Source organism: Plectropomus leopardus, chromosome 23, assembly GCF_008729295.1.
Source record: "Plectropomus leopardus isolate mb chromosome 23, YSFRI_Pleo_2.0, whole genome shotgun sequence".
NCBI classification, from domain to species: Eukaryota; Metazoa; Chordata; class Actinopteri; order Perciformes; family Serranidae; genus Plectropomus; species Plectropomus leopardus.
The window spans coordinates 5,895,218-6,183,575 of NC_056485.1; the positions used below are offsets into that span (position 1 = coordinate 5,895,218).

Consider the following 288,358-nt stretch of genomic DNA (forward strand, 5'->3'; position numbering starts at 1 on the left):
CATGTCAAATTTTGACATTTTTCGCCATACTATAGCCTTGGTTTTTTGGTCATTTTTTCAACATGCTATTTTTGGGTTTTTTGGGCCGTTTTTGGATGTTTTTTTTTTCAACACTGTATACTATAACATGCCTCTATATGCTATACTAAGTGGTTTTTCAGGTGTTTTTTGGACATGTCAAATTTTGACATTTTCGCCATACTATAGCCTTGCTTTTTTGGTCATTTTTTTTTCAACATGCTATTTTATGGTTTTTTGATTTTTTTTGGGATTTTTTTCAACACTGTACTATAACATGCCTCTACATGCTATACTAAGTGGTTTTCAGGTTTTTTGGACATGTCAAAATTTTGACATTTTTTTCGCCATACTATAGCCTTGCTTTTTTGGTCATTTTTTCAACATGCTATTTTTATGGTTTTTGGGGGCTGTTTTTGGATGTTTTTTTTCAACACTGTATACTATAACATGCCTCTACATGCTATACTAAGTGGTTTTCAGCTGTTTTTTGGACATGTCAAATTTTGACATTTTCGCCATACTATAGCCTTTGCTTTTTTTGGTCATTTTTTTTTCAACATGCTTTTTTATGGTTTTTTTGGGATTTTGCCGTTTTGGATGTTTTTTTCAACACTGTATACTATAACATGCCTCTACATGCTATACTAAGTGGTTTTCAGCTGTGTTTTTTGGACATGTCAAATTTTGACATTTTCGCCATACTATAGCCTTGCTTTTTTGGTCATTTTTTTCAACATGCTATTTTATGGGTTTTTTGGCATTTTTTGGATGATTTTTTTCAACACTGTATATACTATAACATGCCTCTACATGCTATACTAAGTGGTTTTTTCAGCTGTTTTTTGGACATGTCAAATTTTGACATTTTTTCGCCATACTATAGCCTTGCTTTTTTGGTCATTTTTTTTCAACATGCTATTTTATGGGTTTTTTGGTTTTTGTTTTTGGATTTTTTTTCAACACTGTATATATATAACATGCCTCTATTATGCTATACTAAGTGGTTTTCAGCTGTTTTTTTGGACATGTCAAATTTTGACATTTTTTCGCCATACTATAGCCTTGCTTTTTTGGTCATTTTTTCAACATGCTATTTTTATGGGTTTTTTTGGCTGTTTTTGGATTTTTTTTTCAACACTGTATACTATAACATGCCTCTATGCTATGCTAAGTGGTTTTCAGCTGTTTTTTGGACATGTCAAATTTTGACATTTTTCGCCATACTATAGCCTTGCTTTTTTTGGTTTTTTTTTCAACATGCTATTTTATTTTTTTTTGATGGTTTTTGGATGTTTTTTTTTTCAACACTGTATACTATAACATGCCTCTATTATGCTATACTAAGTGTTTTTTCAGTGTTTTTTGGACATGTCAAATTTTGACATTTTTGCCATACTATAGCCTTGCTTTTTTGGTCATTTTTTTTTCAACATGCTATTTTATGGGTTTTTTTGGGGATGTTTTTGGATGTTTTTTTTCAACACTGTATACTATAAACATGCCTCTTTGCTGCTATACTAAGTGGTTTTCAGCTGTTTTTTGGACATGTCAAATTTTGACATTTTCGCCATACTATAGCCTTTTTTTTTTTTGGTCATTTTTTCAACATGCTATTTTATGGTTTTTTGGCATGTTTTTGGATTTTTTTTCAACACTGTATATATAAACATGCCTCTATATGCTATACTAAGTGGTTTTCAGCTGTTTTTTGGACATGTCAAATTTTGACATTTTCGCCATACTATAGCCTTGCTTTTTTGGTCATTTTTTTTTTCAACATGCTATTTTATGGGTTTTTTGGATGCTGTTTTTGGATTTTTTTTTTCAACACTGTATACTATAACATGCCTCTACTATATGCTATACTAAGTGGTTTTCAGCTGTTTTTTGGACATGTCAAATTTTGACATTTTTCGCCATACTATAGCCTTTGCTTTTTTGGTCATTTTTTTCAACATGCTTTTTTGGGTTTTTTTTGGCCTGTTTTTGGATGTTTTTTCAACACTGTATACTATAACACACCTCTATTATGCTATACTAAGTGGCTTTTTTGGTTTTCAGCTGTTTTTTGGACATGTCAAATTTTGACATTTTCGCCATACTATAGCCTTGCTTTTTTTTTTTTTGGTCATTTTTTCAACATGCATGCTATTTTATGGTTTTTTTGGCCTGTTTTTTTTGGATTTTTTTCAACACTATATATACATAACATGCCTCTATATGCTATACTAAGTGGTTTTCAGCTGTTTTTTGGACATGTCAAATTTTGACATTTTCGCCATACTATAGCCTTGCTTTTTTTTGGTCATTTTTTCAACATGCTATTTTATGGGTTTTTTTTTGGATTTTTTTGGATGTTTTTTCAACACTGTATACTATAAAACATGCCTCTACATGCTATACTAAGTGGTTTTCAGCTGTTTTTTTTTGGACATGTCAAATTTTGACATTTTCGCCATACTATAGCCTTGCTTTTTTTGGTCATTTTTTCAACATGCTATTTTATGGGTTTTTTTTTGGCTGTTTTTGGATGTTTTTTTTTCAACACTGTATACTATAACACATGCCTCTACATGCTATACTAAGTGGTTTTCAGCTGTTTTTTGGACATGTCAAATTTTGACATTTTTTCGCCATACTATAGCCTTGCTTTTTGGTCATTTTTTCAACATGCTATTTTATGGTTTTTGGGCTGTTTTTGGATTTTTTTTCAACACTGTATAGTATACATGCCTCTATATGCTATACTAAGTGGTTTTCAGCTGTTTTTTGGACATGTCAAATTTTGACATTTTCGCCATACTATAGCCTTGCTTTTTTGGTCATTTTTTCAACATGCTTTTTTTATGGTTTTTTGGGGGCATTTTTGTTTTTGGATGTTTTTTCAACACTGTATACTATAACATGCCTCTTATGCTATGCTATACTAAGTGGTTTTCAGCTGTTTTTTGGACATGTCAAATTTTGACATTTTTTCGCCATACTATAGCCTTGCTTTTTTGGTCATTTTTTTCAACATGCTATTTTATGGGTTTTTTTTGGCTGTTTTTGGATGTTTTTTCAACACTGTATATATATAACATGCCTCTACATGCTATACTAAGTGGTTTTCAGTGTTTTTTGGACATGTCAAATTTTGACATTTTCGCCATACTATAGCCTTGCTTTTTTTTGGTTTTTTTTTCAACATGCTATTTTTTATGGTTTTTGGATGGTTTTTTTGGATGTTTTTTCAACACTGTATACTATAAACATGCCTCTATATGCTATAGTAAGTGGTTTTTCAGCTGTTTTTTGGACATGTCAAATTTTGACATTTTTCGCCATACTATAGCCTTGCTTTTTTTTGGTCATTTTTTCAACATGCTATTTTTTGGGTTTTTTGGGCTGTTTTTGGATGTTTTTTTTTCAACACTGTATACTATATAACATGCCTCTACATGCTATACTAAGTGGTTTTCAGCTGTTTTTTGGACATGTCAAATTTTGACATTTTTCGCCATACTATAGCCTTGCTTTTTTTTGGTCATTTTTTCAACATGCTATTTTATGGGTTTTTGGCCTGTTTTTGATGTTTTTTTTTCAACACTGTATACTATAACATGCCTCTTTATGCTATACTAAGTGTTTTTCAGCTGTTTTTTTGGACATGTCAAATTTTGACATTTTCGCCATACTATAGCCTTGCTTTTTTGGTCATTTTTTTCAACATGCTATTTTATGGGTTTTTTTTGGCTGTTTTTTTTGTTTTTTTTTCAACACTGTATACTATAACATGCCTCTACATGCTATACTAAGTGGTTTTCAGCTGTTTTTTGGACATGTCAAATTTTGACATTTTCGCCATACTATAGCCTTGCTTTTTTGGTCATTTTTTCAACATGCTTTTTTATGGTTTTTTTTTTGGGCTGTTTTTTGGATGTTTTTTTTCAACACTGTGTATAAATAACATGCCTCTACATGCTATACTAAGTGGTTTTCAGCTGTGTTTTTTGGACATGTCAAATTTTGACATTTTCGCCATACTATAGCCTTTTTTTTTTGGTCATTTTTTCAACATGCTATTTTTATGTTTTTTTTGGCTGTTTTTTTTTGATTTTTTTTCAACACTGTATACTATATAATGCTTATGCTTTATGCTATACTAAGTGGTTTTCAGCTGTTTTTTGGACATGTCAAATTTTGACATTTTCGCCATACTATAGCCTTGCTTTTTTGGTCATTTTTTCACATGCTATTTTATGGGTTTTTTTTTTTTTGGATGTTTTTTTTCAACACTGTATACTAAACATGCCTCTACATGCTATTACTAAGTGGTTTTCAGTTTTTTTTGGACATGTCAAATTTTGACATTTTCGCCATACTATAGCCTTGCTTTTTGGTCATTTTTTCAACATGCTATTTTTTTGGTTTTTTTTGGGGCTGTTTTTGGATGTTTCAACACTGTATACTATAACATGCCTCTACATGCTATACTAAGTGGTTTTCAGCTGTTTTTTGGACATGTCAAATTTTGACATTTTCGCCATACTATAGCCTTGCTTTTTTTGGTCATTTTTTCAACATGCTATTTTATGGGTTTTTTGGGTTTTTTTTTTTGGATTTTTTTTTCAACACTGTATACTATAACATGCCTCTATATGCTATACTAAGTGTTTTTTCAGCTGTGTTTTTTGGACATGTCAAATTTTGACATTTTCGCCATACTATAGCCTTTTTTTTTGGTCATTTTTTTCAACATGCTATTTTATGGGTTTTTTGGGTGTTTTTGGATGTTTTTTTTCAACACTGTATACTATAACATGCTCTCTACATGCTATACTAAGTGGTTTTCAGCTGTTTTTTGGACATGTCAAATTTTGACATTTTCGCCATACTATAGCCTTGCTGTTTTGGTCATTTTTTCAACATGCTATTTTATGGGTTTTTGGGCTGTTTGGATTTTTTTTCAACACTATATACTAAACATGCCTCTACATGCTATACTAAGTGGTTTTCAGCTGTTTTTTGGACATGTCAAATTTTGACATTTTCGCCATACTATAGCCTTGCTTTTTTTTGGTCATTTTTTCAACATGCTATTTTTATGGTTTTGGGCCGTTTTTGGATTTTTTTTTTTCAACACTGTATACTATAACATGCTTCTACATGCTATACTAAGTGTTTTTTCAGCTGTTTTTTGGACATGTCAAATTTTGACATTTTCGCCATACTATAGCCTTGCTTTTTTTGGTTTTTTTTTCATGCATGCATTATTTTTTGGGTTTTTTTGGCTTTTTTGGATTTTTTTCAACACTGTATACTATAACATGCTCTCTACATGCTATACTAAGTGGTTTTTTCAGCTGTTTTTTGGACATGTCAAATTTTGACACATTTTCGCCATACTATAGCCTTGCTTTTTTGGTCATTTTTTCAACATGCTATTTTATGGTTTTTTGGTTTGGATGATTTTTTTTCAACACTGTATACTATAACATGCCTCTATATGCTATACTAAGTGGTTTTCAGCTGTTTTTTGGACATGTCAAATTTTGACATTTTTTTCGCCATACTATAGCCTTTTTTTTTTTTGGTTTTTTTTTTCAACATGCTATTTTATGGTTTTTTGATGCTGTTTTTGGATGTTTTTTCAACACTGTATACTATAACATGCCTCTACATGCTATACTAAGTGGTTTTCAGCTGTTTTTTGGACATGTCAAATTTTGACATTTTCGCCATACTATAGCCTTGCTTTTTTGGTCATTTTTTCAACATGCTTTTTTTATGGGTTTTTTGGGGGTTTTTTTGGATTTTTTTTTCAACACTGTATACTATAACATGCCTCTATATGCTATACTAAGTGGTTTTCAGCTGTTTTTTTGGACATGTCAAATTTTGACATTTTTCGCCATACTATAGCCTTGCTTTTTTTGGTCATTTTTTTTTTCAACATGCTATTTTATGGTTTTTTGGGCCGTTTTTGGATGTTTTTTTCAACACTGTATACTATAAACATGCCTCTTTATGCTATACTAAGTGGTTTTCAGCTGTTTTTTGGACATGTCAAATTTTGACATTTTTCGCCATACTATAGCCTTGCTTTTTTGGTCATTTTTTCAACATGCTATTTTATGGGTTTTTTTTTGGCCTTTTTTGGATTTTTTTTTCAACACTGTATATATAACATGCCTCTACATGCTATACTAAGTGTTTTTCAGCTGTTTTTTGGACATGTCAAATTTTGACATTTTCGCCATACTATAGCCTTGCTTTTTTGGTCATTTTTTCAACATGCTATTTTATGGGTTTTTTTTGGGGCTTTTTTGGATTTTTTTCAACACTGTATATACTATAACATGCCTTCTATGCTATACTAAGTGGTTTTCAGCTGTTTTTTGGACATGTCAAATTTTGACATTTTCGCCATACTATAGCCTTGCTTTTTTGGTTTTTTTTTTCAACATGCTATTTTATGGTTTTTGGATGCTGTTTTTGGGATTTTTTTTTCACACTGTATACTATAACATGCCTCTCTATGCTATACTAAGTGTTTTTTCAGCTGTTTTTTGGACATGTCAAATTTTGACATTTTTCGCCATACTATAGCCTTGCTTTTTTTGGTCATTTTTTCAACATGCTATTTTTTTGGTTTTTTTGATTTTTTTTTTTGATGTTTTTTCAACACTGTATACTATAAACATGCCTCTACTATGCTATACTAAGTGGTTTTTCAGCTGTTTTTTGGACATGTCAAATTTTGACATTTTTCGCCATACTATAGCCTTGCTTTTTTGGTTTTTTTTTCAACATGCTATTTTTTTTTTGGGGTTTTTTTGGTTTTTTGGATTTTTTTTTCAACACTGTATACTATAACATGCCTCTTTATGCTATACTAAGTGGGTTTTTCAGCTGTTTTTTGGACATGTCAAATTTTGACATTTTTCGCCATACTATAGCCTTTTTGTTTTTTGGTCATTTTTTCAACATGCTATTTTAGTTTTTTTTTGCTGTTTTTTTTTGGATTTTTTTTTTCAACACTGTATACTATAACATGCCTCTATATGCTATACTAAGTGGTTTTCAGCTGTTTTTTTTGGACATGTCAAATTTTGACATTTTCGCCATACTATAGCCTTGCTTTTTTGGTCATTTTTTTCAACATGCTTTTTTTTGTTTTATGGGTTTTTTGGTGTTTTTGGATTTTTTTTTCAACACTGTATATTTATATAACATGCCTCTTTATGCTATACTAAGTGGTTTTCAGCTGTTTTTTTGGACATGTCAAATTTTGACATTTTTCGCCATACTATAGCCTTGCTTTTTTGGTCATTTTTTTCAACATGCTTTTTTATGGTTTTTGGGTTTTTTTTTTGGATTTTTTTTTTTCAACACTGTATACTATAACACACCTCTATGCTATACTAAGTGGTTTTCAGCTGTTTTTTTGGACATGTCAAATTTTGACATTTTCGCCATACTAGCCTTGCTGTTTTGGTCATTTTTTCAACATGCTATTTTTTATGGGTTTTTTTGGCCTTTTTTTGGATTTTTTTTTCAACTGTGTACTATAATAATGCCTCTACTGCTATACTAAGTGGTTTTCAGCTGTTTTTTGGACATGTCAAATTTTGACATTTTCGCCATACTATAGCCTTGCTTTTTTTGGTCATTTTTTTTCAACATGCTATTTTTTGGTTTTTTTGGTTTTTTTTTGGATGTTTTTTTTCAACACTGTATACTATAACACATTTCTATGCTATACTATTTAAGTGGTTTTCAGCTGTTTTTTGGACATGTCAAATTTTTTTTTTTTGGCCATACTATAGCCTTGCTTTTTGGTCATTTTTTCAACATGCTATTTTTATGGTTTTTTGGCGTTTTTTGGATTTTTTTTTTTTTTTATAAACATGCTATTTTATGTTTTCAGCTGTTTTTTGGCTGTGTTTTTGACATTTTTTTAACATTTTTTTTTTTTTTAATTTTTTTTTTTTGGTCATTTTTTTTTTTTTCACTTTTATTTTTTTTTTTTCAGCATGTTTTTTACATGTTTTTTTTCGCCATGTTTTTTCAACACTGTTTTACATTTTTGCTTTTTTAAGTGGTTTTTCACTGTTTTTTGGACATGTTTTTGACATTTTTGACATTTTTTGCCATTTTATAGCCTTGCTTTTTTTGTCATTTTTTCAACATTTTTTTTTTTTTTTGGCCGTTTTTGGATTTTTTTCAACACTGTTACTATTTTTTTTGCTTTTTGTATTTTAAGTGGTTTTCAGCTGTTTTTTGGACATGTCAAATTTTGACATTTTTTCGCCATACTATAGCCTTTGTTTTTTTGGTCATTTTTTTCACATTTTTTTATGTTTTTTGGGTGTTTTTGGATGTTTTTTTTTCAACACTGTATACTATAACATGCTCTATATGCTTACTAAGTGGTTTTCAGCTGTTTTTTGGACATTTCAAATTTTGACATTTTCGCCATACTATAGCCTTTTTTTTTGGTTTTTTTCAACATGCTTTTTTTTTTTTTGCTTTTTTTCATTTTTTTTTTACTGTTTTTTGGACATGTTTTTGACATTTTGCCATACAATAGCCTTTGGTCATTTTTTTTTTTTACACTTTAAACTTTTTTATGTTTTCACATACTTTTAACATGCTTTTACATGTTTACTAAGTGGTTTTCAGCTGTTTTTTGGACATGTCAAATTTTGACATTTTTGCCATACTATAGCCTTTTTTTTTGGTCATTTTTTCAACATGCTTTTTTGGTTTTGATGTTTTTTTGGATGTTTTTTCAACACTGTATGTATATAACATGCCTCTTTATGCTATACTAAGTGGTTTTCAGTGTTTTTTTGGACATGTCAAATTTTGACATTTTTCGCCATACTATAGCCTTGCTTTTTTGGTCATTTTTTTCAACATGCTATTTTTTTATGGTTTTTTGGGCTGTTTTTGGATGTTTTTTTTTTCAACACTGTATACTATAACACATGCTCTACATGCTATACTAAGTGGTTTTCAGCTGTTTTTTGGACATGTCAAATTTTGACATTTTTCGCCATACTATAGCCTTTTTTTTTTTGGTCATTTTTTTTTTCAACATTTTTTTTGGTTTTTGGGGTTTTTGGATTTTTTTTTCAACACTGTATACTATAACATGCCTCTTATATGCTATACTAAGTGGTTTTCAGCTGTTTTTTGGACATGTCAAATTTTGACATTTTTTCGCCATACTATAGCCTTGCTTTTTTTGGTCATTTTTTTTCAACATGCTATTTTATGGTTTTTTTTGGGCCTTTTTTGGATGTTTTTTTTTTCAACACTGTATACTATATAAACATGCTCTCTATATGCTATACTAAGTGGTTTTCAGCTGTTTTTTGGACATGTCAAATTTTGACATTTTTTCGCCATATACTATAGCCTTTTTTTTTTTGGTCATTTTTTTTTTCATGCTATTTTTTGGGTTTTTGGGGCTTTTTTTGGATGTTTTTTCAACACTGTATACTATATAACATGCCTCTATATGCTATACTAAGTGGTTTTCAGTGTTTTTTGGACATGTCAAATTTTGACATTTTCGCCATACTATAGCCTTGCTTTTTGGTCATTTTTTTTCAACATGCTATTTTATGGTTTTTGGGCCGTTTTTTTGGATTTTTTTTCAACACTGTATACTATAACATGCTCTCTACATGCTATACTAAGTGGTTTTCAGCTGTTTTTTGGACATGTCAAATTTTGACATTTTTTTTCGCCATACTATAGCCTTGCTTTTTTGGTTTTTTTTTTCAACATGCTATTTTATGGTTTTTTTTTGGGGTTTTTGGATTTTTTTTCAACACTATACACTATATATATGCTAATGCCTCTACATGCTATACTAAGTGGTTTTTTTCAGCTGTTTTTTTTTGGACATGTCAAATTTTGACATTTTCGCCATACTATAGCCTTGCTTTTTTGGTCATTTTTTTTTCAACATGCTATTTTTGGTTTTTTTTGGTTTTTTTTTTGGATTTTTTTCAACACTGTATACTATAACATGCCTCTATGTATGCTATACTAAGTGGTTTTCAGCTGTTTTTTGGACATGTCAAATTTTGACATTTTCGCCATACTATAGCCTTGCTTTTTTGGTCATTTTTTCAACATGCTATTTTTTTTTTTGGGTTTTTTTGGCTGTTTTTGGATGTTTTTTCAACACTGTGTATACTATAAACATGCCTCTATATGCTATATACTAAGTGGTTTTCAGCTGTGTTTTTTGGACATGTCAAATTTTGACATTTTTCGCCATACTATAGCCTTGCTTTTTTGGTTTTTTTTTCAACATGCTTTTTTTATGGTTTTTTGGTTGTTTTTGGATGTTTTTTCAACACTGTATATATATAACATGCCTCTACATGCTATACTAAGTGGTTTTCAGCTGTTTTTTGGACATGTCAAATTTTGACATTTTCGCCATACTATAGCCCTTTTTTTTGGTCATTTTTTCAACATGCTTTTTTTATGGGTTTTTTGGGGATGTTTTTGGATTTTTTTTTTCAACACTGTATACTATAACATGCCTCTGCTATGCTATACTAAGTGGTTTTCAGCTGTTTTTTGGACATGTCAAATTTTGACATTTTCGCCATACTATAGCCTTGCTTTTTTGGTCATTTTTTCAACATGCTATTTTATGGGTTTTTTGGCTTTTTTTGGATGTTTTTTTTTTTCAACACTGTATATACTATAACATGCCTCTACTATGCTATACTAAGTGGTTTTCAGCTGTTTTTTGGACATGTCAAATTTTGACATTTTCGCCATACTATAGCCTTGCTTGCTTTTTTTTTTGGTCATTTTTTTCAACATGCTATTTTTATGGGTTTTTGGATGTTTTTGGATTTTTTTTTCAACACTGTATATACTATAACACACTCTGCCTCTATATGCTATACTAAGTGGTTTTCAGCTGTTTTTTGGACATGTCAAATTTTGACATTTTTCGCCATACTATAGCCTTGCTTTTTTGGTCATTTTTTTTTTTCAACATGCTATTTTTTATGGTTTTTTTTTTTGGATGTTTTTGGATTTTTTTTCACACTGTATACTATAACATGCCTCTATATGCTATACTAAGTGGTTTTCAGCTGTTTTTGGACATGTCAAATTTTGACATTTTTCGCCATACTATAGCTTTTTTTTTTTTTTTTGGTCATTTTTTTCAACATGCTATTTTTGGTTTTTTTTTTGGATTTTTTTTGGATGTTTTTTTTCACACACTGTATACTAAAACATGCTCTCTACATGCTATACTAAGTGGTTTTCAGCTGTTTTTTGGACATGTCAAATTTTGACATTTTCGCCATACTATAGCCTTGCTTTTTTGGTCATTTTTTTTTCAACATGCTATTTTTATGGGTTTTTTGAGGCTGTTTTTTGGATGTTTTTTTCAACACTGTATACTATAACATGCCTCTACATGCTATACTAAGTGGTTTTCAGCTTTTTTTTGGACATGTCAAATTTTGACATTTTCGCCATACTATAGCCTTTTTTTTTTTGGTCATTTTTTTTCAACATGCTATTTATTTTATGGTTTTTTTGTTTTTTTTTTTTTTGGATGTTTTTTCAACACACTGTATACTATAACATGCCTCTACATGCTATATACTAAGTGGTTTTCAGCTGTTTTTTGGACATGTCAAAAATTTTGACATTTTCGCCATATACTATAGCCTTGCTTTTTTGGTCATTTTTTCAACATGCTATTTTTATGGTTTTTTGGCTGGTTTTTGGATGTTTTTTTCAACACTACTATATACTATAACATGCCTCTATATGCTATACTAAGTGGTTTTTCAGCTGTTTTTTGGACATGTCAAATTTTGACATTTTCGCCATACTATAGCCTTTTTTTTTTGGTTTTTTTTTTCAACATGCTTTTTTATGGGTGGTTTTTTTTTTTTTTGATTTTTTTTTCAACACTGTACTATACTATGCCTCTATACTATGCTATACTAAGTGTTTTCAGCTGTTTTTTGGACATGTCAAATTTTGACATTTTCGCCATATACTATAGCCTTGCTTTTTGGTCATTTTTTTTCAACATGCTATTTTTTATGGGTTTTTTTTGGCTGTTTTTGGATGTTTTTCAACACTGTATACTATAACATGCTCTCTACTATATGCTATACTAAGTGGTTTTCGCTGTTTTTTGGACATGTCAAAATTTTGACATTTTCGCCATACTATAGCCTTGCTTTTTTGGTTTTTTTTTTTCATGCATGCTTTTTTTTTTGGGTTTTTTTTTTTGGATGTTTTTTTTTCAACACTGTATACTAACATGCCTCTACATGCTATATACTAAGTGGTTTTTCAGTGTGTTTTTTTGGACATGTCAAATTTTGACATTTTCGCCATACTATAGCCTTGCTTTTTTTTTCATTTTTTCAACATGCTATTTTATGGTTTTTGGGTTTTTTTTTTTTTTTGGATGTTTTTTCAACACTGTATACTATAACATGCCTCTTTATGCTATATAGTAAGTTTTTTCAGTTTTTTTTGGACATGTCAAATTTTGACATTTTCGCCATACTATAGCCTTGTTTTTTTTTGGTCATTTTTTCAACATGCTATTTTTTTTTTTTGGGCCGTTTTTTGGATGTTTTTTTCAACACTGTATACTATAACATGCCTCTATATGCTATACTAAGTGGTTTTCAGCTTTTTGTTTTTTGGACATGTCAAATTTTGACATTTTTTCGCCATACTATAGCCTTGCTTTTTTGGTCATTTTTTTCAACATGCTATTTTATGGGTTTTTTGGGCCGTTTTTGGATGTTTTTTTTTTCAACACTGTATACTATAACATGCCTCTATATGCTATACTAAGTGTTTTCAGTGTTTTTTGGACATGTCAAATTTTGACATTTTCGCCATACTATAGCCTTGCTTTTTTGGTCATTTTTTCAACAACATTTTTTTTTTTTTTTTTTGTTGTTTTTTGGATGTTTTTTTCAACACTGTATATATATAACATGCCTCTACATGCTATACTAAGTGGTTTTCAGCTGTTTTTTTGGACATGTCAAATTTTGACATTTTTCGCCATACTATAGCCTTGCTTTTTTGGTTTTTTTTTTTCAACATGCTATTTTATGGGTTTTTGGGCTGTTTTTTGGATGTTTTTTTCAACACTGTATACTAAAACATGCTCTCTATATGCTATACTAAGTGGTTTTCAGCTGTTTTTTGGACATGTCAAATTTTGACATTTTCGCCATACTATAGCCTTGCTTTTTTTGGTCATTTTTTTTTTTCAACATGCTATTTTATGGGTTTTTGGCCTTTTTTGGATGTTTTTTCAACACTGTATACTATATACACATGCCTCTATGCTATGCTATACTAAGTGGTTTTCAGCTGTTTTTTGGACATGTCAAATTTTGACATTTTCGCCATACTATAGCCTTTTTTTTTTTTTGGTCATTTTTTCAACATGCTATTTTATGGTTTTTTTGGGTTTTTTTTGGTTTTTTTTTTTCAACACTGTATACTATAACATGCCTCTATATGCTATACTAAGTGGTTTTCAGCTGTTTTTTGGACATGTCAAATTTTGACATTTTCGCCATACTATAGCCTTGCTTTTTTGGTCATTTTTTCAACATGCTTTTTTATGGTTTTTTTGGATGCTGTTTTTGGATGTTTTTTTTCAACACTGTACTATAACATGCTCTCTACTATATGCTATACTAAGTGGTTTTCAGCTGTTTTTTGGACATGTCAAATTTTGACATTTTTCGCCATACTATAGCCTTGCTTTTTTGGTCATTTTTTCAACATGCTATTTTATGGGGTTTTTGGGGCTGTTTTTGGATGTTTTTTTTTCAACACTGTATATACTATAACATGCCTCTCTATGCTATACTAAGTGGTTTTCAGCTGTTTTTTTTTGGACATGTCAAATTTTGACATTTTCGCCATACTATAGCCTTTTTTTTGGTCATTTTTTCACATGCTATTTTATGGTTTTTTTGGCATGTTTTTTGGATTTTTTTTTCAACACTGTATACTATAACATGCCTCTACATGCTATACTAAGTGGTTTTCAGCTGTTTTTTGGACATGTCAAATTTTGACATTTTCGCCATACTATAGCCTTGCTTTTTTTGGTCATTTTTTCAACATGCTATTTTATGGTTTTTGGGCTGTTTTTGGATGATTTTTTTCTGTATACTATAAACATGCCTCTACATGCTATACTAAGTGGTTTTCAGCTGTTTTTTGGACATGTCAAATTTTGACATTTTTACTATAGCCTTGCTTTTTTTGGTTTTTTGGTCATTTTTTTCAACATGCTATTTTATGGGTTTTTGGGGCTTTTTTTTGGATGTTTTTTTTTTCAACACTGTATATAAACATGCCTCTACATGCTATACTAAGTGGTTTTCAGCTGTTTTTTGGACATGTCAAATTTTGACATTTTCGCCATACTATAGCCTTGCTTTTTTGGTTTTTTTTTTCAACATGCTATTTTATGGGTTTTTTTTTGGGTTTTTGGATTTTTTTTTCAACACTGTATACTATAAACATGCCTCTATATGCTATTATACTAAGTGGTTTTCAGCTGTTTTTTTTTGGACATGTCAAATTTTGACATTTTCGCCATACTATAGCCTTTTTTTTTTGGTCATTTTTTCAACATGCTATTTTATGGTTTTTTGGTTTTTGGATTTTTTTTTTCAACACTGTATACTATAAACATGCCTCTATATGCTATACTAAGTGGTTTTCAGCTGTTTTTTGGACATGTCAAATTTTGACATTTTCGCCATACTATAGCCTTTTTTTTTTTTGGTCATTTTTTTTCAACATTTTTTTTATGGGTTTTTTTGGATGCTGTTTTTGGATTTTTTTTTCAACACTGTATATATAACATGCCTCTACATGCTATACTAAGTGGTTTTCAGCTGTTTTTTGGACATGTCAAATTTTGACATTTTTTTTGCCATACTATAGCCTTGTTTTTTGGTCATTTTTTCAACATGCTATTTTATTGGGTTTTTTGGCTTTTTTTTGGATTTTTTTTTTCAACACTGTATACTATATAACATGCCTCTATGCTATACTAAGTGGTTTTCAGCTGTTTTTTGGACATGTCAAATTTTGACATTTTCGCCATACTATAGCCTTGCTTTTTTTTGGTCATTTTTTCAACATGCTGCTATTTATGGTTTTTTTTTGGGCTGTTTTTTGGATTTTTTTTTTCAACACTGTATACTATAACATGCTCTCTATGTGCTATACTAAGTGGTTTTCAGCTGTGTTTTTTGGACATGTCAAATTTTGACATTTTTCGCCATACTATAGCCTTGCTTTTTTTTTTGGTTTTTTTTTCAACATGCTATTTTATGGGTTTTTTGGGCCGTTTTTTGGATGTTTTTTCAACACTGTATACTATATAACATGCTGCCTCTATATGCTATACTAAGTGGTTTTCAGCTGTTTTTTTTGGACATGTCAAATTTTGACATTTTTCGCCATACTATAGCCTTTTTTTTTTGGTCATTTTTTCAACATGCTATTTTTTGGGTTTTTTTGGGCTGTTTTTTTGGATGTTTTTTCAACACTGTATACTATAACATGCCTCTACATGCTATACTAAGTGGTTTTCAGCTGTTTTTTGGACATGTCAAATTTTGACATTTTCGCCATACTATAGCCTTGCTTTTTTTTTTGGTCATTTTTTTTCAACATGCTATTTTTTTTTTGGGTTTTTTTGGCCTGTTTTTTTTGGATGTTTTTTCAACACTGTATACTATAACATGCCTCTACATGCTATACTAAGTGGTTTTCAGCTGTTTTTTGGACATGTCAAATTTTGACATTTTCGCCATACTATAGCCTTTTTTTGTTTTTTGGTCATTTTTTCAACATGCTATTTTATGGTTTTTTTTGGCTGTTTTTTGATGTTTTTTCAACACTGTATACTATAAACATGCTCTCTATGCTATACTAAGTGGTTTTCAGCTGTTTTTTGGACATGTCAAATTTTGACATTTTCGCCATACTATAGCCTTGCTTTTTTGGTCATTTTTTCAACATGCTATTTTATGGGTTTTTGGGCTGTTTTTTGGATTTTTTTCAACACTGTATACTATAACATGCCTCTATATGCTATACTAAGTGGTTTTCAGCTGTTTTTTGGACATGTCAAATTTTGACATTTTCGCCATACTATAGCCTTGCTTTTTTTGGTCATTTTTTTCAACATGCTATTTTATGGTTTTTGGCTGTTTTTGGATGTTTTTTTTCAACACTGTATATATATAACATGCTCTCTATGCTATACTAAGTGTTTTTTTTCAGCTGTTTTTTGGACATGTCAAATTTTGACATTTTCGCCATACTATAGCCTTTTTTTTTTGGTCATTTTTTCAACATGCTATTTTATGGGTTTTTTTGGATGTTTTTTTGGATGTTTTTTTTTCAACACTGTATACTATAACATGCCTCTATATGCTATACTAAGTGGTTTTCAGCTGTTTTTTTGGACATGTCAAATTTTGACATTTTCGCCATACTATAGCCTTGCTTTTTTGGTCATTTTTTCATGCACATTTTTTTTTTGGGTTTTTGGTTTTTTTTTGGATGTTTTTTCAACACTGTATATACTATAACATGCCTCTATGCTATACTAAGTGGTTTTCAGCTGTTTTTTTTTGGACATGTCAAATTTTGACATTTTCGCCATACTATAGCCTGCTTTTTTTTTTTTGGTCATTTTTTTCAACATGCTATTTTATGGTTTTTGGGCTGTTTTTGGATGTTTTTTCACACACACTATACTATAAACATGCCTCTACATGCTATACTAAGTGGTTTTCAGCTGTGTTTTTTGGACATGTCAATTTTGACATTTTTCGCCATACTATAGCCTTGCTTTTTTTGGTCATTTTTTCAACATGCTATTTTTATGTTTTTTTTGGCCGTTTTTGGATGTTTTTTCAACACTGTATACTATAACATGCCTCTACATGCTATACTAAGTGGTTTTTTTCAGCTGTTTTTTGGACATGTCAAATTTTGACATTTTTTTCGCCATACTATAGCCTTGCTTTTTTTTGGTCATTTTTTCAACATGCTATTTTATGGGTTTTTTGGCCGTTTTTGGATGTTTTTTTCAACACTGTGTATACTATAACATGCCTCTACTGCTATACTAAGTGGTTTTTCAGTGTTTTTGGACATGTCAAATTTTGACATTTTCGCCATACTATAGCCTTTTTTTGGTTTTTTTTTTCAACATGCTATTTTATGGGTTTTTTTGGTTTTTTTTTTGGATGTTTTTTCAACACTGTATATATATATAATGCCTCTACATGCTATACTAAGTGGTTTTCAGCTGTTTTTTGGACATGTCAAATTTTGACATTTTTCGCCATACTATAGCCTTGCTTTTTTGGTCATTTTTTCAACATGCTATTTTATGGGTTTTGGGGCTGTTTTTGGATGTTTTTTCAACACTGTATACTATAACATGCCTCTACATGCTATACTAAGTGGTTTTCAGCTGTTTTTTTGGACATGTCAAATTTTGACATTTTTCGCCATACTATAGCCTTGCTTTTTTGGTCATTTTTTTTTCAACATGCTATTTTATGGGTTTTTGGGGCTGTTTTTGGATGTTTTTTTTCAACACTGTATACTATAACATGCCTCTATATGCTATACTAAGTGGTTTTTCTGTTTTTTGGACATGTCAAATTTTGACATTTTTTCGCCATATATAGCTTTTTTTTTTTTTTTGGTCATTTTTTCAATGCATGCTTTTTTGGTTTTTTGATGTTTTTGGATGTTTTTTTTCAACACTGTATACTATAACATGCCTCTACATGCTATACTAAGTGGTTTTCAGCTTTTTTTTTGGACATGTCAAATTTTGACATTTTCGCCATACTATAGCCTTGCTTTTTTGGTCATTTTTTTTTCACACATGCTTTTTTTTTTTGGTTTTTTTTTGTTTTTTGGATTTTTTTTTCAACACTGTATACTATAAACATGCCTCTTATGCTATACTAAGTGGTTTTCAGCTGTGTTTTTGGGACATGTCAAATTTTGACATTTTTTCGCATATAGCTATAGCCTTTTTTGGTCATTTTTTCAACATGCTATTTTATGGTTTTTGATGTGTTTTTGGATGTTTTTTCAACAACACTGTGTATACTATAACAACATGCCTACTATATGCTATACTAAGTGGTTTTCAGCTGTTTTTTGGACATGTCAATTTGACATTTGATTTTGACATTTTTCGCCATACTATAGCCTTTTTTTTGGTTTTTTTTTCAACATGCTATTTTATGGGTTTTTTTGGATGTTTTTGGATGTTTTTTTTCAACACTGTATACTATAAAATGCTGCTCTTATGCTATATACTAAGTGGTTTTCAGCTGTTTTTTTGGACATGTCAAATTTTGACATTTTTTCGCCATACTATAGCTTTTTTTTTTTGGTTTTTTTTTTCACACATTTATTTTATGGGTTTTTGGTTTTTTTTTTTGGATTTTTTTTTTCAACACTGTATACTATAACATGCCTCTACATGCTATACTAAGTGGTTTTCAGCTGTTTTTTGGACATGTCAAATTTTGACATTTTCGCCATACTATAGCCTTGCTTTTTTGGTCATTTTTTTCAACATGCTATTTTATGGGTTTTTGGGCTTTTTTTTTGGATTTTTTTTCAACACTGTATACTATAAACATGCCTCTATATGCTACTAAGTGGTTTTCAGCTGTTTTTTGGACATGTCAAATTTTGACATTTTCGCCATACTATAGCCTTGTTTTTTTTTGGTCATTTTTTCAACATGCTATTTTATGGGTTTTTTTGGGCTGTTTTTGGATGTTTTTTTTCAACACTGTATACTATAAAACATGCCTCTACATGCTATACTAAGTGGTTTTTCAGGTGTTTTTTGGACATGTCAAATTTTGACATTTTTCGCCATACTATAGCCTTGCTTTTTTTGGTCATTTTTTCAACATGCTTTTTTATTGTTTTTTTGGCCTGTTTTTGGATGATTTTTTTCAACACTGTATACTATAACATGCCTCTACATGCTATACTAAGTGGTTTTCAGCTGTTTTTTGGACATGTCAAATTTTGACATTTTCGCCATACTATAGCCTTGCTTTTTTGGTCATTTTTTCAACATGCTATTTTATTTTTTTTTGGCTGTTTTTTTGGATGTTTTTTCAACACTGTATACTATAACATGCCTCTACATGCTATATAAGTGGTTTTCAGGTGTGTTTTTTGGACATGTCAAATTTTGACATTTTCGCCATACTATAGCCTTGCTTTTTTTTGGTCATTTTTTCAACATGCATGCTATTTTATGGGTTTTTTGGATGCTGTTTTTTGGATGTTTTTTCAACACTGTATACTATAAACACCTCTCTATGCTATACTAAGTGGTTTTCAGCTGTTTTTTTGGACATGTCAAATTTTGACATTTTTTTCGCCATACTATAGCCTTGTTTTTTTTTTGGTCATTTTTTCAACATGCTATTTTTTATGGGTTTTTGGGCTGTTTTTGGATGTTTTTTCAACACTGTATACTATAACATGCTCTCTATGCTATACTAAGTGGTTTTCAGCTGTTTTTTGGACATGTCAAATTTTGACATTTTCGCCATACTATAGCCTTGCTTTTTTTTTTGGTCATTTTTTTCAACATGCTTTTTTATGGTTTTTTTGGCTGTTTTTGGATGTTTTTTCAACACTGTATACTATAACATGCCTCTACATGCTATACTAAGTGGTTTTCAGCTGTTTTTTGGACATGTCAAATTTTGACATTTTCGCCATACTATAGCCTTGCTTTTTTTTTTTTGGTCATTTTTTCAACATGCTATTTTTTTTTTATTTTTTTTTTGGCCGTTTTTTGATTTTTTTCAACACTGTATATATATAAACATGCCTCTACATGCTATACTAAGTGGTTTTCAGTGTGTTTTTTGGACATGTCAAATTTTGACATTTTCGCCATACTATAGCCTTTTTTTTGGTCATTTTTTTCAACATGCTATTTTATGGGTTTTTTGGATGTGTTTTTGGATGTTTTTTTTTCAACACTGTATACTATAACATGCCTCTATATGCTATACTAAGTGGTTTTCAGTGTTTTTTGGACATGTCAAATTTTGACATTTTCGCCATACTATACTATAGCCTTTTTTTTTGGTCATTTTTTCAACATGCTATTTTTATGGGTTTTTTTGGGCTGTTTTTGGATGTTTTTTCAACACTGTATACTATAACACATGCCTCTACATGCTATACTAAGTGGTTTTCAGGTGTTTTTTTGGACATGTCAAATTTTGACATTTTTCGCCATACTATAGCCTTGCTTTTTTTGGTCATTTTTTCAACATGCTATTTTTTTTTTGGGTTTTTGGGCTGTTTTTGGATGTTTTTTCAACACTGTATACTATAACACACCTCTCTATGCTATACTAAGTGGTTTTCAGCTGTTTTTTGGACATGTCAAATTTTTTGACATTTTCGCCATACTATAGCCTTGCTTTTTTGGTCATTTTTTCAACATGCTATTTTATGGGTTTTTGGATGGCTGTTTTTGGATTTTTTTTTCAACACTGTATACTATAACATGCCTCTATATGCTATACTAAGTGGTTTTCAGCTGTTTTTTGGACATGTCAAATTTTGACATTTTCGCCATACTATAGCCTTGCTTTTTTTGGTCATTTTTTCAACATGCTATTTTTTTATGGGTTTTTTGGGATGTTTTTGGATGTTTTTTTCAACACTGTATACTATATAACATGCCTCTACATGCTATATACTAAGTGGTTTTCAGCTGTTTTTTGGACATGTCAAATTTTGACATTTTCGCCATACTATAGCCTTGCTTTTTTGGTCATTTTTTCAACATGCTATTTTTATGGGTTTTTGGATGCTGTTTTTGGATGTTTTTTCAACACTGTATACTATAAAACATGCCTCTACATGCTATACTAAGTGGTTTTCAGCTGTTTTTTTGGACATGTCAAATTTTGACATTTTCGCCATACTATAGCCTTGCTTTTTTGGTCATTTTTTCAACATGCTATTTTATGGGTTTTTTGGCCGTGTTTTTGGATGTTTTTTTTTCAACACTGTATACTATAATGCCTCTACATGCTATACTAAGTGGTTTTCAGTGTTTTTGGACATGTCAAATTTTGACATTTTCGCCATACTATAGCCTTGCTTTTTTGGTCATTTTTTTTCAACATGCTATTTTTATGGGTTTTTGGGCTGGTTTTGGATGTTTTTTTCAACACTGTATACTATAACATGCCTCTACATGCTATACTAAGTGGTTTTCAGCTGTTTTTTGGACATGTCAAATTTTGACATTTTCGCCATACTATAGCCTTGCTTTTTTTGGTCATTTTTTCAACATGCTATTTTATGGGTTTTTGGGGTTTTTTGGATGTTTTTTTTCAACACTGTACTATATAACATGCCTCTACATGCTATACTAAGTGGTTTTCAGCTGTTTTTTGGACATGTCAAATTTTGACATTTTCGCCATACTATAGCCTTGCTGTTTTTTTTTTTGGTCATTTTTTCAACATGCTATTTTATGGGTTTTTTTTTGGTTTTTGGATTTTTTTCAACACTGTATACTATAACATGCCTCTACATGCTATACTAAGTGGTTTTCAGCTGTTTTTTGGACATGTCAAATTTTGACATTTTCGCCATACTATAGCCTTGCTTTTTTGGTCATTTTTTCAACATGCTATTTTATGGTTTTTTGGCTGTTTTTGGATTTTTTTTTCAACACTGTATACTATAACATGCCTCTACATGCTATACTAAGTGGTTTTCAGCTGTTTTTTGGACATGTCAAATTTTGACATTTTCGCCATACTATAGCCTTGCTTTTTTTTGGTCATTTTTTCAACATGCTATTTTATGGGTTTTTGGGCGTTTTTGGATTTTTTTTTCAACACTGTATACTATAACATGCCTCTATATGCTATACTAAGTGGTTTTTCAGCTGTTTTTTGGACATGTCAAATTTTGACATTTTCGCCATACTATAGCCTTGCTTTTTTTTGGTCATTTTTTTCAACATGCTATTTTATGGTTTTTTGGATGTTTTTTGGATGTTTTTTCAACACTGTATACTATAACATGCCTCTATGTGCTATACTAAGTGGTTTTTCAGCTGTTTTTTTTTGGACATGTCAAATTTTGACATTTTTCGCCATACTATAGCCTTGCTTTTTTTTGGTCATTTTTTCAACATGCTGCTTTTTTATGGGTTTTTTGGGCTGTTTTTGGATTTTTTTTTTCAACACTGTATATATATATGCCTCTATGCCTCTACATGCTATACTAAGTGTTTTTTTTTCAGCTGTTTTTTGGACATGTCAAATTTTGACATTTTCGCCATACTATAGCCTTTTTTTTTTTTGGTTTTTTTTTCATGCATGCTATTTTTTTGGTTTTTTTGGATGTTTTTTTGGATTTTTTTCAACACTGTATGTATACTATAACACTGCCTCTATATGCTATACTAAGTGGTTTTCAGCTGTTTTTTTTTTTGGACATGTCAAATTTTGACATTTTCGCCATACTATAGCCTTGGTTTTTTGGTCATTTTTTCAACATGCTATTTTATGGGTTTTTTGGCTGTTTTTTTGGATTTTTTTTCAACACTGTATACTATAACATGCCTCTACTATGCTATACTAAGTGGTTTTCAGCTGTTTTTTGGACATGTCAAATTTTGACATTTTCGCCATACTATAGCCTTGCTTGGTCATTTTTTCAACATGCTATTTTATGGGTTTTTGGGGCTGTTTTTGGATTTTTTTTCAACACTGTATATATAACATGCCTCTACATGCTATACTAAGTGGTTTTCAGCTGTTTTTTTGGACATGTCAAATTTTGACATTTTCGCCATACTATAGCCTTGGTGTTTTTTTGGTCATTTTTTCAACATGCTATTTTATGGGTTTTTTGGGCTGTTTTTGGATGTTTTTTCAACACTGTATATATAACATGCCTCTATATGCTATACTAAGTGGTTTTCAGCTGTTTTTTGGACATGTCAAATTTTGACATTTTCGCCATACTATAGCCTTGCTGTTTTGGGTCATTTTTTCAACATGCTATTTTATGGGTTTTTTTTGGATGTTTTTTTGGATGTTTTTTCAACACTATATATATAACATGCCTCTACATGCTATACTAAGTGGTTTTCAGCTGTGTTTTTTGGACATGTCAAATTTTGACATTTTCGCCATACTATAGCCTTGTTTTTTTTGGTCATTTTTTCAACATGCTATTTTATGGGTTTTTTTGGATGTTTTTGGATGTTTTTTTCAACACTGTATATACTATAACACTTCTCTATATGCTATACTAAGTGTGGTTTTCAGGTGTTTTTTGGACATGTCAAATTTTGACATTTTCGCCATACTATAGCCTTGCTTTTTTGGTCATTTTTTCAACATGCTATTTTATGGGTTTTTTTGGTTTTTGGTTTTGGGATGTTTTTTCAACACTGTATACTATAACATGCCTCTATATATATACTAAGTGGTTTTCAGCTGTTTTTTGGACATGTCAAATTTTGACATTTTCGCCATACTATAGCCTTGCTGTTTTTGGTCATTTTTTCAACATGCTATTTTATGGGTTTTTGGATGCTGTTTTTGGATGTTTTTTCAACACTGTATATATATAACATGCTCTACATGCTATACTAAGTGGTTTTCAGGTGTTTTTTGGACATGTCAAATTTTGACATTTTCGCCATACTATAGCCTTTTTTTTTTTGGTCATTTTTTCAACATGCTATTTTATGGGTTTTTGGGCTGTTTTTTGGATGTTTTTTCAACACTGTATATATATAACATGCCTCTACATGCTATACTAAGTGGTTTTTTCAGGTGTTTTTTGGACATGTCAAATTTTGACATTTTCGCCATACTATAGCCTTGCTTTTTTGGTCATTTTTTCAACATGCTATTTTATGGGGTTTTTGGGGCTTTTTTTTTTTGGATTTTTTTTTTTTTCAACACTGTATACTATAAACATGCCTCTACATGCTATACTAAGTGGTTTTCAGGTGTTTTTTGGACATGTCAAATTTTGACATTTTCGCCATACTATAGCCTTGTTTTTTGGTCATTTTTTCAACATGCTATTTTATGGGTTTTTGGATGCTGTTTTTGGGATGTTTTTTTTCAACACTGTATACTATAACACCTCTACATGCCATACTAAGTGGTTTTCAGGTGTTTTTTTGGACATGTAAAAATTTTGCCATTTTCGCCATACTATAGCCTTGCTTTTTTGGTCATTTTTTCAACATGCTATTTTATGGGTTTTTGGATGGTTTTGGGATGTTTTTTCAACACTGTATACTATAACACACCTCTATATGCCATACTAAGTGCTTTTCAGGTGTTTTTTGGACATGTCAAATTTTGCCAATTTCGCCATACTATAGCCTTGCTGTTTTGGTCATTTTTTCAACATGCTATTTTATGGGTTTTTGGATGGTTTTGGGATTTTTTTCAACACTGTATACTATAACACACCTCTATATGCTATACTAAGTGGTTTTCAGGTGTTTTTGGGACATGTCAAATTTTGCCAATTTCGCCATACTATAGCCTTGCTGTTTTGGTCATTTTTTCAACATGCTATTTTATGGGTTTTTGGATGGTTTTGGGATGTTTTTTTTCAACACTGTATACTATAAACACCTCTATATGCTATACTAAGTGGTTTTCAGGTGTTTTTGTCAAATTTTGACATTTTCGCCATACTATAGCCTTGGTTTTGGGATGTTTTTTCAACACACTGTATACAAAAACACACCCCTACATAGAAAAGAAAAAAATATTCATAGTAAAGTGTGTCATAAATTAGCAAAAAAGTTCTCGTATGTCATGAAAACGTAAAACAGTCCTAGTAGCGGATGTCTTTTTTTAAAAGTCATGGCACAGATTGTCACTTTTAAATGGCCATAGTATAGTCAAATGTCATAGTGCAGTCTATGATTTTCAAAGTAAAATTGGTATGTCATACCTCAAACCTCATAACGTAGTTTGACATTTAAAAAGAAGTCACGGTATATTATGTCTTTTTTAACATGATGCTTCACGTAGTATCTGACCAAATGTCTCTCTTTCTATTTCTGATCCACAAAATTCAGTACTGGCCAGAAAAGTGTTTTCGCTTAATATTATATCTCAGTGAAGTGTATCTTTGTTGTAAATGAGATGTCGTTAAGAAGATCAAAGTATTCATAGACTAGATATAAGTATACTCACATACCCACGTGAATATATTTATTTACAAACAATTCTGCATATTTACACCTTGCCACATTTCTATTTATTTATAAATCTGTGTAAGAAACATTCAGATTTTGATTTTCCCAAATGAATCACAAATTGCTGCCTGTTTTTGACATAGCCTCTTACTCAACTGACTACTACACCCCTGATCCGAAACAATTCAAGTTTATAGATTAATAATTTTAATGATTTATTGTGTCAAATGCTTTTAACAGATAGATTTATACTGCAAACTTTTTTCTGAGTGGTTTGTCCTGAATCCAAATTTACTGTCTCTAAATAATTTGTTTTTATCTCATGTGTCACACTAAATAATTTTTTTTCGAATTTTGGATAATTGTGGAAGAAGAGAAACAGCCCTGTAATTTCTGATTAATGGTGTAATTTCTATTTTTTGTACTTCTTTTACTTTGTCATGGGATATAACCGAACTTTTCTCTCTGTAGGAAAGATTTTGTCCCAGCTGAATTCTCAGAGGTAACAGGGAGTGGCTGCAGATTGGAGGAAGTGTGATTAAATCAACTCCTGTACACTGGAGGGAAGCTGCGGCAGAAGGCAGGAGTGCTGCACTGTGTCTAGACCAAGTGCGCCCCCTGCAGGGAGGTCAGAGCTGTGTATCTGACCGAGGAGGAGGAGGAGGAGGCGGCGTGGGATGCTGCTCTTCTCTTCAGCTCTCTGGAGATCTGGAGCCAAGATAGTGGATAGCAGCAGCATCCGTACAGGCAGTCACTCCACACACTCCCCTGTAAGACACACAGAGAGGCCTGAACACAGGTGGGAGGCTCGAACAAAAGGTGAATATTTGCATTTAGGTGTAAAAAAGACATTTTTCCTGATATACCATAAAGCAGATCTGTGTGTCTTTTGCCTATTGTACTTTGAAATGAGCTCACGCTCTTTGTAATTAACAGTTTTACTTGATGTAAGTTAGAATACAATCTTTAGTTTGTGTGTGTGTGTATATGTATATGTATATATATATTATATACACACATAAATAATCATAAACACGTGTGTGTGTGTATATATATGAATGTACATACATACATACACACACACACACACACACACACACACGTGTGTATACACACACACACATATGTGTGTATATGCATATGTACACATACATATATATGTATGTATAGTGGGTCAAAGACGTAATCTTGTTTTCAAGCATTAAAAAAAATTAAAAGTGAAACATTTTACCATTTCACCTTTCTACGGTACACTGGAATGTAAAATGTGCAATTTTATTATTTTTAACTGAAATAATGATTGTTAGTCATTTTTAACATGATTTACATAAAACGACCCCACTAAATTTGTCATTCAGTGTAACAACAGCTTAAACCAATTAATCATGTGAGGCAAGTTAATAGCTACACCAATTAGATTTAAAATACACATTTTGAGAATCACAATTCAACCTTCTAAAATTATTAATTTTTATTGTAAACCTTTATACTTTGGCAGCATAGTCACAAACACTGGGTTTTATCCTATCTGTTTAAAAAAGTTTTATTAGGAATTGGATTTCATTAAAAAAATACCATCAAATTAGTTTGCTCAATTATTGATCCAGATAATTTCAATAATTTTGTGTCAAAATAAGTATATTTTTCATTTTTACATAAATATTATCTGTTACACAGAATGACCATTTTGTTACTCTGAATGACGTTTTTGTCTAAATGTCATAAAAAATGCATTACTATTGTCATTGTTAGTATTTGTCTGTATCATTAACACACAGAGATTATAATTATCAAAAAAAGTCTTTTTCATATTCTACCATCAGGCAGATTGGAACCAAATTTGATTCCAAACATTGGGACGTCATTTCGCTCACAGTAATTTGAGCAAAGGCATAATAATGCAAAATGCTAACAAGGCCACGCCCACATGCGCTAATCTTTATGAACCCTCAGAAAGTGGTGGTTAATAGAGAGCCCAGGAATGAGTCCTGAAACATTTGCATTTTAGCATCTCCGCTTCCCTCGTCTCAAAGTCGTTTTGTTTTTTTGAATGTGTTTTTGGCTGGATGTTTGAAATAAGGTCTGTGGTTAAGAGAAAGTCTGAAGAGGTTTTCCAGTTTTGTTCTCTGATAAAATACGTCAGTAAATCCCCGACTGTTAACGCTAAAGCTTTAATGTGTCTTAAAAAAGACGGTTGCTAACAAGCATCCAAATAAGACTACAGAACGTCCTCAGGCCGAACACGGCTTTACAGCCTCGCTGTGGTGGAGACATTTATTCATGTGACTGTGTTGTCATTTGTTTGTAGCCTTGCGTTAGCTTTTATCTTCTGCTGATTGTATTTAGGCTTCAAAAATCCTAAAAGTGGTGTTCATTTGTAAAGATTATCTTACTGAACAAAATGTGTTAGTATCATAAATGTTTACCACAGAGCTTATTTTAGGCAATGATCCAAAATTCAATGGAAAAATCCCATAGCCTTTTGATGAGGGAACCAGGGCGACGTTAGCTTCAGGGTCAGACTAGAGAATAACGTCATCCCTGGGGCGCTATATACTTTCCCCCAGAGCACCGAGTTTGTACCAAGTTTAGTAAAACTCTGTCTACCAGGTTTCAGGTACACATTGTGGCGCCCCAATAATTTTAACCTTTAAATTATTATCTCTGAATACTGAGCAAATAAATGCAACACAGATATTGAATAAGAATAACTCTGACCTACATGTCTTCATTGTTTTAAAAAGTTAATTTGGATTCAGCAACATTTCACAATAACTGACAGTCTAATAAAGAGGTGAAAATATTCTAAATATTTAAATATTCTATTTAAATGATTTTTTTTTTCCTGTGCCTTGAAACCCTGCCTTTATCAGAGGGCATTGTAAAAGAATAAAATAAAAATGCATTAATAATCATAATATTTGTTATATTTAAGACATATGTAAGCAAACAAATTAAAATTGACATACATACACATATTTGTCATTCAATACAATGGATGATGCTGTGGTTTAACAGAAAGTGTAACACTGAATGACAAAATATTACACTGAATGACGAAACTTTTACTTCAGTTCATTTTGCAGGCAATCACCAATTATTCAAGATAAAAGTTCATTTTTAAAAATCTATCAGTGTAAGTGTTTTCTGGACATTTCACTGAATGACTGCAGTTTTGTGACCTGGATAACCACATTGTGAAAAGTGTAAATTATTGAATATTAACAGAGAAGAGCTAACCTTTCTTTCACAGGAGTCTCTCTTAATGATGTCATAGGCTGTCACATGACTATAACTTTTTGATATAATTTCATAATGGCTGCCTGACTTTGTTACACTGAATGACTCTTAAAGCAGTTCATTTTTGGGCAAAAGTCCCCTTGTCATTACTTTAAAAAATAGCAGGATGCTGTGTTTTTAGTATGATATAGCCAACACTCTCATCATAAATTGCCAGAGAAAAACTATTTGTAATTTATTGTATTTTACATGTTTATTTAAACATGGAATAAGAAAACTGAAGTGTTGACTATTTCACTGAATTACATTTTTACATGTTTTAGCATTAATTCACCCATAATAATTCAGATATGGCGGGTTGAATTAATATATTATTTTGTATATATATTTAGAATTTGATGTTAAATCAATTTGATACAGACACAAAAATGGACACGTTATGTCTTTGACCCATTACCCATTCACAAGAGTGACAAAAATACACATACGCTCATGTATCTCTCACTTCCTGTCTGTCCTACTCTCATCATATATATATATATATATATATATATATATATATATATATATATATATATATATATATATATACTGTATACAGTGACTCATTTTGCACTATTTTTGGAGATACTAAATTGTGACATTTACTCGACATTACACAATATGACTTGTTTGCACTTAATTTGATAAACTATGCTGAGAATTTTTTAAACATAAAATCTTCTGACTTTTTTTTTTACTGTTTTGACATACTATACTATGTCGTTTTTGGGCCATTTTGGCAAAAAATACATATATTTTTTTCACTTTCTAGATTTTTTGAAGTACCATCAAATTATATAACTTTTATATAAGAAGTAGCCTTAGGATGCTGACCGTGGTTATGAGAGAAACTTTAAAGAGAGAAAGAACATCTGTTAATATGGGGTTTTTTTTGGGGGGGGGTTGTTTATGTGGTTGTAATGTTAAAACCTGACTATGTTATTAAAAAATAACAAATTGTTCAAAACATGAAAACTTGTCAAATTTACAGTGTATTTGTCAGTAAAACAGCAATAATCGTGCTCCTCTGTTTCAGTAAATATCCTCCCTCTGAGGACAGAGAGTTTCTTCCAGCCAAGTCTTTGCTCTTAGCAACAGCAACCACGATAAAGAGCTTGTCAGTAATATCAAGATGGAAATGTTGGTGGGTGAGATTTGATAAATCAATAAAGTCTGAGAGAGCAGCCTGAGCATGTGAGTTCTTGATGATTCTGAGTCAGCACTGGAGCCCAAATGACCAATTTCTGTCACTTTTGATTACTTACTATTGCTATTACCTCTAGCTTCATCGCTGGCAAGTCTGAACATTCTTTCAAAACGCAACATTAACAATGTACAATAGTGGAGTGGAGCGTGACAACCATCAACTGTTGCATTACAATCTGTGAATTTCATGTTGGAGGTGACATAACCGATAAAATAATCTCTCCACCCACAAGCATCTTTACAGGTCTGGCTTTTTGATTCTGATACAACTGTGTTATAAGCAGCCACATAAGAGCAAACACAATAAACACCTTGAGATTCACACACTCGTCTCTCTTGAGCAACAGACCTGGGATCTGCTCAGAAGCACATGTTCCCTCTCCTGCACCGCCTCCCTTGTGAATTCAATGTGGGAGGGTGACATTAACTAAAATTATCACGACGCCCCCGAACATCATTACAGGTCTGAATGCAACATGCAGCTCTGGGATTTAAAGTTTGCATGCGGATATATTCCTACCACAATAAACAATAACGGGAGAAAAGTGCCGTCTCAACTGAACGTTCGGATTGATAGTTTAAGATATCCTGACACACACAGCCTGCACAATCAAATAAAGTACTAGTAGATGTTCACAAATAAAATATGCAACATAAAGGCCATCAAAAAATAATATGCCTAAAATTAATATAAAATAGAATAAACAAGGGGGTAAAGTTATGACGTAGGGCCTAAATAAGTTATGAGAGATGACCAAACAAGACGTAAGCCACGCAGCAGCTCTGTGAGGCTGGATTTAGGAACAACAGTGAGCTACATGCTAACCTCTACATACTAATATACCCTGAATAAAACCATAAATCACTTTGCCAATCAAATCATTTTGTTCACTTTAGTTCAAAGATTTGCAATCACTGACTTTGTAGTTCACTCAATTTCATCTAAACCAAGCAATCGCACCCGTCAAAAGTAATTAATACTATGAAACCTGAGCCAATTAGTTTGATTTCATGCAAAAGCATGGGGAGAAGGCAATAAGCAAGTTAACAACATATTGCCCAACTATTAGCAAAAACTTAGCAAATAAATTTAAAAAAATAAATACAATAAAATTATCTGAAAATAAGCACACACAAAAAAAGAAAACCAAAACTACCTGGAAAAAAGTGCTGAAAATTGAAAACAAATGTGTCGATTTTTTAATACAATTTTCCTGTAACATAATTTTAAAAATATAATAAAATAATTATTAATAGTTTTTTGTACATTTTTGCCATTTCTGGGGTGGGGTTTTGGGGGTCACCCTTTACCAATTCCTTGCAATTTTTTGTACATTTCGTGCCAAGTTTCTCATTGCCGTTTCCCCCATATTTTGAAAGAAATGAAACCAATTTGCTCAGGTCTCAGAGGATTAAGGCCCTTCTTAGGAACTATGAGCTTTGAGCTGAATACTTTCCATCAGATTTACATCCAAAATGGTGAAAGACTGATTCAATGGCAGAAAGTCCTGCAGAAAAATGTGATGCTCCACCACTGGCAACAACTGCCTACATGGCAAAGAAACCCTAAAAAGGTCAGGTGGACTTACGAGAAAAGTCTACAAGGGAGTCTGAATATAAAACCAATAAAACATGCCAGTATCACTTAAGCATTTCAAAGATGGAGAGAAAATGTTCCTAGTAATTTAGCCTTCTGTAAACTGGAGCCAACAGCCCTCGGCTTCTGCTAATTCCAGTTAATGTTTATGTAGCCAGCTAACATCAAACTGCAGCTGTCTCAAAGGGCAACACCCAAAATCACCCAGCACACATCCCAGTGCTCGGGGCCTGATCCCACACGTCTCCACCTGGATCAGAACACTTTCTGTTGCTGCCGTTACACAGGCTGGACCTAGCACTGGCCAGGATTTCAAGCCAATTTTTGTAGTGGCCAAACAGAGTGCGTCCCAAAAAGACTTTTTTCCATCTGACTACATGGAGAAAGACATGGCAGATACATTGATCTGAGCAGCATAACTCCCCCGACATCATTCATTTCAACATCAGGATTTAATCCATTCATTCCAATGAAATTTTCAATGTCTAGAAGAGCCACATTATTAAATAATTTTATCTCTATTTCGGGCAGCGCTAAACATGAAGTTACCCAGCCAGCAATTTTTGGTTCTAAAAACACTGGTAAAATGCAACCAATGCAATGTTTTAGTAACATTTGAGTGGTAAGTTTTCTTTTAGTTCCCAGACCATTCCTCTTAAAGTTACTCGCTGTAAACATTTAAAAAAAAGTTTTTAAAAATTGTTTTTTTTAACTTTGTTCTGTTTTGTTTTTTTGTTAACATATCACATGACTTTACATTTTGAAAAAATAAAAAAAAAAAGAAAGAAAAAAAAAGGTCTGTAATCTCAGGCATCACTGAAATTTGCTTTAGAAATGTTCTTTCTGTGCTCCCAGGTAACATTGTAGGAATGTATTATAAAAGAACATTTTATGATCTGTCACCTTTCAACATCACCAAAACATCCTCAGAATGTTGCAGTTATGACGTTACGTCTTAGTCAGCATTTAACCTCAGAGAAACATTACTTGAAATGATAAACATCCTTAAAACATTCTTTGAACATTAGATTAAAATGTTTTTTTTTTAAACAATACTGCAACTTGTAGGTAACATTAGCCAATGTTGTGGGAACGTTTCCTGTTAGCTGGGTAGCCATTCGGCACGCTCTGTGGGCTACACAGTGTGGAAGGTCATCCCCAGATCATACAGGTAATCAATACGTGGCAGGTGAAACAATTTAGCTTCATATGCTACTGAGAAACTCACAAATGGGGCCTTGCATTCAGTGCCAATTCTCCTAATATTGTGATGGTGCAACTCTACATTGAAAAAAAGATTAAATAAATCAATGTATGGGAAACACTGGGTTACTGTATGCAGCGATAACATATGCCCTTAGGTGTTTTGTTGGAGGGGCATAGAACAGAGAGGGGAGAGCTGTGGGAGGAGGGTGTATTCTCCAATTCAGCCAATTTCTAAAAAAAAAACTGCCTACCCCATCTTTAAGTCACTACTTCCACTTTCTAGAACTTTCAACGCACATCCAAACGTCTGAAGCAATCTGTCTGAAACCACAGTTTGATTCTCATGGTACACACCGTTACAGCATTGCCTCCGTCCACCCATGAGAGAGCTGTTGCCTTGCTTTCTTAACAACCTACATGCTTGGACTTGTTTTCATAAGAACTTCTGGCACCTTCCTAGCTCGTGCTCTGCAGTATTGACAGCGATCCACAGCCCACTCCACCTCCAGAGGAGCCAACATTACCAACCACCTCCTTCTCTCCGATGGCAGCGCTCCAGCTTCTGCCTGCCTGGCCTCCAACCACTCCCACCTCCTGCCTTATCTCTCCTTCTCTTCACTGTCCCAGAAACCACCGGCTCTACTTATCCAACATCAAACTCGCAACTTGGCCCCGGCATGTACTGTGTGTGTGTCAAACATCTGTTTTTGTAATGGTTATGTGCACTGATTGGTGACCTGATGTCTCTCGAGATCTGTGGTCATGTACGCAGGTGTGTGAGTGTTTAGTGTGGATTAACAGCAGTGTAGCGAGGCAGTGGGTGGGCAGCCAGAGCAGCTCGCTGTATGTTAAAGGCACTAACAGTTTGTTGTTTATTCATTAAGTTATTTATGGCACTTGCGCATATTTATTAATTTAATAAACGTGTCCTGATTTCACTGCATCCTTTATCTGAATTCACAACATAGACTCAAGACACTGTTTGCGTTGCTGAAGTAATAAGCAGTGTCATTAGGCGCACCTACGTGATGTTGCATCTTTTTCCCCTGTGCGCTGTTATTGTGTTTCATCAGTGAAACGTCTCCATCTTCAGAATTATTGAAAGCCCCAGGAGCTCTGTGTAATTGAGCTGGGGACACAGTGTGGCGGTGCTCATTCAGCTGCATTGTTCGAGACGGTGTTTGTCACGACATCTCAACTTCAGGAGCCACTCCGCTTGACTGAAGGAATTTAATCACAAATTTAAATCTCACGTCCTGACTCCAGCGAGGAAAACAAGCAGAAACTGCTTCATTCCAAGTAATTGGAGACGGAGGATATTTACTGAAAACAGAGGAGCACGATTATTGCCGTTATACTAACAAATACACTATGAATCTGACAAGTTGATTCCAGTCACAACACTGGAAAAGAATTATAAAGGAAGTTGCCATGTCAGTCAAAGCTGTGAAACCAGTGCCTGTAATTGGCATGTATAGATTTATAACCCAATAAAACAGGATTGTTGTAGAACCCAAAATGTAAACCGTACCAATATTTGTCTGTACACATCGGATGATTACTAATATTAACTGTAAAATAAGAAACAAAAGCGTATAAGTATGCATTTCGTAAACTCTCATATTGACATAGTTTTCAGCTAGCCAATATACTGCAACAGTGTAAACGCAATTCAGTTCTGGCATGTGTTTTTGGTATGTCGTCCCCATTTAGTTTTGTTTATTTTATTGGAATTCCTTTTTGAACATGAAGTTATCTATTACACTATCAAGACTGCATTTAACTGCATTATGTAAAATACTTTTTATTACTTTTTTTTTTTTATTAAAGTGTAATCTGTGCTGCATTACCTTTATGCCGTATCGTTCCCTGACGGACGCCCTCATGGCGAGAGAGGCCGGTGGTACGCAGCCAATACAGTCCAGCAGAGGCAGGCAAGGACAGGCACCAACAGCACTGGTCACCTTACAGGTAAACACTGGGAGGCAGCACAGGGCAAAGCAACCTGTGCACACACACACAGTACTGTAGATTAATACTTAGTCCACAAAAACATGACATTTTATGGTAACGGTTCCTCATTTCAGGAAATGCAGATGGTTAAATATACTGTAAATTTAATCATATTTCATGTTATGCTGTATACTGTATCATGTTTGGGCACTTACAGTCTCCCACGTCTTTGTAGCACTCGCATAGGCCAGTACTCCATTGACCTGACCCCACAGCCGTGCTCTCCGGCTGGACCTGGACCACCTGTCGATGCATTGCTGAGTTGGCCATCCAGGACTATGAAAGAGAAAAAGGAACACAACTGAAATACCACCACATAAAATAATAAAACATAAAGACATAATAAAAAAATAACAACTCACACCACTTGGGTAAGGCTGGGAAAGATTGTCCAGTGATGGATACAGTATTCAGATTATTTTCTTGGGTATAATCGCAAAGTACTCTTTAACAAGTAAAAGTGATTTCAAATAAACCTAAATAAAGGTTTTTAAAAAAGGGTACTTAATGTATAATACTGGTTTGTCATGTGCATTCTTGTTCAAGGAGCACTGTATGTGGCATCTGATTGGGGCGGAGATGCATTTCGATAGTTTTATTGAGTAGTTTGATTAAAAGCAATGAAGTAAAGTACACTGGTATAAAGTATGGGGAATTGGCTTAAAAAGAGGCCCTACACAGATTCCATATTGGCCCCATGCCAATTGCCCACATGGATGGATTTTCCCAAGTGGGCCCCACATGAGTTATGCTAGGACTACTTGAGTACCATGTGGGTATTGGCCCAAAATGGGCATCTTAATTGAGTCCCACTTGTGTAAACCAACCCATATGGGCAATTTGCATAGGGTCAATATGGAAGCCAAGAACAATCCCACACAATCCCTTTTTTTAGCCCGGGGCTCCAGGCTTACAAATGTTGGCTCAGTGCATTTAGAGGTATTAAGAGGATTCAATTAGTTTACTCAAGTGAAGTACAAATACCTTAAAATTGTACTTAAGGACAGTATTTGAGAAAACATATTATTTTAATCTGCAATAAGATTGTTTGATGTCACTGAGGGGTTTTTTCAATACTTTTGTTCCACATTTGAGACTGGGTTGCAATCTGATCTTGTTTGCTTTTAAATGAAACTGCCTGATGTGCTGATTGCTGCCCGCCTGCAATCTGCCAGATTTATATATCAACACCAGTTAGAAAAAAAACATGATACAAGGCAGCATTTTTTGTATCATCCACAGAAAATCATTATCTCAGTCAAAAGATTGACTCACCAGACCAGTGAGGTGCTCGCTCTGAGCCTCCACGCCCCTCACTCACTAAGGATTAAACAAGGCTGTCCTGACCTGAGTTATTCTTAAGCTCTGGAGACACAAACAGAGGCGAACATAGCCATTTGGGGGCTCCAGCCTGAGCAGTCATTTAGGACACCCCCCCACATACATCGATCTAATGTAGTGTTAAACATGTCATCATTTACCTTGGTTTTTCAGAGGGTGGCAGCAGGTTGACCGTGGTCTTGTGTTTTACTGTATCTTGTGACAACTACAAAGTGAGCATATGACACATGACAATAAATTATACAATTATGGAGACATATAATGTACTGATAATGTACCCCCCCCTCCCCCCCCAATTCAAATTCAAATAAGCTTTATTGACATTAATGCCACATTGTTGCCAAAGCAAAAATGGCACATTATTAAATACATTACAGGAATACATTTCATATATCTATTTATTATATAAAATATGTAGAATTATATATTATATATATATCCTGCCACAAGCCATCCATCTGTACAATAACTCACCTCTGTCTGCGCTTTAAACTCCGGCCTTAGCTCCATGTCACTCTACACTGCTGACTTTATTTTATTTTTATTTATTCAGATACTGTTCCGCACTTTACACATGTATATATGTAGATATGTACAGTCTCTTAGTTTTTTTTTTAGGTTTTTTTTAAGCGTATTCCTTTATATTCTATAAATAATGTGTGCTCTTTATTCTCTGTTCTTACTGCATGGCGCTGCTGCATCCCAATTTCTCAGTTTTGAGATCAATAAAGTATATCTATCTCTCTATATGTTATATATTCTATTATATGTTTTATCTCTCTCTCTCTCTCTGTGTGCTTTTGTCTTCATCTCTCCTCTCTGTGTTTGTTTTCATATCTCCTATCTCTTCGTTTTGGCATCTAAAGCTTAACTTTGCGAGCTTTGGCTTCAGCAGATCTTGCTATCACATCTTTCATTTCGGCTGTCGTGTCTGCTGACGCTGTCCCGCCGGCACTGCTCTGAAAAAGGTAAATACCTTTGGCAGGTTTGGTAAAAACACCTGTTCTTTCTCTCTCCTCATCTTTTTCTGTAAACCACTCTCGTAGCTTCGCTTCGTGGTTTATCTGTACTAGTCTTCTCTGTCCGTGTTGTGTTTACATGACTTGATTCTCAGCGCGCTAAAATCACTTCCGCATACGCAACTGCGCAGTAGGGTGATGCGCATCATGGAAGAGTCCATGTAGTGCCGACTGAAATGAGAGGGGGGGGGGGGGGGTCCGGATAGGACAAGATTATTGGTTGATTTGGGCATTCCAATCCTATTTTTTTTAAGGGATTTTTGAAAAATGAGCAAAAATAAATAAAGAGAGAGCTTTTTCTGGCACCCGGGGCTCCAGGCGAATGCCTGTTTCGCCTAATGGTAAAGTCCGCCTATGGACACAGTCAACCGGGGCTGTCCATTTCACTGCAACATGTTTGGCTTAGAGCCAGCCTGCCCTACTCTGAACAATGATTTGCATCAGTGATGTATAACTGAAAATATATCACCAGGTTTGTTTAGATAAAGCATAGATGACTTACCCGTCTAAGGGTTTCAAAGTCCGAGGAAAGCAAAGTACTGGACACAGTTTTGTTATGGACTGTGGACCTTCTGTGTCCTCTCACACTTTGACTTTCACTTGTGCGCTCTTTGCACGACTTTAGTGTTTTGGTGTAAACATGAAACTGCCAGCTAAGGTTGGTAAACAAGGCGCAGTGTTCCCATGACAGTTAACTCTGCTGATCTGCAGTATTTTGATTTTTCTTCCAGATACCACAGTGAGACACCATTAATCTTAGTGCACTATCAAAGGATTTGTATTTCTTTTTGGTTTTGGTTTCAGTGTCACACCATTGAGCACTCCTGATCTGTAACAGATGAGCAAGAACTACAAGATATCACATAATGTCATCACAGAGCACTTTCCCAAAACTGTATTTTATCAGAGAGCAGAGAAGGGGGCCAAGTCTTGGTATTGCAACTTACAAGTAAGTCTAAAGTCTTAAGGCTCAAGTCACAAGTCAAGACAGGCAAGTCCAGTGTCAAGTCCCAAATCGTGACTGACAGGTCCTAAGTCACAAGTCTCTAAACTTTGAGCTTCAAGTCCAAAACAAGTCAAATTTTGCTCAAATGATTAGAAGCAAAGGTGGGACCAAGTCACATGTAAGTTTTAAGTCTTAACATCCGAGTCTCAAGTCAAGATCCAAATCCTAAACTATGAGTTTTGAGTCCCTAACAAGTCATAATGTGCACACATCACTGAAAACAGAGGTGGGACCAAGTTATTGTTTTTCCACAAGTCTCAAGTCTTTACACTCAAGTCCCAAGTCAGCACTAACAACTCCCAGGTTCGAAAACTTTGAGTTTGAAGTCCTCAGCAAATAAAGCACTCTGCCATTTTAAATTTACAAAAAGGATAAAAGCTTTTTAAAATATGCATTTATTTATTAAAAACTTAAGCTAATTTAAGCTGCTTAACTTGCTAACTAAAGAATGCTGATTTATGTCTTAAATTACTGCTCTTTGTGCAACTTCAAACTGAACAAAGTTAGACAATGCAAGTCTTTTTTGATTTTGTCAAGTCAGGTTTAAAGTCACCAAATCTTTAACTCGGAGTCTGACTCGAGTCCAAGTCATATGACTCCAGCCCACGCCTCTGACTGAGAGTAATAAAATATAGGTTGGTCTACAATTAACAGTAGTGTCTCTGTCAGTTAATAACAACAAAAACAATGCACTGACACCTAAAATATTGAACCACGAAGCCAAAGGAGAGAGAATAGAGAAGGGGACATAGGACAGAGGAGGTGTGAGGTTAAATAGGACCAAGTATGGACCACTAACAGCTGGTCTAGACCACAGGGACCATATCGCTTCACTGGTTCATGTTTATGAACAGTTGAATAAAACAGCAACAATAACAGTATCTGCAAAATCAATAACAGAGTAATCTCTGATGTTTCTTACGCTAACACCGGCACACCCATGAAAGGGATTAAGTGGATTAGGACCACAAAGACCACATACTGACTGGTCTGAACCACCAGCGTTAGCACCCCTACTTGTGGGCCTAATAAGCAGTAGTCTGTGCTAGTGGTCTGTGGTCAGTGGACAGACCACTACTTCCACGTCACACAGATAGGACAAATTAAACAATAAAATAAATTTGGGCCGTGGCCCGCTTTTTCATTTCCTTTCTTAAATTAATTTCATCATATGAAATTGCACTGTAGCTTATGTAAAGTGAAATTTCACTATAACACTCAACTAGTATTTGGACGTAGACTGAGGGGCTGAAGCCGAGTCGTTATCAACAGTGGCAAAAGCACCTCTGCATACTCAACTCCACACAGAAATCACATTTTCTGTGCAAGCTTTTGGTCATAAATCTTCCTTAAGGCATATAAGAGGTAACGTGAAGCAGCAGCATTACAAGGAGCTGAGGAAACATCACTTTATTAGCCATAAAGCAGAACACCTGTGACAGTCTCTGAGTGTTGAGTAGCAAGACATCAAGGGGATGTAGTCCTCAGAAAAGTGACTACAAAAAGAGCAGTGTTCAAACACCAAGTGCATCACATTTAAAAGATTTAAAAGTAAGACAGTGCAAGTACTTTTTGATTTTGTCAAATTTAAAGTAATTAAATCTGTAACTCAGACTCGAACTCGAGTCCAAGGCATATGACAGAGTAATGAAATGATTTACAAATGAACTGAGCTGATGTTCATCAGAATGTCTTTTTTTAGGGTTCAGCTAAAATAGATCAGGTGACGAGACCTTTACACAAGCAGTAGAATTTCACCGTATGAAACTGCACCGTAGCAAATGTCAGGTGAAATTTCACCATATGAGATTTGCATCGTATGTACAGGTTCCCAAAAATCAGCATGCAACACTAAAATACCTCTATTGTCATATCTGATTGAATGAAACAGATAAGGCCAAGTGGAGTGAATCCTACCCCTATGAAGCAAAACCTGTCCCGTTCCATAAGGGCTGCAGCTGACAAAGGTGACATTCACGGTGAGTAAGTTTACTTTCTTATCCACTGTGAATGTTAATGTAAACAGATTTATTAAAAGTGACAAATATAAAATAATTTCTACAGTATACTACATGTAAGCACGTCTTTATCTGGCTATTTTATGACAAATGCAAAAGGTATCAGAGCTGTAAGTAGGATGATTATGCATATGCTGGAAACTGTAATGAATGTTTTAACAAATGTGGTGGTTTATTTGATTCAGTTAAAAAAAAAAAAACAGATTCAAAGCAATAGTTGAACATTCTGGGAAATATGGTAAATATGACATTGCAGATAGCAGCTGGTTAGCTTAGCTTAGCGTACAGACAGGATGCAGGAAAACCTTACAGTTTTGAACTTTGAAAATGAAGCACATTGGTGTGATTTGTCTCAAAAACATGGTGAAAATAAAGGCAATGAGCAATTTGATAAGAAATCTTACTCACATTGTGAAAATTTGGCAGATTATCGGAAAATTGTTTTTAAGGGGCCAGGGAAAAAAGAAAAAGGTCAGGGAGAAATGATCATAATTAGATATTTAAAATGATTGTAACATCATTTTAAATATCTAATTATGATCGTTTTTTTTTTAATAAATTATAATTTATAAACACTTTTTTCCAGGACATTTCTCTGTTTTTTTTTGTTTTGTTTTAAAAAAGTATTCTAAGATATTTTACAAAAAAATACTTTAGAATATTACTTTTTAATAATGTCTTGCCAATTTTTTTTGTCATTTCTTCTTTGCTCATTGCCTTCTTGCCATGATTTAGAAAAAAATCAGGCCAGTTTTCTTGGCTTTCAAAGGGTTAAGAGGCATTCTGGCACATCAATTGTTGTTCTTACACTTTGGTTTTGGTACGGATTAAATTAATGAGATGATACATGTTAATCAATGAAGTAGTACAATTTCCAAACAGAGCCAGTCTTCCTCTTTGTGCTAAGCTAACCTAACAGGCTGCTAGCTGTAGATCATCTCATCGGATTCAGCGAGAAAATGAAAAAACATATATCCCAAAATATCATACTTTCAAAAATACACAAACAAAGAACTTAAAGTCTTTGCAATTAAAAATGGTTATTTACGATGCATGCAAAGTTACCGATATCTTCAACACAGCCTCACAGAAATATGTGAAATGGACACAACTTCTTAACAAAGTATGATGCGGCTTATAGGCAGAAAATCTGTTAAAATTATGCGTAAACAACATGAAAGCAATGCCAACGCAAATTTTATTACTTATAGTCACAGTTTTAAACACTTCCATGACATTTGCTGTTTGGTTAGTTTTAGGGAAATGAAGACACTGTGTTGGTCTTAAAGAACAAAAAAATAATTGATAAGGTTCAGGAAAAGTTTGAAGTTTTGGTAAAAATAACTACGTAAATTTACTTACTCTGTGTAGTTACAGGAAAATACCTACGTGAAGTACTTTGCGTACTTCCATAAAGTCCATAAAGTCATGGGACTACCTTGACTTTTTCACATGGGACACAAATAGCGGTCTCCTGGTTGAAAGTCCATGTTTTTTTTTTTTTGACTCACCCTACGAGGACTTAAACACATTTCTTGTCCTCTCCCACCTAATATGTTATGACTTTGTGTCAATTTCACATAATTCTATGAGGCATATTACAATGATGATGCAATGCAGAATTTCATGTCTTGTTAATGCATATTGTGACTGTTATGTGACATGACACAATGAGATATAATGGTTAACATCATGGGATCATATTTGATCTTGTGTGATACTGAGCTTTGTTCAAAATCCATCTCTGCTATCGTTCATACCAGGCTGATTGGAATACCAGGGTGCCATGAAGTGCAGGCTGCCTGAAACTCTGGAAACTCTACAAAATATGAAGAAAAAGTAAATGATAAAAAAATACACGTTTACTGAATATTAAGTTAAAAAAACAAAACAAAACTCTATCACACCCACATACAATATCAAGTCACTCACTGTGGCGGTTTGTTTTGCTGCAGAGGCATTTGATCAGACTCTGTCTCTCAGTGTGGTTTTTGGGCAACAGTGGGTACCGACACTTCATTTTTCCCGGGGGATAAACTGCAAAGAAAACAGAGGTGGTCATTTTAGATTTGCATCATAGCAAATCAGGTCATGATCATTTTTAATGCTTTACGTGACAGCAGACTGTAGTATTGTGTACAATGGCAGAAAGGTCAGGGGAAAAGCAATCTTACCAGCCAATGCGAGACCCCAATACGGTAACATAACAACCCTGCGATTGGGATTTTGTTTTGAGAATTTTTAACCAAAAATGTGTGAAAGACCAATGGACACTCACCTCTGCACCTGCAAGTGCGGATGTGCACTTTGGACACATGAAAAGAAGCCTGGGAAGCTGCACACAGTGGAAAAAGACAGTAAGAAATCATTTATGTGGAAAATAATACACCACCCATCAACCTGCTAACATTTTCTGTGTGTGTCAGTGCTGCCAAGTACATTTTACATCATAAGATACAATTATACAGACACAAATCAAATCCTCTTTCTATTTTTATATCGTTTATATATTACATCTTTTTTAGATTCTGCGTTCTATTTACCTGTGCTGTCGCAGAGGGTGTCGACCACAATGAGGAGTAGGAGAGAAGCACAAATGATCCTGGACATGACAGCGGTGTGTTTGCTCCGTTCACCACAAATTGTTTGATTGTTCTACAGCAAAGGAGAAACTTTCACTTCTATATACCAACCCCTTTCCGCATCCATGTAGGTCTGCAAAGTTTGATCTAGGGGCAGATCTTGGCAAGTCTTAAAGGGGGGGATTTTTCTTTGATAATCCCTCAGCTATGGATGGATTCAGCCTGAAAATGTGATGAATAATGGAGATAACACACTCCCACACACACAAACAGGCATATAAAAGAGTAAAAACATAGAAAAAAGAATGAAATCTTTGCCTATGGGTTTCTCCTGTGCAGTTTGTCTGCTATAGATGACGGGTTATTGATTTTAATGACATAAAGTGCTAAAATCAGCCTCACACCAATTTGTAACAATCTGTGACTGTTTATTTCCCCCCTGAATAAAAAAAGTGGCTATCCATGTATTATTACCAAATCCATCACTGCCTTTTGTGTATGTCAAAATTGACTTAACCATTTTTTGCATTAACATTAGGGGTAAGAGTCATATCTAAAACACTAAAGAACCTTTTCTTCATGTCACAGGGTTACTTACAGGTAATGGTTATGTGTTGCAGAGGTAACTGGTTGGGGTTCAGGTAAAGTTCAGACCAATGGTGTCTACAGGCCTGGGGCCTCTGAGGCTTTGCAAAGCCCCCAGATATATTTACATGTATATATATTCTCTGAAATTAAGGATAGGCTTTAAAAAAAAAGCCCTGAATCTAAAAATTTGTCATATGTCTGTTATATATATATTTTTTTAATTAAGAAAACTACTAATATTTTTTTACGATCAAAATTCATAATTATTCTGGGAAAAAAAAATCTTTTAATAAGGTACCAGAGCAGATTTTAAAAAAGCATCAAACAGAGCTTGTTAATTACAATAATTTTGCAGGGATGAGCCCCCTTACAGAGGTTGGGTCAAGTCCCCAATGTCTCCAAATCCTAGAAACGTCCCTGGACTTTAACACTGATTCAAAATCAGTGATAAAATTTAGCAGCAGTTGTTGACAAAGAACTGAACAAATAATCTTGTCAATAAGTCACTGAGCTACTTAAACAGGTTCAACATGTTTTGACTGTAAGTGCTGTGCATTTATGAACTTAGTGAAACTCTGTGAACTGATTTTTTTCTGGATATTACAGACCTAAATGTCTCTCTTTCTGAGTAACAGACGTGTTTTCCTATCCAGACTATTAACCGAAGTTAAGTAATCTTAGGTGAACTGTTGCCTCTGACATACAGCATTACATGTTATGTATAGGGATTACTGAGCAGTGTTCGTCATTGGCTGGCGTCTGAGTCACTCTCTCATTACTGAAGGTGCGTAATTACGCACTGCGCCCTCGAAACATATTTTGGCACACCTCCGCTGTATAATCCGAAGTGTCAGCTCTGTCCCTTATATCAACCGCGCACAGTGACGTCCACATGCCGCTATGAGTCAAGACACAATACGAGGAAATCCCCAAGGCTGAGAAAACGACGAGAGGCCCCTTTAAATCGACGCTTCCTCGGTGTTGTGCCAAGAGAGAGAGAGGGGGGAGAGAGCGAGAGAGAGGGAGAGAGCTCTGATAAACAACAACACTTTTCTCAGAAGCCGCTATTACCGGATTCAGCTCTTTACTGCGGCCTCGGTGAGCAAGAGGTGAGGAGATATTTATCATATTGAAGCGTATTTTTGAAGATCGCAGAGGAAGAGATGTGTTTGTGTTGATTTTAGAGGCGGGCGGAAAAGCAGTTTTTTATCGCGTGTTGATCAAACGGAAGACACGTTATTGTATTGCTCAGCTATTGTAATAGCCCGGAAGGCATTTGCTACACCTGTTAGTTGTAGTAGAGTGGCGAACACACGAGAATACATCGCTTATTTCTGTATAAACAGCAGAGAAGTGTTTATGCGCACTTGCCAAGCGCCGGCCGCTCTCTGACGCACCAGAGCTATTTTTGACGGCCGTATTTACTTTCTTTCACAGGCTACGAGGACTTTCACGGTGTTATTATCAACGTTCAGTCGGCTGGTGTTCATACATTCATTGTTGAATGCCATTGCGGAAGTGAGAAGCCCTATTCGACACGACACAAAGCTTGGACTGTGCGGACACCTAGTGGCCAATCAGGAGAAGGCGCCTTCTAAAGACATGTACGGAGCTTCAGGGATCCCAGAGCTCATCCCGCCCAGCGGGCCGCCCCGGCAGCCGGGTCCGGCGGGGCAGTTCAACCCGGGACACCCACAGGTCAACGCTGACGGCGGCGGGGCCAACCCTCAGAGACTGGGACAGAGAGCACCCAAACTGGGACAGATTGGTCGAACTAAGAAAGGTAAGTGGTTTGTTTGGATCAGTTACATGATGACAGTGTCTTCTTACAGCAGCTACACTCATAGTGCGCGTTACTTTAACGATCAGATTTTTTAACTTATTTCATTTTTTTAAAATTTTGTGTTTTTTGCTTTGCATGTAAGGAGCATGGCAAGCAAGAATTTCATTGTGAGGTTTAAACTGCTGTATTTTCACTGTGCATATGACAAACTTTTTGAATTCTGTGGTAAGGGACTGTTCCTTATTTTTGAGAAAGGAGGGGGTGTTGAAAAATGGGGGAGGGACTTCAAATAATTGTCTGAATTATGTTTTTTCATTTGGCTTAACGGGACAACTTTTAACCTTAAATTGTGATGCTTTGTATTTATTTTAAATACCCTCAGATCCCCCAAAACCGTGAGTGATGACATGCCTTTTTGAAAAATATTCAGACTACAAAATATGGTTATTAATGGTAGAGGGAGGGCGATGCATTTTCCTCCAGTCACTCGAAGAGGCTGACGAAAAAAGGTTTGTAACTCCAGGGTCACGATGTCCAAAAACCAAAGTCACATCCCAGCCACCCCCTAACCCTGATAAATACAGAACAGTCCCTAAGAAAAAGAAAAATCCGGGACATTTTTAAGGGTGGTCATGATGCTAAATTTGGCCAGAATAGTAATAATATGCTTAATATGATACTTCTCCAAACATTTTTTTTTAGTACATCAGAAGAAAATCTATAATTCAATCCACATTCTCAGCCAGAATCTGATACCTGGCCACACAATAGCCTATTAACTATGACTTTTAGATTCGAAAAAGACAATACGATTTTGAAAAGAATGGGGACACAGACATGGGGTTCACATTTAACAGCAGCAAAATTGTGTTAATTGTGTTTCCAAACTAACTTTTTAACGCGGTGTGTTTTAAATAGTAAGGTTTAAGCATAAATGATTGAGTTTGGGAAGTACTAAACATAAAACATGATAAATGAGAGTTGGACTTACTACTTACTGCGAGGTGAGTTTTTAAACAGATGTTTTGCTAATGTTAACACGGACCCCATTTACTCTTAATTCATCAAGAAATTTCTCTGTTTCCGGGTTACTGTTTTTGTGAAGGCCTGTGAGAAAAACTAAATTTTTCTTCACAAACCTAACGTAACCTGGGGTGGGTTACTGATATTCAAATGATAATTTTGGGGGTGAAGTGTTCCTTTAAGTATCATGTAAACTTAATGGGCAAATATTACAACCTCTGAAGCAGGGATGGCATATTGTAAAATATTTAAAGGGCTAGTCTGACATTTTGGAAAATATGCTTATTCTCTCTCGTTATGAGCGATGACAAGATGGTCGGTACCACTGTCATGTTTTTCTGTCTGATATGAAGCAACTGGTTAGCTTATCTTAGCATAACGGCTGGAAATGAGAGGGAATAATTAACCCAGCTAACTGAGTAAGCCAGTTTTCTGAAATAAAAGAAAACTTCACCCATCTATTTCCACAGTTGCGTAGCAGAGGGGCGAGCAGAAGACAACTCCTGCACACTCTAACTTGCAAAAGTTATTATTTTAATGCAACTTTGGGTAATAGACTTTCATCGACAAAAGTTGCTTTGCATCGCGCAGCAGTTTTTCTTTAAGTTGCGTTCCACTTTTCTGAAACTTTTCCTTGTTCTAAATTGACAAAATTTGTGTCAAGAAGCGCATATTCCTAACCTTTGACCTTTCCCTCCTCAGTGGACTTGGACGATGAAGACTTGGATGACATCATGAACAACAACGGCCAGTGTCCCGTATCCCTGTCGCCTATCTCCTAAACTTCACCAAGAAGTGCCAAAAAAAAAAAAAAAAATCCCCAAGGACGCCAAAACTCCCCGTCAGTGATCTTGGCCTTGATCCTGTCACGTGTCCTTCTGAAGCTTCTGACGGCTCAAACAGGCACAAAAACGGCTCATTTAGCGGCAGCTGAAGCCTAGGCCCTGATTGTACATAGTGTTTATTTAACTTAACTTTGGTCAGACTGTGAATGAATTGTATTTGTATCGCTCTCTACTCTATACCTCGGTAAGCAGTAGATTTTCAGGACTTGAGAAAGATTGGAAGGAAGTGTCTATATTTTCCAGAGCTTCTTAACAAGGGCTACATTTCTAAAGTTGCACTGAGCTGAAAGGGTTTCTGATGAAAAGAGCCTCTCACCGGCGTGTTTTTGACGCTGAGGGTTTCTGATTGTCTGCGGGTTGGTTGTGTGATGGAACACACGCCTGTTAATGTGTAACACACAGGTGAAATGTTAAGCTTGGGTTGTGCAATGACTATCACTCTACTCTCACACTGATGCAAGTGGTGTACAAATATCCAGTGGATGAAAGCTCGCTATTTAAAGAAGAAAAAAAACTACTGCTAATTATTTATTGTTTCAACAAAAAAAAGAGAAGAAACACTTTGTGTTGTTATGGCTTCTACGTGTTTTTTACTTGTTCCTGAATGGAAATTGCTTCAGTAAATCTATAACTGAGATTTATTTTGTTTTCCAAATGGTGCACTTTGTGGGAATGCCTGTTATGTGCAGTGACATGTTGCAGAATTCTATGCATGAAGTCTGTTCAAGCATCAGAACACGTAACTGGTATCCTGTTATTAAGGGCTATGTAGTAGTATTTCACACCACACCACAGTTATGCTCTTTAGATCATGCAGAGTCAACGTTTTCCTGAGCTCATTGTTGGCTTGAGCTGCCGACTCAGCGGTAAAATCTCGTAAACAACAACAACAGATTTATGGAGCTTTTGTTTGTTTTCAGAGGCAGGGTGTCCCAGTTGGCCACATGACTGTGATAAAAGACAATTATTTTAAATCAATTGCCAAATGATATTTGACGCTATATTCACTTAACTCTTTGAAATGACTTTTCTTGTGCTGCTTTCAGATTCCTCTCACAAGTATTTAACCTTTTGAACCCTGAGCAAAGTGGTGCAATTTCTTTTTAAAACATGGGGGCGAAAAGGCAATCAGCAACTTTGAAAGAAATGTTCCACAAACTGCAAGAAATAAGTAGATTCAGATAATTATTTTAAAAAACTGGACAGTTTCCCCGAGCTCCAGGAAAAAAAGAAAAAAGCGAGAGAAAAACTATATAATTGTCATAATTAATTATTTATTTCAATTTTTAGGCATCTTTTCCTTTTTTTTTAACTTCATATATTTTTTTTTTTTTTTTTTTTTTAAAAATTTTTAGGTAATTTTCTCATCCTTTTTACTAATTTCTTGCCAGTTTCAGTCCCCTTTCATTGCTCATTGCCCTCTTCCTGTGTTTTTTACAAGTGTCAATTCAATTTGGTCAGGTCGCAAAGGGTTAAAAGTGGCAAAGACACTTAATAAAGACTGACCCTTTCTTTCTATTAATATTTACAGCAGTAACCTGCTTGTTAAGTTACACCCAGATGGCGTCATAGTGTCTTTAACCTTTACTTTACAATTAAAGGATGAGATCATAAAAACAGCAGCTCCCTGTGATTGGCTCTCACTGCTGAGACAATCTTAAATGTTTGTTTTTTTGGGAGAGTTGTTTGGTTTTTTTAAAGATTGCAGTGAACCTTAAAATGACATGCTATTGCCTGTAGAGGCTCATGCTGATGTCACGTTACATAGTCAGCTGTGAAATTGTTACTAGTTCACTTTTCTTTGCGTAATGGAAGCACTGCATTTCACAGCTCTGACTCAAAGATTATCGTTCGGGGTTGTGGCTACCATTTGCATGGAAATGGTCGACTTTTCATGATGCATCTCGGAAAATAAAAGATGAATCTTTGTGGAATCTGTTGTTTTGATTCACATGTTGCCAATTGTGTTCTAAAACCTCATGTGCACTCGTATTGATGCTTTCTGTTTTTTGATATGTTTTAACTCCTAAACCAGTTGAAAGTCACATGGAAAGGCACATAACAGGGTTTTTTTTTTAGCCTGCGGTGGTGCTCGAATTTCCAAAAAAATACATCTGAACAATACTTCCCTCTACACAGTGATATGGTTGGTGAATTATGACACAGAGTAATGGCAAGAAAACTTTTTTTTTTCAAGCATTATGATGTCATAGTGACTTTGACCTCTGGAATATAAAATGTCATCACCTCATCATTATATCCTATTAGACATTTGTGCGAAATTCTGTCACAGTTCGTGTATGAGTTATGGCCAAAAACATGTTTGTTCGGGTCACACTGACATTAACTTTTGATCTTCTACAACCAAATTCTAACCAATTCATTCTTGAGTCTACGTGAATGCTTGTGCCAAATTTGAGGAAATTCCCTCAGATATCTCATTCACAAGCAAGGTCACAGTGACCTTTAACCAGTAAAATTACTCCAAGTGGATGTTTGTGCCAAATTTGAAGGAACTACCCCAAGGTGTTCATGAGATATCAGGTTTACAAGAATGAGACAGAGAAGGTCACAGAGACCTTGGCCTTTGATCTATGAGCACCAAAATCGAATAAGTTTATCGTTGAGTAGAAGTGGATGTTTGTGCCAAATTTGAAGAAATCCCCTCAAAGCATTCATTAGATACCGCGTTCACAAGAATGGATTGTACAGACTGACTGACGGACAAAGGACGGACAGACGGACGGACGACGCGAATATAAAATGCCACAAAAAAAAGGTTGTTCCTATTTTTGTATTTTTGCCAGTCTACAGTTTGAATTTTAAACTTTCATGTCTCTACATTCAACTAAATAATGTTGTTGATTGTTTGGTTTGAGTTTTGAGAAGTATTGATTATTTGCGGTTTTGCAAAAAGGAAATCCCGTTTTAATCTTTGCATCAATGGAAAATAAAACTACTATAATATCAGCTACTATGGCCACCAAATAGTTAACAATGTTGCAATATTTTTATTATATAAGTAACGTTGGACATGTTAAAAAAATCATTCCGTGTTCGCTACATCATTATCTGCTAAATGAGCCAAGTATATAAAACTATGACATTTTAAAAATACAGCGGACACTGTTCAGAGCATAAAAGATCTTAATACAAATATTTATAATCTGTGAAAGCTAGAGCTGGGCCGCGGTGATCTACCTGTTATATAAACCTACAGAGGAGTCAAAACCTCATCCTACGTTTGTCAAAATAAATAGAGGCGGTTAAATCTCAAAGTGGCTGATATGGAAGCTATTAGAGTGATAACGGCACAGTGACTACACAATAAAATATTTCATATCTGAGCAGGGTTTGTAACAGACTGGTATGAAGAGCTGCAGCGCCTGTGGTGAGTGCTGTAGTAAAAGGCCTGTGTGATACGGCCACCCTACACAGTGAGCCCTTTGTGTGAAGTCACACCCTGCCCGTTGTAACGTCTATTTTGGAACCACCAACGGTTAATATAAAACACTGTATTGTCAGCCTGTGTCTCTGTTGTACAGAGCCCCTGAGTCGCAGCCTAGAAACTGGAATTGATTACTTTCAATTACATGGCAAACGCTAATAGATGCTGGTTTTAACGCCGAGGTGCGAGCGTTGGCGATAATCCACCATTTAGGCTACAATTCAAGAGGTTACACCCCAAGGGCTTGTCCATTAAGTCAGGGGATCCAATTATAATGTATTTGCGAAGATCACTTGTAAACAAATGTGGAATGTGTTGACGGGGTGAGAGACATCATTCATCAAACAATTGAGAGTGCTGCATGATAATCAAAAGGGTTATCAAAGGTCTGCCTGAAGAAAAAGAAAAAAGTCTGTAATTCTTTGCCTCTGTGATTCACAATTTCACATCCACCTTCAGTTTTCCTCCACGCTGGTGCTGCAAAATAATGGAGGGGTCTTTGTCAGCTTCTGTTGGAGTCCCAAGCTGTGGGGGGGGGGGGGGCACTCTCAGACGTATTCTTTAGTGCTGCTCGGTGGACCAGAGCGGGAACTGGCCATGGACGGGTACTTGGAAACCTGTTTCTTTCGTGGACAGGAAGCGGCCAACATGGCTCCCCCCAGGACGTCCAGGAGGGAGCCGCCCCAGGCGATGAAGATGGCAGCGCCAAACTCAAACCTGGGCACACAAGATGGTGTTTAGCATTTAGTTCAAAATGAAAAGTTTGGATATCCAGTGAATTATTGAACCTCTGGCAAAGTTGAGTTTTTTTGATTTTTCTGTTACACACAAACATATTTCTATTGCATCACCTCAGTTTAAAAGTAAAATGATTTCTTAACTTTGTAAAAATTTAAACCTGCAGTGTTAAAAGATGTCTACAGGTCTTTTACTGGAAGCTAAACTACTGCTGGATAGCCACTGTGGACACAAGTGTTGTTTATGCAGCTGTGGAAAGTACAGTTCTGAGGTATTTGTATTTTGCTTTCGTATTTCCATGTTCCATGTTTTCTACGTTATACTTCCACTCCACTACATTTTGGAATCAAATACTGCGCTTTAAACTGCACCAGATTTATTTAAGAGACAAAGTCATAAGTTACCTTGCAGATTTAGATCATAAGTACAAAATACATATCTATATATAACTTAAGGCCAGTAGCCAGTTAGATTAGCGTAGAAACAGAATGTCAGGCCAAGTGACAGTCTGGTGCTTAGCTGTAAAATCAAGCTAATTGCACTTGTTTTTTTATATGAATTATATTAAGATGTAATGTTTTCATTATTGAACTTTCACATATAGATTTTGTTACCTTTTGACAGAGCTAGATAACTATTTTTACCCTTTTAATGCTAAGTTAAGCTAATTGTCTCCTGGCTGTAACTTCATAAATAACTGACAGATTGGAGAGCAGAATCAATCTTCTCATCTAACTTGTTTCAAGAAATTTAATAAGCAATTTCAGCACATAGAGCACACTGTGTTCTGGGGTTCCTTACTTGGTGTTGACTGGAGTGTAGGGATTATAAAACGCCCGGATCACATTATGAGCAAACCAGGAGCACGCTACAATGGCACACAGCCCTGAGAGGAGAGAAAGTCAACAACAAAGATCAATCGGTCCATCAGCACATCATCAAAACCTGAGAGCCGAGACATGCTTTTACCCCCCTTTATAGTCACCAGGCGGCTAGCTATTGACTCCAGCACAATTAGCTTTTAGTGTTCCTGTTGTCTTCAGAGCCGCTCAGACCTCTTATGTTAGAATCAGTGCCAGGAGTTCTGGACTCATTCAGTCTAATGACCCCTGGAGAGCTGCAGCAGCAGAGTGGGAGGAAAGCTTTTTGGACTTGGGATCAAACCTCCTCCTACCTGCTGTATGATGAATACAAGATCTAAGGAAAAACGTGATGATGAGGTGAGTTTGGGTGGCTTCGATGAAATATTATGTAACAGGGTCTGTATTGATTATCACTGATCCCACAGGCAATAATATAGATAAGCATAGGTCCCATACAGCGGTATGAGGTCAGCAAAGATTCAGCTAGGCTTTAAATTATATGACGTTGTGCAGGAGTAATTTTGCCAGAGCCACACAGCCGAAATTTGAAGATGTATCTGTGCATGTTAGATGATTCACTGTTCATCAAATAGGCTGGTTGTTTTTCTTTCCTTAACCCTTTAACACCTGAATTCTCTCATTGTCTAGATTAGTTTTCTTCTGATGCATTCAGATGCTTTTTCCTTGCGTGCAAACCACTGAAACCTACAAAAATTGGTTATATTTGTTTCAAAAACAAATGGAAGAAAAACAAAAAAAGCAATTTGGCAAAAAATGTCCTGCAAAAAAACAAAACAAAAAAAATAGCCGTGGGGGGGGGATATTAAATTTGATCATAAAACTGAAAAAAAATTCAGTAAACTATATTTATTATTGTCTTAATTATATATTCAAAATTTCAGGTGAGAGTTCTAAAATTTTAGGTCTAATTATGCATATGAGGCATTATGTACTTAAATATGTGCTTTTTGCATTCAATTTCCAGAGCAGAAATGTGAATTTAAATACCTCAATGCTTATTTTGTGAGTTTACTTGAAATGAACTGTTTTCACCTGTAGTGTCTCCCAGTGTTTACCAAAGTATACTATATAGTCTCAACCCAATTGAAAACCTGGAAATTTCAGAGCAGCGTGTTAGACAGCGCTCTGGCGAAAGTCTGCACACATAAGTTGCTTGTGCAGCTTGTGGTGGCACAACACCTTTATGTTGTTTTTCCCTTTAATTTGTCATATGTCTGCATGCAACCAAATTTAACTCATACTGTACGGCATCCTCACCTCCCACTAGTAGAATGATGCCTCCCGTCATGGCGACGCGGGACTTGCGCAGTTTGTCGCTCCCTCCACAGGTGGTGCACTTCATTCCCATGCAGGCCACACCCAGACCTGCGATGGACACAATGATGCCGACTATCATCAAGGCACGGGTGGCCTGAAGCGAACCTGAGGCAAACAGAGAGAAAGGAAATGGTTATCAAGAGTACAGGGTTGGTTTAGAGAATAGATGGCCTTTTGTTTTGTGTTATGTGCAATTGTAGCTTAAAAAAAACTCAAACAAAAAAGATCATATAAAGTCAAACCTGCAAGCACAAACTGCTACATGATGAGGAAAGAGTAATAAACAAGCCTCGACCCATCGGAGAGGCTTTATGTGTGTGTCCAGAGGTTGTGAATTACACTCACATTAGCCTGTCAGGACATTTCAATGTGAGCTTTTCCTGGAAGAGGAAACCCTGGGATACACATGAACACACACCGGCACATCTCACACTCTTTCTTTCCTCCATCTGCTGCTGTTTAAGAGGTGAAGGCCTCCTGAAACACTACTGTTAGGATCCTCATCCTTCAGTAGCCCCCCCCCCCTTCCTTACTCTATAAACCTATCACAGGGTGAGTCCCCCCTTTGTCTCTTCCACTCTGTCCACCTAGAACCAGTCTGTGCCAGTCTAGGCCATCCCTGCCCTGCCCAAACAAACAAAACCCTCCAGCAGTGAGGAAGGGATGGATAGAGAGACTGAGGGGAGGAGGATGCAGAGGAGAGGGAGAGTTGGGGCGGTAACTCTATAAAATAACGAGACATGGGGAACAATAGAGTAGATTATAAATAGAGATAGAGGGCGGGATACACAGTATCCTGACTTTGAGTTACATTACACTGGTCTCATTATTGTTTCTGAGCCATCTATGGTAGTGGATTTCCAAATGTGGCACATATATTGACAGTTATTGTAGGGAAAAGGGGATTCAGAGAGAAGTTGGTTTGGTAGTTATGTTATATATGGATGTTGAAATATCAAAAAGAATAAGACATTGTGTTCTTTTTACTGTCCAGTACTACTCTGTCATGGGATCGATATGAATAGATACTTCCAGAGTTAAAAAATGAAATCAACATGGAGGTGGCAAAAACTGCAGTTCCTCTATTGGCCACTTGAGGCTGGCTCCTAAATGTGTGTTAAAATGTCCTAATTTACAGCAGAAATAAACATGTCTACAGCTTGTTACAAAACACAACTTTGGTCTCTGTGGCTAATTCCCACACTGATTACAACTATAGGGGGGTGAATTTTTATATAACGCATCAATTTTTCTGTTATTGAGGCTTTAAGTCTCAATAAGACTTTAAGACTTTCATGAACTGAAAACACATTGAGATAGCAACAGCTACGCCTACATCTATACGCTGTGAGTCAGGCCTTGGTTACGTTACCTTACCAACATTGCCGCCATTGCTAATTGTAATGTTTTGGTCTCCTACAAAAATCTTGTTCAGAATGGAGACGAATTTCCATTTTTGCAGTGAGTACATTTAGTTTTGATGGTTTTAATCCTGTTTTCCAAAAAATTCTATTAGCATCATCACAGCTAATCATAGCTGTAAATGCACTGGATAATCAAGCAATCAGTTAGCATCCAGGTTAGCTCAAATCTTTCCAAATATGGTCACCTTGCTGCAAAAATACAAGATGGCAACGGCAAAAACGTCAAACTCAGTGCTTCAAAAGCCAGTGGGTGATGTCATGGCGGCGTCATTCATTCTTTTTTACAGTCTAAGGATACATAACATCTTCATAAAACGTTTTTAATCTTTTGTAAAATAAAAGTTACATTGGTAAATTGTGTAAAAAATGCAAGCTGACGTGTACCTAAAGCTTCAGTCGTACGAAACTGTACCGTAGGGTCACATAATTGGAATATGCGGAATCAAAGTCATCATTCTGAAGGTGCTCCGTTAGGCCCTGACCCCCTAATTGGCCCCGGGGGGAAAATAGGCTCCAATTAAGGTGTTTGTTACTTGGTAAAACACAAGTTAATTTAGAAGGCTGTGTAATGTATTCTTTTAAAAAGAGCCTTTTATATGACAGATGGACAACAAAGATAATAATATAAGACAGAGCCTGCTTGAGGCCTTATCATTTCAACTAATGTTGTTCTTTAATAAAATTTTAGTGGAGCCAACTTCATCCAAAATCACATTATCACAGACTGATAAAAATGGTTCTAATTGGGTTCCTGAGAGTCTGAGGCCGAGGGCTTGTTACCAGCTATTTCTGGCAACTGAGAGAAATTCTCAGTTTTTTTTTTTTTTTTTATCAGAGTTTGCAAAGAAAGTTAAAGCGCCTGTCCATTACAAGAAATGGTTTTTAATTAGAGCAAGTGCTATGCTATGAATTAAAACCAGAGCTGCCAGTTTCTTCTGAGTTTAAGTCGTGTGCATTTCAGCGTGGGTAAAGTTCTAAAGGCCTTGTGAGCATGTGTGGTGGGTATATACAGTAGATTGTTCAGATGCTTGTGCTGCAGCAGTGGAGTTACCATGGTCACCCCTCTTCTTTTATGAAGGTTTGAAACTAATTATTTTAGCAACATCTTTTGTAATACGCAACAATAGTTGAGTTTCCATGAGAGCTTCTATTTCATGGTGGCGAAAGAGGAGACAGCATAGCATCTAGGAACAAAGTTCTGTCTCCCAGATAGTGAGATAAACTGGGAAAATATAATAAGCTATAAAGAAAGCCATGTTTTAGTATAGTCTATATTTTAACAAATACATGGCCACAGTAACAAAATATTCAACTATGAGGTCATGTGTGCTTAACATGAACATAAGGGACATGGTGTAGTGGAGAGTTTGGGGAGAGGACTTGAGTAAGAGAAAATGAAAAGGCATATGAAAAATTTGATAAATTATTGTAGATACCCTTATGTTATCGATATTTATCAATTATCTTCATTATTAGCCTTTTTGGCAGCAAAATTGTTCATCTGTTTTGATTTCTTGGTGGCTTTTGTTGTCCTTGTTAGTAATAAATACAGTAAATTTATTTATTTATTTATTTTCTTTGGGGGGGGGGTCCCCAGAGCTCTGATCTTGCTAGGTCCAGTCCTGGTTGGGAGGGTTTCCCAGAATGTAAAAATATGTGGGTGAGCATTCTCAGGAATGCTTTTAGGAAGATCTTTCTAATCTTTCCTCTCAAACTTTTTTTCTCCTGCATCTCTTATGTAGAAGACAATGTCCCACTGTAGTGACAGATGACAGTGGACTGTGACTGCTGTATAGACTGTGGTTAGTAATTACAGTGTGATGAGCAGGGTATACCCTGAGGTGGCAGACTTAATGAGTGATAACAGTGTGGTCCACTGAGATCTGACTCAGGTGGAGGAGGTGCTCTGATGGACCAGGTGGGTCTCCAGGTGCAGAGGTATGAATAAGAGACTGTGTGAAGATCGAACAATAATCCAACCCGCTGCACTGAAATCAGTGATGACTGACATGTTAGTCAGAGACTTACTGTCGAGCTGCAGGATGGAGTCGTAGATTTTACACTGGAGCTGTCCGGTACTTTGGAAAGCGCATGACATCCACAGTCCCTGGTACATGGCCACCGCTGTGATGATGTTGTCCCCGATGTACGCTGACATCTTCCACTGCGGCAAAATAGTCCCGATGATCAGTCCGACGATGCCTATTAACGACAGGAAGAATCCCAGCAGCTGAATACCGGAGTTGGCCATCGCTTGCAAAAAAAGTCTCCTTCTTTAATTGAACTGAAGTTATCTCCTGCTTTGCAAACAGTAAACCTCCAGAAAAAGCGTTTTTGAGTGATGCAAACAGCCGCCGTAGAGTCCGTGTCGCTCCTGAGTTGTGTTCCGGGGGTCTTGAGTCGGGGATGGGCATCCGAGTTGTGGGTGATGGTGTGAAGTGGGTGTGTAATTATCATGCCTGCTGATGCATGGAGGTGCAATGCTCTGTGGTCGCGGGGAGTAGCTGCTGGGAAATGTCCCCTGTTCTTCCAACAAAGCAACAGGTTGTCTCTTCACTCAACACTTCTCTTTATCAATTTCTAACCTTTTCGACTGTGCCAGACTCTTTATTGGCTCCAACAATGCACACTTTTTCATACGTTTTTTTTTTTAAATGCTCATTAATGTGTTTGATTTCTGTAATATATGGTCATGTTCAATATTAATCTGAAAAAAAGGCATTTGAAAGTACTAAACATGAAACTTGAAAGATATGGTATTAGAGGGATGATATTCTCATAGATTAGTAACTGTATTGTTAATAGACAGCAAATAAACAAATTTGACTTGGTTAGGGTCACATGTGGGGCAAGATTCAATGCTGGGTCCAGTTTTTTTTTAAAATTTATGTGATATTTGCAATGTGTCCAAATGATAATCGTTTTGTTTGCAGACAGTTCAAATTATGTACTTTGAATTATGGACTTTGGAGTACATAGAATATACAAATCCTAGATTTTATTTTGGTTGTTTCTTCTTATTTTTTGTATAAATCTGTTATAGATTTTTTTCTGGTGTGTATTTAAGTTGTAAAATTGGAAAATAAACTAAACAGGAAATATAAGGGTAGAGCCATAGAAAACATGGTATCTGGAGTCTGTAGATTTACCTCCAACATCAGTATGCAGAAAGTTTTTGGAAAAAAGAAAATGCAGACATGATATGATTAAAAGCTACAGCTTAGGTAAAACACAGCTCTAGATGGAAATTATGGAGAAGATTGGGGTTCACCAAACACCAAAAAAAAAAAAAAGCTAACAACTGTGAATGTGTATTTGTTCTGCCCATCTCTATGCCAATGAATTTACTCTAACTATTCTTTATCTTTTCCACTCTTCTCCAGTCTAGAAATGGTGTGTATGTGCATACAGTATACACACTTTACCCACTGACCTAGAATGATGCTATAATTCATGTCTCTGTCACTGTACAATGTAAACTAAACTCCTTACAGTCCTTTTACCACAGATCATCAATCACTGGCCCTGAGCAGATTCAGGACCTCTATATTGTTCGTAATGTGAGGTACACTGCTGGGTGAGAATGGAAAGATTACATTATTAAAACTCTGTTCTACATGTTAAGCTGTGGAATGTACAAACTTTCCATGGAATATAGCCAACAGGTCACCTGATGGATTTCGATGAATGATTCATCACAGCCAGTGAGGCCATCATCCCTGCCATCCAGGATATAGAAACCACAGAGAGAATCCAGTCAGGCTCAGCTTCAGCACCTCAGAGGGTCTGGAAAAATGAGTTCTGCACAAGATGATGGCTTTTCTACAAGTTCCTGAATGAAAGGAAATGATGACAAGACCACATTAAGGCACAATGAATGTTGTTATACAGCACCAAAAAAGAAATGCTCACACTACTTTAAAGTCATATGTTGACACATCAGATTTGAAAATGGTGTCCCAAACAGTACTGAATATTTGGCCCACATCTAAAGTTGTGTTAGAGGCCACATCTGGCCTTGAATGATGACATTGACTCAGCATGAGTGTGGCTTCCTAAACTCACAAATAGGAGCTTATATGGGCCGTGTCAGGTGTTTTGTGCCAGTTCTGGGCCAAATACTGCCAGTGGACTAATGGGCAAGATGTGTGCCAGATCAGGTCCATACCATACACTCTCTGTACACAGGCCGTATGTCTGGCATGTAACAGGCCAAGTGTGGGCCACAGGAAATTACCACAGACCTTAAATTGGCTATATGTACCAGAAGAGAAGCAGAGGAATTCACAAGTTATTTTCATACTGGTTTTTCCAGTTCAGGACCTAGAAAATAAACCACATAATCTTAAATGGAAGAAGACAATTTACCACTGGTCCATCTTAGATGAGTCAGTTCAGCTAGTAACAGTTCAATTTTCATCAATGGATGTTATTTGGAAGGTGAGCATTTTACACCTCTTGTATTTATATATTTTACAATAGATTTGTTTGTTTAGGTTCATTAACATACCAGTTGTGGATCCCTCCTGCACTGAATGGGCAAAAACCAAGAGACAATAGTAAGCATTGTCCATATCAGTGGTCAGGCTTTTGGCGCTGCAGTGTGTGTGACTTCACACTGTGGCTAAACAATAGTGCTTCAGCAATGGGAGAGGAAGTAATAACCCATAAGCCTGGAGGAAGTTATCCCCACTGCCAGGTTAATGGGAATGTGCTCACCTACTGACTGGATTAACAATTTAAAATGTAATGAGATTTTGCTAGATTGGCCTGTTACTCTTTTCCTTTTACTCCACTCAGTTCTTTCATTTTCCCACATTCTTGCCCCCCACCTTCACCCACTTCTTTTCTCACTATAACTCTTGTCCCCTATACTGTATCCAGACCTCAGCAACAGGCCTCAAGTCTTAGCTGTTGAAGCCAACAAATGCCCCATTGTTGCTGCAGAGGAATGACCCCAGAGCTCTAGGAATCTGTTTTACTTTGATACAGAGGTTGAGGAGGAAGAGGAGGGCATGGTTTGGGTGCTTCAAAGAGTTGCTAGGCTCAAGGTAGGATGTGAAAGATAAAGGAGAGGCGTGAAGGAAAAACATGAAGGTAAGAAAGGTGAGCACGAAGCACTCGGCAAGATGTAGAGAAGGAAGATGAGTAAGAAGAAGATCAAGAGCCGGTCCCAGGCCTACCAGTGCTGTTGCTACGGGTAACCTGATTTATCTGATGTCCTCTTGGCTGCTTTTCCACCCGGGACCTGGATTGCAAAGAACACAAAAAAGAACATTGCTCTTTCCCCTCTCCCCCTTTTACTACCTTCTTTTTTGAAACTGTAAACACACATTTGTCTTGCTGGTTTAGCCGTTGCTCAACGCTCAATAGGAGCTGAAAAGAAAACAGCCTAAATCAGCCCAGAGAAGGGCACTAACAACATTCTCTCGTGGGCTCTCCCTCCCTTTTCTGAGGCCTCCTCCCGGTCTGAAGTGAGCAAGTGGAGTGCAAATTCAATGATTGAAGCCCTTTAAGTGCCCTTGGAAGTCACTGAGGCATTAGCAATAAAACACCCTGGGCCCACGGCTTTTCCCTGAAAAGCTCTGAGTGCGCAAATAAGGGGGACGGCGCCCTTCTCTACATGTCCCCTGTCTTTTTCACCTTCAGTCTTCTTATGCAACTACTTTGGCTTTTGTGCAGCAGCAGCAGGACAGGACGAATAGATTGTGTTCTTGGTCTTGTGGACTCACTCTTCTCCACAGAGCTTGGCAAGTGCTACATGCAGGTTAGAAACATATTTGGTCAGTTGGACACAATGAATACAATCACAGACTCTGTGGCTTTCTGCTGCAGCTCAGTGAGCATGAAAATGGCTACAGTGGAACTGTGGAATGTACTACACTGTAAGACAACTTAATCAGTGCAAAGATCCACCGTGAAAAAAACAAAATATCACCACTGAGTCAAAACTGACCCAGTTTAGGGACTGATGCAATACAGAGTTAACTTCACCCAGCACCCTTGGGTTATTTTGATCCAGTGTTACTTTTTGTATCACTGTTGGGATATTAATGCAAGGGTGGGTTTAGAAAATGTTAAATAAGAGGGAGAGACTGGGGCACATATTCAAAGGGAGACATTTTATGAAACCAGTAAAAATATGTCATTTTCAGTTGTTTTTCTCCTCTTATGGTTGTATTTAATCTCTTTGTGCATGTTTTGTGTCTCTTTTCAGTGTTTTGTGTTTCGCTGTGGTTGCCTATTGTTTCTGTGTTTTTTCGTGTTTCATGTGGTCACTGATTGACTTTCCAACAACACCTCAAACAGAGGATATATAAATAGATATATATATATATTTAACTGGGTCAAAACAACCCATTGTGTTGGGTTCCACTGATGACTCCACCCATGAACTCTGGGTAATCCAGTATTGCATCAGTACCGTATATTGAGTAGCCAAAGTAGGTCAGTTCTGCAAGAACATTGTTGACTTCCTGAAGCCTCAGTATGCTTCAAGGCATCTAATCTTCTGACTAAACTCTTACCACTGTTTCTGCAAACACAGTCAAAAGAACAAAGTAACAAGTATTTGTAGCTTGAGTAGTTTCCCTTGCTGTATCAGACAGGCCGGGCAACATTTGAAATCTTGGTTTTAAACAACTCACTACTAAAACTTCTCGTCACATAAAGATGTTTTACAGTACCTTCATTTCTATTTCTTAAACTACACTTTAGGTTCCAACTTTATACGGCACTTAAAGGTTTATAGGTGATAAAAAAAAAACAGAGGTGGTTCCACAGCCTGTCAGTGAAGGATTTTTTTTGTGATGAAAAAACCATGAGGAAATTATAATAAAACATATTCACTTATGTTTGTGAGAGGTCTCCAGGACCCCAAGCAGAACATTAATATTAAACCTTTTGATATTTAAATTTAATGGATTATGGTTAGGGTTAGGGTTAGACTGACAAAAACAATTTCTCCCTTTTAACAGCTGGGTTCTCATCTTTAAAATTAACACTACATTGCTGCCCTCTACTGCCCAAAGGCCAACACAACAATCACAAAGTGTAAGCACTATTCTTGCATCAAAGCATAAAACTAAGTTTCCTTCATGTTCTGCAAAGTACAGAAGGCGCATTTAGCAAAAGAAACTGTCACTTTTGAGAAAACTGTATTTCAAGCTTTTAGACGTAAATATCTGTTAAATACATGATTTAGACAAACAATAATGCAAAACCACTGCGTGTCACCATATACACCTCCTATAAATCTATACATGGATTCTGTTATGTAGGTTATGTGTGCGCGATTCTACTTTTTGCAAAAAGGACACTGCTACCCGACCTGACAAACACAACAGAACTTTGGAATAGTGTAACATGGAATAGGTGTTTATGGAAAGTCAGATCCGGTGATCTCAGAAATCACCAATAAGAAAAAGTGACAACCAAACAAGCTCCAACGTAGTGTGTTTTTGTCTTCTATGGGAATGGGTTGTCGGGTGTATAGTTGAAACTGGCGTCCAAGAACATGGCCAGGGTGCCCAGGGTGGTGATGATGACAAACAACCACAGGAAGAGACGGTCCACCACGAGGGCGATGAACTGCCAGTCTCCTGTCATCTGGAGGGAACACACACAAACACTAAAGCACTTACTGTAAGCACTGAGTCAGCGATGTACTGTATGTATGCAATGACACATGGACTTCGTTGGGGCGTGTTCGGAACGCTCTGTGCTCAGGAGCTGTAAACGCTGAATAACAAGCTGGCCGACAGGGTGTGACGTGTCTTGCACATTTCTCACCGTGTCGTCCGTGTCCTGCTTCTTCAGCTGCTCGGCCATGTATGTCACGGCAGAGATGGCTGACTTCAGGTTGGGAGGGAGGATCAGACAGTAGCTGTCAGTGTCCGGGAGCCGCTGGAGGTGCACTGTGCTCTCACACCTTAAACAAAGTAGTGGGAAATAAATGGGCAATGAAAACACTGACACTGGCTGCAACAAGGAATTTAGTGTCGTTGAAGTTATTCAAACTTCTTTCCAAGTTTCGAAGGTATTTAACACAGCTGTGCTATGTGCTAGTGGTTTTATATACACTGTAAAAAATGTCTGTCTTCATAATACTTTGTAATCTAACAGTAATATCTTATGTTTAAATGTATGAATCTTATTTTTAAGTACACTATTGTCATTTGCTTTAAAATAGTTAAACATTTTTTAAGTTTTTTATGACATTACAATGTTTTATTTTACAACATAAGTACTATGCTGTTGTAACAAGAAAGTTTCTTGTCATAAATGTCGTGTTATAACAAAAAAAAAAAATCTTGTTATACAAACTTTTCACGTTATAATGTGATACTGTTATAATGTGATACTGTTATAATGTGATACTCAATATGCTTCCATACTTACTTGCTTTCTGGCCAGTGACAATAATAAACCATCTTTACAGGGGCTGGCATGTAGATTTAGCTATTGTCTCCCTGTTTCCTGTCTTTCCGCTAAACTAAGCAGACAGATATATGAGTGGAACCTTCACATCAAACTCTCATTTAGAAACTGAAAGTTCATTTTCAGGATTAAACCAATCCTTCAAGATGTCTTAAGTGCTGTCTTGTTTTGTCATCTTACTATGAAAAAGATCTACATAAAGGTACCTGTTGTACCTGCAAATATTACAACTTACAGGCATAAAGTAAGAATGAAAAAAGAAAATCTGCATTAAGATTGGGATTTTTTTAATATTTATGTACCAGTTTATTCAAGTCCTGTTATTTTTAAATGTTATCTTATTTTTTAGTCTTCTCATTTTTTTTACTGCTTAATCATCAGTTTATTTTAGTCTTATGATAAAGTCTCCTTTTTGATTTTGTTTTTTTTAACTATTTATTTATCTGTTGATCTTAGTTTTTGTTTTCCTTTTTATTTTAATTTTTTTTTACTATTTTTTTTATCAGTTGATTTTATTTTTATTATTTAGTCTTTATTCTTATTATTTAGTCGTATTATTTTTCATTTTAGTCTTATTATTATTTAGTTTTATTATTTTTTACTATTTAATTTCTGGTTTATTTTATTGTCGAATTTTATTTAGTCATATATTTAGTGTTATTATTTTTATTACAGTGAACGAACGGGCTGAGTAAGATGCTGTTTACAAAAGAAACACATTATTTTGTGAGGATGCCATGCTGACACTTTGATTCATGTCCTCTGGAAGGAGTTAAAAAATGCACCAACACCCGTCACAGATGCTCAGTGAGCTCTGATTTATGTTGAGCATGTCATGAGTCACTAGAACAGCATTGTTCATCCCTGCTAAAGCGAACCAACGGTGACATTAGCTGTCCACTGTGGGACATACAGTACAGATGTAGATGTCAGTATTGTCGCTTCATAACATGCAGTATGTGTCCTTGTGTGCCCTCTAGCCACTAACGAGCCTCACTGCTACATACAGCCCCTCTGAGCACTGAGTGACAGCAGCAGCACACTGACACAACACTGGGTCAACATTCATGTGATGCCCTGACCTTTGACCCCTTCATTCTTCCCTTCACATAGCTGTTCCATAATGCAAAACATAAGAGCAGAGAGTGTCGTATTGACAGCGCTCTCAAAGTGCCATTTGAACAATTTCTGCATTTTTGTGTATTGTTGAAATCAGAGGGCAAACTATAATCTCTGAACTACAATATTCACAATTATAATGTATAGCAACTGCTGCACAGCTGTTTCCATCAGGATAAATGAAGGTTTATATCCCCTTATCTTAAGGAAAGACACTACAGATGAGTAAGGCAAGTCTTTTAACTAATTTTTTTTTGTATTACAAATTTTCCAAAATGTTGTGTTAAAATATGCAATTGATATTTTTGATTTTTTTCCACTGGTCTGAAATGTCATGGAAGCAAAGTAGCCCAAAAGTCCAGACCAGAGTCTCCCATTAAGTGCAGGACATTAGTAGATTTTTTCAAGTTCAAGTTTAACCCTCAATACTGATACTCCCTATTCATTTACACATGCTTGTTTATGCTTGTAACAGTATGTATAGTACTTGACTGCACGATACATACTGTTTTTATAGAGCAGGTCAGGCCAGGGACGCATGTGTCTGACCAGTTACACAGGTTGAGGGAAACACTTAAATAGGGTGTTAAGTATTTGCTTGAGATTCCACTTCCTCTTGCTGCCCTGTGCCTCCCATCACCCCATTCACCCTTCACCTCTTGTAAAAATTGGATTTATTTTGTTTAACCTCAGTGTCAGTCAAAAGACCACTTGTGATCAAGAAATAACTTTTCAGTACAAAGACCCTCATCAGGTTATCAAGATAATCTAAGGTTATCCTCAGGTCATCAAGATAAGCTGATGAAGGTCTTTTTGCCAAAATGTTGTTATTCAAGTTAAGTCTTGATCGCAAGTAAGAGGAACACTGTGTTTTTGTTCTAAATGTGTGTATTTAGAATTTTGATATATATGTTTTAAGAGCAGCCATTTGTTTTCTAACTTGGCTAATCGTGATGAAACTAAATTGAACTTCTTTCTAAAATATACAAAACCCTGTCATGACCACTCAACACTAAAACATTGCAAAAGGAGATAGAGAGAGCTGTATGTCACACCTCCTGAAGACGTCAGTCACAGCACCACCTGTCAGACTGGAACTTCAGTGCATGTCTAAACTACATGCAGTCCATGTACATAGGTACACGTACATGATGTTAATAATGTGCAGAACCTCCGGCACCAGAGAGGGGAAGGCGTCAGTGAAGGAGCGGGGCAAGTTATCAGAGTCACAGAGAGACAGCGTGACAACAGATGGACCGCAGGACAATAAAAATGATGTGTTTGTGTGTGTGTGTGTGTGTGTGTGTGTGTGTGCAGGGCTGAGCTATGCAGTGCTCTACATGCTGCATACCATTCACATTCCACGGCTTGTATTCATTACTGCAGATACATGATGCCCCTCTCACTATGACATGAAACACATGCACCCGTACTCGCGCACACGCACGCGTGCATTCTTCATATGGATATTCCTATATAGTTTAAGCATGCAAGCATCATAAAGTATGCAGACAAATCTTATAAATATATTGTAAAGAACAGCACCTGGCTCCTAACTAGCCCTCTGACAGAATAACAAGATAAAAAAGAGATGACTGAACGAAAAGGCCACATGACACAGATTGAATGACCGCCATCATCCACATCAAAAACCCAAAATCCACCTCTGCCCCCATCACTCAGCACCAGTCTCCCCTTCCACTCATCTACCCCTATCCATTCTCCACCCTCCCTCCACCTCCCTTCTGCGGGATTACCCCCTAATGTCCAACCTAAACAGAGGCTTAGTGGCTGGCGACTGTGGACGCGGGTGTGGGGCTTAGCTGGGGCTGAATATGATGCCTTTGGAACGGGATGAGAGATGCCCAGCAAAGGGTCTGCTTCAGAGGACTGTGGGGCTGTTTATGATGCCGCGGCTGGGTGGCAAGGCTGATGCCTACTGGCAGATTAGCCAGAGAGAAGCCAGCACGGTTGGTGGGACGATACAGAACGAGGCAACATTTTGTTGCATTAAATGTTGCACTACTTGCAATTTGTCCACTTCACAAAATTTTACTTGACTACCACTGCACAGCATTACACATTTACTTAAACACTGTATAGTTATTGCATTGTATTTTTGTTAAAATGCTAGGATTAACTCTACTATAATTTAGATAGCAAGTTGATTTACAGTTTAGTGACTCATTAAAGCTTTGAGACTTGCTGATCTAAACATCCACTCTTTGGTATGATAGGCCAAATAAAAGACCACCAGCTACTGAAACTCCAATTCAATCAACTGAAAATAGGAAAAAAGACATCACAGTTCAGCATACACTGTTTGATTCACTGTGTTCTATGCCAGATTTTCCTCAAAATCAATGTAGACTCATACAGTATGAAAGTAATTCCACTCAATTTTCACTTATGATCCACTTAAAAGTGTGTGGTGGTGTGATTACCTGTGGAGTCTGTGTTTTCTTATTTTACCATGCTCGGGATGTTCCGGGTTACAGGGTGGTGGTGAAATTGGGATTTTGCAAACAGGTAGCAACCAGGTGCTAGACTATAAGCCACACACATGCAAAAGGAAGCTACAAAACTGCAGACACAGCCCTGAAAAATGCAAATATAACAAATTATTAATTCAAGCGGACAAAAACAAAAGTGGATCATGGAGTTGGCTTTAACTTTCACTTTCACTGGTGGTATTGCTTACAAACAGTAACCAACAAACACTACATACTGTACAGGGCAGCAATTCACTATCACTAAAACTAAAAAAATCAGGGTATAACAAAGCATAATAATGATAAATAATCAAAATAACAGTCTACTCCATCTGGTGTTATGCAGCTATATCATTAATCTTTCTTAATCTGTCAGAGTACACTTCATGAGGTTGTATTAAATAAAGCATTATGTGAGGCTGAAGGAAGTCCTTCTGTTACTGTCTTTACAGATTCTCTGGGCTGCTGTGGTGATGGCTGTAATTCTGCCAAGTCTAGCACACTGTGTACTTTACTATAATAGCAAGTCTGGCATCAGATCCAACATTCACACTTTGGCACACTCCTAAAAGAAGATTCATGCCTGCACTGGAATTTTATTAACATTAATAGAAATGGCTCTCTGCTTGTGTAATGTCAGGATCAGCAGATCTTAGTCTGTAAAGAGGCTGAATCAGGATGAATGACTCTGATGGGTTTTACTTCAAGTCTGTGGTGTTTAACAGTCCTGACAGGTAAGAATATAGGAACTATAATCTTTTTGGCAGTTTAATCTCTCTCAACAACTCAACCCAAGAGCTTGCTTTATCTTTAACTATTAACTTCTGGGCTTTGTCATTCCTATTTCTTATTCTGATTCCTACTTGTTCACACACTTTAGGTAAAGTTTTGCCTACCTCAGCCTTTCTGCTAGTGTGACGACTTGGTGTCGGAGGTTTTTACTCGGATGACCAGAAATTGCCAGTTTTCATTGTGATCAAATGAGACAGTAGGAATTGTTAAGCTGACTGGGACATACATTGTTAGTGAATGCATCCCTACCTGCCTCTCCAGGGTATCACGAGATCAGGGTTGATTTTGCGGAAGAAGTATTCTCCTCCAGGCTGCCTGCCATTGAAGCTTTGGGTGGGCAAGTCATCGTTAGACTTCACCAGAGCATCATCTGCGTTTGGCCTCATCATGCCGATGTACTTTGGCAGGAACTGAATGAATACCTGTAAATTTGAGGTAAAGAAATCAGTGAAATCATCTCTCTCAAAGGTACTGAAACAACCTAGATGGGTGCTTTGTTAAAGCTAGCCTTACAATTCGAACCCAGTTCGGCATGATGTGTGTGCTGGGCGTTCGGTGGTGCAGATTGAGTACGACTACACTTAGAATGACAGAGAAAGTGACCAGGATCATGGTGAACATGACGTAGTTGACAATAATTGGGATGCCGAGGGAAGTCTCAGGGACCTTTTGAGCCAGCAGAAGCATGAAGACAGTCAGAGCGATGAGGACGGAAATGGAGAGAGTCATCTTCTCTCCTATAGACAACAGGGAGAATCAAATATGACAGTGAAGCAGAAAATATTATTCTGCAACCCAATTGGAAGACAAAAATGTTGGCATTGTGCATTTCCTCAAACCACGTACAACTTTATGTTTCAACAATAATGTGGTTGGTGTAGGCACAAAACCACTTGGTTATGAATAGGAAAACATCATGTTTTTGCTTAAAATCCCCACTTTTCGTGGCACTATCCCAACAGGAAATCAAGCAGTAGTGTCTCTGTAAAAAACAACCTCTTTTTGTGGCATCATCTCCATGACTGCAGGTATGTCTAAGTAAAAATTAGCTTCAGTACCATGCTTTTCATGACACTTTCCACTCTGGAAATGCAGGGATGTCTCAGTAAACACTATCTCTGGTGGAAAAACATAGATGACTTACTAAAAGACAACCGATTTTGGTGTTAAACAATGGTCTGCAACTTGAAAAGCGTCCTCTCCTTGAGAAACCACTCTCATCATGATACATATAAACTGTAAAAATGTAACATATACATAGTTTGCAGAAATGTAAAATGCCAACTTTTTCTGTATTCTGCTGAATTCTGTTTAATGTTGACATCTGCAAACTTTAGGACATGACGTGATGAATTGGGTTTATCTTTGAATATGTTGGAACGGTCTTCTCTAGGTAAATAAGACAGTGCTAACATTTAGCACCATCTGACTGATGGAGTAAATGAGTAAATGCTCCAAAAACTCAACCATGGTTTGCATTCAGTCTTGTTTGCTTTCAGTTGAATCCATAATTTGTCAGTGTTGTGTGACATTAGAAACTGTATCTAGGCGTTGTCTTTCTTCCTACAATATCTCTTCTTCACAGTGATATGTTGTCACAATGTCAAAACATGTCAGATGTGCTGACCTGCTCCAGGAGGCAAGTAGAAGACAAATATAGCCAATACGCTGGTGAGGATGCAGGGCACGATGATGTTGATGATGTAGAAAAGAGGCTTCCTCTGTATGATGAGGTAGAAGGTGATGTCCTCGTACAGGTCCTCTTTAACGTTCTTTCTGGTGGGTTTGTGACAGATGGCCCATTCTCCATTTTCTGTGGAGAAAGGGACGTACAAAGTGAAAGTAATATGCCTTTTTATGATTATTGTAAATCTTTAGGACATGCATTGTTATGGTGAAACAGGTTTAAAATAAGACATGGTGGCTTAAATATATACATTAAATATCATACAGTTAGGTGAGGAGGAAACAGGACTATAAATTTTGGATGAGGTCACTGCAGACACCAACCAGTGAAAGCGTTCTCATCTATGACAATCTCTTTAATCTCATTGCTTTCTTCATCCAGAAAGTACTGCAGGTCCACCTCTGAGGCGTCATAGGTGTACGAGCGGAATATCATGCTGCAGTTCTGCCAGTCGAATGGAAAGTATGACACCTGTGGGAGAGGAAAGTATGAACTGCTACATCAACTGTGAACAGGAAAGGAGATTTTTCATAATTAAGGAATTCTGCCTGAGGGTAAAATCTAGGGTATTGTGTATTTAACATACATTGTCTTTCCTATCTTGCCATACAACTAAACTTGAGTTATGTAGAACTTTAAACACAACAGAGTTTGCAGCTCAAAGAGAGAAAAACAGAACAAAAAAAGGGGAGACAAGCACAACAGAATAAAACACCATATAGAGACAAATATGTTATTGAGAGAAATACATGTTTTGTGTTCTGTGCTGTGTTATGTGATCCTTTAAGACAGTACCTCTATAGAGCAGGAGCTGCGGTAGATGGCGGGGGGAAGCCAATTGACTGTCCCATCACTGTAAACCAAGACGTTGACGTAAAGAGCCACGTCAAACTGACCATCGTTACTGTAGGGAGAAAAAGGATAGATAAATGTGGTGCTTGTATTCCACGTTATTATATATTTTTGTCCCTGATAATACATCTTCTTTTTGTACACTGTTAATAGCATATATTCAGGAAATTATAACATTCCCTTCCAGATTTGTCAGATTTCATCTAACCAATTTAGTAAAGCCTTAAGACCTTAAATAAATATCTAAATATACAAACATGCTCTAAAATGCCATGCTGGGGGCTTTGTAAGGCTGTTTAGCAGGGATACTCAACTTGCTTTGCCCAAGGCCACTTCTGCAATTTAAGAGGAGGCCAGGGGCAAAATAATGAAGGAACATATTTACAATGACTTAACAAGACAGCAGACCCTTGCAGCCAGTTGCAGCAGAACCACACAAGTCAGGTGCATGCAGGGGCGTTTGTAGGACCTGAGACATTTGAGGCTTAACCTGGATCCCTCCTGGTGCTCTTTTTTTTCCTTTGTTTGCTAATTAGCACTTCACACAAAGTACAATCTCTGAACACATCGACTATCGTGTGATGACAATGAAGCGTCTGGGGTCAATGGCCAAATTTTTGGGAGATCCAGTGTAGCCATCCGATATCTAGGCCAAAACCACTTTTTCTGTGCTGGTGATTTTTGGCTAATCTTAAGGGGTTCCGAGCTTTCATTTTGACCTATGTGTTCTGCCTGTCCACACAGACTGTATAACTGCTGCTGGGATGTGATTGGTCAATATTACTCGGAATACAAAAATGTAATCCACAAGGCTCCCAATACACCAAAATCTTGTCCAATTGTCTATGGATTCTGCATACACATGCAGTTTTGTTTATAGAGATTACAAAAAGTGCAACTGACGCTGATGGCATGTCATCAATTGAATTTTTGTAACAAATTTAATGGCAGTCCAGCAATAGTTATTGAGATATTTCACTTTAAGCCACAAATGTCAACATCATGGAAAGTTAGTAAGCTTCATCTTGTGGGGACCATAAATGTCAGTGCAAAATTCCTTGGTAATCCATTCAATGTTTGTTCAAATATTTCAGTTCTGACCAAATTGGTATACTGAATGATGGTCAGACCACCAGTGCACAAGTATATTTGCATCGTTGGCTGTGGGTTACTGTATAATGTATGATATGAATGACTGTTTGGCTGCAGATGGGACACTCACTTGTTTATGAGGTAGATGTCGGGACGCCACACCTTATTGGGAGGAATCCTCAGAACATTAATGTCATCATACTCGTCTGGGTTCCATGACAACCTGTAGTCTGTCCATGCCTAGGAGAAATGGAGGGAAGAAAGAAAGAGAGGTGAAATCATTACTACGGTGCCCTGATGTCTCTGTCATCGACATCCTAGTTCCTCCTGTCTTTGATAAGTCATTTAAACCCCACTGATCTCTTCACACACTCGCACACCACTGTCACAAACACTCAAGCTGTCGTGAATTCTAATTAGCGAGGGTGAGGGACATAAATGAAAGAGTGGGTCAGGGAATAAGAGAGATAAAGCAAGAAATAATTTGCGCTTATAAAAAGTGACAAGTCCATTTGAGGACAGAGCAGCAGAGAGAGGGGAGACAAGAATAGGGGCAGCAGAGCATGGCTCAGTGATGAAGATGAATGTTTTTCATCCTCATACCAGATTCATGAAAACGTTGGTTGTCATTTCTTCATTCTTCTCGTTCTGTAGTGGATAGAGAGACAGAGAAAGAGACACGAGTAGATACATTAGAGATGCCGCTGTATCTTGTTGTGCATGACAGTGCTGTTACATTCAATCCAGCTCTGTGGAAACTAACTGCAGCCAGCAGTGATCTTGCAACTGGTGTGTGTGTGTGCGGGATTAAACACTGAAAGATAGCACTGCATTGCTTTAAGATAACTTCATCAAAAGAACTAAATAAATACAGGACTCAAATAATTCCCAATGATGTATTTGCATGTATGTGTGTGTATGTATTTGTATTTACCAAGCTGACAAGCTGAGAGAGGGTCATCCCCACCCGAACCATCACCTTCTCCTCCCAGTAACGAGCTGGTCGGACTTTCATGTTGTAGTTCTCAAACAGCTTCTTATGGAGCCTTCGTTCTGTTTCTGAGGCTCCTGGAAAAGTAAAGGAAGAATTAGGTCATACTTTGTCTTAGTAAATCTAAAAAAAAAAAAGCACATGTGAAATAGGTCTTTTACAGGACTACAACATCTCATGTGAAATCTACAGACATCACATGACTATCTGTAAAAGACAAGACATGATATCATAGTATACCATATGTTACAATACAGTACAATACAATATAATACAATACTTGACAATTTGATGCCTTACAATACAATGTTTTATGATACAAAACTATGCGTTACAATACGATATGTTTCAGTACAATACGATACGTCATAATGCGATACCAAAAGCACAAGAAAAAATTGACTGAGTGCTAAAGAACAAAATATGTCAAAAATACAAATTAGATTAAAAAAATAAATCATATTAATTCTATATAAACTATATATATATATATATTGCATTTATGTTATTTATAGCTGCACAGGATAATTGTAATGCACACATAGTGTATAGTATTTTTACCATTAAAAACATAGAAATATAAACATTCTAAATAACATCTATAATTTTGGTGTGTAAAGTATGTCAAAAACAGTTTTCAAATTGAAATGCTTTTTTGCAAGATATCATGACTTTGACATTTGAATGTGCATATAACAATAAAGGAATCCTGAGATAAGCTACAATAGAGTCAAAACTTGTTTGAGTGCCATCTACATCAAGCACCACGACCAAAGCTGTTTAAATGAGACAGCATAACCGTAACACATGACACATGCCATCGGCACTGGGACCACAGCACGTTTGTTCTCTGTGGATCACTGAGCCAGGCTAGTGGTTAGAGGTTCAATTCCCACTGGGATTACTCAAGCTAAAAATATACTGTGTATGTTCATGTATACTCAGTATGACTGTACTCTGTTTAATGAATAAGATTCTAATTGTGTTAGAATATAGCATAGCTATGTATTATTACTCACAGATAACTGGAAATAAATACGGGACGTATGTGGAAGCAACATAGTCTCACAGAAACACATTAAAAGGACACAACCTGCCATTGCAAAGTCAATAAGGGTCTTTTGTCATGGTGGATACACAAATTAGGAATAAAGAGTTTGGAAATCCACACAGCGTGAATGGGAGGGGTAGTGGATGTGTCAACAAATATGGACTTTCAACCAGGAGACCGCTGTTTGTGTCCAGTGTCAATGTTGTATGCGATTTTACGGACTTTATCTGACGCGCAAAGTATTACAAAGGTATTTATTTAAAGTAGATTACATTATTTATGTCATATACAGTTATTTTAACCAAAACCACAGTCTTCTCATAAACTTAACCAAGCATTTTTTCTGGTCTCCCAACCCAAATAAGTGAAGCAACATAGTCTCACAAAAATGACTTTTTGACAAAACATTATGTGATGGTTTACCTGTTACAAATCACATGTTGAAAACAATGCCAATGCAAAGTCTTTAATGAACTGTTATAGTTTGGCTAGGTTTACGAAAAGAAAAACACTTGGATAAATTCAAAGACCCCAAAATACTTGCTTAAGTTTATGAAAAGATTGTGATAACTGCATATCATTCATACATAACATAAACTCACGTAAATAGTGTAGTTAAAAAAGCACGTAAAGTCATGACACTACACTGACTTTTGGTTTTACGTGGGACACAAACAGCTGTCTCCTGGTTGAAAGTCCATGTCTGTTGGACATGTTTGGGAATGGACTTTCTTGATATTTATACTTAATTCGTATATTCACCACAACAAGAACCTCTCTTTTGATGCCCACCACCATGTTTTGCATTGCTAAGAGTTTGTGACTATTTCAAATATTTCTAAAAGACCAGGGTGAAGGAAGAGAGAAATTATTTCTTAAACAAATGTATCGTTCAGTATGATTCTATTTATCTTGGAGAGAAATCTTAGTAACAGAAATTGGTTTTCACTAATTGCATTCACTCCAAGTAAAAGCGCGACACTACATCTAAAGTATTCAGCACCCTGCTCAATGACAGGCATCCAAAAATGCGTTTGAGTATCTACAGATGATGAATTGAATTTCATTCCAAATATTTGACAAAACAATGCATGGAAGAGACAGAGAAGGACAGATGGGACATGCAAGTGAAACAGTCAGCGGGGCAGGTGGTGTACGATGGGTAGCAAAGGTGACTGAGCTAATGTAATTGATATGCAGCAGGGGGATGGGATCAAAGGGATGTCTCAGATACCAGCTCAATCAGTGACAAAAATAGACTCTGATTAACAAACAATGGTGTGTTAATATGATTCATTATATGTTCCAGAACAGGGCAGTCTTGGGTTTTCTTGCTATTCAAGTGGAACACCATAAACATCTTTGAGAAGACATAGAATAAGGATTTCATTTCATTAGGATTCCCCCACTTTGTATTTTTGTTTTGCTGCTGCCTCTTCTCTTCAGGGAAATCCTCTAAAATGCCCACTGAAGGGACAGGAACAGTACACCATAACCACTGTGGAGGTCACAGCCAGTGTAGAGCAGATTTTTCCTTTCCACAAGTTCAATTGAGGGGGTCAGAAGGTCAAAGTCAAAGCCCTTCAGATGAGCTCAGATAAGACCCAGTCATTGTAAATCGATTCTAATTATGACTTTATAAAAAAAAAAAGAAATAATAACCAGAGGAGGTGTAATCAATACCAATTTATCCGAACTGACAGAGCGCAGTGAAATGTGAGATACTTGGTTGTTATCAGATCTTGAGTGCAAGAACGCTGAAGTTTTGAAGTGTATGTTTGCAATTGGAGGTGGAAAGGATTCTCTTCTGGAGAGCCCAACAGGAAATAGGCAAAGGTGACAGACAGAGGAATGGGAAGACTGCACTACAGGCTGCCAACAAGCACTTGGCATTTGTTTGTTTCCCAACCATGATATGGGGTCAGAAGTCAAAGTCAAAGGCAGTCAAGCATATTTGTTGTCCTTTCTATACTTTTCTTCTTCTTCTTGTACAGTTCAACACGCGCATCTTAATTCAAAAGGCAAAGAAACAATATGTTTCTGTTAAAGAGTCAAACACTAGTTGATATTAGTGCAAACAAATGCTATATGCCTCACATAGAAATTCAGATGAAGGAAATCCGTTTTGATTGAACAAATTTATCTTGAAAACTAGATATCAATTCATGTTAAAATAAGAAAACTGGCAGTACAAATGCAACAAGCATTTCATAAAACATCCTTACCAGTAAAAGAGAGACAAAGGCAGCTGCATATGATGATAAATGTGCTCATCTTTGCATGGATGATCATCCCCATCTTCATTTGTCCAGTCATGACTGTCATGACATCTTAGAATTTTATGTGATGTCAAAGGCGCCAGTCTCCTCTATTTAGGCACTGACCCCTTTGTGTCCTCACACAAAATCTAGACGGAGCGTCCTGAAAAGACACACCTTTCTGGGTCTTGGCTACATGCACACCTCCAGCTGGATGGCAGCGAATTGGCAACTTTAGAGGCACGCACTGTTCAGCTCTCTCTCCTGTCCCTTCGTCTCTTTGTGGCCATGGCTCCATGGGTGAAACCACGGCCTGATTGGGTGCGCACGTTGGGAGTGACGAGAGGGCGGAATGTGTTTGTACTGGGAAGCCTGTGGGGCAGGCACCTGTTGGTGCTCGCCAGTCTGTACACTGCTGGAACGGTGGGAGGAAGAGGAAGTGGAGGGGGGTGGGATGGGGTAAAGGAATGGCAATGGGCTACGGGGTTATGACAATGGAGATATTTTTGTTTGTAGAACAAGTGGGTGGGTGGGAGCGTGAAGTTGACTTTCTCTGTGGATGGAGAATGATAGGTGGTGGTTTGGAGCTGAAGTGGTTAATATGTGGCATCTCTTGTTCACCTCACTTCTAATGTCATTTTCAGCCTGTAACTGACCTCTCATCTATTCTTCTTTCCTGTTAAATCAAATCTACTTTTCCTCTTTCATCCCTTCAAACATTAATTCCCGTTATGCTTTGATGCACCTGGAAACTGGTGAGATTCAAGCCGTGCATAATATCTTAGGGTAAAATTGGTTGTCAAATTTTCAGTTGTTCATCCAAAATTTCTCTATGGAGAAAGAGGAAATCTGCTTCCAGCCCCTTTCTTTTAGAGCTTTTATGTGGGAAACAATATTAAACAGAATATTGATACTAGTATATGTATATTTTAAAACATGTCTTTAGGGGTACTTTTAAATTACAAGCGATAGTAGGCAAGGAGCAGGGATCAGATCCACAGCTCTGATGTTATACTAGTGATATCAAAGTGTAAAATAGAGATGGATAATAATTTGCAGGTAGAGAAGCAGAAAAACATAATTTTGGGACATGATGTGACTTAATATGTGTCGAAGCCATTTAAGCAAATCTGGGAATTAAAATAACAGATTCTGAAAGACTCATCTCAACAGATACCATAGAGGGAAAACCTGCAAGATGAAGTTGCCGAGTCCGAGTTGCCAAGTACCGAACTTCTTGGCAGGAGCAGCGAGGTGTTGTCAATAGTGATGGAGAGCTCTTATAGGATCCGTGATTTTGAGCAAAAAAAAGAGCACCCCAGTCTCAGCTGATATTAAGTTTGAGGTGAGCTTGAGGCAAGAAAAAAGATAAGCATGTCGAATAGATACAAAAATAGAGATGGATGTTGTTGCCATAGAAATGGTAAGGGAAGTTCTAAGATGTAAAGACTTCAAGTGCTATGATGGATGAGGTGGAGGCCTTGGAATGAACTCTGGATCCCGCTGCTTCTTGGATCCTTTATGTTTCTTTTTATGAAGGTAATGTCTGTATTTCAAGGGTCGTAAAGTTACTCTGTCTGTTTCACAAGATAAGAAAATACTCACCTTTCCATCACCTGCTCTCTTTGTCTACTTTCTATTACCACCTGAGGTCATACTATCCTATCTCCTGCATGCTGGTCAGGGTTTACAGTGCAAAAACACAAACAGACCATAAATCAGACCTAGGTTGCGAAAATGTCTTCTGACTTGCCCCCCTGCATGCCATGCCAGAATGACCAATGTGTGTTTTTGTATATCTGTTCAACAGCCTGTCTTCTCAATGCTATAGTTTCATGCAAGGTCAAAGAGTTAGGTAATAAGCAGATGATAGAAATGAGTGCTATTTAAAAGTGCCGATAATGCTGCCGGGTCTATAATATTGAGGCTCTATCAGCATTGTTGTTGAAATGAGCTGTTGCAAATGACTGAAAACTTTCAACCTTCAAATGCTTCACACTGCATATGCATGAGTGTATTTACACACATAGAAATTTCAGGGAAGCCCATGCAGTAGTGTCCGGTAACCAGTGCCAGTGTATGATTATTAATAGCAGAGCAGGCAGGTGACCAGCAAGGGGTCGGGACTCTCACGGCAGCATTCTGACAACAGATGGAGCCTTTGATATCTTTCCTTCAGATCTTTATTTAAAAAATGAAACATAAGATTAAAGGGGCAAGTGTGTGTTTGTGTCATGTGAGAGAGAAAGGACATGTGTGAGTTAGTGATAAGGCGAGACGCACAGGTCTCCTATATAATGGGAATTCCACAGGCTGTTGGTGCAGCTGGTGAATTGAGTTGGCATGCTGCTCGGACATAAGAATAGCCTCCATGCAAACGCACACATACGCTGCTGCCGAAAATACAAAGAGGATTACTGTGGTTGCAGAAATATCCACAAAGCATGTGCCACACTGCAGCACATTCTGACACAGGGAAATGAAAGGCATATAGCTCGCTCATTATAGCATCTGGTTTGGCTTGGTGTTTATGTGTGAACACCGCATATGAATATCCAACCCTGGCTCCACAATCTTCAGACCTAGGGTCTGACTGCAGCCAAGACGGCATAAAAAGGCTTTTCTCATGCACTGCTCAGATATATAACTGTAAAAAGTAATGCACCAGAACTCATCTATGGCCTACGTAATCAGGAAGGCACCGATCACTTGACCAATGCCCTGACAGGGTAAAGAAGAAAGTAGTACAAAGAGCAAAAGTCAGGAGGAGGAAAGTTGGGGTGGTGGATGGATCAGACACAGGATTATCCCCGAGGAGACCAGTGTTTGTGTCTGGTGTGAAACCCAGTGAACTTTTTTTATTTTACGGTATGTCTTCACTAGCTTTCTTTTTCTAAACCTATGAAACTTTCCTTTAGCCTAGGTAACTTTGATTTCCTAGATCTACCCTACAAAACTTTACATTAAGTACATAAACTTCTGTAAGGTGATGATGCTAACAATGTTTATTTTCCCTAAATCTAACCTTGTAAGTTTACCTCACTCAACCTATTCTCAGTAACTGTTCCTGCCTAAACCTAACTTATGTGAGTTTGCGATATGTACTTTACATTAGGTACATAATCCAACGACACCCAACCACATTTCTATTCCTAAACCTGTTCTTTGTAACTTTACTTTCCTAAACTTATCCTCAGTAACTTTAATTGCCTAAACCTATCCTATGTAACTTTACATTATGTATGTAACTTTATGTAAAACAAACTAATGTAACTTTACATTAAGTACATAATGTGAACTTGCCAAACCATGCTTTTTTCACTAAGCCGAATTTATGTCATTTTATTTTCCTAAACCCAACCTACGGAACCTAATGTGGCCACACCCATCATAGGATGCTAATTTAGTAAATATCATATAAACTGCTGTATGTGCATTTTTATAAGGTATTACAGCAACTGTTGTATAAGGATACATTGAAAAACACACAGGAGTAGCTTAAATTTATGTATTTATACACTTGTCAGTTATGCAAATACTGGCTTGGTTGGTATATTTCATGCAATTATCAGTGTCCTTGCAGATATAATGCAGTTTAAATGATCTATGTCAAGAGATCTATCCAGACATTTCCATGTAATTAAATCAACAATACTAAGGCAGAGAAGTTCTTGAGCACTGGTGCTCATTCAGCCGAGGAGCCTCAAGATGTTCATCCATTTGCATTTACTTGCAAATTGAGGTTGAATGCAGACAAACCTTGCAGGAATTCTTGATACAATCTGACAAGCCTCAGCTGTTTAAACAACATGCCATCCTCTGAGGGTGGGTAGAATAAAGATGCACACCCTTCTGTTCATGCTCAATGTCCAGAAATTGACCTGGCTGATCAATATTTTGTAATCTTAAGTGTTGATGCAATAGTGCAATCAAGGTTCAAGAACTGGTTGTACAGGATTTATGCTTTACTGGTCCAAGACTTAGGAGTTGAAATTATTGTTTTTGCTTTCCATATGGCTAAGAATGACAAAGCTGTGTTAGAAGTTATTGTCAAGATATGGACTATTGTCAAGATGAATTTCAACATTGACATTGTCAACAAAAAAGGCAGATCTTGAGGTCATTTGGGGTTGCTAAGTCAGGCAAGAAAGTTATCTTAATTGGCAGTGCTTGATAACAGATCACAGTATAGAAAACACGAGGTGCAGTGGACAAGTTTCTTTCCTGGGTTACATATACAGTAAGAGTTCCTACATTGTTGGCACAGTAGGCTGATGGTAAACTAAACCCCAGATAATCTTTGACACAGTGCTTTCTTCTTCCCTATTTATTTATGTGGTAGATCAGGGAAGGTATAGCTCAAAAAGACCAAATGTCCCACTGATTCAGGGGGCTTTGAAGGGGTCAGTGGGTGTGTGGTTGAAGCTAGCATCGGCAAAGATGGCCAAGGTGCCCACAGTGGTGAAGACGACAAAGATCCAGAGGAACATCCTGTCAACCACCATGGCCACGTACTGCCAGTCCTCTTTTAGCTTGACGAGGATAAATGATCGGACGGAGGGGAGGAGATTAAACAGAGTGGGGGTGGATGAAGGAGAAGATGGAAAGTTGTAGTCGTGGGAAGTCGGGAAAAGACAGACAGACAAAAGAGATAAAAAGAAGACAGGGTGAAGTTCAGAAACCAAATGATAGCCTTTAAAAGATATATTAGAGCATGCTAAGGCAGTCTAACTTACAGCTTCGTAGTCCTTCTCAGCTTGCAGAGCCTCAGCGATATATGTGATGGCATCTATTGCTGTCTTGAGCTCATCAGGGAGCGTGAGGTAGCTACTGGGCCCATCAATGAACTTTCTTAGATCTGTACACATACCCTCCGGCTGGTACCTAGAGAACAATACATAAATGTGTCAGGAAAATACCACAATGTACAGCTTTTGATGTTACGAATAAGTCTCAGAACTGAGCTAGAAGAAATGAAGTGAGTCCCCATAAACATTTAAACTGAACAGAAGCTTGCAGAATGTAGCAACGTGCGAGCAGATGTTGGACCAGACTAATTAAAAGCTGTAAAATAGTAAAGTGTCTATGAGGCAGGCTGCACGTCTCCTTTGCACTCTTCTGTCATTCAGAGAGGAATAAAGAGAAGGTCAGAGGAGCTCCCCGGGCCCGCTCTGCCAGTGTGGGAGTCACCGCTCTGCATCTGCTGACTGGGCTGTTCTGGCTGACAAACCTTCCATGTACTTGTGTGAGTGTGCTTGTTTCTGTGTTTACTTGTTGCCCTCAGTTACCAACTGTCATCTGCGGTGGTCTGCCAGTAGTTGCTGGGGGAAGCTGAGAGTGTTGCTGTGGGGGTATTTGTAACTCTGCTGCCACTCACGACTTTTCACATGACAGGTCAAAGTTGTTTTCATTCTTCATTAGAATCATAACAAAGAGCACTGGCTTAGCCACTCTGATTTACAGGTTTTACCAGAACAAACAAAGCTGTAGCAGAGTTGAAGCAAACACATTTGCTTGAATTAAACTTTTATTTTACAAGAGGATAGATGTATAATTTCTTACCTCAGAATCAATATAGTCTAACCTTAGCACACAGCTGTTTGAGAGACCTAAAGCATTCCTCATTAACCTTTTCTGCTCTGCTTTCCCCTGCTGAATTTCTATGCATTATCGCACACAGTGTCCTTGAGCAATGACACATGGATTTCCATTGGCTTCTTCCAGTAGAGCCTCAGACACAGCACTCTAATACTACTATAACTTTAAGTAGTGATACAGCACGACTCTCTCTGTAGGACGTCACGGCTAAAACATATGGTTGAGAAGTGAAATTGCCTCTGAAATAAAAGGATAATCCCAGCTTATGTAGTTTTGGCCATCATTTCTATCACTTATAATACAACTTTATTCACCACAGTAACAAATATGTCTAATGGGGCATGAAACAAGAGCAAGTAGACAATCAAGCAGGCAGTAAATAAGCCACTTTAATCTAGAACAGTGATCCTCAAAATGGGGTCCACAGTGTTAAAAGTGTAAAAGTCATTATTAACCCTTAAAAAAAATCAGAAAGTTAAATTGGAAAACAGGAAATGACCTGGAAAAACTGCTTAAAAAAGTAATCATTATTCTGTAGCATAATTTTAAATAAATGATTATGATTATTAGAGTTATTAAAGTTTTCAGGACATTTTTCCTTAGCTTTTTAAAAATTATTTCTCACCACTTTCTTTCAATATGCAGGATATTTCTTGGCAAGTTGCCCCTTCCATTTTCACCCACGTATTTTTTTTTATAACATAAATCAAATTAAATTTGCTTATGGTTCAAAGGTTTGAATACTTGTGAAAGGTGTCTGAAGGCAGCACGAGAAATGTGATGCTGATCCAGGTTTCAAAGGGTTAAACCATAAATGTATCGTTTTGTTTTTATTTTAAGCTGTATTTCCCTTTCACAAAGTCCCTAAAACTCATCTACTCTTGGTCCTTGGTACCACCTTGTCCAAAAACACAACACTGACAAATTAATATTATTAACAATCAACAGCTGTTTTTTTTCAAACATCTGTTTTCTTATGAAACACCTCAAATATTAAACACATTACGCTCTCTCGATGCTATGAAAAAAATCAACGATCAGGAATTGCAGGCTGGGCAGCTCACCACCAGAGGGCAGTGTGGCACTGTGTCTCTAAGTGGAGAACATTAAAAAGGAGTGTAACCTGACAGTCAGGACAGAGCAGAGAGCTGCTTTGTATTCAGTGCAGTAGTCTGGGGGTTTACAATGCAGCGCGGCCGTCACTGCTGCTCCTGTGAGTGTTGCAGGTGAAGAGGCTGTGACCTAAGAGAGGTGGAGCCTCATCAGATAGAGAGAAAGAGAGGGAGGAAGAGAGAGGAGGAGGGATGCAATTTGGCCTCTTCACCCCCTCCTCTCTTTTCCCTCTTGCGTGGCTCAAAGTAGCACTTCATCAGCGAGAAGTAAATGACTATTCAGGAGACTAATTCAACTAAAAACTGGCTGCGTCTGGTGCCAAGACATGCACTAAACCCAATTAAGAAGGTGTGTGTGAATGTGTGTGTACGTGTGGGCTCTAGAGAGATACTGCTGTCTCATCAAATTGCTCTAATAGAGGCCCCCCGCCTTCTTCTTCTGTCACCCGTTCTTTCACCTAGACACGCAGCGTCCCGCTCTAATGTGTCAGAGTCGATTTGTGCGGGTCATTATTATTTTAGCAACGATCCTCTGCCGCCTCCAGTCTTTCCCTCTAGACATATTTCAGCTCTCACAGGAGGTGAAGGATAGAGAGGGAGAGACGACGGCTACAGACTGTGAGGAAGGTTTTTGGTGTGTATTAATAGAGCAGCAGGGAGGCTGAATATTTAAGGATGTCACAAAGTGGCTGATTCCCAGGACTTACAGTTCCTAGTTTTACCTAATTCACCTGAGGAAGGTTGTCTGTTTCCAACGTACAAGGTATAGAGGCTTAGGGTTAGACTGTTAGAACGGTTTGTTGCTTATTTGTGTGCCAACTGAACTCAACAGCTTTAGGGGAAGCACTTATCATTCCAGGTTTCATTTGAGATGTTTGGGTTTTAACGTCTATGCCCTTTTAAAGAATATTCCAACTTCAGAAAAATAGCTTTCTTTGTACTTATTTTTTCAGCATAATATCCCCACAATTTGAATTTAAATGCACTTCTGTCCTCAAGATATAACCTCTCACAGTCTACACCAAAGGTCAGAAAGTGAAAATGTAACATTTACTTCTTAAACTGCTTGTTCTTTGATCAATTCTTACCTTTTAAAAGCTCTAAAAAAATGAGGACAACTTTATTTGTAGGCCTAAATTTTGCCAGTATTTACTGTAATTATAGGCTATAAAAACTGACACTGTGGTATTTACACACAGGGCAGAGGATGTGTGACTTTAAATTAGATGTCTAAAACTGGGGATACAATAAACGACTTTCACAATCCTAAAAGATTCTAAAAAGACTTTAAAAGCGATGAATCACACAGTTAAAGACTGTGCCAGATGAGGGATCACAGACAACATGACTTGTCACTCCAACTGAAGCCAACTTAACGCACCATACTCTCATGACAACACTCGCGAGAGCAAAAGTAAACATACAACCCTGAGGAAGAAGAAGAGGAACAAACACACATGGATACAAGAAAGGCAGCAGCAGTTTTTATAAGTGCAACCATCTGCGCTGAGCAAGAAAAGAAACCGAGAAAACGCATTTGGGTGAAGTCGTGGAGGGGTAGACGTGGGGAGTATAGACGCTAGAGACTGCAGAGAGAGCTTGAGGTCAGTGAATGAAGCACCTTCTGGTAACGTAACAAACTGGAGCCAAGTCTAGGCAACGCTGGCTAAAGATGACCAGTGTACATTAAGCAAAAGTGTCAGGGGGTCAGCTCTGAAAAATCAAAACATGTCTGATACGCTGCGACTCATGTCTGGAGGAGTTTGTTCTGCTCATACACTTGCCTATTTGAGTCTGTACACTTAAACATTTCTGTGCCAACTGGCCGCAACTTGTGCTGACTGGTGCAGACTAGGGCGCAGTCGTCACCTTTGTGAATCCTACAGAAAGCCTGACGTCCTGTACTGTATCCCCAACTTTATTGTGTTTGCACAAAGCCTACAGTGCAGCCTAAAACTTAAAATATCTAAGTGCGTCAACTTAATTTCATAAATAGGATATATTATGTTTTTATCTTATATCCTATGTGTAATGCTTTAATGTCAGATTTTCAAATTAAATGTGGCTTAAGTTTCAAATAATGAGGGAAATGCATGTAAAAGTTATGCCTAAGAGCTAAAACTAATGGTGTCAGACCATTACAATACTGCTTTTCACTTTTTTTCCCACTTTGAGAAGAAGCTGACATCAACTCTTAACCAATATCTTTATATGCTCATCTGCTTCAGGCATGTTACTGTACTTACATCGCATACAAAGCTACATGTAGCCACATGCTAACATCAGGGACACCTGAAATCTTGGTTGCTGATGTTGTCAATTTGGGATAATTCCTTTGTTCCCAGGGTACTTTGTTACCCAGCTCTTAAGCACATAATGTGAACCTGAATTAAATGCTGCCCAGCTCTGTATTCGCCTAATATGACGTGGCCTAGGGTTAGCTTAGGGGACTGGAAATTGCACTTGACTATAATGGTACATGCTCTACCTTGTGCCCCAGTAGTTATTCTTTTCGTGTGGAGAATAGTTCCCAAATGTATTTCATTAAAAAAGAGGAAGAATGACAAAATAGTATTCCACTATCATCATCTCCAAATGAGCAAAGATTAGGAAATAGGTTGGTAGTAAGGATACTTAAATAACAGATAAACTTTGACTCGAACACAAGGGGGGTTGTTCCTTGTAAAAAGAACAAAGGATATGGGAGTGTAGGAACTTTGGACATGGGAACAAGGGAACAAATACATGCTTCTGTTAATTTTGCACATTTTTTGAAGCATATTCCTGCTGGAACACAACCGATTTTGCTTAGATGCGTTTATTGGTTGCAATGACAGTGAAGAAGACCCAGAAATGCTGACCAAACAGACTTGGCTTTTTTGGAAGGGATCTTAAAGAGACCAGCACTGAAACAGAGCATCTCAGACAGAGGGTGAGTATAGGTAGGACAGTGTGAAGAAAACAAAGTGTTTTTTGACCATTACAGCATGGAAACTTTTTCTCAGAAACCTAAAATACAAGTATGAACCTGACAATAAGCTGAAAAGGTCCCCTTTAGTCTAGACAATAACTGCGATACAAGAATGGTAAGATAAAATGTGATATTGTGCATTGAAAGTCCGGTCTTTCTATATTTGAGGTAACTAGGTAACTACTATGCCTAGTAATACTTGCTGATGTAAAATGTTATATTTCATGGGAAAAACGCAAGCTGTGGGAAAACAGGAAATGCTGTCCAGCTGATGTCAACTACAGCCTCCTACACACACTTTAACATGAAACTATGAATACTAAATACAGGAAATGATAGCCTATATAAGCTATTGAATTAATTTCATAGTGCTATCATACACAATAGAAGCTTTTATGGATCGCGCTTTTGCATGTTGAGGTCATGAGGCATGTTTTCTGATTCACATGCATGCTGATCAAAATGCATACCCAGGTGCCCTTGGGGTGCCCCCCCCATGCATAAACCTTCATCCCTGGAATCTAGACTGGTTTCTGGTCTCACCTGTTGGGTTTGGGGAACAAGATAGAGGAGTCTGGCTTGCGGATGAAGTACTCATCGGCCACTTTGCTGATGGCAACCGCCCTTTTCTCTCTCCGGGGCACGGTCTCCAGGGATAGGGGAGTCTCTACTTTTGGACGCAGCATGCCAAGGTAAGGAGGAAGCATATGGATAAAGATCTAGGGGGAAAGAAAAGACAAAAAGCACAGACTTACCTCAACAACTGACATTAAAATCAGTTTCTTTGCTGTTCCACTTATCCTGATGTGATGAATTTGGAAAGCACAAATGTACAAACACTCATTCATGTATATTTCTTTGACACACATTGGGAAAGAGAAAGTTATTTAACTGTACTTTCCACTTTCAGTCAATAGCTTCTTGGCTCTCCTAGACCTCTGAAATCCATCGTCTTTTCTGCTAATAAAAATCCATTTGTTTGGATTCCTGTTCCGTGATTTATGGGACAGCTGAAATGTACTTGCCCTGTATTTGCCTATTAAGGCTGAGAAATGAGTCAAAATGTTGAATTTAGCAGCAAGATAACCTTTGAGAAGAGTTGCTGCTGAATGATGTGGGTGGGGAAACCAAATGGGCAATGAATTCTTCAATGTCTGCCTCTGAAGGTGTCCTTGAGCAAAGAACATAAACTCTGAATACTCCAGTGGAGCTCTTCAGTGTACAGTTGTACTGGACAGCTCCCAGATGTGTTTAATTAAAATAGAGATAAATGTCTGATAAAACCTGCGTGGCTGTCAGACTTGGAGCTGCCTTTAAGAAGAATACAGAGGAATCTGACTTGATATGACAGCAAACCAATGGGCCAAATGTTAGTCTTGATCAATATCACAAATGCTGTTTGCCCCTGATAATGGCTCTTTTATGTGCACTTTGAAGGGCTCGGATATCCTTCTTTTGAAATAACTATCGGCTTGCCTGTATTGGCAGATGGACGTCAATAAAAAGCCCCTGGCAAGGATCATACAGTACTGTAGCAACAACGGAGAATGCAATGTGAGGCGAAGAAGCTTGACTTGTTTTGTAGTTTCAAAGAATAAAGAGTGACTTAGCTTTCATTCAGTATCAAGTATGTCCATGTTCTTATGTGACCTTTCTTTCTATCCTCCCATTTCCCAGTACACTGTTACACCTGTCATGTTTCCCGTAGACTGTTCTCTCTGTGTGGGACAGGAACGCAGTGAGTCACACATAGTGACATGATCACAGCAACAAAGCAGCCGAACAGCAGGGGCTCGAAGACACTGAAGAAGAGCGAGTGCGTGTGAGAGTTTTATAATGCCAGAATGGCTGATTCTAAAATGTTTGATGCTGTATATTTAAATTTGACTACTGGACAACAATACATAAAGGATTGCACATTCCATAAGTATCATATCAACTTTTCTGAAGTGGCATACTATACCAGCTGGCTTTGTATTCTGAAGTTGGAGGGGATGGTGGGTGGTGTGACACCTAGGTGAAATGCCTGCTAAGCTGCAGACCACAGTTTGAGACCAAAAATCAAAACAAGTGGTAGTTTCTAAGCTTGTCATTACTGTGTTTTCCAGAGGCTTTTTAGCCACCAAGTGTAGGTTTTGTTAGCAACCTGTCACTTTGTTTCCACCGGGGATAATGCCACCAAAAGTGGTCTTTTCATCTTTTCTACCAAGATGTTTCTTCATGAATAGTACCATGGAAAGCTACAGAAAACAACTTAGCCCAAATTAACTCTGCTAACCCTAACCTTAATTTAAGATGATGAGTTTCAGTGTATCCACTACATAATAATGTACAAATATAATGTAGCCATGGATTGCACAAACGCACAATGGCTACATTTATTCTGGCAATGAGGTTGCAAATTTTGAACCTTGGCTGTGTGGAGAGGATCTTAAGACACATTTTGGCCTTCATGTTGGGGAGGGTTTTTTTTTTTTAATTAAAGTTCTTGCTATGATCATGGTGAAATAGATTAGCTGGTGTGTTTTAGCTTCAGATAAAATCCAGCAGATGTGATTTTCCCCATGTTCGAAACAAAGCCAGGACACTTCACTTTCCTTCAGTACACCTCATTATAGGCTCAGCTCTGGAATATTCCACTTGTGGCTGTGATTGGATAACAACAAGGTGGTTTCCACTGCAGCCCACATTTCAAGTCTTTGCTGGTTGTAACAGACTTTTCTCACTGACCCCATGTGACACCTGTTAGATTTCCCACAGCTTAGCACATGGTGAGCTTTGGATATAAGGAAGAGAAAACTGCACTCTAGAGATCACACCTAATCTACAAAGAGCCTATATCACAACGATGGCTGCTCCGTCTCAGATAGTGCTGCTGCTCTGTCTATGCGGGACTCTGGCAGACACATACGCAGCAGCAGAGAGCACCCAAAGCGACATCAAGGCTGAGCTGAAGGAGCTGAGAGACATGGTGATTGAGCAGAAGCAGGAGCTGCAAGACACCAAGGCTGCGCTCGACACCCAGAGGACCCTGGTGGGAGAGCTGAGGAGAGAAAACTCAGCCTTGGGTGCCATGGCCGTACGAGTTGAGCGACTGGAGAAAGAAAATGAGATACTGAAGGCAACCATCAAGATGGAGAAGGAAGAAAAAGCAGCAGAGTTGACGTCCCTCCAGAGACTGAACACTGGTGTCCACAAAGTGGCCTTCTTTGTTGTTTTAGCATGCAGCAGTGGAAATATTTATGGACCATTTGACACTGTTACAAAAGTTATTTTCAATCGAGTAATTACCAACATTGGCAATGCCTACAACCCTACTGCTGGCACTTTCACTGCACCTGTTAGAGGAGTCTTTTACTTCAGGTTCAATGGTATAGATGACCGTGCTAATAAGTGGATGGGTGTTTTCCTGTATAAGAATGATGAATCTGTAGTGTACAAACAATTACAAAATGGGTATGGTCATCTGAATTTGTCCGTTACTGTGATTCTACAGCTGGAGAGGGGGGACGTTATTGACACCCGTATATTCCCTGAGACTAGATTTGCCTCGCCGGCATGGGGGGATGTCAACCTCTCTGGCTTCCTGCTGTTCCCTCTATAAGGACTGTAAGCTAAAGAAAGTTGCAGGAAAATAGTACACTACAACTTTGCTTTAACGTACCAGATTTCTGAGAAAGCTTGAAACCATAGTCATAATTTGACAATCACAAGGAGCCACACCTTGAAGTATACCCTCATGTATTGTCTTTTTCACTCGAGATGAATAAAATGAACATTATTCTGTATTGAAGAAGACTCGACACTAGTGTGAGTACAAAAAATCATTAGGATGATGTGAACAAAGGTCATTTTCTCATAGACTTCTTTAGAATGAGATTTTTTTTTTGCCACCAGGTGAGCTGCCCCCTGCTGACCATTAGCAAGAATGCAGGTTTAAGACACTTTTGCAATGGCTTCACTTTTCAGACCTGGAGGCTGCATCCACTTCTTTTTTACAGCCCAATGCAAATGCATACCCTACCATCTTTAAATTTTCCATTACTGATTCACTGTGCATAAATCTCTCCACATTTCACGACACTGATCGTGAGAAAAGTAGGAGTGAAAAGAAGCAGAACCTATAATGTTCTTTCCTCCCATCAATCCGGCACCAAGCAGTTTAGTTTCATTAAACCATGCAAATCACCTGTGTATAAGCCTTTCTGAGCTGAGTGTTGCCTGAAAGCGTGACAGAACTTGGAGCAAAGTATAGAGCTGCTGCTCAGGCCTGTAATTAGCTTCACATAATGTACAGTGAGGGCAGCAGCCACTGATGGAGGTTAATGGTATAACATGACATTCAGGCTGTTGAGGACTGTGTCAACCTGATCCAATAGTCCGCCTAAACTGAAACTACCATTACCTACACCTCCACCTTCATTAAAAATTAACATTACATTCACTGAAAAGGGCACTATTTTCTACATTGATGGAGGTGTTGCTTTCCCACATAATTGATGTTGTGCTTAAGGTTAATTATTTATTTTGTTTTTGGTAAACACACAACTTAATTTTCATTATGTGCAGGTAATAAAATGTGCACATGGTTGTACAGTTTTTGCATCTGTTTGCACTAATTTACTAGTTGGATTACTTGATTGTATTTATGTAATCAAGCCTTGATTGGTTACTTGCAAGTCTTAGTTTTGTTTTTAACGGCAGGAAGAAGAAGTAAGCATATCTTTTCCTCATGGGTGGATTATGAAACTTTAGGGATTGTGGTCCTGTGGGCACAGATATGCAAAGGGCCTCACTATCTCTCCTACATGTGAGCAGTACACACAGACTTAGTGGTGGTTTTGCATCTCTTTGTTGTTGTTATGCATCTTTTTGTGACTGTTTGGGGTCATTCTGTGTCTCACTCAGTCCTTTTGTGTTTCTTTGCAGTCATTTTGTTTCTCCTTGTGGTTGTTTTGTTTCTTTTTTAGTCGTTTGTGTCTCTTTGAGATCATTTTGTGTCTTTCTTAGTCCTTCTGTGACCCAAAATCATCAAATTTTCAACAAATCATTTTGTTTTTCCTTGTGGTTGTTTTGTTTCTTTTTGTAGTGGTTTTTGTCTGAGGTAACTTTTTCCTTTTCAGTCTTTTTGTGTGTGTTTATAGTCATTTTCTGCCTCCTTGTGGTTGTTTTGTGTGTTTTTGTAGTTGTTTGTTGAAGGTAATTTAATGTTGTTTTATTGTTCTGTGTCCCTTTTTACTTTAGGTACTGCTGATTATCTTAATATATAATATTACATCTATTTATTACTTAAATCACATATTGTATTAATAATCTGAATCTGCAAAGTAACAAGTAACCAATTTATGGAAACGAGGGATTTACCACGATGGGACCTCACCTTGCGAACCCACATGGGCATCATGTGAGTGTTGGGTGAGCGATGGTGGAGGTTGAGGACGACCACGCTGAGGATGACAGAAAACGTGACCAGGATCATGGTGAACATGATGTAGTTGACAATGATGGGGACACCCAGTGACGTCTCTGGGATCTTATCGGCCAGCAGCAGCAGAAACACAGTGAGGGTGAGCAGCACGTTGATGGACAGACCCATCTTTTCTCCTGGTGGGGGGAGAAATGAATACAACATACATTATTAATGCGAAGAGGGTCTTCTGTAGTGGTGCCATGGTGCCCTATTTTCACTTTGGTTTCACAATTGCAGAGCATTCCTTTAGGTCTGTGTTACGACTCATCTAGTTTTACCAGGACATGGTTTGTTCCTCGTTCAGTTGATCTACTATTTTAGCAGCAGCTGGTCCATGTAATTCACCAGTAATGACTGTAATAGAAAATTCATCTCCCATCTTAAGTGAAGCTGATTGGCCGACAGAGCAAAGCCTCCCAGGTGGATTCAGTGGTCACTTACAAACTGTGTTTACCGCAGATTGGTTAGAGTTGGAAGGTAATGAGGAACTGATGTGCATTAGGGCAGAGCGGCTCCCACAGTGAGTCACTGTCAAAGCAGAGGCATTCACTTCAACACACTGCACTACCACAGAGTTCAACATGTTAAAGTTTTCGTTTAGAGCTGAAAAATTCTGATAGTCAGCATAAATGTTGTAAAAGAAAAAAAAATCACAGGTTACTACTTTAATGTCCTTGACATGTTGAGGGATAATAACATTTAGAAGCATACATGTCTACAGATTGTGCAGGAGCACACATAATGAGAGGTTCCACAGGGTGAAAGAAAGAATAAAAAAAAAATGCACTGACTTTTGACTGGCCACTAAAATGTTGACCACATTTTTGGTTTCTTTTGCATTTTTTAAATTCTGTTCTTTTAACATGAATTGTAAAATTTCATTCTACATAACATTTATCTCTCATTTAGTCTCATTTTAATGGTATGCTATTAGTAGTATTACCTCAATGATGTGAATACTTCCTCCACCACTGAACTTAACCTGGGGGGTGTTTTTTTATATTCTTAAACCCAAAACCTATAATTCATTTATTCTCACATTTATGATGTTCAAACTGAAATTCATTTGCTTAATATGGAGCAAAGCTCAAAGGAACAGTTCACCTGCAAAATCAAAAATACATATTTTCCCTCTTTACTGTAGTGCTACTTATCAATCTAGATGTTTTTAGTATGAGTTGCCGAGTTTTGGAGATATTGGAATCAGAGATGTCTGTCCTCTCTCCAATACAATGGAACTTGATGGCACTTGGCTTGTTGTGTTCAAAGCACAAAATAAATACATAAAATAAATACATAGACACAATGAAAAAGAAAAAAAAAAGAGAAACTCAACAGTAATATTGTTGGACTAGAGGCTTGTGCTTGTGACATCCCTCTGCAATGCACACCAAAGCAATCTAGATCAGTGGTGCCCAACTGGTGGGTCATGGTCCAAAAGTGGGTCCCTGGTCCATTCTGAATGGACTGCAAGAGACTGGTGAATTTTTTAAAACCACACTTTTTGTTTTAAGTACACTTAATTTTCAGCACAGAGCTTTTATTTTGAAATGCTGTTTCTGTTTATGCAATATGTTTTCATTTATTTGCAATCTAAGCTAAAATGTTGTTTACATTTTGTGAAATAAAGCTGAATATGTGGTAAGTGACAATGTGTGGACCTTAAACTAATGACTAAGGAGAAATGGAAAACCATCATAGTGAGAACTACATGACAAAGTTGTGTGGCTGATTCCTGCTATTTTCATTTTGGAGGTTATTGATTAAGCCGTGCTTTATGGAAAAAAACAACTTCTTATCTGAAATGGAATCCCTTTGTGCCAATAATTGGACAAATGTGTGCACAATCCAACCAGACCCCATAAACACAATTAGGAAATGGTGTCAGCAGTTTTAGAGAGCAATGATAAGGCAGAATAGTTCTAAATAAAGCTAGAATAAAGTGTCAATTCTGTGCATTAGTAATCAGATTGTCTAGTGTGCATGCATGATTCTGTATGGTTGGTATACCTGCATCAGGAGGCAGGTAGAAGTTAAAGATGGCGATGATGGTGATGAGGATGCAGGGGAGGATGATGTTCAGGACGTAGTACAAAGGTTTCCTCTCGATGATGAGGTAGAAGGTCATATCCTCGTATAGATCGTCATTCACGTTCTTCCTGCTCGGCCTGTGTGTGATGTGCCACTCCCCACCCTCTGGAGAAACATTCACTTTTGAGAATTTGGATTGGCAAAATAATGACAACAAATCTGCATACCACAAGAGGGTACAAAATGAGGTGCAAAGACAGTTGAATAATTAATAACACTTCCGTGGCTGTGGTTCAGGTATTAAGCAAAAGTGCCAAACAGGAGAAAATTAAAGTGCGTAAAAGTAATTCATTGTCACGCAAAGGACTATATCCCTGCTAACACTGTCATCAAACTTTTTCCTCCATTCTGAAAAAAACTCATCCTTTAACTGCTCATTACGTCCATCTTCTTGTGTTTTCCCTACAAAACTCTCACCACTGTAAGATTCGTCCAGTTGGATCTCCCTGATTTCTTTGCCTTTTGAGTCCAGTGCGTACTGTATGTCGATTTCTGTTGAGTCATATGTGTAGGAGCGAAACTGCATGGTGCAGTTTTGCCAGTCAAACGGGAAATATTGTACCTAGACAGAGAAAACACAAGGATGTTACAAGAGTAAGAGAGGAGGAATAGGTGAAATTTAAAGGTGCTGGACATATTGGCTGTGATGTCTGCCTACTCTCCAGTGTAATGGAGCTAAATGGCACTCTGTTGTGCTTAACTATTTTCTTACTGCTGAACTACGCCTCCCAAATGTATCCCTGTGTAAAAATAAGTGTGCTAGCTCACCCTTGCACAACGGAGCTAGCTAATGTTACAGCTAAGCCAAGGAGGACGCCTAGTATATTGAAATCTCATGCTTTTGCAAGCATGAGCCTCTTGTCTATGAGCAGATGCACTCTTCCTTCTGTGCAGTGATACAAATGTCAGGTGCAGTTTGGTAGAAAGAAAATAGTTCGACGTGATACCCCTTGGGTCCCAGAGACATTGCTGTTGAGTTTTTCAAATGTATTTTTTGGCACTTTCAGCACCACAAGCCAAATGCGATCGAGTTCCATTATCTTGGAGAGAAGGTAGTCATCTCTCCGGCTGATAAATCCCACATTGGGTAACTCACACCAAAACAATCTAGACTGATAAAAACCACTTCAGGTAAAAGGAAAAATATGTTTTTTTTTATCTTGAGGTGAATTTTCCCTTTAAGTTTTTGTACGTGTTGATGCTCACCTTAACTCCGCAAGAGCTGCAGTAGAGTGCAGGGGGGGTCCAGGTCACTCTGCCATTACTGTAAGCTTGGACATGGACAGGCAGGGCCACATCAAACACTCCATCATTACTGCAAACAGATAATATATGAATTAAAATATTCCTAAAAGTCTTTTGCTGATTTTTCTTACTTTTTATAACTCTCTTCTGTTTTTTGGTGTGTTTAAACCCGTCTTGTTGCATGTGCATGTTAGTGCATGCGTGTATCGCACTGGCTAGCTCACTGCTGCCTCTTTGCACTCCATAAATATGGCTACATAATAACGGAGCCATGGCTAAATGATTACAGCAGCGCCCACTATCAGACACCTCACTGGTTAAAACTGTTAGCTCCGTCAGCACTGTTGCTGTTGTTTCACTTTTTATGGAGTTAGCACTGTTAGCTGCTACCTCATTGCTAATCAATGTTGAGAACTGCATCTTGACAATTCATACAGAGTGAATTTTGCATAGAGCACCTTAAAACAAACTATGCCTACAACTGTTTTACAAGCAACATTTTCTGGTCATATGAATAATGACTGCTGTCTCTCAGAAATAACAGCGGTAGTAGCATTAATAGAGTGCCACACAACCTTTTGGGTTGTACAAAGCATCTGATTTTGGCACCAGAAACAGTTGTTTGCAGGCTGTTTCCTATTCAGATTTAAAAAAAACCCAAGGTTGTACAGCTGTCAGAAGTGACCAGACAATAACAAAATGTGACTGGCAATAAATTATCTGCACTGCAACAAATATTAAAAGTGCATCCTGCTAACTCAGCTGCACATATCATGTAATAGCAGCATCCCAGGTTTGGGTTTCACCCGAGGCCTTTGTTCCATGTGTCCTCTCACTCAACCGTCCTGCCTCTTTGTTCTTAGAAATAAAGCAGGCTTTACATAAATCACCTATAAAGAAAGATAAGGTGAAGCTCTGGTCAGATCGAGTAATTAAATAAAAATTAACTCTATCTCGTATGTATGATTATTGCAGTCACAATTCTGCTTCCATTCACTCACCACAACAATGGAGAACATCGATGTTTGGCTGCAGACTCGCATTGCAAGACCCCACTAAAAGATTTTAATTGGCACGGGTGAAAAGCAGGAACTCGACACATTTCACAGGACACTTCTAAGTCCAGCACTAATGCTGGATGTATACAGAGCTGTTTTGGCTGTTAAGCACATAACTACACACGACAAAGACATCAAGTCAATTAGACACAGATTTAGCCGTCTGTCAGGGTGCAGCGTTCGGCTTTTATGGCTCCGCTAATTTAACAAGGAGAGGCTTGTGTCCTTAAAGTCCTAAAACCCTGTCCCTGTGAAGGTGCTGCTGTACAAATGGCCAGCATTGATCACAGGGAAGGTTGTGCACGTCTTTGCATTTATATGTGTGTGTGTGTGTGTACATATTTGTGTGCATGTGTGTGGTTCCAAGTGAGCACCTCCCGGGCTGAAGTAGCTGAGCGGTGCCATCAGTGCAGTTTTTAGGGAGCCATGCTGCTTAATTGCCTATAAAGTGTTGATGAATGGAACAGTGGGGATATTTACAGCAGTGTTAATGGGTGTGTGGGTGTGTGTGCATGGGTGTAAGAAAGAGACCACAGTCGCTATTTTAAGCATCAACATTTTCTAATTTACAGTAATTTGAGTTTTTCCATAATATTAATACTGTTGCTGCTGTACCTGGACTGGGTCTTTAACCTAATGTCCATTGGCTGCAGCTGTGTGGTGTTGAGGACATGCTTTGCCAACAGTTTTGATTTTTGCAAGCTTATTAAAAAATGTGCAGCTCATTTGTGGTCTTTTTGATAACAGATACTGTAGGTTGTACCTTTTTAATTTGTATTGCACTAAATGTATATTCTGCACATATTTGTTAATGTGGAAGTGTGGGAAGGGGCAAACTGGTTTTAGGATGTGGGAATGATTGTGCCCTAGAAATTTTCATTGCTGAAAGTTTTGCACAAATTTATGATTTATCATGATTAGGTGGGGTGGGATATGGGGGTGATAATGATTGTAAAATTTTATGACCCGGTGTTTTGTGCTCTATTTACATCAATATTGTCATTAATATATTTGTTCCACCTACCTGCCAGGGACTACAGGTGGAAAATAGCAGTTTAGCTAAAACCTGATAGAGTGCATCTCTCTTTGTTTCATATGAGGTTAACGTTTTAGCGTGCAGTGTGTCTTTCTAAATATATTTACATTACATTACATTATTATATAGCACAATTTTGTAATTTTGTATCTTCATTTCTTGGATAGTGTAGGCTATGTGTGTAGGGCAAAGGTTGCAGCATGCTTTTCCTGCTCCACTCTGGAGGAGAAAACTAGTCTTGCTAACAAACATAAAGATAAATCATTACAGATCATTATAGGTTTTGGGTTTAAGAATATAAAAAAAACACCCCCCAGGTTGAGTTCAGTGGTGGAGGAAGTATTCACATCATTGAGGTAATACTACTAATAGCATACCATTAAAATACTCTCCTAAAAGTAAAAATCCTGCAATCAAAATGTATTGAAAGTATGGAATTAAAAGTAACAGAAGCTGACAAATATATGTGGAGTTGAAACACTGACTATAAAAACAATAAACACTGAAATCGTGATGTCACACATTTCCTTATTGACTTGTAGACAATCTGACTTCATTTTGCAAACAGTGGAGTCACCCCCTAACTTGCCATTAAAAAAGAATGCAGGTTTGAGACATTTCTGGATTGACTTTTCAAACCCAGAAGCTACGTCCACTTTTTTTTTTAAAACACTGTATGAGTAAAATGTACAATATTTCACTCTGAGATGTAGCATAGGAATGGATTGCATAAAATGGAAATATTTAAATTTAAAAAAAGTACCTAAAATTTGTGCTTCAGAACTTCAGTGAATATTCTTAGTTAGATTCCACCACTGTTTAAGCCGGTGCAGTGAAGTACCCTGCAGGAGCTGCTAAAAGGACACCAGCCGTAGGATTACCTATTCAGCATCACCTCATCTCACAACCAAAAGACTAATACTCTAAAGAATTTATTATGACCTTGAGTGGAGGCAAGAAGGCTCAAAGTTGATTATATAACAAACAGGTAGGGAAAGGATGAAAAAAAATGAACTATTTTTGTCAAAGTTTGTCCTCATAAGACATTTGTCACATTGTTGCAGTATCTTATTCCACACATCTTTCACACAAAGAGCAGATACATCAAAGTATATATGAAGGTATACACAAAATGCCCCGTAGGAATTACGCAGAAACAAAAACTAAAAAAGTTCAAATGGTTTCTCCTCTAAACTCTTGATTAATTGATGCCAATGTGAGTGCTTGTGCTTACTTATTGATGAGGACAATGTCAGGCAGCCAAACCTTCCCAGAGGGGATACGCATCACCTCAATCCCATCATGCTCCTTGGGCTTCCATGACAACCGATAATCTGTCCATTCCTGTTAAAAAAAAAGTTAAAAAAGAGTGTTTATTTGTGCAGCAATGCGGCAATTAGTACATGGAAACTGCAGCGACAAGAGGAAAACAGAGAATGACAGAAGGTTTAAACTTAACATTTACATATGTAACCAATTTGTCATTTCATCAGTTTATTTTTCATTTTTCCGCAGCTGTAATTAGATTCCACAGGGAGCATTTCCCTGTGCATTTGTCCTTGCATAACAAAACAGCATTTGCATAATTTTTCATTTTGCATATGCTTTGTATTATTATTACAGGACTACTCCAAGTGTTCCCGCTTGGTTATTTATGGAGTGTATTGGCACTGAGCTGTACACAAAGAAGGAGGTCTTACGTTACTGTACTCATTTGCAGTGGAGCCAGAGTTGCTCATAATCATGGGAAATAGTAAGAAGTTATTCACTTACACCACTAAAACTTCCTGTTTTAGTAAAGCAACCAGCTCTTGTGTGTCTCAAACAAACTGCTTAAAGATTATTCATTGTGTGTTTGCTTGAAATGTATCCCCCAAAATCTATAAAAACAACTCCAATTTGCAGCCTCAGCGCAAAAAGCACACAGTAAGATATGCCACATGGTGCGGTGAGAGGAGCTGATACACAAACATACTTACAAGATTCATGACAACAATTGTGCTCATTTCTTCATTTTTCATGTTCTGGAAGGAAAAATATAAAAAATGTCATATTATTGCACCATTATTTTAACATTCTCTGCCCCAGTTGCACCGCAAGGAGAAAAAGTTTTTCAAGACTGATCTGATATAAGGTGATGGATCTTTTCAACAACCTTAAATTGGCTCTTCACAGTGTTTCCTAGTGCATTAAATCAATTTAGTGCACAAGAGATGAGGATTTTATTAAATCTTTTAGCGGTCTTGAACGGCAAATCAGTTCCCAAAATTTTCTCTCCCTCTCTTTTGTGTATGTTTCACGTTGTGCTGCTACAGCCTTTATGTTAGTCAGACAGAATAGAAGAGATATGGAAATGTCATTCCGTCCAATATAGTAACATTTCTGTTATGACTTTTACATAAAAGTGACTAATCAGACATAAATAGACATGTTGTAGTCCCATGAGATTAATATAAAGTGGCTCATGTCTGACAGGGGCTAAAGAGCACAACACATTTACAAATCCTCAAACATGGTGAATTGGTCAGCGATTCTAAGCTTCAGACTATAGCGTTTCTTTATAAAAATTCACTTTTATGTGCCCTTTGAAGTATTGCATTAGAAAAAGTTTTTGGAAATGGCAAAATTCAATAAAAAGATTTGACGCTTGCTTGGGGTTGTTTTCGGCAAAAAAGTAAACTGTATACAAAATCATTACATTTATTACATCAAAAGGCTGCAAAACATATACACATCCAGCCTTTATTTGTTGATAGTAGCTCAGAGCAGCAAACAAAACAGCTGATGGTCATTTGAGATACTAACTGCTTTGACTGGAATGGACACGCACCGTCTACTCCCAGGACATAGGTCATGATGTGTATCAATGATCGTGTGTGTGTGCATGTAATTGTCTATCCAGCACGAGGGCGGAGCTTCCCTGAGCCGGGCCTGCTATTTAAAACGCTGGGAGGAATGTCAGGGAGACAGCTGGGACAGAGACAGGAAGGGGGGTAGAGGGAGATTGACTTAAACCATCTCGCTCTCTCAGCCTCACATAAACACACAAATAACTGACCTATCACTTACTGATTCTTCCTGTAACTGTTTGAATTCACCCCGAGGGGGGAAAGTTAATAATAACACTGCTTTTATCCAGCTGACTAGTTCTGGGCAGACGGGGGAGACATAGCATCCAACTGGGTCACTTTTCAAGATTGTTCCACTCCAGAACTTAAGTGTCCCATGTGACTTCCTCTCCAGAGCGAGACTGACCTTGTGTGGAGGTGTAAGGAGCACTGTAGATGTGTATGTAAATGCGACAGTGGGTGGATATGTGTGTTGCTGTGTGCTACAGAAAACAGAGCCAAAGGGAAATTAAGGAACAGATAGAGGGATCTGGTCTGTGTTTTACTGTGTACCCAATTGTTATGCAGTCAACCCAGTCAGTGCGTGGTACTAAAACACTATTTACCAGCATGGGTTGATAAAAATCTAGGGCTTCACATCAGAAGTATGACTCTTAGTGCCATTTGACTCAGCAGGCACAGAATTGAGAACCAGACGGCTCTCAGATATTCATTTTTGAATGTAAAACTCTACATTTCTAGGTACAGCAGGGTATTTTGTTATCCTGTCATGAGCGACTATTGGGGCATAGTGGTTCTCAGCATGGGGAGCAACCACTGTGCTCTAAAGAGACATCTGTTAGACCCAGATTTGAATTTTAAATACATATTTATATTTACTATGAGATAGAGACCATAGCTCCTTTAAAGCTGCCTGTTTTGGAATGTTGCAATTATGCTGCCTTGCTGTTCTTTATAAAAGGTATGAATGTGGAATAGGGGGGAGGGAGTGGTCTCACATTTAGGGGCCATTTACAAGGCAACAGTTCTTGTGTGAAATGTTAAGCTTTTCCTGTGGTTTGTTCTATCGTTCACATGACAACTTGGTTCCCGGCGCCTGAAAACACAAACTTTTAAAACTGGGTTCCAGAGTGTAAACTTTTGCAGTCCACTTCTGTCACTGTGTTGAGTGGCGATGCATGGATCGTGTGAGAATGGTGACGTGAATACCGCACTTTGCGCATGTGCACTGTGTTCTTTATGGTGTGCCATTATAAAGTCACAATATTTGCCTGGCATGCATACTATAGCATTTTTGGTTGATATTCGTTGTTTATGTGTACATGAGGATCGTTCTCACAATGTTATCATTATTAATGCAGATTTTTTGAAAAACCCAAAGTAGGGCTGTTCTCGTCTAAAATTTGCCTTAATCGGCTATGGTAGATAGTAAAAGTGCTGAAACAAACATTTAATAGGACAGTCAGACAGCCAGGACCATGCGCAACCAACAGCGTGTTTATATGTGTGACCCACCGTGGGAGATTTAAAAAGCAGCTTGTAATAGTTAGCAGATAACTCAAAAAAGAAGTGTAGCATGATTGTAATTGCCCTGCTATGCCACTGTTATTGTTTGGAAAGCATTATATGTCACACCAGAGGCCGACATTGATGTGTCAAAGTGTACAATTTCAATTTGCACGCTTTGAGCGATAACCACCTACAGTTGCCAACTGGTTTTTGCATTGGTATCTATGATGTAGGCCTACTGAGGTCGTGATAGTGAATCATCTATTCAATTATCCTATTTCAGCCTTCAAAACAGAATTTGAGAAGAGAAATGTTCATAGAACAAACAGAGGGGACTGAGGGATAACAGTATGAATTTGGCTTTTTTTCCTCCATTTTAGCTTTTGAGTGGTTAAAAAAACCTCTATTTTTTTTTTTCATAGCTTACACTAGGTAAGTAAGTATAATGTATGCATGTGTTGGGGTCTCGTGCCTCACCAGTCCAACGAAAGAAGAGAGGACCATACCCACACGAACCACTACCCTCTCCTCAGGTACGCGTGCTGGCCGCACCTTTACGTTGTAGTTGAAAAAGAGCTGCTTCATCAGAGCCTTCTCCACATCAGACGCACCTGTATGAAACATAGACAAAGAGCTTATATGATTTTTTTAACTCTTTGAAACCTGGATTGACATCACTTTTATTGTGATACATTCAGACGCGGTTTGCAAGTACTTAAACCTTTGAACCCTGTGTAACTTCTTTCGGCAGTTAGTAACTTTGCACAAAATGTACAAGTAATATTTCAAATTTATTTTAATTTTAAGCACTTTTTCAAAGCCATTTTCTTGTTTTTATTTTATTTATTTTAACTCTTCCTTAGGTTTTTTGTTAGGCTTTTTTGTGCAAATTTCAGGTGATTTTCTTGCACTTTTTACTAATTTCTTGACAGATCTTGGCTCGTTTCTTAATAAGTTCATAGTCACCATCTACCCATGTTTTTGAAAGAAATCGAGATAGATTTCCTAGTTTTCAAAGGGTTAATAATGGAATACTATATAAGAAACCCACAGACTTTTACTTTAAAAGTCAGGGAAGACATGAGCCAAATGAGTCTGCCATTGCACTGTTCATTCATCAGTCGCAGTTCATAACCCATCAGAAGTCAATAACAGTTATATTTCCATTTTTATTGTCCATTGCCTGTCTCGGTCACAGCTTAAAATTCATAAAATGAACCCAAAAACTTTGAACTTAAGTTTCTGCTGCTCTGTGCAAAACCCATCACGCTGGTGACAAGTGAGGGCAAAGCTAACAGATTGGCAGGCGAGGTGTGTCGTGCATCCAAATATAAAAACCAAAGTAGCCTCGAGCTCAGTCGATAGTGCGCAGCGAGTGGATGCTTCCCAGAATTAGTTAATACAGCTGGATGTGTCACCCAACAGGAGATAGCCACACTTGTTAAAGCCACTTAAGTTAGAGCCTTTCTAACTAGACAGAGTTCCACCTCCACAGCATTTTCATACATAACTCCTGCTTTATTTTCATCCTTTTCCTCCTTCTTGTTGGAAGGTTGGAGGCATTTATAATCAGCAGCTCTAGTGATGCGACATTCATCACGTTTGGCGTAGCCGTGGCCCCGGCAGGATCTGACCTGACAGGAATAAATGACAACGATCACCCAGCGAGGCACCCTCATTAGCTATAGTAAAGGGAAGCATGGCTGCTGATGGGTGAGGCTGAGAGGTGGTTGTAGAAGGCCAGACTTAAGCATTTTCTCCTCTCTGCCCAGCTCAGTTGACTTAGTAAGTAAGCCAAATAAGAGTACAATGGGATCAAATGAGGTGAGACCACACTGAGTTCAAGTATTGGACATGTGAGAGATGCTTGTGACGAATTTAACTGACGAAAAAAAAAAAAAAACTAAAAAAAAGAAGAAAGGGAAGAATTTCTGAGTTCTCCTATTTGAAAAGGCCTTTAAAATGTACCATGAGCTGTTTTCCTGTGTGATAACTTCACTAAACACAAGCTGCTGAGTGGTGATAAACAAGATTTTAAAACGGGCAGTAAAGTTCAATATCAGCTCCATTGTTCTCTGAGTGTTTTGAGAGCACTGTTCTTGTCCAGGAACCATTGGTCAGTTTAAAATCAATTTCCCAAAGACAAGAAAGCCATTGATTTCTTTGAGGAAATGGATGCCACTCAACTGACAATGACTGTTTATCGCTATGGTGTTTCTGATGGTATTTTACGACTGCTGTGAGCAAGGTCTGTTCCTTATAAATAACGTTTCCTGTTTCATCTTACTTTTCTTTTTATCCCTTCCCTATTTTATTTCAGAGCCATTCTTTCATTATAACCATGAAAAACACCAGTGCCGCTTATTGGTTTGCTGTGTGAAAGGTACAAGATTTCAACACAAAGAGAGCTACACTACAACACCAACAGTTTCTCTACAAAAATTCCAGACATAAGCTTGTTAACTGGTTTCGATTTCTTTCTTGTACCCCAGGCTAATTGACAGAATGATGAAATAAATCCTTCCAAAGTCATGTAATTTTAGTGTAATGTTTCCATTAAAGCTCATATCATTGGGGTATGTTTTTGAATGGTACCTAATGGTATTGTTTTAATTTGATATTTAACATTTTCAGCCACACTATAGCAGGTTTGTTGGTCGGTCCACTATTTGGTCTAGAATGACGCATCTCAACAATAATGATTCAATAGATTGTTATTAAATTTTGCACAGACATTCATTGTCATCAGAGGATGAATTTTAGTGACTATCCCCGACTTTATCTTTAACGTCACCATTTATGGCTTGTAGTAAAAGTTTCCTTAAGAATCAATTCAAGTAAGATTAGCGATCCCCTTATGATCCTTTTGCACCATCACTGTGTTAGAATTCTAATATATACAGTTCTTTTATTTAACAAATACCTTCAAAACTACAGCTAGCATTTGCATCAGCCTCAATTTAGCTTTTTATTTAGTGTATATTGGCCAATGTTAGCATGCAAGCACATCAGAAAACTTAGTAAATATTAGGCTACCTGCTTAACATTAGCATGCTAGCCTGTCACAGTAAGCATATTAGCATGTTTATGTTAGCATTTAGCTGAAAGCACTGCTAAGTAAAGTTTCAAAGAGCTGCTACGACGGCAGCAGACTCTTAACCTTGTTATGCTGTGTTTATATTCTTTCAGTGTGTCTGAGTTGTGTTTTCCTACCAGGCTTTACACACATTATGCCTACTGTTTGTTGTGACACATAACTTGCATTCATAAACACTAAGTCATACGAGCGTAAGAAAGCAGTTAGCACGTCTGAAGTTAGTTAACTCTTTATATTAGGCTACCCTTTTGTAAATTTCTTTTACATAGACCAGGCCATAGATTGCCAAGAACTAAAGAATATGTTAAGCAAATCTCTGCACCTTCTTCAATTTAGATATAGTCTTATTACAATGTACACTCTGTCCCAAAGGGAGATTTACTCTTATTGTTGGGTTCTAGTGAACCTTTTTGGCCCATGTAGCATTCTACATGTTGTATTAGTGTAGTGTCCATGAGTATGAAGTATTAAATGACAACTACAGATCTGTTACATGGGTATATCGTGCAAGTTTGTACCTTACCTCCCAGTGCGCCCAGGCTACATAAGCAGCATGCCAGCAGGAAAAGATCCAGGCTTTTCATGGCGACCTCCCAAACCAAAAAGGTTTCTCCTCTGCAAAACAAACACCTGGTAGATTAATCCAAACTTCTATTTCCTTGTTTTTCTTTCCCAGTGCAGCTCACTGGAACTCCTCAGTGTAAGTTTTGGTTTGGTCAGTTTGGACTGTTGTTGTCTGTCAGTCAGGCCTGCCTGGCCAACTGCTGTCTGCTCCAATTACATCCTTGGGGAGGGGAGAGCGTGTGTCACTGTTCACCCCCTCAGTCAGTGTGGACCAGGCTCAACTCTACCCAATGAGAATTTATGGTACTTACAACACCAGCGGTTCTCAAACTGTGGGCTGAGGTACCCACAGGAGTTCTTATAGGGTCTCCAGGCAGGTCTTTAACAAAAAGAGTGAAGGTTAAACTGCATTAGTATTTCATTCGAGGATAACATAATCATATGATGGAATAGGAAACACTGTGTAGATAAAAGCCTATAGGTTAAGACTCACTACTGTTACTACTTAGGTGCAATTAGACCAAACCTTGCTCTCATCTAGTTTCTTGTTCCCTTTTCCTGCTTACTCATCTTCTTTTATCTCAAAATAGGAACAAATAGAAACCATTAAGCTGCACTATCATATAAAGCTATTTCCCCAAAATTCACTCCCTAGCTACAACAGCTTCAGGTCTTTTTCCTACCCTTAGACTAGACCCTTCTTTATCTACCTAATTCCTCAGCCCAGTTAGGAATTATGACCATATTGGATTCTGCACCTCATACATCAGTGCCAATGATCAGTGTGAACTGTGCATCCTCGACCCGATCTCCAGAAAAAATGTTGTACAAGTAACATTTGTATGGTCAATGTGTAGGGGTTTGTGTTGAAACTTCACATTTCTTTACATTTCAGCAACACTGAGACTAATGTGTGGTTATGTTTAGGCACAAAAGCCAGGAAAAGATTTTGTGGCATAAAATATCTTGTTTGATCAACACAATCACTGCTGGAAATGCGTGGATGTCTAATTAGAAAACATCTGGTTTTGGTGCTTCCATTGCAGCTGTAAATGCTGAGACATTACCACAACCACTGTTGGAAATGCCTTGCTTTCTCGCTAAAACACACCCGTTTTTCTGTCCTAATGTCTCACTGAAAACACTCACTTTTCACACCACAACCACTGCTGGAAATGCAGCTATTTCTCTCTAAAGCACCCTGTACTGTGGCCCTTAATTCCAGACGGAAACACAAAGATGTCTGGCCAAAAAAAAAAAACAAAATAACATTTGTATCGCTGAGTCCCCTCATGGAAATGCCTTACCCTCCCACTGGAAATGCAGGGAAGTCTCACTAAAAACACCCCTTTTTTGTTCCCTTATTTGCAGCTGGAAATGAAGAGACGTCTTGCTATAAAATATCCGGTTTTGTTCCCACAACCACCTCTTGAAATGCCGAGATATTAGCTAAAAAACACCTGGTTTTGTCGCTACAACTACTGCAAGTAATGATCAACTGTCTCTGGAAAAAAAAAAACAAACAAACAAATAAACCCCATCCAATTTTGGTGCCTCTATTGAGGCTGGAAATGCAGACATCTTGCTAAAAACACCCAGTTTCAGGGCCCTAAATCACAGCTGGAAATGTAGAAATAATGTTGTTATACGACACCCAGTGTTGCTGCACAAACCACTGGAAATGTCAAGATGTCAAGCTGAAAACACCTGCTTTTGTTGTTTGTCAGGCTGCTGCCTGACAAGAAACTGATAGTTTAGTGACCTTTCTGCTGATACAATATATACATGAACATAAGAAGAGGGAGAAAAAGGTTTGCAACAGTGTCTCTCTCAGTGCCTCTTTTCTTGTCTTTTGCAGTTGTGATGTAAAATGTGCTTTAATGCTAAACAATGCTCGGCTATCTTGTTTAGTCAGACTGTAATAGCTGAACATACAGAGGTGATACGGCAGCCATTACCCTCAAAGTATAACGCTAGGTTGATCAAAGCGTTTAACTGCCACACTGCTGTATATCCTGAAGGACCCTGCAGTAAAACATCTCTATCCTCCCTGTATCCCTTTATTCTTCTCTTCATGCCATTCTGCTCTCACTCACATTCATCGGCCATCCACGCCATCGTAATTTACGATCCACTGTCACTGCCATTTGGCCTGCCGCCAATTTAATTACCATAGAAGCTAACTATTACCAGCTAGCAGCTAGTGTCAAGTCACACATCAAATCCGTGGTCACGAGGGAGCGTATATAAAGCCTCTTTTGGCAGTGACTCAAATTCAGGGATCTCTCTCAGGGCAACCATAATAGATCACTGTTTAATTTAGAAGTAAGTAGTTAAGTTAAATTAGATTGATTGCTTACCCATGATTATTATTTCCATGGGTAACAAGTTACAAATGACATTAAACAGGATTACAGTGATCAGATCATATTAAAAAGTTGATGATCTCACTGTTTCACAGTTTAATTAGAGTTAATAGTTTGATGCAGGAGATAATCATTATATTTCACTCCAACATGGTGTCGAAGTTCCCCCTTTCTCTCTCACTTTAATTGTAGTGAAAATCCATCCGTGCAATCACTTTCTTTTTTGGGTTATTTACCTAATTAGCCCCCATAGATAAACTTTGTCTTATCTGAGATTTCAAATTAAAAGTCTGCCAATTGAATTTTTCTGATCAGACTTGAAAGTAATCAATGTCCTCTATACTGTACAGTCACACATCTAATTCCAAAACCACAGGCATTAATCTGCTGCTATGAGAGCCTCCACTTTACTGGTGAGGGTTTCATCAGACTTTGGAACCTGACTGAAAGGATTAGCTCTCATTCAGCCACTACAACATTTAAGATGTTGGCCACTGATGTTGGGAAATGGAGGATTCAGATATATCTCACAGATTTATGATGGGGTTGAGGGCAGGCCAGTCATCATATTCCACACCAAACTGGGAAAACTGTGGACCCGGCTTTGTGCATGGGGGGCAAACTCTGGCGCTCTTTGTTTGCTGTGTGACAATACAATGTCAACTTGCAAGATTAACAAATTGCATATTGCACTAAATATACAGTACTAACATAAAAAATATAATAATAAGTCAGTAGGTGCTACTTTGTCTGATACACGCCATGCTGTTAAATCTGGCCAATAAGTCAGAGCCCTCGCTGTTAGCATCGTATGATTGGTCAGAACCTGCACCCATGCAGGTCAAGTTCATTGCATTGTGTACAAATGCCAGAGAGGAACTGGTTAAAAAAATAAAATAAAATATTGCACCTTAGCGGTTGGCAATATTTTGGATACACAAAAGACATTGTGGGACAAGCACAGCAACTGTACAAGTCTGAGTACAGAGCTAAATACACTTTAATACCTGTTTATTGCAAGTACTATCCTTATTGTGATATTATGTAATCACGTATTGTGAATTTTCCTCATAAAATGCAGCACTAACTTTATGTGTAATCTTCTTTGTTTGTTAAAAGTCAGTAAAAGCAAGTAGAGCAGCCAACCATTTTAATTTTAATTTAAGACCAGATTGTCAAATACAGATGTTTTGCCATGTCCCTCGCCATGTGATATTGACACCGAAAGCACCCTTTAGAGTCTTTCTACGATGAATGAGGATCTCAGCTTACACTCATTTAAACCCATCTACAGCAATACTTGATGCTGACATAGTATTAATAGTGAGAAACACCGTGTAAATTGGGAGGGATGGTGGATGGATGGGTCAAGCAAAACCAGACTGAGATCTGTCAGTTTTGCATGTGAAACCAGAAGTCACCATTGTTTTATCATAATGTTGCGCAATTTGCATTCATTGTGCATCTCTACGTTGTGCATCAAATGTTATTTTTTCTAAACCTAACCAAGCAGTTTTGTTGCCTTAACCTAACTGTGACCGTTTTACAACATTAATCTTGTATTAGGATGTGTATCAGCTGTGTGTCAATGATATGCCAAAGGCTGACACGTGTTTTGCTATGAGATGCAGAGTGCCATGACAAAGTGACGGTATTTGACGTCCTGGGTATGAAAATAGTTTGGAGGTTTTTGGACTGTAAGGCATACCTCACCAAGGAGAACTGAAGGGAAGGCACAGAGGGAGCGATGTGTTTCAGACACTGCATGGAGAGAGAGGTACTGGGGTATGCCTGTATTTTGAAAAGAACAGGAAGTGTGTTATTGTTTGGCCAGCTTATCGACACAGTCAGCAATAGATTTGGTGGCATACAGCTCATGGAGGCAGTTAAGGTACTTTAAAATCCTTGGCGGCAAATTCCTGCACTTTCAAAATCGTACTTCTTCTCTGAGTCGGGCAAATCTGAAAACAGACATAACGCAAACATTATTGAGTTCAGAATGACTTACACTTTCAGAGAATACCATCAAACATCCCAAATAAACTGTAATAAATCAAAAAAGAAATCACAGAAAAAAGACGCACCATATAACTCCATGTTTTGCCAGAAATTGTTCACGTCGAAGTGTTAATTTTTGTCTGAGGGGGTCCCCAACAAAGCCCAACTTTGAAAAACCCTGGTCCAGACCATCTGAATATACTATAGTATACAGTGTATGAAACATAGGTTGTATATTGTAGGAATGAAATCAAGACCCCAAAAAACCTCTCTGCAGACCAGCGTTACAATCATACAAATATATTAGTTTGTTTTATTCAATTATATCCAATAATACGTCTCCCTTGACTTTGTGTAAGTTATTATAGAAATAAATACAGATCATATTGCAAATGCAGAGACAAGGGTTTGGGATAATAGAGTGTTGAGGATGGGGGGGGGGTTAGGGTTTAAAGGGGTTAAAGAGTAAATACTGGGTAAAGACTGTTTCTTTGAAGGTGTCCAGTAAATGATTGGCGCATGCATGCTTGTAGTCCCGCCTGCCTGTGATCCTCAACCTCTACCCAGGAGTTTCAAACCGCAAGTCCGTCATCCTGTTTCCGTTTTTTTCTCCCCGTGATCCATGGGTTTGGATGGCGTATAGTAGTTGTTATTCCACTTTTCCGGCAACAGGGGGAAGTTACTGCACCCCAACCACATTTGCATGGATATATTTATATATAGAGATATATAGATATATTTTTTTGCCCCATTTGTATACAAAAATAGTGTCATTGTGGCTTTGATAGCTGGAAGACTGAAGCACTCTTTTTGCATTTGGAAGACGAGAAGGAAAGTAAGATTATGGTGGATTTTTCCTTAAAATCTTTTCTGGAAGACTTTGTCACAATAACTTGGAATTGTCCATGCAGTACAAAGAGAAAAAAAAAAAGTCAAAAAATCCCTTCGAGGATCGATCACAGAATCACACACACAGGTAGAAGACGTGTTTGTGTGTGTGTGTGTGTGTGTGTGTGTTTGAGGGAGAGACAAATGGTGAATGAGCAGTCCACACGCTGCCGGTGAGCCAATTAGAATCCTGATAAGAGATCACAAAGGTCAGAGGTCAGTCAGTCTGTCTTTGATTGACAGGTGAGTGCTGGAGGATTGTGGGGGGAGGTTTGAGACCCCACAGCCATGTCGACTTTAGTGTTCCACTCTGTAGACAGGGATATGCATTTAAAAAGCAAAATTAACACATCAAATCAACACATGGACATACCAACATTGATTCATACCGATACTCTGAATTCCTTTTCGTTACAAGTCACAGTACTTCCACTGAGAAATACCCAAAACACAATTCTTTTTTTTTTTTTTTTTAACATAAAACACTTCAAAAGGAGGTAAATAAAAACATTTTACCGTAATGTACAACGTTAAGTCACCACTAAAAGATAGTTGGTGCGTTAGCTTGTAAGAGGTGAAGTCCCTCCATGATCTGCTTGTAAAGGTCACCCCCAGTTAGCCACATCTGCGCCGGCTTGGTGCAGGGTGCAATGTGTGTGCAATGCAGATGTGTCCAGGGATTGTGGGTGTGCTTTACAAAAAAACAAACAAACAAACAAAAAAAAAACAGTTGGATATTTAAATATGAAGTTGATGTGTTGGTTAACACTATACAGGATGTGACATTCTGGATTCCAGTATAAAAGCACTTTTTACGAAGCAGCTGAAAAAGAGAGAAAGGGAGAGAGAGAAAATCTGTCCGAGGACGGCGTCACTCTTTTGTCACGTGAGCCTCTCTCTGACTCCCTCTCTCTTTTTTTTGTGTTTTCTGCTGCATTGCAGATGTGGTGAAGGGACTCCACCTCAAAGTAACGCTCACACGCACTTAAACAGCAACCGAGCTCACAAAAAGGGCAAAGTGTTAGAAAAATAAAAGCTCTAATAAAACACGCAGTTGGTTTCTATATCAATATTAATCCTTTTTTTTTTCACACCCTCCCAGATAATGTGGCTGCACCTTGTTAATGGAGTTTATTGCTTTCTGCCCAAGGACTCATTGATTTGGCCTCTGATTTATCCTCTATTTTCCTCCCTCCCTTTCTCTCCGCCTGTATTTTATTCCCTCGCACATATTGGACACACAGAGATATTCAATCACTGTTACAAAACGATTACACACAAACACCAAAAGCTGATGAGTGAGATTTAGAAAACAGTGCTCAAACGCACATGCACACCCACACCGCCTCTAGGTTAAAGGGAAGTTTGCAAAAAAAAGGGATCAGAGAGAGGAAGTGAGACTTCAAAGGGAGGCTGTGAGGGCAGGAGTTAGCTACACTACAATATGTGACACATGCCTCTCTCTCTTCTCTCTGAGTCCTTCACAACCCCAGATGACCCTCGCTGCAGTTGTAATTCGCTCAGTAAGCAGGGAGGGCCCTGACTCGGGAGAAATGGGAGGGAGGGGAGTCCCCGGGGGGAGAGAAGTGTGTGTGTTTGTGCGCAGCTGAATCAGATATACATCATTGAACCCACGCTGATATCCATGCACACACATGCACACCTCTCCCATCCTTTTTTCATACACTACAAAGAAACAGCCAAGCCTAGGGCTAATATTTAACAGTTCGAGCTGAATCCAAAGACATTTATCAGTGAGTTAAAAGCAGTAAATTAAGCCACAGGAGGGGGAGGCTAATCAAACATGTGCTCAGATCGACGGCCGCTGAGATAAATGGCAATCTTTACATCCTGTAATTTACACGGAGCTGTTTGAAGTGAAGCCTGAAGGCCAGGGGAGCAGACAGGCTGGAACAGAGAAGCTGATTTCGGGGCTCCACAACAAAGGTGTCACAGCGGAGACAAATGGGTGAGTGTGAACGCTACAAAACACACACAAGTCACACTCACACACATACACACTCGTGCAATCATGCAAAGTTTGCACACGCAATAAATGAGTTTGTAATCTATTTTGCTGCAAAGTGAAAATCACTGCAAACAGAGCGGGGGCACATTTACACAGTTCCTTTTTTAAAATCGTAACCCCCACCTGGTCACCCAAATATATTACTAAAACTCCAATAACATCTAATAAGATTAATCTGATTACAAAAGACAGCTTCTGCAGAAATGAACATTAATGACACAACGGATGTGAATGAAAAAATAGAAGACTTTTTGTCATATTGCTCAAAAAATATGGGCACTGACACAAAATAGTAAATCTCGCTCAATAGCTTGAGGATGAGTATTCAAATAAAACTGGAATAAAAAGCTAATCTATCTGCAAATTCTACAGTGGCAAACGAAACAGATACTCATGATTGATGCAACTATAAGTGGCGGATGGATCATTGTATAATGGATTCACACACACTCTCATTATCTCAGCAGACTGAGATAGGAATCCATCACTCACTAGATGTCAGTGTTGACTGACGCTCCGTCACGAGATCTGATGGCTTGGTTTAATAAAATCTTGGCTCTCATTGCATTAGAGTCACTTTAACGCAGTTTCTGAGGCAGGAAATGAGATGATTGTAGCCCTATGAATATCTCAAAATAATAAAGTCTGAATCCTCTCATCTAGAAATGCCACCTCGTGTGCCATTATTGTATCTTTACAGGCATTTATGCATCAAAAGAAAATACTTCTGCACTTTGAGAGTCAAAGGGGCCCCTCAAGCATTATAGTACTGCACTTCTATAGAGTTGCAAGACCCACAAGAGACACATTTTTTTTTAAACGGTCAAAATTGAAGCAGCAGGAGCTGACTTATCCTGACTTTTAGTGTCATTTAGAGGCCTGTCATGATAATCAGTGACTTACTGTACCATATATGGACATGACCTTGGAAATTTTCCTGATCTCGACATTGCCCGTTGGGTATGAATTTTTTTTTTTTTTTTTTTAAGAAAAACAACCAAAACATAACTTTAAAGAGGACACAGTATAGCTCACCGGTAGCCTGCAGCTGCACTTCTGAAACTGAAAAGGCTACTTAGGCAACAAGCCAAAAGAATGTACAGGCATCTATGCATCAACAGCAAATAAAAAATGCAATTATTTTAATGGTTAAAGGGGCCCGCAATATATTACTGCAGTTATGGGTTAAAAACAAAACAAAATTAAAGCAGCAGGAGCTTAGATATTCTGGTTTTTGGTGTCATCTACAGGCCTGTCACAATAAGTATCGACTTATCATACCACATAAGGACATAACCTCATTTTGCTGACCTCAATATAGCTCATTGTGTTAGCATTCCTATTTGCTCACATACAATAAAGCAACACTTCAAAGATGACACAGTGTAGCTCACCAGTGGCCTACAACTGCACTTTTGAAGTAGAAAACAATGTCCCCATATTTGTTAGCTTGCCAACTTCTGACAATGAGCCAAAAGTTAACTGTCTGTAGTTTTACTCTCCAAGAACTATTTCCGACTCTCTAAATCCACCAGCAAACCACACAGTTCCTAGACCATCCACCCGTGGTAGCAGACTGCAGCACACATTGGATTAGAGCTTCGCTATGCTTATCTATTGTTGCAAAACGCATTGCTTTGTTTTGGTTTTTTTTGGCCAAATGTGGATTAAGTTGCAAACTGAGTAATTTTGGGTTACTCCCGGTGGTGTAGTAGAGGTATACACAGGTGTATGGGGTATACCCATTTCTTTGCCCATTTACAGTATACCCACCTAGTAGAATTGAAACCATTGAAATATATAGAAGAGTATACCCACTTCCTCTTAACCTAACCTCTTGTGTGCATGATTGAAGCATTGCTTATTTTCCATATCTCAAATCTGAACTTAATCCACAGCAGACAGTTTTTAAAAAATATTTTCATAGTAACTGCTTGAACTTAAATTTTAGCCCTTAACTCTTACAGCTCTTTTTCTTTTGATTCAAAAACAAACATGACACATACATAAGAAAATATTGCAACATAGATTTCCCAGCCCTTAAAACATACAGTAGTAGTTATCACAGAAGTCATGGCAATGTCTATTTGCTGAATACCTTCTTTCTATCTAACAGTATTTCTCCATCTCACCCCACACGCTCTTAATTCTATTCTAGTGGGCAGGAGCCTCATTTAATTAAACATTCATGTAATTACTTAGCGAATAACACTCAAACATTGTGTTCTGGATTTAGTGATCCATAGGGGGTGACTGGTCGGACACGTTGACCTGAGGGGTCTATTTAACAGTTTAATTAAGGTCTTGAGTGTGTAAGTAAGGTTTAAACAGTAGCTTGTGTTCAATAAATTAAAAAAAATGGAAATTGTCTTTTTTTGTTCCCTCCTTTAATTTATTTGTTGAATCTTTCTTCCTTTTCTCCCGTCTCTCCTTCTCAAGCTACGTCTTTTCATTCTTCTCTTTGTAAACTAATCTCGTCTGTTTCTCTCCCTGGGAAAACAGGGGTAAAGTTTGCTTCATCTCTCAGGTAGCAGATTAATTTGCTCAGCAGCTCGCCTCTATTCTGCACGGGTTATCGGCTATTATTATTTACAACCACAGGTTACAGGGGAGCAGAGGATTATGCATGAAATGAGAAGTGTGTAAATGTGTGTGTGGGTGTTCAGGGAACGCCGTCCACATTACCATAATTCCCTCTTAAAACTCCCTTTTTTCTGCTCATCACCACAAATTATTTGCCCTAAAAATCTCTCTCTCTGCTTTTGCTTTCTTTTCTTTGGTTGCTCCCTCTCTCTGCGCCCTGATCATTAATCTAACCTCGCCTCTACCTCCTGAAAACATAGGACTCCCTCGCTTCCAACAATACATAAACATTAGGCAGAAACAATTACCCTGGCTGGCATATTGTACCAAGGAAGTTTGATATGAAAAATGATTGCTTTTCGTGTTGAATGGAAGGAACAAATGGAAACACACAAGACAAGGTCTCCCGTAGGAGCATAGTGAAATATTTCAAAGAGTTTGTTTCCTTACCAAGAGAGTCTATACCAAATAAACACTAAAAGAAATGTGATCAAAGTAAAACCAACACATCTATCATTCTAGCTTTTTTTTTTTAAGAATCACTATCCAACTATTAATTGCATTATTCATATATGACTTTGGTTTCTTTTTTGTCCTCAAAACAAAACAGTCACAGTAATCATAATTTATGAACTACCAACCAGAACAGTATAGTGAAATGTGAAGTAAAGAAGGCTTGAATTCCTTTGCATCAAAACAGGAGAGATTTGTGGTTATTCATTTAAATACATTTTGAAATAGATTGACTGAAATTAGCAATTGTTTCATGTAAAACATGGCGTTGTTCATAAAAATATGTGGTCAAATAACTAATACATGTTTAAATAAGGTCTTAAAAGAGACCTCTACTGATTTGGTACTACAGTTCCATAGAGTTGGGGGACTTACAAGAGTTGGGTTAAAAAAAAGAATTGTTGAAATTGAAGCAGCAGAGGCCAAGATATCCTTACTTAAATTACTTATTAAGGGTCAAGGGCAAAAAACACTAGATCCTACACTACCCAAAATGCATTGTGACAGCATCTTAATTAGACCTTCCTTGTTTTTTATTGTTCTAATTCCCAGCCCAGGAAGTTGTGTTGCATAAGCCTTCGGACTTAGGTTTGGTTATTTTCATAATGTAATTTTTTTAAATTAGGAACTTCAACCAATTTACGCATTTTCATATGTAAAATCGTTGAAGTTCCAATTTAAACAACAGCAACATCAAAACAAAATAAAAAAAACACTGTTGTTGTAGATTTTGGAAAGTAATACTGCATATGTTTACAGGTTGTACAGCTTTTTGTGGATCAAGAAGGAGCTGATTAAATCTGATAAATTGCCTCAAGCGATGTCACATGAGTCAGAGTTGGAGAATGAGGCTGAAAACTACAAGTTTTAAAAAGGTAACAACCTGGAAATGTGGTGTTAGAAAGAAGTGCTAACCGAACTATCTGTTGCCGCTGGAGTCATTTTCTCAGACTTGACTGAGCTCCCCCAGAGCCACAAAATACACTATAAAAACTAATTTCACAGGCTCAGCAGTGCTTCCCATGACTTGTAAACTGACCTTGGGTGACTGACTAAAGTGGGCAGAATGCCCCCTTTTAAAAAAAGTTGTGCATACAGTACACAGAATACTTCTGGCTTTCCATTCTGCTGTGGGGTAGCATGGTATGTAGCGCACAATAACAGAATCATTTCCGGAAAATGTAATAACATCTGATGTAATGAAATATTCACTTAACTAGACTAAATATGTAATAAAACCCAATACTGTAATAATTTTAGCAATAATGTCTTTAACATTTTTACCATTACATTATTGGAAATTTCTTCACAACGCACAGTGATGCACACTTTGCCTATCAAAAAATACTGTAAATCACAAGGGAAGTAAAAACTACCCAGAAACTTGAACCTTTTTTTTTCAGGTCCCACTTTGAAACTAGAAAATCCATAATTCATTTCCCAGTGATAACGATTTTAGTTTATTACATCTTCACCTAATAACAATGTACCACTTGCCATGTGTTGTCAATTTCAAATTCTCCTTAAAGCCTTTGATTTTACATATCTAAAACATGAAATCAGTGCCAAATGTAAGTGTCATGTTAACCTTCAGAAAACACTAAGTGTGCACGTTATATGACATTTTCAGGCGTTATTACATTTAAAGGAAATTAATACATCATTGGGTGCTACATGATATCAAAATTTGGATGCAATATTTAAATAAAAACACATTTTGTGTGTTTTGGGACAAGAATACCACATAGTGTGATAGAGGGTTGACCGATATTGTATGGGCCTCGGGGGCCTGTGCAATGCATGGCCAGCCACAGCGAAAAAAGCTATTGCAGTGCAATCACAAGCCACACAGTCAGGCTCCATCAGTAACCCATCTCACTGATGATATCCTCATCAACTCCTAGAACCTGCAAACACACACACACACACACACACACACACACACACTCACCACCACCACCACCACCACGTCAGCGTGCATTTGTGAGTGTGTGTTAATGCATGTCATTGTGTTAAGTTTGTTAAGACGTGAGATCATTTTCCGCGGTCGTCGCTCATGGATACCAGGGTGCTAAAGTGCACACCTCCGCGCACGTGTGTGTAAATGTCAGTGTAATAACGAGTGTGTGTGTGTGCGTGGTTATGCGGTGTGTGTCGAGGGAGCTCTTGGCCCCTCGTTTAAGGGTCGAAAGATTCTGATCAGCCCCAGATTCCATTAACAGAGACGGAGAGGATGGGAGGGGTTTTCTTGTGCCGCCGAGTGGAAAATTGAGTCCATGTCACAAACTAATCAAATCGCGCCAAAGGTGAATGGAAGAAGGGAACACACACATACGCACACACGCACACAAACAGGGCTGACAAGTATCCAGGCCATCTCATAAAACTCGCTGACACACGCAGAAGATGTGGACCGAGCAGATGGCTGCAGAACAAAAGTCTGCAAGGGTCTCTGTGACAGCCTCGCATTAGCATGGCTCCGTGTCAGGCTAACATTAGCATGGAACCCTGTGGGGAAATGAAAACACAACCCATTTGTAAAGTGTGTGCTGCAGAGGGACCCATTTGACCGTTGCACCCATTGTGGTAACACCAGGAAGACTTTGCTCAGATATTTGGTTGACTGAAAGGACACCGCTGATGATGGCTAGAGGGGTGTGTGTGGGATTTCCTGGTGACATGCTATATGCTAGGTGACTGTTCACCTCTTCATGGAGTTATTGCTTTTAAATCCCAGGCTTTGATAATCACAGAGGTTATCTAATAAGAAGGTGGAGGGCTGGTGTGGAAGGGGGTCTGTGAAGGGGAGAAAATAACCAGCTCCACTCTGCCCAAACTTTTTTCTCCAATTTAACACCAGTGCATTGTGGTACGCGGAGTTCTTGTGGGGTCAGTGTTGCAGGTGGGGGGTAGCCTAACTACCCTGTTTAGGTGTTCAGCTGGTGCCCAGTGCCCCGTGTCCTCCACCCCCTCCTCTCCCCACCTGTTTCTCTGAGCGCTAGGAGGTGGAAGTTTTGGTTTTGGATTGAGGGTCCTTCTTGCCGTTCTGGAGCACGGGCGAGTCACTGGAGGTCTTGGGCGTTTTCCTAGGCGGACTCTGCTCAGCGACGTCGTGTAGAGAGGGCTCTCGGTACATGGCGACTGGGGAAATAAAAGGTTGGAAATAGTTAAGACTGAGTACAGACATGTGACAGTACAGATGCAGGGCGTCATTTAAAATATTTTGTTCCTGTTGTATCCTTTTTGATACAAACAAGACGTACAGTCGCACACATAGTGGCTTTAAAGGAAAACTGCAGCTTTTCAACCAGCTCTATGACATCGCAGTGTGTGCTGTTTGCGCACAACTCTGTGTGGCTTCTCCCCATGCTGCAAGCACCCAGAAATCCCCACCCATTTTACACCACACTTTTGCCATCAGATTGGCGGGGAGGTCCACATGTTTGCAGCACTTGGGGAACCAAACACGACTCACCTGCACACACTGATGACACAGAGCTGGTTGATGTGTTATGTAACAGGTGAGTCACAGTGACAAAAGCGTGACTAGTTACCAACTCTGCAATTCACCTCAGCTCCACAGAAGTTACTGCATGTTAACTTTATTTGTCAGCATTGGCGTCTTGTTTACAACTTAATCTACCACCCCCACATGGCCAAAAACAAAAGAAGAATAAATGCAGTTTTATGTCCAAAATGTTGCTTGGTGGTTAAAATAAGTTTGTGAGTGATATTACCTCTCTGCGTTTTCCTCTGCTACATCTGCTATCCTGCTCCTGTCCAAGTACTGTACAGAATTAAATGTGTTCACAAGAGTGACTTACAGAAAATAAAAGGTTCAAACTAGCCTCAGCTATTGTAATATTAATTATAATACAATGTTTCCAGTCGTTAATAAAGAGCATACTTAAGGTGATTAGTTTTTTGTTAATGTTTTTTTAATATGACTTCTTACAGTCAAAATGAATAAGTTTAAAAATAACAAAAACACTGTACAGCATGTAATCTTTAGTAGGAAACAAATTACATCTGTCTCATTCAGTACTGTTAATTAAATGCCCATAGACATTCAAGTAATAAAGTATCATTGCAAAATATCATAAAGTATGTGAAAGTTCAAGGTCCTCCTACTTACTTCCTTTACTATTAAAATCGGTCTCTCTGGCGCAGCCTCTAGCTCAGTGAGTAGAGCGTCCGCCCCATGAAGGCTGAGTCCTTTGCAGCGGCCCAGGTTCGATTCTGGGTTGTGGCCCTTTGCTGCGTGTCATCCCCATTCTCTCTCCTACTTTCCTGTCACTCTGTAACTGAGCTATACTAAAGGCATGAAAAGCCAAAAACAATAATCTCTAAAAAATAAAAATAAACTGGACTCTTGTCTGATTATTTCAAATGACTATTTTCAAGGTCAAGATTGAACTCTGACTTTCAAACCAAAATCTGTTCTGACATTTACATTTAAAAAAATATTTTACTGAACATCTGTTGCTTCTGTCTTTGCAAAAATTCTTTGACAAACAGAGAGTAAGGCTGTGCGATATGGCTTTAAAATATTATTGCGATATTTTACGGCTATATTGCGATACACGATATATGTCGCAATATTTTTTAAATATCCTTTAAACTAATGTTAACTACCGACTAAATCAAACGCCAATCAGGTGGTGTTCTAATCTCAGTTTATGTTGTTAACGGTGTGCAGCTAAATGTTTCTGCCCCTGTGAGCTTTGGTTCCACATTACATGCATCACACGGTATGTACTCTGTGCACAGCTGCGTGCACTGAACTGTGACCCCAGAACTACACACATATACACAAACTGTTGCTGCCCTACCGGACACAACACTATCCAGCACTTAGCACCAAAGATGGTGACAAAATAAAAGCACTGAGCATCTTGCAGGATAACACTCATGGAACACCTTGCGCAGTATATACTGTATGAATCTCTTTTACCTTCAATGAGTTTGGGCAGGAAGTGCGCAGCTCCCTTCGTCTTCTTCACACGGTTCCCTTTCATGACCTGTCCGTCTCGATTGATGCCGATGTACCACGCCCGACCCGACTGGGTCTGTCTGTACAGGATGGACGAGTAGGTGACGTAGTAGTTCTCAAACACACACTCCTTAAACTTACACTCCGGCGTGAAGTGTTCCTGAAAGATACACACACACACACAGAAAAACACACACACCAGGTCAGAGGAGCAGAATAACACATTTGGCGTGGCTGCCATTTTTTATCTGTTCTATTATTTATATATTTACTCTCCAATTCCAGCGGACTCAGCTGGGAATGGGAGGAAATGGGCCCCACATTTCATCGTGACAGGGTTACAGGAGCATCCGCGGCTGCATCCCCAACACACACAAACTCGTCCAAACATGTTTGCCACGTGAACAAAGTGGTTTGTGCGCCGGGATGCCATAACTCAGCCGATTCGGTTTACCTGTAACGAACAACAATCTCCCGGATCCTTCACCCCCTGTGTGGTTTAACTGTCGGCCTTCAGCTCTCACACACACACACACACACACACACACACACACACACACACACAGAGGGCTGCATTAGACAATACGTCAACAGCGGGACACCCCCCCACCCCCCCACCCCTCTCCTCCCTCTATCTCCCCCTCGTTACAGCTCTCACATATTCCCTCTCTATCTCATATTCCACCTCTCCTTCTCCACTTCCACCCCCCTCCAAATCCCTCCGTCATCTGGTAACCTTGTTGAGGAACAAACCAATTTGCAGGATTGATTTGGAGCCTTGATGTGACGGGTGAGCAGAAAAGGCCTGAATAAGGAGTTTGCTCTCTCTCTCATTCATTTCTCACTCACCCTCTCCTCCTCCTCTCCGTCTTCTATCTCTCGCCCCTCTCTGCTTGTCTGCCACCACCGCAGGGCCTTAACGTCTGCCTATATCCATTGTACCGCACATAAACAAGCTAATTACATTGACTGTATCGCCCATTCTTTAATTACACATCCATTCACTTAGGCAGCCATTCATTTCCTCACCCACCCATTAACTTAGCTCTAATAGCAGCGAGCGAAATCCAAAAAGGTCTGGAGTCTCTTGGAAGGTGTAATCAGATTGCTATCATTAAACGTGTTTGCACTGCAGTGTGTTGCATCTTCTCTGCAGTCTGTGTGTGAGTGTGTGTGTGTGGGTTTAGAGGGCAACTTTACAGGATTAAAGCCTGCTTTGTAGAGCCTGATCATCACACACCCAGACGGACGTGCTCGAGTTCATTAATTGATTAATTACGTGAGCTAAACCGGCCATATGAGTAATGTGTAAGGTGTGTGAGTGAGTGTGTGTTGGGGCTATATCATTACCGATCCATGGCCAACCTTGTGCAAAGGAGGTCTTTTCGATTAGCTATTATCATCCTGGGAGACCAGTAGAGGGAAGATAGAGGCTCTACCACCAGGCAAAGTCTGACTTTCTGATTAAAGACTAAACTTTGGAAAGGTTAGAAAAGCCCATAAAAGGTAAAGGTCAAGTTTTTGTGTATTTTTACAGCCTTAAAAAAGGTCACTATGGCAGTGTCTGTGGTGCAGCCTTGAAAAGTAACTATGTGCATTTACTCAAGTACTTACTTCAGCACGCACTTTGGTATTTTTTTTAACTTGGACCCTATTCTCTGATGTCACTGTGTCCAAGTGACGAATAGGAACAACAAGCTTTTAATTGGTCCAGTATTGAGCAAGAGGGCTGCAGCCAGCAGTGGCCAAAAAAGCTACAATATGACCACCAGGGCCATGTTCGCATCACAAATTTAAATCCATTAGAAGTGCTTTTTTTGGTCACCGACAGGCTCAGATTGCTATTATAAAGGCTCTTTTATATTCCCTTTATGTATTAAAATACACCATTTCAAACAATGTGACCATCACTGCCCACATTCTAGGCTTGGACATTTTTTTTAATGTTTGTAGCTCTGTATTACAATTACCAATTGTTGTGTTTCAACTGTCTATATGCATGACTCTATAATAATATGTGCATGTGAGCGACACAGCCACTCTAATGTCTGCCTTTTAAAGTGTAGCCTTGTCTCCGATTATTTTATTTTAAGCCAAGCTGTGTTTCCATCTGTCATTTCATCCACGTGTCTACAGTGCTGACAGCAAATAAACACAAAGACTTAACACTCTCCATAAAGGGGTTGAGCAGATTCAGTCCCTTCAAACTACGACTCACAATTTCTTACGTATCGCTTTTCAAATCCATGTCTACAGCTTACATGCAAGGAGGTGGTCAAATATGACATCAGCCAGTAAACATGATACAGCAAACAACACACGTGAGCACAAATCAGTCATGTTTTCACTGAATCATTCATTTATGATTTCCCCTTGTATAATACACCTTAAATATTTCATGCACTTTAACTTAGTGTAATGCTTAGCATGACTGAATCCCCAGCAGCAAAACAGCAATTTACGTGCAGCCTGCATGCATGATCGCATGAGCACGCTCACCTCTGCGAAGCATACAGGGAGTTAATTTCATCCATTTTTCTGTCAGAACGGTCTAATTATTTCCAAAACCTTTTTTTAAATTTTTTTTTTCACTTGGTATTTACAAATATTTGAAAAACAAGCTGTTTTTTTTTGTTATAGGAATTTTAAACTATCACATGTCAGAATTTATTTAAAAGAAATCAGTCACTTTCGTCCTGGCCAGAAGCCAACCACATGTACTTAGTCACAAACGCACACTCAGGGTGCCATCAGCGACGCTGCTTTATAGGATAACACACTATTAAGCAGTCATTTATACAGACACATTATTCACACAGCAGACACACAGGGGACAGATGCACATCTGTCTGCGCAGCGTTTACTCTCACTAGACTTCAGGCTGATTTCACACTCATCATTTCCTCTCAGCTTCCTCCCACCTCTTCACTTAGATCATCTAACAAGATCCTGACGTCCACTAGACAAAAACACGGAAAGTTAACTGTCACTGGAGTCCAATAACTTACTTAAAAACAAACCAGACTTTCTTATCACTGCTGCAGTTCCTTTTGTGTTCAGCAGGGGCTGCTGCAAACACACAGGCAGTTTGGGCTTCCTGTCACTGCTGCTCCTGCTGCTGTCGATGCTCCAAAATTAACTGGTGTCTACTTGCCACTCTATAATGCTCAGCTCTCCCCAAAGGGCCTCTTTTAGCACGCTAAAAACCACTCGAGTCGCAGAGCAGCCACAAATCCACACAAGGATTTCTTTCTGTGCTGCTATTTATGCACCAAACTCCATGTTGTTTTTGTATATTTTAGGCAGAAATGTCCCATTATGTTGCATTAGGATGCAGAGACGGGCATAAACAATAATATAATATGATATCATTGCTTTGTACAACTCCAGGACCTAAAAGCTATTTTTAACCAACTTCAGGAAGACATTCAGGTCCTGATTTCACATTTTATTTTTACCATGTTTTTGGCCATGATACTTATCTTCAGCTTATCCATGTAGATGCAGTGTTACATCAGAATATTTTCCAGAGTAGATTAAAACTAGAATTACTGCTTTGTGGTTGCATGTCTCTGCAAACCATCCAAAATAAGTGGCACCAATTCTGACCACATGTCCTCCCTTCTGTTCCTTAGTTATGACATTGAATAATGGCCAGAAAAGGGTTCTTACAGAGCATTATGATGTCACAGTGAAGTTGACCTTTGACCTTTTGGATATAAAATGTCACCACTTCATCATTTATCCTTTTAGACATTTGTGTAGAATTTTTTCATAATAACTGTATGACTTCCTGAATTATGGCCAAAAACATGTTCTGTAAAGTCACAATGACTTTTGACCTTTGACTGCCAAATTCTCATCACTTCATTCTTGAGTCAAGCTGGATGTGTGTCAGATTTTAGGACATTTCCTCATGGCCTTCTTAAGATATCACTTTCACAAAAAAAGACGAATGCAAGGTCAAAGTGACTTGACTTTTGACCACTGACGTCTAATCAGTTCATCCTTGATTCAAAGTAGATGTTTGTGCCAAATTTACAGAAATTCCCTCCAGGTGTTCTTGGAGGTTTAGCGTTCACGAGAATGCAACATATGAGGTCACAGTGGCCTTGACCTTTGACCATCAAATTCTAATCACTTCATCCTTCTCCTGAGGTGGATGGTTTAGCCAAATTTAAAGAAATTCACTCAAGGTGCTCTTTAGATATCTCACATGCAAGAATGAGAGGGATGCAAGGTCATGGTGACCTTGACATGACTACACAAGTTTATAACTGAGACCAAGTGAACCATTGTCTTAAATTTGAAAGTATTCCCCCTAGGCATGCTTGAGTTATCATATTCACGAGAATGAGACAGATAAGGTCACAACAACCTTGACCTTTGACCCCCAAAATCTAATCTTTCATTTTTGACTCCAAGTGTACATTTGTGCGAAATTTGAAGGAATTCCCTTAAGGTTTTCTTGAGGCATTGACAAGAATAGGATAGACATAGGGATGGAGGGAAAACCCAGAAACATAATGTGTCCGTCCGAGGCTACTGCCTGCACAGAGTATAAAAATAAAGAGGAAACAAGTCTCTGGACATAATCAGATCAAGTCAGCACAGATACAAAGTACACTTTTTAACACTAAATGTGCTAAAATGCTGTTACAAGCAGATCATTTTAGAGACAAGAGGATTGTGTGTGTGTGTGTGTTTAGGTGTGTGTGTATGTGAGGGTGTGTACATCCACTCATGCGTGTCTGCTGTTGTGACAGAGAGACATGACGGATCCCTCTTACATCAGTGGGAGGCCACCCAGCGCCAGATGACATGCATACACACACACACGCTCGCAACATCAACAGTGACGGATGGACCAGTCGCCTCCCTCATCACTCACTCCCACAGACAGAGGAGAGGAAGAGAGAGGGATGGAGGGGAAGAGAGGGGACGAGATGAGACGAGAGAAAGCGGAGAAAAAAATGGGACATGAGGGGAGCGGGAAGGAGACATAGAGAAAGCACAGTAGGATTATTCTCTAGTAATGACACACAGACATTCACACACACACACACACACACACACACACACACACACACACACACACACACACTCACATCTCATTTCCATCCGTTGACACCTAAAGACATTATTCGCAGGCTGCCATTAACCATTGAGCCTCCCGTGCACTCAGCTGGGGAATTGATTCAATGTAAGACCTCTGTGAAAAGTCAATAGGCATTAGTCCGGGAAAAAACCTGGATTAGGCTTTGATTGGACGCACGACGCGGCGACACAACCGAGCGTGAAGAACTTATAGCGACTTACAAGCCGCGATCGGGCAACCACAGGTTAATCCAGGGGCTTTAAGACACTTATCGACCGCATCCCAGAGGACAAATGTATTTCACAGCGTCGATAGGGCACATGTATGAGTGGGCCCGTGTGTTTGCTCACGTGTGTTTGTAGTGTACATGACGAGGGAATTTGTTACATTTTTACAGCCTTCAGTGTTTGAAGTTTGCAGTCACATGTCACTAAATACAACTGATCAATACTGGCTGTTCTGTCACTGTTGTGGCAGCTTCACGTGTACACTGGGGAGTGGATCGCCCTGTTCAAGCAAAATGGGCTTTTGGAATCCAGTGCCAAAGATTATGATGGATTGGATAGATACATATGTGTCCCGATCTGATCTCAAAGATTGGTATTGGGGCTAATCAGGGCATTTTTTTAACTGGGATCGACTATGTTGGGCGTTGCTTTAGCTGTCAAACAGGTGCCTCTAATGGTGAAAGTTTCAAATAGCATTCTCCAAGTCTCCGTCCTTAAGTCAAATCTTTAAGATACTGTGATAAAAGTTCTGCGGTGTATGTTTTAATCCTGTGTCCTCGCTTTAATTGCCAATTTAAAATACTGTTAAAAGCCAAACTTATGTTCAAAAAATAATTTTTGTGCGTTCTTTTTATATCAAAGTTCCTCTTGTTTAAAAGTTTGCACAAGCAATGTCATGTCTTTGTTGCATGTGGTTGACGGTCTTGTCATGATGAAGGTCAAAATGTCAAGTTTGCTTCACAACTTCAAATCAGTCAACCGCCCATCTGTCAGATCACATCTGCAGCCTCCCTGTCTCCGTCCTGTCCCTCCTGTCTCTTCATCTCACAATCCAATAAAAAAGAAACTGTCATTAAAATATCCTGCAGGGAAAAAATGTTAAGGTATGGCTGGGGCTGTAAAAAATATATTGAATTGATCTTGAAGTTAGAGTCATTTTCATTCATCCAAAAAGCTCTTGAGTCAATGGATTTTTTTACGATACTGCGGGCTCGACAAAGGACAACAGCTTTGATGGCCCCAAGAGGGGAATTTGTCTATGATGCAATTATATGTAAAGCATTCTCTATCATAACTATACATCTGCAGATCTGAGGTTATGCTTTAAGTGTGACCTAATAACTTGGTTAATGAAGCTATAAGCAGAATACGAAGCAAAGGGAAAGCAGGGTTTTCGCTGGGGATAACAATGAAATAAAGTGGGACACTTTCGTCCCCTTAAAGTGAATGATGAAATATTTACCTGCAGATGCAACTCTTGTCAGAAGGATAAGAATCAGCACTAAAAGCACACAGAGCAAGGTTAGCCGTACAAAAAGCTTGTTTACCAGCAAAGCTGATTATTATCTGAGCAAATGAGCAGAGGAAAAAACAACTTTAATTGAGGACAAACAGCTGAGGAAGCATCACAGGAGCTTGCAAAATAATTGTCTAAAGATAGGAGTAATTATCATTTATTAATTTATGCACAACATGTAGCCCCGCTGGCATTCTCCGTAGTGTTATCATCAGCACTGCTCTTTCAAATGCTTTGTAGAAACTATCACTCAGCACTTAGGGAACTCACAAACGGTCGACAGAAAAACTTCCATTTCCGAGTCAGCTCTGTATTCTCCGGTGGATAACCTAACCAACTCAAGTGTTAAAAAAACATCAACATCTACGAGCATTAAGTGCAAAACAACCTCTGTCATTCAAAAAAATGTAAGTGAAGTCCAAAAGTAGCCCTAGAAAATAGTCTGTGCTCTAAGTTTGAAAAGCAGCATTTTTCTGGTTGACTTGCACTGAAACAGTGCTGTTAGGAAACTTCCACAGACAAAAGATGCTTCACTCCAGAAAAAGGGATGTGTCATCCTCACTGTAGCTGTATGTGAGTCTGCTATTACTGTGCGAGAGCATGCTGTGAAAAAATGGGAAGAATTGCAAAAGACTGTAGTTTATATCAAACTCATTTTAAGGCCCTAACAGTGTTTTTTGACCCAACATATTAGATGTATATTTACTTAAAAACTAAAACTGGGTTTGATTTAAAGCTTGACATAATGGTCACAGCTGATTATATCTGAAATATATGGCTTTTTTTACAATTATGACACATGTAAACGAACATTTAGCAGCATCAGAAAAGCATAACACCAGCAATTTAGCTGTTATGAGTGAGATTAAATGGCCTATCAATCACTTGGGGAGTAGCAGGTTCTGCTACTACTTGACTGTTTCAGGAGTCCAGTAAAAAGAGCACTGCAATAATCTCATCGATTTGAAATAAAAGCCTGGGTAAGTCTTTCTTTATGGGATAGGAATGACCGTAGCTTTGCAATGTTTTTTAAGTGAAAAAAAAGCTGTTTTGGTCACTTTTTTTCACTTAAAAAGGAAAACTTAAAATAGAGGAACTGTATAGTTAGTATGAGGGGTGATGGCTAGCAGAGAGAGCATCACCTTGTGAAACTCGTCACAAAATTTTGTTACTTTTAAACAACGGATACAATGTTAGATAGAGATGTGTCTTGGCTTTAACAGTAAGACTACATATGTCCCAAATTCCAATCACAAAATGGTACATTCGTCCTCGGGGAACAGTGAGTTTTGTAAGATCTGATAGTCCTCCAAGCTCGCCATGAATCAAACAGACCCCACAACAATGATACCGCCGGCTTTAAAGGTCTTTTCTCTGTCTGAGTTCCACCTCTCGGCCTCTCAGCGCTCTTGTGAACTCTCATGAGTGTCTATGAGTTGCTGACCGACAGAGAAGAGAACAAAGTTTTTAGCAGTTCAGACGGAGAGGGGTCCACGTCTGTGCCAACATTCTGGCATTTACAGGGACGCCCTGAGGAGCGCTGGAGCTCGACCAGGGCTGATGTGCTCGGAGCATCCAGAAAAAAAAAAAGACACACACACACATAAAGAAAATGGCATTGCACACACACAGGCAAGCAAGAGAAAACCATCAAAAACACATATGTTACCACACATGTTCATCATGCACAAAAGGACAAATAAACACGTGCATGAAAACCTTTGACACAAACGCAGACAAATGAGTGGAGGCGTAAAAGCAGACACACACACACACACACTGTAATGAGAACAGCTGGAGAGGGTGCAGGCGGGAGCACAAGGGGGAAGAAGCAGAGAGGGAGGGAGGGATGTCCTCTGCTTCTCACCTTGACTGCCAGACCCTCGCTGTGCGTTTGGGGATTTTCCAAAGGGAACCAGAGATAACCTGTCTTACCTCTACACTGCATTTTTCATCTCTCCTTCTCTCCTCCTCTCTCATCTTCCCTTCCTCTCTCTCTATATATACCTCTTTTTTTGTATTCCCTCTCTTTCTCAGTCTTCCTCCATCCTTCACATTTCTTCCCATCTCTGTCCTAAAGGCCACGTGTGTCTGCATGCTTTTGCTGCCACATCAGAGGAAGGTGTGTCTGTGACTGTGTGTGTGTATGTGTGTGTGCATGTGTGTGTGACGGGGGTGGGGGGGGGGGGAGAGGAGGGAGAGAAAGAGAAAGGAAGGAGAGGAAAAGGAAACAAGAGTGCTGAGTCAAAGAAAAAGAGACAAGCAGTTTCTGATTCGATGGGCGGCTGAGGAAGGTCAGAGGAGAGGAGTTGGAGGCAAGAGGAGGGAGGGGTGTGTGTGTGTGCGTGTGTGTGTGCGTGGGCAGCTCGGTCCTCTCAGGTCACACTGTAAGAAGACTTTGCTGAAAGCTTTGTTGAGGGAGCTGACTAATTGCCAGTTTGCCACCTGTCAGGTGTGTCTGTCTGTGTGTGTGGGAGGACACTGATGTGTGCATGTGTTTGTTTGTGTGTGTGTGCACGTATGTGTGTTTGTGTGTGTGTGTCCTAAGGAATGGGGAAATGTTGAATCTATTGTAATGACAGTGTGATAACTCATGACGGCTTGCTTGCATTTTTTGCACAATCAGCTGCTTTAGAGCCAAATGGTAAGTAATTATTATAAGACGTGCAGCCAAACCTAATGTTACTGCTATATCTTGTTCTCATTGGGGCCAATTTTCCAATCTCTAAGTGAAATTTAGTTTTCCATACAAAAATATTATTTTATGTACTTATTGTGCTCATTTTCAGGTTCATACTTGTATTTTGGGGAACATTTTTACATGCTTGAGGTCTCTGCACTGTAATTACAGCCAAATAGACAATAGTGGCACTTTCAACTGTGAAAAACCACCACCAAATGTACCTTTGACATTAGCATGTTGCTACATGTAGCAGTGTTGGCTACGTAATGTAAACACTTACAAAAGCGTGCCTGGAGCAGATTACCAAAAAAGCAATCAGTCACAAGCTGACATCAGCTTGTCTTAAAAGAAGAAAAAAATGTTTTTTTTTCTCAAGGGGATCACTTTTACGTAGGTTTAACTCATAAACTGAAACTCTGACCACATTTAATATGAACATCCTACATTGTAACATAATATATATGACAGAAAAAGCATAAAAGGGAAACTTTAAGGTTCACTTTAAGGTATCCAGAGTAGCATCTGACTATTAGTATTGCTAAAAATGCAACACTGCAAAAGGTAAAGAAGAAGACAATATATTCGAGAGACGTAATGGGGAAGAAAATGCATAAGCTCACTTTTTTTTTCTTTTTTTCACACAATGCATTTTGTTAAGAAGCACTGGATATAAAGATAATTGTGATGTGATATAATAACAATCAAATTTACACATGGAATTATTTTGGAAAACTACTATTTACCATGGCTGTGTTTTGGCGCTCTCCAAGGTGCTGAACTGTTTAAAGAGGTGTCCTTGCTGCTCTCTCCCTCCCCTGCTGCGAGCTGAAACTTTTAGCTAATAACTCACCATGTCATATCATTAACTTAACCTGTTTCCTAACATATATACAGTATATATCCCCTGACTCAGGTCTCAGCTCTACTGGGCTTTATAGTGTCTTTTAAGTCATTATTTCAGCTTTGCAGCATACAACTGCAAGCTATAAGCCAGGCACCAAAATGCAGACTGATACAAAAGACAAATTTTGCAACTACCTAGTGAACAAAGTGGAGCATTTAGCAGATACAGAGCAGCATATTTTCCTTGGTGTAGTTGGTGCAGATGAAAACAGAGTTGAGAGAAAGTGAACATTGGACTTATATTTATCAGGTGGACACAAACACAACTCTACAGCCTGGTTTTAGTGCATCTGTTTTCATAAGTTAACTTCTCCAAGTATATCCTCGGCCCTGCACAATCCTGTGACCTACTCTTCACAGTAGCTATGCAGATAAACCAGTGAACTAAATATCTTGAAGGGACCATCCCCACACGCACACGCTCTCCCTCTCACACACACCTTCTCTCTGCCAGTCTCCACAGAGGAAGGAACTGCTCGCTGTTACAGAACACAGTGTGATGATGAATGTGGTACCTCACTATATCATCGAAGACCATCCATCCCATATAACTGCTTTTGTGCGACATGACACAGCATCAAACACATAAAGAACAACTCCACTTATAGGACATAATTAGCAGTAAAAAGTGTATTCGAATGTTTTCTACCCTATTATGTCTGATATCCTATAAAAATATTGTATAAGATATATCTACCTACACACCTGTGCATGTATCCCTGTCTACTTGTGTGTATTTGACCCTGTGTGTGTTTGTTAGAACCGATCAGCATGCAGAACGAGGCTCTACCGCTTCAGCTCATCCAGACAGCTGTAACTCTTGTCAAAATGCAGCAAGGTTTGGCTCTGGATGTAGCTGTGGCATTTTTAGGTGGATATGAAATCTCATGTTACCTCCTCCTCCACTTCCTCATCCTTCATGATGCCCCAAATCTCCCATTCCCGATTCCCCCATCGTTCATTTCTCATCTACTCCTCATAGCTCCCTTCCCTTCATCCCCTCCCTCTTTCCCTCCTCTCTGAGGTTGATCATGTGAGCAGAGGTGTTCCCTATTTAGCGGCGGGTGCCTCTCTAAAGGAGTCCCCAGTGAGGAGCTTAGAGGAGGCCACACAACAGTGCAGGGGGAGAGGGAGAAAGACTGAACAAGACACAATTTGGAGGTATAGGAGAACTGCTAAATTGATAAATGGAAGAGGAAGGTAACGAGGAAAATATTTGGTTTTAGAAGCAAGCACAATTTACTTACAACAGCTTTCTGGGCTTCTGTCTTTATATCAGCTAAGTAAGCAACTAAGTTCTTTTTGTCAACCATTACTATGATGACTCCCAATTCTTCAATAAAGTGTTTATTGTAGCCATTAAGGCTACAAGACAGAGAAAAAAATGCAATAACATTGCTAAATATCACAATTACATTATTCCTTGAGATAAAAAGATTTTGAGTGTACTCAGTATACACATACCACATAGTACCACATAGTCTCTCCTGATTCCAAGATATTGGAAGATGGCTTTTTTGGGGGGGGGGACCAATTAACTGATGGGCCGATTAATAAAAATTCTGAGAGCAACTCTGAACAAAGAAGGGACAGAAACTTTAATCTTATTTAACCCCATTGCCTAGGTATGTCATATTCTTGTAACAGATGTGATTGGTTGTCACAGACACACTAGTTGAATTAACCTCAATTGCATGCATGCATGTTCTGACTGCTCAGACAGTGCCTAATGGTGTGGGCTCTGCCTGATTGGCTCAAGTTAAAAGTATGGTGGGCACAAGACAGATGGAATATAGCAACAATTTATTTAATCACTTTCTAGGAGCAATATGAAAGTCGTTTGTGATGTGTTTACTGTGCAAGTTAACACCAAAACAAAAAGGGTTATTGCTCAGCCCTGGCCATGATGACAGAAATCTTCTTAAAAGGTAACTATACAGAACAAATCCAGGTTCATTCTTGTGTTTACAGCTCTACTCGAACAAGTGACAAATTCTACCCTAAAATGAAAATAACCAAATGAAAGCCTCTAAACCAAATCTACACAACCAGACATGCTCCAGCACAAATATGATCTAAAATTTGGGTGAAAATAACAATACTGACAACCAAGATTATAGGTTTTTCTGATGTTAGCATGTTTCCGGAACAGCCTGAAGCTTGAGGTTTTTTTTCAAGGAGATTACTTTAACCTACATTTACCTCATTATCTGAAAGTTTGGCCACACTGAATATAAATATCTAACAATGTAACATTATATGCATGACAGGAAAGAAGGACAAGCATAATAGGTCCTCTTGAATGGAGAAGTCTTGAGTTTTATAATGTTGGTAAGTTTACTCATTTTAACCCTCTTTGGACAACGGTGTACATTAAATACTGAACACTGTTGCATCTTCTCAGACATCCGAACATGCTATTCATGCACAAGCTGTAGCCATGTTTGTTCTCCCCTAAAATTACTTTGAAAAAGAGGCAGAATATGTTTTTTTCTGCCTCCCTTCCACCCCACCAATGATTTTCAGTTTTGGGTCACAAGTGGTGATGCGTTTGTTTATCCTCTGAGTACAGATCCACAATGTCATCCTGCTGAGTAAAGTTTTACTTTGCCCAACTTTCTCCTGTTAACTGCGTAAAGTCTGGCCAGAGCTGGTCCCGGGTATCGGAGTCCGGCCCAATTATGTCTGCCTGCCTCTGTCAGATTGTTTATACCTGGCTGCACATGTGTGTTTGTGGGGATGTGGAGGGTGGCTAAATTGCACAGGGGAGTGAATACTGTATGTGTGTACGTGTGTGTGCCTTTGACAACATCTCAAAACAGCGTTCCGACCCCCCTCCCACCATGCACACATCACTCCTTCCTCCCTCTCCACTGCCATTTCTCTACCCAGGAGGCTTTTCCAGAGCACACGGCTAATAAAGTGGGCCAGGTCCATGGCTGAACACTATTTTTATCAGAAAGCAATTTTCAGGAGGTGCCCACAGGTAAGCGGGTCCCAGCGCTTCAAACAATGGAGCCATGACAAGGAGTTTCCCCCCACCATTAACCTCTGCTGAGCTACTCCCGGATGCCCCGGTGCTCCAGGAGCAACGCAAAACCTCTGCAGAGACCTGGTTCTTGTTCCTGTATTAACATCAAGTACAATCTTTGTGCCTGAAATTCTGGAGACAATGGATACATGACTGATCACAGAAAATGATTTGCTCTTCAGTGATATGGGTGTTAAGACATGATGGTATTAAAATAATGTACAGAGACCAGATGAATGAAGGTACTGCAGAGGTGAAGTGAGAGAATGATGAAGAGGTGTGTATCGTTGGGGATGTGTAAAGACAGATGGATACACACAGCCCATCTGGCCTCTCTGTTCTTACAGCTGGACTATTCGGAGCCGCACTGACAAAGTTTCTGTTGGTGCATGAAATCGTCACACAGTCAGGCTTTAGTTATTACCGAGTATTATCATCACTGAACTGCGGCAAAGTGAAATGCTGGAGTATATAGATGTGGGTCACTTAGACGGACTGTGTGGGAATCTGTGAGAACATATGCTCAGTCTTTCCTCTCTGACACTACACCTGTCCTAGGTAGGGGTCAAACCAATATTTGGAACCGATATGCATTTACAATAAACATGAAAATCTTTCTGCCAACATTTAGAATTTGGAATATAACAAACTCCAACACAAAACTTTGTTTAATATATGTTTTTATATTTAATTTAAAAAAGTATATATAGAAAAAATGAATGTGATAATCTTTATTTAAGGCATCTGATCAACAACCCATTCAAGAAACCCATTGACTTCAGCATGAAGGAACCAGGAGCGCTAAAATGTTTCCTTACCATTAAATATCTGGGTTTTAGGACTCGAAATACAAAATATGCAAAATGCTGTATTGAGTGGATAACATCAGCTAATTCAACCAGAATTTCAGGGCTGGTTTGCACATAACTTTATCAGCTAATGTTACATTACCACTAACACCAGATCTACGCAGCGTAAGCTTAGGTTAGCCAGATAGCTGAAAATTAGTTAGGTGGCATGGTTTTGTCATTGGTTGCTTTGTAATGTTTGCTGATGAAGTATCCTGCATAGTGCAAGCTCAAATTAAATATAGGAACACTGCAGACAGTAACGTTAATTCAAATATGATGGTAATTTTTTCCCCCTAGCAATCTATCAACATGAACCCAGTCGATTATTGTATGTTGCATCACTGGTTTGGCTGATGTCCACGTGTTTGCTCGTGCATACAGAGTCCGAGAGGCAGCTGACTGCAGTTCACTACACAGCCTGAGCAAGACTTGTCACTCATAACAAGGACTTTCTGAAAGTTGCATTCAGAACCTTTAAGCACCGACTGTGCAATTACTCATATCTCCATGTCTGCCTTCAGTCTTACAGTTTTAATCAGTGCATGAGTCATGTTTTGGATATGTGCTGCCGAATGTTATCCCAAACCATGCCGCCTACATGTCTCCTGTACTTGCTGTATTATGCCCTTACAATTAAAATTCACCTGGGGCAGCTGTCTCTGTTTTGGCACTATGCTGAGCCAGCATTTAAAGGGAAGACATTAACTAACATTACTTAATTGGTGTCTGCGGCGATGCTTCATCAATGTCAAAATACGAAGGAGAACGTCGTCATGGAAATGTATTTAAATGAGTCATAAATGTTATCTTTACATTAGTGTCAAATCATATTAGCTTTAGATATTGGTTATGTCCTTGAGACAGATTTGTCTTAACATATATTCTATGTACGAAGAAGGTGCAGTTAACCCTTTGAACCTGAGCAAACTGCTTTGATTTCTTTCAAAAACATGGAGAGAAGGCAATGAGCAAGAAAACTGCCTGAAAACATACAAAAAAAATAAAAACAAAAGACGCAAGAAAATGACCCCAAAAGGTTCTGAAGGAAATATATATACATACATTTTTCCCCCTGAAATGTAATTATAAATATGTATTCATAATAATTATGAATGTAGTTTTCTGGATATTTTTCCTATTTAAAAAGTATATTTTAAATAATTCTCCCATCTTTTTTAAAACGACTTTTTACATTATTTTCTTGTCACCTTTTTCTAATTTTTGAAAACTTTTTTCCCCATGTTTTCAAAAGAAATCAAACCAATTTGTTCAGGCTTCAAAGGTTTAATAGCTTGTAAAAGGCGCCTGAATGCAGCAAGAAAAGTGATGTCCATCCAGGTGACAAAGGGTTAAAGGAATGGTAAAATAAATAGAAAGAATAAAATATGTGATAGCCGACTGCGAGAGGTTTCAGGACAAGGAGGACAAAGGGAGAGAGGGGAAAGGAGAATGGAGAGTTGGAGGACGGAGCGAGGACAGCAGATAAGGGACACATCAAGACAGGGATATATATTCTGAATAAAAGAGGTTCGCGGGGTGACAAAAAGCAAGGGAGGAGGAAAAGTGGTGATGGTGGAGAGGAGAGAAAAAGACAAACCACACGAGAGGCCAACAGACACAAATGGCCGGACGGGGAGCAAGACAGACTGACAGGCGAGTAAAAGCTGTACAAGTGAGACAGAGGGAGGAGAAAGATGAGCATGGCGGTGGTTGTTGCTCCCAGCGGAGACGTTATGTTCGCTACGAGTCTGGGCCTGTCAGGCCATCCTTCTCTCCTTCTCTCCCTCTCTCCCTCCCAGCATCCATTGCTGCTCCTCCTCTCTCTTTCCATCTTCCTCCTCTCAAGACAGCGACTACAATCAGCCCTGTTTGCTGTTACTAGTGGTGAGATCCAGCCTGTCCTGTCAGTCAAATGCCTCCCTTATCCTCAAGGAGTTTGAAGTGGCCTTGAATACAAATTCACGTCTGTCTTACATATAAACATATGGAAACTTTGCACTGCATGTATGAAAAGGTCAAAAATGTCACGTCAGGTGTCTCATTTTTCAACAAAAGTACATTCCCATCCTGCACATTTCAGTGCTAATGCTGAAAAACTGATGCTTTGCAGTGACTCACTCCTCTTTTCTCTGTCTCGACTCTATTATCATCTCGTTTTATCCTCCCGAAACAAGAGGCTCGTGTAAGGACAAAAGGACATTTGCACCATCATTTCCGTCTCACTCCCTTTGTTTTTTATTTACCAACTCACAAATCCACAAAGAGATTAAGGCGTTAGAAGTGTATTTTTTCTTCTCAGTAGATTATTCTCTTTCTCTATCTCTCCTGAGTGCTAAAAGAAGCAGCAAAGTGTTGCTTAGGTGATCCTTAAATATCTCTCAGGGCTGAACCGGGATGTTTGGCTGCCTACTTCTTCACTAAGGTGAATCAACACTCCAGAGTGGAAAAAAACTATTCAGTGAAGTAATTCCTGTTTATTTTTCCCCTTGTCCTGGCAGGAGCTGCCTTCGCTGCCGCTGTGTTAAATGTGTCTGGAGGTTTAAGCGCGTCGTCTGGTTAAACGTAGCCAAAGAGGGGAGCTGGGGGATTTACCGTGCTTGCATGTGATCAATAATTCATGCTGTGTGTTTGCTAGGGAATCACCACTGTGCAAACTGAAGTAAGTAGATATTTGTTGTGTATTAAAGTCGAACTGGAATTTCAATTCTCCTCAATTTTTGTCTGAGGACATGTAAATTATAAAGAAAAGCAGCACATTTGTTTTAAAATCTTTGGACATATTTCTGGAACAGTCTCTCAACTTCAAGCCTCCGGATTGGTGTTTCCCATGACAGCAAAATCTGTTTTTCCTGCATGTCTCTACGGTGAACAAAGAATCCAAAATTCTTGATAATTGGAGTAAACGGAGTCCACGTTTAAGAACTGCAAAACTATATGAAAACATTTACAAACTCTAACACAACATGTACAATATAATCCAAGTCTTATTTATCCAGTTGCGTGCTCTGTGCTGCCCAAAAACATGCATTTTTACTAAAACCTTATTATTTAAAGAAGTATTTCCCATAAAACTAGGTTAAATACTTCTGAAATTGCTACTACATGACCAGAGAAAACAGAGAAAAAAAGGATTGTGGCATTGGTGTGCCTGAATTTCTGGAGAAGTGTAGAAAAACCTAAAAACTACCAGGATGCATAACCAACATCTCGCTGTTGGGTAACTTAATGGGACCATTTCAGCACAATGGCAGCTAGCCGGATCTGATATTACAGTTCAATGGTAAGCTAAAACATGTTTCTGAAAACATTTTAGGGAACAAATATTCAACTTAGGAACAGGAGAATAAGAAACATCTTATTGGGATTCAGTGACTTTTACCAAAAATTGCTTATGGGACTTTGTCATCCTCCGATCACTTCTTTTCTTCCTGAAATGCTAGTTTCTCACATATAAAGTATCAAACAGCAAAATAAAATACATCATTACACAGTTATAAAAAATACTGAAGTGTGCTGTGATCCGGGCTTTCTAATTAGCTTGCAAGATAAACTGAGGTCACAACAAATATTTGAAATATTCATAAAAGGTGACATTATTAAATTAGATTAGGTGATTAGATGCAATTTCAGTGATCCTCGTGGGGAAAATGAGTTGTGGCAGCCATGAAGTGCAGAATATGAATAAGATCAGAACAAGCAGAAACTACTGAAGATAATACATGAGGAAAATAACAACAACCAGCTTTAAATGAGAATGATGCATCTGATAAATCAAGATAAATGATGGGGCTTAAGGAGGCCGAGCTGGAAAACTACTTTCCTCTTTTCTCTGAGCCATTACTGGCAAATGTACGGCTGGGAGAGGGTACTTCATTTTCAAATCCTTTAAATAAGTGTTGTAATTATCTGCTTGCGAGTGTGATTGTGTGTGTGCGGTTGCAGAAGGGAACACGTCTACCACGGAGGCCCATGAAAGATTAATGCTGAGTAGCCACTGGAACACTGCCGCAGCCGAGGTGAGCCTTTGTTATTGCTACAAAAAGGTAAGAGGAAACACCTCTCCACGCTGGTTACATGACGTTTTTTTCTGATGTTGCTGGAAAATACTCCTTGATTTAAGTCAGAGGAAGGAAATAATGGGGCAGTAACTGTACTACCTTCCAATGTAATGCCACCCGTATTACCTTTTTAATCAACATATCCAGTAAAACATTATGAATTAATGCATTTGGCATACTCCAAATTATTTCCAAACCATTTACTTTCAGTGTATTTCATTTGCTATCTTGATTAAACTTTTTAAAGTTATGTTCAAACATTCACAGTTTAGGTAAGGGAAGGTCATTGTCTTGGTTAAATATTGAAAAGGTCACCAAAGCTAGGGCTGGGGGATATGGCCTGTTCTGTAAATAATATCTACTACTACTACTACTACTACTACTACTACTGTTCAGTTAAAATAAAGTAAAAAAAAAAAAAAAAAAGTATTGTTAAAGCCTTTTCATAAAAAAAGTTTATTAAGTAGTGTTATAAGACAACTACACACAGTACCATTACAATAAAGTTAAAAAATGTCTGTTGTTATAAAATTAAAGAAAGTACTGCTATAATAAAGTTAAACAGAGTATTGTTTTAAATGTTAATAATAGAATTATTATATTAAAAATATAATTAACTGGTAGTGGAAATTTAAATAATTACAGCGGCGCAGTTGAATGTGAGAAATTATTCACTGTTAACGTGATAGTTCATACATTTTTAATGTGCAAGTCACACAGGCGCTCCAACATAATGTGCAGGAGATGAGTTGTAACTATGTAAACACCTCTTTAAACCTGAATGACCTTATTTTTGTCCACTAGGGGGCAGCAGAAACACGCTGTAAACTTGTTCGTAAAGCACCTCTTATTTACACATTACACATAATGTAAGTCCAATATAGGGCTCTCCTTTTAGGCCTTTTTAATTTTCCGCCAAATCCTAAAGAACATATGTACGACTGCTAAATACTTCACCATGTTCACCAGCTACTTGCTAGCTTTGTCAGTCTGCTGTTTGGTGCTTATTTTTTGCAGTAAGGAGTTGCCAAACGCATTCAAAAACAAGTCTGGTGAGAGCTGAAGCCAAGAAACCAAAACAAGGAGCTGAAAAACACTAAAACAACTGTACAACTTAGCTCAACTTGCCAAATAAGTTTGTAGTTTTTCTCACTTTCGTTACTATAAGCAACCTTTTCACACAAATATATAGTCATTTGGTCTACTGTTAGTAGGTAAAAATTGACCATGGTAGGTAGCTTTAAAGTAGAATCAGCCCCTCTCTTGTCTCATTTCCTACACTTGCTATTTCATTCTGTCCTCTCCCTGCAATGCAAACCACAAAAACAGCCATTATCTCAAACATCTCCTTCATTATAAATCTTTAAAGAAAGCACACATAAGAAATTAAACAACAACAGAGTTTCCCCTTCTCTCACAGTCCCACAGTGCAGTTTCCACTACAGAAAGCAAAAGGAAACCCGTACCCGTGACCTGAAACGGCACCAAAATATTTTCTGCGGTTTTGACGCGATCGAGTTAAGATTTGACATTGAGTTTATTTCTTTGACTGCTTGCTAAAATTCCCCTTACCCTTTGGGGGATGATGCAGGGGCCTTGTTCCCTGCACATGCTAACGGTTGCATAACAGGGTGTTACGGCTCTGCACCGCCTCTCTCCGGACCCTGAGGGCAACCAGCGCAAAACATGCCTTCCTCCTCTATTTCTGTTCTCTGTCTTTTTCTCTTTTTCTGGTGTTCCCATTTGCACAGAAACAATAGCAGAGCAGGTAGTTTAAGGTAAGAAAAGGGGAAAAATCCTCTTCATCTCCATTGTCCTCCCTCCTTTCTCATCTCAGAGGGATTTTCTCAAGCATTTTTCTCCTTCCCCCTCTCCCCCTCTCTCTTTCCCCGTGGTTCTTTCCCTTAGTGAAAATGGGTCACCTTTCTTCTGTCAGGAGAATGCCTGGGTAAGTATAACCTCTATATCTGGTGTGTGTGTGTGTGTGTGTGAGTGTGTGTGTGTGTGTGTGTGTGTGTGTGTGTGTGTGTGTGTGTGTGCGCAAGGTTCTTACTGTCTAGGGGGGTTCCAAGCCCTGGAAAAGTCATGTGCAAGGACCATTTTCTGGGGCTCATTAGGGGAAAAGTTTTGGTTTTTTGGTTATGGTTGCAGTAGGTTTAGAGTTAGGTTAAAATATGGATTTGGGCTACTTTTGACATTTTGGCAAATGACAATGACACTGGTTGAGACTTTTTGTGGTTAACCCTTTGAAACCCAAGCAAATTGGCTTGATTTCTTTCAAAAGCATGGGAAGAAGGCAACTTACAAGAAATGGCCCAAATATTTGCAAATATTTTTCTTTAATTAATTTCTTTTGAAAACATGAACAAAAGGAAAGAAGCACTAAATTGTTTTTTTGTTTTTTAAAAGAGAGGGGGGAGAGAAAGAAAAAATTATTTAAAAATTATCCAGACTACTATATTTATAATTATTATCATAATGTATTAAAAAATATGTCAAAGAATGAATATGGAGGTTTTTGTTTTTGTTTTGTTTTTTTAGCAATTTTTCAGGTAATTTCCCTTTTTTATTGTTATTTTTTTGTAATTTTCAGATAATTTTCTTGGAAATGTTTTCCTTTTTGTGGGTCATTTCTTAAGTTGGTCATTGCCTTCTTCCCATGTTTTTAACCGAAATAAAGCTAAACCACTAAGGTTTCAAAGGGTTAAGTCATGTTATGTGATTTCTGGACCAAGAAGGGCTTTGAACTTTCAAGACTTCAGTCACGTCTCGCTGCAGTTTGTGACTGGCAAAGTGAGAAGCTGCCAGAATCAAGGACCATGTGCATGTTTCAATGGATTGCTCACATACTGTAAATGCAGCAGCCTTTGTGCATATCAGTGTACGTGTGTTATTTCCAGGCTGACTTCCCATTGTTCCTCCTCACAGAAACCCTGTATCTGCTCTCCTCGTCTCTGGCAGTATGCATGCAGGCAGCGTTAGATGGACTTTGAAGTGAGCGCACCGATGCACTTCAAACAAGATCTCACACACTTTGCCTGTGTGCCAAGAGGAAAAAGGCTGAAAAAAAGAGCTTTTCTCTGCATCCTGATAGAGTGCACTCTGATCCACCCTCTGTCTCCTCGCCTATTCTTCCATCTACCTCTCAAATCTGTGCCTCAGCTGCGCCGCTTCTCTCCGCACATCAATGCGAAACAACTCTCCGGAAGCGCCATGTGAGCTGTTTCACAAGTTGCGGTGTACAAGTGCTGCTGTGACCGAGAGTGGGAGAGTGTTTGATGCGCAGATGCATGCAGACATTAGCCACAGTTTCAGATGTTACCACCTCAGCCTGTCACTGTTTGAATAAAAGGAAACCAGGCTGGGGGGGAAAGTCTTTGTCTCAGATGGTCCTAGACAACAGCACTGAGTCATGTGACGCTCTGTGTGTGAGATACTTGTAGTATACTAGGAGTGTGGACTGCATCAGGTGACTTCATTGCTAATATCATACTACAATTATAGGACATATCTCGAAAAGGAAAAGGAAATTGCATGATTAGAGGAATTAGAAGATAATGTTCATACAATTTTTGACAAAAAAAAAAAGGAATTTGGAAGAGGAAAACCGACAAAAAAAAAGAAAGAAATGGAGACAGACAGTGAGAAGAGGCTCTCACTCCAACACAGCTGTCAATCACTGCATGTTGTTCAGGTAGGAGGGCAGTAGGGCTTTGCAATATGGCTTTAAAATAACATTGCAATATTTTAACGCTATATCATGATACACAATATATATCTTGATATTTTTAAATGTCCAGACACACTCCTCACCAGCTATAGTATGAGAATGAATAATAAATGCAGAGGCCTATTTTGTTTTTCAGTGACTTTTAAGGGCAAAATTAAGTAGTGTGTGAGAGGCTATCACACACAAGCTTTCACTAACTCTTAATGTTTCTGTATAACTTCCATTTCAACAAACTCTACTACAACATTTACCCTTTGAGACCTGAGCAAGTTGGCTTAATTTCTTTAAAAAACATGGTTAGGCACTGAGCAAATAAAGAAAAAATGACCCCAACTCCTGCAAAAAAAGTAAAAAAAAATACCACAACAAATCACTAAAAATGAGCAAAATCCCTAAAAACTAAAAAATGTAAAAACGTCCCCCAAAAATCCCTCAAAATTAGCACAAAAAACTACAACAACAACAAAAAAATCCCTAAAAGTTAGCTAAAAAAAACCCACCACCAACAACAACAGAAACAGACAAAAAACAAACAAGGACATTACCTTGAAGACTGCTTAAAAGTAATAATGATTTTGTGAAATGTTTTTAAACATAGAATTATGACAACGTATAAAGCAGGTTTTGGTATTTTTTTCCATAGCTTTTTAACAATTGTCCAAATAATTTCTAGCGATTTGAAGAACATTTCATGCCAAGGTGCTCATTGCCTTTTCCCCATCTTTCTTTTCAAAAGAAAGCAAACCTGTTTGTTCGAGTTTTTAAAGTTTTAACACAAGAAAACTGATATTGATTATGTTGCTGTCACACAAGCAATTACAAAGCAAGTGGTAGTTTTCAACCAGGCTTTAAAGAGTGTTACTGTGTTGTATGTGCTGACCGTACCGAAGTGTAGAGGTAGCCCTCGCTGTTCATGGCAACGTAGAGCCCTGTCTTGGTACTCTGGATGGCCACTATCCTGAGCCCCACAGGAATCAAGTTGAACTGCACTGTAAGAAAACAGAAAAACAGAGAGGGATTGAGTGGTGTTAAAGCAATCATTCTCTCTCTTAAACGCTCACAGGGTTTCCTCGTGGCATAAAAAGACAATTGCTTTCCAACTGTCTCCTATTTCATCCTCCCTGTTGTACAGTATATCTGTCAGAGGCGAACGGGAAAAGTGTGTGAAAAAGAGCGACGGAGAGGCAGTGAGGGATTAGGAGAGGAAGATTTAGGGAGGAATAAAGTCTGGTTGCTGGTACACCGGGGGTCAGACAAAGCTGGGAGTGACTGTACGGAGAATTCCCCTGCTGGAGAGAGAGCGATAGAGAGAGCGTGGCTCAGCAGAGAGCTTTCAAAATACAGTACATTAGAAAGTGACATGGGCTGAGCCTGCTCTGAATTCATTTCCTCTGTCCCGACACAGTAAACAGCACGTTGTGATGCAGTTTGTCCAATCCCCTTCATGTGAAACCTTGGATTCCTTATGTGCATAGCTCTCCATATGAAATAACTGCAGCTGGGCCACTGGATCAGCACACACACACTGTCAGAGGTGGCGTCGCCTGCATGTAATTTGTTTAGGTGCTTTTCTGTCCATTCAAGTATAAATATATGCCTGTACTTTCTTGTGTGTGTGTGTGTGTGTGTGTGTGCGTGTTTATCTTAGACCTCTTGGTTATGTGCCATCTATATGTGTCTTATAGGATATGACACAGTGAGTTGAGTGATACTGACAAAACGGCCTCTGGCTGCCAGCTGCTCTGTGGTCACAGTGTCATCATGACCAAACGCTACCATGACGATTAAAGTCCCTGAAGCGTTTGGGTTGCATGTGGGATGAGAAACCAAAACAGCCTCAGACGACCGAACGCATAACAGCGACACAGTAATCTGATGGCTACTTAACTGTGAAATCACAGTTCAATGCAGTAATTCTACAGCGCCATACTGTTAGATTATAGTAATAGGACTGTAATTTACTGTAAAAATGTCACAGTAACATTCTGAAAATATAAAGCAGTTAGTAGCTGGTAATTGAGCTAACAGTCAAATATTTTATAGATTTACAAATTACGTTGTTTAACCCTTTGAAACCAGAGTAAATTGGCTTGATTTCTCTCAAAAACATGGGCGATGAGCAAAAGCAACAGCCCAAAAATTAGCAAGAAAATTAATGGAAAGTAGGCAAAGAAAAGTAAAGTAAAAACAAGCAACAAAAAGAAAAAAATGACAAAATGAAATGAAATGAAAATTCATTTTTAATATAGTTTGCCATACATTTTCCCCATTTTATTGGATAATATTTAATAATCCATCGGTCTAACAAAGAACAGCCAATATTTCGGGGGTTCTGGTCTAACAGGCTATCTGGGTCAGAACTTCAGCCATGCACTGGTCATTGTCTGTAGTCTGTCATATGCACATATCTGTCAGTGCAGATAAAGCTGTCTTGGCAACAGCTTTTGTTTAAATTCTGGTCAGAAAAATCAAAAACAGCATCACTGAGATGCAGTTTGCAGCAAACAACAAATTACAAGAATGCATTATAAAGTGACAGCGTGGTTGTCAAGATGACGGATCTCTTCTACGGATGAAAAATGACATCTCAGGAGCATGTTTGAGATTCATGGAGCCATTAGCTGCCATTAAACAAATCAATTTCAAATCAAAAGTTCTGCCAACGTAATGGATGGAAGTTAAGTTATCAGATGGAGATAGAAAGTCAATGCTGGCCATGATAAAAACAAAAGCTGACAGAACTATTGAATTTTGAAGTCTAATATTAAAGCTTCAAAAAAACTTTTGCTTTTATTTTAGTAATGCTGCCAAAAAAATCATTCAATCATCAATCAAGCACCTTTTAGTTGAATAACTTATTCTACATCAAATTAAATTAAAAATACCCCCAAAAATATATAAATAAATCAGTAAAAATCACAAGAAAATTAGTTTTACAAAAAAGTCAAAGAAAATCCCCCACCCCCCCTTTTTTATAATACATTTCTAAATCTACTAATTGCTTAGAATCTAACCCTCGCAACCTGAGCAAACTGTCTTGATTTATTGAAAAAAGATGGGAGGAAGGCAGTAAGTAATGTAGTAATGGAGTAATGAAAAAAGAAAGGACCCAGAAATAAATAAACAGACCTGATGGTTAAGAAAATGTCACACATCAAGACTTTACCAGGCCTGGAAAACAGGATTATGACACTCCATGACTTTTCCAGGTTTTTCATAGGTTTTTCATGACCGTGGGAACCTTGTATTTAGGCAACGTGTGGGCTGGAGGGGAATAAAGTTGTATATTTTAATGTTTGCCGCCAATGTGAACACAGTCAGATTTTGCTGTAACCCGTCCAAAGTCCACCATCCCAAAGTAAATGACAGAAAACAAGGTACAAGGTGCAGATATCAGTAATGAAACTGCCCATGCTTCTCTCTCTCTCTCTTCATGGCCATTGCTTCTATTTGCTCGATCGATCCCTGCATCTCAAACAGTCGCTTTCGCAAATGAACAAGGTGTCACCAAAGACCGCGGCCGGGGATGACAAATAGAGCGGGGCACGCACACATCACCTCCCTCCTTCTTGCCCTTCTCTCTTGTTTCCCCCGCTCTCGTACATCCACCAGCAGTATCGCCGTGGCGCTGATGTCCCCACATAACCTGCTCAGACACGCCGGGTTCTTGTTTAAAATACTCGTAAGCTGGAGTGGAAACATTAAAAACTCAGCTGGAGAAAACGCTTTCAACCAAGCCGTGTTACGTTAATTAGCTAGTTAGCTGCAGATTTTCCCACTGTTATTGCAAACTATACGCTGTGCAAGAAAGCTTGGCAGACATTGCAGCAGTAACAGGGCTTAGAGAACGGTCAATTACTTCCAACTTCTCACCCTCTCTCCATTGTCATTTGTTTCCTTCATCTCTCTCACTCTGCATCAGTCTCTCTTTAAAAAAAAAAAAAAGAGTTTCTTTTCCCATCCTCAATCAAAAAGAGCTTTTCTTATCAAATGGATCACATAACTTTCTGGCTGGATAATAGAGGCGTCCCTTTTGTTTTCCCTTTCCCCTCATCCTCCCTCTCCGTCCTTCATTTTTTTTTTCTTTTTTTTTTCTGCCGCAACTCACAGAGGAGGTCGCTGGATTAATCAAAAGTCTTTTGAGGGGAGAGACAGAGGGAGGGGAAAGAGAGCAGAGGGGAGGGGAAATGAAGAGGAGGGAGGAGGGTATTGCCAAATCAATCCCCACAAGTCAATGTGAGGCTTGAGATCATCTGCACAATAAATAAACAAGGAGAAAGTGGAGATGGGGTGAGAGAGAGAGGGAGAGAGGGAGAGAGGAAGAGGAGGGTGCAGGAGCAGGACGCAGAGTTAAGCTGTGCAGAGGGCATCTGCAGGCCTGCACACTGGGCTGCTGCTCTGCAGGGTTGCATTGTGCAGCCCAGTTGGTCTCTACTGGAAAGAGAAGAGGATTACAGTCATCTGCGAGAAGTCACACAGAGTTGAACTTGTGGAGAGGCACCGGCAGTCCTTTATTCTGTTTCCTGTTTGAATGAGGCCGAGTGGGTGGGAGCTTTGTGGTTTTAACTTATGCATCTGAAATGGAATTGTCTTCTGTCACTTACGCTGATTAAGCTGAACCAAATACAGTTATTGGACGCATTGAGATCAAGTTTTCTTTTAGGGGTGGTCAGTGCATTAACCCTTTGAAACCTGGATCGACATCAGTTTCTTGTGTTACATTCAGACGCCTATCACAAGCATTTAAAGCTTTGAAATTTGAGCAAATTGATTTGATTTCTTTTGACAGTTTGGCTAAATAAAGCAACAAGCACCTTGTCTGGTAAATTGCAAGAAATTAGGAAAAGGTGACAAGGAAATGCACTGGAAATCGGTACAAAGAAGAAATAAAGAACAAAGAGAAAGACAGAGTGTGAAAAATATTAGAAAATAATTATTTAATTAAAATTATATGTTTAAAGTTAATTACATATAGATTTTATTACTTTTTTCAAGCCATTTCTGTCTTATTTTTGTTGATATTGTTTTACCATTTTTATTTTTTGTGTGCTAATTTTCAGATAATTTTCTTGCTACTCTGTAGTAATTCCTTGCTAATTTGGGGTAGGTTTTTGTGAAGTTGCTCACTGCCTCCCAACAATTACTGACAGTGTCAGTGCCTGTTGTTAGTTGCTCAAACAACAAACTGACCGTAGCTGAATTTCCTGACTATATGCAGCAGTTGCCATGACCCAATTTGATATCATTTACTAAACATGGATTGTATATAGACCATAAATAGTTGACTATTCAATTAATTCAAAGAGCCCTAATTGACTGTCAATCTCAAAGTCAAATTGTTGCAATGGAGGTAAAATGTGGTTATGAAACAAAGGATCATTCCATTCAGGCCATATGTGGGTGCTGAATGTCTGATTTTGCACAATTTTTTTTATATAATAAATCATAATATGTAAGATAAATTACAACAACAAGATAAAGGTCAATTCTACCTACAACCATGAAAAGTAAGCAGGCTAAGAAACTGAAGCAAGTGACTGACTGCCTGTCAGTCACGCACGCACGCACGCACGCACGCACGCACGCACGCACGCACGCACGCACGCACGCACGCACGCACGCACACACACACACACACACACACACACACACACACACACACACACACACACAATCAGCGTTGTCCATGGTTCTGAAACATTATATATTATTATATTTAAGCCATTTGTTTTTTTTGCAATTTTCTATAGATACATAAACTGGAAAATAAGGGGTGGAAAATATAATATAAAATATAACAGATGGGGCTGAGCCTCTTGATGACCCTCTCTGGCACCAGGCATTTCTACCGTTTATGTTTAAAAGAAATGTTTAAATAATTTGCATTGGACACAACCATGCTAAAGCTTAGTATTATAGATTATGGTGTTTAATATATGCTAATGTTTCACACTAATTACACTGGCTTAAATAATCCTGATTCAATGAAAGTCCCTTAACTTAAAACTCCATCTACATCTTTAAACAAGACAGCGCACTGTGCTGGGATCAGTAAAATGACACTCCAGTTGATAAAAACAAGCTGATTTCCATTTGCAGCAAATGAAACAGCCTCTCTCCATTCACACACTGTCATTTGTGTTGTAAAAAATTAGCTTTAAAGACTCAATAGTAGATTAAATGACTTGTTGAGGAGCTTCACGCCTGATTTCCCTCGTGGTCGATGACTCTGATGACAAGACAACTACCTTCACTCTCCTGTTATTTAACTTGCCCCCCCCCCAGGCTCCTCTCTCCATAACCCACCCCTCTGGGCCTTTATCTGTCTTTCTTTCAGTCCATCTGTCTCCTCCTCTCTTCCCTTGGTGCTTTCTGTCTTTTTACCCTGCCTTGTCATGAATTAACAACCTTTTTCTTATCTCACTCTGTGTTTTTTTTATACGTCACTCCATTTTTTCTTACTTATTTGTTCCCTTTCAATTCCCCCGCCGCCTGCTGTCGTTCTCCCCCGTCCTGTGAAACCAATACTTTTCCATCCGCGTCCATTCATCTTTGTCCTATTTTACCCTGCAGCCTTTCTCCGCCTGTCTCTTCATCACTCTCTATTCTCGTCTCCTACCCTCACTTCTGCTCGTTTGGTATTCTTAAAGCTCTCCCTTCTCATCCTCACGAGCCCGCTCTGCTACTCTTTTACCTTTCCTCCTCATCTGGCTGAGAGAGCTTTTCGCTTTCGATGTTCACATTTCTGCCTCCTTCAATGCTGCGGCTCTCGCACAGAGCAAAGTTCCCCTCATCTCGTCTTTCGAGGCTTTGAATTTTTCCCTCGCTGCCCCCTGTGAAGCAGCGTTATCGAGCACATGGGGAAAGTTAGAGAGAGAGAAAAGGGCGGACTTGTTCCAAAGAGATAAGTCAAATTTCCCTCCAACAGTGGGAGATGGTAATTACAGTGGATAAAAGTCAAGGAATCAAGCTCTTCCTTATGGCTTTCTGATGTACACACAGAGTCAATAGCTTTCATCTCTCTGTCGCCTCTTTTCTTCTTTTTGTCTCTTCTTCTCTCCTATGTCAAACTGTCTTCTGGTTTTATTCTGTTTTTTTCTCTCTTTTCCTTTCCAGGAAAAAGAATTGAAAACGAGACCAAATCCAGTGACAATTACAGCAGCAGCTCCATCACCTATTCACTGCATTTCTTCTCTCCCTGCTTTCTTTTGTGTATTTTTTAATCTTTCCCATTTCGAATGTCGTTATTGCAAAAACACCTAGATATATTGTGACACTATTTTATAGCCATATAACCCACCCCTAGCTCTGTCGCTATCTCACCTCTACTGCCACTGTCACTCGATCTGTAGTTTGCTTTATTAACCCTATGTTTAGCAGTGTCACACTCATGTCATGGTGACATCCACATGTGAGCCCTCCATGCACAAACCAGAGTGTAGCTTCATTTGACGCACTTAAGGGGTTGTCTGCTCATGCATATTAAACAAGCATCGTCAATCAAAACTCTAAATAAATAATAACTAAGGTTATTTCTTTTCAAAGTTAACTTTTACATTTGTTCATGTAGTCATGCACCACTGACTTGCCTCCACAAACATTTGACAGATGTAAAAAATAAAGAAGTGTAATGTCTCAGACCGGTGTTTTTATTAATCATGAGCCATAAAGGCTGGAAAAGTAAACATTTTAAAAAACACACAAGGTTGCCCTGAAACAAGGTTGGCCTGCTGCGTTGCATCGCCTCTGGTGCAATGAGGTGTTCATTTTAATTATTTTTCAACAGATTTTACTTGGGTTTTTTTTACACAGTTCATGTAGTTCTAACCTCCTGGAGAGCTGTTTTTTTTTCATTTTACAACAAATAAATAAACAAAATCAATCCATCCTGTTGTAAAAACGATATAGTTGGTTAATTTAGTACAAGTTAATATAGCGTACGCTTCCAAAACCTGCAAAACCACCTGCATTATCACTTGGCAAAACTCGATATTGACACAGTGTAGAGCAACAGAAAAAAGGAAAAGAAATAAAAACTGTTCCACCCTGCCAATGCGACGCAATGGGTCCGTGCCCCACATTTTGGCCATAAGTCTTTGCAAGCTGCATTTCATGATGGACTGAAGTGAATGGAAACCTATGGCTGCTTAGAGGAAATGAAACTGCATTAAAACTCCAAAAGTCCACTCAGTGACTACAAAAATGGTTGGCAAACTATAAATAAGAAGTGATTCATAGTAAAGTGGCTAAAATGTGCAAAAATACCAGCATAGCCCTTTAACAACATCTTCCACCACCAATAAATAGATAATAAATCTCAACTCCCTCACCATACTCGTCTCTGCTGCCTCCATTCCTCTTCCAGCTTTATTACATAACAGCTTGGAAGAGCCAAGAACAGAGAAGGAGAGAGGAGCAGGGCGGGAGGAGGGGGTGGCAGCTCCTCTGACCTCCCACCAGAGGGGGGAGACACAGTGATTGAGGAGCCATCAGCTGTGTGCCAGCTGCTCCTTGTGCTCTCCATCACTCCCTCCCCTCTTTTTCCCTTTTCTCTCTGTCATCCTCACGTTTCTCCCCTCCCTCTCACTTCCTCTCTCTTCCTCAGCCAACCCGTCTTGTCTCACTGGCTCAGTTTTCTCTGGCGTATTCCACCATGCCCTCTTTCTCTTTCTCCCCTCTTCTCTGATCCTCCTTTTCTCTGTTTCCTTCCTTTATTTGTTTTTTTTTTTTTTTTTGCTTTAATATACAGTCACTTCCAGCTTCGTGACAACTTCCTCTATCGCCTAGTTATGGAAGCCCCGAGGGAGCTTGGTAAAAAAAAAATAGTGATAAAAGTATTGCAAGGCCATACAAAAGCCACACTCGTCACTTTATGTTCTGCAACAACCCCTCAGGGCTTCCATACCTCCTTCCAACTTTTGTCCCAACACCAATCTTTCACTGTATACTTTTGTCCCGACACCAGCCTTTCCCCTCCAACTCTTGTCCATACTACAACCTTTTCTTTCCAACTTTTGTCCCTTCACTATTCTCTTGCTTCCGACTTTTGTCCCGACGCAAAGCTTTCTCATTCAATTTTTGTCCCTACACCAAACTTTTCCCTTCCAAATTTTGTCCCCACACCTACTTCTCTCTACCAATTTTCACCCGAAAAACATTTCCCTTCCAGCTGTTGTCCCTACACCACCATTTTCCTTAATGCTTTTTTCCCCAACACAAGCCTTTCCCTTCCAACTTTTGTGTCGTCACCACCCTCTTGCTCCCAACTTTTTCTCCGCCACCAACCTTTCACATCTAACTTTTGTTCCAACACCAAATTATCCCTTCCAACTTTTGCCCTTACACCACCTTTGCCATCCCACCCTTGTCCCGACACAAACCATTCAAACTCTTGCCTCGACACCATGAATAACAATCCAATTCTTGTCCCTACATGAACCTTTGCCTTAATACTTTTTCCCCAACACCAACCTTTCCCATCCAACTCTTTTCCAAACACCTAACTTATCCTTCCAACATTTGCCCCTACACCAGCCATTCCCTTAATACTTTTTTCCCCAACACCAACCTTTCTCATCTAACTTCTGTCCTGACTCCAACCTTTCCCTTCCAACCCTTGTCCCTACATCAAACTTTCCATTCTAAATTTTGTCCTGACACCAAACTTATCCTTCCAACTTGTGTCCCTACAACAAATTTTCCTTTCCACCTTTTGTCCCTACATTTCTGTCAATGAGAACTAAGAGGTGAAGAAAACTGCTGTAAAAGCAGGTAACGCAGGAAGAGAGGTGATAAGAGTGGGTCAGGGAAGGTATCCAGTCCTCGTGTGTGTTCATGCACCCCACTGCTCCCTGAATGTCATTGGTTTCATGTCTTTACACCAGGTCACAGAAGAAGTCAGGGTCAAAGGGGAAAAGGCGAAGGGGTGATGAAGAGAGGCAGTGATTCTGGGAGAGCTACTTTAAATGTCAGCAGTATTTGAGAATTTTTGTGTTTGCAAGTCAAGTTAGACGAAGCTGTCTAACTCCACTTGCACTGTACATGACAGAAAAAGTGTTTGTATTTGTTGTGTAATTCCAGAGACCTGCACCATGTCTTGTGTGGTTCATCAGCATCACAGTAGCCAAGAACTCTGTCAGTGTGAAGGCCTCAGATATGAATCACACTGTTGCTGCCTTAATTATTCATCCCATTTGCTGCTGATTTGGCCATTTTTTTGGTCGTCTCGGTGTACACCGCAGTGGGGTGCATAATTACTGCATGCACATGCATACACACATTTTGAAGGGATGAAGGAGAGTGGAAGGTTACATGTTGCATTAAGGTTGCAGGCCTCAGGATTTTTCACATGTTGTCTAAAAACATCTATCATCCATTGCCCCACTTTCACGACCCTTCCCCGAAAACCTTACTGTAAAAGTCAAAGTGTGCACAAGAGCGGATACCGGAACTGCAGACTTCCTGGGATAACTCTGACCCACAGCACATGCTGCAGTAGTGCACACACACAGTTTTCCTGAGAAATCCAAGCTTATTTATTACAAACAGGTCTGCTGTGCCCACATTCAGCTTTATTTCCAACTAAAGTTTAGATAATCTGGATAAACTGTTTACTTGATTACAATCTGTGTCACTGGCTGACTGTGCGCAGTCTTGACCCTTTATCTCAGCAATTCTTTTGGTGAGTACAATGTAATCATAAAATTAGAGAAAGAGAAAGGACATCTGAAACTACAAAAACAAGACACAAGTTGTAATAAATCCTTTAAGACTAATCATAAAACTTTACTTGCCCTATATTGAGCGAAAATCCTGTGACAGAAAGGTGTATTGATAACCAGGGTGCAAGGCTGGATTAATGGGAAACTGAGCCTCTGCCCCTTCAGGGCCTCAGACCTCAATGGGCTCCGAAAGACCCAAGTTCACTGCAAGGCAACTTTATTATAGTAATATGACTACTCATAACTTTATATGGGAATACTATAAAAGAATCACTAAAGAGAAATATTAACTGACATGCCATAAGGGCCTATTATATTACCATATCTCTGTCTTGACAAAGGGCGCTGTGTTTTCTGCCATACATTTAAAGGAGCTGCTTAGAGCAATTATATAGCTGCAAACAACTCTTTGCAAAGATATTCTAGAGTAATGGCATCATGAGCAGAGTACTAAGCGCTGTAGATTGTTTTGTTTTGGTATTTTTGGGGGGTATGGGGGTGTAGGCCAACCCAGAAGTTAGCATCACCCTGGTTCCCACAACAAAAAGCCAACTGCATTTCACAATAAAGGAAGTTTAAAAAAAAACCAAAAATCACAAACGAACACCACTTTATGACTTTTGAAGCATGAATGCAATCGCCAGAAGTCAATTGCTAATTTTAGGCTACAGACAGATTACAACATGGTTGCATGACTTGTTAGCAACTGCCTTTTTTAAGGCACATAAAAGCTTCTTTTTTCTAATGTATTTTATGCTATAGAATATCATATTCTAGTACCCCTGTGTGAACCACAGATTTTATTTTAGATATCTAACCAAAAAAAAAAAAAAAACACTGACTTTGAGACGAGGGAAAAGGAAGGGCCATGCTAAGCTTTTTAGAGGTTTTAGGACTTATTCATATAGCACTCTATGAAGTCACGCTCTCACTCTTTTTGTTGTGCTGAGCTTCTCTGTCAAATAATGTAATAGCTGTCTGGGCGCGCATGCATATAAGCAGCGTAAGTGAGTCCCTGTCTTCGTATCCAACTGGCTAGCTAATCACTGCCACTCTGCATTACGCTAACGTGGCAGTTAACGGTGATATATGGAAGGCACCATCACAGAAGCTTAACACCAACCCTTTGGTTTCCAACCTCATAATAATGTTAGCTCTGCCAGCACTGTTGCAGTTGTTAGCGTTGTTTATTTAGTAAGCACATTTAGCTGCTAGACGCAGGCTCAGCCGCTTCCATGTTGAAAACTGTGTACAGACATTCAGAATCATAGATGTGCTCTGAATATGGAATACAGCTCCTCTGAGTTGGTATGTTGCTTACAAGGTGCATATCCTTAATCAATTTGTATTTAATCAAATAACCAAGCAGCAATAGGGCCAAGACATATATACTGAATAGAAGGGAAATTGGCCAGTGCAGCTCACACTTTGGACACTACATGATTTTTATTGGCTGTAAAAAGAGAAAAAGCGAGAGAGAGCTCTTGGGGAAAAATTGAAATGAAGTGAAATTGAAAGCCGTCTGGTTGCAGGCCAGTTTGCATTACTGTATACTGAAAAGTGTGTGCACCCAGGGATACTGCTGAAGATCAGCCTGACAGTCAGTGTGTTATAGTACATGCTCACACAGCTGTTTCTACACTTTCAATATTCCATGCAGTCCGGTCGATGATTGTGCTGCTGATTGATACTCAGTTACAATGATGTCAATCATGCAACAATTCCTACATGAATGGATAAATAACGTGGGATAAAAAGTGCACAATTTATGAGTTTTACAGGACTTACTTGTCAACCCTACCCAACACACACACTCACACACACACACACACTGTCCTCTGAGAATGCAAAGACCGCAGGACAGCACTAAACCAGATCCTGGGATTGATGGAATTATAGTTGTTATAAAATGAACCATAAGTCAATCCCACGCAAACACTTTGCGGGGTGACCTCCGCTGACTGATGTTAAATATCCCGACACACCAGGAGCGCTGTTACGCAACAGCAGTCTTTACATCCGTCTGGAAACGAGCCCTGTTCGCCTTTCAGATGTGCCCTACGGTATTATGTGATGAATATTTCAGATTGGACATGAGAATGTTTAAAGTTCAGCGTGCAGCGATGTTTGCTTCAGTGTAGGTGTGCTGTTACATAAGAGGGAGAGGTGAGAGCAGGTCTAATCAGTTACTGTGGAGCCGTCTGGAGGTGTTGTGGGCCTAATTTAACCAAACAGCTGTTGGAGGACTCTCTTGCGAGTTTCCCCAATACTCTGGGAATATATTTCTCGAGGGAATCCTGTCTTTTAGAGTGCTTTCTTAAAACGTTTTTCTCATCCATATCTAAATTAACACTCTGCGCAAACACAACTGCAAGCTTCCAATCAGCAAACACAATCCTGGCTTTGTCCAAGTCACATAAAACATGCTGTTAAATTTTCTCTCTGGGATGAATGCCAAAGGGAAAACCTCACAACAAATGCCTCAAGGTTAAATCCAGGTTATTCAAACCTGGTAACACTGCTGCTGCCACAATTCTGACATCTCACTGAAACTTTACAGAAGGAACCACATCTGAGAGTCAAAGTGTGATTTTTTTTTTCTCCCTTCTCTGTAGATTGTAAATCTAAAATTGTGCAAGCTTCATGTTTTCCATCCAAACTGGTGTTATGACAGAAAAAATGCTGTGTTGCCACATCAGTGATATCCTATAATACAGTATTGATCTCTCGGGGAGGGTTGGAGGGAGTCCAGGAGATATGATGCTTTTGGTCAGTAATCACCCAGGTGATGACCCCCTCGCGGAGTGAAGTGTGTGTTTACATGGTTGTGGTGTTAGTTTGTGTATGTGTGCACACTTTTAGACTCAGCAACAGAAGACAACAGCAGGTTTTTGTACTAACGGGCAGAGCTTTAAGTTTTGATTCAGATCCTAAGAGAATTCTCTGCTGCCATTAAGTGACTTCAAAATACTGCAGTTGCAGGATGAGCACATATAGTGCAATGTAACTGTGACAGACCAGAATTACCACCATGCAGCTATGCATCTCCGCGCAACAGTCATGTTGCACTTACAGTCCCCCCCCCCCCCAAAATAAAAACAGCAGAGTTTCAAGATTAGTGTCACCAATTCAGTATTTCACCAAATGTCTCCCCATCAAGGAACTGGTGGCTCACATGACAGAGCTATTGAATACACACACCTCAAACTAGCTTATTGTTCTGTGTGTCTGATTGTTCACTTACAGAAGGAGCTGCTTTCGTCCTTTGTGCCTTCCATGGTGCCATCCGGCAGCATCTGGAGGTAGAAGCCGTGTCTGCAGTAAAGCCGCGTGACGATGCCCTTCAGCTGGGGCTCTGCAGAGCAAACACAGGGTTAAAGACACATTAGCATTCAGGAAACACACACATACACACTTGTCAGTACATGTATATTAATGCACACGCCTATATGAGCATGCACATTGACTAAACAAGAGGCAGGTCTTGATATTTGCACTGTGAAATAGTCAAACAGTGAAGTGTGTGTGCTCGCATGCGTGTGTGACTGTGGCCTTCAGGAGGATTGATGGGATCCCGGCGTCTGCGAAAAAGAAGCATCTTTCACAGACGAGTTCAAGTGAGGCGAGCAAGATCGTTTTGCATTCTCTATGTATGTGTGTGTTTATATTCATGCACGTGTGTGTGGATGCTTAAAGCAGCTGTCTACTACTACAATGGGACAAGCACTTCAAACAGGCTAGCCTACTACTTACTTTAATATGTAAGGCGTATTGTTACTTTAACACATTTTAAGGTTATTATTATTTTTTTTTTCAGCATTTGTTATGCTTAATTGGATCATTTTTAAGAGAAATTATTATTTGTCATTCACAATTAAGCGGTCACTTCACCATCATTAGTTATTTTTGAGGGTATCTGTGGTCAGTTATTTAAATAGGTAGCCTATTTGAAAGTAGAGTTGGGTGATATGACAATATATATACACCTTACGACAGTAAAAATGTGTCCACTGTTAGAGATTTTGCAGTACTCTTTCTCAATATGTTTAGGAACAAAAAAGCAACAAGCAAAACAATTGACTTTTAATTGAAAACAACTACAAAACTTGTCCCAGGTGGATAAAAACACATTCTGTCTGATCAGGGCCTAAAGCTTCCATTTTAATGAAATTAGTTTTTCTGTTTTGAGTATATTTTTTTTAACTCAAGTTTTTTTCTCATGCAAAGCAGTTATTTGTGCAGAAATTCCAAATAAAAAAAAAAATAATTCAAATGTGATTAAGCACAATGTAGTTATTTTAAACCATTTCCTACAACTGCTATTGCGTTGTGTTATCTACTACTTACATGGTATAGAAATATATGTACCATGATGAAACATTTTGACCATATCACCCCCCCCCAGTTACAAGTGAACAGGATTCAGTTAGAGCTAGTTCGTGTTTTCTGTTGGATCATCTCACCGGGGTAAGCCATCACTGTAGCTGCCTGAAAATATGAGCCCACAAGCTCCCTGTAGTCTAACCACAGTGTTTTACACAGAGAGCAGGGTATTGGGGTGCTGCACATGAGCTGAGCAGAAAGCTCAATTTCTAGCATGTAAGATGGCAAAAACTCAAGTAACAAACAAGAACAACTTAACCGCCATACTGAAAGTTTAATGAACCGTCTCCGATCGTCTGTTTACCCTGCTCTCAAATACCAACTGCCGTCATTTACTCAGTGCACTCCGAGGCATCAGACTACTATTTGTTCCCGTGAACCAATCAGACATTTTCATCCGCCGCTGCTCTAAAGAGATGTTGGCGTGTCTTCCTCGAACCTCGTGTTTGTGTTGAGTTTCTTTCCTCTGGCACGCATGACTGAGGGGGCTCGTTCACTCCGAAGTGCTGAGGGAGACTAAATAGTGGATCAGAAGGAATGTCAGAATGCTGAAGTGTTTCCACAATCAAGTTTTAATGAGATGCATCAAATATGGATGAGGACAGAGAAGTACGGGGGCAGCTGGCAGTTGGCCCTTGGTTGACAGCAGGGGTGTGAGAGAGAGAGAGACAGAGAGAGACAGAGAGTATATAAAGAGATGTGATGCAAAATCCATCTCAACATTTACAGTCACAAAATAAATTATATATAAAAAACAGATATGCTACAATTTCCCTGAAATGCATGAAAAACGCATTTGAGTACATGCCATTAGAGGGAACTGCAGAAATTAAGTATTGAACTTCTGATTGAAAATGATTTAAATAAAACAACTTGAATTACCGCCTCATGGTTGCATGTCTCCAACCAGTGGAGTTGCAGTTACAGTTTACATCTATGTCATCTTTAGCCACGACAGTCGACAATGCTTCAAATATGATAGTTGCTGGAAAGAACATATTCTACATATTCTAAAACACGGATGCTTCATACACTTCAACCAGACAGCACAGAAGATTTATACAATCAGCACAGTTTCAAGGTGGGCACCCAAGATCAGTGTCACCAAATCAGTGTTGGACCAAATGTCCCCCATTCTGTTCCTGAGAAATTACAAGAAAAAAAATGTTTTTGCAGGACATTATATGTTTTAGTGCTTTTGATTTTATAAATCATTTGTATAGATGAAAGTGTTGGGCTTTATTTTGATTTAAATGCTATGATGATGGCTTTACAGAGATTTTATTATTATTAATATTATATTGCAGTATAACCCATTTTCAAAGCAATAATTACAGTTTTCAATCTCATCAGTTTCTGAGACAGAATTGTTTCTATTTTAAGAGAAGGTAACAGAATGTTACATTAAAAATGCTAAGTAATTGTTCTGCTTTTTGTCGTTGCAAAGCTAACTAATCTTTCTGCGAACTGCGAGAAGTAGAATTGAGGCTCATTAGGGTCTGAGTTAAGCCTTGATGTCTGTGAATTAGTCAAAGAAATGCTGGTGTGTAATCCTCCCTTTAATGCTGACAGTTGTGACACAACATGTCTGCGAGCTTTTCATCGGAGGTTCTGGCCCTCAGCAGCCAGATTGAGTCGCTGTAACTACTAAAAGATAAAAGCTCATCCATCCATCTCTGGCTGACTAGACACAGAAGGTCAAACGTTGAGTGTGGTAATCTGTAATATCCTGAGTGTTAATCCCAAATTAAGCCTCAGACCACACACCAGGCCATGTGCTGCTTAACACATCTGCCACCGTGCGGAGCTCGGCAGAGCAACACAGGGGATGCTGATGTTGACCTTTCGCATGACTCCGCCTCCACACGTCCCTGTTTAGTAATGATGCTGTGATCCAAAATGCACTGCTCGAATATGCAGTGAAGACCACGTCAAGACCACTAGTGCATGTGCAGAGCCTTAAAGACACACTCATATATACACACACAGCATCTCTCACTGAACCCATGGAGAAGCAAAGGCTAAAAGCAGGAGAAACTGCCTTGAGTCATACCTGGGGTGGTATGTTAAACTGATGGTTTAAATGCACACACACAAACTCACACATACACACACTGCCAAAGTTAGCGTGCATGGAGTGTGTCTGTAAACCTATAGTGCAGAAAAAAATACATATAATATAAATACAGCTTACTGGTTTTATGAACTTATTTTTAAAACTCTTTCTATAGAGAGCCCCAGTAATGACTCCTAAAACTTAGTTAGCATTTCAGCACCTCTGGTTTCCTCGTCTCAAAGTCTTTTTTTTTTTTTTTTTTAAATGAGTTTTTGGTAAGAAGACTGAAACAAGGTCTGTGGTAAACACAAGCTGAAGAGACTTTTGGGTTTTGTTCTGTGACATAAAATATGTCAGTAAATACCCCACTGCTAAAAAAGGAAGTTGTTAGCAAGTGGCTAAAAGAGACTACAGAATAACATCCTATCGAGCCACGCCGAACATGGCTTCACAGCCTCGTAGCGATGGCGACACGACTGTGGTGTAGTTTGTTCGTAGCCTAACGTTAGCTTTTTACTGTTGGCGCTTGAATTTATTCTTCAAATATACTGAAAGTGGTGTTCATTTGTGAAAATTATCTTGCAGAACCAAACCTGTAAGTATCATAAAAGTTAATTTACTACATAACTTATTTTTTGCCTAAATCCATTGGAAAGATCTTATAGGCTTTTTCACTTGGGAACCAGGGTGATGCTAACTTCTGCGTTGACCCACAGAAAAAAACGCTGTTCCTGGGGCACTCTATAATACGCAACTTAAATGAATAAATGACTAGACCTTTATTTCTTCTTCTTTTAGCTTTACAGCGTCCACTTTTTTCCAGGAGAGCTTGTTAAACAAGACTTCCAAAGTGATGGATGCTTTGTCCGCAACACACACAGCTCTGATTCCGTCCTCACAATGTCAGCACAGCTTGAAACCTGTCTGAAACCTATTACCATGTCAAAAACCTGACCAAAATGATGGCACTGGAGAAAAAGCCAGTGTTCATTAAAGACACGAATGGATCCACGGGGGAATGTGGATATTTGATTTCAGTACAAAGAATGGGGCGTTAGGGGGCCATTAGAATCATGACAAATCATCCTCTGGGGACAAGGACAGTTCATATCAAAGATCATATAGCCAGCAGATGTACCAATATTTCAGACAGAAGGATGGATTAAGTGACAACCTTAGACTCAATCTCTAGTTGGGCACAAATTAAAAGCAGGGGGTGTGATCATTTATCTTAGCTTGCTCTTTTATCCCACTGAGATGACCTTTGTAACTGCTTCAGCTGTCTGCACGGTAAACTTTAGATAGCAGATTTGCTAAGGGGGGTGATGTGCATAATGTTTGCAGCAGTCAAACTTGATTTGGACAAAATGCATGCATACTACGTTGGAGTTATGTTTGAGTAAGAGACACTTTCATTAAAGGAATACTTCACGCAACCAAATGACCATTTGTATATTGATTACTCATGCCGTGTTGCATTGAATTTGTGAGGAAAACTTCTCGCATGCGTCCTGTGAACAAAGAATCCAAAAACTGAGAAAATTCTTGATGAATTGACAACATAGGGGTCCAACTTAAACAAAGAAAAAATATATCAAATATTTGTTTACAAATTGTCATACAACTAAAATCCAAGTCTCATTTATCCAGTTAATGGTCAGCACTCCCAAACAAACACAATCAGACATTTTATCTCGTTCAGGAGGTTGGGGTGGAGAAGAGAGTTGCAGCAGTAAACAGTGTTGGCATGAGTGTATCAGCAAGGTAAACATGATGTCAGACGGCAATGCCTGAACGAACGCTGTGCTTCATAAATATCACACTGATGTCGAAGACGCAAGGATATACAGCACCAAATATTAAAAACAAAAAAATCCTGCAACTCCTAAGAGCTCCTAGTTTCTAATAAAGTATGAATATGTTGTTTTAGTTGCTGCATGTATTTATGACTATATTTATGCAGCTGCATGGACCCATGTGATTTAACATGAGCTTAATCCAGCCTGCATCAGGTATCTGCCCTTCAAGAAATGTTAGAAAATAGTTAAAGGGGTATTACAGCAATTAAGTCATGCACTTCCATAAAGTTGTGGGACTTACTAATCTGCCTAAAGGCAGATTAATTAAATAACGGTGAAAACTGAAGCAACAAAGACACAAATATCTCAACTTTTTCTCCTGTATGGGTAACACCAGAAAAAACAAACAAACACTGGAACCTACATTTGCCATGATACAATGAGATTCTGTTTTGTTTGAGCTTCGATGCCTATTTAAGTATAATTCTACTAATATTCCTCATGACAAGTAAACTTGGTAGTGCCCCTTTACAGCAGCTCTGACACATTAATCCCTGATGTGTTTTTGGGGCCCCTATGCAGCTGTGGGCTCCCTGAATCCTTTTCTTTCAAACAGCGCCGCTATTCAGAGGGGTTTGATGGAGGGAATCACTGATCCTGGGTTAAGGCGCTTGAGGCTAAAACCTTGGGCCAGTTGAATCTGAAATCCAGCCTACAGTTTAACTGAATGATGCTTTGAAAGCCCGTTCTGACATTTTGGGACTAAAGCTGCCAATTTTACCATTTTTATGCTTACAATTTTTGGTCCAATATTACAACAAAGCAGAGTTTTCCCGACAGTGTCACTCTTGGCAGGGTAGAAAAGCCTCTGAAATGGCATTAGGACCGTGGGACTAAAACAAATTCATGCTTGTATGGACTGCAATCACACTGTCACATTAGAACGCATCCTGGGAATATCATAGCATTAGTCACCAGACAACAGATTTGTTATCGGAGTGCATCATATCCAACAACACAAGAGCATGTGGTGGTGTGTGTGTGTGTGTGTGTGTGTGTGTGTGTGTGTGTGTTTATGCATGAGGAGGATTTGTGCTTATAATCCCACAGACATGCAATGCCAATTATAGAGTGATTTAAATAAAGAGCAGGATTAATTTCACTTATTAAGAATTTCAACCATTAAAGTCACCCTGAACCCTCCGGCTGCCCAGTGCCTCAAGTCAGTTGACAACTGGGCAGCAGCTCGTGTTATTTTCACCCCCATGACACACTCCAATTCTTAATGTGTGTGTGTTGGACACATCCAACAGAATGGGTTTGGCTGGAGAAGCAGAGACCGTTTGCCAAGGACATTGTCTCTCTGTCATCACACACGCGGTATTCAACATATTTTTGTGTCCTTCCCTCCGTACCTCCATCTTTTTCTAACTTTCTTTTAAGAAAACTGTCCCACTTTTAATGGTCCAGCCCAGTATTGCTGAGAATCACTACCATACTGGATGATCTGGCAAGGCACAATTTATGACCAGTGTCAACTTTCAGTACCAGTCAAGGAGTGTGTCTGATATGTACCAAGGCAGCAAGTAAAGGCGGAAAGGTCAAGGTTGTGGATTAGTGTGGACCCAAACTAAACCAGATGGGACTAGACAGAACTTGATAGAGCAGGCTGGGTTCTGACAAATATTTGCAAGAGAGGTACAAGTTCTTGTTGGGTTTGGCATACCTGACATGAAACAGAATGCCTGTCAGGTTCTGGTCTGATTTGGTTACAAATCTCTCAGACTCGGGTCAGGTTCGGGCATAAAAAACTGTCTGTTGGGTTTGGCTCTTATTCGGGTACTACTCTCCTGGACTCGGGTCAGGTTCACTCATAAAAAACAGAATCAGGGTGGGCTCGGGGACTACACTCTTGGACTTGGGTCATGATTGGGCATATAAAAAGAAAATGCCCGTTGAGTTTGGGTCAGGCTTGGTTACCACTCTCTCTGACTTGGGTCGGGTGTGGGCATAAAAAAACAGAATGCCTGTTGGGTTCACGTTGGACTCAGTTACCTCTAAGAACTGAGTTAGTTTTGGACAGAAATACAGGGCTGGAGCCACAATCTATTGCGGATGGGCTCGTAGCAATTGCTTTGTGTTGTAAAAAGAGAAAATTCCAAGAAAAACTCGGAAAACTTCTCATACACATGCACAATTAAAAATAACAGGGACCCACTCATAAAAACACTGCTATGGGTGGTCAAAAACTCTGTTTAGTAACTCTGTTCTGTGTTGATTTCTATTTGTATTCTCCTTCTGTTTAATCCCTCACCGTTTTATTTTCTCCCCGTCTGTTTCTCTCCACCTTCATGCCTACTTCTCTGCCTATCTTCATCACCTTACCTTGTGCCTAAGTGCCTCACCTTATTCTAGCCTCTGTCATCCTTTGCCTTTTCTTTCCCATTCCAAAGGCTGGATGCCAGTCCAAATTCAGTTGTCTGTCAATTACCTTTCAGTACTTTGATTATTTGTTAAGGAATTTGCATCCCTAAAATAAAATATGTACTAAGGCGGGTCAGCTTTATAAGGTCCTTTTCTTTTTCTGTCTAGCACAGGGGCCCTAGGTTATAACAAACTATTTTAGTTTTTACATGGTACATACTCCAAAGTATAGCTGTGTGTTTCATTATTACTACAAACTAACTCCAATTGCATATTAGTCCCAAATAAGAGTACTGGAATTAATTTGAACTTGGTGGCCACAGGGTGCACATTGCTCAGAGGGTGGTAGGTGGGGGGCTTATAGGAGTCCAATTTTTGCCAATGCCTCTCTAACCGGTTTATCTGGCTATACAGTACCTCTTATTTCTTTCCCTCTTTGTCTGCCTTCCTCCCTTCACCCTCTCTCTCTCTCTCCCTCTAAATTCCTTCTCTTTCTACCCCTCTCTATTCCTCCTCGCTGCCTTTCTCCCTCCTTTCTTCCCAATCTAATTCCAGAAATGCATATCAAATCAGCACAAAAGTCCTTACTTGCTTGTTTTAAAGAAGGAAAGAGAGAAGATGGTAAAGGAGTGATGCAGTGAGAAGAGGAGGGTGAAGAGGAAGAACAGTGGTGTCAATAAAACGTCACTTAACAGCAACAGAGATTCTGCTGAATGATGGACATGTCATTCAGAGGAAGAGGGGGAGGAAAGTGAATTCGGAGATATTGGGGTCAAGAGAGAGAGATGTGATGAGGGGAAAGAAAGAGAGAGAGAAAATATGTTTCCCACAGGTCATCAGTTCACTTCAGCAGCACTGGGATTCACTGACGACTTGTTATTGATGTTTCATTTAGTGAACGTGGTAATTCTTTTTTTTTTTTTCCCAGGCACTAAGTCTGTCAAAGCTCTTGAAGCTGATGGCACTGCGACAATAGCAGATTATTATACTTCCATCTGTTTGGCGAGACGTCATCTTAAACGCTCTCCGTTCGGTCTGTGTCAGCACCGACGCAGTCAGACTCCGGGGAGAACAGATGTGCTACATCACAGACGCATCGCTGATGAATTATGGTAATTGTAGTTCACTAACTGTTTCAGTGTTTGGCAGTGTTGAAGCTTGAGAACTTCATTGGAGAGAATCAGCAGCATCATGCATCACAGCAACACAAATGGATCACAACTAACAGAGTAGACGGGCTGCTGGTGTGGCTGAGGAAGTAGAGCCCAGTCTCCAGAAGAAAATGTTGCCATTTCTGTAAAACACCAATACCTTACATCGCTACGTTTCAAACGTATCATATCAACATTTCCAAAGTGACATAGTATATGAGCTGACTTTGTCATCAAGACTGTGTGGGGCGAAATGCCTGCCAAGCTGCAGACTACCACAGACTACTGTTTGAAACCAACAAACAACAAAACCACTTGTGTTTTAGCGAGTCATTGCTGCATTTTAATCATGCATTTAGTCACCAGACAGGAGTATTCTTTAGCAACCCGTTGCCGTTTTACCTGACAGGATAGTGCCACGAAAAGTGTCAGTTTAGAGACAATGCTGCGTGACTATAATTGTGCTATCAAAAACAGGAGTTTTATGCAAAAATTTGATCGTTTTCTAACCACAACCAAGTGATTTTTTCTCAGACTCAGTATAGTAGCACCTGCTCATTGCTGCAAAATCTATCGCAGCATTACAAACATCAGTATACTTTTTCATTGTGTTAGTGTTTTCATTATTTTGTCCACCCTACTTATACCAATGGGGATATGCTCACTAACAAACACCTCTCTGTATAATGCATGAACTGCATGCTCCAAAATGATGACACACACTCACTCATGCCATGAAAATAAGCAGTACACACTGGATATATTTGTATGGGGTATTGAATTCAGACACAAACTTGGTTTCCTCCAGTTGCAACAGCAAGCCTCTACGTCAATGGAAGAGTGTTTGTTTCCCTTTGGATTTAGTGAAGAAGAGTCAACATGTTTGAAGTGATTTTTGCATCACCTTTCTCATGTTCCAACATGAAGAAGCTCTGACAGCTTTGGCTCTGCCCACTGGCTTGTTTTGTATTCCAAATCAAATCGGCTACACCAAAACAAGACAATAACTGAATAAAAAGTACCCTTTGAAACTGCTAAAATTATTAAAGTATTATCCTTTCAGTCAGTTAATTATTTATGTTCAGTTCACCGACCTGCGTGAATCTGTGGAATTACACTGAATTTCCTGATTAGTTGAACAGTAAAGTTCACAGCCCAAAATATCTCTTCTTCAGAAGTTGATTTGTCTGTTTGCACTGCTGCACTACTATTAATAATGAGCAATTAATGACACTCCGTCCCTGCATGTAATATTATCTGGCATAAGAAATTCTTGGCAAAGGCAGATATGTGGACTAAATAAATTTAAACAGCTGAGAATTTGGCGGAGACCAGATCAGTAACAAAACATGCAGACAGCAAATGATATTCATAAAAAGCCAAAAGCTAAGCTAATTAATATTACTTTCAGCCGGCTATATTTTGTGATTTCACAAAGGAATGAAAAAGTAAAAATATTAAGAAATTAGAGTCATTATGTCTCAAATCAAAGTTTTTTTTCTATTTACATTTTAGATTTTGTACAAACTTTACTTGGAGTTATGGAACCCTTTTCACAAATTTTCTCAGTCATAGGACCATGAGTCCACTTCTCCATTTTGGTATCTCAAAATGACAACAAACTGCGACCTTAGCTTGTTATACTTGCCATATCTCTGATTCTGACTATATCAGAACCTTTAGAATTTGGCACAACATAAATCAAACATTTTATTTTAGCAGGGAATATGGAAACGTTCATATTTATACACTTTGGGGACGGTGGGCAAATAACCCCTTTTTGCATCTTTTTCCATTTTCAAGGGTCAGTAATGAAAAATATGACATCTGCCTGTACCTTGGCAGTCATGTCGATCTATCGAACACTGTCTTAATCTGTGCCCCTATCAAATTTCATGGCTCTAGCAGCCATATTTATACTTAATATTTCTGTCAAGACTGAAACCAAAACTGGCTTTCTATTTGACATTTTTGTAAGAATTCCCTGGAGCAAAGAAACAATGAAATTCTTAAAATTCAGCACAAATATTTGACTGAATTTATTTTCTGGTGTCACATACCATAAAGTTTTAACAAAATCTAAATGTAAACAAAACTAAAATGAGGTTACAGTGATCAGGAATCAGTTAATTCTTAAGTCCAAGTGGAAATTTATGACAAATTTGAAGAAATTCTCTCAAAGCCATGTTGAGATGTCGCGTTCACAAGAATGAGACAGACACAAGGTCACTGTGACCTTGACCTTTGACCACCAAATTCTAATCAGTTCATTGTTGAGTCTAATCGGATGTTTGTGCCAAATTTGGAGAAGTTCCCTCGAGGAGTTTTTGAGATATCCCTTTCATGGAAATGAGATGGACAAATAGATGGATGGACGAACCAAAAACATAATGTCTCTAGCCACAGCTACAGACGGCGCAGAGTTATAAAAACTCTATCTGATTTGACACGGAATGACCCACACTTCATCAAAAGACTTTAACTAAATCAACTTCAGGTGCCCGTATTAACACTGCCGCAGAGGCTGTTTCCTCCTATTCTTTAGCCATCAAGCAGAATTGAATAGGCATATTGTAACACAAAACTCTCCGTCAACTGGCTGACAGATTGTCCTTTGTGCTGCCTGACAGGTGGAAACAAAGCACAGTTGAATTTTTCAAGTAATTACTCCTCGAGGCCGAGCAACAGAGCGGCAGCAATTTACAGTTGCATGCTGTTCACGCAGGAAAACAGTGAAATCTTTCTAGCTTGTGCCTGCACCGTCATAACACAAGGGCATGCGTGCATCCTTACGCACAAACTTACATTTCATTTATGCCTAAAAATCAACTTCAAGCTCACATCATCTTTGTTCTCCCCTCAGCCAGCGGACAAAGGTCATTTCAGTATAATTCTCTTTTATCGAATATAGCACTGTGGGCAAATTCCTGCTTGGTTGCTGCTACTTAACATGCCATGCCTCTGCACACTGGTCCCAGAAACACTTCTCAGCTTTCTTCGGAGTTAATAAGCTTGTTACTCCCCACTGACTCTAATATTGTCTTTCTCACCACTAGCATGAGAGCCTGAAGCTATTAATCCATGGACATATGGATTTTACAACTGCTAGTATTTCATCTCCCAGCATTTATTGCATCCAGTGGTAAACGCTCGACGGCAGCCACAAAAGCAATAACACATCCCGTATTGAAATGAGAACAAGTGGAGTATGGTATGTAGATTTTTTTTTTTTCATCTCACAATGAAATTTTTGCATTTGCACTCTTCTTGGAACCTCAAAAATATCTGGACTTAAGATTAGGAAGCACCACATGTTTTCATATTTCACCGTTCACATTAAGTGCACAGCTAAATTGCATAAAATTAGGGGCTTACAGTGGCCCCAAGTTGACAATGAATAATGGGGATAAAGGCAGGGAGAGCCTATATGGTAATGGCCATATTTACAAGGAGCATCAATCATCTCCAAACCGCCAGCAGCCTCATCCCTCATAGGATGGAGAGAGAGAAAGGGGCGGGACGCCTTTAAAACAAACTGCTTCTCCCTCTTTCCCGTTCGATCTCTCTCTCTCTCTCTCTCTCTCTCTGCAGTCCAACTTTAGCTTTTAAGAAAATCAATAGTGACGAAAGTGATGAAGTGCAATCCTGCTCAAAGTTTACCAGACTCCCAGGCTAGACATGTTTTTGCGTTGTAATTGAAATAACCTAAACGAGTTACGCAAAGCTACATAAACTGAGCATAATGTTGTGACTGGCCGAGGCCACAGCAGATACATTCCCTCGCTCTGGAAATGGCTAAAGTGGAGAAAAAAAGTAAGTGCTTGCCAAGGGAAGATCAAGTTGACATTTGTGAAAATCTAATTCTGATGTGTCAGACTCTGTATTCCAGAAAAGAGATCAATGCCACCACAGGAGCAGCAGCAGAAAGACCACAGAGCAGAGAAGAAGAGAGCTTCTGTATATGTAATGGTAGTTACAGTTACATTATAAAACTAAGAGCTATGATCCCTATTACCTGCTTTTCTATTATATTCCAGGGCTTTTGGATAACTTTGAAGCCATGATATTAACATAAGAATGTAAAAGAAAGTTTATATTTAGAAGAGAGCACAGATGTACTTTGAGCAAATGTAGTCCTAAATACAGCAATGGTGTGAAAGCATTAGATTGCATAACTGTCAGGATATTAGGACATTATTGATCTTGACTGAATTATGTTCACTGGTGCGGAACATTCCATTCCAGATTTTTAAAGAATCATTTGAGTTTAATATAACTGTAAAGAATAAATGCAGATGAAATGTTGGAGCATAACAGGAAACCTATGGCAAGTCTGGTAGGTCAGTAAGCAAAAGTTGAACTATATCCTCTTAATTTGATCCTATTTGGCAATTTGAAATGCTAGGGGGTGGCTTTAAAATAATATTACGATACTTTTTAGGCTATATTGTAACACACCATATATATATTTCGATATCGTGGAAACTCCTCTAAACTACTGTAGACTACTAAAACACAAAAACTTTAAACGAACCGCAAGTTACAACAAAGTCAAATAAAGTATCATATAATAAAGTTGAAAAAGCTATGATAAATTTTAATATTTTTTGTTCAAATTAAGATAAATAAGTTACTGTTATAATAAAGTTAAATACAATATTCAACTATGACAAGGGGAGTAGCAGGGGGGGCTCCACCCTCCCCAGAGAGATTGTGATTATTGTTAAAATGGAAACCTAATTTACCTCCACATCTTTGACTGAACCACTATACTATAGCTCCTGCACTGGCACTGAAAGACCACCATAGAACTGTGTCTATAAGCACACATTTGTCCAGGAGTAGGCGCTGGGAAAAATGTTAATCGGAGAAAAGAAACCACTTGAACAAGAGGTGACACAACACACACACACTTATAGGTCAGGGAGAGTGAGACGTTGTGGATTAATTAGAAAAGCAATGGGTGAACTTTTCAGTCTGTGCTCTAAAGCTTAATGATTTAAAGCTTAAATGAATGGCCTAATGATTAAGTCAGCAAGAGAAGGAGAGAGAGAGGGACGGAAACAAAAGCATCTGTCTCAGAAGTGAGAGAGGGTATACAGAGAGAAAGATCAGGAAAGGGGATAAAGAACAAGATTGAAAATGGGATGAGAAGGAGAAAGAGTGCGACAAAGATGGTGGGCATAAATCAAGAAAGGAGACGACACTTTAGAGAAGCTAAAAGACAGATACCCTTGGGGGTGCTTGTGTTTGTAATCGGCAAACAGACAGAGATGTGGAGACCACGTGAGAGACGCAAAGGAATGACTGAAAGAGACGGAGAGGTGCCCGGTGAGACACGACTAACCTGGATCAGAGAGGGAAAAGTGGGTAAGAGGACAAACCACAGAAAATATAAAACAGCTTTAGATCAGAGACAGGAAACAAGGACAGGAGAGAGCACAAGTGTCAAAGAGAGAATATCAGAGAAAGAGAACAGAAACCATATAAAACACCAAAGTGAAATCTGAAGTTATGGGTCCTGCTCCAGAAAAGATTCAGCCATACAACGTAGTGTGAAGTCCCCAGCAAGTCGTCCAAACTAAAGACCTAACAGCTGGTTTGTCAAAGCCTCCCAAACTGACCTACATGTGTTTGCTCTAATCTTGCACCCAAAGATGACATCACAGACTTTGTTTACATGCATGCCAATATTTCACTATTTTCCTGAATATGCCAATATACCTGAAAATCCTTTTTGATGCAAAGAAGCAAAATAACAAGCAGTTCCAGCTGTTCCACCTTTCCATATTTTCACGTGATAAAGGACATGTTAGGGCACATTAATCTGCGTATGCACAGCAGCATTTAAATGAGACTATCAGTGAAATATTCACTTTTATTAGCCATGTAAACAGCTTGGTATTTTTGGAATAAGAGGAAAAACAGGAATATTTTGTGTATGTAAATAGTCATTGATTAGAGGCTTCCAGACACCGCAAAAATGAGTTTTCTGACTGCTGCATGAATTGTTATGGGCCAGACACCCCAAGCCAACATCGGAGTACTCACAGCGTCGAAGCCCACTGTTGCATCACCTCACGTTGCCGTTGTCTCAGCTAGCATGTTATTCATGAACACACTGCAAAGACTAAATCGATTGCCAGAAAACCTGCACGTTCTGCGACTACGTCAAAGGAATTAACTCTCCAGAAGACGGCAGTAGTCTGTATTTGTCATTTAAAAAGGGAAACCAAGAGACTGTCTCGACGCTAGTCAGCCAGTTAGCACATTAACAACACAATCCTTAGTTGAAAGAACAAACATACCATACGACAGTGAACAACAACACAACCCATCAAGGAAACTGTTTTTAATAGCTCGATGGCTAAAGAAAAAGAAATATGTTTCGATCTTACTCCCACTTGGCTTTAGCTGTTCACTTTCCTCAATTCTGTTTCTCTTCTCATGCACTTAGATGAACTGCCAATAAAAAGTGATTTCATTCACTGACAGGTTCTACTGCTGCCGACATTAATTCAACAAGATGAATCGGCAGAAAAAAAGCAGACGAGGGGTTGACTGGGGCCAACAGTGCGGGATGACCCAACACTGACCGACAGCTGACCCCCAGGTTGGTGTGTCAGGGCCTTAAAAGGAACCACTGTTGGAGGCCTGTGACCTAGCAGCAGTGGTTTAAGACACTATGCATGAACCTGTAAAATTGCTGGAGTTTTTCTTTTATCTCATTTCCTGTCTAGCTCTACTGCATCCTCTCTGGTTTTGATTTATCCCCAGAAAACCTACCTGATCTTGAAAAATATTTCTGTCCTTCAGACTTAAGATTCAAACAAGGTTTTTAGTGGACACTAATGTATCTTAGAATATGGACAAGAAACTAAGGCAAGCTTACCACATGTTAACTAGCACTAATGTGGCAGCTGCTAGTTCTCTGGCCATAAAGGTAAACAAACAGCGTTCCAGTGTTGTATCATTCCTTTAAAAAGCTTGTGCTGCAGAGGCCTGAGAGAGAGAGCTGAGTGAGTCAGAGGTTTTCACTATCCCAGGACCCTTCTTTACTGATGTTAATTACAGTAACGATCAGCTGGGAGTCCCCGCCCACCCGCGGTGGATCCAGGCCAGGACCCGATATCACCTGAGGGGGAGGGAGGAAGGGCAAAGAGACGTAGAGGGAGAGGAAGGAAAGGACTGGATGAACGAGAGGGAACAGGAGTGAAGGAGATAAGAAGGAAGGAAGGATGAAGATGAGGAGAATGAGAATGGAAAACAAAAAACTTTACACCTTGGAGTGAAGAAAGGGGAGCATGGGTAACGAAAGAAGGGAGGGTAGAGGAATGATAGAGATGAAAGTGTGAAAAGGTTTGCAGAGTGAGGATGAAAGCGAGCGAGTGAATCAGCAAGAGACGACGAAGCAGAGGGCGATCGCGAAGAGGAAGAGAAGGGTGGGAGAAGAGTGAAGAGATCAATCACCAGTGGGCCTGGTGTTGTAACACTGAAAAGAGTCAATGGCCAGGAACCAAACTTTCCACCCACACACTTCTCTCTTCATCACCAACATCTCTCTCTTTCTCCTGAGAACCCCCACTTCCCTGTTTTCTCTCTCTCTCTCTCAGTTTATCGCTCCCTCCTTCCCTCGTTCTCTTAACGACACCTTACATCTTTCAGCTTTTTAACGCCGCGCTATATTTCTCCTCTTCCGGGTAAGTGCTGACCTATACAGAGATAAATAGGAATATTCCCCTAAGAGCCATTAGAGGCAAATACAAGCCAATTTCCTGTCTATAGACGCTCTCCAGATGACACTTATGCCACAACTCACAGCAACGCACAAGTGGAGGAAGTAAATATCAGACACAAAAATGGGAAAGGAATTCCCAAAAAGACACAAATTGGCCAAATTCTCAGCGTTTACAACTCTGATGTTATTAATTGGCTGGAAGTGTTGAATTTGCAAAAAAAATGTTAGGCTTCTACTTGTGAAACTTTAGTGACTCACTGCCATGTTGAAAATTTAGAATTTCAGCCTTACATGGGATCAGCGAGTACATGCACTCCAATTTGTTTTTATTATTTTCAAGTGTGGAAACCTTTGATTTAACTTGAGTTTGCAAGAACTGTGAGATGTGTGCGTCTAGTGGAGCTGTACCAAGATGTCATTTTCTATATCAATATGCGTTCAACCAACAAAATTATGTCTGTGTCTGTATTGTGGATAGAAGACCAGAAATGGGCATGGTTTATAACAAAAGCCTTGTTGCATTAGGCAAAAATTGTGTCGAAATTCTATGCCTCTCATTATGTCATGTTATGTCATAAACAGTTGAATATTACTGACTGAAATGCATGGTAAAACGTTGATTTTCAAGATTTTGACTGGAAGAGGGTTATTAGGCACGTACAGCCAGAAAAACTACAGGTTCTAAGCCTCATTTTGAAGTACAAAATGATGTGGGGGTCTTAAAAAAATACAGCTGTCACACCAGGCTTTTGTCTCACTACTCGAGCGCATGATGCTTCCTCCTCCTTGATGCACAAGTAATTCAATGTGAGCGACAACAAAATATATTGAGTGCTATAATATAATATAATAGTTGCTCGTTATACAGTATTGTTTTTCCACAAATTTGAACCCAATCAGAAAGAGGTCCATAGAACATCCAACCTGTTGTTTCTGAGATGTATTCAGACTGCAGGCAAGACAAATTTTCACTCTGAATTATTTTGCACAAATTTAACAACTGATTGTTTTTTGCAGTTGAATCCCAAAGACTGTAAAATAATGGACGTAGCTACTGTAACATCTCCCATTGTTTTGTGGACTTCCCTTTTGAAGCCTTGACTTTGGTTTAATTGGCTGTTGCCGTCTCGGTTTTTGGAGCGAGAAGTGGCCATATTTGGCAGTGAGCTGTGGAGCATGTAGGTGAGAAATACTACAATATGTGCATAAAGGGTGGTAGAAATAAAAGTTACTTCAAATGTTGATATGTATCTTTGGTCTTCAAGTTTAAAATAAAATAGACTTAGTGGCAGAAAATCAGAAAACAAACAGACATCCAAGTACAGTAAAGAAAAAACTCACTGTCACTGATTAAAAATCAACTGTATTAATTAAATTCCAAATGCACTGTGTCGATACTGACCTGCTCAACAATAAGCACTGACCACTATTTTTGGGTATGCCTTATGGATGTTTGACTTGTGTGTTTATGTGTGTGTGCAGCTGAAGATCCTGTTACTCCTCAGATGTTTAGAGGCAAGATGAGAAAGATCCCCGCACAAACACACGCGCGCACACGCGCACACACACACACACACACACACACAGGTCGTGACAAAAATAGGTCGTGACACTTGCTGCTGTCATTCTCTTTCTCCATCGTCTCCCATGAGAGCGCAAACAAAATCTATGTGAAAGTGACACCAGATGCTTTGAGGTTTGCTCCATCTGCGTGTGTGTCATCATAAGCAATGCATGCCCACGTGTGCATGTTTGCGTGCACGAATCCACCTGAGAACACCTACACATGTGTCTCTACGCTTGTGTGTGTGTGTGTTCTTGGCGGAGACTCTGACAGAGATGGATGAGGCAGAGTCGGCCCTGCAAGGGACTTGTGTGCTTTTGCGTCAGCGACCCCTGACCTCGGCGAGGCCGGCAGCGGCGGACACGCTCTCCCACCGTGCATTAGTTAATGACCAATTGCTGTGTCCCCCCGCAACACACACACACACACAGAGGTGGGTTTCTCATTCTAAAGAAGAGACTGTGGGTGTGTGTGTGAGCGTGTGTCGAAGCAGATGGGTAATGGGCTGGAGGGAAGGGTGAATCGACAATGACTTGACGAATTTAAACAACCCAGAAGGACTCTTTGCTCAATTCTTCACTTGGATCTCATCCAGAGTCGCTGATAGAAAGAGGACGAATCAATTCGCTTTCACATTATTATCAGAAACACTTCACGGCTCTACGTGTGGTGGGTTTAAACATCAGGATGTCATTAGGAAATTAATTGTGATATCTCGGTGGTAGGCTGAGACTCGACAGTATTTCAGGCTGACAATGGCTTTTAGATAATTCTCAGATACTGTGTCAACTTTTTATTGTCACAATGTACTGTAATATAATACCAGATGAAGTTTTATGATGTTTTTTTCCACCTCTTTGTCTTTAATAATATACCGAGCTGTATTATGTCTTTGTAGAAGGTAAGGTTGGTAATATTTATATTCTTTAAGTTTTTGGTTGCTACTGACTTTCTCCTGTGCCAAGTACTATTAGTTTTACTTGCCTTTAAAAATCCAGTATCAGTCGACTTTTAATGCTTTCACTGCCGACCCTGTAAAACCTTTCACAAAAACATTTTAATTAAGCAATATTACATGCACAAGGGTGTGCTTTGACGTCATTTGAGCACGGCAGTGATGCGGTTAGGACAGAGGCGCTTATGCTGAAGTCTGCAAGCGTCACTGAAGTGTGTAATATAGCAGTTATACAACTATTACCAATAGTTATAGAAATAGAAGCAATAGAAGCTTTTTGTGACTGCTTTCTCCGTTTCCATGGAAATACACAGAGTCTGACTAATTACTGGGAAACAATCACTCACATCAGTAGAATCCTATAAGTAATGAAACCTAGTTTACTACTCCAGCAAGTAGGTCGAACCTCAGTAACAATCTAGCAACAGGCCAACTTGTGAATATGCTTTCTAGATTGTGGGGTTTCCCAAACTAAATAAATATCACAGATATAAAAACAATAGTTCACAGCTTGCTCAGTCATGTTACGAGTAAAAAACTGCTGACAAAAAATGTTTTTTCCATTTACAGATTTAGCTATTACATTCACAAACTTAACCTGTATTTTAAAGTCAGTAGCTCTGTGTCAGGAGGATGTCAAACATTTTTAATAACTCAAGAGCATGATTAAGTCCAAAAGTCAAAAATAATGAAAAAAAGGGGAGATCATTTCCAAAACTCACAGCATGTTGTTATCTAAGAAGTGTTCTGCTTCATTCTACTTCTTGATGGCATTTAGCCTTTCAAAAACAACTGCGGTCATGCCTAGATCTGGACTGAGTAGTTTTTAGTTTGCAGTGAAGTTTGCCGTTTTGTGTTCATACACACAAATGTCACTTTTATCAGTGTTTATGTGTCTGTTCAGAACATGGTGGTTTATGCTGGTTATTGTCATCTTTGTGTTAGTTGATAGTTTACACCATTAGTGAGCTGGCTGTTAGTTTTCATTCGATCAGCTAGACTTTCTATCAGGGAGTTTTAACTCTTCGATGTAGTGAAATTGATGTCCATTGACAGTGTTTTAAAACGCCCCTTGTCCCCTGCCTGAAACGACACCATAGTCATTTGATTTCTTCAAGAGCTGTGATAAAGAAATGGTGGAGTAATTATTTTAGTAATAATGAAGGTGGGCTGTCATGCATATTTCAGCACAGTCTAAATGTTTTGATGACCAATCACATTGCTTATTGCTGTATAATAAAAGAGAAAGAGAGAAAAAAAATCAGGCAGGAAGTTTTTAGGCTCCTGAATCTTACAGGTCTACAGTATATTACATTGTGTGTGATGAGTCTTATTGAAATCCTGGTGTGGTTTGTGTGAGACTGAGATTTTCCTTCTGAGGCATATCATCCATGAGCTAAGTGCCTGGTGGATCCCAGCACAACAACATAAAGAGAAAATATGATGCGGAGACACTTAGTGGATTTGGGACCATCACTTTGGACCGAAAACCAAAGATTTCACCATGTATCTCCCACAGTTGTCAACTCTCATCTGCGACGTGTAAAATCACAAAGTGCACAGGGGCCTCAGACAATGAGAGAAAGAGAGACAGGACGTCTTACCTTCTCCCAGCCTAATTGCTTCTTTTTTCCCACCCTGTTCTCTCCTCTCATCCATCTCTAAACATATGGAGTGAACACCTATCACCTCCTTCCTCCTCTCTTCTTCTCCTTCTTCCTTTGGCACAGTGCTGAGCCAGCACTTCTGCCTCCTTCATCCCTCTCCCTCTCTCGTTCTCTCTCCGAGCCACAGCAGTGGAACATGGAGCACAATGCTAATCAGGCTCTTGCGCTGTATGTACGCCTCCCTCTCCCTCATTCGCTCACACACGAGATAGAAAACCCCGTCTAACGAGTGTCAGAAGTCTTGAAAGAAACAAACTTTGCCTCGCCTTTTATCTGCCTGACTATTCCTCCAACGCCCTCCTCTGTCTCTCTTTCTCTTATTCTTTATGTCAGCGTCAGCTCCCGAATGAAAGCCATGAAACTGTAATACTGTATTTTTTCTTCAGGTGATATTCCTACTGTCGCATAGACTGTTGGCTGTTGGTTATATTTTTATCCAAAAGCTAAACTATAGGGTTGTTTAAGTGATGTAGTGTGATCATTTTTAATTCTAAACATTTTGTTACAGTCTCCCCAACTCCCACATTTTCTTTCAGCTCATAGTTAATATTTTGAAATGAACCCTGAGAGACTTTTTGGAACATTTTTTTTTAAAATAAATTTGGCCGTGTTCATGCATATGGCATACATTTAGGCAAAATTCTGTATTTTGGTTTAATCTTGGAATTTCCAGCTCCGCTCCCACAACATACATACTGTTAAGTGCAAAAAAATGCCATACTGAAATAAATTCAAACTGCAATTTTTGATCCCAAAGCCATCACATTATAAAAACATGCACTGTATTATTTCTGGGTGTCATTCTGGGTTTTTGCCTTGGAATTTGTCATTTTTATATTTTCCACCTGATGAAGTAATTTTTACCATATTTGGAAAATGGAGAAAATACACATTATTTCCACCAGGTATCACAGTCAGTGTTGCTGCAAATCACTGACATACCCCAGGCTGTGATCATTTTTACAAAAATACTTTGCATATAGTTTACTGAAATACTTATCATTAGCCTTTAGATACTCTGTGTGAATGGTGCACTGACTGGTTGGCATTTTCAATTTCATTGTACGTTTCATGTTACAATGTCAATAAAGACCTATTCTATTCTATTCTAAAATAATTCATTTTTCATGGGGGGTTTTCATCTCAAAACATAATGGCATCATGACAAAAACCTGGCATTTAAAGGGTTGAAATTTGAAAATAAATGAATATTTGATATTAATGATTAGGACTGATGTTAATTTTTAAAAAAGTGAGAGTGAAGCTCTGATTATTCGCCACTGATCAATGCTGAAGCTCCGGAGCCCAGAAAATGGTATTCATGACAGCCCGAATTTCCGATCAGTTGTTAGCGTAGTTAGCCCTCATTAGCTCGCTGGGCTAACGTGGCTTATTTGCTATATTATGTGTCAGTATCAACCTGCAAACTCTATATGCAAAAACAAAGAAACAAATCTTTAAATATTAATATTGACCATCCAAATCAAATGCAGCTGACATAATTCTGAGATGGGTACAGCCCTAGACTTCACAGCAACTATATACTTCCTGTTAACAACCCCCAAAGTGCTAAAATTATGGGAACTGTAGTTCAGAGTTGAAGTAAAACATTCTGACAACAGGTAAAGTCTGCTTTTTTAGGTGTTTACATTACTTTGTCTACTTTCACTCTCTGCTTTATCTGCAGTGGGACGGACAGACAAACACCAAAAGTTAAGCAAGCAAAACTACAAGTCACTTTCATGTATCTCACTGTTATTCGCAGCTTACTTGACACTGATCTATACTGGCCGCTGGTAAACTTGAGTCTGACACTCCACACAAGTTAATGCAAGACAGCAGTAATTGTAAACCCAATTTCAGACACTGTTAGAAACGCTGTAGCCGACACACGACTGGCTCTAAATGACTTGGATGTAAACTGGCCATGCAGCAAATGCTTTTTATTTCATGACATTAAAAGAGGCGCCCGGGGTCTGAGAAATGTTGTCCTCAGAGAGTGCAACGTGGGACTTAATATCCTCACAAAGGACACAGGACATACAGTAGAGTGTGTGTGTTTGTGTGTGTGTGTGTGTGTGTGTGTCCTGCAGCAGTTGAGTCTTGTCACCAGATTCTGTATGACACTGCTAATTAGGCTCTCAGCGACAGACAGGCCGCACAGGCAGAGATGTTTCACCCACACACAAACAAACGCACGCACACTGACTCAGAGGGTACCATGTCGTCAAGACAGGAAACACCCTGGGTGCCGTGGCAACCTGAGACGCACCGCGGGACCAGCGTGCTGTGCATCACCACAGGCAAGAACTTACTCAGGAGTCTGCTGTGTTTTCTCCCAAATCTCTTTCCCTTTCTCTCTCTATCTCCAATCTGTGTCTCCCTCACTGTGTAATCATATCCTTTACACCATAGGCTCCCGATCTAATCTCATGCATCGGTACTCTTTAATTAAACTGATTTGCAGAGACTCTCTCTTCCAGCCTGTCCTCGATTCATTCATGCCCCCGTACCAAAACACACACACACACGCTCGCGCAGTGCATCCTCATGTTCTCGTTGGCAGCTCTGCAATCAACCGAAATGCCATGCAGTTCACAAAATGTTACTCCTAATTATTTCCTGATCTCATTCAAGCAGCTGTTCCCCATCCAGCACAATCGCTCTTTGATTGGTGACACCAAACGGCGACGATAAACAGCCGACCACAATGTCCCGAAGTTGGATTGTCACCGGCCGTTTGTTCGTCATCCATCGGCTGAAACTGAAGCAAGATGGGGTTATCCTCGCAGAGCGGCGAGGTTTTTTTTAGCCGCGGCTAATCAGAGCAAACACACATACACAGGGTTTGTACAGTAGCTCCTGCGCCTGGGAGTCTAATTTGCTGCACAGAGATAATAGAAAAAGTGGAGCTACAGTCTTTCCTGCGTTTCCTCTCTTTATAATTTCCTCTTTGTTCACCTGCTTATCTACCTCCTCCTTTTTCTCACGCCATCCTCGCCCCGGTTCTGAGGGATTCAATTTCCCTCAAGCTAGTAAACTGCACTGTAATTATACAAGCTGCTTTATTGAACTGGACGGGGGTAATTCTCTTTACGGAGACGGGGGCCTCCCCGTTAAAACCCATCCGGGCAAGCCCATCATCTCCGGCCGGCCCCGGTGATCTCCTCCTACATCCGTCCATCTGTTCACGTGTCGTTTTTCTCTCCTCCCAGTCGTCCCTTTAGTACCTCTCTTCTTACTTTTCTGTCGGTGGGTCAGCCTGTCTGGCTCGCTGCTAGTGATTCTATTTATTGCCGTCGTGTATCTCCATTACGCTGCAGCAGAGCAGGGGCTGCCTGCGAGGGGACAGAACCCTGCGATAAAACTCGGCACACAAAAGCTTGAATTGGGTTTAAGGGAGGCTGTTGCATCAGCCAAGAGGATGAGTAACTGAGTACATTTACTGAAGAAGTGTGTTTGTGTGGGTGATTTACTGAGACGTCCAGGTGCGGATTTCGCCATGCATTGCTACACTGCACACACATATTGTGCTTAAAATAATGTGAATCACACACACCCACTCACGTAAATGAAAAAAAGAAAATAAAAACCATTGAAGCATGCGCACACTTCATTGCTCTTGTGATGAAGTGAAGTCTGACAATCAACTAGACTCACCATCAACATTGCTCTACATAATGTCTGAGGCCGCTGGCTGAGGCAGTTAGACACAGGCCAACGCACACATCTGACAGGAGCTTTGAAAACATAAAACCAAATTATTTTTCTGACATTTTACTACATACATTTCTCACTAAATCTAAATATATATTAAATTAATCTTAAAAGCAACTTCTCCTGTCAAGAGTTGTATAAATATTCAAGGACCTGACATTTAAATATTCACAACGTTTCATATTCTTTTGAACACAACAGTGTAATATTGGCTTCTTTGGGAAGCATTATTTATGGGTTGTTTGTAGCTTTAAAGGGACATTTTCTGTCTTACCTGTGGTGCTATTTATCAATCTAGATAGTTTTGGTGTGTGTAGTTGGTGTGATGGTCTCGTCTGTAGAGATGTCTGCCTTCTCTCCAATATAATGGAAATAAATGGCGTTTCGCTTGTGGTGCTCAAAGCACCAAAAAAAATACATTTAAAAAAAACTGAACAGACAAAACAGACAGTTATCTCCAACACCTGACAAAATAACAGTACAAATAAGAGGAAAAATATGTATTTCTAAGTTTGGCATAAACTGTCCCTTTACTGTTGCAAAGTTAGCATACTTCTTCAAATCTGTTTACAGTCTTTTGAAGTTTGTGAGCTCCAAAAGTCTTCTGTTAGCCCACTTTAACCTACAGGTCTTTCTGACAGCTAGTGTAATGTGTTTTGCTGCCATGGAGGAAAAAAAAATCATCTGTCAAGAAGCAAAAAAAGTACCGGTGTCACCCGATGTTACAATGAGAAGCTTAAAAAGAAAACCACTTCAGCATTCTGACAGGTGAGCTTCCGACTGTGTGACTGATAGGTGGGAATGTGGGATTCACATTCTGGAAGTGTTTCATGTTTCGCTTTTACACGATAAAAGGCTTCGAGGATGAGCACTATCTTGTCCCCTCGACGAATAGTGTTTACGGGGATTGTGTATATTCGGGCCAATATAGCATAAGCATCTAACAGCACAGCACTATTGCAACTAATGCATAACCAGATAATTGAAAAGCCTTTTACAGTTACCACCCATGTAACACATACAATCTACACAATCAGCACAGTTTCAAGATGGACATCCAAGCTTAGTGTCACCAATGCAGTATCTGACCAAATGTCTCCACCTATATTCAGCCAAGATACGGCATTAAAAAATGGCCAGAAAAGGGCTTTCGAAGAACATTATGATGTCACCATGAATATGACTTTTGACCTTTAAATATAAAATGTCATCACTTCATTATTGTATCCTACTGGATGCAAGTGTGAAATTTTGTCATCATTAGCGCATGAATTCCTGAGTGATGGCCAAATGTGTGACAGATTCAGTTTTGACCTTTGACCACCAAAACCTAATCAGTTCATTGTTGAGTCCCAGTGCACGTTTCTGCCAAATCTGAAGAAATTCCCTCAAGGCGTCCTTGAGATATTGTCTTCACAAGAATGGAACGGACGAGTAGATGTATGGATGGACAGACAGATAGACGTATGAATGTACAGACGGCTGAACAACCTGAAATCTATCACGGGCACGGAGGCATAATTTAAATAATTGTCATTACTTATCTATTAGTAATACCCCTACTACTACTACCGGGAAGTCAAAAGATAAGATCAAATACAGAGAGCATCATGGGAGTGGTAGCAGTGCCATTCTGAAGGACACTCAAGGACACTTGAGAAGAGCAGATGCTTTGCAACAGGGTGGCTTACTTTAGATCATCATCCAAAATCCGCAGGAGCCAGAGATTCTTTAGTGTCCGACTCAACTGCTGTTTAAGTAGGAGGAATGCAAAGGATCTGGCAACCAACACCAACATGTAAAGCCATAATGACTATCGTCAGGCCGATCATTACTGTCGTGCAACAGGGGGGCAAAACAGGACTAATTGCTTCCTCCTAAAGTCCTGGGAGATTTCGTGTTGATCTAAATGATGGTTTCTAGAGGAGGGGAGGGACGGAGAGGCAGGTTTTCCATAAGGTGAACAGCTTACCCATGTTGCTTAGTTCTTTCTCGTTCTCTCTCTCTTCAGTTTAATTGGAGGGAAGGTGAGGCAGCGGTGGTGGTGGAGGGAATCCTCAGCCATTTTGTCGATCTAATTGCTGCGGGTGTGGGAGTAGGGTTTTTGTAATTACAGTTAAGTCAAAGCCCCTTTAGGCTGCGGGAGGATTGAGAGCAGAGAGGCTGAGAAATGTGGGAATGGAAAGGATATTAAACGCTTAAATTTAAAAGGGGAATGGAAGCTTTACAGCAAACATCTGGTGTGGTGAGTGAAGACCTTGATGTACACAAAATGGCTTAGAAGGTTAAATAATCATAAAAATGTTGCTCAAGTTTAAGAGATGAGTCCATTAGAACCCAGTTTCTTCTCCAAAACACAATCATGGCTTAAGCAGGAGGCTTGGGTAGTATTGGTTTTTTTTTCCTACCCTCGTACTTTCCTGAAATTTCATTGGGTTTACAATATGTAAAACTGTATTTTACTTGACAGAAACAAAACGCGACAAACTGTCTTAATCTTATTGGCTGTTTAATTAATTAGTCCACTGTTCTGACCATCTCTAACTCTGGTTAAAATAAACCCTTAATTCACAGAGTTAGATTTGGAAAATATGCCGTTTATCCCGCAAACTCAACTGTAGATCCAACACGTAAGAACGGTTACAGCCCTAAGCAACAGACATGATCATGTCATGCACCAGCAAGAATTTAAACTGCAATATAGTGAAGTAAGAAAGGTAATATTCTTTTCTACAAAAGGTTCTGGCACCCCACATGCTTATTTTGCCTGTAATTTGTGCCTCGGTGGCTAATGTTTCTTGCCTTGGTGGATTATAGATCTTATCAGCTGGGTAAGTCAGGAAAAAATACAGCATTCGCACATGGTACACAGAACAAGCTAAAACTTATGATGTCATTCTTATAGGCTATAAAGACTACCTTGGCAAATAAAATGTTGAATGTGTATCCTATACATAAGTGAAGTTTAGGTTGCCAAGATACATTTAGCATTTTAAATGTGTATTTATTCATTCAGCTGTGTCTGGCAGCGGGGCGGGAGGAGTCTGGCAGTGTTGCATGAAAAGTACTTGTGCTTTTGGACCGATTACAATACCACAGCAAAAAGCCTGTTTGGATGTATAAATTCAGACAAACATTGTGTGAGTCCACAAAGTCATTGTCAGTGGACAACCTCCAGGCTGTACATCATGTTGACATTGCAGATTACAGTATGGGTGCTGGTGCTTCGGGCTTCCAGAGAGCAGTTGCTCGAGTGTCCAAGGCTATAAGTTAAACCTGTGAGTATTCTTAAATTGAATGCCAATCCCTTTTAAATGGATTGCACCTAACAAAACATAATGTCAGTGTGAAATCCATTTCCACAGCAAGTTTGAAGTCTTTCGTGTCCGCTGCTGAACACCTTCCCGGGTATTTTAGTGCACATAAGATGAAGGCTATTTTCATTTTAAAACACTATGATTCAAGGAGTATAAAGCAGAACAGGTAGGATCAATCTCTGTCTATGGGAGGGAGAATAAATTCACAGCAGTAAACTTCCTCCTTCTTTACTGCCCTGTCAGTGTTTCCCCAAGTGACTCACTGCACCCACCCCCCCCCCCCAACCTCCGGTCTCAGCGCCTCGCTTACTGAACTTCACACATGCTCAAATGTAAACTGTGATCTGCACACACACACTTCAGGTTCCTATGTCACATCCCTCTCTAACATAAGCACTCCCCAGCTCCCTGACTGACATTAATCTAACATTTATACTTCCGCTGAAAGCCTCACATAACACAACACGACCCTCAGGGTGTGTGTGTGTGTGTGTGTGTGTGTGTGTGTGTGTGTGTGTGCGTGTGTGTGAGTGAGAGAGAGCTGGTTAATATTTGAAACTGCTGCGCGAAAGACTTGAGTGTTCACTTTACCTTGACATGTAGTAGGCGGAGGAGTACTTTATATGTATAAGTTACGCTCAGCTTATACTGCTGTGTGATAGAACTACTTTAAGGTGGCTTCATTTTATGTGACACAGCTTATTAAGATCCAGCTTGTGGACACTGGTCTTCATTTTTTACAAGAGCAGCGATCTGTAAGATTAAGAAGATCTGTAACATTTCTTTCAAAGTTTATATGCAACCTGAATGCAATTTAGTCATGGTAATTCTAGCTGAGGGACAGCTACATGGAAATGAAGATATTTTGGTTTTCTCCCTTGCAAGTGTCCACATTTAGGCTATTTTTCAGAAATCATGCATTTAACTTAATATTTTCAAGGTTACTGTGCCCCTAGTCCCTCGTCCTTTAATATAGGTTTTTTACTGATACTGAGTCTGATCTGGTTACCTTAATGTTATAAATTTGACTCAACTTATTTTTCACAAGCTACTTGTCCCAAACACTAGAGTACCTGTTTCAAAAATATGAAGTTATTCAGCTTATTTGGTGGATAGGATATGAATGAAAGTTCGAATAGGAAAATACAACTCCTGCAACTGAGGTGAAGCAAACAGCTAGAGAGGATGTATCACACTGTTAGAGATGTGAGAAACCACAAAAACAGTCCACTCACGAGACCATTATCCCTCAAACTGCACAAATCAACATTAAAAATACAAAACAGACCTAATGGAAACATGTCAATGTCGAAAAAACTCCAATTTATGTCAAAAAAGTTTTGGTCGCATGAGAGCGATTTGAAAAAGCCATATTTTGCAAAACTGCAATGAAAGCACTTTTTTCACTTTTATAGGTGCCAGTCATCAATTTTTCATCAACTTTAGAAGTCCTCATCTCTGTAATTCACCAAGTTAAACCCCGAAGTTGTCACCTTCCTTAATCACTTTCAAAACTCATTTAAAAATATATATATATATTTTATCTTAACAGAACTGACCACATGTATTGAAAATCTTACACATTTAATTAACATTTTAGTATTTTCTTCTTTCTCTGTTCTTTTTTCTTTTTCTTTTATGCTACATGTTCGTTGTTTGTTTTTTATTAATGTGATGTTATTCTGATTTCTTTTTTGTTCTGCTTTTTGATTTACTAGGTTTTAAAGACTTGTCGATTTGAAGGGGAGGACTTTGTTATAGTCCTTTAGTCTTCTTTCCTCTCCTGCAGTTAACTTCACTTTGTAGATTTACTGTGTAATACTTTCTCCTTAACTTTGTGTGAATAAACTAAACTCAACTAAGCAGATAAACAGGCCTTTATATTGGTATATATTTAGGTTTAATATCAAATTGCAATAATTTAATCCTTTAAGTAAAACCACAACTATATGTTCAGGTATTAATACATAATGCATATGTGTGTATGTGTGGCCTGTGTGAGTATGCGGAAGTTACCAGCGTGTGTGTGTGTGTGTGTGCGCATTGACTAATGCAGAGATACTGTCATTGAGGGTACAAGGGCATCGCTAAAAGCCCTCTTTATGCAAATGGAGCAGAGATGACAGTGTGTATGTGTCACAGTCAGGACATATCTCATAATGATAACTTATCTCAGCCAGCAGATACGCCTGATATGGAATATGAGAGAGACACACACACACATACACACACACACACACACACACACAGCGAGCTCTCTGCTTCACACACGTGCACGCACACACAATTATACATGATCTCTCTCCGTCTCTCTGTTACATGGGGTGCTCATTAACAAATTTATTAATGGCCTCTTAATTATGTCTGCTTATCTTCTTCTAAAGCACCGGCACTGCCCCCAGACTCCAATTTCAGTTTAGCTACACACACACAGCAATGCTCACATGTTCATATTTACATAAAACCCTTCAATATACATAACAGATACATAAGTATGTGTCCTGCGCAGCACTGACATCTTCATTACAAACACACACACTGAATTACAGACATTTTTCAGGCTAAATTATTTGATGAAGTCTCCTCATGAATTGACTTCTTTCATTCTCTCCTGTGCCTCATCCCTCCTTTCTCGATATAATTGAGCACTGCTATAGCTTCATCTTTCCAGGGTCTATCTCTTCCCTCCTTCTCCCCTCCATCGCTCTTTACCCTCAACTGATTTTTTTTTATCTGTCTCCCACCATCTTTCTTTTCCTTCCTTCTTCCTGTATCAGTCCATCTCTCTCCACCGATCCTGACCCTCTTGCTTCCCTCCTTGCTTCCACCTACCTACCATCTCTCCTCTTTATCCCTCCATCTCTCTATCACACCATCTCTTCCTCGCCATTTTAGAGCTGCTTTTAGTTGTTGCTTCCTCTTCCCTATCAGTCCATCTCTCTCTGCCTCTGCAAGATATATTCGTGTGCTCCCTCCTTCCTTACCTCCTTTTCTTTTCCATCCACCTGACTCATCAGCTCCTGCAGAGCTGTACCAATCCTTATAGCTTTTTTTTAATCAAATTGTGTAATGAGGTAAAAACATTAAGACATCAGAAACCAGTCATTTCAATTTTTTTCTGCATTATTCTGCCATTAATATGTCCTTAAATTTAACTGATTAATTATTGAAAATCAGCTTATTTCAGGCACTTTTCTTAACTAATTAACTCTTTGAAACCTGGACGACATCATTTTTCTTGCATTCAGACGCCTTTTGAATATAATTAAACCTTTGAACGTTAGCGTTCAATCCCAAAAGTTGGTTTAATTTTTTTCAAAAACATGGGAAAGCAGGCAACCAGCAATTTGGAATGAAATGTCCTGCAAATTCCAAAAAAATGTGTCGAAAGAAGAAAATTAGATGTAACCCCCCCCCTCAAAAAACTGCATCATTAGAAAATTATCTAATAATTAGGATAAAATATCAAGAAGATCTATAATTATTATTATTCAATATTTAAAACAAACACTATTACAAATACACTAATTTAGATATATTAATCTTTAGTCTTTTTAAAAAAATCCTCACTGTATACCCGAAAAAAAATATTCATGCATACAGTAAAGGCATACGCACAACACACATCTGCAATTCATTTAAAAATTACAACAGCCTTTCAGCGGTAGCATGTACCCATGATGCCATGCTGCAACATGAAACAGATGGATAATGCCTGTAATTTTCAGTGAAATAATGTAAATAGCACGCCATCGCTCTTCACAGCACGTAAGTGCTACAGTTAGGTACAATGCAGTTTCTACAAATAGACATATGAACACTGAGGCCAAGCTTTCTGAGGACAGTTCGGATAAGACGACACACTCTGTTGCTCTGTGTATGCTTTTAAGTCTCCAAACCCAAATAGAGATGTCCTGATATCACAGCTGTTTAAAGTTAAAACCCTCCAAAACTCTCTGGTTCAACAAGAGCTGACAAAAAGTCAATACCCTCCACACGCTCCCACTTGGAAAAAGAGACACCTGCAAAATTCAGACGCCGCAAGCTGCAACCAAAATAGACTTTCATCTGACCGCTGAAATACTCCAACTGTCCAATTCATGCTCACTGAAGTGATCCTCAAAAGTCTAAATATGTAACGTGATACAAGATGATTAAAAAAAACTATCTAGCATGATATATCATTTATAGATTCTCATGTCTTCTCTTCCCTAGACCTCCTGACTTGTGGCCTCCCTCTTATATCTCTCTTCATCTCTTCACCCTCCTCCTCCTCTCTCTTGGTTACCTCCAGCTAGAGGTCAGACTTCACTCTGTCCTTGTCTGCTCTAATCACACCATCTCCCAATTCACTTTTAGTCCCAGAGAGAGACGGGGGAGTGGATGCTTCACTTCATTACACACATTTCTTTAAAAAGTCCTGTCAATTATTAACATGCACACCCTTCTTTTGATAAAACCACTGATTTATGTTTCTTGTGGGAACTAAGAAAAATATGGCTGCGTCAGTCTCATCCATATTCATTTTTTGTTTTTTTCCCCCACAAATTTGGAAGGTTAAGTAGCTAGCAATGCAGGAAGCTAGCTTTGAATGTTCAATAGGTTCTCTATTGATAATCGCAAAACAAATCTTAAATTTTGGTCGCAATTCTGCAGCATTTAACCAGGCTACCACGCTTATGTTATCAGCAGTGTTTGACAGTGATATTACTTTTACAAGTATGTGTGTTTACATGGACATGAATAACCTGTTTATGATCTTGTTTTTGGAGTATCCTCTTTATGTGTTTGACCATGTAAACACTATATTTCATCAGTAAGAAAGTCGAATATGCATGTCGGAGTTCTCTGAAAGAAACTGGGATGTATTCGCCGAATGTTATTAACCCCATATCTCTGTGCCATATCTTGAATATGATCATGACCTGAACAGGCCTGTAAGTGTTATTAATGTACATGTTACTGCACTCAGTTTCAAATTGTGTAACAAATTACTGTTTTAATATTACAGTTACACCAAAACAAATAATTCTTTAAAACCCTACTTTTGTTAACAACCCCCTACTGATTAGAAATCCAACAATCAATCACATCCCCGGAGTAATTTTCAGAATCTTTGCACGTCACAGTGAGTTAGCTTGAAAGATTGGGCCTCTTTTATTCAGCAGCTACAAAAATTACTATTAATTTGGTTTTGTTTGGAGGACAGACAACAAGAATACCATTGTTCCAAGTACTATTATGAAGAGTCTTTGCACTGCAAAAAACAGAACTTCCTTGAAGACCGACTACAACAGCACAACAATATGAAGCTTGTGGAAAGACACTCCACCAAAGGTCAGCCTTTCTGGCTGCGAAGGATGGCTGAAGCCTGGCTAAAAAAAAACAAAAACAAACTGGACTTAAATCATGGACAGCTGCACAATGAAGCTTGTGGTGGATGAAATGTTACCTTCACAGCTGATTTTATGTCATTTAGACAGATAGGTAAAAGAAGAGCCCGTGGTTATAAAAAAAAAAAAAAAACATTTGCAAGCTATCTAGTCATTGTCCCTTACATTCACACCGAGGTGAACATACAAAGTCTGACTATTGAGGAGAAAGGAAGCAATTACAAATTTTGTGAGGTGTAATGCCAAATGGGAAATGGTATGAAGTGATTTCACACGACGAGTCACATTCACCCATTCAAACACACATTCATACACTGCTGGCCGAGGCTACCATACAAGGTGCCATCTGCTACTCAGTTTTTTTTATGTATCCACACCACACATTCACACACTGATGGAACAGCCATCAGGAGCAATTTGTGGTTCAGTATCTCGCCCAAGGATAATTCGAAATGTTGACAGGAAGAGACATGGATTGAACTGCTGACATTCTGATTCAAAGGCAACCTGCTTTACTTCTATAAGCCCCGGCTACCCAGAAGCAAAATGTAATGAAACTACTAGTGTGACAAATTACAGTTGGCAGGTATTAATAAATGAAGTAATAATATAAGTTTTCAAAAGTGTTTAGGCATTAAAAGGTTGAGGGGAAAATCATAGTTTGGGTTAAGAAAAGTACTTTGTGAAGGTTAGGGAACCCTAATCTTCATGGTTAAAGTAATAAACCGGTGGTTATGGTTCGCTGTCGGTTTTAAACATGACACAATCACCTGTCTCCCATTTTAAATTCTAATGTTATGTGACACTAATATACAATATTTTACTTAAGTTTAGAGTTATTTCAGATTTTCATTTTTTGAAAACTGCTGGCAGACAGAATAATAAACTAGGAGAAAGATGATATTATATGCAGGTGCAAATAGTGAAGGAAGCCTTCCTGAAAGCAATTTAAATGGATGGACACTAGCAATAGATTAATCAGATCCCTGTCTCAGTGCTGGGGCGCTAAGATGGCGTCCTGCCACAAAGTCTGTGTTCTCCGGAGCGAACAGCTGAGGCTTTGCCAGAGTCCAACCCGGGGCAGGCAGCTCACAGGAGGATCATGAGCCGTGAACGTCCAAGAATCACACAAATCAAACACTTTGCAGCGGGAGTCTGTGATGGACCTGTCTAATTGTGATTCAGCTCTCTGAATCCGGCGTGTTCTCTGTCACATCCAATTTCAGCTATTGAGTGGCTCTACGTCTCTGTCATCATCATATGCCTACGTCCATTTTTGAGGAGGGATCTGTGCGCTACCTTCAACAAACATTCATAAATGTATATGATGAACAATTTTGACATACAGAATATATAAACTGTCATTCAATAACTGTCATATTTATGTTTTTGTTGTTTCCTTTTATCATGACTACTTTACCGGAGATGAAAACCGTGTAATTTTAGACACAAGTGTGTATTGGAGGTTTGGCCACCAGAAAAGAAGACTGAAATTAAAACTGCCATTAAGTTCATGTCTCTAAAGTGTGCCCATACCATGATGGGAGAAACCATGATGTGGAAACTTTGATTCTTAATTTGTTTTTCAGTCCAGAAAAGTATAAATGACCCTCTATAATTACTGAACCACAGCAGTGCAAAAGGGCTCTGTAAGGTTTGGAAGCTGTGTGCTATTAATTTGTGATTATTTTGTATTTAAGCAGCACTGATAGAGAAAGCAAACAAATCTGTCCAGGCATTATTAAATTCTCTATTTTCCTCCAATACTGATCCTTTTTAGGATTTTAATCCATAGCTAGCCTAGTTAAAACTTAAGACTAGTGATCACTATGAAGACAAAAGAAAAAAATACCAAACCGTAAAGAAATTGAATATTCTCACACCTATTGTCCTTGTTAAACAGATTCATTTCCATATAGTTTTTTGTCAAAGCCACATGTAACCACTAGAGAGGGGCCACAGAGCCGCATGAGGCTCATAAGTCATAGGTCGCCAACCCTGATGTTGTTGAACCATTGTCCAGTGTTTTCTTCTCCATGTACAAAACAAACTCTTCAAACAAACAACATATTTTAAAGATGACAACCTAAGAGCATGAAAGATTACTCAAAAACACAGAACAGCCCTCTCAGCCATCTGACTGGACCCCGTTAAGCTTTCCAAATTTTTAATCCTGTGATGCTTCTATAAATGATGATGGGTTTCCCTCAAATATGCTGCACTATACAGCATCGACATTTAAAGTTTGATGTAAGCAGTGTGCTAGGGTTAGAATCAGATCTTTGGTGTTAAGTCATGTTGAAATGATGAGCCTTGATTTAAGAGTGTGACATGAATTTGTGATGAAAACTGAATAAGTTAGATCGTCAGGTTTCATTATAAGGATTTGATGCTTCGGCCTCCATTCCAGCATGTCCTTATATGGATTACACGCTGAACATGACTGCATGTGTTAATATATCCATTTATGCATGGAACACGAATTAAAGCAGAGAGCAATAGACGTTCTGTAGATATGAGTCATCATGCTAGACAGCATCATGGCTTCGAATCTGTCTTGTGACCTTTTGTGAATGTCAGCGCCCAGCCACCGCTCTATCCCGTCACTTACCACTTCAAACCGTCTAATAAAGCTGGAATGGTTTAAAAATAATGATGATAAATATCTGGGAATGGCTGTCCTTCATGGCCCGACGGCCTCGAGGGGCTTTCGACGTCTAAACTTGCAAAGATTGTAAGCAGAGCTCCGCTCCCATCTCTCCTCTGCCCTTTAGCTCTCTGCTGCTGGGGTGATTCACATATCCAGCATGAAACCATGAGCTTTATAATTTGACATAAATGGATGGAAATTATTTTAACTGACTCTCTGCCAGCCTACGGGACTTTCATTTTGAGGATAAGCAGTTCAGATAACATCTGTCAAGTGCTGTGCAGCAAAAGCAATACGCACAGTACAACTACCAATATGAGTTCATGAAAATCTGAATTATCTATCTAAAAGCTACAGATCCCTTGTGGTAATAAACACTGAAAGTTTAAACACCTAAGTAAATTTTCATTATGGCAAACCCCATATGGCTGTCATTTGTTTCAGCAATAGCATTTCCATGTGTTTTAATTCTGTACGCATACACATATTACTCTACAGTGTATGGTAGTTTTTATTGATAATGGCAGAGTTTAACTGTAATTGCCATTGAAAATGATGCATGCATGTTCAGTAAAAGAAGATATTTTCCTTCCGCCTAAACACAGTTTGTCTACCTGGTTTTCTTAAAGAGACAGCCGCCCTGCTAAAGGGTAGGTTCAGCTTTTTTTTATTTCTCCCTTAAGAAACAAGGTATGAAGGTAAGTAGTTTTATTTAACTCTTTTTTTTTACCAAGACATGGTTGCATTCCCAGCTGGGATTGTGCCATGAAAAGGGGCTGTTTTTTACTGAGACTTTGCTAAATTTACAGCCTGACTGTAGCTGTAACATAACTGGCTATTTTTATCCATAAAATAATCTTCTCATTAATCATTATCAAGTCATTTCTGTGGCTAAATTTAACCAAGCGCTAAAAAAATTTTTTGAAATGCAGAGAAACAAAGTTTCAACATTTCTGCTACATAATAACATACAAGTTTAACATATGCATCACATTTTGCAGGGAGGTCAGCCTGCTGCAAGTGTTTTAGTTTCCCACATAATCATCCTTACTTTTCTTATTGATTACATTTTGAATATGTTACTGTTTGACAGAACTTAAAAGGTGAAAGAACAAAGGAATGTACCAGGTTGACAAACCATCCTGTGTTATGCCATAGAGTTTTTAGAGACTTGGTGCTAGGCTTAATGAACGGCTCAGAGTGCTCTCTATCTCTGTCTGTCTCTATCGTTCTCTCCCTCCCTCTCTGCACAGACTAATCGCGTGATGGATAATTTAATGGCAGAGGTAAAGCCCCAGTTTTAGAGGAAGTTCTTCTCTCATCTGCACGCAAAATCTCATATGAAAGTACAGAAAACATTTCCAGAGTACATGTACTGTATAAAGCTCTGTGTGTGTGTGTGTGTGTGTGTGTGTGTGTGTGTGTGTGTGTGTGTGTGTGTGTGCAGGGGGAGAGCTAGGGGAGGTTGCACTCTGGCTTGTCTCCAGCTTTACAGATTGATGGCACATTAAAGTGAAGGACGCGTCACGCACCTGTGCTTGTGTACCACAGGGGAACAACACACAGGTAGACAGGGTGCTGCAATCAGCAAGGTGCCCCACACGCACACACACACACATATATGTACACACACTTGGGAGTTGACAGTGTTTCTGACTTGTATATTGTATATTTTTCAAAGGGAGCAAACGCACGCCAAATCCTGACACAGAGAACACATGTATGTGCCGTAGGTCCAAAGTCAACAGCTTCACATGGGCCTTTGAAAGCACACGCCATGCCTGCAGGGAGGTGATACAGTATAGATCACAGTTCTGTGTGCACTGTGGCCCCTTTTATCAAGCATGTGTGTGTGTGTACAGTCAGTGAGAACAAGTCAGCGACTGCAAATGTGAAGTGCATGCCTGTCTCTGTGATTTGCCACATTTCTTTTGAAAACAATACAGCAGCATTTCCGTTTGAATACACAGATTGTTCGCATGTGCGTTATGTGAACGCATGAATGTCATATTTGTCTATAAAGTAACAATGAATTAACTCTATAGGGTCCAAACACTCGCTTCCGCTGTCTATAGACACACACACAAGTTACATTATTCAGTGTTATTCATGTTCTGATGTGGTTACAGCACTTTAAAGTACAGTAAATGCAACATGCATGTTTAAAGGCTCCATGTGCGTGTCAGGAAGAGGGGAGGACAAGTGGAGGGAAGACAGGAAGAGGAGGAATGGTGGTGGAGAGGTGATGACAAAGACATGAAATGGAGTGATAATGAAAACAACAAAGAGGGAAAACAGGAGGAGGTGCAAAATTCCACAAATCAAGGGAAAAGTGTGACATATTCATAGGAAATAGCATTTTTAAATAAAATCTTCCACACACTAATAAGCATGGGAAGATATGAAAAGTTCATGTCACGATTATCCTGACATAAATAATTCAAAAATATGATTAAAATGGCACTCAAACATACTGGGATCACTTTGCCTTACATTTTGTGAAATGAAAAAGATATTTGTATTGCATCGAAGCAAAAGTGGGACCATGTCATTGTTTTAAAGTCACAGGTAAAACTCCAGTCTTTACAGGTCCCAGGTAAAGAGTCTCAAGTCAAGTGTCAACTCCTTAACTTCCAGTTTACAGCAGTCATAATGTTCTTTTCATGAAATGAAACAACAGTTATAATGTATTAAATTTATAAAAATGATGAATGCTTTTTGAAAAATTGTATTCATATGTTTAAAGAACTTTGTCAAATAGTTACTTAGCTGTTATGCTATTTCTATGCATTAGATCACTAACTGTTAATAACAGCCTGTTCTACATGTCAGCAACTTCAAATGAGGAATAAAGTTGGAAGTTATTGTGTCTCCAGCTGTAATTTTCAACCTGCACGTTTTGCATTTTGCAATTTATTTTTGTTGAGCACTGCATAGTTTTTGTACACAAGCAAAATTATCTATATTATCTTTTTTCCAAACTAATGCTCAATAACACAAAGTTAGACCTTCGTGGTTCTCTCAGGCAACTTGATTACTGTCTGACTGATTCAAACAAAAAGGGAATTAAATATTAATTGCTAGAAAAGAGGGGAAATAATTTATTTGTTTTGAACTTTTTAAACAAGAAACTTTTTCATTGTTGGACTTGGGGAATGGCGTTAGGTATTTTCAAGCAAAAAAAAGCTCATGTCTAAGTGATGTCATGAGCCATTGGTGTTAAAAGTGATTTTTAAAAAACATTTGTGACTCTAGTTGGATTCGAGTCCAAGTCATATGACTCCAGTTGACACTTCAGCTTCAAAATTGGATGCGCATTTTAAAAAGATCTTAAAAATCTTTAAAAAAAAAAAACAGCCAGTTACTTGAAATTGAATCATGTGTCAACATGAAAAATGCCAAAGCTTGATTGAGTCTTTCTGCATTTATTTGAGGTTGGTTCATTAAGCAGCCTTTTTTTGCATAGTCTCTCTGGTTACTGCAGGAAATGATAATCACAATCACCCAATAATGAAAATTTATCACAATCGACTTACTATGTTTGTTGTTGTTATCTGGAATAAAATTGTGTAGCCTATATTCTATCCCTATCAACCATGGTGGGTCCATAAAGGTTTGGTTATGCCGGCAAATACACGTTGTCAAGGTCAGTGCTTAAAGTCATCCCTATGTCACTTGTAGGTGGTCAGTTTTAAATGCAAGGATAGACGTATCTAAAGGGGCAGTTCACCCAAATTAGAAAAAAAATTCTGTTTACGACAATTGGTCTTTCTTTGATTGTGAAATATTTTGTCACTAAGATTTCTGCTTCACTCCAATACATGAAGGTGAATGGAATATTATTTGTGACGCACAAAAATCTGCTTCAATCAACATTATGTCTTTCTAGGAACAACAATAGTTTAAGAGAACTATTCTCCTTTTACATAGGAACTTTTGTCCCTATGGAAATCTATTGCAAGTGAGAAAATATTTCTTTGTAATTTGTGTGAAAAAGCCCTTTTAAAGTCTTACATGACTTTTGAAAATTGTAGATATTTAATTTTTTATACCAGAATTATCTCAAATACTACAACTGATAAGCTAGTCATGCTGAGGTCCTCTGTAAATAAAATACATTTAGTTTATTGCAGTAATTCCCCAAACAAGTGTGGCAGGTTAAGACTCATTAAAACTAACAAACCATCCACTTTTACAGCTTCCAGACGCTGATGATCCTCAGCCCCTTCACACACTGTAGGCTAAAGAATTTGCTTTCTACAGGAGACTCCAAATATCAGTCAAATAACTGCTTTACTGTATCTCCTCTATCACATCTAAATTGGAAGAAAAGTTATATTCATACTCTGAATGGCAATTCAGAGTTCAGGCTCGCCTGTGCTGCTGTGTGTTGATCTGTCGATCCACAGCACCTGTCAGTAAATCCTACACCACCCCTGGGTGCCACAGCCTCCGCGATCAAAGTAAATTAACATGTAATCAGATACAGACGCAAGCAGTAAAGCATGCACATGCGGGCTTTTCCCGCAAGGCCAGTTTATTTCCCGCCGTTGCTCGACAGCAAGTTGGAGGTGTTGGAGGTGATGCGTGTGTATGTGTGTGTGTGTGTGTGTGTGTGTGAGAGAGAGAGAGAGAGTGAGAGGTAAACACACACAAATGCACACGCAGAAGGAGAAAGAGAGAGAGAGAGAGAGAGAAGGGTGGGTGAAAATGGCATGATTTAATGAGCTTTCTTTAAGACAGTGTCACTTCGGTCAGGGTCGCTGTGGTTGAGCTGAGTGAGAGATCAGACTCGCCATGCATGACCAGGGTGCGTGTGTGTGTGTGTGTGTGTGTGTTTTCAGTGCCATTGTGGATCTCTCTGGGCCTTTGCGTGCCTCTGTGTCTTGTTCGGGATCTAGCCAGAAGGCTTTCATGCTGTGTTTTCCTATAGTTGTGTGTCTGTTTATGGGTGTGTGTGTCCCTAACCCGCCACCTTCATGTGACACACGTCAGCTCTGCACACAAACCATGCGGCAAATTGATTGCATACAAAAATGCTAATGCCGGCTTTACTGTCCTCGGCATGTTAATATTGCGATTTAACTATAGGCATTGATTAAAGGGACGGTGTGCTGTTTCGGTTGGGTTTTTTTGACATTGAGGAAAGCAAGGTTGGGCTGGTGGTGGTGGTGGGGGGCACACAAGATGCTGACTCGACGCTTGCCGGTCATTTGTTATTTGCACTCGCAAGACGGTGAATCCCAGCAGAGTGGAAATTGTCTGATGCAAAATAAGATGTCGAGCTGCTGTAGATAAATACGAACATATTTGCATGCGTGCAGACGTGCTTCTCTGTAGGTGTGTGCATCTCGGGTGAAGGTCATTTGAAGAGCAAATAGTCCAGATCTTACACCCTCCAGCGTCATTGCCCTGTTCTCATTATGTTGTTGTTCTCAGTGCCGTGCCATGAATGCTCCATATGGAGCCCAAGCAGCTCACCTCATTGTTACCAGGGCACTAAACACACAAAAGCAAACTCTGAGGCCACACACACATGTACACACACTCAGGCATATGCACCGGAAATATTCTATTTTGTCTGATAATGATGATTGATGCCCATCCCAAAAAAAGAGAAAACGCTCCGCATCAAAACAAATGGTGGTCGACTCCATAAATCAATTGGTTGGGCAGGGCGGCACTGAAAGCCTCCATTGATCATCACACGGGGCCAAATGTAAGCATCTCCAAATCATTTATTCCGGGCACCATTTCATACACAACATCTGCCACACTGGCAGAGACAGAGGGCAGAACCTGTTACAAAACATCAGAGGCCGGCGGCTGCTGGTAGTGCACACTTTAAAGCACGTGGCGATGTGTCTATTCGGTGATAGATAGAGGAAGGTCATTGTCTGTAGCCAATGAGCAAAAATGCCTGCACAAGTGTTAAAGTGGGACTGCAAGATGATTTCCACTGGGATATTTGCTAATATTGTCTCCAAAAAAACTCTTCAAGGGGAGTTATGATCATATCTATGCCTGCTGTTTGTTATCTGCGGATGCTACAGAAATCTTGGCACTGGTGGGTCAGCACAGGGTCAGAGAGAGAGCAGAGCAGAAGTGTAACTTTAGAAAATGTGAGACATCTTTATGTTTAATCCAGAGGACCTCCACCGTGAGAATAATGTAAAAATCCTTTCGTGAGCATCGGTTTGGAAACAACGATGTAATGAAGCAATTTGAAATGCCCACTGGCTTGTAGCAGGTTAATTTACTGTGTTTTACTGTACAGCTGTTCATTTCTGCTTCTTCGCTGCACTGTTTCAAAAGAGGGAGCATCTTGTAACGCTTTGAACTGTGGGTTGATTCTGCTTGGTGTTCATTTCTTTTATCTACAGGCTTATGATACAGACACTATATTATTCCTTAGCTGGCAGTTGGTATGTGAAGGGCATTACAGTATACACGTTCATGGACAGTTTGTATATGAAAAGATAGATGACATTGTCAGTGTTCCACAGATTTTAAAGTCATACTGCTGAGTCTTAGTTCTGGTATAACTAAAATACGAAATTATCATTTAAAAGTGGACATAGAAGTGATTTTTTGTTTCAACTTATCATTATCAAGTAACTGTTCAATGCACAATGCAATGGCGAAAGAATTGTGACAGCATTGGCATTTGGAAGGGTTCTCTTAAAGCTTCACTTAACTACGCAATTCTGTCTGCCACCAGGTACCATCTCCTAAAAAAATGAGAGCTTGATTTCAGGCACAAAGAAAGTGCGATCCACTGTGCAACCAAACAGAAGGAGGCTGTTGCAGTTGCTATCCTATAGTTGCTACGCTCTGAGGTAAACAAAGCGATTGAGGCTGCTTTTGCAAAAGTGGTGCCAAAATAATACCATTGGAAAAGCAATTTTTTTGCGTGAGACCGTTTCTTTTCTTTTAAATCCGAGGTTCTAATTATGCTTTAAATGTGATGTAAGGAGGGGCTGTAACCTGCCACCGAGTGAGTGTGTACCATTTCTCCCATTATTGGCTTTAAAATTTTAAAAAAAGATAAATTTTGGCAGAAATCTGCACCATGGGGAGTCATGTAGTCTTGCATTGTGCAGAGATTGTACATTTTTATTAATCTCGCACTATACTCAATATCAACCAGAGTCCTGCAATGGTCACAATGTCCAATACCACATCAATCCCACCACCTGCAGATATGATCAATTATTTCTGCAACCTGATTCACTGACACAAGATCCGCTATCCTATAATATCCATGCACCGCTCAAATAATGTGGTTAGACAGCACGTTTAAGGTGATCATTTTGAGAAATCTTATACAAGTGAAACTATAGATTTTCCATTTTAAAATTAAGGTAATTCAGGAAATACAATTTAAATGTGTATATTTTGCCTATTCTTATAAAGCTGAGCAGCAGATGTCCACAGTTAAAGTGTGCAGTAGTAACGCACCTGATTTTGGTGGATCTCACATTGCAGGTGGTGGAAAAGACAGAGCCGAAACAATGTGTCCTCAAAAATAGAAATGCAAATCTACAAAAAACTGAAAGTAATAAGGAAAAAAATAAAAATGTGAAGCCGTATATGACTTAAAGATGCAGACAGTATGGTTTGTTTGTTCACTTTCATTTCTATCCAGGCACAGTTTCAAGACAAACAGTAGACACCACAAACTACTCACTAATTTAAGAAACTCACAGATCTTTGGACTGCAACCGTGTGGAAAAACATACGTACACAAATTGCAAAATGGACAACCAACTTTGCTAGAAATCAATCTGATGACAAATAATAGTTAGTCTATTAATCAGGCTATGAATCAGGCTAATAATCAGGCATTGCCATCCTTCTCAAATCAAACAGGAAATGACACTCATATCTGGCAGAAATGTGTCCCAGTTCCAAATTATTTAGGGTTCAATCAGGTTTAATTTGTACAATATCCACCCTGCTTTAGCTGCAGCTGACATTTATTAATAACACAGCTCTTGTGAGACTAAAAGGAAAATATTACAACCAATTTACTAATTTATTTGTTAGATTTATATAAACTGAGTCTCCCAACCAAACCTATACCCTCTATACCATAAATATGAAACTACATTATGTACCAAAAGAGCAAACTAAATCTGAATGATTAGAGTCCCATACATTAGACGTGCATCATGCTGTCTCCTGATCCGTTAACAATAGAACCAGGGTTACATAACGTGGCAGCACAATGCCTCTGCCACTGTAGCATCCAGTGAGTAACGGACTGGCCCAAAGACAACATGATTAGACACAGTGGGGAAATACGGCGAGTGAAGAGAGACAGGCACACGCTGAGGGAGGGACACTTATAAGAAAGCCAGATGTCCTTGAGAAGATAAGTGAGTGGTGTGGAGGGAGGGAGGGGGGGGGGGGGCGATGGAGGCTGTGGGAGAAAGGGAGGAGAAGAAAGCCGGTCTGGAGGATGGATTGAGAAGATGGAAGAGAGAGGGAGAAAGCTGATAAAGAGAGGCACGTAGAGGGAAATATAGTCCTCTCTGGTGTAGCCTGTCCGGAGTGTCCGGTCTATGAGGCAGTAAATCGCCCCCAGTTCAATGTGTGCTCTCCAAACGCTGTCGCACATTATTGATAAATCAGTGTGTGTTAATGAGAGGAGCTGATGTGGCCTGATGAATCACGGCCCAACAATGAGCCTCAAACACAAAGTCTGGCTGAGGTGTGTGTGTGTGCTGTCATTCGTCTCTGACACGCACGTATTTTCTCCTTCACACTGCACACACACACACACTCGCACAAACCAATTTGCAGTGGCTGGATGAACACTTGGCCCCCGTGCTGCAGTAACAACTCTGAGTGTTATTCTATCCTGTTAACAGAAGAGAGGAGGGCTTCCACAGCAGCTCCAGCAGGCAGTCAGAGGACAACACAAGCTATTTTGGTTTTGCTTTGATATCCAATAGGCGGCTTAACATCCTCATTAGATCATATCAGGCCCCCCGAACACACACGCGCTCATCGCACACGAATACACACACAAAGCCAGGGTGAAATTATCTCTCTCCCACACTCACTACTTCAATTATCATGAAATCTCATCATTTGTTTGTGTTGATTTATTAGTTTGTCTGACTGTGCGTAGGTGTGTTTGTATTAATGCAAGTGTGTGTAATTATAGATACTTGTGTACATCTGCACTTGAAAGTGTGTGTGTCTGCTAGCTTGCTTGTGTGTGTGTGTGTGTGTGTGTTTGTGCAGGGCAAGCTGACCTTGTTATAAGCTGAGTGGGCTGTAGTGCCGGGGCATCATTAGTATGGGTTAGGTGAGGGTTAGAGGGTGTGTGTGTGTGTGTGTGTGTATGTGAGTGTGTGTAGAGGTGAGGGGGTGACAGAGTGGGGAGAGATGGGGGGTGACAGTGGGAGAGAGGAGGTAAGGGTGTTCGAGGGATGGGGGGGTATATGGGTCAAGTCAGGACACGCAAACGCACGTCACTCCTCCCCATCCGTCACTTAGTAGCAGGCAGCAAATGTTTGAGGACACACACACTCTCTCTCTCTCTCGCTCTCTCACACACACACAGACACACACAGACACACACACAGACACACACACACACACACACACACACACACACACACACACACACACACACAGAGCATCTTAAGTACAACTCTTCCTCTGCTACAATAGCCTCAAATGGCCTTCGACGGTACAAAGGGAACCTGAACTGTCCGGTCACAATGCAGTGACGCACGAGAAGACAGTGTTAGGTGCGCGATAGCATCTACACACATACACACACACACACACACACAATCACGCAAACACAGTGTATTTGCCATAGGTTATCTGTGAAGTGTCACATCATACAAAACTTCAAACAGGGTCCCCAAAGGGACTCAAAGGAGATTAAATATGTGGCGAAGTCTGAAATGGATTGTACCAAACAAAACAGATAAAAAAAGAACAAAGTTTAACTTCAGATTACAACTTCCAGTAATATTCCGATTACAGTGGAGCAAATTTAAATGTATATTCAATATAAACCTGTGTATACAATCTTGGAAAGCACTGGTTATTGTCTGACAATTATAAAGCCTCTAAGGGTGACAGCCAATATTTTAGGGAAGCTGATGTTGCCAGTGAATATCCAGGCCACGACCTCCTCTTCCATGTGCCAATCATTTTGGCAAATATCTAGAAACATATATAGCTGCATATGAATGCAAATAAATTGCTAAAAAATGGATTCTGAGATTAAATTCCAGCCAAATTTCCTCAAATTAGTTAATTTGAGGAAATATTTGCTGCGTCTGAACTTTCTCTGCACAGGCAAAAACCACCTCAAGTGAACGCAATGCAGAAGTTTTATCAAAACTTGTTTCCATACAACTTTTTTAATGTGATACTTCAAAATGTGGAGGGTAAACCTTCAACAATTACTCGATTAGTTGTTGACTATAAAATTTGTTGCCAAGAAAGTTGATAATGGATTAGTCAGTGTGACACATTTTTGAATATAAGTCAAAATTCTGTGATTCCGACTTCTTACATGTGAATATTTTCGGGTTTCTTTACACCTTTCTTTAGTCCCAAGACATTGAGAACGTCATTTTTGGGAAACGCTGATCAACAACTTTAACCATTTTCTGACTTTTATAGACCGAACAACTAATCCATTCATGGAGAAAATAATCAACATATTAATCAACAATGAAAGTAATCGTTAGTTAGAGCCCTAATGGAACCAAGGTCTCATTCTACCTTCTACTGACTGAGAATTTAAAGAAAAACGTTAAGAACGCTCGGGAATAACACTACTTTGATATGTGGAGGCCAGTTTAATCTATGCTAGATATTGTAAGCAAACATGATGGGAAAACAATAAAGCCACAAGACAGGTTATATTACCAGTGGTTTATGTCTGATGATACATCACTGACCCAGAAAGTTGCCTGATCACTGTGGCACTTTCCACAATGGTGTAACTTGCAACTTTAGGGTTATCATATTGCGTTGGTGCTTTGCAGTTTGAGTGTTCCTCTGCCTGCCTGGGAACTTTAGGAAACAAATACCAACTTGGGTGTAACCGCACACGTTGTCTCAGATGTCATTTGACATTCAAGCTAGATGCAAACATTATAATGGCTGTTAATGGCTGCATCCATAATACTGTCACGCTGTCCCTGTGCAGTATCACAGTAAAGATGTGGTGTTCGTCTTGCATTCTAAATCATATGCCTGTACATGCACGGATGCTGTAATATGTCATACTGTTATCAGGTGTCTGGAGTAAGATCTGGGTGGAAGTTTTATTTATAAGCCTCTGGTAGTTCCTGGAATTTTATCGTCCACGTTTTTTTTTTTTTTTTTTTTTATTTTCAAGCGTGTGCATACGAGAAATGTAAATTCTGAGCTTGACAAAAGTCAACAGAAGCCAAGGGATGGTAACCAGAGTCAACGGAAGCCAATGTGACAATGGAAGCCATCAGAAAACAATGGGAACCAACCAAAATACAAAACAATGCTAGAGACTATAAGCCACAGGATGCAGAATAAGCCAATAGCGGCCAAATGATGCCAGTAGAAACAATGGAAGCCAGTTGGAGGCAAAGTGAATGCAAGCAGTAAGCAGGCTGCTCTGAAGTGCTGCCAGGGGGAGGAAGAGGAGAAGGAGGAGGTGGAGGCTACGGCTCAGGAATATTCTCGTCGTTTATTGCTGGCCAGGGGTCAACTGTGGCCTCGGGCTGAAGCTCAGAAAAGGAGGGAGGAACTCATAGATGATGAGAATACACCAGCACACATACACTCATGGCCAGGGGTCACTAGTGTCCTCCCTATGCTGACCACACACACACGATGAGAATGATGAAGACGCACACTCCCACACATAGTACTTAACACAGACCCCTGTAAATTACATCTTAAAATGGTGACGCTGGTAATGCGTCTCTAACCACAGCCTCCATACCTCGGCCGGGCGATTACCATAATAAATCCATCAGTGTGTGAGAAGCTCTGAAGCCACTGGGATGATATTGGTTTCAAACAATTGGCATGGCGCACGCGTCGCCATTTCCCAAAGAGCTGGCACCGCCACAACCTGTCCAACATACTTTACTACCGTAATTACAATATAGAGAGCAGCCGCCTCTATGGCAGATGCTGCTTCCCACGTTAGAGGTTCCCCGCGTAATTACCATGATGAACTTGGCACGCCAAGGTAATAAATATCACAGAACACACACACACACACACCAACAAACACAACTGCACGGGGCAGAAAAGGACACACAGACTGTGCATAGAAGTGGGGAAGGGGACACAAGCAGAAATGCAGAGTGGTGAGGTGAGGACAAGCTCATTCAGGAAATACACAGATACATAACATACTGTTGTATAGAGCGATCCAAGATCTATGTAAAATAGAGTGCAGTAACTTACAAATGAGAATGTAGACAAACAAATGAGGGTTACTAGACGTTTTTCATTCAAAAAATGCCAGACTTTTTAGACTCAAATTTTCAGATTTTTTTGGAGATTTTTCAGACCGTATATGACATCTGAGTACAACAAGCCAGCCATCAGACGTTTGCATCTATCCATAGTTGCCACCCCACTACACATAAAGTTGGACCAGGTTTCACTGACAAACCTGTTTGCCTGAAGAAGAAGTGATGGTGCTAATAATACTCAAATGAATAAAACAGCAATATATTCCACATTTTCAGTGTATTTTATGAATGACAAAAAAAAAAAGAAAAATGTTAAATAATTTGATATTCACAGCATCTGTGCAGTCTAGTTTATTCGCTTTAAGTATGGAAAAAATAATGAATATAAAGGTGGTTTCCTTACACAATAAGATGTACTTTTGTGTTAACTACATCGCTGCATAACTTATAAATATTCAAACAAGCTTGATAATTATTTGTCATTCTAGATATATATGCATTTCAGAAATATTGCCGCTGGCTTTGATGTACAGACGTAGAGTAAAGTCTGTGTAGGTGAGTGCATTCAGTCAAATGCAACACTTCGCTCCAAACACCATGAAAACCACTGTGCTTGTATGACCAATTTATTTTTAGAAATCCTGAAAACAAAATGGGGCAAAAGTCCCTCAGTAGCTAAAATGACCCGGCCCAGCATCAGCCCAAACTCAGCACAGCAGAGGAAATAACTCGGGCCGGATCCAGTTGCTGGACTTGGCTAAGACGGGATGACTGATGTCCCAGAATAGGGCCAAATAAACTGGCACCATCTCAAGCATTCCTGAGCCTTTATCAAAAATGACCTGGCCTTGCATCAGCCCAAACTCGGCACTCCAGAAGAAATAAGTAGAGCTGTGTCCGGCTGGTCCTGACTTGGCTGAGACTCTAGATGAATGAAGCCCCAGAACCGGGACGAAAAAATTGGCCTGATTCCAGCTAACCAAACTGCCATTATCAGGCCATTACTAAAAAATGACCAGGCCCAAAATCAGCCCAAATTCTGCTTTCCAGAAGAGTCGAGCCGCATCTGGTTGCCCAACTTAGCTAAGACTATGGATGAATGACATCCCATAATCAGGCCCAATAAACTGGCTGAATTACGACTGTCGAAACTTCCATTACTAGTTGTTATCAAAAGTGACCTGGCCCAGAACTGGCCCAAACTTGGCACCCCAGAAGAAATAAGTTGGTATGGGTGCCCGACTCAGCTGAGACAATGAATGATGCCCCAGAGCGGGCTGCCTCCAGGTGTCGACACTGCCACCTCTGGGTCTGAAAACGCAAATATTTTTTCCCCAACCTGAGACCAAACTATAACTGAATTAAAAGAAAAAAGGATACAACTCCTCAAAGAAACTTTTACCCCCCAAAACCCAACTATTCATTACTATTCGATAATTTACTCAATAGATTTTGATAAAAGACAAATGATAAAACTATAATATTATTACTATAAAATCCATCATAGCACCAATGTGGTCTGACTTACAATAGTACATTTTGTTCGTGGACAAATGGCCAGCTCCCCTGGTGAGTGCTTGTCTTTGCTGTTCAGCCCTTTCTCTCGTGATCTAAATTTATTCATGTATTTCCGAACAGATCCAAAACATTTAACCACAAGCACAGAACCTCTGAAAATCCATATTATTGTAAGGCATTTTGCCATCACCAAGTTCCAGTTTTAACACTATGGACAAATTATTCCTCAGTTTTTCTTTGCTCATATTGTCAAAAATCATCAACATATGTGGCACAGACCCACTCATCGCGCAAATAGTGTCAGTGTCTCATTTAGCTCCAATGAATAATTTTGCAATTACATTTAACATGCTAACACACAAGACAAATTAGGGCGTACTGTGTGTAACTTGCCTGGAGGGAAGCACGGGTAGAGTAATGGCCCCCAGAATTGCAAATGAGGCGCCTCTTGACATTTTTATATCACAGTAAATCACCGTATGTTCGAGCCAAGTCCGCTGTGTGCTTGCAGATTAGCGGCGTGTGTGTGGATGTGTTGACATGCTCCTCAACAAAGTCATCACAACAGTCTCAACACAGGCTAGGTTATGCCTCTGGTCAGTGGTACAAATCTGTGTGTATTAAGCTGGATTTGACTCTGTCCATTTCCTGTTCGACCGTAAGTACAGGACATGTTGTGTACCAGCAAGATGTGCTGGGATGCTTCCCAGATTCAGATTAAGTCCTGCACTAGAAATTACAGGCTGGGGATGTTCTTTATTGAGGCTTTACAGTTGAGGATTAATCTGTAGTCTGGCAAGTCAACCATCAAAATCCAGTTATCCAGTAGAGGCTGAAAATGGAGCAAAGAAGAAGAGAACAGGGAAAGAGTAAGAAAGTGGAGAGTTTGATTGGAAGGCGTGTTTAGACTCACCTGGTCTTTTTTCCATTTTTCTCCCTCGACTGCCACATAGTCGAACCTTCGATATTAATATAAGAATTTGCTTCTGGCAGAGCGACTTGTTGCTCTTCGGGCAGGGCTTGCGCTTGCTGGCGATCTGCCGGTTTGCCTGGGGGTCCTTGACCTCCCTGCGCTGGCGAATGAGGGAGCTGGCTAGAGCAGCCATCTTCCCAGCGCTGACCCTGCCGCCGCCTCACCAGCCTCTGACGGCTCGGTGGCGCCCAGGTGTCGGGGGGTACCGTGGGCCACCCCCCTGCCCGCTCACCCAGGGCGACGGAGCACCGCTGAGGGAGGGGGACAGAGATGAGGAGGGGGCTTCTGAGGATGGGCCGACGAAGTGGGGAGGAAGGCAGAAAAAGAGGAGGAGGTGGAGGAAATAATGGTGGATCCCTGGAAGGCCCACCAAAAAGTGAAAAATCGACGCTTTTTGAGGTTTGAATTGAGCCTTTAGATGTCCTTTAGGTTGTTTTCTGGTTGCGAGGAGGTTTAGGTGAAGCCTTTGTACGTCACTGTCCCTCTGTTGGGACAAGTCATGTTGTTATCCAACCCAGCAATATGCCCTGCTGCCTCTGTCCCAATCCAAGTGTTCCCTTACCCCCCTCCTGGAGCTCCAATGAAGTTCGACTTATCCCTGTCCAAAAGGAGTCATCCACAAAACCATCCTCCACATCAGGAAACAAAAAAAATCACGTTTAGTCCTCTTAACCCGCTCAGTCCCACAGATCAGACGCTACGGCCAATACAAACGTCCGACTGTCAACTCTCCGAAATAGCAGGAGTGACACCGCTCCTTTTCTCTCTGTCCCTCACCTGTAAAATTTCTCCCACCGAAACAGCGTCAGAGCGAAAGAAGTAGAAGAAGAAGAAGTGTTCGACCTGAGGTATCAGCTCCGCAAGCTGGGACAAAGACGAAGGGGGGGTGCAGATGGACGCTGCCGGACGGAGTGCAGCTTCACTGTCTCTCAAGCTCTCCTGGCATCACCCCTTGCGTTCACCCGCACCCTGAGAGAAAAAAAAAAAGACATGATGAATCCAGCGTTTCCCAGAGATAGAGGTGACATTCATGAACGAGAGAGCGCCGGGATGGAGAGACAGACGGGGACACAGAAAAAGAGAGAGGGAGGGAGGGAGCGTGGTGAGTCTATCTATCCCCCCTATCAGAATCTGGCTCTCCAACTCTCTCAGCAGCGCGCTACACCACAGCAGAGCGCAGCGCTGTGTCCTTCAGCCACGCGTGCCGACTCACAGCTGGGAGAACGAGGGATGAATGAATGGAGGGAGACAGAGAGGGAGGGAGGGAGAGGAGAGGAGAGGAGGTGAAGGGGAGGGCTGGCAGGTAGCCGTGCCTTACGGTAGATTGCCGCCGCTCATGCGAGAGTCTCCGGTGGGTGAAAGTAGTCCGGTCTGGTTCTGTAGAGTCCAGTGTGTGTCCATGTGTGTGTGAGAGAGACGGGGGAAAAAGTGTGTCTCCCGGACAAGGCACCTCTCTGGCTCAGCGCACACGTGTGAGGAAGTGTGCGTATGTGTGGAGGAGCGGCACAGTGTGAAGGTGTACGGGTGTGAGGGTGTGTGACATGTGTGCGTGTGTGTGTGTGTGAGACTCTCTCTCTTGCTTGTCCCTGTTCACAGTGCATTGCCGAGCGAACGCTGGCAGCGTGCTTCACATGATCTCTGTCTCTCCCTCCCTCACACACTCCCTCGCTCACTCTCTCTTCTCGCTCTCTCAAATCTATTTCCCTAAACCCTCCCCTTTGCTCTTCTCTCTCCCTCCCTTTTCTCCTCCCCCTCTGTCATTCTGATCCCTCCTTCCATGTCTCTGATTCAAAGTTCCTTTCTCCCCCCTGTCTCCCCTATTCTCTCCATCACTTTTCCCGTACCGCACCGGGCCAGGCCAGGCTGAGCTGGGCCGGGTCAGAGCTGAGGTTCCCCCACCCCCTCCCCAACTCCACCCTCCCACTCTTCTCCCATCCCACCTTCTGTGATGTGATGTTGGCTTAAAGAGACAAACTAAGCGTGGTTGTCAGTGCTGTGATTTCAGCTATGACAAGGACGTATAGATGCCGTGACACAGTCTGAGTCAGGCGGGACCCTGCGTCACTGCCATCACATCATCCATATATCTGTGAACGCATCACACTGTATCACGTACACTGCACATACACGACACAGTCAAGTCCTATAGAGCATGGGACTAGCAGTCAGATCAGACAGGTAAACAAGGCAACAGTTTAGTCCATCACTTTATTTGGAGGTCAAACTAAAGGTGTTTGCAAAGAACATGCACCCATATATGGAGTCAGAGACAGTTTTTCTAAAGTTAGATTTTTTTAAAAGTCCAAATGTACTGGCTTACCGCAGTATCATAATACCGTAGCAGTGTCACCAGATTCTTGCCAATACACAGCCCATGGCAAATGTTTGCATGCTAACATGCTAAACTAAAGTGGAAAACATAGTAAACATTATATCAGCTGAACATCATGTCATTGTCATTGTGAGCATGTTGACATTAGTATTTGCTCCCAGCACCGCAGTGCAGAAGCCTAGCCTAACAGAGCAGCAAGCAAAGCTGTAGAACCTTTGAGGGCATCCACACCAAGACAATAACTTTGACTGTAACTATAATGACAACAAGGTGAGTATCTACACTAATGAACAATAATATTCTATAAGCAATGGCACCAAGAATGCGCTGTACATCCCAGCTGTGTCGGCAGCTTAGGAAATGATTGGCAGTGTTGTAAGAGTTGGAAAAACAGAGTCCGCACACTGGACTAAGCTCCCATGAATATTTGATTGAATGCAGCGAGGTGACATTTCTAGCTTCCCGCTCTTCAGATGGCATCTGTATGTGTGTGTGTGCATGGTGAGAGTGTGGCAGTGCAAGAGAGTGATGTGAATGCGGTGAAAGTGGACAAGTGAGCGAACCAAGCAGAGAAGAGGGTTAGAGTGGCAAATTATCAAGTAGAGTTAGCAGTTTGTGTGCAAATACTTTACTGTAAGTAATACCTTACTGTACTTTACTGATACTAAAACTCCTCGTGACCATCTGGTCCCTGAGTGGAGTGGCAAGGGTTGGCTTTGGAGTATCAACTTCGGCCACGGGGAGGGTCCCCCCTGTGCATACTGACCAGGGCCAGGAAGTCAAAAAAGGAAAAGCTAACAGCTGTCAGTGTTTTCTATTATTCTACAAATCACTCTGACAGCGATCCCAGCAAAATTGTTCGCCACTGTTGTTCAAGTTGTGGTATGGACTGAATTTCTTAATCTAAAAATAAGGTCTTTGTTGTTATTAAGATGTCTTGAGTTGATATTTCAAAGTCTTGAAAATGCTAAGACATGGGAAGTAGTCTTTTTCTGATACTGAATTTTTAACAACAAACAATTGGTAACAAATATATTGTTACCCAATAGCCTTTGCACTAACATAAGGCAGATCAGGATAGTGACACCAAAAATACCCATATTTTGTTTTTGGCCAAGATGCTGGGAGCAAAAATCCACTGTCTGCTAGCTAGCTGTCTTTGTACCCCGAATGAAATGAGAAGTACAAACTCAACAAAATTCACTATTCAACCAAGACCTCATGGCATGGCTGAAGCCGGTACTAGATGATGTATGAGGCTCAATGTATTTTGCAAAATGTTTTTCAAACTCGGCATGATAGTATCCAGAGCTGTGGAATCCTACATACAGAGTGAGATGCACAAAATTGCCAAGAAAACCCACCAACAGGCTCCGGGTATATCCCCATCACATTCTACCCCTGTTTCTGTCAAGCCAAGAAAGTGTTACATATTTTTTTCAACATTTGAAGTAGGTTAATTGTACCAAAAAACTACTGTCTTCTGTTACAATAAACATCTAACATGCCTTCAGCTGCAGGAACCTTGTCACTGCAAATAAGTTACAGGCTAAAATCTCAGCTTTAAGACAAAACGTGTCAATTTTAAAAACAATCCTGCACGTGATAATGATTGAAAGTCAATTTTAGAAACATTTATCAGAGGTGAGGTCCATGTAAGTCATGTCTCTCTGGATAGCAAAGAAGAATACATTAACACTTCACATACTCTTTTAATGGATGTTAGCTTGGTGTTGGTTCATTTGACCCACTGTTACTGCGCTGCCATTTTCACCACAACTCCCCAGTGCTCTCACAAAGTTATGATTTCAATCTCCAAACACCATACTGGCTAAAAAAAGGACAACACCCCCCTCAACTCAAACACTCAAGAAGCTTGTGCCAGCCATTACAAGAAGCAACACCAGAATCAAATTTAGCCTGCAATTTAATCTTCTGAGAGTGCTGGTATTTCCTCTGACTTCATCTGACATCTGCATACCTTCTCTGCTGGCCTCCGCTCAAACTCTTGTCCAAGAGGGAATATTTGTTGATGCCCAGGCAGAACAACACTGGTGATAAGCTGGCAGCATGGCAAGATTTTCATCAGCCTGTGGCCAAAGATGTAGTGACACGGTGAAACTACACCACTGAATTACATCTCCCTTCCAAAATAGAAGTTCAGCCTGATAATCAGGCCAGGTCAAAACATCTGAACCTAAATCCCGCCTCTCCTCTCTTACTCAGCTAGTTTAGAGTTATATTCCATTAGCAGCGCTAGACTGGACTGGTGAGGAATTACCAAGAGCAGTTCCCTTGATAGACCGCCCACACTGCTGTAAAGAAAAAAAAAAGAAAAAGAAAAAAAAAAAAGGGAAAGAATAATTCCTCTCCTGTTTGTTGTACAAGGTTTGAATTAAATTGTGATGACAGCAGAGCAACAGTGCCTCAGCCCCCGGAGCAGTCAGCGTTCCCTGAAAAAGCAAATGTAAAATGATCGCGGGATTCTGTGATTGTAGGCAGACCTGCTACTGGTCTCTCCCTCTCCGTTTCTGCTGGCCTAGCAGGGAATGAGAAGAGAAAACCCTGCAGGATTTCCCCGACGCACACACTCGCACACACGCATACACTCAATCACCTATCCCTACCGTATTGCAGTTTCCTGAGCTGTTAAATAACGTAATTATCTCCCTCGCGTTCTCCTTGTCCTGTCCTCTCACTGCACCATGGTTATCTTTCCAAACTCCCCTCCCAAGGGCGTCCCCCACCCCTCTCTCTCCAAACACCTCCACCTTGTCTGGAAGTTACCCCACAATCCCCAGCTCCAACCCCGTCTCTTCAATCACACACCGAGCCAGCACTGAGCCAGACGGTGCACTAGACCAGTGGCTCCCAACTGGTGGGTCGCAAGCAAAAAGTGGGACGCTGCTCATTCTGAAAGGACCACAAATAACATGCAACTATGTCAAGTCTGTCAAAAACACACTTTTTTTTTGGAAAGAAAAAACTGCAGCACAGAGCTGTTATTTTGAAGTGTGGTTTGCTGCTGTATAGTGATAGGGGGTGGGGGTCAGGAATTTTATTGTCCAGTTCTTGGTATTATTTGGTCTGTTTTTTTGTTTTGTTTTGTTGTGCCTAAGGGACTATACTTTATTTATCAGAGGTGGGGGAGCTGAGTTTTTTTTACCCTATTCAAAACCACAATTATTTTTCCATGTGCCTCCCTGAGTGAATGTGAGTGTTCGTCCTACATGATGTGCTCAAGTGACATCTAAAATTTGAAAATCAAATGATAATTTATGTTTTTACAGTTTCTGGCTTTGATAAATGGCGTCATTTTTGGTGATATTTATTCTGGCGGGCCCACAGGTTGGAAGCCATGTTTTCTTTAAAAATTGCAAAACATTTTAAAAGACCAAAAAGAAAAAAGAAAATCACCAAAAATTTTAAGAGAGCAAGAAAGCATGTTTTCTTTTTTTTTTTTTTAAAAAAAAAAGGTGATTTTTTTTTCATCGTGTTTATAAGCCCATGTGTTATTTACATTTTGTCAATTAAAATTGAATATGTGCTGATTTCTCTGAACATATACTAATGACTAAGTAGAAATCTGGGCCCGGTGGCTGGACCAGTTCAGAACCACTACACTAGACTGTGGGAAAGCCTGGCAGCCTGAAAAGGACACAGTTTCAACAAGCAAGCAGAGGATGGAAACTGGTATGGAGGAGAGATTTGGTTTACCGGGGCGTAGAGAAACAGACGCTGGTCGATTGCGATGAAGACATCACTCGGCACAGACGAGCCAAGACATGGTACAGAGAGTGCCAGGGGGGGAGAACAGAACCGCCAAGGAGACAGACAGGAACACTGGCCAAGACAGAGAGACACAGAGTGACAATGAAACAAAGAGGGACAGTTTGTGTACTTGTTTGTGCGACATTTGTGTGTGTCCGTGCACATGTGTGCCTGTGCCAATGCAATCCACGGGTGGCTGGACATGAATCTGTTTTTCTGAGTGAGTCAGTTTCCATCGGCAAATGCCTCTGAGGGTGACACCATGATCGCCAGCCACGGGGCAGCATTGTTTTCCATCCTGCCCTTCCCTTCACTTTCTCTACTCCATCCCCCCATCTATCCTTCCAACCTCCATCTCTTCACCCCAACTGACTGGCCCGTTTCTGTCTGCTAATGTCACAGAGTTCAATTCACTTCACAAAGTTTTTTATTGCTATAGCACAGAGACCTTTACAGGGGCTATATACAACATTCAGAGCAATAATATAGCATAGAACAACTATTTGCACTGGCTCCCTTGTCATAAAGCCTACAGGGTTTTTCCATTGCATTTCAGAAAATAAGAGCTGTGGCAAAATATCATTTATATTACTTAATCATTTTGTTCTCCAAGATAATCTACACAAATTAACAATGCTTTTGGAATTTTTGAAGCCTAAATGTAAGCACCAGAAGTGAAAAGCTAACGTTAGATTATCAACTAACTACACTGCAGTCGCATGACCAAACTGGATATACCGAAATGCTAACTGAATTCTGGGTTTTAGGACTCATTCCTGGGACTCCACTGTTAGTGCTGTTTGCACTGTTCACACTGTTAGCTCAATTAGCTGTCAGTTCAACCACCTCCATGTTGAAAGCCGTGTAGACACAATCACAACTCAGATGCTGTGGATGTATCATAAAGCCCCTTTAACGCTACACTACCTGTAAACACAAATGCAGCATTATCAAATAAAGATTCTGCACAATTTGAATTTGATTTGAGTTAATGGCACAATAGTAATTCAGGAACCATACCTTGCAAGGTAATTTTTTTTCTAGTTTTGTCGCTACTGTTTACAGACAGTTATGAGACAGGAGTCAAAGGTACAAATAAGTCTTTGTCACTGCCGTGTTAGTGACTGATGGATGTTAACAAAAGTCCTCATGTTTAGCAGTCAGCAATTAGCATGGTAGAATTTTGGCATGCTTACATTTATCAAATTTGCTAACTGTGAGAAGTTAACATTATAAGATGCTAACATTTAATATGGAACTTTTGGCATGTTAGCATAATGACCGTACATCAAGAACATAATTTCCTTGTTGGTCAGTCACAGTTAGCATTCTAGCATGCTATTATTAGCATTACTGTCACTTCGGCATAAAAATATTGCAGAAGCACTATAAACCACTTTACCGCGCTACATTTCTATAATATTGTGTCTCCATCCTCCCTCTCTCTAAATGTAACCCCTCCTAATCTCTCTCCTCCTCTTCATATTACTCATCTTCTTTCTCCCTCCCATCGTCACTCCCCATGTAACCCTCTTTATTTCTCTCTGTGACACTCTGGAGGTGACTGGTCCTGTTTTGTCTCTCAGTCTAATCTCAGGCTCATTATGTAAAGGCGTGTTGGCTCATTTGTTATTTCTGGCTCCAATAACCCTGATTAAGGGTGTTTTTTTTCCGTCTCTCTCTCCGCCTCCTTCCTCCATCCTGTTATCAGTCGACGTTAATGATAGCAATATTGCATTTCTTTGAGAGGGGCTCCTCCCTTTTGTTCTGAGGAAACAAAGACATTTGGATTCTAAAATGAGATAAGTGACTCACACATAAACCTGTATGCATATAAACGTATGTATTTACATGGCAAAATAGTAGCATTTAACACATATCATTGTTTGTAATTGTTTCCATTTAAATTTTGAGGACTTAAAGGGACTACAAGGAACTTTAATTTTGAAATGATTTTGGCAGACCCTGTGGACAATGGTCTCTTATGCTTGTGTAGGTTGTTGTTTCACAGCCAGTTAAAAACTTCTTGTAGCTGCTGCCTGCTTAACACCAAACATCATTTTTTGTTTTGTTATGGGGTTTTTTTTTCTGAAACAGATGGGAAGCAATTACTTAAAAAAAACTCCCACTTTGAGGTAGCATGACTGATCATACAGTGAGTGTCTCCCCATGAGAAACTCACAAATACTCAGATTTCGGTGGTGCAGTGAGGACTGCAAAATGCCACAGGAGCAGCAAGAAAGGAAAGGCATAAAATACTCCATTTAATGTAAATAAAAGTAGGTATTATGACAGTTAATGGTTATGAGATATGTTGTCAGAAAACCCAACAAAAAGGACAAACTGGAGATCAATGTCATCTTATAATGGTTTTTGTGAATCTGGTTGCTCTTTGACGGTCAACTCTGAAATCCCAAGTGGCTACAACAAGCACCCACAAGGAAACTTTGCAACAGTCTCTGCTACCAGTTCCAACGTGTTCCCTGTTGTAAGTGTTACGAAACAGTTACTACAGTACACCCCACCTACTAAAACTGCAATGTGACTTCTCTGCAAGTCAGTTATCCAAACTACGGATGTCAGTGAGAGTTCATGTTACTTTCAATGGCCCAAGAACACCCATTAACCAGTAACTACCTAGTTGATTTTTGAGAAAATTAATCAGTTGTAAGCCTCTGAGAATCAGTGAAGTTTAGGGTCAAGTTACATCACGATGTCGTCATGAAGTTGACTTTTGACCTTCTAGACATAAAATGTTGTAACGTCATCATTTTATCCTTTTTGACATATTTCTGAAATTTTGTCACAGTTGCCGCATTAAAGCCAAAAACATGCATTGTGAGATCACACTGAATTCTGACCTTTGACAAAATTCTTATCAGTTCATCCAACGACCCACGTCCAAGTGGAAGTTTTTGCCAAATTTGAAGAAATTCCCTGAAGGTGTTCTTGAGATATTGCTGTCACAAGAAGGTCACAATGACCTTGAAATCTGAGCTATGACCAACAAATTCTAGTCACTTAATCATTGAGTCAAAGTAGATGTTTGTGTCAAATTTGAAGGAATTTCATCAAGGTGTTCTGAGATATTGTGTTCAGAAGAATTGGATAGATGGACAACACCCAAACACAGCTTTCTCTTTCACTGAGGTATACAATAAAAAAATGATGTGAGATACAATTGCCATGGCATTGCACCACTAGCCAAGAGCCATGCTGACACTGCTAGCAGTGCTAACAGAGCAAACAGTGATAACATAGTTCTGCTAAAGGGAGTCTGCGGCTAAAATTGAGCCCTTTACTCACTGGGGCAGCCAGTGGGCACAATGTTTCCTCAGCAACGCTGTTCTGATGTTTTGGATGGTGTTATTTGCAGTAATTGCTGAATGAGCGCTCCAACCATTCCTGGGTGGAGTATGTTGCAATAAAGCAAAGAGCGGCACAATTAACAAAGACCAACATGCATAACTGGCCGAAAATATTCTTGGTGGAGTCAAAGAGCAGCAACAGTACTTCAAAAACATAACAACTTGATGCCTCCAGGTCCATTTATACATCAGCATTTAGCTGCATGTTATCCTTCCTGTTTTATGTTTGTCTGTACTGAGCATAGCAGGCTGGAGGAGGGATAGACAAGTGCAGATAGAGTGATATAGAAGAAGAGGTGAGGACAGAAGGAAGTGTGGGAGGCTGCAGCCTCGCGTGATATACATTCGCATGGGACAGACAATCTGCACAGATCTGAGGGGATGAGTACAGAGACAGGAAGAGCAAACTGAGTCACAACAGGGATAAACATACAGTGAGCAAAAAGCCCACGGCTAATTCACAAAGAAAGACTGATGTTCAGGGAGAAAGCTAAGGAAGGAATCTGGGGATGATGCATGGTGGGAATACACTAAAAACTTTATCATATACATTCAAGCATCTGTGCTGTATAGAGAAAGATTGTAGGGAGGCAGAGCTATATGCCAAATAGCTCAGGATTTGTCATCTCAACATTAGCAATTGCATGGAGGGAGCCTGGGGTGCTACTACATTATGGCTTTATATGTTAGCCTGTGTGTCCTGCCTAGACTCTGTGTCACACATAAATAAACCCAATAAAGAGGGAAAACGCACACAGTGCATCTATAAAAACACAAATGGAGCCACGTCAAAGCTGATACAAGAGGTGGAGAAGTGCATGTTTGTCATTAACGTGTTTTATGAACTGTGTTGAACTGTGTTTGTGTCAGCCAGTCTGTGTCTGTCTGTAGGTGCCGCTCCATTTGTATGTTACCCCCCCGCTCACCTCTAAATCCCTGGATACAGCTGTGGATTAGATGCAGGTAAACTGTGCCTCAGCTGCACTGTGCCGCCTCAAATAATGTAATAATGCAGCATCCCTTTGTGTCAGTCAGTGCCTGTTAACCGGCACCAGCCTGAGACAAATGGGCCCCAAATTGGGATTGATATGGAGGGATTTTCTGTGGGGGACGTTAATGAACACATAATGCAAGTATCCGCAGCTTTGGCCTCCCCTGATGCTGCAAATGAAACTCACGGTGACAGCAAGTGGGACTGGACCAGGATGCTAATGCATGGTTAGCATGTTTTACTACCATGCAACAGTTGATTATGTTGACAATTTGTCGTGAAATATTGAACAAACTGTTCACACTGATCCTCAGCCTGTACGCCATGGACTAAGTTGGGGGTAATAGGGAAAAATGTATCTTATGTATCTTATTTCTAATACTAAATGTATTTATTTATTTATGTGGTTTATTTATTTGTTTTGGTTAAATTAATTTATTTATTCATAAATTCATTCATTCATTATTTACTTATAATATATCGTTTATTAATCCCCAAACGGGAAATTCAATTTTCCTCCTGAAACTGTGAATATTTGCAGTAAATAGCACCTGTGATTGCAGTTGTTCTGTGGAATTTTCTACAAACTACAAAAATGTGATCAGACTAATTTTTTAAAAAAAATATATATAAACCATTTAGATGTATACACATAGCTACTAGTAGTTGTTTCTGAAACAGCCGTTAAATGTTTTTTTACTTAGGTTCATTTTTCTAAATAGTATTTTTAGTGATGAAGTCCACCAATGGCAAGAGACAACACACCTAACAAGGGGTTTTTTTTTGTGTTACAATACAGAATATAATGAGACACAAAATACGCCCTTCTGAACAAGGGCGCAGATATCCATTGTAATGCACTTGAGAGTGCTCATTAATGACAATATGACGGTATTAGTGTTGTGTGGCACTACCTACCCACCTGCAAGTTTGCTACATTCTGCATGCTCTCTCTGACATTCTGAATTCAAGCTGTCTCCAAACTATTCATTTAATCAGTAGCTGTAATGGTTTATCCTGTTAAGAGTCTGTGGGGGGCTGAAGCCTATCCCAGCTGACACAGAATGAGAGGTAGGACATACCCTGGACAGGTCACCAAATACACATGAAGATATAGAGACAAACATCCCCTCACATTCACAGCCTGTATGTCTTTGGCCTGTGGGAGGAGGCCAGAAACGCCAGAGAAACTCACACTAACATACAAACAGTAGACTGGTGGGTTCAAACCTGGAACCCTCTTGCTGTGAGGCCACAGTGCCAACCACTGCACCTCGATGCCACCTCTTTACTTAAAAAATATTCGCTTAATTGCCTTGTTAAGTCATCATGAAGCACACTTTTTAAACTATATAGAAACAAAATAAATCAAAACCCATTTAGTCTTGTTATTGGAGTAGTTAGTTAGTCCACTCAAAAGCAGTAAACACCAGCTCTGGTTTGGTCAGGGAAAAAAACAACTTAATCTACTCAGTTAGATGTGAAAATCCAATGTTTTCCCCACAGTCTCTCTCTGCCCCTGTGGCTGTTTATAGTCTTATAACATTATCCCAACCACTCGCATTTGCCATGTTTCTAAGCTCAGCTACCTGTTCCACACTTAGAGACTGCCCTCTGGTGGTGCCTGCAGTGCACTAAATACATCCTCAACACAGCCTCTCCATGTCAGTTTAATAAAAAGTAGAGAGTACAGAGTAAAGTCTGTTTTGTTGACAATACTGAAAATCATACTCAATCATCAACTATAATTTTCAAAATTTTAGGCCTTAAAAGACCAGGTCATAGGGCCACTTTGGTTTCAGATGTTAAAAAAAAAAAAAAAAAAAAAAACACAACACAAAAAAATGCATTGTTTTTAATTTACTACATGCAAAGTAGATTGTGTTTTCATCCCAGCCTGGGATATGTTGATGATTTGCACAACATTTATTGTGACAGTACACCTCGTGGAATAGCATGTATTTTCGCCATATACCAAATTTGGTGAAAAAAGATAACGTCATCAGATGGAAATAGCAAAAATGACAAATTCCAAGGCAAAAACACAGAATAAAGAATAAATAATACAATGCATGTTTTTATGCTTTGATGGCTGTGGGATCAAAAATTGCAGTTTGAAAGGATTTCAGTGGAGCACACACATTTAAAAGTTATTATAGGGGCTGAGCTGGAAATTTCAAGATTAAACAAAAATACTCAAATTTGCCAGAGTGCATGCCATATGTATGAACACTGCCAAAATTACCTACAAATGAAAAGTGTGTAAAATGTGCCGGTGATTCATCAAAATCACTTTGTCAGCTCTATTCCCAGTGCTTGAAGAGTATGAATAGCCTATATTGTCTAAATCTGTCTGAAAACTGGCATGAACATTGACATATCTGCAAAAAAAAATGAAAATACCACCAGTAATTTCCGTGTTGCTGATTCACATCATCAAACTAGCATTATATTCATGTGCATAATACCCCGAGGTCAGTATTTAGGCCTCATGGTGACTGTTGAGACAGAGCTACACCAACAACACACACAATCCTATGAAACCATGGTAACAGATTGCAAATAAAGTTTCGCAGTCAGAAGCCACACAGAATGTTTGCAAGGGCAAGAGCACAAATCAATACATCAGACCTACACCTTCATACCAACCTCAAATCTATGTGCTATAAAAATGTTAAGTTGCCAGCACAAAACAACCATTACCACCAAACAACCATCACTATCAACAGAGAAAAGAGTGCACACTGGGCTGATTTAAAACTGTCTGCAACACCAGGCCATACCACAGAAAGAGCCCACACCGTTTAGGCTAGCTGCTAAATTAACGTTACCAACAAAACACTCGGGACATGAGCCTGCACACACATTAGCAGTGACACAATTGCACTAAGGTCCATAATTGCGGCTAATAATCATTTCAAATAAACATGTACTCACTGGTCACAGAAGAACACTGTCACGGCCTCAATGTCCATTTCTTAAGTCCTCATGGAGGCCAGCACAGCCAGGTGGTTCTCCTCTCCTGTTCCGCAGGTGTCTTCAGCTGAAATAGCCACAAAAAAACAACTTGTTTGGACCTGCGGTGACAGGCAACGTCAAAAACACACAACAGCTGGAATAAAGCCTGCGCTGTTCCGTAAAGCATCCCGAAATTTCCTAATAAAGTAAGTGCGTCACATATGGTCGGTAGTAACCTTCATCACATTCGGGTTTTTTTCTGTCGATATGGCGCTGTGCCAAATGAAATTAAGCGGTCGCATTATCGTCACGAAACAATAAGTCATTTCATGACTTACCACAAACACCGTGAAAAACATATTTTTGCTCGAAGCTAGTTAAGTTTGTCGGTGGTTTAGCTTGGGGGCAAACAAACTTGGTTACTACAGCCAAACGCCCTCTCACGTCCCACGTGCTTTGAGTAACCAATCAAAAGACGGGATCAACTGGGGTCCATTTTTGCGTGAGGTTACTAAAACTTTTACATTTTAATGTGAATTATTCAGGAAGGGGCCTCTTTCATATACGCACGATTTGCTGAAAAAAAAAATTAAATTCTTATAACCGAAAATTTTCAAGGGGTGTTTTAGGGTCTTTCTGAGGGCAGCTCGAGCGCCCCCTTGCGTCTCGTGCCGCAACCATGGCCGCAACGCCTGTTTGAAAACCTACACATATATATCGGATATGGCTAAAAAATGAGAGTTTTTATTTATTCATTCGTTCATTCATTCATTCATTCATTCATTCATGAATTCATTTAGCGCTGGTATGAAGTAAATTCACACAAATATTTATTTATGTATTTATTTTGTTGTATAGCACCTCTTTAAACAGACAGAAAAAGAACAGGCAGGAATTTATACTTATTTATTTATTTATTTATTTATTTATTTATTTATTTACTTATTTATTTATTTAGTATGGAATGAGTAAGTTAGTAAAGGAATGAAGTAGATTCATACAAATGTTTATTTATTTACATACCATTAATGGCAAGTAAAATTATTATTTATTCATACGTTAATTTATTTATATTGCACTGGTATTAAGTAAACGTATTTATTTAACTTATTCATTTATTTATTTACCTATGTATTTATTTTTTACAAAGAATAAAGTTATTTTGTACAGGTTTTAGATAAACCTATGAGAGTTCTTTTCCGTCATTTAACTTAAGCTGAACCACTGAAAAGATGCCTGAATGTCCTTATCAGACAATTGGTCCTCTGTACATTAGGGTCAAATAACAGTGACAACAACTCAACCTGTGCATGATTAACTCTGACTCCAGCTACTCGTACAACCACTCAAGCCAGTCAGTCAGTGGTCCAAACACAAGCCAACCATCCAACATGCGGTTACACAGACAGTGAAACTGTCTGCCATCCAAACTCCACCAGCCAGGCAGGTGGAGCTAGATGAAGCCAGATGCAGCGGGTTTTGTATTCTTACCCAGAACAAGGCTTGCCAGCCTCACGGTGCCACCAGCACAATAACGCCACATTACTCCACAGTGCAGCATAAAATTCACACAAGCGGCAGAAAGGCCTCCAGGTTGAGGTTTATTGCTTATTCTAAAAATGAAAAAAAATAAAGTTAACTATCTCTTTTGTTGACTTTGAGTATCATTCATCCAGCCTCGTCAAATTTTCTCTCTGATTTGTGCCTGTGCAAGGACAGGAAAGCCTGTTTTCTGCACACAAAGTGATTGTGTGAGCGCAGTAAAGCATTCCTCCCCTCATTTCTGTCTGCAGTACAAGACAAGAAACAAGACAGAGGCCCACAGAAAATACATTAAAGATTCAATGAACAAACTCACACTGTGCTGTACACAGCTCAGGGCTGCAGACTGGAACCAAAATGACAATTAATGTGAGCACAGGTGCTGTTAGCTTCAGTTAAAGAGAAAGGTGCAAGGCGTGACATGCTATCTTTACCATTAGTCCTCCCAACTAAATAAAGTGACATTGAAACTTGTTGCTTGTTTGTTTTGTCTTCACAGTAAAAATACAAGCTGTTATGAATAATTAAGTCATTTTAAGTGCAGTTTTTTTTTTTTTACTCTGTCAAAGAAAGTGTGAAATCTTCCATTTAATTAAAACCTGGATTCAGTACCCTGTAAGAAGCCTGATATTCATTTAAAAAGGGAATTTAGTGGCATCTAGTGGTGAGAACTGCAGACTGCAGCCGACTTCTCCCTGTTAGCATTCCTTCAATGTTCATTGTTCAGGAAGTTATTAGTGGAAGCTGAATAATCAGCAGAGATCTCTTCCTCTCCAAAACAAACATATCAGGTGATTTAAACTAGTAAAAACACTGAATAAAGCACTGTCACGTTACAAATCAGTGTCATTTTTCCAATGCTGTTTGGAATGTGCGAGACGGACCACTAGCCTAGTGGCTGCGCATCTGTGCTTATCTTTTTTCTAACTAATTTCAGATCCAGACATTCAGTATGTTTTTATTGGGAGCTGAATTATCTTCAAAGGTGTCCTCTTCTCCAGAAGACACAGACCTGGTAAAAATACTGAATAAAACAGTTTCACGTTAAAAATCAGTGTTTCTCGGGCACTGTTTGGCATATTGCGGACAGGATGTTACTCCAGCGCCTGCTAATTTGTGCTCAGCTTTTTTCTCTGATAACTTTTGATCCACATGTTCAGGAGTTTTTTACCATGAGCCAAATTATTCACAGAGGTCTCCTTCCTCTCAAAAATGAATTGATACAATGATGATGATACAATGAATTAAAGTGGTGTAAATACTGAATAAAGTAGTTAATCAGTGTTTTTCCAATGATCTTTTTGTGGAGGGGCTGCTAACTTGGCCGATGCAAAAATGCAAAGGCCCTTTCTTCAGTCAATATTTGGTTTGTCCGTTCTGGGCTACTGTAGAAAAATGGCGGCTCAACATGGCAATCTGTACAAGGTCCAGCTCCATATGCAGATATAAATGCCTCATTTTAAGGTAACAAAAACACAGCAATTCTTATTTTCAGGTGATTATACACTGAAGAAAACTGACTTATTATATTATATTCCATTTATGCCAATACATCTTGCTAAATCCTACACATTGGACCTTTAAGATTTCAGATTCTTGTAGGCATCTACAAAACCGTTTCAACAATAATATAGCCAAATTGCAGACAAATAGCCCAGCTATTTCGCCTTGAGTCAACACTGCTTGCTATTAAGAATATCATCAGGTTTGAGGTTTGGCTGGACTTGTTAGTTATTTTCTTGTATTTTACCTTGGACTATGTCTGTGACATTGTATTTACTGAGAGGTGAAGGTGTATTGACGCCTGGTCAAGGTTGTTTTTCCTGCCTGTTGCAAGTCCAGAACGCCAGCAGCGATCAGGATCCTGTAAGGGAATATAGGGCGATAGGATGAAAGATTGTTTGAGGGTATTTTTCTGTGCTGGCATTGTATGTTTACCAATGTGATTTATCCATTTAGACAATGAATGGGAAAGGACAAAAAGGACGCAGGACAGAAAAGGACACGGGTGCATTTAATGAAAGAGGACCTTCATTACAAAAGGCATTAATTCAAGGAGGAATTCAAGGAAAGGACATGAGTTGGGTGTCACAAAAATTCTGTCTTTACTCATGTTTAAGGAAAAATCTTGCCGATTCTGCGAGACAGAGCTGAATCAGGACAGCTGCTGTGACTGTGTATCAGACTGTCTCAGGTGTTGGCAGCTTCAGTGAGGCAAGCTCATCTCTGATTCATTACTCGCAGTTTAATAAATTAAAAAAAAAATCTCATATTTCAAAGTGTCCTTCCACTGCCTGTAGTGTTGTTAGATTTTCACAAATCATACAAGGAAATGGTAGTTATAATTACATTTACCCACTTCAGCTGACAGCTTGTTGGCTCATTTTTAGTGCGCCAAAATATATTGGTGTATTTTGTCGTTAAAAGCCTTGTTGTGGACGAGAGTGTGTTCTTGCTCATCTCGTCTCATTAAGGAAATGTTGAGAAATATCTTAAAATGAGTTTCTGGCCAATATTTGAGTGCATCATTAAAATATGGCAGAGGAACCCATGTCGCCCTGCAAAGCAGCAATGGAATGTAAAGTAATTACATAATGGCCAAAGATGAATTAAGATCAGGTGCTGACTTTTTGACCTATTTACCATAATTTAATGTAATTTTGGAGAGAAGTGTGTAAAGTGTAGAGAAGTAAATGGAGCTCGCGTGGAGCTGTTAGCATTTTGCCCAAACTCTGCCACAAAGAGTCAGACAAACTCTAGGCAGCTAAATCAAGAGACATCAATCAAAACATGCCACACGCATGTCATTAAAAGACTTGCAAGTGTCCACAACAGGTCGTCGTGTTGAGTCTTGAGCCTGTGTCTCTTAATATAAACCAACATTTTCTTTTTACAAATATTAAAAGGCAGATTTCAGATGATATTTGAGTGGCAAAATCTATCCAGCCACTGTAGAGATATCAATATCTCAAGTAAAGAAGGCTGTCTTGCCCGTGTGTTTCAGTGCGCAGGTTTTTACAGAGTATTAGCCTACATCGGTAGGCTTCAGGCAGGGCCGCCCATAACAGCAAAGCTCCGTGGGGTAATTGAGTGATTATACCACGTTAAAGGTTGTTCCTAAATCCTAAATGAAAGAAATAAGCTGCAGCAAAGAAACCGATATTGTAAGCACTCCTAAAAGTTTATTTTGTAGAAAAATGTCCCCGCAATGTATTGATGGCACCCAAATTGAACACTTTAAATTCAGAGGATTTGGATCTAAATTTAAACTTTGTTATGTAGCCAATACATCATCACATTAATATAATGGTTCTTAATCAACACTAGGGTTTTTTTTTCTTTCATCTTCTCCTCCTGATAGCAATCAACAACACCATCTACTGGCCAGAGACGAATCAATTATTGATGACTCAATTCACAGGAACAAAACAACAACAACAACAAAAAAACAAACAAAAACGAAACAGTAAAATAGTCCGTAGCTTCAGACATCTCTTTTAATATAAAAAATACATTTTGTGGTCCAGGTTAGATGTTAGTATCTATTTTGGATGTGATATCAAATGAGACAGATTCTGATTGGCTGTTAGTATTTTTATGTTTGTGAAATTAATGTAGGACTGATACAAATAATATTGATCACCACTTTCGTAATCGTTAGTTGTAGTGTGGACTCCGCCATCCACTTGAGCTGGAACAATTTTTAAAACCATCTTTTTATAGTTATAGAGTACATTTATAGTTATAGTTATCATTGTCGGTGTGGACACCCCTTAAAGTATCTGTTAAACAGTATGACCAGCCTAAAAACGCCTTTTATTCTCAGCTTCAGTGTTTCACAGTAACCCCTCTTTACCTCTTTAGGGTAGCACACAGTAACACTCTTACACTTTGTATCTGTGCTCTCTGTGGATGTGCTCCCATGTAAAAACACACGCTAGAGAACAAAGGGGTTGACATAGCTAAAGAATCAAGCCAATTAAGGCTGGATCCCACGAGCCGATACTCCCCTCAAACCTCTTTTTCAAGCAAAATGAAAGTGACTCTGTTCAGAAGGCTCTCTGGCAATCTCTGAAACAATACACGGATCAAGAAACAGCCCTTCCCTCTCATCTGCAGTGCTGTGTGTATATGTGTGTGTGTGTGCTCCCACTGCTGAGTATACTGTATGTCCAATAGCTGAACAGCAGCTGCTCCATCTGTGAACTAGTCACTCTGTTCAACACACACTGAGTGTCACACACACAGTCTTTCACCCTCGAAATATGAATATTCACACGTGTGGACAAACACACACAGACAGAAAGTCTAGACTCATAGGCAGAGGTTAAAACAGGAAGTGTGTATTGAAGTTTTATTGAGGAGACAGGACAGGATGTGAGGGGAAAAGATAAGAAAGAAGCAACACAGATTTGAAATAAAAGGGACGGAGAAGCAAGGAGACAAGAGGAGACGCTGACGTTATGTCCAGGGACAGAAATATGCTGATGAAGGGAAGAGGACATGAGAGGAAATGAAAGGAGGAGATGAAAAAAGAAACACAGAAAGATGAAGAGGCGAAGCTGACAAGGGACGGAGAATTAGACCCACTCAAACAGACAGAGGAGAGGAGAGGAAGAAACAGCGAGCGGCTCTAAATACTTAAAGAGCCACAGTGGACCGAGGAGGACAGAGAGAGGAGGAGAGAGCTGACCCGTTGTCTTTAGGAGATACAACACCCAGCCGAGCAAAGCGGACAATCTCTCCACAGCACAGGACTCGGCTCTGTGGCCTCCGCCGCCTTAACTCTGTTCATTAGAAGTTTCTTTACTCCCTATGAGAGTTGTTGAGGAGGCGGGGTGCACGCTGCACAGAGAGCAGAAGTTTGTTTTTCACACCATTTTCAGTGCACCGTGGCGTGCCTCACAAATGAGCTTTATTCCTTCATTTTTAATCAAAGCGTTTGATGACTTGTTACATAATAGCATTAGCTGCAGTGTGTGTCTATGCATGGTTTAGTGGGGGGGGGGTCTCTCCTAGGTGATTAGGAGGATGATGCACAGTGCAGTGATGTTATCAACATCCAGAGAGATATGCGGGGTGTTTTTCATAAACAGACAACACAGGGAGATGGATGCTGTACAGATTAAATTCAGGGGGAAATAGGGACAATTTCATGGTTTAAGCCAACTTGGTGTGAGAATACGTTCCCCAGTAGTGATTCCCAGAATCTCAGTTTTCCTTAGTTGTATGAAACGTCTGATTCACTGCTTTGGTATTTCGAAAAAAAAACTTGACCTGATGGGGTTGGAAGAAAACAAAAGAGATTGCGATTTATACTGATGTCTGTACCAAATGTCATGGCAGCACTTCCAATAGTTGTTAAGACATTTCACCCAAAACTACAAACATCAACCTCATGTAGGCACAAGAGGAAAAAGAAGCGTAGTAGTCAGTTTTTTTTATTAGTTTCCCTTTTTTTGTTTTAAAAAAAAAAAAAAAGCACTTTATATAGTATGGATATTCTCTTGATTCTCTGGATATTCCCTGACAGCAGGTTGTGTTAAGTAGCAGACTTTCAAATTAATGTACAGTGACTTTCTCAAGGGCGGCCCAGAAGCGCTTTTACTGGAAAAAAGAGGCTGTTTCTTGTTCATTTATCCACTGAGTCTTTTACCAGCCAGTCTGACAGTTCAACACAGAGATATTACATTTTCTATCTCTTCCTGACACTGACCACTTTACCGAGTGCAGAGCAATTTCCACTTTACAGGACACCAAAAACAAAAGGATAACATGCAATACAACATGATTTTTTGACAGTCTTTGCTGTCCCATTGGGGACCGATGATTCTTGGTGCCATTGGGAAACTTGTTTTAATCTGATGCGCTAATCAAAGTGATATGATCTTGTTCTAACTGTCATTAAAAAGCTTAAGCTTTCTCCTACTTTTCAATGGTTCAGTGTAATTAACAGTCTGCCATGGCCAACAGTAATAAAAACAGCCAGTAAAATGGAAAGAAATTAAGGTGTGCACACCTGGGAAATCCAACAGAGAAACAGTTTTACAGACCGAGCTCACACTTCCTTTAACCGACAGCTTGGGTAGAGAGACAACACACACACACATAGACAGATACACACACTGTAACTTCTAATTAAAAAGGTTTAAGCAATTGTTCACAGAGGAGCTCCCATCAAGACCTGGTTCACTGGTGATATATTAACTCGAGCTGCTCAGAAAGAAAGTGCTACTAAAAAGGAGTGAAAACATAGCGACTTTGAATCTTATCCATCAGACTGAATCAATTCCTGACTGCGTCTTCATTACCAACGCTTGATCACATTTTGCCAGTGCCGGATCTAACACATTCACATTCTAGGAAAGCTTCCCTTGGTGCCCCACATGACCCTCGCTTAAAATGTCCATTGCTACTAGAGGCCTGCTTAGAAACCTACTAGTTAATTGCCAGTATCATTAGGAAGTGGAGTGTGACACCTCAGTGTAACATGCACTTGAAAAGAAACTGTAGAAAAAGACAAAATACTCCAGAGGAGGATAGGGACGTAATGGGCAGCACAACGGCTGGCACACGCTCTTGTATCAGCAGAGCCGAGCGTTTTGGACGCAGCTGACGGAAAACCCCACTAAACCATGGAGTTGTGTGGAGAGCCAGAGCTGCGAGCCGGTGCCGGCTGGCAGACAGCGAGAGCTGGCGCCAGGGCAGGCGAGGCCCAATAGGCTGGCATGGCCGCGGCTATAGAGCTGTTGTGTGATATCACAGCGAAACACATTGAGATTAGCCTGCCATGATCCACAGAGGAGAAAAGAGGGATGGAAGGGGAAGCAAGGGGAGATAGAGCTGTGGAGCAGCTTTCAATATTTGGGAGGGGGTCCTCTAAAGCAGACAAGGAGATCTTTTTAACATTCTCTACTCTCATCATTGTGCTTTGGTTGCAGCCCGGTATGGCCAATATTACACAGACTGGACCACTATATCGCTGCAACACATTCGCATATTCATATTTCTATCTCTTTTCCACTCTTGTCCTGTTCTCTGTATCGCCTGTCCTTTGTCTTTATTTCTGGGTTTGCCTCTGGCTCTGCGTCTGTGTAATCTCACCACTGCGCTACCTTGACAAGGCAGAAACGCCTCCTAGTCGACCCTTTGGGAAAATTAGCCCTCATTAGAAACATGGAAGTGTCTCAGTGCTGTTCAGCCCATCTGCATTTTATAATCCCAACAATAATGACATCTCCTCTTGTTGTGAAACCTCTTCCTTTTTGTTTTTGCTCCCATCATGTCCTATAGGAGGTGCGTCATTGTATTCGAGCCTGCCTGGCATATGAAGAGAGACAGCAGAGTAGCCTTTGATGGAATTAACACTGCGACATGAGTGAGCGTGATAGATGGAGACTTTTCCGCACAGCATGATGTCCCATGTGTATTCTATATTTATGTTCTATACTGTATGGGCCACTGTATAGATGAGGTTTTTGACAGCAGGGATTTGCTAAATTGGATTAGCCATTATCACAGAGGATTACAAATCTGATGGCAGTAGCCAGGGGAAAACCCTCCATATAGCATGATTGACAGCTGATCGGCACTGTTATGTGAGGCCCACGCACTGAGTGGGCGGTGCCCCGAGGCAAACTGCTGCTTGGTAAAAGTTGCAAGTGGCAGCTGATTGGCTGGCAGGCAAAAGCTGAAGTGCGGAGATCACTTTCAGTGAAGGATCAGGAGCGTGTTCGGGATCAAGATACAAAGCTTTCATGTCTGTTGGGTTTATTTGTTTGCTTTTTTCTCAGTGCTCATGGGATATCAAAAAGAAATTGTTTAATTTTATTAATTTTTATTTTCTATTTATGGGCATATCATACATAAAGTTTTTATTCTTTTGTGTAAACACATACACTAATGCCAAAATTAAAATTCAAGTCATTCATTTTTAGTTTAAGTTTAAGTGTATTTACCCATTAGTTATTTAAGCATGACACTGTGATTCATTCTCTAAAGAAAGGTAACAAAAAACAAAAAATTATTTTCAAAACTGGCATTTTAGATGAAAAATTGGGTCCTAAATATAGCCAATTTGTAATAAAGATGACAGGGATATTGCCATTCCCATCTTAATACTCATAATTGATAGGACTCTCTGGGAGATCTGTCAAAGTGTCACCTCTATGGCAAATAGTCGTTGAAGTGATTGAGTCCCGGCAAAGAGGTGGTAGTGTCAATTTTGCTCATAAAAGAAGGGACTGGCTTTCTGAATTTGTTAACTCAATTTTATTTCCAAGGCATGACTGAGAAACTTTCAATTAAGGTTTTATGGTTGTGTTTTATGAGATTTTAAATATTTACAAAGCTTAAGGGCACCCTTTGGCACTTTTATAAGACAGACCAAACCTTCAACTAACTCTGCTGCAATATTTGACAATAAGAGCAAATGACATAGTATGAAGAGCAAGAAACTTTGCACGAGAGGGAGCGGTGGAATCTGAGTGGTCAAACAAACACTAACTTTCATATAAAAGACCGCTGTTCATGTCACGTGTAAAATCAAAAGTCAGCATTGTTTTAACGTAATATTTTGTAATTTGTAAATGTACATTCCACGTGAAAGCAAAATTCAGCACTGTAATATTTCATAACTTATTTATGTATGTCCCATGTGGAAACAGAAGTGAGCATTGCTTAAACCTTATAATTCGTAACGTACGTAGTGCGTCCTGTGTGAAACCAAAATTTTGCGTTGCTTTAATGTAATATTTTGTAACTAATGTAGGTGCCTTCCGTGTGAAAACAAAAGTCTGCATTTTTTAACATCATATTTTATCTTTTTTTTTTTACATAAAATATCAAAACTTAAGTATGCCGCGTGTAAAAGCAAAAGTCAACATTGTTTTAACATAGCGTTACAAAAGTAAATAGGGAGGTGATGTACTTATGTATTTATCTCAAAACATGAGTTTTTTTTTCTAAATTTAACAGATTAGTTTTGTTACCTAAACCTAACTGCAACCATTTCACAGTGTTAACCACGTGCTATGATGTGTTTCACCCTGCAGACAGGCTGTGCATAATAAACCATTTCTAAAGGGTGCTTGTGCATTGATATAAGATGCTGAAGGGGGCGTGAAAAACTGACAGTTTTGGAAAATATGAAAATTAGGAAAACATCCTCTTTAAATGATTCAACTGGAATCTTTACAGCCTCGGACTTCCATTCACGCTCACTCTTTTATTGCTCTATGAAAAAAGTATGCTAAAGTAACCCATCAAGAACGCACTATGTTACCCTTGTTGGCACCACCGCTGCTATCCCCTCCAGACCAGAGTGACTCCTCAGATGACTACGAAACAAGTGTGTGTTGCAGGGGTATAATCACACAAGCTTAATTTAAGTCTCAGGATGAAAAGAGCCCTTCAGGTCCAATGTGGCGTGATGAAAACAAAGACTAGCAGGCGCTGTTAAATACGGCTGTTACATCATGCAGCTGTGGTGAGTCACAGCGTGTCGCCGGGGCTGGTGGGACGGCAGCGGGAGCGAGGGGAGGGGCTGAGAGCACTCCGGTGGTTATAGGGGTAATAAAGGGGAGGAGATGCAGTGTGGCTGTGACCCCTGTCAATCTGCTGCCTGTTAGAGACAGACGATTACTGAGCAGGGGTCAAGCTGTCAACCTCGGTCGACTTTAATGAACACTGAGTTATTCACCCTGGTGTGTGTGTGTGTAGTGTGTATAGGAATGCATGCATTTTTATCATGCAACAGGCTAAAGGTTATATATTTTGTGTGTGTGTGTGTGTGTTGGAGAAAAGATGGAGGACAGGATGACCAGAGTCTTAAATCATGCAGCCCTCGGTTGTCATGGCACAGCGTGTGTGTGTGTGAGTTTGCACTTGCTCTCTCGGCCAGTGGAATAAATAGCACTAATGTTTTCCATGTCACCTTCATTTGCCCAGTCAGCACTCTCCCTTTGAGGTTCAGACACAAACACAATATAAAAACACAAAGTCTTTAACCTTTATTAAGAGGTTTAACAGCAGGGAGATTGAGTCACTGTAATATATCACACTCATCAAAGTCTATTAAAAGTCAGCGGAGATAAATAGTCCGACACAACTTTACAGAAACGCAGTACTAATCTAATCAAGTGGATCCAACTCCGCTGTCTCTGCCTGTCAATAAAAATAGAATTAATCATCTGAGTAACAACTTCCCCATCACAGAAAGTTCACTTAATTACATTTCTGTGTGCAGAAAGTTGAATAGTAGCAATTTCAATATGTATTTTAGGAGAAAGTCAAATCCATCCTCAGCTTTTTGTGGCCATGTTTTCTAGTGTAGTGTTACACTGCTCCTATTTTAAATAACTCCCATATTTCAGCAGAAACACATGGGAATACACATGTGAAAATCTACAAATACACTGCAAAAAATGGCACTCCAGTAGATTTTTTTCATTTTTCTTTTCTAATTAGAGAAAAAGAAAGAAATATCCTTTAAAAAATGTCTTATTAATAACTTCAAATTACAGTTAGCTACGCAAAATCCTTCAGTTTTCCCAAAAGTTCCGTCCATTTTTTTTTTCATGTAATGATGATTTATTTGGGTGGTTAAAGGCAATAACGTTAATGTTCTAGTTTCTGTTTTTGATCGGTCTGTCTCTGTGATGTAACAGAATAATCTTGATTGATGAGCAGTCCCTTTGCAGCAGCCCTGAGCACATGCTGTTGATAGTAATGATCATTATTTTTAATAGTTTTTTCTTGACAAAATTAAGAAATTAAAGGGTTGATTAACGAGCCTGGCAACAATCAGTCACTATCAACTCTTATTAAAATGTAATTTTTGTATAATTTTTACAGTAAAAATGAAACTTCTTGGAAAGTGTATAATTTAAGCCCATGGAAGCAACACTAGTTAGTAGTAATTCAAACTGATATCACTGACTCGCTGAGGTCAGGGTAGATGGCTGAGTCAAGAAAAACTGCAGTTTACATCACTTTTCCCCCTACCATTAATCAACATTGACCTCTTTTAACACTGGCCGTCATCTGTCCCTAAACTTAACCAAGTAATAATTTTTGCATTAATGATAACAGTTCCATAACCAATCAAAGACCATAATCGTTCCCTAATCCTGATCACATCGTTTTAGTGCCTAACTTAACCAAACCGTCCTAGAGTCTAAATCTGGAATCTGGTCCTAGACTCTATGGTTAAGGCTTGGTTAAGTTTAGGCAACTGAAAGTATTTGGTAGTCATGGTTAAAACAAACTATAACAAGCAATAAGTCTGGTGATATTCTAGTAAAAAAAATAAATAAATAATCAGCCACATGTTGAAATGGCTCATTTCTAGATAAACTTGACTCTTGGGGATTTTGTTTGATTTTAGATAAAGTCTTGGCTTGCAGAAAATAAAACTCTCTTCACCAAATTTGGACAATATAGACAATTTTGAAGTAGTGGAATAATGAAAAGCGAACAGTAAACACGTCTGTCTATCTATCTCTCTATCTGACATAATACTGATATTAACAGAAAGCTAAGAATCTTGTTTTTTATTCTAAAAATGTCTTTCAGGGTCAATGCGAGTTAAAGTGATGAAGAGCAAGTCATATATATATATTTCGTACATCAACAAATCCGATGAAAAAACCAAAGCCAACAGTGCATTAGCCTGAAATAAAACTATATCATCAGACTTTCACACACCCTCATCTATCAACCAGGCACACTTACAGCCTCAAACATACTGTATTTCATTTCTTGAACATCCTTCAGCTCCTCAGAAATAATCCATTTATAAACAGTGTTCAGAGAGAGAAAGGATAAAATGTGTGTGCCGTGAGGTTTTAGCACTCATGAAATATTGATTGACTTTTTTTTCATCCGGTCTTTCCCCGTTCCTTCGTACAACCGTGTGTCTTCACGGAGAGGAGGGAAGAAACCTCGGCTCAGAGGCCAGGGGATTTGTGGTGCAGCACTACACACACACACTCACACTGACCAGCTGTTATATCTTCTCCACACGCTGACAAAATTTCACACATAAAATGTATGGCTGGTGAACACACAGAATCCAACAGTTCAACTAAATATTATGGGTATTATGCACAGAGGCACGCACACACACACACACAGAAAGACGCAGGCTGTATAGGCAGATGCCCCACAGCAAGAGACCAGCGCCATAAATATTCATACATTCCCATGATTGCAGAAATGTAAATAAGTCAACAGTGGTGAAATTGCCAGCATCTGGTCACTCTGGGGGGAGACGAGGAGAGAGAAAGAAGGAGAGAGGAGGTGAAGGGGGAGAGCGAAAGGCGGAGGATTAAAGAGGGAGGAGAAAAAGTAGTTGGTGATGGAAGAAGAAGACAGAAGAAGGCTGAAGGGGAGGGAGTCAAATCACACAGATTATTTTCCACTTTCAGCATAATGACTCTCGCTTGATTTGGCGCACAATTACTTAATGATAAATATCCTGGAGAGCCCATCCATTTTGTATTCTTCGGGTGGAGAGCAGCAGCTGTAGTGAGGGCTGAGGAATGAGGAACATCTGTTTTACATGAAGAGTGCTAATGTGTCTCTGGGCATCAGAAGATCACAGGTTGGGATCTGCTGTCACAGCTTGGAGTCAGAGTGTGCTGTGAAGCCAAAGTGCAGTTTGAAAACTGAACCTGAGTCCGCATTATGAAATAAACTTACATTTAAAGATGCACTACCAATATTTTTTCAGGAATACTGGATCAAATCGTTATGTCTAATGCTGAAGGCGGCACTCAAATTGAAAAATCCACAGATAACTGACAAGAATTTCTTGATAAATTTTACTTGCGCTTTGCTGCTGACATTATCCCTGCAACTTTTAAACCAATAAAATACTGACACTATTTAAGTTGCAGCCAAAACGAAAATAATTGCTTGAAATGGGAGTGCTGAAACAGGTTTTGGGTTGCAGTTTAAGTGTGACCACTGGGGGAAGTTGAAACGTCAATTTGACTGCTGAGTGAAGTTATGAAAGCATTTGAATGTGATCTTAAAGATCAAGAGTTGAAAGCAGTTTAAGTGTCAGTCTCATGAGTAAAAGATGAAATACATATATCAAACAAATATCTGTCGAAAAATAATTATCTGTTCAAGTGTCAGTCGACATGTAAGTGGTGAAAGCAGTGGAGGTGTCAGGGAAGATAAATCATGATAGCAGTTGAACATTTAATTCAAATGTAAGTTAAGGGGATATTTAAATCTCCTGTGATGCTGAGGAACAAATGTCAGATTTTGTGTTTTCAGCAATGATGAATATACAGTATATATATATATATATACATAGTGTACGCATATATACATCTTTTTACAGTGTTAAAAAATGTTACTTTTGAAATGTTATGGTTGCAGATTACTAGCTACCCTGTTTAAAATGCAAAAATTGCTGTAATATTAAATGCATTAAATAAATACTGTTCATTTTCATTCATTAATAATATTCTCTGCATTGATTTTTTGTATGTTTTGTTTGCAATGCTGGCGTCAATTTCAGTCTTCAGTTGATTTACGAAATGTATTGAAAACGAGTTAACCCTTTGAAACCTGAACACACATCACTTTTCTTGTGCTGATTTCACCCTCACAAATAATTAAATCTTCGAACCTTAAGCGTATTGGTTTTCTTTTGAAAATGTAGGGGGGAAAAAGTGAGCAACCTCTAATGGAAATTGAAAGAAATTAATAGATTTAGACTTTTTTTAAGAAAACAAAAAGCCAGGAATAATGTCCCAAAAAAAATCATAATTAATTATAATTTATAATGATTTTAATTATATATTTAAAAATGTTTTACAGAAATATTATTTTTTAAAAACATTTGTTTTTTCCAGGTTTCCAGGTTTCAAAAATATCTTTCAAAATAAAATCCTAATACTTGTCAGTCAGCATTTTATTTCTTACTTGATACAGTATATGTATGCAACTAGAAATTCAGCTGACTGTACTGGAAGCTAGATGTATTCATGTTTCATATTTTCATATTTTTTTAATACATTTTGGCTGTGTATTTAGTCGGCTAAACACTTCCCTGGTTCAAATGGCCGACATCGCCATGAGGTTCGGATTCATAAGACTTCCCACTGTTTATGTGTGTCAGGTTGGGGGATTTTAATATTTTAAGAAAAAAAAATTAAAATATAAATTACCGTAGGAGTATTTGCTGTTATCACTAGGAGATGGCTTTTGCTTGTGCTAAGCTGAGCCAAACTCATCTGAGCAGCCCTGACCAGGCTATGCATGCATAAGTAACCATACTGCTGATACTGTGCTGGAAGGCACAAAGAGAACGCATACAATCTAGGCCAGAGCACTTATCATCTCTTTTTGGTTTGCTCTCCTCGTTGCTATGTGAAGTTCCAAAACTTAGAGCAGCCCAAAGAAAAGTTTTGCCCCAACTGTATATCCTTTCTTTAGCTTTTGATTTGTTTTGTGTGACATTTTAAAAAGTCAGTTGGTCATGTAAGTAAGGGTTTCTGTATGGTAAAATTCTGCTGTCCTTGTATTGGTGAGACAAACTTTTGGTCACATTGTGCCTGAGAGAGTCAGCAGACAGCTCTGGCTGTGCTGAAAAACCAGAAGACTCAAATGCAAGACGCAACACTCAAACTAGTGAGGTCAAAAGGTAAACTGGAAACTAGACTGAGGTACCCAAAAAACTAAGCTGAGCCAAAAAAAACACTGAAACAAGATCTAATTTCCAAAAGGAATACACCAGAAGAAATCACTGGACGCTAAACACGACGAAACACACTAAGACGAACCGGAACAGAGAACAAGGAACACAAAGAGTTAATGCACTGAGGAGGAGGAGGCACAGGTGGAACCAGTCAGGTTGAGGTAAGTTATTATACAGGTGGAAAACACGAGAAGGAAGTGAAGTTATTTGATTCGAGACAAAAAGTGAGTATCAAATTAAAACAGGAAATAATTGTAATTGCTTATACATAAAACACGTGAAAACATATGAAAATTTTAATTATGTTCTCTATTGCTTTTCAGAATTTAAAACCACGGTGTTAAGAGGTGGAAGCCCTTTTATCACAAGTATTTAGTGAATCACAGTGTATCTTTTTGAGCATCCGGATGATTGTTACAGGTAACCTAGACAGACGAGCTTGACTTTTAGGCTGAGATGGGTTTTCAGTTTTTGTCACACACCTGGCAATATAGTTCTGTACAATTTTTAACACGAACCACAGTTTTTGTTGATGAAATCCAGGAAGCAATAATGGGAAGTTATTTTTTCTACATGCACGCTATTTTCTCATGTTTAGGTATCTACTTGTTGCTACCCCAACCAATTTCTAGTGACATTAAATTATCATTAGACCTACAATGATAATAATGATAATATTAATAGAGATTAAATAACGTTTATCTATATAAAACAAGTAAGATATGTTAATTAGTGCGCTAAAGACGTGTATTTTTAACAAGCATAGCTGACGTGATCTTTGCAGGGCTGTATAGTTAGTAATAAACATAGTGCTTAATAGATAAAAGATTATTCCTTATTTCTTATATATTAATGAAAGGATATATGGTAGCAATGCACAGTCAAAGGGGGATCACACCTCTTGTTGTCCTTGTGCTTGTAATATGTTGCACAGGGTTGGAGGGTTTAGAGAGGTTAGTGTGACTGATGAGGACATCAGAAGCAACCTTGATCTCTATATCAAGTGGTACGGCATTTACTCCATAACAACAACAAGCCAAAACTAGCCCACTGATTACCAATCTTAACTACAATTATGTATCTAAGCATGAAGGCAACAGCCATAGATTCACTTTCACTGAATTTACTTTTAAGATCTCCTTTTGAAACACGATAAAAGCACAGTGTTTACCCATGAAAGAGGCTGTCCTTTATAGCACATTATAGCCCTATAGTGTGAAAGTGTGTTCGTGTGTCCAAGGTCTGTCGTGATTGATGTTCCTTCAGAGGCCTCAGGGCTTTGGGGACCACAGATATGACCTCTGCAGAGGTGAGTGGCTCTGCAGCCCCGCTATGAGTGACTGCCTACTGGGAGAAACATGCTAGATGCCTCCGCTGACCTTCTCCTGCAGGCAAAACACAAGGGACACTTTGTATGTGGAGGTGTGTGTGTGTGTGTGTGTGTGTGTGTGTCTGTGCACACAGTCAGCCACATATGTCCTAATGTAGTGGCAGTTACACACCAGCACACACAGCCCAAAACATCCAGTGGACATGCCTTATCTTAACAGGAGGGTAATGGGCTGATAACCAAAATGCATCCCCTCCTCTAGATATAAGCCTCGAAAAGTAACCAATCACAGCAGAGTATCCCCCTCGTGACGTAACCCAATCACTGCGAAACATCTCGGGCTGTACCCTTGACACATACCCATGCACGCATGCACGCACACACGGATGATCGCCAATAACACACAAACGGACGTGCGAAGAATCAACAAGATAAACAATTCAGTCACAATTTAAAACATCTTTACACACACACACACACACACCAAAATGAGTGAGAGGCTGCACACATGACAGCATCCCCAAGGTCAGTTTATGTGCGCGCATGTGATGTTAGATAACTTTTTATAAGTTGTGAGTGTGACATCTGCCTTTGCCTCCATTACACTGGTGTGGGGAGATAGTGAAGTAACAGCTCACACACACACACACACACACACGCACACACACACACATGCACACCTGGGGTCAAGCTCCTAAATCTTCATCAGCGTTGCCACCTCGCCTGAGGATCAGTGCTGAAAAACTCACTGATGAATGGTTTTATATTAGAGAGAGTGTGTGCAGAAGAGGCCGAGGTGTTTGTGTGTGTGTGTGTGTGTGTGTGTGTGTGTGTGTGTGTGTGTGTGTGTGTGTGTCCATCTATATGTGGATGTATGCGAGTACTGATGTTCCTGCAGGGATTAGCTTTAAACCAATCAGAACAGCACGGTGTGATTAACCCCAGAGTGATTGGACAAAGCCAGTACATGCACATGCACAAAGTAAACATGCTGGTCAGATGGTGCATACACACCTTGGGTCAATCAGTGAATTATAACTCAGTTATAGCTTAACATAAAGTTGCATAAATGCTTTTGATGTTATTATAAACATGTATTTTAGAGCTGCACTAATCAATATTTTTCGCAGTTCCCATCAGCTCTGCACAGCACTTTAGCTTCGCTCAGCTTATTTTCTTGCATTTATGATCTCCAGCTTGTCTTTTTTGGTTCGCTCTCACCCCTCTTATCACCCTTGTTTCTAGCAGGCAGCTGTTTTCAGCACAAAACTGCTCTGATAAACCTGCTGTACACAACCTGCTCAGCGGCAAACAGCAGAAACTTGTTAGAGACAAGCGGGTGACCATAACAGGGCATTTAGCAGCTAAAGAATCCATCAGGAATTCCTGGAGCCCCCCAAAAATGCAGCAGAGTAAATAAAAACATATATAAAGGTAGATATCAAACCTTAAATGTGGACGTTGTTAAAATACAATGTAATCAATTGGAATTTAACTTTAACTTTTAAATTAACTTAACTTTTAAATTTAACTGAAGATGCTAAATCTCAGCAGGTCAAACCTTTAGTGTCTGAGATGACATATTTATTTCCACACAAGAACAAAAAGGTAGAAAACCCTGAGTGGACAGATTGTGAAGAAATGCTTATCTCCAATTCTGCAGTCCTGTGGGTCCAACTTCAAATGAGTCAGATCCATAGATTTCAATCCAGCGTCAAATCTTTGACCCGACCGCCGCTTCAGCAATACCTTCCCATTCCCTGTTTTGAGCTCCTTGCCATTGTTTGTGGATTCGTCTTTGCTATCATTGACATTTTGATATTGACCACTTTGCTTTGATTTATATGTATCCATAATAGCACCGCGGTACTCCTTTGACTTTTCTTCGCTCCTTCTCTCTAACTCATGTTGCTCTACCACCGCCAGTGTCCCCCTTGGCACTGGATGAGAGGTGGTGAGCTGTGACAAATGACTTTACAAGTGATTAGTTAAAATAATTGATTGATGGGTTGATTGATCCAGTCACTGACCTCTAATTAAAACAGGTGCACACCCTGAGGCTAAATGCCCCAAGGTAAGGAAATGCACCCGCAGATCATTTCACTGGAATCCATCAAAGATGTGAACAGTCGCCACAAACTCCTGCATGCTGCAGTTATTTTCTGTTCAAGTCTTTAGTTACAGTGAGAAACCTTTTCCTCCTCCCCCCCCTCTCACTCTTAGCTACTTATTATTTAAATTCCCACATGAAACGCAATGCAAAGGCATCAAAATGCCAGAAAAAATGTAGGAGAGTAGATGATGCAAAAGCCATTATATGCACAAAACTCCTGAGGGATTCTGTTGCTGTATTAGCCCTGAGTGTTATATACAAATGCCTAGAGATAAGGTTGGAGTAACAATTACCGTTGGGAGGTAACACCACAGGCAAGAGGAAGGAAGAAACTCCGCAAAAAAAAAACTTTTATGAGGAGAAAAAAAGGAAGAAACACAAGGAAGAGCAACAGAGGAGGGATGGAGGACTGGAAAAAGAACAGAATACACAAAGAGGAGAGACAGACAAAGAAACGGAGGGAGAGAGAGACAAGAGGAGAAGCTGAATCTCTGAGAGGATGAAGATCCAGATTCAAAACGTCTGGAATGAGACACAAACATCCAGGTAAGAGAGAGACAGATGTCCGAGGAGAGATAATTGTCTAAAACATAGAAGAATGAGTGTATGAGTCTCATCACCAAATCACAGTGTAGACTGTCTTTCTTTGGTAGAAAGAGGTGCAACTAGAGAGGACTGTCACTGGTTCAGTTTTCACCTGTTATTGCAGTGAAAGGACCAAATAGGTAATCACTCACAAACTGCACAAAGTTGATGGACCGATGTGAATCAGTGTAACAAGGACAGACTAGTGTCACTTTAAAGATCTGACAGTCAGAACAGTTACAGGAAGGACAGGGAGGGAACGGTTAGCTCATCTGGTATTTTTCTTTGGAAAGAGCTCCCTGCTGCATCTAGAAATGAAACGAAAAAATGTGATGAGAGCAAACCACTCCCAACATCAGAGGACAGTAAGATTTGTTTGTCGTAGATGGGCACATTATTAATTTTGGGGACTTTTTAATTCAACAACAGAGTCATATGTAATAGTTCAATATTGTGCAGATTTATCTGTGGAAAGACTTTACCATGAAAGTGCTTATTTACTGTATATTTTAATGATGACATTTTGAAAATAATCTGGTTAGTCGATAAGACTGCATTATTATTATAAATAATGTGCAATTATGCCTTGTAGAAAAACAATACCAATAAATAATGTGCTTATTTACTGTATATTTTAATGATGACATTTAAAAAAAATCAGGTCAGTCGATAAGATCCAATTATGCCTTGATAGTGTGACTATAGAAATGTAATGTGTTCACTTGAGGAAAAAAAATTTGATTTTTATTTTATACAAACAGATTGACGTCAAAACCAGTGTTAAACTTTCAGCACCATGGACAGCACTATACATAAAAAACTCAAATACGCCTTGATACTGCAGACACAGTAGCCTAATGCATTTACTTGAGGAAATGAAATCTGCATTATTTTTTCCATCTAAACTATTTTACACAAAAAATTAAGATTTTTATCTTACACAAACAGATTGAAGCCAAAGTTGGTGCTAAACAAACTAACTAAAAAGGTGGCTTTGTGAAAGTAGCATTAGCACCATGGACAGCACCACACATCAAACACGCAGGACTGTGACGGCTCAGGGGGATCCTATTCTACTCTCTCGCATATCTATCTCTCGATATTGGCAAAAAAATTGAAAAAGACCCAATATTAATCATCACCTAAAAGCTGGAAGACAATTCACGCAAACAACGTACATATAAGTGATGCGACTGATAGGATTGTGACTGAAATACTGAGAGGAAAGGTATAAATGTATTATAAACTGACATCAGTCTTTTTTTGTAAAACCAAATAACACACCAACAAAAAAAAACAAGAAGAAGAAACTAGGCCAATTCCTTCAGACTTTCACCCCACAACAAAAACATGATATTCCATACACCAGGTATGTAAAATAGTGAAATGCAAAGGAAATATTTGGCAAATATACTGTATATCCAATAACAATAACAATAATAAAGGCAATAAAAAAGCAATATGCTATTAAGAATATTAATGCAGATTTTCCCTGGGTCTGGCCCCCTGGGACCCATCAATAGTACTGAGCCTGAACCAAACCGAAACACTGAGCTGAAAATGTTTCAGCAAAGGGACAGCAATTCCAGCTTGACTATGAAACGTTGGCATCTTTCCTCCCTCTCTGACATCAGTGCTGTGCAGGACTGTGTCGTCACATAAATCCACTCCAATAACTCCACTCACTATCTCTTCATGCTCCGCTCCCTCCCTCCTGTCTGTGACTGGCACTCTTCCCTCCTCCCACTTTCATTGACAGAATCTGAGGTAGACATCATGTGGCTGTGTCTTTGTTGATTTTTTTTCCCTCCTCGGTTGAGTGTGTGATGCTTTCTAGGCCTCTCTCACACACTCTCCAGCCCCCTCTCTGCAGGTGTCCCTCCCCCTTTCTGTTTCATTCACAGTGCAGTGCCGAGCGAGATGACTCATCCTACGGTGTGAAAGACGTGAATTGCTCTCTGTGTTCATCCCAGCACTTGGTTCTTTTCCAGTCTCACTCACACTCACTGCCCCCCGCCCACCCCCCTTCCTCCGTCCATGGAGCACCGATCCGTGGCTCGGCTCCATCACATGCAGACGTTGATGGACAGGGGGAATAAGTGGCTGCGACAAAGGAGCACATTTTATATATGCAGATAGAGCCGTCTGACAGTCACCTCATGTCAACCCTCGCTGCATCTGACTGTTACTGTACACATGAGTGGACGCCTCAGTGCCAGAGCCCGGACACCAGAGTCCTGTTACTCTCACAGCCCACTTGAGCTCAAATTTGACTGAAAAACAAACCCACTCTTAAAAACCCTGGAGCCATAACACAATGTTAGGGGCGATGGATTGCCTGTGTTTCAAATTTGAATTTTTAGAACCATCAGTTGTTTCCAAACATGATAAGGTTTTTAAAATATCGAGATTTTTTTTTTTAAAAAAACGTAGCCCTTCAGTTCAACCCTTTGAAACCTGGAATGACATAAGTTTTACTGTGCTGCGTGCAGACGCCTTTCACATGCATTCAAACCTTTGAAACCTCAGCGAATCAGTCGGATTTTTTTTTAAAAACAAGGCCAAAAAATAATGAGCAACTTGACAAGAGGTGTTGGGAAAGGAAAATTACCTGAAAACTAGTTTTAAAAAGAGGAAGAAAGAGAAAATCAAAGAGAAAGTTAGAAAATAATAATAACAATAATAATAATTGTTACTTTTTATATAATATCAATGATTTAATCTATCTATTTATTTATTCATTTTACTTTTTTTCACTTTTTTAAACACGTTTTTTCTTTCTTTTTTCTTTTTAGGTCAAATTCAGGTAAAACTCTTATAACTTGTACCTTACTTCTTCCCATGTTTTTGAAAGAAATCTAGACAATGAGCTCAGGTTTCAAAGGGTTAAACTCAGTTTACGCGCCCAGATTTGTAACATTACTTCTCCTCGTCAGTGAAAACTCCAGAAAATGAGACACATATACACAAATGACTCATTTTAGGAAGTAAAAAAACACTGAAAAACTACAAATGGGCTTGTGAAAAGAGTTTTGTAAAATTTAAAATAATGAGTTCTGAAAATGCAATGTTAACCAGAGCTCACTGTATTTGCTTTCAATTCAGTGTCACGCTCTTTTGTCTAAATGCTTTTAAAAGAGTGTGACTTCAGATGTGCATTCATATTCAATGTGAGAGTTCCTTGTTCCCTTTAATTTAGAGGATATGGATTTCTTCTGCATGACAGTTTTCGATTTGATATGGCCGTGTTTGGTAAGTTCAGACGCATAGCACCACTCTGTCAAAATCTGCGTATGTGTGCAGAATCTGAGTTTGGTATTTTGACATTCTGATTTCGGTTTATAGTCTGCTTGGAATCGTATTGACCAATCACGTTTGAGCGGCAGGTAAACAGCTCATGTGGAGAGGAGGCAACGTTAGACTAGTTCAACACCCCTTCCCACCCTGATAATTTTCATACAGTCCCTTAGTATACTGAGAGGAACAAGAGAAAAGACTTGCAGAGTTTGTCTTCGCCTGCACACTTACACACTGTACATGCAGATATAAAAGAGTCTGTGTCACATGTTCACGCAGTGTGTAATTCTAAGAACATGCAGAGCACAGCTGTGAGTGTGAACAGCATTCTGCACTCAGGATGCCTGAGTTCAGCTCTAAGCGTGTGTGTGTGTGTGTGTGTGTGTGTGTGTGTGTGTGTTGCAGTGATGTGATGTGATCTTTAATTTCTGTGTATGTTTGTGTTGTTTGGTATTGCACAGTACAGATTGTGAGATGATGGATTGCCCACAAAAACATGCGCGCACACGTGCACTATCCCTCTCCGCCGCGCTGTTTTAATAATATAAGTTCAGACCACTGCCCTTACATAAAAAGTAATATTAGATTCAGAGTGTTACTCCCTTTCATGCCTCCGCATTCTTCTTCCTTGGCGCTCCCTTCATCTGTTTCCATTATCTCTCCCTGGAGTACTCTATGTTTCCTCCAATCAGCCCGTTCGCACCTCCTTTCCTTCTTTACTTCACCCCTCCACCCTCTACCCCTCAAACATGTGTGCAAAAATGGATTACCTGGCTCTCTGAATTATTCCTAAAACATATTTCTTTGCACCCAAATAGAAACTCTGCAGGAAAAGCTTAGAATACAACACTGTGAGCGTGTGTGCGCAAGTGTGTGTTCAGTGTCTGCAAATACATGCACATATGCATTGGGGGGATAAATGCGAAGAATTCTGCACACTGATACACACACACATACAGATACTTCCTGCTCCAGTCACTCCTGCCTCCTTTTGTCCCTCCTTCTGCTCAATGTCAAAAAAGGCGGGGACATTATACTCATATACTTGCATATATACATACCACACATTCTGACCAAGTCATGCATCACCTGATCAACTTCTGTCCTACACATACGCAGGCACACACACACACACACAAAAATGGAGGGACTGAGCGCCACATTAGAAATCCATTTAACCTCACCACGTGTCTTGTTTCATTCACATTTTGTGTGTGCTCTATGTGTATGTTTATGTGTGTCCACAGTGTGTGGATTTAGCTTAAAGTACACGTTTCTGTGCAAATACGGTATCGATTTGTGCGTGTGTGTGTGTGTATACATATCCATCCATTTTACATGTGGAAAGTTCGCCCCTACGTGTGTGGCGGGCAGGAGTGATAGAGGAGAAAGGGGTGGGTGGAGGAGAGGAGACTTCACAAACATGCACACACACAAACACACAGGTAGGTCCTATTAAACTAAGTGCAATAATAAATACAGCTCTGTTGTAGAATTATTCATGTGTCTGTCCTCCCCCTGGCCTGAGCGGTCCATGGAGCGGGGGAGAGGGAGGATAATTGCAGAATGAAGAAAAGATGATGGCAGCAGGTATGCCTGCAGGCAGAGAGGATGACTGACAGCTCAAAGGTTATGAGTTCAGTTTGAGGCTGTGGTGCCTCGGTGAGCTGGTGAATGGCGAAACAAAGAAACGTAAACAGCAAAGGTTGGCTTTGAGCTGCTGAGATTTGTGATACTTTGATACTTGTTTCTTGACTTTTTCATGCCAAGAATTCACAATGATACGATGTTTCGACTTCAAACAACTACAGACCATTACGGCACCCTAAAACTATCCATTGACTCCCAACATGAAATGATAACTAGCAGTAAGCACACTACACTTTACCCACTTCTTTCGCCATTATACACCTGGTTCATCAGTTTTCTTTTGCTGTGTTCAGACACTTTTCACAAACCTCCGAAACCTGAGAAAATCGGTTTGATTTTTTTTGACGACTTGGGAAGAAATGCCCTGTAAATTGCAAAAAAATCATAGATATCAGATCATTAGATAATATAGATCCTGATGTGTTTTTAAGGCGTTACAAAAGTTTATGATAACTGCAATGCTAATAATCGTAACGAAATGACTGCAAGAATCCAGAGCAGCGGCATCGCAGAAAACAGAGTCTGTGCGCTGAATTCTACTGTTTCTATTCAGCTGAGACCGAAAAATATACATGAGAGAGCAGCTGTCAGAGAGGTCAGTGACAGACAGGGTCAAAGATCTGATTTCGGTCATGATCAAGCACCACAGCAGACAATCTATTCCCTAATGTCAGTTGGTCCAATGCAGTGTGGAATATTGCTCAGAAATATCACACTATCCATATTTACGAGTTAAAAACACACAAACTGCCCTCCAAAGTGGCAAATTCAAGTGGGAATTTTGGTGATACCCGACTTTTGTGTGACATTTCAGCAGCAGAAAGCATGGAAACAGTGTCAACAATTGACGGTGAAAAATTATACAGTATATTCGCTATTTTGTTCCTGGTACCTATCATTTACTTGTAGTAGTTGCACATTTCAGTATATGCATCTATTAGTTGTCTATTAGCAAGCAAACTTTTAACCATAAAGCATGCCAGACCAGTATACTAATACTGATAACAACTTTATTTTATAACAGGATTTGCTGATTTCATGTCAAAAATGCATAAACATGGCAGGCATAAGTCAATGTTTGGTCAATGGTAAGAAACTTTTTGTTAATTTACATATTAAATATCAATTGTTGATGTTAAATGTAATAATAAATAAAATAATAAATTGATTATCATTAATACTACTACTACTACTACTAATAATAATAATAATAATAATAACAATAATAGTAATAATATAATACTTGCTGTCCATATAGAATGACCCAGATTAATTCCAAAAAATATATTTAAAAAATAAATAAAATACATAAAAAATTAAATAACATAAACATATAGATAAATTTGAAACAATTATCAGCCTCTCATTTCAGCGCTCTTAGTATTAAAATGACAACCATCTCATTTGCTGCTTCCATGTTGTTCCCAAAGTCGGAAGAATGACTTCCCAACTCGGAAACCGCGACCTGCTGACATCACATGAATGCAGCACAAGTCATAACTCAATTCTACCTGGTTAAACTCACCATTCACCGCCAGAGTCATGGCTTCACATGGACGCCTGTAGCAGCTGATGAATAATTACGAGCTGTTTTCATAAATAAACTATAAAAGATGATGCTAAGGGGGAACATTTGCAGCAAGGTCATGAAATGAGGACAAGCAGCCTTAATATGCTGCTACAGAAACAGATCATCACACAATCTTTATCGATCTCCAGAGGGGGGAAACCATCTCCTCTCTTAGCCTTCCCAGTCTCAGTCTCTGCCCTCCATGTCCTCACAGTGGGTTCAAATATCAGTCTGAGCCCACAACAGGTGTGAGCTCAAATCTGGCATTTTAAATTCAACCCTTCCCAATTTCCCCTACACACTGTTACAGCGTAGCGTCGTCACATTCTGGCAGTAAACTTTGCTCAAGTAATTTCACTTCAAAGATACAGAGGCCGTGACCAATTTTCCTTGCTTCCCTTCTCTACGATAGTAATTACACATGGATTTAATTAATGTGGGAACAGGAAGGGAGGAGCAGGGAGGTCTTTGAACTGTATGTTTGGAGGAGACGAGATGGAGAAAAAAAGAGGGGGGGGAGTTAGAGTGAGAGATTACTGAGCGAAGGAAGATTGAGTTATTTTAGATCGCAAATGTGTGCCAGAGCTTAGGCCCAAAAATCTCTGGTGGATCCATAATATGTCAGTCTTTCTTCTGCCGGCTCCTTTATCCATCTGTCCCTTCTGTCTAATCTTTCTCTTGTTGGAAGTTTAATGTCCCATTCGCCTCTCCATCACACGTGCCTTTTGTCAGGCCTGCCTTTGCTCTTTCTGCGAGCCTTTCTGGTAGCTTCCCTCCCTGTCCCCCTTCTCCTGCTTCCCTCGTTTCCTTTTCTCCTGGGCTGCGGAAGAGAGGGGAGGGGAAAGAGGGGGAGAAAAAGCAGACGGCACAAGACAACTCCTCAGTGCTGCGTCAGCACCGGCCGCCTCTGGAGAATAATAAAACGGCGGGATAATTCAGCACTGACGAAGGGCTAATGAGGGATGGAGGGGAATGAGCGAGGGGGGGTGTTGGAGGAGGGATGGAGAGTGGATGCAGGTGGTCTGTCATTCAGGTGAGACCACGCCATAAAAAATTATCACTGAAAAAGCATCAAGTCCATCATTTGCATAAACTTCTTAAAGAGGAGGCGTAGTGATTTTAGAGGACTGAGGGTTTTCGGGTGTGTAATGTTCCCTCTGGCAGCTATACTGGAGGTCTTTATTTTTAATTTGATAATTCTGTTGTCTCCATTTGCTTTTATATCCATTTGCTGGCTGTTTCTTAAAGGGGACAGTTAGAATTTTACCAGATTTGGGGTTGACTGAGGTACTACAGCAGCCCTGAGAGCTCAAAACGCTGCATTTTAAAGGGACAGTTTGGAGTTTTTTGAAGTGTTGTTCTATGAGTTACTTATCCAAAGTCAATGAGTTACCTACAGTAGACGGCAGTTGCAGTGTCCCCAGTTTGGAGACACAGGGAGGAGTACTGCCACGAAAGCTAGTGCCTCATACAACCGCACTTAAAAAAAAACAAAGCAATCCAAACTATCACTTTAAGATGCACTGTTTTGAGCTCGCAGGGCTACCGTACCGCAATTGTAATTAACAGAAAACAGTAAAAACACTTAATGTTTTAGCAAATTATTCAGCAGTAGCCTATTAATAATGTATTCACCTCATAAATCTTTAGACTTTTCTCTCCCTTACATATCAAATTAGCTATTTTTTTTTTGCTCTGCAAACAAGAAATTGCTAAATGAATGCTATTTTTTCTTAATTTATATGTACAGTATAATTGAATCTATATACACATGATTTTTTACAATAGTATTTGCAAAATTTAGCATTTTTTTCTTTGTTTGTTTGTTTAGTTGGTTGTTTTTTTCTTATTTTAATGAAAATGTCATATTTCATCACAGCCCTATTGGCCTGGTAATATAGATAACAATATCTTAATATCGAAACAAATATATGATTAAATATTTATTTAAATTTTGAATACCTATTTTAAAAAAGTATTTCATATAAATAACATTTAGTATGACTTTTGTGCAACTTTAGAACTGATATCCCTTTAAGATGCAGTGTTTTAGGCTCTCGGGGCAACTGTAGCACACTTGTAATCAACAGAAAATAGTAAAAAACACCCAATGTTTTAGCAAATTAGTTAGCATTAGCCTATTAATAATGTATTGACCTCATACGTCTTGAGACTTTTCCAAAAAAGTAATGATATTGAAACCAAATTGTATGTTATCACCTAGCCCCAATTCATGTATGAATTGCTCTGTAAGACAAGACACGTCTATATGAATGCTATTTCTTTTAATATATATGCACAGTATAATTGATTCTTTATCCACATGATGGTATTTTAAAATAGTATTTTCAAAATGTAGCCTGATTTTCCTTTGTTTGTTGTTTTTTTGTAATTTCAATTTAAGTTCCATATTTCATCACAGCCCCATTGACCTGGTAATATAGATAAAAATATCTAAAGGAAAAAAAAAGGACATAATATTTATTTAAATTTTGAATATCTATTTTAAAAAGTATATTATATAAATAACATGTAGTTCGACTTTTGGGCAACTTTAAGATGGAGGGTTGGGTCTTAAGAGAGACGGAGTGATCAAATCAAAAGCTCCAGAAGAGCTACTAAGTTTTATTATTTGTGCCTTGTGGTGATATTGTGTTGTCAACCACAGTTTGAAACAAAACATTTTAGCGGACAAAGACAAGAAGACCCTAAAATGCTCCAAAAAAGCGAAAATGACTGACCAAACACTCCCTCTACTCCACATCTCCTCCACTGAACAAACCCTCTTGTATGGGACATTGATAAAACTTCCACGTCTGTGTTTTTGTATGTGGCAAATTAGTGCGTACCATCTGCTAGTGGCATATTTGTTGGTAATGCTACTGCGAGTAAAAGGGGAGAGAAATCACACTGTATCTCTAAGCCCTTTTTGAACACTGGAGGTTACGTCAAAGCTGGTGTGTGGCTTAAGTCTTGCACACACACACACACGCAATTAGCAAGTGCCCTTGTGTCACCAGAGGAATCCTGAACTCTTCATCTAATGTGATTCAGCAACACTAACTATAAGGTAAAATAAATATAAATAAATTCAGATTTCTGCAGCTTCATGCAACATTTTCAACAGGTGATGCTCTGTTTTTTATCTCCCTCCTCTCTCTAATATGCACACACACACACACACACACACGCACTTGTGCACGCACATAAATCGCATCTGATGCCAACAGCAACGTCTGCAAAGTTGAAAGGAGGAGAGCGAAGGAGAGGAGCTAGAGATGTTGATCAATAAAAGTAATTGTGTCCAATGACAGACATGACTGCCAGCATTACAATCAACAATGACGTCATCAAGAATTCTGCCGAAGCCGTCTGCGTGCACGCACACACGTGCGCACACACACACACAAACTTGCAAAGAAAGAGTCAGGGACAACAAAGGAGAAGAGGCTTGTAGAATATAATGAAAGAACAAAGATTAATTCTGTAAACGCTCATTTGAACCTCACACACGCACACACACACACACACACACACACACACACACACACACACACACACAAACAAAGATCACACAAGCACAGATGCAGTGGCGTTCAATCACAGCAAACTTGATGACAGGCCCAAACTAATGACGACCCCAACAGAAAAAAAGTGCTTATGTCCAGAACAGCAAGGGAAACACTCAGCGCCACGAGGACGTACTCAGCCTCGCTCTGTGTTTTCTTCTTCTCTCCTGAGTCTGGAGATGAGAAAACTTGAGGCTTTTTTTCCTGGCCAAACCACAAAGTCAACAGTATCGACTACGGAGTCAAAAATCAATGGGCGCAAAAATCATTTTGGCATCTCTGCACCACGTCAGAGCCAACATGTGGCTCATTTGTATACGCCATTCACACCTTGCACAATGGAGGAGATTAGTTTTAGCTTAACACATAACAATAGATGAAAATGTGACCACTGATATTTCACGGTATTAAATCAGAGCTGCAGCTGCGATGTGTCACAACGTTGGCGCAGGCCCAGGTGTCCAAGAGAATTTAAAGCAGAGCTGACCTTTGATGGAACGTGGAGCCGGAGCCATGATTCCCGTCCAAATGTTTCATCTGGATCAGCTGCTCCTTTGGTCCATCCTGTAAGGGACAGGATATTCGCGATTATTACAGTATTGTTTCATGAATAAGGCTTCAGGATCACACTTTTACCACATAATAAATGCAAAGAAGTTAAGTCAAGATTGCCATAATTGGACTTGCATGGGCCAATTCCAGTGGTTTAGCCAAGCAGTGCGCCATTCATCCCAAAATGAGAAATCAATCAATCTGTCATTGGAAACTAAAAGACAACATGTTGAACTGATACAGGACGCACTTTGTCCTGTAATTCTGAGAATCAATTTTGTGCAAATTAATGTGAGAGAAATATTAGAAGGTAAGAGCAACAACCCATTTGTGCACCAATTTTTTCTTAATGCTTTAATGCATGTAATCATGTCAGTCGAGTCACCTACGAACATGTTCTGCAGTTATTTTATCCATTTTGTTCTCTTTTTTTATCTCTAGAAAATAGCTTTTGGACCTTGTAATCTACCTCTATAACAGTGAAATTAGACTTTAAGTACAAAAAATCACATGTAATTAAATGTCTCAAAAATATTTATTGTAATATTTTTTTTTTTAGCAGAGCTGTTTTTATTGAGAAAGTTCAAAAAGGTGTTCTGTAGCCTAGAATTCAACAAAATAATTCATTTAAAATTTTAAAATTGTTCACAAAATTTCTTAAGAAGTTGTAAACATTAATTACGATGCCTCACATAGTGTATTCAAAACCAAAGAGTGAGAACAAGTCTGTGACATTAAAAAGTACAGTTTCTTTTCATAAAAGTTACATGTATAAAAAACCAATCTGGCCACCCAGATACTAATATGACTGTGTAATGTGTAGCCTAGCTATGTGTAATGTGAAGCTACCACAACACTACTATTAGTTACCACCAAATGTTAGCTAATACTCTATGTTGGCTATCAAATGTTAATGCTAACATTACCAAAAATGTTGTTACCAAACATTAGGGCCTTAACTCAGCTAATGTTAGCATTACCACATTGCTATGTGCTAGGCTACATCTCCTCATTCTTGTGTGTTTGCTAGCAGCTAGCAAGCAAAGGAGGACCGGCTATGTCAAAAAAACACTTGGGAAAGAAATGACTTTGAACATTTTGCTTGCTTAATACGCAAGAAAAGGATGACATCTCTGGTTTAATATGAGTTTTGGTACATCAACCTAACCTAAAAAATGAGTAAGAAATTAGCAATCCAACAAGGCCGACAAGGTATGTAACTATAGCACAAATGAGCCCATGCACAAAAAACTACACATCCCAAGTAATATTTTTGCTGTTTGGGTGATTCTAGAGTCTTTAAACGATTAGGTAGATATATATTTGTCAACAAAGAAAACGTTATTATTATATGAAATTTACCTTTTTTGAGGGGTTTGCCTTCACTGTGTGCTCAGGGAGGAGGGTCAGGAAGTAGACAACATCATGTGACAGGAAGCACTTGGATCAATGGTCAATAATGTTAAAAAACATGAATAACATTTGTAAATGTATTTATGACAGGAAAATGAGAATTATGCGCTTTGGCAATGATAGTTGCTGGTGGGCTGAAAGGGGACAGGGTGATTTCTATAAGACAGAGGGAAACCCCTTTAATCCGTCTGTCCAGTACTGTTTTACTACTCAGACGCTGCCACCTGACAAGATTTTAAAAAATTGCAACCTAGTGTAGTGCACCCACAAAACAAAGTAAACATTACATAAATACAGAACATCCTTTGGGAGATATAGGCTATAGTCATATAAATTAACCCTGGCCCCCTTCCTATGAGTCAAAACTTGAACCCGCTCCCCCCCAAATACTGCATTCTATTAAAAGTCGGAGGTCAAGTTATACCAACCAAGTACAGTGAAACACCACTCAAAGTTCCTACTTGTGAAGGTGGGGCAAATCCATGTACCCCGACTTCTGCTGTCTGACGTCAATGGCAGCATCCATGAAGGCCACGGAGGCGCATGTTGTAAATAGTAAGAAATCAACTAAAAGGCAATGTAAAGTATATTTTGCAGGTATTTAATCAAAGTAATACATCTATAATACCGTAAAAGCTGTTCTGCATGTAAATTGATGTTAAAACATTAATATTTAGAATTATAATATTAGTATTTATTTCTAATATTAGTAATCAATATTAATATATTATTATATTTATTTTTAATATATAAGTTGGCAGCCATGCTGACAGTGCAATTGTCCATGGACTAGCCACAGAAACACCATTTCGTCACTGTTGGTCATGTTTTTTCTTAATATTTAGTGTTGTGCACCTGGAACACTTGGAAGTCGTAGGTCGACCTCTGACTTTGAATGGAAAACAGTATTAGACTTCATAGTGTGATGAAGTCTCATATTTTTAAATCACTTTTGTTGGCTTGAGAAAGTTTTATGAATATAAAACCCCATGGATCAAAAAATTCATAATAGAAAGAGTCATAATTGACCTTATTTGCAGTTCAAGGTGTCCTGTCAGCGTCTTTTTTATAATGGTGATCTATGGGGAAAATGCTTCTCTGGGCTGCAGGGGATTTTTTGCTGCAATAACACAAGTGGCCACTGAGAAAATTAGCTGCAAGGGGGAGCAGCTTTCATGGGGGTGACATGCAAGATTATTTTATAGCCGTGTGCAGTGACTTCCTGGAGTTTCCACTGACTACCTAGCAACCACATGTTGGCTACCAACCCCTCCTAAACTTCACAAATTCTAGGCTTTACTCTTTTTTGTACTGTATGATTTAACAAGAGGTGCTGGTAGGTGAATTGTTTAACCTTTGAATAAACACTGTCTTGTTTCACAAAATTTCAGAATAGTAACCAATGCAAAACACCACACAGACAGGATGAGAGAACAAAAAGCAAGCTGATAGAAAAAGACAAAACTTCAACCAGGTAACAAAACTGAGGAAGTAGGTAAAAGAGAGAACATGTTCCCAAGAAAAACACAAAAAAACAAATGAGAAACAAACCAGTAAACGAGGAACACGGAGTGGATCCAGAAAGAAGTGCAAAAACCAATGCAGGGACCAAGAGACAGACAAAGACAAGGCAGGGCAAAGACAAACACACAAGGAGGGCAGGGAGATAATGAGGGACAGGGGACAGCAGGTTGATGAGGGACAGGTGAAATAAATTGGGGGGGGGGCAGACAATCAGTGAGGCAGGAAAAATCACAAAAGCAGAAAAACCAGACATGAAACATGAGGAGTAAACCCACAAAAAAACAGGACAGACTCAACATGAATGAATACATGAAACAAGGAAACACACAAACAGAAATTCCAAAAACAGTCCCATAGTTAACAGACTATAAACACAAAATGCTAAATCGTCGCACTTTCCTTTCCAAACTTTAGTCTAAACTGAGCCAACCATCTGCTGCACCAGCTTGAGATAGTCATGGGAGATCTTCTCTGTTAAGTCTTAGCAAAAATATTAATAAGCATATTCCCAAAATGTCAAACAATTTAAAATCAAATGACAAATTAAGTGTCTCTTTGACACATATGACATATCAGTCAGCTCTGCTATATTTAGGGTGAGGAAATCCAACATGTTCTCATCACGTCTACGTCAGGGGGATGTTTCAGGATGCTGCTACAGTGCTATCTATACAAGCAAGTCTTGGGATTGTGCTGCACATGGTTATGTTTGGCAACAAAAAGCACAGGGCAACCAAAATATCAATATCAATAAATTGAAATCAAGACATGCAAATGCTGGCATGGATGGTTATGATTAGTAAAAAAAAAAACCATCATATTCAGACAGGAAGCAAGCACCAGACTCCTACATGAAAGTATGGAGTTTGTTGGAACCATCTACTGCCTTTGCTGCCTACCCTATTGACCTTTAGCCTCCATATATTGTCTTGATACCAGCAGCGTTTCAACCTGATGCAAAGTGTTGCCAATCAGCAGTTACTGGATGTTGATTATACTAACGTTTTATCATGTGTGGATTTTAATGGTATTCTGAAAAATTCTATCAATTGCAACAATGGAAAATACTGCACAAGTAAAACAGCTAAGCAATATCGTATGTCATGCAGTCATTGCATGTGATGGCAATTTCTGCAGAATGCATTAAACGGTAGCTACACATGCAGTTACACGGTCAAAAAGAGTGTGTTAATCATGACTTTTACAACTGTTTCAAAGTGCATCAATCAAGCAGAACTGAGAACTATCAGCTTAATGTTGTGAGATTTACAGCCAGCTATGACGGAGCCATTAAAACGTCGTGTGGTTTTTGCAGCTCGGCCAAAAAAAGAACCAGCTGAAGCCATACAAGGGTAAAAGGTGGGGAGATACCCGCAACGTGTGACCGGCATAAAAAATCCACAGCAGAGATAGATGCAGAGCTCTCATCCTGGTCGTCCTGCCTTTCTCTCTCCTCCAAACTCTTAATACACGTGTATTCAGTAATGGAGATTAATGCACACTGGCACGGGGACAAGTTTAACACACACACACGCAGAGGGTGTGATGGTGAGGAAAGCAGAGAAGGTGTGAATATAAAACAATGGTGTGTGGAGGGGTGTCCTGAGCAGGAAGGAACGGGGACAGAGATGAAAGATAGATTGGATGTGCTGCATTGACCAGTCACCACGAAACTAACAGGGATTACACCACTGTAGGGGTTTGGCTCTCACATGCACACACACACACACACACACCTACAGATTGTGTGTGTGTGTGAACTCCCATCAGGTAAGTGAGGCGTTAAGGAGGTTGCAACATCCAGCTTTCCCTGCCTAAACGCTTCTAGGTCGAGGTTATGGATTTATGATAGCTCCACTGAGCATTTTTTTTTCTGAAGGCACGTTTGGGACACACACACACACACACACACACACACACACACAACACACTGACACACCTCTTCATTTATGCAGGATGTAACTGGATGACAGGGTGAGCTTTCAATGGTCCACTCCTGTTACCGTTGTGTGTGTCAGGTGAACACATGTCCCGTTCAGCCCCAGTTTCTCAGTGACAGACAGCCCCGGTGCTACAGAGTTACAGCCTGGCCTCGTTCACACAAACACACACACGACTTTAAAGTCACACACACACACACACACACACACTCACAAGAGTCCAGGCTGCCTGAGGGCTGAGGTTACAGTGGCCCTATTTACAGGGGGGAGATTTGGTCACAATTACTGGCAAGAGATGCTTATGGGGACACATGCAGGTAGGATGAGGACGCATGATGCAGGCATGATGGAGGCAGTGGGGGGTCTCAGGGGTGGGCAAATTTCACCTTTTGCCCTTCCATGGACAAAAAAAAAGAAGAAAAAGTTTCACATTACATCACAGTAGGACCCTGTGAGTGGATAGATAATATTTATCTGAGGAGACACTGGTATCTAAAATAACTATGATAATCTTTAGCTAATCGTAGTTTAGTACTTTAATACTGACAGCATGTCTATCTGTGTGTGTGTGTGTGTGTGTGTGTGTGTGTGTGTGTACTGTGGAGCTGGACCATCCTCCCTTTCCTAACAGTGTGACAGAGCAGGACAGACTCAGGAAAAACCTTCTCAGTGCAAACACTGTCTTAGAGCGCCCTCTGTTGGACTCATCTTGTGTTGCAGCTCCAATAAACTGGAACTATATCACATGATTTACAAAGAGAATATGAGGCTTTCTTTAAATTATCCCCTCTCCTTAACACAGTCAGAAGCATATAAAAATATAGCACGCATAATGACACGCAACGTGATTTGAAATGTGATTTATTTCATGCTAAAGCTTGAAGACTGATCAATAGAAACCCCCAGAAAATAACAGTAATAAATACAGAAAATCAGTCATGATACAGAGAAAATAATTTGCACTTATTTAAAAAAGAAAAAGAAAAAAAGGACTCAAGTAATAAAAGAGATATGAAATTCAATTTCTCAAACTGTGGAGTGATTCGGTACAGATTCTTATCTCGGCACTTGACTACAGGCTGCAGTACATCTGTGCAGATAACGGTGAGAAATTAGATTTGATGTGTCCTCGAGTGGGGGAACAGATTAGAGAGATACGGTGGATACATTCATCGTATTTAGTCAGTTATTTATCCGCACAAGCCGAATGAATCTTAAACAGAATCATCAGAAGTTTCAGCACAAGAAAAAAAAAACAGTAGTGATTATAAATAGAGTAACAAGGAGCGGAGATTGAGGTTTGGGAGTGTCGTCGGTGTTTCATGCAATCCCTGGACAGCAGATAGCGACTCATGGATACAATTAGAGTTCCATCGGGGGCTTGATTGCATATCTAAAAACTGACACTATTGTAAAATACAACATTTTTGTGTACAATTCATGAAAAAGACATGATTGTTTCCAGTGTTTAGTAATCTCTAACTAGGCCTATTAGGGGTTAGGGCTAACCCTAACCTTTACCCCAGTAAGGTACAAAGTGAGACACACACCTGATACATATATAACATTTCCAACACACTCAAACATCACAGAGGCCATGAAAAAGTACCTTTACATCAACTATGTTTTCCAATAAATAAATTTGCTTTATGACTATTTATTACAATTTGGGTTAACGACATTTGAGCCCGCCTTTGAAAAAAGTGCTGAAAAACACGACATGGCAAGCTGAATACACACCCTGCTTCGACATTCTGCACCACCCTGACAACACACTTTGGTTTTCCTCAAGTTCACACACACTGACACACGAATACAGACAGATGCTGTAAATGAAAACATTCAGTAGTAAGCAAATGAGATTTGGAGACCTAGATGTTGAAATACACGACTCAGAAATGTTAGGAAAACCAGTTCACCAGCAGCTTAAAAATCGCCACCGCCACCATCATCTTGGTATTTACGTAAACTTAACCAATCATGTGCTTTGTAGCGTTTATACCCTGCCTTTGCATCGACACTGGAAGCAGCAATTTAGTGCTCGGTAAACCCCATCACATTAAAGTTTACCCATTGGTTTCTTTGCAGATAGTGTTTGACCAACTTTGTGTCTCAAATGAATTTAACAAACAGCCACAAAACTAACGCAAGTGAGAACATTAAAGGGATAGTTCTGATTTTTTTGAAGTGGGTTTTCATGGTGTACTTATCCATAGACAGTATATTACAAACAGTAGATGTCAGTTGACATGCCCCTAGTTTGGAGAAGCAGGATGGAGTCTGGACATGGAAAATAAGCAATGCACTGTTGTTGATGGGGGCCAGCAACAAAACAAACTTAAACCACATGAAAAAAGTCCCAAACTGATAAAAATCAGTATCAGTTTAAGTGTATGCTATTTTGAGAGTGATTTTAGTGCTTAACCTTAGTGTCAGACAGTAATTTCCAATAGGAAAACAAAGTTATTATATTGTGCTCATCAAAGCCAGACTCAATTGAGAAAAACAGCGATTTAGCATTGCTGAACACAGGAGTTGCTGTTCTACCACTGCCCAAAGTAGTTGTTTGTGTAATTGTGGGACTTTAGTGAATAAAAGGGTTAATTCAGAATCACAAACTAACTTATCAAAGAAGCGGTAGACCAGCAGTACCGTGTTCAGCAAGTTAAAGTTTCTGTCAATGGAGTCTGGTGGCTTTGACAAAAACAAAGATGGAACTGAAGTCGTTGATGGCTCCCCCTCTGTCTAACGGGAAGGTCAAGTGGTGACAATACTCTCAATATAGCGTACACTTAAACTTATAATGACTTTTTTGGGTGGGATTCTGGGACTATCGACACAGGAGCTAAGCAATGTTCGGCTGTGGATGGGGGCCAGCAGCAAAACTAAATTTAGTCACTTAAAAATGTTTGAGTCATTTTGTAACTATGGTGAATAGTAACTTGCCCTATAAAACAACAAAGTCACATAATAACACAAACAAAATAACTGATTAAAGCAGCAGTAGACTAAGAACTCCCATGTTCTGCCAAGTAAAATAAAAATTTTGTGAATGGAGACTAGGGGCTTTAAAGAGAGCATAGATAATGCTTTCAACTCCCTGTCAGAACGGCTGTCTGACAGCAAAGTAAAGTGATTGAAATATTATAATACAGCATACACTTAATTTTTTTAAATGAATTTTTAGGTGCATAAAATATGTTGCTGGCCCCCATCCACAGCAGTACATTGCTAAGCTTCCATGACGGACTCCAGCCTGCTTCTCCAAACTGGTGGCGTGCTAACTGATAACTTCTGTATGTATTAAACTGACTATGGATAAGCACCTCATACAACCCAACTTAAAAAAAATTCTGAACTATCCCTTTAATGCTTTTCTGGTTACTTCCACTACACAGTTTACAGGCTGCACAGCTCCTAATAAAGACAGTGTGAAGAGCGTAAACATAAAGTTGGAGCAGTACCAAGTTTGAGGGGAATTTTGTTGACCTCCAGTACTAAAGGACAGAAAGATGCCAACCCTCTGAGGAATCTGGATTGGAGGAGGAAAAACTAAAAGGGACATTAGAGCTGGAAGAGTGAGAGAAAATGAAAAAGAGAGACTGCAACGGAAAGAGGCATTTGTCCAGGCCCCGCAAGACCCATCTCTCCTCTTCAAAGGACCAGAGAAGGGCCTGTCTCCCTCCCTCCATCCGTCCGTCCATCCATCCCCCTGTGCATGACTTCAGTCTGGTGAGGAACGATAGGGCCCGGCGACTAACACACACCCATTGAGGGTATAAATCAACGGGCAGCATCTGGGGTGTCTGTCTGTGTCCTGCTGTGTGGTTCGTCTCTCGGTGAACACATATACACACAAAGCTCATTAAAAAAGACCAACCAAGCAGAGGAGACAGGGGGACAATTATCGGAATCACTCAAGTTAGAACTAGTTTCCGAAAAAAATCAAATGAGACACACAAAACTGGGTCTCTGCAGCGAAAAAACTTAATGGACACGCTTACATGATGTGCAACATGATGTGCAGGGCCCTTTGTGGGACACTTTGACAATTAAGCACTTTGACTTAGTCGTGAATGTGGTGGATAAATAGCCGAAGTCCTGACTCTACAGCTATTCTGTCTTCTTTAATGCTATCCATTTTTACTTGATCTACAGACTCCTGCTTATTTGATACCTCATATCTCCATACAAATGATTATATTTACTACAGCCCTTATAAAGGGCCTACCTCAACAATCCAAACAACAAACGCCAAAATGGACGCTCAGGTAGGAAAATCAAGAACTTGAAGCTTCAAGGATTTCTCAAATAATGTAACAACTCTTACATCTTAGTACAATACAAGAAAAACATTTTATAATCAACTAGTTTAATACATTAAACATCCCCATTCTTTTCTGTCTTAACCATTTTCTAAAGTCCTGGTCACACCAGAAAGTGAAACAGAAAAATTAACCTTAATTTCATCATAGATCAATTATTTTGTTGGTAAGATGTCAAACAACGGTGATATTGCAATAAAAGTATCATTGAGCCCATAGGGACATCCTCAAATTGCATTTTTTATCCAACCAACAATTTAAATCTAAAATATATTCAATTTATTATCATATATGAAAAAGAAAAGCCCCAAATTTTCATGATTTGAGATCTTTTGTTTTAATTTCTAGCTCAGCCTTTATGTAAACTTGCCTTTGAACCCTGTCGATGTTCCTCAAGGCTCAGGTAAAACTACGAGCCCTACTTTTTTCCACCTCATTTATCAACACCATCGGGGTTATTGGGATTTTTAACCTAATTTTTGACAGCTCAGCTGCCATGACATTTTGCAGTGGTATGTAGTGATATGACCTACCAATGCCACGGCTATAGCAAAGAGGAAAACTTAGGAAAAGATTTAACAGCAGCTAATTAATAAGCACACACCACCAACTGGACAGGGCTGTAGTGTTATTACTGAAGACTGCCCTCTGAGTTTTATATGATATAATGATGAATGATATACAATGACAATTTTTTTGTCACTGTTAAAAAAAAAAAAAGTCAGTAACACCCTAAAACATCAGTGTTTGGATGAGACTGATTTTGCAAGAAAAGTTTGCTTTTTTAAATGTTGGTGTGACAAGGCTTTTAGAAAAAGTAAATTAACATTCTGACCGTGACTCAAGTTGGACCAAAATTCGACTTTTCGGGATATCTAAGACGTACGTTTCTCTTTGGTACATTCCATTACCCAATGAAATGTAAGCGGCATTGAAATGTAGTTTAAGACCTAAAAAGGAATCATATACATAAAAAAGGTATAATGAAGTATTAAAGTATTATGAATACCTGAGAAAGACTTTTTTTTTTTTTTTTAAATCAAAAGGATACCATAAATCGAGGCATGGGGGTCAAAAGCAGAGGGCTAAAATGTAGTTGACAGAGAAAAGAGACTCTTTGTTCAAAGCCTCGGCAGTTCTCCTCACAACATTACATTCAGTTACATCAGCCACACCTTGTTTTTCCTTTCTAAATCAACCATCGCCCACTCTGATCTGAAATAAAATGGAGAGAAATGCAGCAATCAAGGAGCTTTTCTCCCTCCGTCTTTAGAAGTAATGTGTGAAAACCCTTAAGCGTACATATGCACACATACACACACACACACACACACGCTGTGTCGAGCTCCACTGGATTTAATTCACACGACCAAAGCCGGCCCTTGTCTTTGTAGCACCAGCTGATGAGTCTCGTTAAGGCCAGCTCGTTAGGAGAGGGCCGTCTCCGTGGCAACAGCTCGGTGACATCATTGTGCGATGTCTGGGATATTTTTCAGTAGTTAGGACATGTGTGTTTTTGGTTTCAAGAGTCGGTCAAGCAGCAAGGCTTTGTTGAATTGTTCAGCCTCAGTGTGTTCAGTTTCAGGCCTGTAGGTTCTGGAGAAAAACACCCGCCTGGTTTAGAGTCTCCGTAACCTCTGATGTGACGCCTCAGAGCATTTTCAGAGTGTGTTTGTTAGATAAAGACCACGTCTTCTCTGCGTCATCAGTAGAACTTGTCATCGATGCGGAAATGTGGCCTGGTGACATCATCTGGGTTCAGGAAGACCGATATGGATTTCCCAGGGTTCTCTGTGACCAGCTGCTGCAGCCGCTGCGCCAGCTTGTCCTCCGAAGGGGAGATGATGCCGTTGGCCGGGTGATGCCCGGGGGAGCCGTGGCCGTTGGTGCTAGCTGTGAGCTCCTTCTTCAGCTGGCCCGCTTGCTGCGCCTGGTCCAGAGCCGCCCGGAGGTGCTCGCTGGGGTCCGAGCGCACATGGGCCAGCTTCCTGGCGACGAGCAGCGCCTGGCTGTCTGTTAGGTGCTCCAACATGTTGCACTGGGGCAGGAAGTAATTTGGGCAGTTTTTACCCAAGATGCAATGAGCCAGGTCATCCAGGAGACCCAGAAGGAGGCGGCCTGGGGTGTCTGCTTCAGGGCAGGAGAGATATGCGGCAGGAAGTCGGTCGCAGGCCCAGAAGAGAAGGGTACGCAGGTGATAGAGGCTGAGGCCTGTGCGTGGGCGGGCCAGGATACGAGACAACACGGCTTTGGCTGCTTGGAAAGCCTGAGCCATGGGGTAAGGGATGCACTTCTTCAACTGAACCTGGTAATCAGAGAGATAGAGGACCGTGAATTGAGCCGGAGCAGGTTAACCCCTTCAGACCAAGTTCGACCAAGTTCGTTTCCTTGTGCTGCGTTCAAACGCCTCGCAAAAGCTATTTCACTCTTTGAAATGTAAACAAATTGGTTTCTTTCAAAAATATGAAGGGGAAATGCAATGACCAACTTGACAAGAAATGTCCCATAAATTGCAAGAAATTCGTAAAAGGTGACAAAGAAAATGCCCTGATAATTAGTTTATTTATATTTTTTTATAAAAAAAATGATTTACAACAAGGGAAAAATGTCCAGAAAACAATATTAAAAATCCCTATAATTATGTACATATATATATATATATATGCACATTTTTCAGGTCATTTTCTTGTTTGTTTTTGTTTTTTACTTCTCTTTCTTTTCTTATTTCCACATAATTTGTTTGTAACTTGTAACTAACTTATAACTTGTAACTAATTTCTTGCAAATTTTTGGTCCATTTTTCAAGTTGCCAATTGCCTTCTCCAATGCTTTTGAGAGAAATCAAGCCAATTTGCTCATGTTTCAACAGGTTAAAAGATATAGTGGTTAACTCAATGTAAATATTTAAGAGATAAAACCAAAGAAAAATGGCAAAGTAACAAAGAAAGCCAAATGAAAATGTTAATGCTTATACAAGGTGGCACCGAACATGACACTGAAATAATAGTCACAGTTAAAATCTCACCTCGCTGCGTGAGAATGCCAGCCTCCACTCTCTGTCGGGCCGACCGCCCAGCGGGGAGCAGCAGGGCAGCAGATAGAAGCCTGATATAGCTTCCTCCTCTGTGATTTTACCGTCCCAAAAGTGGTTGGCGGTCAGCCAGCCTTGGGCCACAGCAGGCCAGCCCCGAAACGACACCACAGGCAGCAGGTCATACAGCACCCGGCTTGATCCTGCCTGCAGGGACGAGGGTGAACATAACTTTTTTTTTTTTTTCGTTTACAAGAAAACTCCACAGGGAGCCTTTAAAGCAGCGTGACATCCCTTATTGATTCAGACATTTTTCAGCAATCTGTACCTGGAGGATGATCGTGGTGAGGGGTCCGTTCCTCTCCAGTCTGTCGGGGGTGGGAATGCCTCTTTGGGGGCTGCGCCTCAGCTCCTCCACAGCCTCGCTCACCACCCCCCAGAACCAGTCTGTCACCAGGGAGGGAGAGAAGTAGCATCCATCCAGAGACTGAGGAGAGTCCAGGGAGGGGATAGAGCCTTTACCTGAGGAAGGAGGACAAGAAAAGGGAGGGGTGAATGTTGGGTGCCTCCATACTGCTCTATACCAAGCTGCAACCTGCAAAAGTGTCAAAAACTGCAGTTCTTCTAATGTCCACTAGAGGCTGACTCCAAAACAAAGTTAATCCCTATAGACCCCCATGACACTTGTACTGGGGGTGAATTTTTATATAACTCACCCATATACATTTAATTAAAGCTTAAGATTACGTCTATTTTAGGCATGTTGTCACGACACCTAGAACACACTGCAACCTCACCAAACTGCAGTGTTTTGCACACCTGCTGGCAGCGTTTGTGCTGTGACGCTTCTGCAGGGATGTCTGCTGCTGTCAGTACTGTATTTCCACTTTTAAAGGAAAAAATTCCACTCATTTATGAAGCTCCTGCATTGTCAACAACATGGTCTTGTTTTAAATAAAAGTCATTTTTCAAACAAAAATGGCTGAACATGCTGTATTCAGCCTCTTAAGGATGGAGATTCGCTGTTTTACATCATATTAAATGGGATATCTGTTGGTTTTAGACTGACAAAACAAGGCATTTAAACATTTCACTGTGGACTCTGACAAAACCGGGATGGACGTTTTTCAGTATTTTCTGACCTTTTAGAGACCAAATGATTAATAGATGAATCCAGAAAGTAATCAATAGATTAATTGATAACAAAAATAATTGTTATTTGCAGCCCTGCTGACCAGGACAGTCTCTGGTTCTCATCAAATAGCTCGTATTTTTCTCTACTGTAAATGTATTACATTTAACATTATTAGACTATTGGTTAGACATAATAATCATCCTTAAGAAGACCTTTGGATGTCTATAGTGTGTAGTTTATTGCAGTTTACTCAATAGCAAAGAAAGGGGACAACGCTGTGCTGCAAAGAATCCAAATCTGATTTGAACTCTAGTCACTTTTGTCCTCTCTCTAACCTTCCGGTAGCATTTTGCTGTGATTTAAGTACACGCTAAATCGCTCCATCCTGCCTCCACAAACACTGTAACACAAGCTCCTGTGGGGAAATGCTACCACACCACTAGAAAACATGGCAAATGTGTTTTTCCAAACTGCCGGAAAATTAAAGAGATTCATATCAATAAATGTCATTACTTTTTCTCCCTCATCTCTCGCGAGCGCGTGACAGATTGATGTCGCGGTGTAAAATCCGGAAGCCGCCCGCTTGAGCTTGAACTTTCGATTGTGAAGTTAGACTCATAAATGTTTCAGCGTGTATTTCCCGGGGAGGCATTTCTCGTCTCACCTATCTGAGGAAGTTATAAGAGACGGGGGCCTCGGCTGCGGCTTGCCGGGCGAAATTGCATCACAACATCATGCATCAAATTATCTCGGTGAAACATGAACAAAATTCAATCAACGCTCATTCCTTCCACTCTGAACTGCTACAGTGCCTTCACTGTTGTCTATTCCACTCTTCTCTCTCTCTTTCTTCACTTATCTCTTCATCTTTTTTTATACTTGTTTACCTATCTTTCTTCCAATGTAGTCTTTCACCTGATCTTATTTTTCATTCTATCCCTGCTTCTTATTCTTTTGTTGCTGCCTTTCTTTCTTCCACTGCCCATGCAATTATTATCATTCCACTTACTTATTTCTCCCTCTTCCTCCTCGTCTTCCTCAGTCTGAAGTCCGTTCTCCTCCTGGCAGCAGATGCTCCAGCGAGACATGACGTTGGAGTCGCAGAGGCGAAGGCTGAGCCACGAGTGACAGGGCGGGGAGTGCCTCATGTCCAGGGTGACGGGCTGATTGCGGTCGTGGAGCTTGAGGGCGGGTACCAGCAGGGTGAAGTCCAGGTCGAAGTCGGCCCCTTTGGCGTAGTCGCCAAGGTCCTCTGGATTCAGGTCCAAGACGCCCTCCCTGGCCCCGCCTGAAAGCAGCAGGTATTCATTGGCCACCGGGAGGCGCTGATCTACCTTCTGGACTAAACCTGAGAAACAAAACAATAATAATCACAATCAGCATATTCAAAGCCTTTGGCATGTGTGGAAATGTGTTCCTGCCGGCAGAACGGATGCAGCGAGCGGAAAGGTTTTCTCACTCACAAACGCATCCACACATTAAAATGCATTTCACATTCATATGCACGAACAAGCTCAGAACGCGCACACCGTCTCTGGCAGGCGCGCTGGGACAGAAACCAGCAGGTCCTCCAGTGAGCGAGCCTGGAAAATTTCCGGCTTAGTTTGTTTTGAGAGGTACTGCATATATTTATGAGTCTGAGCTGCAGTGATATTGACACAAGAAGGAGTGTGAAATTAACAGCCCCTACAGTGACCACTGGGCTAGACAATAATGATAATTCCAGCGGCTCGCCTGCATGTGGGCTCAGCCAGGCCTTTCAGTTCCTCCACAAACACACCATGACTAGCCGAGGGATTTCTGCTGTTAGAAATCAGCAGGATGCAAAGGGAGAGGTTATTGCCAGTTTATAACAAGTCATATTTTCGTAGCTTGTTTAGTTAATTGCAGAGATCTGGGAACATCATAATATTACTAACTACTATTACTAAACGGATGTCTGATGGGGCAAGAAATACGAGCAATGATCATCTTATTATATTGCTAAAAAATATTCCTCACTCTCCTCTGGGAATAGTTTATATGAGAGAAACTCGAGCCTCCAAATCCCTTTATGGCTACTTAGCTGTGCTGTAAACTTCCCAGGATCCACACCCATGGGAGCCACAGTGCTGGAGTCAAGTAAATTATGTTTTGTCGGCTTAAAAGAGCAACTGAGAAAGGCTTGATCCTGCAACCAAACCTTTGCTGGTCTAAAGCCAACTGCCACTGTTACTAAGGGTCAAAGGTAAAGCACGGTCACTTAAAAACCCGCCGCAGGGGAGAGATTGTGAGAGCCGGAGCCCATTCAGGGCAGTTAAGTGGCTGCAGAAAGCTGAAACAGGGGCATCAGAGCGAGCCGGCAGGCCATGCCTGGGGGCACAAAGCTCCACATGAGTCCTCTCATCCAATTACATGGGCACACAACCTCAGTGGCATGTTGTCATGTGGTGGCATGTGTGTGGATGTGAAAAACTGGGAGTGTGAGTCAGAGGCAAAATGCCAGAGAAAAGGAAAAAAATCCACTGATACTCCCAAAGTGGCAACAATAGACTAGAATCACCGCCTCATGGCTGTATGCCTCTGTGCACCAGTCAAGATGCACCTAGAGTTTAAATCCACATCTGTAGAAACATAGATGTTTAAGACATATGTTGCTCCAGTCAGCACAGATTTATTTAATCAATACAACCTAAGATAAGTGTCTGCCCTGATGCCTCCCCTTCTGTTCCTGAGATATGATGTCGAATAATGGCCAAAAAAAAAAAAGTCTTTAGAATAGAATATAGAACAGAATATTTTGACCTTTTGAATATAAAATGCCATCACTCAATATTTCATCCTATTAGACATTTGTGTGAAATGCTGTCATAATTAGCAAATGAATTATTATCCTTAGTTATGACCAAAAACATGTGAAATCATTCCGATCTTAACCTCGGACCGCCAAATTCTAATCACTTTAGTCTTGAGTTTAAGTGGACATTTGTGCCATTTTGAAGGAACACCCTCAAGGCTTTGATATATTGCGTTTACTGGAATGCAATGAACACAAAGTCATAGTGAGCTTGACCCTTTGACCACCAAAATGTGATCAAAAGTGGATGCTTGTGCCACATTGGAAGAAATTCCCTCCAGGTGTCCAAGACATATTGCGCTCTTGAGAATAAAACAGGTGCAAAATCACCTTAATGTTTATCTTTGACCACAAAAATCTAATAAGTTCATCCTCAAGTCTTAGAAGACATTTGTGCTAAATCTGAAGAAGCACTCACAACAATGTGACAGACGGGCAGACGGATGATCTGATGGACAACCCGAAAACATAATGCCTCTGGCCACAGCAATATCAGCACAGAGGTATAAAAATCATTCTCAATGCTTCAATTTTTGGAAATAAAAGATAACAAAACTGTCGAATTCTTCCTCATGAGTAATACTTAAAGTGTCCATGTTGATAAATTGCAACCAACCAATCATGGTTTGACTGAGGAGCGTATTCCTTTGTTGGAGCAGACCACACAATCATTTGCTACTATACATCAAAAAGGTAGAGCAGCTTGATGAAATAAAAAAAAAAAGGTGGGAGAAGATCCAGAGGCTGAAAATGAACAAGCGACTTAAGTGGGTGTCAAGTCAAAAGTGCTCACGAGGATCTCTCTGGTGCTTTGCTTTGAAAAGCAGCAAAGTGAAAAGGCCTCATTTGACACGACCACTGGGAGAGCAGTTGAAGAGGGGAAGAAAAATAAAAGTATGTGACAGCGCATCTATGGATTTTTTTTGTATTTCTCAGCAGAATCAGCTCATCTCCCTCTACGAGCTCCATTCATCTCCTGACGAGACTGCAGCACTCTTTCCCAGTGCATTTTATCCAGAGCGCTAAAGTTCCTCAGCCTCTGATCTCTCCCATGACATCTGCAAGAGCTCCACCACCCAATATGCAAGCAATGTTTCACTTTGTGACAGTGTTACTAATTTAAAGCAAATACCTCAGTTAATATCTGAATTGTTATGCAGAAAATGACTATGAATCGTGATCATGAATTCAGTTTCTATCAAGGAACGTAAATATAATTTTAGCTTGATAATTTTAGCTTACGACATCTATTGCACGTCTGTCCATCCTGGAAGAGGGATCCCTTCTCAGCAGCTCTTCCTGAGGTTTTTTCCATTTTTTTTTCCGTTACACGGGTTTTTCCTTAGGTGATGCGAGGGTCTAAGGACAGAGGGATGTCGTATGCTGTAAAGCCCTCTGAGACAAACTGTGTTTTGTGATAATGGGCTTTATAAATAAAACTGACTTGACTTAATAATACAGAAAATTAGGCAATATTTCAAATGTTGTCCCTATAGAAGGCAGGCACTAAGACAAATGTCACTGTAATGTGTTATTTGTTTTGTTTTTTTTTTGTTGGATTTGTTGTTTGCCAGAAGAATTATGGAAATCCTACTAGCCCCATTTTAATGAAACTTGGTAGAAAGGTGTAGCATGGACCAAAGAGGAGCCCATTTAAATTTGAAGCAGATCCAAATCCCTTCATTTTCATTAACACTGGATGGTAATTTCATATATATATTTTTTAAAGCCATATTGCCAGTGGGGCAATTTGAATGTTCAGTGTTCAGTGCTCAGTCTAGTGGATGGTGGTTAAGTTCAATAAATAAAAAACAAAGCTAATTGTAGAAATTTGATGACTCCATATCATAATCCACATTTGTAACACCGCCATAATTATAACAATGCTTTGTTCTCAAACTGAGGTGTGGCTACGATGTACACAAACATTGTTATTTCACAAATGTGTTTGAAATAATAGAAATATTTCCAATTTTTAATTACATAATCAATGCACAGATGTGATGATGAGGTTTGAGCTAAGCACAACCATATTTTGACATAATCCCAATAGATTAAAAAAAATGCATCCAGACATATAAAGTGGTTGCAAAATTACATATCATAGAAAATTGGATTATTCACCTTGGCGGAGGTCTGCCCTTCTAGTTTCATTTATTTTCCCAACCTGACCAAACCCACACTGGTTATATAAAGACAGCCTTGAAAAGTGTTTTTTACAGCAATGTTAGAACATTTCATTGAAGTTTAACTACATATAGCATGCCTCAATAACTGTTAGAGTTTCTCTCAGCCATGTCTAAACTAGATTTAAAATTCAAAAAGTCTGTACTACTCTGTCTGATATTGATCGGTGAAGAGTTGCACTTCCCTGCTGCCCTTACTTATTAAAGAAGTCTGAATGAACTTTGATGTGATGCTACTGTCTGGGGGAGTTTCCTGAGCAGCACTGCAGGTTGTTGCAAAATAATTAGGTGAGTTGTCTAATTTGATTAAAGGGAACACGGCAGAGCTGTTTTTTGGGACAAACACACCTTCTTTGGTTGCAAAAAGTGCATCATATTTAACTCATTTCTCCTCAGTCTGAGGTGAGTGTTTGTGCATGCGGCTTGCGCAACAAATTCTGACCAATCAATTATCAGAACTTGAAATCTGTTAGTGTGGAGAAAAAGGGGGAGGGGAGAAGGACTGGATGGGCAGATCAAAGAAGAAAAGGAAAAAAGAGGAGGGGAAAAGACAGTGTCAGAGGGAGGAACGGATCAGACGCCAGCCAAAGGGCAACAAGTTTAAAGCTGCGACTCCACTGATTTGTTTGGTTTTTATCTGCCACTGATAAATTGGGTCAAATAGGCGAGGAGGAGGAAAAGAGTGATGAAAAAGAGAATAAAGAGCATCTTATCTCTCCAGCAGGGGCTTCGGTTAGAGAGAGGAAAAACTGTATCAATTAGCGAGGCTTCTTCAATCTCCGCGCTGGCTGCGGCAAGTTTTGAGGTTGTTCCAAGGAACACAATCTATTTTTTAATCCAAACTCTCAAATCGACAGTCGTGCTTCTGCTTCGCTGGGCGTCTGCCAGCGAGTGTGCGCGCATACACGCGCCGCCATGCACGCATGAACACACTCCAACATATATGCCTGTAGACACACAGTCTGAGAATAGAGCTGGAATGGAGTCGGTCTAGGCTGGTTTCACAGCCACGGATTAAACCTAATCCTATAAGAAATGTCTTTGAATGTAGATTTCCATTAGAGGGAAGTTTTGCGATAAGAGCTATTTTCAGACTAGACCCAATTCCATGTCTGTGAAAGGACTATTTGATGGCTATTGGTTACTCCATCAGTCTCAGTATGTGGTAACAGCAAAGCCTACCTACCCACCTACCTACATGGCATGATTTCACATAAATCATAAGCCCTGGAGCTGATCCAGGGCCTATATATATATGTTTTTCTACATGTGAAATAAGTTATATTAAAGGTTGTTTCAGAAATTTGTATGGTTGAATTTGTGCTGATTCAAACAGTTACCTTTTCTCTTTGTTTCCCTGGTACAAAAAAGGGAATAATAACAACAAAAACAAAACAACCAAAACAACAATAAGACTTCTGTATCACCTATTAGACAAGTTGTTATGTTAACTATAGGTACCAGCCCAGAATTTGACATCTAAGAAAATGTTTTATACTTGAATATCTATCAACAGTAAAATCATGAACCAAACTTTCAAGGTTACAAAACATGTCTGTGCTGCAATCAAGGAGCATTCATGCTTCTGCTAGAGTCTTTGAAATGACCTGCTCCAGGAGATGAGCCTGGAGGGGGAAAAAAAAGAAAAATAGAAATTCAATATCAGATTTTAACATCGATAAATCATCGCAACTATAATCCTGGGAGATAGCTATGATTACCATAAACAAACAGCGGGAAGCAGATTGCAGACTCTGCAGATTGTGACAACCTCTGCGCTGCATTTTACTTTAAGAAAAGGAATTTAACTTAAAAAAAAAAAAGCAACTAACTGCTAAAAAATTGTTTTGCAGTGAAAGTAAAGTAATCCAGTTTTCACAATTCTAGCCACTTACATGCATATTTAGTGCGGACAAGGAATGCTACAAGCCAAAAGGAAAATAAGAAGGGAGTTAAAGCAACAAGCAATATATCCAGCAGCGCAGGTCAAAATATTAAAGAAATATCATGAAAATGTCTATTTAAAATGTATTTACTAGGATTTCAAAATAAATAGATATTGGTGTGTTTTAATTGCATAAATACAGCACTGCCTCACATTAAACAGGCTATAAGGTTTGAAGTTCCCTTATGTGGTTTACAAGTATAGTAGACGAAACACTACAGTTATATTTAAAGGAAATACACAGACATTCAGTCTCACTCCTATACCGAATACACATTCTATACTTCTCTCTCACGGGTTTATTCAGACATGCCCGCTTTCAAAACGAAGCTACAAAGTGACACCGCTGAGAAATCCCCCTGAAGCGGAGCAGTGGCATCATGGGAAAGACGTCCTTTCTCATCACAGCCGGAGCGGAGTGAAAGTATTCTGCCACACACCTCTGGTTTGATAGACTCCAAAAATAGCTTTGTAAATCTCTCTGGAAAATGGGATTCCTCTAAATAAGCCGATGACTTCTATATGCTGTTGTGGATGCTGGAGACGGATGCTGAATGCGGGAGAGGGGGTCGGAAAGTGAGCTGCACCAACAACAACTTTTGCATTTATTTTTAACGTTTATTTACCCGCAGATAGTTGACTATTCAAGCAGTTCCATAAAAATAACCCCTGTATGTGGCTCTGTAGAGTATATAACTAAAAATCTTAAAATATAGTGCAGAGCAGTCTGGCTGTCCAAAAATGGAATAAACAGGTAAAGGAATAGTTCAACATTTTGGGAAATATGTTGGCCTAAATCAAAAAGAAAATCTGACTATCAGCACCTCTAAATTAATTAATGACTGAATAATGCGCTATATGTTGTTTGTTTAATCTACAAGATTAAACAAAGGAAAAGAAAAAATAAAGTTGTGGTTTTTATGAAGGAGGTTATGAGCTGGACTTGGGTTGGCCGATTAAACGATAACAATGATTATTTCGTATAATAATTGCCTCAATGCAGTTTTTCTCAACAGAAATATTTCAAGTGTTCCATATAATGAAACCAACCATACGTGAATTATGACTGACTCAAGTCAAATTTGACAAATTTAATGACCTTAGACTTGAAAAAAAATCACTTGAACTTGGAGTCTTGTTACTTGAAAATATTTGATAACTTCCACCGAGCCAAATTGGGGAAATATGGTTATAAATTATCCACATTCATCCAAAATGGGATGAATTAAACACAATAAGACAGGATAGAAAGATATAAAATGCATTGTGTTGTGTTACTAGTTAATAGTGCAGTTAGGCTATAAAAGTGTGCGTCAGCATTTCTTTTCTCTGATTAAGCTCAGTCACACAACAAAATTTTAAAGAAATTGTGACTTGCAAAACAATTACTCGGTTGTACCTCTGACAAACAACCAATCATAATGCAAAAACAGTGGTATGCTAGACACAGTGGCTGACAGGCTTGTAGTAGGAGACGAATAATAAAAATACTAGTAAGAAAATTGAGTGACAGCAACACTGAAGAAAATGCAGTGCTCATAACCAGCATTAAGCAGGACTAAAAGCCACTGCTGACAAGAAATGTCACTCAAATTAAGAAGTTTGGAGATATTCTAACTTATTCTTCTTAAAAATCCAACAAAAAAAAACAAAAAACAGAGCAGCATGTGCTGCAAACTGTGCCAAATGATAAACGTGCCAGTTAAGACGGAAAACACGACAGACGTGTTTCATCAAACAATATCACCTGTTAAAACACACAGAAAGTAGGAAATTACAATCCCAAACAAGTGCTGTTAGTGGACCCTCAATGAGCACCAAGCCAGCGAGTGTGACTACCCACCAGCAGACTATCATATCAGCATTTTCCAGCCGTACAACAGAAAAACAGAAAGAAACATCATGAATGAAGTTGCAAATTGCACTGTATAAAATATGCTTCCCATTAGCACTGTTGATAATTGGTGAAATTATCCGCTGTTAGTCGGGAACTGACAATACAGAATAGTTTTAGCCACAACTGACCGTCTGCCTTCTTCAACTTTTACTTATGTGCAAAAATCTCTCTTTACACTTGGATAGAATTAATGATTTGACATTTACTAAGCTGGTTTCCATTAACCCCCAAATTGCACAAATTGAAATTGCAAATGTAAAATAACTTAACCTAATGGAAAAATGATAATTTTGGTAAAAACTCCTGTGTATCGCAAAAAAGTTTTTACACTCACATGAGGTGGTATTTAGGGTTATTTGAGAGGTAGGAGCTGGCATGATGAAGCAGGCGCTACAAGAGGTGTTATCGCAACGCATAACTTTTCAAAAGTTGAGCCGATCATATGGAAGTTTTGAATCCACAATTCCTCTGTGAAATTGTGGACTATCACTTCCCAGAAATCCCACATACGCTGCAGCTCCCACGTATAAGGAGCTTGTCTTTCTATTATCGCTCGCATCGCACGCCTACGTCGCCTTCGAATGTAAACAATGACGGCTAGTGCAGTGGCTGCAATAGAAATGAACCTGCTAATGCTTTGAACATCCATCGCCATGCTTCTTGGAATGTTATTGCAAGAGGAGAAGTATCAGAACATCACACAGTGGAGACGCCTATTGTGATAATTATAGATATGAAAATTTTCATCATGATTACAGTTTTGGCATATCATCCAGCCCCGCAGCAGGCGATACACTGACCAAGGGTAGTGACTTCCTAGAGTCTTGTCATCACACCTAGGTTGCCAGACCTTAGTGTTTTTCCTCTCTATGCTAAGCTAAGATGACTAATCCCTCACTGTGTCACATTTAACAGACAGGTATGACAGCGGTATCCACCTTCTCATACATTGCAAGGATCTAACGATTCAAAGAAAAAAAAGTCTACGTATGTCCATCAGGACAACTTCCCCTTAAAATGGGGTTTTCAAACTGATTCAACAACTCGCTAAATGTTATGTCTCTGCAAGCTGTTGATCCAGGGCACCTTTGTGCAGTCGTATCTGAAGGAGGGGATGTTGTCTTACTCAAAATGATATCACAATTGCTGCACATCTCCTACCTCTGTGTGACCTTTCTGTTATTTCAGACAATAAAACTCTAATTCAGCTGCGGAGCATGCCATAACAATAATCTTAAAAGCAGCCACATCCCAAAAGGAGCAATTCAATCTGTTACAAATGACTCCTGACTAATATAGTCTCAAACCGGATGTTATCGGTGCCGTTCAACCGGCACTTCTAGCGGCCTCACCTCGCACGCTAATAGCAGGATTAATCCCAGACAACCCAACCATTCCGCCTGCTCGCTGTTTATTCATATCAAGGCGGGAGATTAGGTGGGTGGGAATGAAGGGGGGGGACTCAAATCACCAAGCCAGGTGTGTGTATGTGTGTATGGATGTGTTAAATACAACAAACAGGGCTCAGAGCGATGACAGACATGGTGTGTCTAAACCACCTGCAGAGACAGAAAGGAGGCAGGAAGCTGTCAGGGCCTTTCAGCTCCTCGCTGCCGCTTTGAAGCCGGCTACGCTGTGATACCATGTCCCTGTGAATGACAGGCAATTATCACTGAAAGAAAAAAGTGTCACTGCAGGTTAACTTTTACATTTTAGGGCAGCAGGGGAGCCTAGCCGCTTGAAAAACCATGCACAAATTATCCTGACCTTTGATATTCCTATTAAAGTGGGAAAGACAGACCATCAATTAAGTTTAAGCAAATAACTAAGTAACTTCCACATAATCTTATCTGAGCCCTAGTATCCAGTATATTTTATTATAAGCAATAAGGAAGCAGGGCAGCTAATTTGCAGATCACATGAAACATGACTTGCGAGCAAAACTAATATCGTCACAAAAAGTTATCTTTTTTTTTCCTTAAGCTTAAGATAAAAGACAAACAGACTCAAAAAGAGTTTGTTTTGTGCATCGAGTGCAGCAGGGGTGATGTTTTTTTGTAGGCCAACCTGGAAGTTAGCATCGCCATAGTTTACTCCTCAAAGAGCCAATGGGATGCTTCCATTGAATTGAATTGTCCAATTAAATTCCATTGAATTTAATTGGACATAGGTCAAAAAAAATTTGCAGGGGCACCCTGTAGCTCAGCAGAAAGAAAAAGCAATGTCCTTGTTGCAGCAGCTGCGGGTTTGTTTCCAGCTCGTGGCCCTTTGCTGCCCGTCATCCCCTTTTACACTTTCTGTCCTGTCAAAATAAAGGCAAAAACGGCAAAAAAAAAAAAGAAAAAAGATTTGCAAATTATTGCATTCTGTTTTTATTTACATTATAAACAGAGCCCCAACTTTTTTGGAAAAAGGGGTTGTCGAAAAGTAAAGCAAGCAGAAATAAAGTTTAAGCTTGATTGGTCCCCCACCCTTTCTTTTTTTTTTTTTTTTTTTTTACCAGCCATACCCCACACCCCACCTGGTTTTTTTTTTGGGATCGCATTCGCACATGTAAGACTGCTTGCATTTGGTGTCACACTGGGTGAGCCCTTGCAGACTGAATGTGTCCAGTCAGTGTATTGCTCAATCTCCCACTCACTAATGCACACATCATACCTGCATTTTATATTAAGGCTTAGTCACTCTGGCTGTCCATTACTACGCCCAGCATTCGGAAATGCTGCTATTTTAAGTGAATACGTCTCCAAAAACTTCCTTTAAATTATTTGAAAGGCAGAGAGAAATATCTGTCAGTCTGTGCCCTCCAAACATTCCTGGATACATCACGAGAAACTTTTTTAAGGATTACTGAAAAGTGTCAAGGTGTGTGGCAAACATACACTTTTAATTTTTTCCCCCCCAGCAGCTCAGACAGCTACAGCCTGCACATAAGATACTGTTATCAGTTGACAGCTACAGACCAAATCATTCCTCCCTCTTCGCCTAAGGAATACTTAAAAGTGTGATAATGAAAGAGCAAAAAAAAAAATCACAATGTCAGCCTTGGTTATTGAAATGAGCGGCTCACAGTAGATGATATGTCAAAACATTGCTTACTGAACATGCCAAATACTGTAAGTCATATTTAATTACAATAAAAGACACTTAATGAGTGATGTGATGTGTGTTTGTGGCCGTGTTCAGTCACAGAGCGCTCTGCAGGGTTCAGACAGTTGTGGGTTGATTTGTTACACAGCTTTATGTCAAAGAGTTTGTGATTGGAGGTAAATTTACATCATCTAAACGATGTTTTGTATTCATTTTCTCTGATGTGCCAGCTGTCCGACAAATCAGATTTGATGCCAAATACGGGTGAGTCAGAGCGCAACAATGACCATCATTTATGGCAGGCAAGATGCATCATCTGTGCCGCTTGGCACTGGTGTGTCGGCGCTGTTGAAAACTGAACAGAAACAAAGCCTAACTAATCAAATACAAGTATTTCAGTCATCTACTGTTGCAGTGCCATGGATCCGGACCGGCTGCCAGATGAAGACTGGCTCTGGAATCCAAAATGGCATTAACAGAGTATTTGTCAGCCAAAGCATCCATGTGGGCCCCCAGATCCTGAGTTAAAACTACTACTGAGCATCAGAGTAGGGCCCTCGCAGCGAGGCAGTGGGGTCACAGCAGTGGAAGTCCACAAAGAAGTCCCAGCAGCGTTAATGGGCTGGAGTGAGAGACTGGCCGGTTACTGTGACGCTCCGGCAGCTAAGCTAAGTGAGCTGCTCTCCCAAAAGGGATAAAGTTGCCACTCTGATGGTTAAAATTTAACCAGGAGGGATTTTTTTCCCCCCCAAAATAAAATATGCATCACTTCGCATACAAACTTTCTGCAGCCTTAGAAAGGTTAGAAAGTTTTGGGAGGAGTCACTTGGTGTCTGATAAATGCACCTAATATCAAAGCCTGCAGTGCGTGTGAAGTGCTCTTGTGTTTATGGCACAGGTAAATAGCTAATATAACTTCATAAAGCTAAAAGGTTGCTCCTAATGGAACTGTAATGATCTTTGGTGAACTTGCAATTATGAGATTTATTTATAATAAAATAACAGAGAAATTAGAACTACCGCCTCATGCTTGTATGCCTCTATGAAACACTCAAGTTGCAGTTTTTACATCCAAGTCTGTGAAAACATGCATGCTTTACGCACATCTTCAACCCGGCAGCACGGAAGATCTATACAAATCAGCACAGTTTCAAGGTGAATGCCCAAAATTGGGACAAGATGGACAGACAACCTGAATATATAATGGCTCCGGCCACCGCTATTGTCGGTGCGGAGGCATAAAAAGTCTGACAAGTGTTTTGGAACAACTGCAAATTCTCTTTAAGCAACAACAATCACAGAAAAATCTTGAGATTCTAGTGGGACTGATTAATGTGCAGGCCCCTATGCACCATCACTCAGGCTTTGTTGTGTTTTGTTTTTCATTTTTCATCAAAGCTCAAGGTGAACTTTTGACTCGCGCCTCTCCTGACTTGGAAGGAACCAGCTCAGGTGCTGATCACTCTGCTCTGCCTAACCGCCTCCACTTATCACTGTTTCAGCCCAAATGTGCATCAAGCTAAGTGGCCTAAGTGTGAAGAATCGTGGGGAGACAAAGGGGCTGATGTAAGAAGCCCGACAGGGAGGCAAGAAATGGAGGTCAATGTAGGACAGGGTGAAGATACGGTGCACTGTACAGACAAAGAGACTCACTTATGAGCATTTTTCTTTATACCAATTACCCCATTCTTCCAAAGCTCAATATACTAGGAATGCACTGATTGTGAATTACTGGGCCGATACTGATTTTGAAAAAAATATTAGGCCAATACCCCATACCTGATACCCGGATGCCCATATCTAGGCTGATTTGTTGTTCAAATTTACTTTGTTTTAAAAAGCAGAAATCTTCATTGCAAAAAACCCAAACTGTTTTAAAGTGATTCAACTCTTTACAATATCTTTGAATGAGCAATGATTCCACTAGAAACCACTATATAGAACCTCCTTTCACATAAAAACCTGTTTTAAAAAAAGAAAACGGCAAAAGGCTTTTTTATTTGTAGCACTATAATATAGTAGCTAGTTATATAGATCATAATATCCAGTTAATATCCATTTATATTGCAAATGTCTCCTTCAAATGCCGGTATTTCTTTAAGTTTATAACCAAAGACTACATTTTACAACAGTACATTTGAAGATATCATGATGAGTTATATTCTAACGTCATCTAGTACTCATTTTTACCGAACAGAGCTTAAACATGTCATGTAACATGATGCAGTCTCTGTTAGCTGTCAGTTTCAGCTAGGGATGCACGATATTTGACTTTTTGCTGATATTATCTGATATATATTAACTCATTTAGCTGATAACCAATAACTTATATATACTCTTTTCCCCACCAACATTTAGTGATCATCAAGTCTCTTCTGTTGTGGGATTAACATTATATTATGCATTCTCTTATCATGATGGCCCACCAGCAGATGGAGACATAAAATGCAATGCTTTTCAGTATATGCAATATTTATTTACTGTGCAAAATAAGAAAAATATTTCAACTTCGGGTTGATGTTTTGTACATGTTTACTTTGTCAATAAAAAAAAAAATTGGTTTGTCATATCGGCAGAAATCTGCATATTGACAGATTCCAATATTTCATTTTAAAGCCAATGTCTGTCAATACCAACAACATGCCGAAATTACTGTGCATCCCTAATTTGGGCCACCAGCTGCTAACAACTAGTTTGTAGTTCTATCTTTAATGTGTCTGGGGGAGGATCTCTGTTTGTCCTAAACAAGTTTTCTATTGTCCGACGTTGGGACGCTGTCAGTCTCGAGTTCTGCTTTTTAGCCTGCACCAAACTGATGCAACACAACCGAAAAAATCAGCTACCTGTGAGCGTCACCTTATTTGCCAATGGGCTGATAGTAGACAATATATTAAATTTAAGTTGATACAGATGTTTGTATGATAAATTGGTGGATCTCAACACATACGACAGGTTATTTTTTTTCTGGTCTTGCAGATAAAAATGTCAAAATCTGGGCCAACACAGAACAGCGCTCATGACTTATTAAACATGGATCAAAAGAACCCAATTTTACTGGCATCAGGGGGATGATGAACTCTGAACTGAACTCTCTCAAACAAACTTTTAAGATCTGAAAAAAGTTGGGTTGGGGGCATGTCAGGGCCTAGCACCCGATCTTCATGCAATGTGGATCCACTTGTGCCTTCATCACACTTTTGTTTTTCAAAAAGATATACACAGTGGCCCCCGCCACGCTTGCCCGAAGGCAAACCACTGTTTACTCAAACGCAGGATAAATAAGAGCCTCCTCTTGGATCTGTCAGACTGTGAAGAAATTTACTGGGTGTGCTTGTGAGTATGTGCAAGTTTATTCTCTTTTCTCTTTTCCTGACAGAGTGCAAAACACAGTGGGGATCCCTCTGCAACTCGCATTTTATGAAGAAAAACCTTGCAAAAACAGCAACGACCACTTGTGTCCAGCTCACATGCACACACCTAAGCAGCAACTTCCTCCTGCAGGCCGGCATGCTCCAAGCATTTCCCTCCATCAAGACGCAGCTTTTCAGCGCTTCCTTTCATCCTCCACAGAGCTACGAGAGGCACACAGCTCCTAATGCAGCTACCACCACGTACTTAACTTTATATTCCTAGAATCCAACACAAACCGTCTCCCTCTGTGTAAAGTGCCAAACTTTTTTTTTTTCCCTTTTTCTTCTCACAGTCGGAGCTGTCACAGCGGGCGGCGAGGCGCAGGGTATGAAAATACCAGCAAACCATTGGTGATTATGCCAGCGAGGAAGCAGCCTCAAAACTGGGGGAAAAAAAAGTTACCAGGAGATTGTGAGCCGAGTGAGAGTGGGAGCAGACAAAGACAGAAGCAGAGGGCTTTGCACCAGTCATGAAAATGAAATAAGAAAAAAAGGAAAAGATGGAAAAACAACTAGTTTAGTTAAAAGTGCATGTAAAAAAAAATAGCTTGGATGCTATTTTGATTTGTTTGCTTTCTCCCTGGGTGAGGCAGCATGTTTGATACAGTTATTCTGAAATCTGTCAACCAGTGTAACACTACTAATTTGACAGGAATTGTTAAACTTTGTGGCTGAGCAGAATGTACGCCTCTTAGGAAACTTGCAAAAATGTAAAACTGGGAAATGAAACCACAGAAGGGAGCTGTGCAAGAAACTAGAAGAAAAATGGACAAAACGTTCAGGATGCTAGCCAAACATGTTTTCTTTCCAATGAACATGGACGGACTGATAGTGACATGAGAGAACAAGGATGACAGCAGGGAGGGGGGAGAGTGCCACCTATTGGACAAACAAACAAACTTCACATTTCCCTCACAACTGACAATACAAATACTGGCAATACATTTGAGACAGCTTCATGTCTCAGTTTGAAAACCCGTCTCTCAGTAGTTCAAGTTGTGCATTAAAGACAGCGAGCGTGGATGCCAGAGAGAGCGGAGCAACGCACAATGAAAATATGAATCATATATTGGACGCATTGCAACGTGTCAATAATTCAACAAGTCAAATTTGCATCTGAAAGAAGCCAAATGTGCAAGTTACAAATCATTACATCCACACTGCCACGAATCAAAAGCCTTTGATTTTGCATGCAAGACTTGACAAAAAACAACAACCATGTAAAAATGTGTCTGCTAGGGGATTAAATTGAAGATATTGTACCTTTTCACATGTATAATTTCAATGCAGGCTATAGTGTTGATCGTGTTTGTCACACATGCCGTCTCTCAACCTGAGTCATAAAATGTGTCTGCAAAAGACAACCGTATCCCATCGGGTTTCAATGAGATGCTGCAACTTCGTCCTTTTTGCCTAAATTTAATTTGTCTCTTATCTATGGAGAGAAAGTGGCACATCAGAAACTACCACCAAGATGCTACAGATTGAAGTCTAAGAGTAGAATCAAGTCTCAGAATAAATGCAAATATGATATCAAGTAGCGCATGAAGACGCCTCCAAAGGAAGCAGAACGCTTCAACATTGGACCTAAAGCTATGATATGGATTTGCCCTTATAATGTGTTCCAGTATGATATTGATTTTAAATATCACATAAAATGTACTCAGTGCAAGCAACTCCTGCATGTTGAGGCACATTCAGATTAGCTGCACTGGGCAGCTTCCAGGTGAGAGCAGGGCATTTCTGGAAAAGATTACTCATTGCTCTCAGTGGCACTACCCTGCCTAAAAAAAAGAAAGCAGAGAGCAAACACTTCTTTTCTCATGCGCTAAAAACATGCAAATGCATGCAAAGAAAAGGGGGGGTTCAGGAATAGACAGCAACAAAGGAGAGAGCATAAAGTGAAGAAACGGCTTAGTTTTATCTGTGTTAAGACAATAGGGAAAACAAATGTTTTCAGGATCTTGCAAAGTTGCAATGCTGCTACTCTCTAAATTCTGACGTTTTGGCGGGTCTGCAAATGCAATGCGAGCATAAGTCCTCAGCAGCACTTTGTAGAGTTGAAGTTGCAGGGTGGATAATTGGTCATTCGATACATTTAGAGCTGATCAGATCACGTCAATGGATTAGAGGAGCAGCTGCGAATGAAAGCAAACCTTAAGATGCAGCGCAATGAGCGGTTTAGTTTCATTTTCACTGGGCCTGATGTTCTGCTGCTCCGTCTGTACCCAGAGTATGCTCTGTGCTCCAAGAATGGTGAAATGAATAACTGAATGGTATATATACTCCAATAGTACTCTCAGTGAACGATCCAGCTTAAAAAATATCGACTGATTTATGGCGGCAGATGTTTTAATTGTAGAAGGCCACCCAAAATAAAGCAATGTATGAGAAACCCTGCTTCAAACTTGATTAAAGCTTCTCAGAACAGCCTTTCCAGTTGATTTCTGTGTAACAAACTGTTTAAATTGGTGTACTCTGGTTGCATTCATTTCCGTTTGAGAACTGAAGACAAGAAATACACAGATCCACTTTGCTTTGTTTGCAAACATACCAAGCATGTTGAAGATAAAGTCCTTGGCGGTGTGGACCTCTAAGGCGGTCTGGTCTCCAAACTCTCCCTGTTCCAGTACTACCAGCTCGGACACCTGAGCTGACAACTGCTCCAGGGTGGCCCCGGACCGGAAGTCCACCTCTGACAGCTTCTTGGCGGGGGCTGGGGAGCGCGGCGCCACCGCACTCATCAGGGACTCCATCTTTACAACCCTGTGAAGTAGAGAAAGGTTTGTTGGCCTATATCCTCATCCCAATAGCCATGTTTTCATGGCTAACTCAGTCCAGGGAGGGAGGAAACATGCTGCCACAGTGCCAATAATATCTACTGTTTTGAGGTAAACTATTGAAAACCATGGAACAAAACACAGGCCTATATTTGTACTGTTTTTTTTTTTTTTACAGCCTATTGAATGTTTAGCCTGATTTAGTTCTGGAGCCTTCATGTTTTCCTGGCCAGATAATACTTGCCTTGTTTTCAATTGCCTCGTGTGAATCACAAGACTTTGAGGGGCAATACTAAAGGAACACATGACATTATAAAACAACTAACATTAAAGTTTAAAATCAGAAAAGGACACAATGATGTGGTAGCAATTACAGCTTTGATCAACATCCAATCTTTCAACCTGATGCTTGGTATTTTGGGTCGAACTACAGAAAGCCCCAGATGCATTGATAACATTATTAAAGGGAGCTTGCATTATGTCAAGATTCTCTGTTAAGTCAAACATGATATAAGACAATCTTGAAAACATAATATCAAAAATCACATAATAATAAGATCATCATAAAACTTCTAGTAAATTGATTTAAGACGAGCAGTGGCAGTTTGTGCCTGTCATGTAATCAGTGTTTGTACATCTGAGACTACTGCATTAATAGTTATATATGCATCACAGCTAAACCAGTGCCTCTCAAAAACAAACTTGCAAACCATGCAGGCCATTGCACAAAACTCAGGTTACTGCTTTTCTGACATTTTCTATCTGCCGTATATCATATCATATGTCCATAGGGTTCAGTTGGCAGAGTCATGCTGAGTCACTGCTCTGCCTCTCCTTCAGACAGCCCATTCCAACAGAAAAGCTGTTATCTGCCTTATTTTCTCATCTATGCTCTTCATCAAAGACACCAAACGTCACTGACAAAAACAGTCATTTTAGCTCAATGAATATGGAAGCTTCTTGTCTACCACTGTCTTGATAAGTGAGTTTTTTTGTGTTGTTGTGTGACTTTGATAAATGCAGACTAACCCGATTAAATGCCAAAGTCAGACAATAACATAAAAAAAACAAACTGATCAAGGAAGCAGTAGAACACAAGCTACTTTGTTCAGCAATGTCAAATTACTGTTTTTCTTAATGGAGTCTGGTTTTGAAGAGAGTCAGATAAGCCTTATTTTACTGTTGTAAATCACTGTCTGACAGTAAGGCAAAGCAATGAAAATACTCTCAACTATTATTGATATTTTTGCCAGGAACTCTTTACAAAGGTGGCTAAAATCTGTTCTGTTGCTGGCCCCCAACTACAGCAGTACATTGCTAAACTTCCATATTAAACTTTAGTCTGATTCTCCAAACTGGGGACATACCAACTGATATTTAATGTTTTTAATATATTGTGTATGATAAACACTTCGTGCAACCCCACTTCAAAAATTGTGAACTATCCCTTTAAGAAAGGGCTTAAATATGTACTTCACCGATAACAGGTCGGCATATTCAGCATGTCAGGACTAGTCTTTAAGGAGTTAGCGTTAAGTCGAAGGGCACTACGTTAGTCACAGTATATTGAGTGTTTACACGTCTTAATAGTTGCACTAAGTAGTATGCCCTAAAAGTGACAAGCCAAAAACTTGTAATGTAAACACAGCTCAGTCGAGTAGAATGACAACATGGCCTCTGCCCCACCAAACTAGGTCAATTAGCGTACAAGCTCCCCTGCTCGTAGCTGCTAAGCTAATAGCCGAGCAAATTAGCCAGCCTGCCGTCAAACAGTTAACGTTAGCTAATTAGGTAATTCGTAAAATATAACAAATTAGCCTGTGCTGTATCACACAGATTCACATGACTGCTGTGCTGACGAGTTAGCACACTGTTTGACTTGTAGTGTTAAGGTCGGCGTGGTACCTCGCCCACTCTCAGCTAATTTCTTTTATTAGCCAACTAGCTTTATCAAATTAGCATGCTAGCTAACATAACAGGTGGGGACAGTGATGATAAGCAGCGGCACACACCCGCTTATAGAAACACACATTCACACTAAAATCTATATCTACACACACATACACACACACTCACGAATACGCACGCGCATGCACCCACACGCACCCAGCTCGGGTCTCGTTAGCTTGCGGATCACATTGCCATCATTAGCTATCAGGCTAAAGCTGCCAAATATCATAAACAGACACACACCCTTTACACAGTGACGCGAGGGAGTTTTCTTCGCTATCTTCTACGTTCACTGTTATTGTGATCCCTGTGCTTCAATCCGCCTTCTTCAGCTGTCATTTCCAACAGGTCCCAGCCGCCACCTTCCCCCTGGCAACACCGTCCCAGAAATCATGGTCCTTCTCTGGGGATCCAGGGATTAGTAGTATGTGTGGCACGCACGCCCCACATAACAGAACTACAAAACGGATTTGTGAGGTCAGGTTTATGATTAAAATTGCGCCCGTGTCCTCGCAAAGAAGATAAGTCTGTGCTGAGGGTTTGGAGTAGCAGGGCAGGGCGGTTTCACGAATGCACAGCCAGTGTTTTGATGCATGAGCATGTGAGCAGTGAGTCCAGCAAAGCAGCGGTGTCCCTGCACCACAGCGGCGTGCTGCTGGGAGCTACTGCATGTGGAAGTGTGTAGTAGTTCTCTGCCCATCCCAATCCCTTAATAAAGCCTGTGAACAGAGGCATGCAGGGGTGGAATGTAACCAAGTACATTTCTCAAGTGCTGTATTTCAGGAAAAAAATTGAGGCATATACTTATATTTTAAGTATTTCTTTTCATGCCACCTTATACCTTTACTTCACTACATTTCAGAGGGAAATATTGTACTTTTCACTTCACTACATTTATCTGACAGCTTATGGTTTTTGCATAAAAAACATAAGAATGGTTGGTAAAATATGATATTTTGTCGTAAATTAAACTACTACTACTACTACTACTACAGTTTCTATACATACTGCTGCAATGAGTAGTTAATTTATCAATGAGTAGCCTCACAGAAAACTATAACTACTACTTTGATAAAAATTTCAAAGTCTTAAATATATATAATATATATATATATATATATATATATATATATATATATATATATATATATATATATATATATAAAATTCTGACTTTTGGTGTATTTTTTTCCTTTTTATATAAATATGAGTTTTGGGGTGGGTTTTTCCTCTATTTTTGTATACTTTTGAGGGGGTTTTAGCTGTCTAATATATTTTTAAAACAATTTTTAGTTTCTTTTTTTCTTTTTTATAAATTTGAATTTTTTATTTTGAGTTTTTTTTGGTGGTGCAGGTATATATTTTGTAAAAAAAAAAAAAATCTGCATTTGGATATTTTTATTTTAATACTTTAAGTACAGTTCCTGGTTATACTCACTTACTTTTACTTTTAAGTATCATTTTCACTGCAGGGCTTTTCCTTGCAACAGAGTACTTTTACAGTGTGGGAGGAGTACTTTTATTGAAGTAAAAGATCTGAATACTTCTTCAACCCCTAGAAGTATGTACCATGGACTCCTTCACTTTTCCATGTAAAGAGATCTTATATGATAAAGTTTTTAAATTATTGTGGCATTATATAGTTATGGAATTAAACTTCCAACTTGCACTCAGAGGAAAGTGCAGTCCAGTGTGAGGTTCAATACAGGTCATATAAGTATAACTGTTAGTAGCCATTACAGAGAGATATAATATCTGGGAACTGTTATAAGCCAGCTGGGAGAGAGCAGTGGTAGTGGCTGAGGCTTTTGCATAATCTAAATTGCATTACACAAAGTTTCTGTAATGATACTTTGAAAGTTTACAACTACATTTAAAAGTTTAAGGTAATAAATAACTTTTTCTCCTGTGGCCTTGGTAACACTAGCTCCTTCAAAATTTTAACATAATGCATAAATCTTTAAAAAAAAAAAAATTAATCATACCCATTCTCAAAGAAACTCATAACAAATGTAATTCCCTAAACCATAAAAGGACTTTAATTCAGTTTATCACATTAACATTGTTAAACATAGAGTGCCCACTTCTAAAGGGGTATTATAACACTTTTTTATTATACATATATCTTATTAAAGTTAAGCAGAAATTAAAGAAGCTGAGAATTCCTGAACCCAGATCCTACACTTCCCATAATGCAACTCAATCACATCTTTTACAAGACCAGCAGTTCCTAAATGGTGGACAGCCCCCTGCCCCCTCCCCTCAAAAAAATGGCAAAATCACGACAACAGAGGCAGCACTGTGTTGCTAAAAATACCTGGATTTGGTGGCATAAATCTGACCGGAGAGGAAGTGGTGTGTTGACAAAAAATATCCGGCTTGAATGGTACAAGCAACACAATTTAGCTGTTTATTGGTCTGAAAAGACAGTCTGCTGGGTCAAAGTTCTGCGACTGTTGGACCAATCTACCTCCCCTCTTACCCACCCTAATCGAAGTCCCATGCCGTTTTGAAGGAAAGCCTGGTGTGTGTCACACACAGGCTTAACATTGTTCTCAGCGTCACTGCCCAAGCAGTGTATTTTGACACCTGGGAGTGAGATCAGGCTGCTAAAAGGATTTATTTTGTATCTGGGATCATCTGGATGTAATGTTTCGGACTTTTCTCTAGTCTTGTAAAATAACTTGGCTCTTTCGCATTTGTCAAATCATTCCAATACTGGATGAAATAAAGTTGAAACTTCTTGTATGGTGAAACTTTTCCAGGACGCCCTGTGATCTCTGGCAGCTGTTCCCCACTATATGGGATCCGCTTGCTGTTTAATATGCATGCATAAACCTCCTTGATTACTTCCCAACTTATTCATTTCCTGCATCACTGCTAAACTTCTTTGGATTGATAGTGTCTGGAATAACCTGTCAGACCTCTCTCTTAGCCTGCCGATGGATCATTACTAGCTCGCACACTGCAATCTCACTCACGGTGAGAAGAGCTGTCTGTGTAGCGCCATACAGTGTCTGATTCATCAGCCTATTCTGTGGCATAAGTGGAAGATTTATCAAGGTAATGCTGCACCAAAAAGCACTTAATGAGCAAGTTGAGGGAGTGACACTACCCGTCTGCCAAATGAGAGACAACCCTGGCCTTCAGCAGACACAGTGAGACACTCAAAAAAATGAGTGCAATCTCTTCTAAACTTACTGCTTTGAAGGCTTCTTTGCTTCCTTTGCCCTCTTTTTTACCCAGAAAGGGCAAACATGGAAAAACATTATCAGCTCTTTTGACATTTCTCCATATATCACCCCTGTTTAGAACTGGTGTTACCATAAAAGCCTTCCCCTTTGCAAGTCAAATCAGGTTGAAATTGCAGGCATGTGGTGGAAATGTTTCAGGTCAAGTGATGGTCTGATATTCAAGGATTCAATCTCTGAAGTCAGCACTAGTTCAGCAAAAAGATTGAAGAAAAAGGTACTAAAACAATATAAAAGAAAGAGAGAAGAGACCCTAATGTTGGTTAAAGGAAATAGGGAAAGGAGGATTGAACAAAAGAAGTAAAGAATATGGGATACAATTTTTACATATTTTTCTTATGCCCAAATGAGAAAGAATAAATAGCCTAAATCTCAAAGCTCTCAAAAGTAATTTTTTTAAAAGTAAACTTTTTATTTTCATAGATGAATGTTTATGAAAAGTAAATGCAATTAAGTGTTCAGCTATTTTTGCTTTATCAGGGTAGTAGTTAAGGTTGTTCCCGTTGTCTTTATACTCTAAATTTCCACCATTCATGTGAAATCACAAGGTATTCAAACAACATAACAATCATCCTTTCAAAAAAAGACTACCAAATTTCCTCTTAACCCATGAAAAGAGTTTATGAGAAAAGTATACATGTCCAACATGACACTATAACCGATATTTATCTGAATCTATCAACAGACAGACTATTCTGGCACAATGCACAAACGAAATGGAGGTGCTCCACACAAAGTGGAAAAAATAAAATGAATGGGCAGCCGTAAAACAGCTCTAAACTAGAAATATGGCCTCTTGGTTTCAACAGAAGAAGGAGTGGTGAGGCAGGTAAAAGTACAAAACACAAGATTACAAAAATCTCAAATGAACGCAAGAAATCAAAGGGAAAAAACAAGATACTTGATGATACTTGATGATATTATTTCTCATATATGTATTCCTTGAGCTTAAGCCATTTGCCTTGTGTCTTGTGTTTGTATGCCTCCGCCAACCAGTCAAGTTGCAGTTTACATCTATGTCTGCCCATTTCTAAAACCTTGATGCTTCACACACATCTTCAACCCAACAGCACAGATAATCTATACAACTGTGATTAGTGTTACCTATTCAGCATCTCACCAAAGGCATCTCCTTCTGCTCCTAAGTTGCGGCATACATAAAGGAAAGTGTTTTAGAAGAACATTGAACAATGAAGATGTCTTCAGACCTTTTGGATGTAAAGTGTTATCACTTTATCATTTTATCCCACACACATTTATGTGAAATGTTGTCATGAATGATGTATGAGTTCTTGAGTTATGTTTTGTGTGGTCAAAGTGACCTTTGACCATGAAATTCCTATCAGTTCATTATTGGTTCCAAGGGGATGGTTGTGCCAAATTTGGAGAAATCCCCTCAACATTTTACTGAGCTATTGCATTTATGAGTATGAGGCCCACACAAAGTCACAATGACTTTGAACCTTGAAATTTGATCACCTTAATCTTATCAGTTAGTTGTTAAACC

At 39.2% G+C, this 288,358-nt stretch overlaps 7 protein-coding genes across 8 annotated transcripts; 1 reads left to right on the top strand and 6 right to left on the bottom strand.

Annotated features, from left to right (window-relative positions):
• Positions 1–25,864: 25,864 nt before the first annotated feature.
• On the bottom strand, positions 25,865–36,512 carry LOC121961804 (placenta-specific gene 8 protein-like). Its single transcript, XM_042511837.1, has 5 exons — positions 36,495–36,512; positions 36,161–36,225; positions 34,835–34,955; positions 34,517–34,671; positions 25,865–26,143 (listed from the first exon to the last, which is right to left on the bottom strand). The coding sequence occupies exons 3-5, from the start codon at positions 34,947–34,949 to the stop codon at positions 25,976–25,978; spliced, it is 438 nt and encodes a 145-aa protein (XP_042367771.1). The 5' UTR covers positions 34,950–34,955; positions 36,161–36,225; positions 36,495–36,512; the 3' UTR covers positions 25,865–25,975.
• A 6,736-nt stretch (positions 36,513–43,248) lies between these two features.
• si:dkey-112a7.4 lies at positions 43,249–47,761 on the top strand. The gene is made up of 4 exons (XM_042512660.1): positions 43,249–43,286; positions 44,018–44,342; positions 44,671–45,016; positions 46,742–47,761. The coding sequence occupies exons 1-4, from the start codon at positions 43,249–43,251 to the stop codon at positions 46,819–46,821; spliced, it is 789 nt and encodes a 262-aa protein (XP_042368594.1). The 3' UTR covers positions 46,822–47,761.
• A 1,880-nt stretch (positions 47,762–49,641) lies between these two features.
• Positions 49,642–56,956, bottom strand: cldn7a (claudin 7a). The gene is made up of 4 exons (XM_042512519.1): positions 56,724–56,956; positions 53,212–53,376; positions 51,872–51,956; positions 49,642–51,049 (listed from the first exon to the last, which is right to left on the bottom strand). The coding sequence occupies exons 1-4, from the start codon at positions 56,944–56,946 to the stop codon at positions 50,881–50,883; spliced, it is 642 nt and encodes a 213-aa protein (XP_042368453.1). The 5' UTR covers positions 56,947–56,956; the 3' UTR covers positions 49,642–50,880.
• Positions 56,957–61,950: 4,994 nt separating this feature from the next.
• Positions 61,951–75,535, bottom strand: chrnb1l (cholinergic receptor, nicotinic, beta 1 (muscle) like). Its single transcript, XM_042512260.1, has 11 exons — positions 75,436–75,535; positions 72,103–72,236; positions 71,772–71,816; positions 71,299–71,408; positions 70,020–70,128; positions 69,548–69,695; positions 69,165–69,350; positions 68,051–68,274; positions 67,787–67,959; positions 62,487–62,625; positions 61,951–62,303 (listed from the first exon to the last, which is right to left on the bottom strand). The coding sequence occupies exons 1-11, from the start codon at positions 75,533–75,535 to the stop codon at positions 62,163–62,165; spliced, it is 1,509 nt and encodes a 502-aa protein (XP_042368194.1). The 3' UTR covers positions 61,951–62,162.
• Positions 75,536–78,988: 3,453 nt separating this feature from the next.
• chrnb1 (cholinergic receptor, nicotinic, beta 1 (muscle)) lies at positions 78,989–104,208 on the bottom strand. Its single transcript, XM_042512419.1, has 11 exons — positions 104,028–104,208; positions 100,885–101,018; positions 98,029–98,073; positions 97,284–97,393; positions 93,917–94,025; positions 93,128–93,272; positions 92,630–92,815; positions 90,530–90,753; positions 85,693–85,868; positions 80,205–80,352; positions 78,989–80,000 (listed from the first exon to the last, which is right to left on the bottom strand). The coding sequence occupies exons 1-11, from the start codon at positions 104,086–104,088 to the stop codon at positions 79,854–79,856; spliced, it is 1,485 nt and encodes a 494-aa protein (XP_042368353.1). The 5' UTR covers positions 104,089–104,208; the 3' UTR covers positions 78,989–79,853.
• A 12,719-nt stretch (positions 104,209–116,927) lies between these two features.
• fgf11a (fibroblast growth factor 11a) lies at positions 116,928–205,999 on the bottom strand. The gene is made up of 5 exons (XM_042512263.1): positions 205,735–205,999; positions 155,282–155,392; positions 142,202–142,305; positions 119,400–119,598; positions 116,928–117,586 (listed from the first exon to the last, which is right to left on the bottom strand). The coding sequence occupies exons 1-5, from the start codon at positions 205,925–205,927 to the stop codon at positions 117,444–117,446; spliced, it is 750 nt and encodes a 249-aa protein (XP_042368197.1). The 5' UTR covers positions 205,928–205,999; the 3' UTR covers positions 116,928–117,443.
• Positions 206,000–258,303: 52,304 nt separating this feature from the next.
• Positions 258,304–284,256, bottom strand: tmem102 (transmembrane protein 102). 2 transcript variants are annotated; one of them, XM_042512724.1, is made up of 6 exons: positions 283,844–284,256; positions 281,425–281,636; positions 264,516–264,854; positions 262,700–262,893; positions 262,366–262,578; positions 258,304–261,645 (listed from the first exon to the last, which is right to left on the bottom strand). In XM_042512724.1, exons 2-6 carry the CDS (start codon positions 281,624–281,626, stop codon positions 261,046–261,048), a joined length of 1,548 nt encoding a protein of 515 aa, XP_042368658.1. In that variant the 5' UTR covers positions 281,627–281,636; positions 283,844–284,256; the 3' UTR covers positions 258,304–261,045. The 2 variants fall into 2 exon arrangements, with proteins under 2 accessions (XP_042368658.1, XP_042368659.1); XM_042512725.1 differs by lacking the exon at positions 283,844–284,256 and adding an exon at positions 283,737–283,781.
• Positions 284,257–288,358: the final 4,102 nt, after the last annotated feature.

What these genes read in the sequence shown, in the direction of transcription:
- LOC121961804 (XM_042511837.1), bottom strand. Translation starts at nt 34,949, where the DNA reads ATGGCCAACTCAGCAATGCATCGACAGGTGGTCCAGGTCCAGCCGGAG. An exon ending in CTACAAAGACGTGGGAGACT is followed by an intron (nt 34,672 to 34,834) that starts GTAAGTGCCCAA and finishes GTGTGTGCACAG; the next exon opens with GTTGCTTTGCCCTGTGCTGC. An exon ending in GGGAACGATACGGCATAAAG is followed by an intron (nt 26,144 to 34,516) that starts GTAATGCAGCAC and finishes TGTGTCTTACAG; the next exon opens with GGGAGTGTGTGGAGTGACTG.
- si:dkey-112a7.4 (XM_042512660.1), top strand. Translation starts at nt 43,249, where the DNA reads ATGGTTATGTGTTGCAGAGGTAACTGGTTGGGGTTCAG. An exon ending in GGTAACTGGTTGGGGTTCAG is followed by an intron (nt 43,287 to 44,017) that starts GTAAAGTTCAGA and finishes TCATTACTGAAG; the next exon opens with GTGCGTAATTACGCACTGCG. An exon ending in GCGGCCTCGGTGAGCAAGAG is followed by an intron (nt 44,343 to 44,670) that starts GTGAGGAGATAT and finishes TTTCTTTCACAG; the next exon opens with GCTACGAGGACTTTCACGGT.
- cldn7a (XM_042512519.1), bottom strand. Translation starts at nt 56,946, where the DNA reads ATGGCCAACTCCGGTATTCAGCTGCTGGGATTCTTCCTGTCGTTAATA. An exon ending in CATCATTCTACTAGTGGGAG is followed by an intron (nt 51,957 to 53,211) that starts GTGAGGATGCCG and finishes CTCTCCTCTCAG; the next exon opens with GGCTGTGTGCCATTGTAGCG. An exon ending in TACACTCCAGTCAACACCAA is followed by an intron (nt 51,050 to 51,871) that starts GTAAGGAACCCC and finishes TTGTGTGCCCAG; the next exon opens with GTTTGAGTTTGGCGCTGCCA.
- chrnb1l (XM_042512260.1), bottom strand. Translation starts at nt 75,535, where the DNA reads ATGACAGTCATGACTGGACAAATGAAGATGGGGATGATCATCCATGCA. An exon ending in GCAGCTCCTGCTCTATAGAG is followed by an intron (nt 69,696 to 70,019) that starts GTACTGTCTTAA and finishes CCTCTCCCACAG; the next exon opens with GTGTCATACTTTCCATTCGA. An exon ending in TGCCGAACTGGGTTCGAATT is followed by an intron (nt 67,960 to 68,050) that starts GTAAGGCTAGCT and finishes TCAAATTTACAG; the next exon opens with GTATTCATTCAGTTCCTGCC.
- chrnb1 (XM_042512419.1), bottom strand. Translation starts at nt 104,088, where the DNA reads ATGAAAAGCCTGGATCTTTTCCTGCTGGCATGCTGCTTATGTAGCCTG. An exon ending in TCTCTTCTTTCGTTGGACTG is followed by an intron (nt 98,074 to 100,884) that starts GTGAGGCACGAG and finishes TTTTCCTTCCAG; the next exon opens with AACATGAAAAATGAAGAAAT. An exon ending in CTACCTGCCTCCTGATGCAG is followed by an intron (nt 90,754 to 92,629) that starts GTATACCAACCA and finishes TCCCCCCACCAG; the next exon opens with GAGAAAAGATGGGTCTGTCC.
- fgf11a (XM_042512263.1), bottom strand. Translation starts at nt 205,927, where the DNA reads ATGGCTGCTCTAGCCAGCTCCCTCATTCGCCAGCGCAGGGAGGTCAAG. An exon ending in GGACGAAAGCAGCTCCTTCT is followed by an intron (nt 142,306 to 155,281) that starts GTAAGTGAACAA and finishes GTTTTCTTACAG; the next exon opens with TGCAGTTCAACTTGATTCCT. An exon ending in CCTGCCCAAACTCATTGAAG is followed by an intron (nt 117,587 to 119,399) that starts GTAAAAGAGATT and finishes TTATTTCCCCAG; the next exon opens with TCGCCATGTACCGAGAGCCC.
- tmem102 (XM_042512724.1), bottom strand. Translation starts at nt 281,626, where the DNA reads ATGGAGTCCCTGATGAGTGCGGTGGCGCCGCGCTCCCCAGCCCCCGCC. An exon ending in CTTTATCTTCAACATGCTTG is followed by an intron (nt 264,855 to 281,424) that starts GTATGTTTGCAA and finishes TTTGTTTCTCAG; the next exon opens with GTTTAGTCCAGAAGGTAGAT. An exon ending in GGAGGAAGAGGGAGAAATAA is followed by an intron (nt 262,894 to 264,515) that starts GTAAGTGGAATG and finishes CTCCTTCCTCAG; the next exon opens with GTAAAGGCTCTATCCCCTCC.